Genomic DNA, 247,772 nt, shown 5'->3' with positions numbered 1-247,772 from the left:
CCGAACGCGTTGTATAAACATAATTCAGTTTCCATGTCTAATTTGGCCATTTTGTCATTATGATTTAAATTCTGGTAAAATACTCCAATGTTTTACCATAATTTTCTTTTGGTTTATACAAGGTTTTTATATTGTTAATATAAACCATATCAAATACGATAATCGCAATTAAAGTAAAAGCTGTTATCATGGTAAATAATACATTTGAGATTAGTAATTCTACGTAAAAGTGAAAATACCATACAAAAAAGGAAATTTTTATGGCTCCAGAGAGGATCGAACTCACGACCTTCGCGTTATTAGCACGACGCTCTAACCAGCTGAGCTATGGAGCCGCGTGCTGAGCTCCTGTTCAAATCTCTTTAGTTTCTCCGACGCCGTGCCCATCGAACATACTCTCTTCGTTACCATAACTCCTCTTCTGAAGCAGAACCATCCCTTAACCGGCGAGGGTTGCATTTCCAAACAGAACACCCCTACCAAGATGACGCGGAAGTATTAGATTTATTCACTACCACACACACGTTTTCCATTTAGAACGGAAGATGTTGTGGATATATTTGTGGTGGGTACCACGCATGTTGCTTTATTTTTATACCCTATTCGCAACGAACAACCTCAGCATGTCAGGATGGCCGAGCGGTTAAGGCACCAGACTCAACAGCAAAGCAATCACTTCATTGTTGAACCTCTAAACGGGCGCAATAATGTAACGATTCTTACTTACCTCTCGATATGTTTGAAGGTCTAAAGACATACATACTGAAAACTACTACCTAAAATAACATGAATAGCTTTTCTCCCGAAAGATATGTTGCTGAGCGATCTGGGTTTTTCATGCATAAAAGTTTCCTTCCTTCTACTCCAGTGAAAACTTCTGGAGTACTACAGGGCAGGAAAATGCATGTAAAGCGTGGGTTCGAATCCCACTTCTGACTTTGGACCGGAGAATGTGTGCTCAACAAGGCACGCAAAACAAAGACACTATTTTTTGGAAAATCCTTGGAAATCTTAAGTGTCTTTGTATTCGCTTTTGCCTAATGGTATAATCGCTCGATGGAAGCTTGAAAGGACACCTTATTCCGGGAATGCCTGGATCACTATGCAAATTAGATCACTAAGTGTTTCTTCATTTTGAAGACGAGTCCAAGAATTCGTAAGGCTTTTGATGTTGTATCGATGTAGGGCACTTTATTTTTATTGTGCACCAATCTGATTGTCCGATGATTCACTGGATTTGACTCGTGTTTGTTTTTCAATGCCTGAGTGCTGAATGGCAATTTTTTTTCGTTTATTTGTAGAGGCTTTGAGTCTTTGAGGCATCATTCGCCTCTTTCCTGTCTATTGTTACATATGTGTGGTAAAAACTATAGTGAGTATGGCTTAGCTATTGCTTAACTATTATTCTTCGTGTAATATGAAAACCATTGTGCTATGAATGTCGGATGTAAAAATTGGATGAGGCGGTTCTGCTGTTGTTTGTCGGGAGATAGTATGACGGCTTGGTCGGTATCTAGTTGGCAGGTGGTTCGGTGTGTAGTGTATCCATGGCAATAGGTAAGGATGTGGCGGAGAATATTGTCGACGCCACAGAACCTGCAAAGAGGAGGACTGGACCTGTCGAGAAGGTAGGAATGTGTCAGGCGGGTGTGACCAATGTGAAGACTGGAATCGGGATCGTCCCAAGGTGCGGTGTTGTGCTTTATAAAGCGGAGTTTTGTGGAGAGGTCTAGGTTGTGTCAGGTGGTGTTCCAGTGTTGAGCGACTATTGCGTTAGTGAAGCGTCACGGTGCGAAAGAGAGCTGTGCGGTTTGGTCGGACGGAGTCGACCTTCGTTGGCTAGCCGTCGATTCCGGAATGACCCGGAATCCAACAGAGGACTATTTCAGGAGATAAAGGGTTGTCATGTAGAAGCTGAATGCGTGGGTCTTTTGAGGAACCATGTTGAAGCGCTGTCAAAACACTGGCGCTATTGGTGAAGATGACGTTCGGAATGTCGGTCCGAAGTCCTTCGTCGGCGGCAAGACGGATGGCTATTGCTTCGGCTGAAAAGATAGATGTGTGGTTTGGGAGCTTGATGGCGCAGTTGTTGAGGCTGGCATGGATCCCACAGCCAGCTGAATCCCAATTAACGGAGCCGTCTGTGTAGATGTGGTGACGTTGCTGGTATTTGGTCCGAATCAGGTGCGTAGAAGTGCTATTGGCGATGTGGCTGCATTTTCCGATTCCCCGGAGAGTGTATTTTAGTTCCCAGTCTATTGGTTCTGAATGGCAACTGGCCTATTATGACCCGCAATTCCTATTTATACTCTTCCAATGCGTTACAATTGTCGGAAAAAGATGCCAGGTAGGAAGAGTTCCGTATGTACTGCTGCGCATCCTGAACGAGGTGCAAACAGCCTAATTCTAACGAATTGTTTGTTTTGTAAGTGTTCCCTTTTGTGTTCCTTGCATCCTGTCTTTTGCAATGCGTTGGGTCGGCATTATGTTTTGCGGTATGATTCTTCGTTAAGGGAATGGTTTGAGGGGACGATAAGGGAAAGAGAATGGAAGTTGTACCTATCTTATACATGTTTCCTAAATGCGTAGGTGTTCACTGCGTTCTGTAGGTGTTAACAGCAATGATGGGCTGATCGACGCGAACCTACCGGATCGAAGCCATCCGTAAGCGACCTGGAATCGTTCGGGTCGTATACCTAGTTCCAACAATTTTAAGCCGACCCGTGGGTGCGACGAGTTCGGGTCGACCCGGGTTGTGCAGCAAAAGTTCAGTCTTATCCATGTGTCGGTCGGATATCGTTGCACCCACAGGTCGACCTGAACTCGTTGCACCCACTGATCGAACTCGATCCCTACAGGAACGAACTCTAGCCTACACCAAATGCATTAGATTTTATTCGAGCAAAAACTTCAACATTACAACGAATTGTCAAAATTATCAACGCAAGAAACGAAATAATGCAAAACAAAAAAAACGAATGCCAACAACTAATGTTCGGCATTGTAGTACAAGCAAAGTAAAAAAGAAACTAGCCGCCCGAAAAGGGACTTGAACCCTTGACCGTTGGATTAAAAGTCCAACGCTCTACCGACTGAGCTATCCGGGCCAGTTGCGGAGGGGTAAGCTAGATCGCTACTGCTTCTAGCAATACCTGTTGCTCACTGCGCATTTCGCGTGCGATGACGTCATTGTGGATGCTCAGTCTGCGAGCCATATTCAAACATGCATAGCTGAAACAGAAATGTTTGAGAAATAAAAATCCGTATTGTCCAACTAATGCATAAAAACACTTTAAAAGCATACTAGTTATACTAGATTGTAGCATATTTCTGTGCAATAAATATTGAATCGATGAATGAAAAGTTATAGAAGTGATTGCTCAAATAAGTAAATTGTAAAACTATCTGACTTTTCAGTCACAGGAGAGCGAGCATCATACAGTGAAACGATGCTGCGTAGCTGTATTGGTTTTACGGCCGCAGCAGAAACAAGGACTCCGTGGCGCAACGGTAGCGCGTCTGACTCCAGATCAGAAGGTTGCGTGTTCAAATCACGTCGGGGTCATCTGTCCCGAAATTATTTTTGTTGTACTTTACCATCTTCATGACACGCATGACAACAACGCCATTATTATCATCGTTGTGTAGCGTACACAACAACTGTATAAGATTTGTGTTGGCTATTTCTCATGGAAATCCTTCACACTGTACACATTTTCCGGCCTTTTTATGTCGAAAGTCACTTTTGCCTTATCACTTTTTAGCATCCACCATTTTCTCTAGGTTTGATGAACAAAACAAGGCAAATGATAAGCATTTTAAAACTTAAATTTTGAAAAAGGCACCAGTTTCACCACTACGCTTACAGAGCGAAACCGTTCACGTCGCCAGCAGAAATAAAACTAACTGCAAATACATTTCCGCAAACAACGCAGGCTGAAAAATCAGGCCACGGCTGTGATTTACCAAAACACGTCTTTTGTTCGAACCACACGTTCTTGGAAAATGACACCAAAAAATCAAATCCACACAGCTGCACGTCAGCAAGCGTGGAAGCAAGCAAGCATTTTCGGAGATCGCAATTCAGCCCGAAAGTATGCAATCTATGATACATTAAAATACACATATAATTGCATAACGACAGGCGTAACCTGAAGAATCGGCATGATTTAAAATAAATCGGTTGATGAGATATTTTGATGCTACTTTAAGTAGTCATAGCAGATACATGCAATCTATTGTTTGCATAATGTAAGGTATATAAACTATTAAATTAGTTTTAAATAACATAAAAAACATAACATTCAAAACAAAAATTACACAAGCCACAAAAATAGCTTTAAAACACACAGTTCTGCTGCTGCTAGTGGCCTCGTGCCCACCCCGTTAGCAATCCATCGCCAGCTCATTTCTACACCAGGTGCGACAAACACATCATTAGCTCTGATTGTTTTTTGACTCCTCCAACCGTCCTCTAGAAAAAGGGGTTGTGAATGGGCGAGGCCATTTTCTGGAAGCCGCTTCGGCCAGCTGCGGTAGCATATTGTGAAGGAAGATGAGCGCCAAAACTGAAGCACTCTCTGTCTGTGATCGGTTTCTGCCTCCGAACGGGTGCCAGAAACAAATAGACCCTGTCAGATCAGTTGTCAATCAGATGAACTGTCGAATGACATCTGCATGTTACGGAACGGTCATGCCGGCAGACAAAAATCAAATCGTGGGGCGCCTTTTGTCGGCTAACCGTACGTGACGTACCGAGTCTGGCGTGCGCAAGAAGAAAGTGCTCTATTTTTGCAGCAGTGAAGAGTACACTAAAAATGACAACTGTTTTACTTTCTACTGCAGCACCAGCTATAAATAGACTGGTTGATATGGGCTCACCGTGAAACGGTAGTAGTAGTGCAAAGAAAAGTAAGTACAAATATCTTTTCGGAGGTTGTAAAATATGGTTTTTGGCCAGCGGATAACATTCTAGAGGAGTTACCTTTTAATATAACTAACTTTGGAAGGGTGGATAATTAGCTAAGGCAATAGCGATTCCCTTTTTAAACAGACTTTAAATGCCACCAGAACCCGATAACTCAATGAATTAAATTTTGCTCTAATGAATTTAAATTTTTGGATAAAATTCTTCAATGAAGAGTAGTCCAAATAATTATATTAGTAACAAAGAAGGTACGTTGGGAGGAAAGTCTGAGGAAACTTCTCCACACTAAACACCTGTCGCGTCGGACGACTCTAGAACCGTATAGAACATTTATAGTCCTCATTACTCACATACACCTTTGAATCATTGCCTCTGTCCGAAACTGACAAAACCCTCTTAGTCGCGTTCGAGAAAAAGATGCTCATAGGGATTTTTGGCCCGTATGTATGGAGACAAAACGGCCAAAGGACAATGGCGTCCTTGGAGCCATACGTTGATCTCTCCAATGTGCTTGTGAATAAGACTTGTCAGTCTCTGGTGGGCTGGTCATGTGATGAACATGGCACCGGACGACCTTGTCCGTAGAGCCCTTTTGGGCCGTTGGTAAACCCAAATTAAAATGAAGCGATGGTGTGGATGCGTCCGCCAGAAAGATCGGGATAATGGATTGGCAGAAGACGAGGCTGGACCTCATCTGCGGCGCCTGATAAGTGAGTAAGTAAGTAAGCATCATCTAAACATTTTGAGCGATTGTCATAAGCATAACTTGGCCTTAGACGTGGACTTCGATTTCCGATTTTTTTTAATGTAAAAAAAGCCTCGTGGTACAATTAAAGCTGGCGGTTCCCCTAACACATCAAATCATTTGACTGGACCAACATCAGAGGTCAAGCGAAGACATTTAATGACGACATTATGTAGTTTGAAGCCTTCAAAGTGATCGAGGCTTCCAGGACCTCACAAACAGTTTACAGGAAGATACGCCTCTATCGACCCCATGAAAATTGGAAATCCCGTGCATCTGCTTAGTTTGCTTATGCTATAATCCGTCCCTGGTCCTATAAGACTGTCAGTGGCGTTGGCGATTAACAGGTTCCTCATTTGATTTTAATGCCACAGGATCGCTGTCTTTTTCTGGATCAATCGATTCTGTAGGATCGTTCTAATAATATACAAAAAACATCATTAAAATTTTGTAAAAAGCTTCGGCAAAATGTACACCAAAAAAGCAACACTCGGACCGAATCAATGTTCGTCCGTTCATGTTTAAAAGCTTCCAATACCAAACACAAGTCGTTAATGTTTCCAGTTTCACAATCAAACATCTTACGGTTATGCTAGGAAGCAATTCGGACGGATGAATCCTCCGGCTTCTCAAAACATTCCCCAACACTTTCGCCACCCTTAAAATGTACAGTTTTCCCAACTCATCAAACATTGGGAAAACAAAAACTTCGCGAGTCCATCAGAGCGGCTGCCTCCAATTCGAGTACGTACGGGTTTGTTTTGCATTAGCCTGTCAACGTGCCGACAGTTATGGCGGGTAAATAAACCACCGAAAGATAGTGCAAAAAAAACTCCCAAATCCGCGCGAGTAGTGTGTGCGTGCGTGCGTTCGATGGCGCAGCAAAAAAGGGTTGGTTGCTGTCGCGCTGATCTGTCTCGTTGCTTGGTGTGTACCGCGATCCATAAACGTCAAGCGTACCAGCGCCAACCTATCACTCATTGCAGTTTCATCGTTTTTTCTACCTTTTTTTCACACGGCGCACGACTCTTCGGCGTGCGACCGATAAAACACGCATCGACCTGGGAGGACGCACACTGCTTATGTACACCGTGCCCATCGGGGCCACGATGGTGGTATGCCAATAATGCGAACTATGCTCGGCGCTATGACTAATTGGCTGACGACGTCCATCACCGGTCGGGTGTATCCTTGCCGCACACATCGATCGAGGACTCTCGTCGAGACCCACCGTCATAAAAAACCGCGAACGCTTTGTTTAGTGTGATTTGGTGTGGGATTCTTTTTTTTTTCTTCCCCTGTGTGATTCGCGCTCTCCTGATGCTCTCTGCGAACGACGATTGGTATTTTTTAGCTATTAAAATTCAGTTAGAAAAGGTGACGAATGTTGTGGGTCCGTTTCGACGGTTTTTTTTTACGATTACGTTCCCAACGGTAGGCCAGTTGTTGTAATGGTAGCGTTTTATTATTTTGAACGCGTTTTGTGAGCACTTTTTATGAGCCATTTCTTTTCTTCTTGGACGCGTGTGCGTTCGCACCCATCATTAAACATCATCATTCGAGAACGCGGTTGCGGTGTTTCGTTTGTTGTGGGATTAATTTACCACCGAGGCAGAACGGTCGGTGTGAAGTTTAGTGAGCGATGGGCAAGAAATGGAGACGTGTCTTGTTGTTGTTTCTAGTGCGGTAAGGAATGCACATAAAAATGGGTTAAGCGGGCAGCATAGCTACATCAATTTGCTACCGTGTTTTAGATAAAAAAAAAGTTGCATAGTATTGCTAAACAGCAAAATTTTATATTCAAAAGTCTCCAAAGAAGTATCTTCCATGCACACACGCTTCATTGCTGTACACACGTGCGCGTTTGTGTCATCAGAACCACCGTTTGACTGCAAACTGTCAGCGAGGACAATTTACCGAGATAGACGGCACAGTCTTGGGCGTACTTTTTCCGTTGGTCCGTGGGTGTAGCAAGGTTTTAAAAATAGTTCCCGCACGTTCCGTGGGCAATCGTGAACATTTTCCCTATCCAACATTTCACCTACTGGTCAAATGCACAACGGGCAAAATGGTGGGATGTTGGCTATTACCGTACAAAATAGGGACTTTAGAGGAAACAAAAAATGTTTCCTTAGTTTTGGTATTACTATTTAATCTGTGAATGAAATGTCTACAGCTGGAAAAATATTTTCCATAATGAATTTACTAATTGTCACTAAGAAAACTAAGTAAATATTTATGGTTTTATACAGTTTTTTTTTCAATTGCACCAAGGGAAATGAAAACGGATATGAATCTGTAGCGTGACAGGCTGGATTTTACCTCAACTTCACTTGAAAAATCCACTATAATATTAGGCAAAAATACGATGAGTTTGTTAAACAGAATTTAGTATTTTACGTACAAGGTACTGGGCGTCCCCATTGCTGGTCTTGGAGTGGGACAACTCTGTCTTAGCTGTTCTTGTATGACAAACTTATTGCTCTACGAAGTCGGATAATTTACCCAATAAATTGGTGATTACCTTATTATCAAATGGATAAGAAATCGAATAAAACCTAATTTAACATACGTTCATATCTATGTTGACGAAGCCCAGGGTTATTTAAAGCTATACTTCGTAAGAATTGGATTTAATAAAAAAAAATCTTATTGCAGCCCTGCTCAGGGAAAAATACTTTTGTTTGGTATAGTCAGGTTGTCAATCCTTTTTCCAGGAATGTCGCTTTAGGACTGTATAACAAAAGGCCAGAAATGACAGGCCGAGACCGTTAGAGATTGTAGGGCCAAGGAAGAAAAAGAAGTTTTGTTTTTGGGGCAGGTCCTTTGGCCGTGGTGAAAGCGGTGCCAGCTTTCACATGGCAGTCCCGACCGGTTCAAATCCTACCCAGACCTCTTCCCCGTACGCAGGACTGACTATCCAGCTAGGGGTAAAATCAAGTTACAGAATACCAGAAATGACTGACCGAGACCGTTAGAGGTTGTAATGTCAAGGAAGACAAAGACGAATATTAATTCCAATCTAAATTCCAGTTCAGTCCAGTTACAAGTCTGAATAATATACTTTACTGTACTGCAGAGTATTCGCTTATTGTTCGATAAAGCTGATCAAATTGATTTGCTTTTGTGCTATTTAGAATTGCTTCCATTTTATCTATTCTGTATAATTATGTTGACGATACTTCTAGTATGTTGAGAACTTCCTCTAGTTTTAGTTTAGAGCTAGTCTAGAAGCTAGTTGGTCCACGTCCATATCAATGCTGTAATTTGAGTCAGACTAGTTCCACAATTCACACCGTCCTAGGCATAAATAGATAAACGAGCAAGATGATCTCGTTGGATGAGTCCTTGGTTAATGACACAATTACAGTTGTAATATTTCAAATATTCTTGGGCAAGTTTTGTCCCTTTATGAGTGGAAAAAAATCCCACCGTGCATTGACCACCAGTGCATCAGGAGCACAGAAAAAATAGGCACCAAGGCGGTAGCAATATCGCAAACACAGAAGACATGGATCCGGGCCAAATCGTAGCCGTAGCAGTCGAGTGCAAAAGGCTTTGAAACATTATTCTCCCGGGAGGATAGAAGCGGGCGCATATTATCCGCCCATTACACCGGGCCTCATCGAAGTAGGTGGTCCGCAAAAGGGATGGTACGTTATGGATGGATTTCATCTCATGGACTTTGTCGCTAACTATCCGGGAGTTAAGAGCGCTGAATGTCGCTGATTGTTTTCAGCAGTGTTGCTGGTGCAGCTTTTGGATCCAGCGGGATAGAGACTTCAGAGGCACGAGTTACGGTGCTCACAAGAACACAACTTTTCTCCGCTGGCTTAGATTTGAGTTTCTGCGGCAGATATTAAATAGTACGTTTGTGGAGCAGATTGTTTATTTGTGTGGAAAAAATAGTGTAAAATATCACACTAAAATCAAATAAAGGTGTAACTGCAATATTTAGTTGTTCTCAACGCCAAACGTAACAATGAAAGCCACCACTACTGTCAGAAAGGGTTTCTTTACGAGTCTTTTTGTCCAAGGACTCTGTACAACTTGCACGTGTCAATAGCTCCCGTTGCCTCGAAATTGAAATCATTCGGTAAAGATCAAAATGAGTTTGCGCGTGAAGGCCTGCCATAGTCCACCGCCTTCTAGGCGGGCGTCCGACAGCGACGACCATTCTTAAAATTAGCTCCTTCACAGCGTAAAATCCATGTTTAGTGTATCCTCACTCCGAAGCCCATACGCTCAGCAGGAAACAAACCCGGATGCACCTTGCATTACGTCACACGCTTACATCCAAACGGATACCTTCAGTAGACAGTTGTGAGTGGAGCGGTGTAAGCAAATTAGGCACTCATCCTTCTTCACCCAGACAGTATCGAACCGTACCATGCTGTGCGTAGCACGCTGTGGGGTGACAATTTAATTAAAATACTGGCTGCACTTTTCCCCGGTTCGGTGGGAAAGCGTACGCCCCGGGAAGGTCCTACCTTAGTGACCATATCCGTAAATCCCGTACCGTACCGTGCTGTAACTCGGTGATGTGTACTCGCTGTATTTGGCGCTGTATTATTGGCCTCGTCGATCGTTCGGGTTGATGCTACGAGATAGTGCGTCCACATTCCTGCGTCCTGCGTACTGCTCGACCCAGTGTAATGCACGTTTCTCAGCTTTGGTAGAATTTGTGGGGAAAATGTTTCATATAAATTTCTATCTGGCCAACTGGCATGCCTGCGCTCTTGTTGCCATAAAATTACAATGCAATAGTGTGCGTGCGTGCGTGTGTGGCAGGAAGTATAATGGTGCACAGGGAAAATGCACCTGACTAAACTAATGCAAACACTTCGCACCACCGTACTGGATGTGTGAAAGCACTGGGAATGTGTACGAACCCGCCCAGGATGATATCGTAAAGAGCAATAGATTTTGTGATCAGAAAAAAGTAAACCAGAAGAACTAGCTCCTGATATATTTTATCGCTTTATGTTGTCTTGACCTTAAGGTGTAGAGTATAAAACATTCTTAACAACAATATTGCTCCAATTTTATTGGCATGAAATTTATTGCTCCTTTAATTGTGCCAAATCTCATAAACTGTGGAACGTAAAAACTGAGTTACTGAGCAAAATACAAGTGCAATAGGGCTCAAATATGTCCAGAGCAATACATGTGGATAAGTAGAGAAGAAGGCAAAGTTCATATACTATACATGAAACATCCATGAGAAGAATTATGCTTTAGAGCTCTAGCCAAATTTACCAAGTTTTAGATTTAATGGGATAAACGTCACAGCCCTGGTGGAGTGCCATTCCCTTAAGAGACCTGGTGGAGTCTCTTGAGACCTTAAAGAATCAAGCACCTAAGGCCTCCATTAGGCGGAATTGGAGTAGGGGACCTCCACCAGGTCGTGTTTTGAGATTGCAGATCTTCTGACTGGGATGTGGGAGGCTTATCGAGGACCGAGAACGCTTTTTTCAGTGGAAAATATTCTATCGGGCTCAGAAAATGCACTCAGGGTCTGGATGTTACAACAAATGATTGACTGGGATTATCACAAGCTTGGTGAAGTGCCATTCCCTTGAGGGACCTGGAGGAGTCCCTGATACCTTAAAGGATTAAGCACCTAAAGGAAGCCTTAGACGGGATGGAAGTTTCTTACATGAGGACTCTTACTCTAGATCCTCAATCTGAGGCTCCTTTTATTAGGCCACTTATAGTAGGCCTCCAACTCGAAGTCGCTTCTACGAGGCCGCTTAAACAAGCCGACGAACGGACACTAGGCTCTATTCCGCCTACCGTTTGATCTTCCACTGGATGGAGTTTAATAGACATTTTCCAAGACTAGGAGCCTTCCAGAATTCATCACCAGGGTTTTTGGTGGCTTGGCAATGGAGATTCCTGGCACAATCTTCTATGTATCATTCAAAATCGTGATATCCAATGAAGAAACAACCCAGAAATTCGCTCAAAAATGTCAACTTTCTCAGAACTGATATCCGGATCAATTTTGGTAGCTATTTCTACTCCAATCTCAGGTCAAAACTCAGCTACGATGAGCAGAGTGAGTGTTGTGACAAACCGATTTACAACTCCAATAGCACCGGCACTGGTCACTTGTAGTCTAAAGACATCCTAAAATGCATTTTACAACAGAAGTCCACACAAAAGGCCACCTGCTACAACCGGTTTCAGAAGATCCAATAAATGTAACAAAATTGCGATGCCTATTTGTGATTAGACTAGAGATTTTCTTAAGCATAGAATCAGCTTATAACGCTCCTTTTAAGACTTCTCTGTTGTCATAGAATATCTTATAATGATCCTAGACAGTAGAATATCCAAACTACTACGATTCGAATAATACTGTCAACCTATTTAATTAGATCGTTTAACTTACTTAGGTGTCTATCCAAGTTTGTTTAAGATTTTTGTGACTTATCAATCATTTTGTCTTTAAGCAAATCCGACCTTTCCCAGGCCTTTCTATACAAAAACCCAACATGTTTAGTTTTTTTAACTTTATTATTCGAATCGTGAAAATGATTAAAACTGTCAAACCGACACCCACCCGTACAGTGGCTGTGAACGGAGTCGTGATGATGTCCGTTCGTCACAGTATCACGCTTTTGCTTAATAAATTCATTAAGCTCCCTCGAGAAAAGCGAATAGAACATGCGTAACAGTAAAACCAAAATGGAGAAGAAAAAAAAAACACCACTTACAATATTCCAAACGTGGGCTGGGAAAACCCAGGGGGAAAACGACTGTGTATGCGTGCGCTTGCTTTCCAATTTTCCATTCGTTGTGTATCATAACAGCACGTCGAAGTTTTCCAGCGACCATTCAACGGGAATCGCGAGCAAATTCCGAATAATAAAACATACGCAACATGCCCCCGTGTTCGATGTGCCCGTAAGCTATCAATCCCGGACACAGCAGGCCAGTATTCGCGGAAATGGCAAATTTGTTGCCTGAAAGTGTGAACGCATTCCCTGGGACGGGACGGGAATCGGATCCTTTGGGTAAAGGTCGGACCGAGTTGGACCGAGCAAAACTTTGCATTGTTTTGGTTTTTCATCCCAAACCGAGCTCGGTTAGTTAGTTGTTCGGTTTGGGCCGTTCTGTTTGTTTGCTGCCGAATGCTCGGCTTTTGCTCCAATCCAATGTGTTTTTTTGTTGTTTTTGTTGCTGTGTGTATTATGCGGACCCACCGTTCGCAGTGTGGGTCGGCAAGGGTTACCGTTTTCGACACGACCGGCATTCGTGAAATTTTCCGTCGAGCTGGAATTATTGTTTAATTTACTGTTCACCCCTCGGATGCTCTATTTATAGTGCTTTGTTTACGTGACATTTGTGTGTTCAAAATGGGGCGATGGGATGAAATAATGGTACGCCCACAACGCCCCCATCGTCAAACAGTGTCATATATATATATACAAACATATGCACGCACACACGTGTCCGTACGCAAAGGCCCGCTGGGACTCCTCGGCCGCGATAGCAACCCGGTCCCTGGAAAATCGTTCCCCATCGTTCCAACGGCAAGCGAACAGAGCGATGGAAAATGGATGGAAAGCATGTAGCATGTAGCGAGAAACTAACTTTGGTATCAGTTAAATTTTTAATTGGGTCAGATCGATCAGTGGCGTGGCTGTGAGATGGGTGAGTAGTTTCCCCGGGCATGCCGCTCATGACGGACGGAAACAAAAACCCCGCCAACCGGACCGGAGTTTCCGGTCATTTCAATTGTGGTTTTGTACGGCACCAGGGAAGCATAGCGCATTAGTTTTGATTTTGCAACGGCTCCTGGAATGGGAGCGGGCTCTAACTTTTAGGTGAACATGGACTGATGGATGCCTTTTGTTTTAAATTTGTTTGAGGTAAGGGTAATAGTATTGTCGAAATGTAATAAATGCTTCCTGAAATAGAAAAAGTATTCATTATTGTTGAACAATTAGGAATGTTCTTCCTTATCCGCTTAATCAGGCGATTTGCAGTCTTTTTCTACTTCACGTCTCGGTCACGCTCCATCGCATCAACGCCATGACTCCGTCTCAAATTCTGCACGAAACGCCTCTAAAGCCAAGCTAATGACCGGGTCGTCCGAAGCGTGAAGAGCTGGACAATAGCTGTTTGGATAGAGCCAAACATTCTTCTCTGCAATTTCGTTTGGCTCGTAAAAAAATAAGGGCGTCAATATTTTATAGAGTTCAGCGCCTCAGCGGCGCAAATGAGTGCTGGAACTAACGCTCTATTCATCTATATTTCGGCCATTTGAAAGAGAACACCTTTAGTTTGTTGTTGAGGCCATCGTTTTTTGTTGACATTTCATCGAATTATAGCGAGAGATGAACAGCGATGAACAGTAGAATATTTAAATTACTAAAAGCACTATACGGTCTGGGTAGTCCGGTGTCATTCTCGTGACATGACCCCTTTAGCCTGGCGAACCTTGATCACTGCACGCTGATGCGATCTTCCTGTAGCTCGTAGAGCTCATCATTGTAGCAGCTCCTCAAAAAATTCTTCTTGGCATTTTTCTCTCAAACGCGACTACGACGGTTTCATCAGGTTTAAACTTCTTCCTCTTTGACCTAACGACCTGTTAGATCATGCCTGCAATTTCTGGCTTACTAGACTTATTGATACCATTTAGTTGGATAATCAGTCCTCACTACGGCGGAATGGTTCAGATGGGGTTTGAGCACTGGTCCTGCTGTATGAAGACCGGCGACTTTGTCACCACTTCCACCGGGCCGCCTTTTCGTCCGACGCGGTGAGTGTTTTAAACTGAGATACTAAAACAAATGTTGCACCCTGTAAGCTTTAGGCATCAGCTTAGGAATTCAGCCAGAAACTGATCATCTTGGAGGTCCAAATTTGATTTAAAACGTAACGTTGAGTTCAACGGATATCAAGATTGTTTCTTAACACCGGTTATTTAAATTGACTAACCTTAAGCCAGTTAAATCAGACATATTTTTGAGGAATTCTAAAATCTACAAACATTCGTTTTTTCGTTGGTTTCTGAGTAGCAAAAGGATGGTTTGGCATTCATAAAAATCGTTTAAAAACATCAAAGACAAGCCTATTCCACATTCCATGTACCTATTCATTTATGAAATGTAAAGCAACCGCAAAAATGCATCCACGGTTGATGAGCTTGTGCGCGTAATTATCATATTTTAAGCTACCTAACTCCTAATAAGCATGATTAGCACGTCGGCGCTTTCCACCGCACGCCAGATCGTTAAAAAGACTTCCACCGGCTCGTCTCGAAAGGCTCGGCATACCACAAAACAGCTGTTCCCCAGCTAGCATAACACCTTGACGGGCTGGGCCGATAAGCGTCAAACCACCACCAAATCCCTTGACATTAGATCGATGCACCACGACGGTCACCACCAACACACAACCACACAGGTGACCGTCCAAGTTCAAGGTCTTGTAGCCGAGTAGCTCAAGGGGTTGATCGAGCGTAGCCATCGTGTGTAGCCCACCGACCCTGGGCTGTGGGGATCCATCTTTCCATGGTGCAGTTAAAAAAAAATCCACCCCAAACCAGCTATCTAACATCCACACACCGACGACACCCCAACAATCAAGCGCCCCTCTTTCTAACCACCTGTTTGAGTGGAAACAGGGGATAGAGGGGGAAGGGGGAGGGGGGTAAGCACGCGCCAAGTTTACAATCCACAAACACATGCTCAAACCACGAGGTTCGGTTCACACATCGTTCAACCGGTGGAGATGGCGCTGGCGATCTTGACTCCCGCGAACCGTAGCGATGGTGGTCACGATCGCGCTCGACGATGGACGAGTCGTCTCTACTGCTCGCAGCTGAGCTCCCAGAAAACAGGAGAATGTCAATGCTATTTAAGCTTTCACGATCGTGATTAAAAACTATGACTAATTGTACATTAAAAGATTACCATGTGATCATTGCTTGCAGGAGGTGTTGACAGCGATCACCTGTCAAATCAAACCATTTTTTTGAGATAAACATCAACTATACTATAGGCTGTGATTGATCGTTTAGAAGCTAGTTTTGTTTTAGATCTTCATACTATTCTACCAACCCCAACGCATACTTTGAGGTATCGGATTTACCTACTAATCAACCTGCCTGTACAATCTGCTTAAACGTACGAAAGTGTAGTGTTACCACTACAGTTTTATGTAAGTCTACGGCTTCCGCCATTATTCGCCTTCCAACAATGCCGCAATAAGCTCCCCCCACCCCTTTTGATTGCACAGCGATGAGTCAAAATCAACCGAACGGGGTGCACACTGGGGAGTAAATAACCCCGCTACAAATGTGTTCGTTCCATCCGCAACTGCGTCAACCCTTGTTGGTCTCGGTAACCCTTACCGATCAAGGTGACAATTCTGACCATTTGGTACATGATGATGATGATGATGACAATGATGACGACAGCCTTCCCTTTGGTGGGAATACTGCTAGCGCTTGATTATTATAACAGAGTGATGACAGTTGCAGTGTTATATGGGATTCAGTAGTACATCGAGTTGTATACAGTACGCCAATCAAACTTCATAGCGCTAATTTAAAAATAGCACCTCGATCTCTGGCTGGCACCTTTGAACTCTTCCTAAGGCAATGCCTTTATAACGACTAATACTAGTCGAAATCGGCCCTCATGCCCTCACGTCAAAGGCTTGTAATCGCAACAGTTAAAGATAAACCAAATCACGACCTAATCTCTCGTGATAGTGGACATTCGCCGGGTGCTCACTGAATCATCGGACCAAAAGCCAGTCCACCGTCCAATACGGCACGCGATATTGAGTCCTATAAAGATAAAGCGAAGAAGGATAGCCTATTAGCAGTTCCTGATGACTTCTGCTTTAGTCTAGCAATCCTAGTAGGTCACCTACCCAGTAGGAGGGCATCATGTAATTGGACACTTAAAGCAATGGGGGTAATGTCTAGCAGCGACCTAACAGACGGAAAGGTCCCAAGGGTGAATTTGTTTTCGTTGCTGAGTTTATCGAGCTCGGCGGTTAGTTCGGACGCGCTGGTGCTGCCTGCTGCACGTTAGCGCACCGGCTGTGTTGACTTACATTCGGGCGCGTGCACACATACACACACCCGTGCGCACCTACACAGGTATCGTCGTGTGTGCGTTAGCGCAGACGTTTGTTTTGTTGCTGACTCTGTTCTTCCGGCGGTGGTGGCCGCACATTCCACCCCTCAATTTCCCACCTACGGGGGTGGCATTTAGCGTCGCTGTTTAGTTTTGACATTCGGTACACAGTGTTCCGGTAGTGGTAGTGACATCTAGTAGCCACCCCATTCCCCCCTTTGGTTGTTCCCCTAGTGATCATGCAATGCTGAATTTCGATACACTCGCGTTTCCGTCGTGCCGGCACCTTTGCGATTGTTTGGCCGCTTGCGACGTAATTGCTTTATTTTCGCAACCTTTTCCTTTTCGTAGCATGCCGGTCTCGTGTGGGGTGTGTGTGTGGTTGTAAATGGTCATCATGATTGTGGGACTTTGCGCAATCGAATCGATTAAGCGCGCGCTTCTCCACACACCAGCGAAAATCCCAAGTACTCTACAGACGAACGTCAGGAGCTGAAGGTTCTTTAGGGACTGTGCGGGTGCCAGGGAAAGTAGTCACACACGCACGAGGTGACTCTCTCACACACACAGCCGACCGTTTCCCTCTGTCGACAAAAATCGCACGCACACACGCTAGCGGGTTTATCCACGCGCGCGCTACCGCCATATGTTGATGGCGTAGTTGTGTTCGGTTGTTATTCTCCCACACTACGAAGCAGCACAGGGTGACTAAATTTGTGGTGGAAAAAGAACGAAAACCTGCGGGTCGCACAAACAGCAAGCGTTGACGGATCTCGCCGTCCCTTCTCCCTTGGTGCCCTTGTCTGCACGCGTGTCTCTCTCTCTCTCTCTCGCTCTCTCTCGCTTGTTTCTGTTGTGCTGTATGGTCTAACGCCGTCATCCTGACTGTCGCCTGTGAACGAGTGAACGAGTCTGCTTGTGTGTGAGAGAGCGAGCGAGCGCCCGAGAGAGCGAGAGAGAGATCGTGCGGCGCGCAAAAGAAGCGGAAAGGGAGAGCGATTTTTTTTCGGTGTGTTCCGCCCGTACTACAGTCGCAGTGAGCCGTTTGGTTAAACCGCTATCCCGTTCTCCGTCATTTTCAGTCTCGAGGTAGAAACGATTCACCGCGCTGCTGCGTTTTTCCATGGGCATTACTCCGAATTGTCGCTAGGCGATCGTTCCGCGTCGCGCTCTCGTTGTGTGTTGATATTCAGATTGTGCGTGTGCGCCGTTTAAGCTGTGTGCAAACAGTGAAGATTACTCTGTGCCAAATTGCACGTTCTGTGGCGGGTGCCGTTCTGTTTCTGGAACAGGTCCCAGGCTCGGTGAAAAACGAAAAGCAGCATTTAAGGTACGAAAAACATACCCGGAGCGCCGTGCGCGGGCGCGTCTGTTGTATTGTAGGCGGACGTTCTGTCGCCCTTCGTGTGTGAGTGTGTGCGTGTGTCAGTGAAAGAGAGGGAAAGTCTGTTGCCGGTAATCCTTTTGCTCACATCCAGGTCTACGCGCTGTCTGGATGCTGTAGTGTAGGAGTCGTTTTCCGTCGGCGAGCGAAAGAGAGAGAGAGAGAGAGAGAGAGCGAGCGAGAGAAGAATCAAAGTGCGTGACCAGCTCCTCTAACACACAAACACGGGCGCGCAACTGCATTGCGCATATTGCACCGCGCTCATCAACAAGCGGGAGTTGAAGAACCTTTTCAGCGCCCCCTTCCCACGAAAATCTCGTGCTTATGTGCACTGTGCGGGTCGGAAAATTTCGGCCTAATACATTTTCATTCCCCCATGCTCGACCAATTCTCGACTACGCCACACAAACCCCCTGCTTCTTTCGGGTTGGCTAAGCACCGGCAACTTTGATCGTGTTGATCATCCCATCGCGTGCAGCTCATCTCATCGTAGTCTCTGTGTGTAGAATAGGGTGTAGTGATCGTGGTGTTTTTGTAGCCGTGACTTCCCGTACAGAGCTGCGGACGCACTTTGTAATCATAATTTTGCCGGAGATTGCAAAGTATTAGCTAGCGGCGCGTAGTGTTGTGTTGTGTGCCCCCCTCCGGATATTAACCATTCCGCCTGGCGGAACGTCATCGGAACACAAATACCTCCTTCAGCCGAGTTGTTGTGATAGGTTACTCGAAGTCGATTTTGGTTGTAATCTGATAGACGCGCTGTGAAGTGTTTTCTTGTGTGGCGTGGCTAGAAGTGTCGGAATACACCTTGCTGTGTAGCGCAGGTGAAGGTGTGCTTCACGCAAAATCACGTGTGCCATAGTTTGTTGTAGAGAAGAAGTGTGACCGTGTTGTCCATCAGAACAACAGCAATCGCAGCCCGATATTGTCAAAGCGAAAGCCAAGCTTGAGTGTCTTTCAGTGATCATTGGTTTTTGTTATTTTTGCTTCTGTTGTAATGAGCCCTGTTTGACAGGTGTCAACAGAGTGACAGTGCGTGCGAGATCTTGTGTCGGGGTGTTGTGATTTTTTTTTGTCGCAAAAAGCAACGGAAGCCAGCACAGAGCGAGAGAGCAAAGTAGGTGCGAAGGAACATACTTATCGAGCCGAACCTGTCCATTTTGGGTTAAAGTAAGTTTCACACTTTTTTATTATTTCCGTTTATCTATATTTTCATTTCCCCTATTGTTATCCTGACGTTGACATTTCACCAAACAAAATACTCATTCCCTTCTTCAATGCTTTATACTTCCTTTCTTGCTGTAGCTATAACTTTTTATCAACTGCATAAAAACCAAAACACAAAACACACGTTCTGCATTTGCCTTTGTTTTCCGTTTTCTTATCAACTATTTTCCCAACAGCAATTTTATACTTCTTGCATTGCAAATACCTTCTTCACTTAGTGCTTTGTCAATTTCTTCTGTAAATCACTTGCATTCCATTTTCCAGTGTAGCTTACTTCACTTCAAGTTTTACAGGGTTTTCAACGACAACTTTGGGAATTTTGTCGGTTTCGGTTCAGGCATATAATTGACTGTTTCAGCGAGATGTTGTTTTTTTTTTGGATGCTATAGTTGATATGTTCGACAGAGAGATTTATGATCCAAGCCATTTATTTTTATGCGTTTTGGCATTTGTTTTTTTTATTTTTTAATTATGACGGACCGATAACGTATTGTCTTGCGTTTTGACATGTTGTGTCTAAAATTTTAATAACGCTCCATGCAAACTGACGTAGAGTCAATAGTAGAGTCAATGATAATCATGTGGTATTATAGCCAGTCCTTACAAGACTCAATGATAACCACGTCGTTGAATAGCCAGTCCTTACTACGAGAGAACGGTTTAGACGGGATTCGAACCCCGGACAGCTCTCAGGCTAATGTCAATCTTGCAGTGTCAGTTAAAGTTCCAGAAAAATGTGAACAAAATATTTTTAAGAAACTGTAACTATAAACAGTTTTGATATGCTCTTTATGAAGTTTTCTAGCTTTATGAAGCAAAGCCCAATAATCTGTTAACACATTTTTTCTTCCTCTCACCCTCTGCTTGGCCTCTGCCGACTAGAGGTCGCTACTTAAGTCATGCCTGCCATTTCTAGCTTACTAAACTTAAGGATACCACGTAGTTGGATAGTCATTCCTCACTACGGGAGAATAGTCCAGATGAAATTTTGACCCCGGTCCTGTCGTGTGCAGACCGGCTCCGTAGTATCTTCTACCAATCGATGTGGCTCTGCAACATTTTTTTCCCTAAAATGTTTTAATGTTGTGTCCTGTTTAGCAACAAATCTGTCAAATTGGTATGAAATGCATCTCATAAAATGCTTCGAAACGACATGGTATGTTTTGTTTGACTCAACTGTTTGACATAAGCTGCCTCTAATTTCCAGCTTTTCTAGCTAAAGTTTAATATACCTAAATATTGAAAACCAGTTGCGATTCAACAGCGCTATCTATCAAACCAACGTGAACATTCGATCAACATCTCGCTGAAAGAGTCAATTGTGTTCCTGAAAAGAAAAAACAATATCTCGTTCAATTTTCCTTTTTTGTTCTGAAAAAACCCTGCATTGTAAAAATTTTCTGTAGAATTTGTCTCTCCTTTATCTCCACTAGCAAAAACTAAGGAATATCTGAGGCTGCTTGCAAAATGTTTCTACTATCGTATTTCGTTGTCAAATGTTAATTTAATGACAGTTACGCTCGTGCGAATTATTTTTCTTCTTTTCCCCACTTTCTTAACTAATCAAAAACTGCATCCTAACTGAAAGAAATGCTTTTTTTCCCCTCTGCTGTCTGTATGTATGTATGTATGTTTGTATATTGTACCATTCCTTACCTTTTACATACCTTCATTAGTAACTTTTAGCAGCAAACCAATGTCTTTTTTTTTCTCTCAATTACTTGGTCCTTCGTGGTTGTTGTTGTCGCTGCATTGGTGCTTTCCATCTTAGTTTTTTCCCAGTTTTCCCTCTGCTTAATCATTGTTTTATGCGCTTGCACACCTACACTGTAGCGCTGCTGTTCATTTCATATTTCATTTCAAAAAGTCCCAGTCCGTCGCCTCTGGTCGCGCCTTGAACACACTTGTTCTGCAGAGTTCTTGGGATTGAGCATTTCCTTCCCGTTTCCCGCTGTTTCCCGCTGTGGTTTTGTTTCTGCTCCTTGCGTACAAACAATACGCCGTTTCCGTACCCCTTACAAGGAAGCGGATCTCTTTGCTATGGCGAGGGCTTTTTTTTTGCTTCTTGTGGCCATGTCCTCACCAACTCGCATCCTTGCACCAGGACCAAGACGAGGGAAAAGAAATGAAAAATTACCTGCACACTTTATAGTTTTTTAATTTTCCTCTCATTCTATGCCAACACGGAAGAGAATACCTGCTGTTGGTTCCAGAGTTCTGGCTGCAATAGTCCGTGCTTCTTTTTTTTTGTACCGAGGGTGATGAAGGAGGGTGATGAAGGATGAGTCTGCCGCATTAGAACCTGCTTCAGAATGTCGGCCGGACGGGCTTTGCACGATCGTGATTGCATCGTGCCCTCTGTGTGTGTGTGTGTGGTTGAGTGCGGATAAACTAAAACCGGAGAAAAAACTGCATCCTCATGCACTTGACCGGTTAATAAGCGGCGTTGCGAGAAGATGTGAACAAACAGACCCCGGGCACAAATCTTATCCTATGTTTGCGTGAGTTTCTGGCAAGAAGAGGGAGATCGAAGCAAAAAAAAAACCCCACTAAAGTGCAGTCTTTCCTTTCGCGAAGGATAAAGCGATTGTTTTTTCCTCCACATAATACTGCTCACTTTTACAATCCGGCTCACAATATCCGGGGCTAGGGTTGGGATTTGTTGGGGCTTTTTATGTTCATTTGACCGCTTCATTTTCTATTCGCGGGTAGGGATATTTTTGTTCCCCCGACCAAACTGGGCTAGTCTCAGCTGCAAGTCAAGTCAGCGGCGTCGTAGCGCGCGAGGATTCCGTGAAAAACTCTTTACCCACTTGAAGAAAAGCACCCGTAGTGCGGATGGTGGCAGGAATCAGGGATGGGCGGAAACGGTAACACTGCACAAACTTTCTCAACAAACAACTCGGCGTGTGTTCATTTATCTTTGTCCACCCATTTTGCTACTTTCTTCCAAAGCTTCTTCCCCCGTGCGTCGATCAAATATGGCGCGAATATTGTGCAATCTAATGTCGCTCTTGCTTCAACCCATTTGCTGGGCGGACATGTTTGCCTCTCGATGCCGGAACGATTAATTATCGTTGGGTGGAAAATGTCGGAAAATCTGGTACGGTAGATACTGGCAAACATACCTCGGGAACTTGGCAAGCGGGAACTGAGTTGTCAACTCGAGCATGATTGTTTTGCTATCCAGGGAGTTGCGTCTTGTTTTGTTTCCTACTGGAATCTTAAAGGACCCGGGTCCTACCTGTTGGGTAGGACGAATCTTATTAAAAATTCACCCCTCGAGCTCGTACTCCCTGACAGAAAAGGGGGCCCCGGGCAGGATCGCGTGATTAGAAACCATTTTAACATTAGAAACACTCATTGGCTGTGAAGGCAGCGCGTTGGTTGGTTGGTAAGTTTAGTCACGCTTACTACCGAACGCACCGCACCGGACAAGGATCAGAACAAAAGGCCAGGAGGTGGATCTATTAGCGGTCTATTTAGTGGTCTCAATTGTGTGGTGAGAGCAAACGTGGAACGGGAAGCACAAACATATATTACGCGCCGTTTTGCCTCCTTTTTCCCAGCACTCTCCGTGCTGAGTGCGTGAGTATGTGCGATAATTGACACGTGTTGTTACGGGTCGATCCTTCCTTTCCTGCCGCGATCGGTTGGATTCGGTAGTTTTTCGTAAACTGTACATCGTTTGCGGTGTGAAGTACAACCAAAAAAATTCCCCAACAGATGTTGCTGTCGTACACGGGTCTGAGGTCTGGGTGGGAAGTGTTCTTCAGCTGCAGGCACATGAATGATTCATTTTTAATGCAGGTTAGTTTGGCTTGCTGCTGCTCCCTCAGACTAGCGACTGGGAAAATCCAATTAGTCCGGTTTGCCCGGTAGCTGAGTAATTGACCATTGGTCAGAGCCTCCCAATCGATGATAGGGTTTTTTTTTTTTTGGTGGAGTATAGGTAAAGTTTTCATGTAGCTCTCTTTTCGTAAGAAACGGGTTTGGTATGCATAATGATAGTATCCTGCACTTAAGGAAAGTATTTTTTGAATTGTTAAAAGAATAACTCCAAACCTGAAAGAGGACGAGGGTCCAGAAATTCTCCCATCTTTGGCCCTAAAGTCTGAACGAACAACAAAATAGATATTGATTTTTATTGTATATGCCATCTCAAATTAAAATACCAACTTGCAGCACTTTGAGGGTCCCAGTACTTACAAACGTCTTTGAGCCTTTTGTCAGACTTTGTCCAAAACTGAATAACTCCTGTCACTCGCGTGCGAGATTTAGATGCGCTTTAGTCTATACAATTACATCTCAATTGTACAGGGAATGAGATTCACCAGACTCTAGAGTGTGCTGGGCATGTCATGAAAAAAGCGCAGAACAACTCAGCCCGTAGAGTGAGTACCAGCATTACTCCTTTGAGGCAGTTATCAGTTTTTGGCTAAAAAGACCAATTCAAGGATTAAATGCTCTTTTATCAGTTCGATCGTCTCACTACTGTACAGATAATAAGATTCCTTAGGCTCCAAAGTATTCTGGGCTTTCGAGTGATTCTAGGGTCTCCACAAAGACAGAGGAGACCAAACTGGTAGATTAAAATTAAGTTGGAGAGATGGCGTGGATGTGTCACCCAGAAATGTCGGTATATTGTACTGGCAATAGACGACACTAGATTGTGGGCGGTTTCTAGGACTTCCTCATGTTGCCTAGACCTCGGAGTGATTGTAGATGAAGGTTGACTGGAGTCTTTCATATGCTTTTCGACTCCTATTTAAATTTGTTTATCCATCTCATTTTTTAAACGACTTCCAAATGCATCGATTACGCCATTCAGGTATACTGCCAGTCTTGGTAATCCCCATTTTAAAAAAATGTGTTCAAATGCGTCAAATTTTGCTTGACAAAAACGCAGTACAGTCCGCCCCACCGGTACGGTAGTCAAACGCACAGCTGCCCTATCGCAACCCACAGCTGTCCCTCCTGACCGATACTGCGCTGCTATATTGACTGTTTGACTTTGTGCTGTCGCATCGTGTCGATATGTGTAACTTCCCGCCGACGTAAGGGAACGGCCGGGCGGTACCGTTCGCTCGTGCATTTGGTTGGCATTGGCGTTTTGCTAGCGTCATGCATAAAATATAGCCGATTAAGGGTAAATATTTAGATAACCGGCAATGCCCGTTTGGCCTGTGCTCCACGCTCCACGGGTTTATTGAACGATGGTCTCATCGGGTCGAAGCGTGTAGTTCTACACGGTGCGCACTTTTTTAACAGACTTGCTCTAAGCCCCTTTTAAAATCGGATGAGTTTAGATGTTTTAGGGGGAATGATTTGATTGGCGAATAATGGTGGTCGGTTTTTTTTGTTGGTGTAATTATGTCGAACGCTTTTAAAAACATGCCAACATTGCATAACGGTGGCAGTTAGGCAATTGTTTATTTGTTTTCGTACAACCGACAGCCACCACCACACAGCAGCACAACGCCACTCCCAAATCGCTGCAGAGTAGGTGGGAGTTAAGGGAAAACAAAAACTCCAAACAAGAAAGAATGTAAATCGCTTAGAATGTTCCTAGGGAAGGCGTTGATTGTTTACACTGTTGGCTGCCTGGTACGGGGGTGCCAGCTACCTAGTAGTGGTGTAGGTGTGTAAATTTCTCCATTACCACCACCGTGTTTGATGTACGCGATATTTAGAGTTAGCAAACGTCATCGCGGCCAATTGTGCAGCGCTACTCGCCTTCATAAATCAAATGCCGTTCAACGCAGAAGGGAATCTAGCAGCACAGGGAAAGCGATTGCCATTGATTATCTTACGCTTAGCTTACGTAGCCCACGGACAGCTCGGTAGCCACATTGCGCCAGCAATATGTTTATCCGAGGATGATTTCGAACATTAAACAGCGCGATGAGCTCGGTGTCCATGGCGCAGGTAAACAATTATAATACATTACCCCGAACCCACACCGGTCCGTCGGGGTGGTAAAATGTTAGGTTTGTGTGTGGTTTTTACTGGCTAATATCTTCCATTGTGTGGATTGTCTGTTTTTCTTTCGGTGGGCAATTTATTGGACAGCACCGGGGAAGAAATGCGCTCAAGGACGTATGTGTGTGTGTTTTTCCTAACGGATGATTTATCGGGTTGGTTGGGTTGAGTTTAAATAGATGCGCAAGAAAATTACGTCATGAGTTCTGTTTTGTTTATACGAACTTAACTCTTTTCATTAAATCCTCAACGTCAAAAACAAAAAAAAAAATGAAATAATGATTGTCAGACCACCCCCCCAAAAATGTCAACCAATAATGAGCCTACGTGTCGAACTCGTCGATATCGATTTTCCAGCCGGTGGATAGCTTATCAGTACACGCACCAACACATATGGCGTGTGCTCTATCGTATGTGTGTGTGTGTGTGGTAGTAATAGTATTAAGTTGGCGTGTGCAAAGATATGTGGAAAACCCACCTTATGGCGCCCCACGCAACGGAACAGATTTTCACCGACACCGGACAGGCACGAAAAAGAAAGCAGAATGGAAAAACAGCAGAGAAAAGTTTGTCCTGCACCAATGTGACTGTCAGCGGTACCGGCCGCGGCAAGGTATACGTGCTGGAATTAGGTTACGAAATTGATACTCTCTGTCCATAACGCGAGCGAGGGATGGAAGCTTGCTGGGTGCTCCCTCCGTACTGAAGTAGATATGGCATTTTTGTGTGCGTTTTCATACTTTGTGGGCCCAGTAAAAGGAGCGCACTGGTAAACAACAACGCCACGAACGGGAAAATGGCCGGAGAAATTGAATTATCTCTTATTCATCGCACGTCTGCTGGAGCATCTTAAGCTAGACTTGTAAGATTGTAGATTGATCCAGAATAGTGTGGAAGAGTTTCACAGCGAATGTCTCGTCTTGGTGGGAGAACGTTTACTTTAGTATTGAAGAGTGTTGAGAGTTAAGTTTGATATTTTGAGCTTTTTTATTTTAAAGTAAAAGCTAAGTTTCATTTCAATTCAAAGTTTCAAGGACTAACTATCCAACTTTCATTCTAGTCTAGAAAGCCAGAAATGGCAGACATGACCAATAAGGTCTTTAGGTCAAGAAGAGAGTGAGAGAGGGTTGGATAGTCAGTCCTCACTACTGGAGGACTGCCTAGATATGACTCGATTCTCTGCTGAAAATCTTATACTGTTATTTTAACGTATGCTACGCAAAATATACTGGACTACCTGTGTCCTAGTGATCTACCCAAAACCTTCATTGTTTTTTTATTGTATCATGCCTTTTATGTACATGCAACAGACAACAGTGTTATTGGTGATCATTGTGATCATGGTGATCATCATGAGATTATTTAGAGCGACCATTGCCAAAATAGTCAAGAAACTGCAATTGAGACTCTATAGGGACCCGTTGCACTATGACTCTATGAGGATCACCTGCCAGAAGCTATTAGAGGTTATATCTCATTAAAATGTGAGGCTCCATAATGTGTCCTCGAATCGGGGGCACAAATTAACTCCAGCACCCTAGAGATACCCTAGAGATAGCATCCTAGACCGATTATATGCCATCTGAATTGTGGACAGGACACGATTGACGACGAGTGTGAAAACTATCTTGAATGATTGCTGAGACTCCTAACTGACCTCGGAAGTGACCAAAACATTTGTCTGGACAAACCTCTATCGCAGGACCTTTGCCAAAGATTCTGTAGCCAAGATGGACCGTGTAAGACAGAAGAATTCCCTGAAATCACCCACTTTAATCCTCTGGTCATTAAAGCAACATTAATTTCATTGAGATATCTGTTGTACTTTCCGCTTTATCGCACTCCAAAGATAACCAATCTATATGATAGTTTAATTTGTAATAAATTAAAAAATTATTTTAAGGCAATTTCTTCTTGGATTGCATTTGTTTTCATAAACATCACAAGCTTCCATTTTAAATTTAACACCGCTTTAACGATACTATAACTTTATGTTCTTATATGGAAACATGATTGCGTATCACTTTTATTGCGACCCTTTCTTCGAGAAATTCCAACTTAAGTAATGTTTTTAAAATGAAGTCATCCTGACGGTAAATGTCTGACAGCAATTAACTCATCCCATGTACGCATCGCATCTTAACGTTACTGTGGACCGTTACACCTTTCGCTTCGCACGAAAGCCTTTCCGGCCTTATGACTCATACATCCGCATCAATCGAAGCACCTGGAACCTGTTTCGTTTTCGCAACATTCCGATGCATTCTTTCCTTGATGCTTGCTCGCGGTGGCATATATGTACATTCAACAGTTTTATTTAACTTGACCAAAACTTGCCAACAATATTATTATGGTGTGACATCTTCGGCAGGGTAGATAGAGCTTAAATTGTCGATACAGCAGTAACGCGTGCGATGTCGACGAATCGTTCAATGACACCACGCGTGCCTGTGTCGTATCACTTTTGCTGATGTACACTTTCCCTTTGGCAGGGATTGCTTTTTTTTGCAGCACTGTGCTTCGGCGTAGGTGAAGCAGTTCTTTCCAATGGAGTACATGTTTTGTGTTGAGACCGTTAAAGTCGCAATTCATTTCGGACGTTTCTGTTTATTATTTGATGCATTTGAGGTTTAATTTCATATTTTATCCATCGATAAAAAGCACCACGCTTAGCATATCGATCGTGGCAGTAGTAGTAGGCTTTGCAACCGCCATTGGTGTTTACCTTGCCAGTTGTCGCCATGTTTGACATGCAGGAGCTGATATGCAGATCTTATCAAATGCTTGGCTCAATAAAATGGCGATGACATTGTGAGTGAATACATTTTTTTTTTGGGGAATTGTTTGCAATAAGCGTATGCATGTGTATTGAGTTTAATGCTTTTCGCACAACACGCTGAACCACTAACCGTTGTCATCGTTTGCCGCCGATGCCTTCGATAGCATTTCCTCCCACATAACTGCAGCATTTACTCGTTTTAATGGTGCATACCGTAGCAAAACGTGAAAGCAACACAGGGCGTGGATACGGGGACAAACGTACCTCGTCCTGTTTTGCCCCCGCTGGGGGTTGTATAATGTAAGCAATTTTCCAATTTTCCACCAAATCTGTTGGAAAGAACCAGGAACCAACTGCATGATGTGGAAGGTGCTTTTGGCGCTATTAATACATTTCCACCCAACGCTCCGGGAGGTTGTGCGGGTGCTCTTGGTTGGGTCGCATGAATGGCGAATGTTTACTGTGCCCAACATCCGCTACTACTCGACTGCAGCTGCTGTGCTGAACGGCGATGCAGCAGTGCACAGGGTAATAAAAATTGTGATTTTTGTGTGTCGTCAGTTGTGGGACTCGGTTGCACAAAAAGACAGCAACAGGACACCGATCCGCGCCGTTGGTAGAAAGTGATGTTGTGCACACGGCACGCAGAAGTGCGCCACGGTGCTACGTAATGTCTTCGTTTGTTCGAACGAAAGTGCATCGATTGATCGATTGGTCGTGGGCGAATCGAAAGAGACATGTTTGCGAAGCCGGGTGACATGACATGAAAATTGTGGCTCGAAAAATTTATTTCGCATTGTAACGAAGAATGCACGCTGTAGGGGGGATCGAATATTGGAAACATTCCATGTCCAACAAAATTTTTACAAATATTTGTTTATAGAGGATTCTTTTTCAGATCAGAATTTTTTATTTATTTTACTGTTTTATATTATATTTGCCTCTTCAGAATATTTTCCAAACATAAATTGCTGCGTAAACCGCCACTGAACCAGTGGAGTAAAAATGAATCACTAGTGGGTTGTATCTTTACAATAATTGCGAACACGTGTGATGCATACGCCATACGGGACAATAATTGTCCTATGGTCTACCAGCAAAGTAAGTGGATTCGGAGTGAAGAACGTGTGCCATTTTATGTTTGTTCTTCATCACATGGCTCTATATTTAGACACCGTCATCTTTCCAACTTTAAGAACCTGTCTGTGTCATCCAGCAGACACAATTCGGAGGATTTGAAGTAAAAAAGGTACATAAAGTAGTGCGTAACATCAGAGACGTTTATGACGGCAGTTAGCGAATGAATATGACAGCGGTCCGGTGACCCTGAGGTAACGGTGCCGGTCTTTCACACGGCAGGACCAGCAATCGAATCTCATCCGAATTGTGTTGTGTGCCTCTTGGTAAAGATAAGTATTCCAGTAACCTCTTGGGATATATTTATCCAAGAACCCCTCAAGGTTTTGTAGACCCAAAGATGTGTGATCATGAAGCCGTGTATAAACTAAACTGCTCAAGTTCTTCCCTATTTCATCTCATATTCTACGACAAGTATCCCCCCTCCCAAGAATATGATATGGAGTCAAGACTCAATGGGAAAATTAATGGAAATATAAGCGTCCTTTTATTAGACGGAAAGGGTGTCATTTCGTTACGAAAATTTAAATAATTATTCGGACGATTTGATAATCCCAACGGTCTCTCTCTCTCGCTCGCTCCGCCATTCTGAAGTCGAGGAACCATGAGTGACCGTTAATTGATTGATGAAAATGAGGTTTTATTTCTTGGCAGTGTAACCGGATTCGCTCTCTCTCTCTAGAGAACATTTCCCTTGGCTGGGAGGGCACGCAATCGCGTTGAACCAATAAACACCGTCGTTTTTCACTCCCTGAGGGAAAAAAGCCCATAAACAAAAAACTTCCTCGGGTCGGGGTGGGGTATGGTGCATTAATAACCCGGTATTCTGACACAACCGATAGGTCCTCAACTCCCTTCGGGGTGTGGGAAGAGGAGAAGAGTTTGTTTTTCAGTGGAGCTGTGGTATGGAGTGTAGTATTGAAATGAAGCGGTTGTGGGATGGGTGATTCAAGCCGGCTCGGAATAACTCGGATGTGACAGGACCACACTCCCCCCAAACGCCACAGAAAGGGGCCGGGAGATGGGTTTGTTTTAATTGAAAATTAATTCAAATTAATTGTGCCCCATAATGAATTCGATTATGATGAGTCTCCTGGTCCTGCTCGGGCTTGTGCGAGCAATGATTGGGTTTCTTGTGCACTCACTTCACACAAATCACATCAAAATCTCCGTTTACTGTTTCAGCAGTTAGTTGTGGAGCGCCAGGGACGAGTGTGAACCGATATTGTTGTTCACTGCTGGAGTTGGTTGGACAGGTTGGAACAACGGAGAACGGACTTTCGGTTGCAATTGCCCTAGGTGTTAGGACGAGTTTTAATTGACTTTCTTCTCCGTCAGTTGGCAACTATTTTCGTTGCATCAACAACACCACCACCACCCATTATCGCCACCGTGTGTATTGTTGTTGCTCCAATCAGAGCAAAACTCCGCAGCGGGCTCAGAATTTCTGGATAACCAACCAGATATCCATATTCCTGGTGCGTGATTGGGCAATCGCCTGCGAACGAACGTTGTGTACGAGTTTTTGTGGTCTATTACGGGGTCTATTCCCTAATTTTAAAATAACTTTGCCTTCCCATCGTCCCCGCGGAAGCAAGCGCCTTCTCTCACATGAGGCATCGTCCCATCTGGGCAAATGATAAATTTAATCCTTTTGTGGTGGTTTTACTGTTTCGTACCCTCGGTTGTGATTATTTTCAAATAATGTTAATGCGTTTGGCGGCCGGAAAAGTTACGCCCGTGCGTTGTGCTTTATTTATTGAGCGTTTGCTTGCAGGTGTTTCGGAAGTATGGGAAAACCCTGGCTCATCAGCGCTCACGTACTTTGCGTATATTGAACCAATATTCTAGTTGCTTCGCGTGCATGTGTGTGTGTGCTTGTGGTATTCTTCGGAAACGGCGGAATAATTTTGCCGCGCCAGTTTTCAAACATCTTGACAGCGAATAATGTGTGGTTTTCTTTTTGTCACCCGGGTTTGATTAATTGCAGTTGATGGAAAAGTTTGTGTGTTCGGTTTCTTTTGCGAGAATCGTTTTTTGTAATTCTTGTTTTGGGAGTGTGTTTAGGGGGGAAAAATACCTGTTGCTTTTGGAGGTTTATTAGTCGATACTAATTTGAGAGTCTCCGAGCGTGCAAAGGTAATTGATGACTTTGTTAAAATTATTTGCTGTGATTGTCTAACTTTGTCAAATAGTATATTCTTCTGTTGGATACTTTAGCTATGGCATCCGACATATGATTGCCTCAGCAACTCCTTAGCTGTTTTGGCCATGAAGAAAGAAGCTTTATTGTCTGGTTGGAGAATCTAGTTCGCTGTAAATAGCTGAGTTCTACATTTTTGTTCGCAAATTCAAGCCACCACCGGTCTTATAGAATTTTTTTTTCGGACAAAGAAACGAATGATGTATTGAGTCTTTAAACGAACTAAGTAACTAACCATGTCCTGCAGCCGAGGTGAAGACCTGATGAGTGGTCCAGATTATAATAGTCCACAGAGACAATTACCCGAGACTCTTTTTCCTTGAGATTAAACCTTGAAAGGTCTTTGACTACCATATCTGGCTTTTAGAGAGCGAATGAAGTCTCTAAGACTCAAAACCTCTATAATTTAAAAAAAATCTGGCTTTTCTGTGGCTTGATTTTATCCATAGAAAAGTAGTCCGCCCTGCGTACGGAGAGGTGATCAAGATTTGATCTCCGGTCCTGCCGAGTGAAAACCGGTGTCACTATCGCCTCGGTCACCAAAGCCTCAACACATTCATTTAAAATATGAGATTGCCAAAATTGCTAATGTGGAAAGAAACAGTTGTTTATAATTTTTTGATTAGGTAACGTCTTAATTCTGATGCTCTAGAAATTTGTATAAGAGTCTATTGTTTACTGTAATTATACAATATTTATAACAACTTAGGCTTGATTTTTCACAGTTTTCTTAGTTTTAACTTTTTTTTACTGTACATTAGGCAACGTATTATAAGTAAAACGTGTTAAGGTTTAAGTAATGAGCCTTATCTGATATGCTCTTAAGTCCAAAACCACATAAGGAGCGAATGATTCCTTCGTCTAATTTTATAGCTTAAATTAAACATTACTGCGAAAATTCGCTACACAGTCTGCTATACAGGTCTGTAGCTTTATAACCGCAAGATATATGTGTATTTTATAGCTATAATTATTTACAATGTGCTGGAGTTCCAGAGTACTCCGTTGTGGGTAGAACTGGAAGGGTTTTCGCAAAACAGTAGCCCGGTTGCAATTTAGTTTGAATTGCGGTTGTTGAGCGTAATGAATACGAATTTAAATAGAAACCAGTACATGCTCGGTAAATGTTACTGTTGTGAATTTCGTTCAACTTTTCCTACTGTTGGAACAATACCGTTGAGCTCGGTTGTAATTGCTGCTAGCCATCTAGTAATGCTTTATTGAAGTGCTCGCTTGTCAGTGTTTCAGTACCTCAGCACTGAACATTTATGCAAAATTGTAATTATTGTTTACTGCCTGTTTCCCCTAAATCCAATGCCAGTGCTTGCGCAAAAAAAAAGCCGGATCAATGGAGGAGGATCTCATGGCTGTTTATTTATACCCGGCCATCGTAACTAGACTCTGGTACATACTCGCGACGAAGCGTTCAATGGGACGCTTCCCAAATATTGCCTTGAACGTTTGGCGCTATTCATTCAATATTTTTAGTCGCCAATTCTGTTCGCCCACCGTCGTCGTATTTCGGTTGCACCACACAGGGTACGATAATTTTGAACGTTCATTGACTCGACACCGGTCGGCCGCTATCTGTCAACGGAAGGCGCTTCAAGAAATGCGTAAAAAATGAACCACCGGCAAGGCATCCTGCAGCCGAAAGAGATATGTCTTTGCATGTCGCATGGCAGTAGGTAGTTCCTATTGCCTGCCGTTGTCGCTGGGTCTGCCCTCCCTGTGTCCCTTCGCGTTGTGAGAACGGCAAGCAGATGTGGGAAGGGAAAATCGCCGCCATCGTCGTCGGGCACATGCCGGGACATATCTGTTTCATGTACCTTATTTTTAGGGGCAACTTGTTGCGTGTATGTTGCGTTTACGCTTTGCCACTACTTTCACCTCACTCAGCCACCCCGATGTATGGGTGGTGTTGTGCTCAAACCGATGTGGGGGAACCATTTTTTTGTGTGACTCTGGTCTTATTTTCCATATATTGTCGAACGGCGGTTCAGTTGGCATCGGTTGCGCACCGATGTCACCAACCAGCCAGGGATAATGGTTTAGAGCGATAATAACAATCATAAATTTGTTGTGTACCGCGTGCAGGGGATGCGAAGCTGTGACGGTGGGAAACTGTTGGGTGTTGTTGGGTGGGGGTATTTTCATGTACGTGGGGGCGTGTGTTGCTTGGTGTAGTGTAGCATAGGGAATGTTACGGAGTCGATATTTTTACGCAGAAATAAACTGCCCCGAACGGCGCACCGGTTACGGCCCAACGTTTCTAGCCTAACGTGTACGCTTCACCGCTTGCTCGGCGAAGGATGATTTCATCTGGTTTGCATTCTTATTTTGGACCAATCGGGGGAACCCATCTTTTCATTTTCCTTCGTTTGTGCTGTGGGAAAATTTGGGAGATGGGGAGTAGGAGAGTTGAAGCTGACAATGTTTAGATGCATCCCGTATTTTTAGTACGATTGTATATTGTTGTGTGCAATTTTGGGGTGTGGATAGCTTAAAGGCGTTGCAGCAATTATTTTGTATCTTTTAAAAACAAATAATTTACAACACGAATCCTACATCACACAACAGTAATTACGCTCAAGTATTTGTTTTTGTTTGTTTGCAATAGCTGGCATACTTAAAAATGTTATAAAGTTTTAAAGAGCTTTTTTCATAATTTTTTTATTTAAAATAGATTATCTCCTAAATGTGTTTGTGTTTGTTTACATTACTTTGACTATTTAATAGTATTACCAGTTTTTTAAATAAAAATAACCAAATATTGCCAAATAACAAATGTTATCGATTAGCTCCTCAATCAATCAATCAATTACGGAATAGACAACTTAATTTTTAAATGTCAGCAGAATTTTTAATTTACCTAAAGGAATATTACAGCATCCGATGGATATTTCTTTCCCATGAATATTTAATATTTGTGAAGCGATATTTCAACAGTCCAGTGTTTCTCAAGCCATGTGAACGTAATTAGTAATCGATAGCATGAAAGTAAAAGTAAAATTGTCGTTTCAAAATTGATCGGTAGAACCCTGTACGTATGTATGACTCCTTGTAGAACATCGTTTTATAGAGTGAATAAGTAACAATTGAAAAAATGCATAAAATTATTACTGTATTTATTAAATGAATAACATTTCTTTCCGATTCTGTAGAAATTTAATCATCCTATCTTCTAAACAATATATCTCTTATTAAAAATATATTAGATACAGGGTTTTCCAGGTCATATAACTACAATGTATTCTTGTTTATAGCTTTGGGTGATTTTGATATAACACAACTTTTTAAAATCGTTTTGTTGTTATTTCTTTAATCCCTCATTGTATTATAAATCTGAGAAAAAAAATATATAAAATATAAAATCTTTACTTCTTCACAAAACAAATGGTTTCAAAGTGTAGTTGAAATCATCTGTATATTTTATACTCTCGTAATCTGTATCCGAATTTTTATCCTCTTTGTGTATGTTAAATCATTTTTGCATCCCGTGTTTTAGTAGACGCATATGTTATCCTGTCTTGCAAATTTCTCTCATTCTATCTCTCTTTCTCTCTCTCTCTCTCTTCTTTCTCTATTACTTGTACATCATATCGAATATTTCAACGAATACGCTTGTATTTATCACTTCTGTCAAACTTTATACCAACACAAAAAAAACCTACGTGCTGTCAAAACTTTACATTCTATTGCGCACCACTGTTCTCCTCTCTTCTCGCCTTGCCATACACTGTTGTACCACTATTGTATGGATACTGTTTACACACTGTATCTTCTTCCTGTTCTCTAAAACCTTGTGTGGCGTTTGTTTTACATATCTTTCCATTACTTTATATCTTTCTCTGCTGCTCTTTCCTTCTTTTCACTTCTTTCTCTCTATTCTCTGAACTGTCCTATGCTCTCTGTTGTCCGTCTTAAGATCTGTTTTTCTTTCTATCAACTTTCGCAAACAAATTTTACACACACACATTCATATCTTTGTAGTGTTGCACATACTTCTTTGCTTACGTGGTTGAATTCTCTATAGCTCAATAGCTATCCTTGTGTATCTTCCCTCCATCCGAAAACCGAAGTTGCTCCTACTCTTCTTTAGAACCGATTACAGTATAATGCAATGCCCTAAAATGCCTTCGTCTCTTCTTTTTTCTTCTTCTTTGTCCAGTTCGACCAAACAGAGAGAAGGGAGTGAGGGAGTAAGGGAGGAAGGAAAGAGAGAAAGAGCTTGCGTGTGCGCGTGTGTGTGTGTGTGTGAAACGGCGCGACATGTGCAATGCGGATTCATACGGAAGAGAGCACATGTGTGGATGTTGACGATCAGATGGAGTGTTGGGTTGTCTGGTCATAGCTCGAAACTACAAACGCGAATATCCTCAACAATAAGACGCAACAGAGAGGATAGAGACCCCGCGAAAACATGGATGATGCATCAGAAAAACTGCATCCACAGTTATACGACTCCAAGATATTCAAGCTATTTCCGGCGACGATGCGAGAGTCTAAAAAATAATCGATCCTTTCGAACAATATGACAGTGCGATACGAAAAGAAATGTATGATGCGACTGCACGCTTAAGTCGATGGAGACGCCCTGCCCGTTCGCTGCACATCCGTAACGATCCCCCATCTTGTCTCGTTCCTTCTCCAGTTGCAACGAGTTTATCGCCCATGGTTCCATTTCGATCCCTCTCTCTCTCTCTCTCTAGCTCAAGGGGGTTTCGTCCAAATCTTCATATCCACGTTTTGATGTCATGTTCTCGCCACTTCTCGACTGTTTATTCATAAATTCCTCCCAAACTCCATTCTCCGCTTGTTGATCTTCGCGAGCAGAAAGTGAAGCTAGTGGTTGCGTGGATTCCATCCCCTGTTTCGAGCAGGTCCTACCCACTTCCTTCCCTGTCCGCGACCAGCTCCACGATCCTTTGCGGACACGGATTGTCGTTGTGTTGGTTGGCGATTGTCAAATTCGCCATCGCCCCTGTTGTGTCTCCCCCCCCCCCCCCCCCTCTCCACGCACGATCGTGTTCGCTGCAGCATGGGTCGGCACAAACTTCGGGCCGTCTCTTTTTTCGTCTTCTGCTTTCGGGAAGATATTTTGGCAGCAACACAAAAATTCTCGATCATGCGACGGAGAAGTAATGTGCGAGACCTCGGATGTGCAACAACAACACTTGTATTTGGGCCAGAACACTAGCGTGCTTATGTAGCAATTCTGGTTTATTATAATAGTTGTTCAAGCAGTGAATGTGACCTTAGAACGCCATATTGGTTTGAGTGCAAAGTGCAGAGCATTAGTTCTTTAGATAGATTCTATCCAAAAAAGTTTAACATCGCATTGTTTTGTTGCTATTCCAGTTGTTACAGTATGTTATGTTTGCAAAGAGTTTGAACCATTGAAAGTTTCCCCTATTTAGGCTGTTGTTAGTAAGCGAAACGATAGAGCAAAGAAAATTCTGAAAGTGTGTGAATGGTTAGTGATATATGTGTAAGAGGTGCAAGAAACCATCAGTGATCTAAACAAAGTATCTTGGAAGGGTCCCGCGTGTATTGTGCATACAATTTAGCAGCATACACGCCAAAGTGTGTTGGTAACGTTAAGTTTTTGGGGCTTTGCATCACCATCCGGTTTCGCGTCGTCGAGTTAGCAAAGTGAGCGGAAGATTCATCTCGTCTTCAGGCACCCGCAACCGAAATCGTTACGTGTTGGCTGAGAAGGAGTTTTTGTGCAACTATTGCTGATTTTGATTGCTGTGTGGGTCGTCGTCGGCTGGTACGCGAGAACAGAGAAAGAGAGCAAGCTAAGATTAAGTGTTTTGTAGCAGCAAAAGGACGGAGCTAGAGTGTGGACCCAGCGTCGTCGAATCGTTTGAAATAAGCATCAAGACAATCACGCACCGAGCGGGCACATTTATGTGCAAACAATCTTAAACACGTCGGGTAAGCTATCCTTTTGTCAGAATTTCTCTGCATCTTTGATGGTCTGCTGTACTGATATCAAGAAACTCGAATTTCTAGTACGATTATATTTTGGAACTATTTTTAGGGGGAACGAAGCAAATAATTCAATAAAAAAATCAGATAGTCTCTAGTTGAAGCCATCATAAGCAGAAGATGCCAAATGTCTGGCATATTTGTTGATCTAATCACCAGGTCTTATTCTAGTTGTAAAGTTATTATCGGTTTTTAAGTTATCCATGACACGAAAATACTAATTCTTCTTAATCTCCTTCAAAGACTATTTTTTTCCTTGAAAAACTACAATACGCTGATGTCAACAATGTCTAGGTTTGAACGATCCATGTTTGCATGTTTGCTAGCTGATCGAACTCCGATGCCTGACAGTGGAATTAAATTCACTACCGGCTCCATCAATTAGCTCCACTCGTCAAGATACAAGTGGACACTTGTTCCTGGCCGATGTTGTTGTGTCTTGATCTCGAACACACACACACACACAGACACACATACACGAGGTCAAAGGGGGAATAGGTAGAGGGGGACATGGGGGAAAGCACACAATGGGAATAGAGTTGTTTCAGGTGCATGAAAGACGTATCGTATTTCCCAAGCTGCTGCCGGGGAGATTGCTTTGGTGCCGTGACCAGGATCACGGAGTTCATCCGACATCGTTTGAACTAGTTTTCAAGGAAATGTCCTTTCGAGAGGCCGACGTCGAAGGAAAATTTACCTCGAGGGGATGTTTTGCTGTTTCACCTCGCCCCATCTTTCCCCGCTCCTTATTGGCCATCAGGTCCGTGATTGTGTTGTGTAAATATCCTGCCGTGAAGTAGACATGATCTCTGGTGCTGCTGCGGGGCGGCAAAGGCACTCAATGGTAAATTCAATAAAATCGTTCACTCGTCGTTCCCTTGCTTCCCAACCTCCTGCTGATCATAGTATTTGAATAACGTTATAGTTCGGTATACAATGGAGCATCTATTGCGCATGGAATTTCACCCAAAAGGAATAGACTTGCTGAGCAGTTTAAGGCTATGTAAGGTTGGCAGCGTATGCAGGTAACAACAAACCCGATACGCGGAGCGATGCATCTGTGTATATCGGCATTCTTCGTGATAGTGGATGTATTGTTGGGTTTCGTTCGATGTAGTTAGTGGATGGTCGGGTTGGGTTTTAATTTTTTTCGCTCCCTCTCTCACTTCAATATCAACATGTTTCTTGGACGTATCATCCATCCATCATTTTGCCGGTGGGGTAAGGTCGCGGCAACTTCACTTATTTATTGTTCAATTGACTTTAATAAACTATGACGAGATGTGAACGGTTCGGTTCGTTCGCTGGTCGTGCGTTTCTCCAGCGATGGGGTTGGTGGTGATCGTCAGTGGACACCGACGGGGCCGGGTGAAGCAGCACGGGCACACGAAGCTGAAGCTGTGCGGCTATTGTCGTTGAGTTTGTGAGAGGGATTCCGGGAGCTATGGGTGCCACGGCCACATGGCTGATGGCGATGTGATTCCTCCTCCTGCAATGCATCGCAAGACTCTACCGACACAGTGTTCGTGTCGCCGTAGTTGTCGTCATCGGGTTGTCTGGCACGATGTGTTTGTGTATGTTAATTAAGGCAATTGATTGTGATCGGCTGGCCAAGGGGTCGCCGATGTTAGGCTGTATGCTGAAGTCAGCAAGCAAGATGGCTCCGCGGTACAAACAGCCAGGGAAGATATAGCCTTATAGACGGTGCTGTGTACCATGGCCAAAAACTTTGCCACCCTGAGCGGAAGGAAATCGATGGCTGAGGAGGGAGTGTCAAACGAGAGAAGAGAACTTCAACTGCCAACCTCGCAAAGAGTGTGTGTGTGAGTGGCGTTAGGCAGCTTACCGTTTTGGGGCCGGAATTGGATACGTACGTTTGAAACTCACACTCCGGGTTTCGAAAGGTTTAGGCGATAGGTAGCGTGTGGTGGCGGTGGCCAAAGTCATGGCTATTTGGAGGCGAGAGGTACACGTCAACACACCACGTCTAGTGGAGGTAAATGTATGGAAATTGAAATCATTGGTGCGATGATTTGCACAGCTCAGGATAGGACCGATGCCACGCATGGGAAGAAGTGTTCGGCAGTAAAGTAAAAGCCTGGGATATTGGGTGCCTCGGTTCTGGGAGGTGTTGGAGTACTGAGGATCGCCGAGAAGATGTCGGGGGAGTTGTTTGTAGCCGAAGTTGTGTCATTATCATAGTAAACCTTATCCACCTCAAAGGCAAATAGTGCTTTGCATAGTGTCGATGGTCTTTGGCCTTCTTTGCGTTGCGTCCTCTTCTCGCGCTGCTGATAACATTCAATTACGCCGTAAATGCCGAGGTTTTGCTCTGCATTTGATGGACGGTTTCAGTTTGTTGCTGATGTTTGACCGTTAGTTTTAGAGTTTCAGCCCAAGTTGGGAGGTTGTGATTGAAATCTTTACACCTCAATGTGTCCTGAGCACTAACAGAGTCTCAAGTTTTTAAACATTTGTCTATAATTTCTTGTCCAAACCTCCAAATGATATGAACCTGAGATATATTCTTCAGGGTGTCCAAAACTGCGATTTTCATGCATGGCTTTGGTGTGTCTTCCCTAACCACGTAACCACGCACCAATGGCACACTGGAACCGGTTTCACTTTTACACAGTTTTCCTTTCTCGGTACCAAGCACGCGTAAGTCAAAATTGTAAGTCAAGTTCAAGGCTCTCGCTGCAAATGGTTCACCATGAGACACGGCAGGCGCACGTTAGGCAGGTTTTTACCTTCGTCGTGCACGCTGACGACGACGAACGAGAGCACCAAAGGAAAAGCGCATTTGCTGCCGCGCTAGTTGTATGGGAAGTCTCTCGGTTGCCTTTTTTCCGCCTTTCGGATCTGCATCCAATGGTGCTTTGGGTTGCGCTTTGGTGGGGGCTTTCGGTAAGAGATGTGGTGTATAATCTTTCCGTCCAAAGTGTTACATGTGTTTGCAAAGTTGCTGCGGAAACAGAGACGGAGATTCGGAAGGTTCTGTTGGAGCTATGTAGAAGAATGGGTTGTGGCAGCAACCTTCACCAAAGCCAACCTTTTTTTTATTATTATTTTTCGGCTCAAACTATGCGAACCGAAAGGGTGGGTTTTGTGGGTCTCTTCATTTCCTGCGTTCTTCGCGTTTCAAATTTCCGATGGGACTGGTTTGCCAGTTTTTTCTTTGGTTTGTTGTATTGTGCTCGGAATGACGACAACTGTGCTCGGTTGGTGTGCATTTGAGTCCCACTTCAGCGGTCGGTTGGAGTAGGCAGCGCACACAACCTCCTTGGTGTGAAGGTGTGTGTTTGTGTTAGTGTTGGGGTGGTCTTTTCCGATGGTCAACCGTGAAGAAGCTGAATCTTCTCGATGCACAAGAAGACGTAGAAGAGTCGCCGTTCAAGGTTAACTGCTTCAGCCCGAACGCGGTTGGGGCCAAACTTGATCGTGGCTTCTTGCTCTTATTGTCATCCCCTGCGTGCCGGTGATCGTTCGCAACGCGAGTGCGTTTTTGCAACTGAACCTTTTTGCGGAGCGAAGAGGTTGTGGTGAAGAAACTGTGGAGAGAGCGCCCTGGGCGTACGTCTCACGGTCGTCTTCACGTTGTCGGTTGGCGGGACCGTGGACACATTTGAAGCTCCTGCGGTCACGGCTAGTAGGTGAAACACAAAACCTTGTGTCTGGTGCGTGGCGTGATGGTGAGCCAAGAAATGTGTCGCACTGGAACTGGGCGAACGTCGCCTTCGGACCTGCTGGGAAGCATCGATTTAATGATCGGAAATTGGTTTGCGTGATCGATTCGTGCGTCGGCTCGATAATTGTAAAAGTGAGAGTGAAGTCACTTACACGAGTCTCGAAATGGAACTGGGGACCCAAAGTGTGGCGGAACATTATTACAGCGTCCAGAATGTTTTACACACATATCGGCAGAGGACATGAGCACGATCCGGTTCGACTGGCATTTAGTGGTCTCCATGTGTTGTTTTGTGTTGAACAACACGCTTGAAGAGGTTTAGTAATAATATTTCGATGCCGAGAATTGCGAAACGTTGGTTAATTGGAGGAATCGCAGAACAACTGTTTTATTTCTACGTAATTTAATTTTTATTGCTGTTGCCATTTTGCGGAATTGATTGTTTTTAATTGATTTGTCAGTTGAGGAAATACATTTTCAACTTTATTATCGAACATGTTGTGTTCTGTCGCAGCGCTAAGGTCTTAAATTACATTGTACCTTTTAAAGTTATTTTGAGTTTGTTTGCAGAGTTTTTGACTTGGAGTTCAATAGATTTATTTGTTTATTGCTTTTGTTGAACTTGGGTAATCATAGAACTACAGGTATATTGCTTTATTTGTTTATTTAATGTTTGTATGTTGTTTTATTTGTTGTTGATACGCAAGGTATTGATGAAACAAGGTATTCCAAAGCTTTTTGACGTTTTTTAAATATTCTTGTATTAGTTCTATGTGGTATTTTAATTTTTATTTTTTTTATTAGTCCGTGGTATTTAAACAATTTCCGAAATATTCTTATTTGCGTGCCATGGCCATTCAGTTGTTGTTTTTGCTGGCTAAGGTCTTAATAATTGGGGTGGTCTTGTGGGCGAGGCGACAGCGGTGCCGGTCTGCACACGGCAGGACCGGGGTTTAAAACCCATCTAGACGGGTAAAGGTAACAAACCTACGGGTAAAGTTTAGTCACTGAAAACCAGAATGGCAGGCCAAGACTTCTCGAGGTTGTAGTGCCAAGTAAGAAGAATAAGAAAGTCTTAATAAATACACCTCCCCAGTCACAGGCACTCACTTTTCGATCCTAAAATACTTTAATTAAGGTGAGGCTAAAATGTGAACAATTTTTGTAATTTTTATGAATAATAAAACAGGGTTTTTCAGTTGATAAGACAATAGCATCCATTTTTATGGAATGGCAAACAAAGCTAGTTGAGATATGGAAACGACTTCAGGTGATAGGGAAATCGACCTGTTATTGTGATGTAGCCGTCGATATTGCACGCACTAACCCGAGCGCTGAAATATTTTTAAATTTGTGTAAAATTTTGCGAAACATAAATTTTTTGTTTACAATTAAAAAAAACACGATAATTTGAGCAAACATGGCGTTCAAAAACTTCGGGACATACCCACACATGTTCGGGCCAACATAAAAAATACCATAGAAAAGTGTTGACAAATTATCGGAACACCCTGTAAACTAAACTACAAGGAGGAAAAGGAAAAGACGTGACTGTATAATTATTTGATGTACAAACTTACTATTAAAATTGAATCAATCAGAAAATGTCTCCCGACTAGCACCATGCAAACCTTCTCAACCACTTCATTGCAGTATCTCAACACCTGGATGGTCGTGTGTGTTGATCCCGCTCGCCCCAATGTCACTTTCGGTGTGAAAACGTCTAATTTACATTTCACTTATTTATCTCTCCCGTCCCGGGAAATTGTTTGCTTTTTCGAGCAACGGAAGCAAAACATACGAAGCTGCACGCGTTCTCCATCAATGCCGCGCGTTCGATACAGAGTGTACATGAAGATGTTGAAAAGTTGAGCGTTGGCAAAGGTCCAACGTAAATGATGAGCTGTGCAGTTCATCTGTGGCAAAACTTTCCAACTGAATTTTGGTGTTAATTTTCTGCTAGATAGCAACACACTTTGATGGAGATTTTTCTCCATTTCTTGATTGAAATTGCTCAAAAGTGATTTAAAACATGGCTGATAAATGTTTTATTAAGGGTGCCTTCCCAAGACGGAGCGCAAAACAATAATTGCATACGAGCCAGTACGTGCGCAGCACTGTCTTCTGTCTAACATCGTGTGTGCACATCCGTCGAACAAAACGTGTTCAAAACGACGGTTTAACCCTTTCTCGACCCGCCCCCGTCTACCACGCTCGTCGGGCGTCGATTGTTGCAGCAGCATGGCGTCGTTTGGCACTTGTTGAATGCATTTTGTACGGTGAAATGACACGGCGGATGATCGCCGCCTCTATCGTTCGCATTCGATCGGTCTCGGGTTGACCGATTTGCAGCTTCCTGTGCCATTCGCACGAACGTGCAGAAGGCGAGGGAGCACATCATCTCGGCACAGGGTCACATAGACAGGGAAAAGCTGGGATGCACACGTTTTCGTCGAGCGAGAACCGATGATGCTGCTGCTGGTTTATGTGAGATAGCCGTTGCCGACGCGTCATCCCACTGCTTTGGAGGCGAGCATCCGTGTGGAGTGCAGTTTCCGTTTGCTGGGAGGCCCGCACTCGGTGGCTGCAAAGTGATGGTGATTTTCGCTAAAAATAACCCATTATTTATGAAGGGATTCGAGTAAACGGACGAGAGCGGGAAGGGACACGTTCTTGGTGTGCCAAAGTTCGTTCTGAGCCGTTTGGAGTTAATACCGTGGTGTTCGTCTTTGTCATCGTTGGCGGGGATATTGTTCTCATGAAATGGTGTCGCTTAAAGAAAGTAAGCGGTATGGTAAGACTTTAATCCTGCTTGAAGGGAGTCTGAGCTTTCATGAAGAAAATTGACTTCGGCTACTTTTGTCAACGATTTTATTTAAAACTGTAAAATTTATTCTGATAGTGTGGCCCGGCGGTAGAGACGACAACCGTGACAATCTTCACGCTACAGAACCGGGGTTCAAATCCGGTCAAAGTTACTGATAGGTAGGATCTTGAAGAGAATCCAGAATAGAATCCGAACATCGCTAGTTTATGCCCTACCCTACTAATACAAAACCCTATCAAGAGTCCATTGTATACTTGTGTGCTCTGTCCTACATTTGGGTACTCTGTACTATAATTGTGTACTCTGTACTTCATTTGTGTATGCTGGACTAATTGAAAATCCCACATATTTTGCATCTTCAACAAGTATCTGCTGCAATATTCCTCAGTACCGCTCATGGTCTAGTTCCGTCGCCTGGCAATCCAATATCCCTGATATCCCTTCGATCCCGTGGATAAATGCGTAAACGTCATTACTCCTTTTCAGATAGGCCCTATTGCGGCTCGTTTTTCCATGAGGCCTTAAATGGTTTTACGGTCTAAGTCGTCTGGTGCCATTTTCATGACAAGACTTACCCAAACGGAGCCTGACGAGTAGTATTCGCTGCACGCTGGTGAGATCACCGTTCAGTTCGTAGCGCTTATCATTGTAGAGGCGTTTTCTTAGTACTTCCAGTAGATACGGGGTCAAAAATCTTTGGAGAGTATGCTCTTCTCGAACGCGACTAAGCGGGGGTTCCATGTGTCTTATGCGTGTATGTGAGTTCTGGTACTACTCATTAGGTTCTGTATCGATACCAGCTTCGTCCGTCCAGGCTACAGGCTGTAGGATAACCGTAGAATAGTAGTTAATAGATAATATGAGTGAGGTTGCCGAATACGGAGTTGTCCGTTAACCGAGGCGTTCCTCCCACAGCAGGATCGGATATTGAATCCCTTCCGATACTGTAACTGTCTTTCCAGCTATGGATATCATTAAGTCAACGAAGTCGAAACGAAAATAGTAGATCGAGACCTTTTTGACGAGTTTGTACACAGTAAATGTAAACAGTAAATTAAGTAAAACGCGATCTTTTGGCAGTTCGATGTGCTTGATAAGTCAATACACCTTTATTGATGAATATTTGATGCACCCAATAAACATGAGTACTCCACGAAAGTGTTCTTCACGGTTTAAAAAAAAACCCCATCGGTTATGAAATGCAACGCAAATTTATCCAATCAACTCTGGCTCATGCCCACTCCGTAAAGCTCCTCTATGGTCAACAACAACAAACTCACCTCTGGCCATTTTGACAAATCATAAACCACATGACTCTGATGTATATTGCTGAAAGTTACACAAAAAAATGGAGGAAAATAAAGCACACACAAACCCCAATATTACCACGGAAAGAGAAACCGTAGTGGAAATAGCCGCGAATCGGTAGTGACATGCTTCAAATGAAAGCAAATTGTGTATAAATTGAATTATTATTTTAACACACTGGTTGTTCTCCCCTCCTCCCCTCTTCAACCCAAGCACCCTCCCACCCCCACGGATGAGTGTATTTTCGGTCGGTGCACGATGATGCAAACCGACTCCCCGGCATTACCCGGGAACTCTGGCGTTTGGCACCGATGATGGTGGACCAGTGGATGGATCGGTATGTCCCAACGTTTTTGTTGGACAGCATGTCGCACGAAACCGCCAATAAAACGGTCGTTTCGGTGTGTTGCGGGCCGACCATGAGACCGGCGTCCAACTTCTGGAGGCAATGTGTGGGAAGAAGAAAAAGAAGTACAAGCAGCAGGTATTTACACATCAATAACAAATAGAAGAAATGTGTATGTGCGCGAGTTGAAAAATGGACTCACTGCTGTGAGTTTTCGCGGTCCATGTACCACACTCTCTCGATGGTGGCATACGTCAGTGGTCCATATCCAACCGCCCAACGCCCCCCATCACTAACCTCCGCGTTTGGACTGTTTGTCGGATCTGAGCGCGCGGCGTTGACTTTTGGTTATGATTTCTTTTGATGTATGACTTCATGAAGCGGCTAGCCACACGGCCAAATGGTGGAAGACTTTGTGGTGGAGAGTGAGATGATGTAGCTGGTAGCTGGAAAATATTCAATCGTGGTTGTTTTTCCTCTTTCGAGTGCCCTGCATCCCGGGAGAAAGATGATGTATTACGAAACGGATGGCCAATATACATGTGAAACAATATCGAGCAACAAACATGAAACGTGAGATCATCCGTCGTCGACCGGGGGGCGAGGACTCTGGTTTATGTTGCGCAATAATTGAAGAGTAAGCGATGAATCTGCCAACAGCTGCTCCGCCAGCTTCTCTGCCCACTTTGCCTCGGAAGTGCGTCTCATTTCGCGGAAGGTTTTCACCGGATTCTCACGCAACGTTGACCTTTAACGGTGGAAGTAGTTTTCAATGGGCCCCCAAAAACCGACCTAGCACCAAGCGGCCCAACTTCGGTTAGGGTCTGATTATTTGCCACAGTAGTTGTGTTACTGTCATGTATTTTTTTTTTTCGGGATGATGTCGTCGCACCGAATTGCTAATGAATTACTGTTTCGGAGTACCACGCCAATACCCTTGAGCTAATGAAAGCATTAAACATTCATGAGCGGTTGGGCCTGCAATGCCGGGAGTTGTGGAGTTTTAGTTGTTTCGGCGAAATTTTCTGACTTTGTGCTGCTTCTAATCTGCTGGCACGGGCGGTGAGGATTAGGTTCGTCAGTGTTGTTGGTGTTACTGAATTGGTTCTGTTGGGTTGCCGGGGATTGGCTGGAAGTTGAAATGTTATTACTGAAATGCTACAAGCCCAACACTTTTGCGTTTAATTACATTTAATTCTGTCGGCTCATGTGAGGTAATTCATTATCAGACGGTAATAAGAGTGCGGTTTATTTTGATGCGAACGCCGATTACAGGGTTATTCGGACGAATTGGACAAATTCTAGCCATTTCTGGATTATGCACAAGATTATGTTGGATAGTTACAAATATAATTGGAATCTGTTCTACCTTATAAGCTCTTTTCGATGTAGTTTGGAATTTTTCAAGTTATATCAGAACTTTATAACAATCGAGAAAGTTCCATAGTTTTCAATTGTACCTATAAATGTACATTTATTCTTCAGTATGGTTTGTGTTTTGTTAAATACTTAGTGATGAGTTCAGAAATTTTAGTGAAATTACTGTATAATCAATTGAATGTTTTACAGTAGCAGTTTCGACGCTTTACGGGTAAAATTCTTCTACTTTTCCATACCAAATGAGAGTCAAAATTAGGCCCCGTGTAAAGCAAGTTCTATTCAACTTACGGGTCTCCTTATAGCCATCGTTTTCCTTAACATCTTACACATAGAAAGGTGCTCTTGGATATGTATTGGTAACCTGTTTCTTTAGACACAGAAGCTTTTAGCGCTTTAAATTTTATGGTTTATTGACTAATTATTCAATACCAAGAGGTAAAACCCCTACATATTGCTCAGACTAATCGTTGATTGAAATTCTCAATACATTCAACACTCATACACAACCATAACATCGTGTATACGAATTGAACTACCAACTGTCATCGTATTTTTCATTGTTATTCCAAGAGCTGCCAAATTCCTTCTAATACGAGATCTCTGTATTAAAAAGCAAAGCAGCATATGTGACCAAAAGCAATATGAGCAAATTGAAATCGTTTGTTTTGCTCATTTATCAACCATCTCTGGTAAGGTTAGCTCATCTCATTTGATGCTGTAGGATATATTTTTTTAGCAATTATGGCTATAAAAAATTTTATACTTAGCTTACAAACTGTCAAAATTGTATATCAAATGATCGAAAGCTTTGGAATGCATCGGTAGAACTGCTTATGTTAGCACTGCTGTTGGGCAGAAGCAAGCTAAATTGTTGAGATTTTTATTTTTCCACTATCTCCAATAGTTGAATAAATTTCCAATGTTTTTTTTACTTGTTCTGAACAGTATCTAAAAACGGCTCAAACTTTATAAGTCAATCTTGAAAACCCTGCTTTTAGTATTGATGCACCAAACTCAAGGCATGTTTATGTGGAATACTCGGAAGCTTTCAATTTGCATTGTGAAAATTTTGTGTCAACAGTTTCTTATGATTAGCATTTTGAATTCCCTTCTAAAAAAGTAATTTCTGAATTTTGTTAAACCAACAGTGATTAATTTGTTTCGTTTATCAGTAATAGATCCCCGTGTTTAAAATAATAACTCCACATGAGCTTTACTTCTGCTGATAGCTGTCGCACGAAAGAGTTGTTGCGTTGCTATTAGTCTTCTTTCGTCTCGTGATGGCAGACGAAATTCGATTTTCCCGACACGCTTTAGTAATCTGCTTTATGACCAATTAAGTTGGCTTCAAAAGAAGCGAGACGGCGGATCAGTTTCAAACATTACTGCTTTGATATTTGAGCTCCATTTCTCATCTTTATCGATCGTTTCGTTCTGGGATTCTTTGTACATTTCGTTTGAGGAATGCCTCAATTTCCATACCGTCGGCAATTTGTCTCTATCTTGAGGGCACTCTTAAGATACTTGAATGCGACTCTACTTTTTGGGTCGCATCAACTGGTTGTGGATGTAGCATAAATCAATTTTACTTGCACATTGGATGCAGGACACAGCGGCGCACTGAAGAAAAGTAGTACGCCCGTTTGATTGATGCGAGGATTACGGTTTGACGTTTGTTGCTTAAACAAAACCGATGTCGTTTCCGTGCAAGAATTTCTTTTTATCCATGTTCGAGAAAAAGAACGGTATCCACACCAAACCAATGAGGAATGTTGTGATTTATGCATTGCCCGTAATAATGCTCTCCCGGGTGGCTTACCTAGCGCGAATGGCATTTCTGTTACATGGTTGTATGTTCGGTCCGGCGACCGGCCAACCGATCCGGTAGCATTACAACCCAAAAGCTTGTATTTGAAACCTGTCAAACAGTGTGACCCATCGTTGAAGATGGCAATCTTTGCGGAAGATGAATGCAAACATGCTTCTTCCGACTTGCGTTTGCAAATGCTGAGTAGGGAGGTGCGCTACGCGTGCTATGCTACGAAAATATAACACACGCACCCACCCTAATCATTGAAACTCTTCACTATTGGGTCGACTATCCAAGACGGCAGAGGTGACAGAAGGTTTGGGAATAGTGAGGAATCGTTTTGAGCGTGTATCGTCCACGGTTCGTCGACTGCGAGCCTGAGGTTTGATTTTTGCCACATTTTCCCAGTGGCGTTCGCCCACCGGTGAGGTGGGACTCGTCGCGGGTCAGTCGAGTGGGTCGTCTAAATGTGACAATTATTTATCTTCTGTTATGATTTCACTTTTCAACCTTCGCGTTTGAGTGCTGAGGCGAGAAAATTGCGGTGGGAGAACAATCCGGCGGGAGAGGGACACGGTGTATGCGGGACGCTCAACTTTAACCACCTTCCACCATTTTGACTTGACATCTACTGAGAAGATTCTGAAGCAGCACCGAGCCGTGTTGGAGTAGTGTAATTAGAACCAGGCGGCCCATTTCGACGACGTGAAGGATCATCGTGATCCATTTTCAAAAATAGTACGCACACGAACGCTTGTCCGCTGGCTGACTGGTTGGGTTTGGGGTTTTCCGCACGTAGTAGATGCATCTAATGCGGCAGCTGGTGTTGGGGTAGTTTTTCTTTTTTCAGTTTGTTTGTTTCGGTTGGTAGAGTTTTACTTTTGACCGCGTGTGGGAGGGTTAGCACCTTTCGGGTCGCACGCAGCGTGGCCGATGGTCGAGAACTGATCGTTGAACGGCGGTTGGCCGGAAATAAATCATCATTATCGTTCGCTGCAAAGAAAACAGCAGCGACACGGCTTACAGGAACGATGTGGATTCTTGTCTACCAGTTGAAACAGACCGGACGGGACTATTGTGTTTTTCACCATTTGCCACGGAGTTTTGTGGTTTTTTTTTTGTGGAAGGTAAAAATATTCCTAATACACAACAGAGCGTGTATGGTTGGGTGCGATTATCTCAGCACCCGGCGGAAAAAGATATGCGCTTCGTCACTGTCCAAACAAACAAATAGCTACTGGTGGCGATGTTTAAGAAAATGGGACCCCCGCTTGATCGCACGGCAAAGCGACCGAGTTACAAGAGATCTGTGTCAGCCTTCAGTTGTAATCAGGCGACGAATGAGAAGAATATGCTGCTCTAATAGAGTTTGTGGGTGTGTATGTGTTCTGTAATACGCTTCATCGAAAAGCGATATGCCATTTGGCCCGTGGACAAATTGCCACCAATGTTTGTTTGAGTGGAAAATTTAGTTTTCCCGCGATCCCGGTCGAAGGTTCGCATCCCGTACTACGCGCGATACTATCCATGCGTTGCGATGTGTTTGTTTAGTGTTTCGCTCGTTTCCGTCCATTTTTTCTGGCTTGCATTTGTAATGGGAAATATCTGTTTTTCATCTTGCCGTCGCTTCGCGAAGCGGTACGCGTTTTTCCCGCGAGTCTGGCGCACGTGCACGCAGATTTTTCTTCCCCCCAGTTTTGGAGTGGTGAAAAACTCTCTGACTCGTCGTTGTTTGATTGATTGTAACGGCTTTTGGAACGGTTGGGTGGTGCAGGAAGTAGGAAGCGTGGCTAGCAGTGCGCCGAAAGAATGATGGACCACTCACGCCCTATTTCAACGGGGGGGCGCCTGTCGACACCGGGCGGCCCCATATCTCCAACCAGCGGCCGTTTGTCTGAACACACTCACATACGACGGGCGGGGGGATGATCTAGTTAATTGCTGGTAGTGAAAGATGTGTCAGTTTTATTGGCGTGTCTAATTTGCCCGATTAGGCCCTCGCTCGCCGCGGGATTCGTTCGCTCACTCGCACTTGTGATAGGGGCAACAAACGGGGCATATAAAAACTGCAACAACCATGGTCGCTTCTCATTACGATCGGTGATGAATGGGTGTCTGTGAGGTAGTTTGTTTATTGATGGGTTGATAGACGTTTGTTGAGGGGTTGAATCTGCTCCAATCTGTGTGTGTGTGTTCATGGTTTAGAAGAATTATTTAACAAGACAGCAAGGAAACACGCATCAATTTATTAGTTGAACTCTGGAGAGGTAGTTGTGATGGTTTTTTTAAATAAATGGTCGTAGGTTTTAGTGGAGTTAGAACGAGCGAACTATTTTTTCATTGTTCGGTATAGGAATATGTAAATTTTAGAATAACACAGACGATTTTTAAAGCTATCAAAGCAGATGACAGTTCAAAGACTCGGGAATGTATTATATGCGATGGACTTGTGCCCCTCTTAGACTACGGCATGTGAACTCGGGAGTCCTAGGGTATATCCGGAGATCTCCACCTCATGTCTGATTAATATGTCGGCCATGAAAAAACACCTAATCGGCCCTCAAAGAACTGGTCGTGTGCAAGGTGGCCGGATTAGATCGGAGAGCTGGTGGTTCATTTTTAAGAAGTTCATTCTCTCGATAATTTTGCAGAACTGAACGAACTGCTTCTCGTTCAGTTGGCTCGTCTAGTCTCGTATAGATTTTGGTTAAGAATAACATCATGTTATGAGGCATCCAAGGATTTTAAAGCATCAAGGTGTTCAAATCCCTGATCCTGGACTCTGTTATACATGTTATACAGAACTATGTTTTATAGAATTGCAGTATTAAATAGAACTTGTTGACCATATCCGAGACGTAACTGCAGTCGATCGTCGATCGCAAAGACTTGTGATCGTTCTATATTCAATATTGATTTCCAACTAAATTTTTTTGGAAAAACTTTTTTTGAGGACTTTTTTCAATAATTATGTTTCAAAAATAGAAAGCAACTAGTCGCTATGGCTTGATAAGGCTCAGAAACTGCCCAAATTAAGTCTTACTACAGCCAAGGCAAAGATTTCAGATATTTGCCGAAAGCCCAAATATGTCAAAGGTGTCATATTTTTGTAAAAAGTTTCTCTTGTGCTTAGTTTAAATTTTTCCTATTTTTTAAAGGGAAACGTTGACAGTTTTTTTGCTTTGTTCAATTGTTCAAAAAAATCTCCATGCTCGTGTTACGTGTTAAGTCATCATCTAAGTGATTTTTGTTACCGTGTGTTGATAAATTGTCTGCCTTAAATTCGCGTTTTTGTCGGCAAACGCTTAGCTTCATTGCAGTCATGTTTTCAAAATTGAACCATCAACATCTAACCTGTTCCTTTTCTGTTTTTTTTTCTTTCGTTTTAGGTAAGTGAAGATCAACTAGTGGAGATAAGGATGGAAATTGAATATCAACAACCTGCAGACGGTCAGACACACGCTCGTCCATTACTGTGAACAGTGGAGTAAAAACAAGAATTCAAAATCCCAGCCGCGTGTATACCGTTTTAGCTGACGGTGAAAAGCTTTTTCATCGTGATCATTGCTCTCTTTTGCAAAGCCAAAGTGAAACAAAGTTCAAACTCATTTCCATCATGCACACTAAGCGCTCGGTGTAAACTCCTTAAAAGGAACTCAGTTTTTAGCATGTTTTTACGTTCGTTTGAATTTATCCTGTTTGCAGTGGGGAGGTTGAATAGATTGCCCACAATCGTTTCATCGTCAGTTGTGTGCAGGTTTTGTACACGCTGAGCGTCTGCTAAATAATAGCGAACCATTATTATTCGAGCCGGAAGCTAAACCAAAAACGGGAAAAAACCCTTCTGGTCTCTAAAACTAGAGGATGCTGCAACCGTTCAAGAGTTGTGATGGGTAGAGGAAATCTATTTCTTTTACTTGAAACCATCGGAGGTGGTCAACAATTTTCTTTAATATCGTAAAATAAAAGAAAGCATCAGAAATCCGTTATCTGCTGTAATGAAAATCGTGTTTCGAGTACGAAACTATTACCGGACCTGGTGGTGCTTGGTCAAGCCGGAAAACGTAAACTGGGTTAGGGACTCCTCCTCTTCCTTCCCCTGGCGCTACAACCTCGAAAGGTCTCGGCATGCTATTTCTGGCTTTCTGATAGTACCCGTAGCAAGATAGTCTTCCCTTCGTACGGGGAGAGATGGACAGGATGGAATTTGAACCCCGGTCCGGCCGTGCGAAGACCGGCGCCGTTGTCGCCTGCCATACTGAACACACAATAGCTTCCGAGACATAAAAATGGGAAGAGGTGTGAAAAAATTGGCTCACTCGTTTTTTTAAGCGAATAATCCTTGCCTGTTGTGCAAACGTGTAAATAATAACTACGAACAATCTGCAACGAAGATTGTGCACAGACAAACCCGAAGAAGCGGAGCGGCTTGTGTGCTTTTGATTGTAGATTGTTTGAACCAAAAAAAAAGCGTCTCTATGATGGAAAAACTCTCTTGCATTAAATCGTGGAAAACTAGTTAAGAAAATCTAGCAGCAAAAACGAGCAGCTAACGAGAGAATGCCCAGGGTGCCTTCCTTGAGGAAACTACGGCAAGCGCCACCTCCCATCTATCGTTGAAGTGTGTGGGCTTAAAAAAGGGACAATCTGGATGCTACCAGGCAGCAGCCGGTTACCGGGCGTGTTGGCAGCACCGGTAGGAAGAGTCGGTATAAATTGTAGTCATTTTCTAGATAAATTCATAAGCATCCCTCCTACCCACAAACCTTTTCGTACCTCAGGAGTCGTTTTTAAGTCTACCTTAACGCGAGATAGGACATTTTACGCTACGCTCGTACGGAACAATCACGTCGGGAAAGTATTTTTCTATGGGAACACCTCCACAATGGCTGGCACAGCCAGGATGCCTCGAAGGATGGGGGTCCAGTCGTTGTATGATTTTCAGTGTGTTCTTTCTACGTTTGTGGTGTTCATTTGATTTTCTTTCACTTGGCGAGAATAAGATGGTGAGAGAGCGGCGGCAGGACACGTGAAGAAGCACCTCCCCTCAGCACAGTCGACCGTTCATCTAGCGGGCTCGTAGCGGAAACAAAATGGCCCGATAGTTAGGGAAGCATAGTGCAATAGGCAGCACATATCACTTAAAGCTTGGTGTGTTACGTGTGTCGGTACGTTCTTCCTTCCGCCGATCGAGGGCGGAAGTGCCCTTCAACAGCCAGAACACAATTACGAAAATACAAGCAGGGGGGCCGTAGTGCGGTGTTGTTTGGAGTGCTTTGGTTGTTCTGCACGTACTCTGGTACGGATCCGGGATAGAACAACAATATTGGCTCGTTTTAGGTTTTTCTTCGCCGTCTTTCGTTGGTTTGAATGTCGTGCCCAGGAGACGTTAAATCCTGCTCGAGCAACAGGTTGTTTTAAGGAGGGAGGGGAGTTGAGCTGTTCGCTTTCTGTGTTTTGACTGGAGCATTTGTTTTGCCACTAGAGAACGCGTGAAGATAGCGAAGCCATTCACTAGTGTAGCAAAAAGGGGGGCTCGATTTGTGGGCGTGAAGATGCATGAGCGTTGCATGAGTCCTTGCGAAAAGGCGAATTTTCAAAGCAACAGGATATCAACAGGCCGGAAGTTTATCAGTACCCCCATTGAATGTCTGTTTGCTTGGTTAGATTGTTTGCAGCCGTTTCTTGTGATGTGATGCCACAATGGCTTTGTGTTATTAGTTCCTTTCTCATTTGCATTAGCCTTCTTTTTTCTAGCTTAGCTTAACTGAGAAGTATGTCACTTATAAAATATTCCTCAAAGATGTTGGAACACGACACAGTTTATGTGTGCCGGCGACAAGTTTTTGCATCAGAACAGTTGCGTTACTTCCGTGTAGTTCATAGTTCGCGAAATGCCTACGCCAGTCCTTCCTCACCTGAAGGAGCTGTGTGCTGTGGCCGTGAGCATTTGTCTTGCAGCTTACACAATTGCATAATACTGCTGGGCGGTTGATAGGGTAGTAGATAATCATCGTCCCACGTTCTCGTGGCACATGTCGCGACACGCTGGCTGGCTGTAATATTATCCCTCCGCCGATGGTAAATTGTGCCGTCGCAGCATTTGTAAACTCGGCAGCTCTTGGTGTGGCTTATTTGTGGCTACAGGAAGCGTACTTCGCGTACTTGTCTCTATCGCACCATACGCCGGCTGGTGTGCTGTTTGCACACGTTTCTGTGTCTTCATAATACTTCTGCCCTAAGCTATTTTGCTCAAGAAAGAGAGAGAGAGAGAGAGAGAGTTTGCGTACATCGACAATGTGGTTGCAGACGTAGCACAGATTACCTCGAGGTGCACGTCCCAAACTTCTAGCCATACCGACGCCTAGCGTTAGATGGATTTGTATCGTTTGCTCAAAAAACGATGACGGCACGATGTATGGGGACGATCGTGCATCGCCAGACCGATGCGATGCGTTGTCGCTGTCTTCCAATTAATTACACGAGTTTAGGTGTGATTAGATCATTGCGCACGATGACATGCGTATGCGGTTGAGAAGTCGCCAAGAAGTGCGACTGACGGCGGTGCTACCCGTTGTTGCTGAAGGTGATGATGTCTATCTGAAATGCAGCTGCAATTTGTGGTTGGGAAGGGCTCTCGTTTTGCTTCGCTGACTGTGTTGTGGTCCTACAGTCTGTCGGACCGCAGTGTAAAGGATTTAATGGAGCTGTTGATGACAAATTCACAACCTGCCTGCTAATGATTCCTGTTTGCTTCTTATTTATCATTATGGGAATCGCGATTTTTTTCTAAAGAGCTTGAGGTTATGCAAAGTTGGTGTAGATTCAAGTTATTGTAGCTAGTTGAAGAATATCTTTACTCATTGAGTGATGCAGATTCGCTTACAATAGTTCTTACAATGTCTTAGAAAGCCCTGAAAGATTGTACGTGACTGTTTGACGTGACGTGGAACTCCACCGTCGGTTCAAGGTCACACTCTACTGACACAATTTTCCCGTAAACGATGCGTAGGATTCTACGCATAGAACCCCCCCGAAAGCGCACACAGCGAGACACACCGTCCATCTAATCCGCTCTGTGGTGGGCTTTAAGATTCTGCTCCAGCCGGGCTAGCCAGACACGACCCCCGTTTCTAAGCGGGGGCGGCGCGCACCCGATTAGCTCTGTTTTGCGTGGTGTTAGACAAATAAATTTAAATTAATTATCACCGTAATTAATTGGGTTGCGCAAAATTCATTTGACTAATTAATTTATCTCTCTGTGCGCGCTGGAGACACGTGGAAGCGCGCGACACGGTCGTCACAGTCATGTCGTCCCCGTGCCTGCTGGGGATGATGGTTCGCACGAATATTCGCGAACCAAACAAAATTTCCAAAGAGTCTGTTCCGGTAAGGATGCTGCAAAGTTTTGCAAAGCTCTCTCTTTCGCTGACTGCTTCCTTTCGCAAGAGCGACTTTTGCTGTTTGGCTGTGCCGACGGACGAAGTTGCCGTTGCCGCCATCATCGGAGCTGCTACTGCTTGAATTCCTTCTATATCAAACAGTTGTGTCCTGCTAGCTCCGTTCCTGCGAAGTGCGGTGGTGTCATTCCCACCGGGGGAGAACGTTCCTAGACACAAACTGTCCAGCTTGTTGGAGGACGAGCCAGCACGCCCGCAGCAACGGCAGCTGATTGCCATCCGATCGAAGTGTAAAATAGCTATCATTCACGAAGATAAAAGGGCGCCGGCGTAGCGCGGCAGTAGGTGCGGTGCGTGGTTCGTAATTTATTAAGATGACAATTTAATGCCCGTTAATTGATTTGCTTGAGTTTGTCTTTTGACTGTCACATTTTCTGGGTAGGAGGGCTTGACGATGCACAAGCACCGGGCGATACTGATGTGGTGTGTAGCCTGCGTAAAACCGGGATCATTCTCTGTGGGCCAGGCTGGACTGATTATTATGTCCCTCATGCCGCCATCTTCTTCTTCTGTCGAGTGTCGTTAGTATAGTGGTCCATAAATCTTACCGCTCGTTGGTGCTTCTATTAATGCTGTTACCAGGGACCGTGTAATAGCGATCGTGATGTGTGTTGTATTGCAATGTCAATGGAGCGACATATTTGTAACACTTTAGACTGAAATTTGGCGATAACTTGTGGTTCGGGTTGGGTGAAATTCATCACCAAGGTGCAGTAATGATTTGCATGGAATCCCGAAATGTAGCTTACTGTCTGATGTGGGAAGTGTTTGTGATATAATTAATATCAATCAATATGTTGTTGGGGAAATCGATTGGTAGATAATTATTTCTAGACTGATGTCTGACAGCGTTTAACTAAACGGGATATGAAAGAGTTTCTTGGAGGATATTGGACGATATAGGATATAGTTCCTTGGAGGATATTGGAGGATATAGTATATAGTTTCTTGGAGGATATTGGAGGATATAGGATATAGTTTCTTGGGGGATAGTGGAGCACAAAGGAAATAGTTTCTTGGAGGATATAGGATATAGTTTCTTGGCTAATATTGAAGGGTATAGGATATAGTTTCTTGGGGGATATTGGACAAAGGATATAGTTTCTTGGAGGATATTCCATTGTTTATACTGTCGTTTGTAAGAACTTGAGCAAGTCTGACAAATTAACTTTAAGTAATTCAGGTCGCGGAATAAAAAAATGGCGCAAAGACTTCTCGAGCCTATAGCATCGAATCAGAAGAAGAGATAAAGAAAAAAGTTATTTTTATATAACTCGACAAATAAGTAATATTTATTCAATAATAAGCAGATATCGACTGCAAAACATACTTCGTCTGGAGCAGTCACCTACTTGCTGGCTAAAACCGCAGAATTCTATAAACATCACGTCTGCCGTCTGTGGAAGTTCACGTGCCCAATCGGCGAGTAGAAGGAAATGTAGCGAAAAGCGACGCGTGTGGCATTCTAGCGATTTACCCATGGATTACTGTCGGTAAAGAAATGAACGTGCATTGATCCACTATCACAAGCCGCATTCCATCGCTTAGCTCAACCATTGCATAACCATACTTGTCTGCTTTGCTGTGTCTCGCTTTTCTTTTGTTCGGTTGTGTAGTCAAGCTATACATAGCTCGTTGAATCATGCATATGCGACTAGTGTGCGATGCAACGCGTTCTAACTGAACCTTTTGCATTGTTGCCGGTATGCACGTACGTGCCGTTTGCCTAGCATTCAGATGCACTTAAAGCTGCCGATATCTACGGAGACGTTGCTTTAATCGCGACAATGTCCCCGCACAACCTTGCCGATACTAACAACGGTTCTGTTCAAAGTTCAATTCGTATCATACTTGGTCCAGAAAATAGACTTTCCGTTCCACTGCTTTGTTAGCAATTTTTCCTGTCAATCATCATCATAGGCGATTTGTTTTGATTAGCGTACTAGTGCGACGGTATCAACATCCAACAATTTGGGCAGCAACCGGAGAGTAAAATCAGCATGCAAACCGAAGCAGCGATATGGATATTAATGGAACGCGAATGTTAACCCCACCTCCGGGCTGGGGAAAACTGTCCTTAGCTCTGGTTGGGAAATTGTACCATGGATTTGGCGATTCACCGGGGCCCTTCCTTCTTCCATCCCATTTACGACCGCAGTTTGTTGCTCGTCCCGCGGGAAATCTGACGCCTCCTGCCAGTGCTCAAATTTCCATCGCTGTAGTAAAAATATTAAGTGACCTCTTACTGGTGGTACTCTTCCCGAAGAAAAAAATGGGAGGAAAAAAGGTAGCAGTAATGACGATTACGCTAATAAAAATGACCCATAATCATTATCATAAATTTTAATGGCAGCTGGTCTCCCGGTGGCCAACTGCGACGGGATAAATCGATGGCTTAGGTTCACCGGTGGGTCAGCTGTTGATGTGGTGGCATTTTCGTTTGTGTGGTGGTGGTGTTATATTCACAAATTTGTACACTTTCCAGAGCAGCTGACCTATTACGGTGTGGATTTTAAGCAAATATAAGCTGCTGCGGGTAGTGTAAGGTTGTTAAGAGGGTACAGAGGGTTTAGATACTGATGGAAGCTGTAATGGTTTCGATGGCTAGAGGTTGCAATCGCAATTCAAACAAATGCCTTTTCATTAGCAACGCTAGATGGGAAATCAATTACAGGATAGCTGTTCCCGGTTTTATTCTGACATTCGCTCAGCGACGTTTTTGGAATTGAATTTAATCCTTTATTTTAGCAAATCCAGTATTAGATTCTTCGTGGAAAAGAGGCATCACGATGTATGTGATTGATACAAAATTGGTAAACACAAAATAAAAAGCCTATCATTTGCTAGACGATGCGTTAGTCCTATTTACCATGCTCGAGTGTTTAATAAAAGCTCTCTAAATCGAAAAAGCTGTACGTTGGCTGTTAAAATGGTTATCCGTTAGATAGTGCACAGAGCTTGTAGCTTAACTTCTGATTTGATGAGATCGGGGTTCAAATCCCATCCGGACCGTTCTCCCGTAGTGAGTAGTGACTTCGTGGTATCATTAAGTGTAGTAAGCCTGAAATCGCAGACATGAGCTTAGAGGTATTTAGGCCAAGAGGAAAGAGAGAGAGAGGTGTTATAGTGGTTTTGAACACATAAGCAACTTTATCTATTTATTTTATGTTTTATTTGTTATTTGTAATTAAGAATAAGTTATAGGGGGGCGTTCGGTTTGGTTGACGTTCTATCAACCATGAAGACCATGAATAATAGGAAGAAATGGCTGAAGGGTCAAACTGGGTTAAAATATGCCCAATGATACATATTTTTACAAACCTTGGAATCGAAATCATATCTGTTATAGCTATAATTGAACCGCTTGAACGAAAACAAAAGCTTGACGAATGATTGACTCATCTAACTCGAAGTCATCGAAGACAAGGTTTGTTTGAGTACTTGTCTGCTAGAGAACCGCAATCAGCTCTATTGTGTGAGCTTCTTCAAGTCCTTCAGTCTAGTCTATCTTTCTTGTAACAGCTTGTGATGGATATGATATTTTGTAAGTTCTTTAACCAACTTTAATATTTTAAACTAGGGTCTTATGAGAGAATGGTCAAACTTAACACCCCGGGTACAAATCAATCCAAGAAATCAGGACAAATAATTTGGGCAACAGTTTGTTGGTTGAATTTTCCATACCAACGATTTTGCAAACCGATGCAACAAGTTATTGGCAATGCGCACAGTTAATGGAAACGGCAACTTATTCATTATGCGTCAGCAGTAATGCATCACTTGATCCCTGAGCCGTGCAAGAATGGTGATGACGCAACCCGGTACGAATTTAGTTCCGCTAAACGTAAATCGGCTTGTCGACCTCCGCACTCGGGAACTTTTCTTGGTGTGGAAGTTTTATCGGCGGCGGCAACTAGTAGCGCGTTTATTAAAGTCCCGTGATCAGTTTCTCGAAGTGTCTCGAAAGTTTTTTTTACGGAAGTCATTGAAGCTGTATTTATCATAGAGAGGAAGTCGCAGCCAGTGCAAGATAAACATAGAACTCTGCAGCAGTACGACGATGGTGATGGGAGGGATGAGGCGTGCCTGAATGGAATGGTCGCTGAAACGCGTTCGGGGAAATAGTTCGCGAACATCTTCCGTTCGGTGCCTTGCTCATGGTTGAAAAATCGGAAATAGCATGAATGTTACCTTTATTCCGCTATGATTTGAATATTTTATATCTTCCAATACTAACGCTCGCCGAATAGAATTCTCACCTAGAAGCTTTATCGAGACTGCTGTCGGTGTGCCTGCTGGTAGGAAGAAGGAAGAGCTTTTGCGAGAACTTGAGAACTCACCCGGAAGAAGCATGATGCGATCTCGTTGCTGCTCGAGCGAGTTGAAAATGCAGTGTGCAGCTTCGCTTTATTATGCATCATCTAGCGTGCTCTCGGGGTGGTGCATCGTATGTTATATAGCGCCAACCATTGTACGTGTCAGGTTTCCTAGGGTTGCCAGCTCCGGCCAGTTCCCGGGAACGTCTTCGAAACATCTTGTGACTATCGGACGAATACGCATCCTGTTACGCCGTTACCCAAATGCAAATGAAGAAGCCTCTCGCCAACATGGTAGCCCGAAGATTGGGTGTGGGTTTCTGGGGGTTTTTGCCGGTGTTTCTGGCATCGAATGAACTTGCCTCCATGTCTTTCCTCAGGGTGCCGGAGAGCATATAGTCCTTCGAGGAGAACAGAATCCAAACGATGCCTTCTGCTCAATTGTATATGCTCTGCACTTTTCCATCCTTCGCGCCCTATCCATCTAGGGCGAAAGTCCAACGGGACCTATAAGGTGCACTTTTAACTCCATTTATAATACCTTCCTTACACACATGTGCCCCACCAACGCACACATACACCCACCGTATGTGTGTGGTTCGGATGCACTAGTACCACAGATAGTTTGTTGTCCGGGAGCGTCCTGGGGTCGTCTCGGGTTCGATTTTTATCTTGCTCCAACCCGCGAGCCTTTAGCGTTTCCGGGGTTTTTTTTTCCGATGGTCGATAACGCCCGGTCCCGGGGTTTTGATTTATTCACTCACATTTCCCACGGGAGGTTTTCCTCCGGACCATAGTATGGAGGTGGTGGTTATGGAGGGGTTTTTTTTCAGAAATCCTGCAACATTGTATGCCCGGAAGCTGAGAAGTTTTGAAGGTAGGATATCATCCGGTATAGAATAGTGTATTCTTCCCATAAGCTCACATGGGTAAGCTTGGACGCGTATGTGTACACCTGCCTCGAGACTTGGATTCCACTTGGATGTTTGTGTGTATGTGTCGGTTTTTTTGCTTGCTTGCCTTCGGATCTCGATGAAGGACGACGTGAAGCAGACTCGTTCAAAATATGTAAAATTTTATTTATGACTCCCCGGTTGGTGGAAACATTCTTGGCGTTCGGTAATCCGTTATTTATGCATTGAAGCATATAGACACGTCCGGTGCCTTTACACTTAATCATCCGGATACGATGCAAAGCACATATTCAAATTAGCTTAACGATGCCTATGAATGCTATTACTTGCCACGAGAAATGACTTTTTTCCTAGCGTTAAAGAGGAGACTATCAGTTTGGCTATGGTTGCAAAGGTTTCATACAACAAATCTTATCATTATTGTTTTTATTGAATTACTCATTAAAAATTAAAAATACGATACGCATTCGTAAAAATACGAATATTTTTTTTAGTTACTTTAACTGAATTGAAAACGACATTTTTTCTATTTAGCTTGCTCTACAACTTCAAGATTAATGATTGCCATGGACTTTAGTAAAGTATGTTCTGCGTACGGGGAGACGACGATGCCCTGGCCTGAAGATGCCCTGGTCTGAAAACGCCCTGGCCGTACAGCTAGGTCCTCTGTATTATCAATTTGGGAAGACCTGTCAGGTTTAAAGTTCGAACCTAGTTCCGATCGCTCCTTTTGAGGAACGGAACGATCCTTCCAGGTGCTCCTGAAGACGCCCTGGCCTGACGACGCCCTGGCCGTACTGCAAGGTCCTCTGTATTATTAACTAGGGAAGACCTGTCAGGTTTAAAGTTTGAACCTAGTTCCGATCGTTCCTTTTGAGGAACGGAACGATCCTTCCAGGTGCTCCTGAAGACGCCCTGGCCTGACGACGCCCTGGCCGTACTGCTAGGTCCTCTGTATTATTAACATGGGAAGACCTGTCAGGTTTAAAGGTCGAACCTAGTTCCGATCGTTTCTTTTGAGGAACGGAACGATCCTGTCAGGTGCTCTTAAGAACATGTGAGTCCCGTCTGTCATGTGGCAGAGGCGATTTCCGCGCCGGTCTTTACACGTCAAGATCTCAGAGTCACATACATAATTAGCCGGATTATATGAAATCGTCACTCTTTGTCTTCCTTGGAATTTCCATGCACCGAGGACTGGATCTGCCATCTCTAGATTCCTTGATTTGATTTTACTCTTATCTGGATAGCCAGCCAGCCAGTTTTTACACATCGATTGTCTGAATGGGATTTGCTAACCGATCTTTTTGAGACCAGATTGACCATCACTGGACTGCCATAACGCGATGATTGGAGTGATAGTCTTTATTCTCCCAAGACATATTTTCTCAAATAATTTCCAATCAATTTTATTTTCTTTAAATTCTTTAAACACTTCAGGTTTGCTGTGTTTAAACCCTGCAAATCTTGGATACCCCTGTGGATACCGTTCAGTTCATTATGTTTAAATTACATTTCCTCCTCGTCAGACAAATTGCATTTAGATCGCTCAGAATGAGCTGCTTTACCACCGCCGGATTGAATGCAATCCAGTGAAAAAGCAAATCCAAACGAACAGCATTGCTAACTAATTTAATCGAAATTCGTACACGATGATTCCTCCGAGTGATTCTAGAAAATAGGTAGCATCAAACCATCTCATCCTGAGAAAAGAAACGGGTACATCCATCAGCAGAGATTAGCTGTGGCGGGGATGACGTTTTGTGAAGTACGCGCCAGAAGCTTTTCCCTTTCTACGTTCTCATTATTTTTCCCGAAAAACCCTCGCGGATGTACCACTGGGTGGGTGGAACATTCTTGATCTTAACCTCCTCGCTCTGCAGTCTCCCGGCTGCCACCATTTGCGTCGCTAGCGCTTAAGTAGCTTCCGGGGTGATTCCTTCGAGGTTTTTTTTTTGTATTTTTCGTACCTTCAGCCACCGAAGTGTAATTCATTTTCTCTTTAATTAAAAAACCATCACAAACCGCGCACAACAGGCAGCTCGTGCTGTAGGTGTGTGTGTGTGTGTTCCCCGGCGTACGGGGCGGCGTGTATTGTGTTTTGCCGTCGGCGATCCTCAGGATCCTTCGTGCAGGATCCTCGGAGATACCCACTACCCGGCGTGACGTTGCTTTTCCGCTATTTTCGAAGGACGTTCTTTGAGTGAGCGAGTGTGTGTGTGTGTGTGTGTGTGTGTGTGTGTGAGGGTATGCTCCTAGCAGCGTGTTTGATGAAATGAAAATAAGGTTTGTTTATGTTTCAGTTCTTGTGTAATGGAGAGTTTTTTCTTTGCTTCGTCTCACTTGTCGTTCCGTACTGTAGTGCATTTAGAACATCATCATATACCGTGTTGCTCAAGTTGGCCCGAATCTCGTTAATGATGGTGGTAGTAGTAGGTAGAGTTGATGAGCGAACAAACCCCACTTGCTAACGTCATCGGTTTGGGCTTTAGGGGTTCTCTCAAGGAACACTCCTCCTTCCCAAGACGCTGGTTTGATTGTCGGTTGTGTTGTTGTTGGGAGTAAAGCTAACAAAAGAGTTGTTCCCCCGGCTTGATGGTGCGGTCTTCAGGTGATGTGTGTTTTTCTTTTTAAGATACTGCTCACCAAACTTTTCACCTGATTCCGTCTCATTTGAAACTTCCCTCCTTTTTGTGTTTACATGTGCGATTTCATGATCATCTCGGCTTTTTTCCAGAGATTCGGTTAACGCTGCACGGTGGGGAAGTCAAAGGGTTGTGCGTACACTACTGGATGCCTTCTTCCGTGTTTCATTTCACCAGATAGACAGCACACGAAGGTTGATTATGGGAAATTGTTCTTCTGTGCACAAAAAAAAAAAAAAAAATGTCAGCGACTTGTTGTTTGTTCAGTTGTCTAACTAGCTATCCCCGGGAGGCACACGCGTTCGGAGCATTCCTGGTTCCTGGGACTTCCCTGTTGTGTGACGTACCTCTCGAATGATGAGTTGAAAACGACAGGAAATGGCAGAACAGCACTCGAAACGCGCAATGCATAGTAGTGGAGAACCTGGTTTTTTCTTCTTCTCTGAACAAGTTTTGCACACTGTAATTCCATTACAACACAGCAGCAGCGCGTGCTCGTTGAAATGATTATAAAGTTATTTTCTCTCAGTTTGTAGCTTTTTTTTTCTTTCCTTCTGCTGCGTGTGTCTCTTTCTGTAGACACAAAAACCATTCATTCTTTGCCGTAAGCATCCGGTTGCTGATGCTTCACGAAGTTCGTAGTAAGGAGGTTTTTTTAAATAAATATTTAATAATCTTACATGCAACTTCCTGAACGTCGATGCGCTCACTGGGAAGTGGTGTTAGGGGAATAAAATTCCCAAAGCTTTTTTACGAGTCATGTACCGGTAATGTTGAAAAACGTAAGCCGATATACGGGCTTTTTCCTTTACATTAGGACTGTAACCATGCTTTATTGAAATGCTTTATTTTCATCTGCTAATTTTTATTTCAAAAGCTGACACCTTCAATAAACATCTATTAAATATTTTCCATGAAATGTGTTTCAACTTTTGGCCACCTATCAGGCTGATTTTGAATAGCTTGTGGTTCCTAGTGGTTCAAAGGGAACTCTTCACCTTTGGAGGCAATCCAGGAATGAAGACCCTTTCAGATATCCTTGTTTGATTACAACCTAATATGGGCTGACTATACCATCGAACGGAAAAAAATGGTAATCTGAATGATGCCTCCAGAATCTTCTTCTTCCTTGGGAGTACAACCTCGAAAGACCTTGCCCTGCCATTTCTGGCTTTCTGCGAGTTGATTACACCAGCAGCTGAAAAGCCTGGATGAGATTTGAACCCCGGTCCTGCCGTGTGAAGACCGGTGCCGCTAACGCCTTGGTCACTGGATCGCTCATGTCAGATACCTGGGGAATAAGTCATCGAATTTTCTTAACAAACCTTGTTTGGTAAGGGACTGAGCATTGTCTTGCTATAGTATGACTTTGTCTTGTCTATGCTTGTATTACGATTCTTTTAAATGCAGTTTTTGGTTTTATCTGAATATTTGTTCGATCTTCTGAGCAGGGTTTGATGGGTGTCAGCAGCTCATAGTACATCTTAAAACTACATAAAATTTAAGAAGCTTGAATGGTCGGTTGAGCTGTGGAAAAAAACGGTATGATCAGGGACTCTTATTAACTTTTTTTAGTTTTGGGCTATTGAATATTAACTGTGATGCAGGAATCTTTGTCGTCTCTCAGCTTCAGCTCATCGAGAACTCATGTTCTTTGTTTTGGTCCTTTCCTACAGAATGCAGTCGTTTGGTACTCTTCCGGCTGGTCATTCCTGAAGTACAAGCCAGGCTTCATTGTCTCAAGTTTTCCGAAAGCGATGTCTCCAGTTCAGTGTCCTACACGATTATAAATTTCAAGATTGAAATTATCAGGTTTAAATCTTCGAAAATACCAATATTCAATATCCTGATGAGATTCAGCTGGGTGCAACATAGCATCAGCTTACTAAACAGGGTTGCTGAGCTTTTAAGGGGCCCCGTTCATATCAGCAAAGGCGTATTTTCCTATAAGATCGTGATCCTTGAAGCCTCGATCATTTAGTGGGAAGCCTCGAGCTCCATAAGGGGCTTCGTAAAATGTCTTCGCCTGACCTCTGACATTAGACCAGTCAGCAGATTTAACGTTTTAGGCATCTCTTTTGTTCATTCCGCTTATAGCCTTCAAGGAGCTTGTTGTTGCACTGCTTTTGGGCATCAAGTTTTCCATATTCTTGGCGTCTGTGACTTTGTTGACGATATTCCTCATCTTGATTTGGAACAAAATCGAACGCTATTATCTTAATGGTAGACCTAGGAAAATCAAAACGGTCGTTATGTAGTGGTGGACCTAATAATATCTTTCGCGGCACTCAGTTTATGAAGCACAGACAGTGAGAAAAAGCAAGAGAGAGGGACAAAAACCATGGTAAATTGTTTCAATTTGGAACGCATTTTTGCAACTTTAATTTCTTTTCCGACATTATCTGTGCGCTATTTTCTTTCCTTCTTCTGTTTGCTGTTTTGTTTTTCTCACTGTACATCATCGAGTTTCGTGCTTCCCTTTGTATCCTTATCTAAGGCACAGTACGCCTGCCTGGTGGAGCAAAAAAAGTCTTCATTTTTTATTGCCTACTTGCGATTTTATTATTTGTGTGTGGAGTGGGACAAGCCGTGCTAGGGTGTCCCGGTATCGTTTTGTGACCATAATGGGCCTCCGATCTGTTTGTTGTTGAAGCACAATGTTCGTCGCCCAATCTTCACCGGTTGCTGTTGTCACCCTGGACTGGCTTCCTCGCCTCCAGCTACCAGTTAAACAATGTATTTTCGGAAGCTGTTAAAAATCTCATTTACATAATTTAATAATCGCCAACAGGAGAGACAGCACGGCGCATCTAGTCAACTAGGAGAACGCTAGACCTCAATGACCACCGGCCCACTCGCTCTGGCCCGACTGTCTTGGCTCCGGCAGTTGTTTAAGCGAACAACCTCCAAATGAACCAATTGAGCAAGCTGCTTTGCCATTTTATTTTTCTACGCGCTTGTGTGGATGTGGTCCTCGATCGCAACAGAATCAACGCAACGAAAGTTTTTCTATTTCGTTCGCTTTATTCTCCGAATAAACTGCCCGTGGGGCTGTTGCTGCCGCTGTTGCGTGGTAAAGAATTGCTGGAAGAATTTTTCCTCAGCAAAAGCGCCGTGTTTGGGGGGGCGTTGGTCGGGCTGGAGCTTTAAATAAATGGAATGGGGTTTGCGAAAAAATCAACCAAATTGTTGCTGCCGTGCTTCCAGGAGCGAAGGATGTGAAGTTTTCGTAAAATGTCCGAAAACAAAGCACGCGAAAGTCTTGCAACAAAATATGAAAAACCATCATCATCCAACATTGGGAACATTGGGAGCCGGTACCCTCCCACTCTAAGAAATGGAAATGAATAAAGGATATCAAGTCGGTGTGCCTTTTTCCCTTCTTCTTCGCCTAGCGTCCGTTCGCTTCCACCTGCCACCTTCCGGGAACCGCTGGGTTCTGTTTGACCGACTTACGGGATGCCCGCGTGATGAAATACCTTCGACAAAGGGCTTTTCTTGGTGGTACGGGCAAGCGCCCCAAAACGCGTCTATTTCTCCCGTCGGCCCGAACGCTCCCACAGTACTCGCCGATGCTCATTTATGATGATGGTTTAAATTTTCATTAAGTTACATTCTTTCTTCATCCTGGCGCCACATTCCATGTTTTTTCGGGCATTATGTTTCCAGGTAGTTATCGGCCGGTTTGCGTCCGCTGGCTGGCTTGCCGGTTGCTGGGATAGAGGGGCTGTCGTTTGGTGGGAGGGTTTTTGTTTCTATTTTGCTTGTTTTGCTGGGTGTCGCTTTTGTCGAAGTGACTGCTGCTATCTTTAAGGGTGAGGCTTTTTTTGTGTTCTTCTGCTTGCACCTGCAGAGACAGAAGTGGAACGGAGCAGGTTGGGAAAATGGGGGGCGATTGCTGATGGTCCCTTTAGGCTTACTTAGGCATGCTTGGCTCGTGACAGGGGATGAACTCGAGAAAATGGCTCGAAATTGTTTTCGCAAGCAAAAATATGTCAAGCCCGAGCGAGGGATCCCGGGTGCTCGCACAAGGCTTCAGGTATTTTTATGACAGCTTTTTGGGCAAGGATCGGGTTTGTTTTATTTTAGCGAGCCAAAAAAGCATCCTTTTTTTTGTGCGATGGCTCAACATATCTAACCATTAGATACACATGCACACACACAAGGGATAAAGGATTTTCATTCTAAAGGATCACATTTTTGACAACCATTTATCGATAGTTTTTGTCGTTGAAATAAGAAATAGATAATCCATCCACATATTGATATTAGAAGACCGATTGGGTGCACAAGTAAGTTTCCAGCGTTATATTTTTGAGTTTGAAAGAAACCGCCGATGGGGTTTACTATTTCTCCAGGAAACTTCTGGAGGCCTAATGTATTGATAAATCCACGTGACATGAGTAGTCCAAACCGTTTCCAATTTAGCGGTTTTGCCATTCAATACTATGCTCCTTTCTAGGGATATTTTGGAAGACAATAAGAACGGAGGCATCGTCGAATTAGAATCTAAATCAGACGCAAAAATCATTTGCCTCTTCCTTGAGCGAAACAAGACAAGCCATTTTCTTGCAGGAAGCTCGGAAAAAACCTCGAATTTAGTGCGATCAGAGCGTTGTATTCTTCTATCAACAGCTTCCGAGTGGTTAAACTATCAGTGTTGAGCGATATCTTGAAACTATCTTACTCGTTTCAAGTGAGCATTGAAGGAAAAATAGTGTACTCTTCGGATTTCTACTTGCTTCTTTGGCACTACAACTTCAAAAAGTCTCGGCCTGCCATCTCTGGCATTCGGTGATATGATTTTCCCCGTAGCTCGATAGACAGTCCTGTGAACTCTTCGAACATTTAACCGAAATAGTTAAACACGCCATTCCTCGTTCACTTGTATTGATGCATGAGGTTTCTGAGATCGAAAGCCTCTATAAATAAGCCAAATATCGTGTACATGTATTTACCCCGATACTATTTGGACAAAAGTTGATGGGAAATTATACATGACCTGCCAGACTATGCATCATCCGACTGCAGAGCTCAATGAATACAATACGTTAGGCTTCATTTGAGATAATTGGCTAGATGCGTTTTTGGTCTCTGAAGACAACAGTTTTTTCTTTGATGTGCAATTTACAAGATGCCAACAAATTTAAGAAAAAGTTATAGCATCTGAGGGATGCAATTTAGAATAAAATTTATATAGCAGTATTTTCTAAATACTGCATTTGATTGAAGATCAAAAACTCTGGAAATTTATTTGTAAACCTAATCATGTATACTTTGCAGACATGTTGAGCCTTCTCATGATGTTGTCAAACCATGCAGAAAGACGCAATAGAGGTAGTGCCATAAAGGATTGTTTTACATCATTAGAATGGAATTTACCACAGGAATGCATTTTCTTTTCACCGATCACAACAAACACGAACGAGTGTCTCTTAAGCCATGATGTCATCCGTGGCGTTTGGGAGATTCTCGATCGTGGTGATCGTTCAAGGTGTTCCATCGAAACCAACACAGTCGTGATGATGGAAGCAGTAGTGCTACACGCACGTCGCTATATTCGTCAGTCATCAAATTAGCATATTTAACTTCCACCTCGTGGCGTACGTTTCCAGTTAAGAAAAAAAGAAGATCGTGTTGCTCTTTTGTAACCAACACCAAGAAACACAAAGGCTGTCGTGTGGCGAATTATTGAATGGTGAGGGAAGGTGTTAGATCGGCCATTCCGGTGGCTCATTTTTTGGTGAGTGTTCGGTCTTACATCATCGACACAGGGTGATACTTCTCCTTACCCGAACCTGTCAAACGTGGATCGAACGGAGAACTATTGCTTCAACTTTCGTGATCATGACCTCGCACTGCGGGATAGGTGGTTATTGGAATGAGTAAGCAAAACTGCTGCCGACACTGCGCCGAACGCCAATCGAACGAGATGGAAGATTTTTGCTGGAAGATGTTTACGAACTATAAATTTAATTAGAAGAAAACATTTATTTTTTCTGTTGTGTTTTTTTGTCATATTTTTCAGAATATATTAAATTATGTTCCACAGCAATAAAAGGGAAAGTTCAAATCCATAGCAGAGATTAAATTTTACACCATGTCCTTTATTTTGCTATGACATCGGTGGACAAAAAGAACTGCTTCACACACAAAAAAAGTCAATCCCCTCCTGACGACGACTCCATAGCCCGAACCCATCAGGTTTCTCCTGCGGCTAGATTTTGAAGGCTGGTTTGACCTGTCTCTCGCTCACCATTGTTCGCCTGTAATAACTAGAAAAAGGTTTGAACGGTCGAGATTAAGTTTTCCATTCAAACCATCTTTGATTGAATCAGTTCAATATGGTACCCTGTCGTGCTCCAGGGATTACCCCGGAGATTCCCTGTTGGTGGCATGAAAGGATAGCAAAAATTAATTTCATCCATCGTGGTATTACACCAAAAAACCGCACAATATGCCGTTCAACAAATAAGATTTGTCAAAAGAAAAAAACAGGAAAGGCGGCTTGAAGCGAGTGATGGCAGACTGGAAAATAGTTAATAGTGTTGAGGAGCACAACGGTCGAGGTGTTTTGCTAGATAAGGTGGGCCGGACAGATTTGTATGCAAAAATTGATGAAAAGCTCCAGTCCGTTGTTGTGTTTATCGGCGCTAGAAAGGAAAGGAACCAGATCGTCTGAGAGTTCTTAAAGCAGGGGGACAAGAATTTGGTGCTAACACTAGCGAAACATCGATACTGACGCAGCATGGCGTTTCAGAAAGTGGACGCCAGTATTCGGCTGGCCGAGAAGGACCATAAAATCCGCATTCCTTACCCAAACTTGTCGCGCAAAAGAAGACGCAGGATCGTTCTTTGGCACACCCTGGTAATGGTGTTGGCAGGTTCTTTGTCGTTCGTTTTTTGCTGTCGAAATATCCGATATCATTTTACAGATTTTTTGGAGAGTTTTAATTTAATGATTTCAATGAAGGTCGTTATCGTTTCATGACCGTTTCTGAGCGGGGTGTTTGCGCGCGTTCGGAATTGGGGAATTGATCCTGGAGCTTGAATTAACATTGTGCTTTTATGGTGCAATCTAGTTAATTTCATCGAGTGTCGCTTGGTCGTGGAATGGGTAAAGACCTAGAAGGTAAAGAAGCTATTAAAATTAATGCAAATTGATTAACCACGTGAAAGGGGTGCGATAGACATGAAGTTGTGTGAGTTTATTTAAATTTTCAATAGATTTAAAGAGAAACGAAATATTTAAAAAAATCGCTTTTACTGGAGTCTTTAAAGTATTTAAGTATTTCAGCAATAGCTCAAACAAATTGAGTTTAATTTCCAGTTTCTTGATGGCAGAATAAAACCTTCAATAACATAATATCACAACTTGAAACATTCAACTTAACTTTTGTTGGAGTTATTATTTCTGATTCTAAGGACCTGAAGTATAGGTTATTGCCGTAAACTAAAGACTTGAGTACATGCACAAGAGTATACGAGAAACCTCTAATAGCGCAATCAGTATTCTTCGTCAAGATATGCCCCAAGGTCCTTATTAATCCTTTGATTTCATTTTCTTTGCTGCTTCAGGTTCAAATCTCACCTGCCAGACGATTAGTTCTTGTAGGTTAACTACAGAAGGCTCCATCTTCTCCAATCCTCCTGATGTTGATGTCCCGTCTATAGCCGTGAACTGCCAATTATTTGATGTTTTTTTTCCGGTCTCCCAACCAAAAAGCACATCCAACAGCATTGAAGAGAAGTGCTCTACATCCTGAGTGTGTGATGTTTGAGGGTGCAAACAACCTTTATTTGTCCTTTCGATCCTTTCGCTAGTGTTTAAGGAAGCTACGCATATCCCACAACAAATGCTCACACGGCACGATCCAGTCAAACAACTCTTTACCGGTGGTAAGCATTTTGTTTCAATTTAACCTCATCCTACCAATGGAGGGAGATATTTGGGGTTGATACATGTTCTAGGTACACACACAATAAAAGGAAAAACAGGCCTCACTGCTAAGGTTTGGCGATTGTGTGGTGGTACACACACACACATTAACGGGCAGTTGACGCTGCAAATGGTGGGTCAATTCTTCACGAAAGTGGTACCTTTGGAGAGTGTGGCGTGCGATACCTCCTCATCGTCGTCGTCTTGTTGAGTAAAGCACCATTCCACTGCGCGCCACTTCGGTGTGAAGTGCTGGGAAATCCTTTCGGCCACAATGGCCGAGCGTGGGGCATCTTAAGTGTAGTCAGTTTTACCGTTTTATGTCCGCCCCATCGGCGCAGCGGTGAAGATGATGATGCTTTTCCGGTGTCGTCCGGCTGTGAAAAGGTGGGCCGAGATCCTTTTCGTGGTAAAGGAAAAGGCAAATGAGATTCAATTTTAACCCGCCCCTTCGGGCCACGGGACAATGGCGAAAAGAGCTTTAGCAATGGGAGTACGAGGTGAGCGCAAACAGGAAGTAACCATCGCCAGAAAACAGGATAAATGAACCCATTAGGAGACGAAGATACGATAATAGATCGAAGCACTTAGAGCTACTGGCTGGGTTGGCTGGGTGGGCGGAAGAAGAAGAAGGCGTCCGAGGTGCACCGGGGAAAGAACGGATTGAGGAGAAATTCTTTTCAGATAAAGGTTTGTCCCTTTTGTCCTCCTCCTTCTTGTCGCGTGAGGGGGTTTCCTTACTTCTGACTTGGGCTGCAATTGGGCATATTGTTTCCTATTCGGTAGCTTCAGATTTTCTTGAACCAAAGTTACGGAGGATACTGCTCGTTGTTACAATTGGCATAACTCCTAGCTCCGTTTTCTACATCAATGAATCATTCGAGTGAGCAGCAAGTGGCAAGGGTGCCTAACGGAGGAAAATTGAAATACTTACGACCTATTTGAAGTTCGGAAACGAGGCGTTTTCCCGCTTTTTTAACTGTGCGACGCGTCATTGTCCTGTTCCGGTGGGCGTCGGTAGACGGTATTTTGCTCAATTATGTCTTTATTTCCTGTTTGTACTTGTTGAACAATTCTGCACAACCCCTGCGGGCAGAAGAAATGACGGAAATCGAATTGACGTTTGTGGGAGTTTTCTAGTTGTGACGGAGATCACCGGGCAACAGCGCGATGGAATCTTTTTCGTTTGAAAGGTAGGATGATATCGTTGCGTTGAGAAGGGACAAATAATCGTTTGCTGCAGATGTATAGATAATGGAGGATGTCTGCTGCTCGGAAGCTGATTCTTAAGCGTTTTCCCTGAAGTCCACACTCATCGGTGTTGCTTTTCCATGCTATCATTTAAATAAAATATTAGCATTCTGTGCTAAAACCTGCATCCTAAGTATCAAAACACATTCTGTCAATAAAACTGACCAACAACATTGTAATCGGGACAGAAAATCATTTAAGTCCGTTCGTTTCCAGACGTCAGACCCATTTGAGTTACCAGATGCGCAACAATGTCTACGGTATGTCTGTATGGGCCTATTTTTGCATCATTAGCATTCGATACGCTGCTGTCCGTCCCACCTATATAGTGGGGGGGTTGTGGTTGGCCACTCGTTTTGAGGTCAATTGCGTAATGCAGCCATTTGGAGATTCCGCACGCACCAATGTCAGTGTTTGCAGACCGGCGATACCGGGTCCGTGCGTTTCGTGTCTGCTTTAGCGATCCGGTTTTGATGCACCTAAATGCAACGACGATCACATTGATGGATGATCGTTCCCCATTCGGGAGAAAGAATACTAGTTTGGGGTAGCGGTCCAACCTATCTGCTACTTATCGATTTTGTGTACGAACTGGTGAAAGAATGTCTAGACAAGAGCAGCATGGCAGCGAGATTGTCGATTGTGTGTTGATTTATGGCAATTAGGATGGGTTCGAGGGAGGTTTGGTTTATGTAGGCTGAATGTATAATCTGTGCAGAGCTGTTCAATGAAGTTCAGTTGCTTTGAAAATGCATAACTTATTTAGAAAGCATTGATAGAGGTATCCGAGATAAAGCAGAAGTCTACCAGACATTTCTGTACCTTGAAGTGGACAATTAACATGTAATACTGAACCAAAGGACTAATATATTTCTGTTCAGTTCTACACGTGCATTGTCTACTTCATCTGGAGCAGGGTTGGGCAAGTCGGACAGAGACTAATACTACCTCCAGAGTCCAGAAATGTCTCCAAATCCTGTATATACTTTGCATACTTTGGGGTGTCTCGATGGTTAAGGCGACAACGGCGTCGGTCTTCATAAGCGAGGACCGGGGTTCAAATCTTATCCGGACTGTCTTTCCGTAATGAGGATTGACTTTCCAACTACGTGGCATCAATAAGTCTAGTAAGCCAGTAATAGCAGGCATGACCTTAAGAGGTTTTTAGACCAAGAAGAGAGACAGAGAGAGAGAGACTTTGCAATGCAATCGTTGCTTATTCAATAAAACTTCAAGATAAATATATCGCTGGACCTTAAATGATGTTTTCCGGTTTTAAATAGTACTGTAAATACGTTTTGAAATAGTACTTTAAATACGAAACTGATATTTTTATTAATAATGAAGGTAATGCTGGAACCTGCGCACATTATTTCATAGCAACACCTTAACCAAGCATGGTTTCTGCAGATGCAACCTTGAAAGAAGCTCGGCATATTATCGGCAGACGCAAGTGATCGCTTCAATAAATGTTGTGTTGGCTTTTTTCCGGTCCCAACGTTTAACGTGTGTATTGGTATTTGTGAGTGAAATCGTGCGAAAGAGAGAGAGAATGCAACATTCAACACACAGTGATGATCATGTAGCTCTGATGATGATGACGATGATGACGATGATCGTACATGCTCTCTGGAGTTAACCTCGGCGAAGCATAACGGAAGGTACCGCAGTTTTTGCTATACGTCTGTCTGTCTGTCTGTGTGTGAGGTTTTCGTGTTGCATGGTTCGATGCTCATTCCCGTCTACGACCGGTTTTTGTTGGTGCCGTCGGTGTGGTTACATTGCCATGCCCCAGCATGGTGGATCTTCGCCATGGAGAGACACCGAATGGGCCATTTTCAAGGTTAAGTGCGCGTCATGTCGTCGCCTTGGGAGGGAGGTTTCGCGATCGTGCCACAAGAGATTGTGTAAGTGTGTTTGTAGTGTCTGTAGATCTGGTACGAAGCCGGCCGGTTTCGTACAGTTCCAGCTCTAGGTATGTTGCTGCTCGCGTGTGTTGGTATCGTTTCCGTTGCGTCATAGCTATGCTGCATGCGCACCCACCCTACATTCATCCGTTGCTTGAAGTAGTGGATCGTGAAGAACATGCTTTACTCTTTCGTTTGCAACGTACGAGTTGGCATTTAAGCGATCCTTTGCCCATTTTTTACTGCATCTTAAGCTTCCACTCAAGCTCAGGGGACATAGGGGACAGGTATGGGTGCTGAGTAGAAGCATTGACATTGCGAATTTTGTTGCTAAACTCATCTTAACTATCCTCACGGCACAGACTGTGTTGGAACGATCGAAACAACCCTGGACTGGACGGTGGAAATTCCATACAAGAAAGCTACCCCTTGTTCAACCGGCCAGAACCCGTTTCGGGCCGGCTTTCGGGCTGCCTTCCACGCAGAAGGTGATGGCCTGGTGGTAATGATGATGGCGGAAGAGACGCAAATAAGCATATGATTACTGGCAAATAGATGTTGGTTTCGGGGGTTGGGTTTGCATGCACGTGTGTGTGTGTGTGTGTGTAAGCCGGCTAGCCGGATATGTGTATGTGTTTGAAGCGCAAATTTGCGCTAGGTCAATGGACCGCTCTCCTCTTTTCCACCTTCAGAAATTCTTGGCTGCATTAGTGTCCACCACAGGTTGCTTTTTTATAACAACCCCCCTTTTTAACGCCCCTTCGAGCACGAATTTAGTTTTCATTAAAACCTTGCCAGTGGACATGTTTTTTTTTGAGACACATTTGTCTTGTAGTTTGTTGATTGTTGGTAAGGATGCATTAAGGCAACACATTTTATTGGTTCTAGTTGAGTGTGTGGTCTTTCCGTTCGTTCTTTACGTTGATCGATCAAGCATGTTATCACCTCAATTACGTATATTGATTAGCAGCAGCTTGAGTTGGCTGAAGAGTTTTTTTGTAATTATTTTAGTTGCTCGTCTATCTTCGTCTCAAAATGATCAAGACAGGTCCTCCAAAAGAGGTTTGGACAAGAAATTCTATTGGATACCATTAAGGAAATTTGAGAGTCTTTTTGATCGATGAAACGTTTGCTTACAAAAAGAGGGCTGTCTGCCGATTATTCATTATCTAGCAGATATTCATTATCTGAGAGAATTCTTTTCAGATGAGGATGACGAGTTTTGTGTGATAATGTCTAGGTTGTCCAGGATATTCTTCTGTTTTTGAGATGGATTTTAAGAACCTTCAGATCCAAGTTTCACAACTTGAAGCTACATCAGTATCTGTAAGATGTCATACGACACCGTAAGATGATGGGAATCTGTACTTCATTAGATGTTTTTGTCTTTGTACAGAGATGAGCTGGTGTTGCAAATCTCTGTTCAAGACATTTCAAGACGTCTACAGTTGGGCTAAGAGACAGTGTTTTGAAACTATAGTTAGTAACAAAAACTTTAAAGCAATTAAATAACTCGTCTGAAGAGTGTAGAGCTTGAAGAGCCTTTACGAATCAATGTCTGGATGAAATAGAAATATGATTAGGATCTACGCTAGACATAGACTGTAGCTCATTATATCCAGTAATTTTACCATGTAATAAAAACAAGTTGTTCTTACTGCATAGAGAGCCATTTAAAAACAGAAACTAACATTTTGGATATTCCGTGCCGTTCCTTAACAACGCCACACCAACTCAAAAAAGCGTGTAACAATGAGACGTGAAAAAAACTTCCAGATATGTCGATTTCCGCTGGGGATTTACTGTCAAACGGAACATTTGCGTGTGTGTTCAGTGTTCCCATTTTGCGGGTTTCTACTCTTAACATTGTTTCTAGGTTGCGTGTGTCCATGCTATGTGTGTAACTCGTACGAGGAAGGAGCCTGTTGGAAATGGACACACACACACAATGCGCGATGCAAACGTCCGGATGTCAGTTCTAGTTTCGATTTCAATACATTTTGTCTGGACAGCGCGCGCGTGTGTGTGTGTTTTACATCCTCGCTTTTTTTTTGTTTCTCCAAGCCCGACCACGTTAGCTTGTTGCTCTTGTGGATTAGATCGGTAGCGACGCCATCACAAATGGAGGCGGGACCGTTTGTTTCCTTTGAAGCGCAAGGATGGACACGTTCCATTTGAACCTGGTTCGATCGAAAGGGAGGATAGTATCGTGAAAAAGGGTGGACACGCTTTCGTTTGGCGTAGCGATACGGGTACGCTCAGCTTCCTATGTGTTGTATATCTTTATCACAACGGAAGAAACACACATCCTTTGTTTGGCTATCATTGCTGTCACAGTCCGTTAGCAGTACAGTTGTTAATGTAAAATAACTGACTAGACAGTTGTATATCGTGGTAGTTTAAGGGCATATCTGTACATCCCTGGTAAGAATATCTTATTAGCGCCACTCTTTAAATTATTCCTCAAAAATGCGGTGAGTAATGGTTCAAAAGATCAAGGAAGCCTAGTTCTGACGTGGCGTCCAATAGCGTCGTTCCCGTCCCTCACGCAATCCGTTTATGTGGCTCAAGGTTTCTGTCGCCTTAAGACAACAACGGCTGATCAATGTTGCACTTGAAACTGTGCTTCTCCCCAACAATTCATCCATGTTGTAACGTACGGAAAGCAACAACAAAAAAAAAGGGGAAAATCCTCATGGTCACAACGAGTTGAGATGAGATATTGCCAAGTCGTTACAAAACTGTAATATAACTCCCCTTTCGTCGCTGCCTTCCTAACCAACCCAAACCCCCTCGGAGAGTCCTCGGAAGACTTGGCTCGTTCGAATATTCTGGACCGTCCGGGGATGGAGCTGAAATTCAAAATTCCTTATCGTAATTGTTACGACATAATTTCACAAAATTAACTTTCCATTTTTATGATTCTCTAGGCTTTTGGTGGCCAACCACCAATGGTCGCCCCGGAGGTAGTAGCGCTTCCCGTTGGTGTGAGTGCAATATTGTGCACCCGCCGAATGTCGCACAAAATAGTTAACCCGCTACGGTGCAGTTTTATTTAGTCGAACATTTTTCATGTTTTACTTTTATTATTTGCCTGCCTGCTATCTGCCACTGCCGGTCAGCCAGGAGGCTGGTTACTTTGTCAGCATATTTTCATTAGCTGGTTTTAGCGGTCCCTCTTTCATGGAGGCAGCGTGGAATTGCTATAGTTATTATGGCTTGGTGTTGTATTTTTTTTATGGCCACATTCGCGAACGGTAAGAAGCAAACATTCGTTCGCTGTCCATTATTGAGATATTTTCGTTGATCCCTACTGCGCGCTCGGGATCTTAATGGGCCGGACCGGGGAAGAAATGACTTCAGCCTGCGCTCTGGTAGATGAGAGTTTATGTGTGTGTGTGCATTGGTGATGTTATAAGTGATTGAAATTAATTCATTCCATATTCTCCGGAGAATGGTGGGGCGTGTTGGATAAGGGGGGTATAGGAATCATTTTTAATTTGTTTGCTATATATTTTATTTATTCTCTGACGATCGGTGGTAGTACCATCGGATCCCGTTGTTCGGTGTGGTTAATCCTAGATTATTTTTCCATTACGAAATGGTTGCACATCGGAGGCGTTTGCCGATTGGTGTAATTGAAGTTTGCGATAGCTTCGATTACGTCGAAGCTATCCCTTTACGATGGCGGTGCGAGAAATACTGATTGTTAAAGTGTTTATGCTCACGTATTAAATTGGATGGCATAAACTTCATGGATGAAAGTTCCTTCTCTAAATCCTCAAAAAACTCCTCAATTATGCTGCTTTCTGTATACGGGCATCAAGTCAAATTAAAGGATATGATTGCTATTATGTCTATCTAAGGCTAGACATTATGCCTTCAGGAGTTCTTTTCAGGATTTTCATTCATTAGCCAGTCTTTAACGTCACTGACTTGTTTAACTTGTTATGAAGGAGCTTTCTTTTGGAGCTTTAATATTTTTGACTTACAATATCGCTTTGGAACTTACATGAAGAAGGCTTGATAATTACAGCATTGCTATCCTTCTATATCCCTGGAGTGCTCTCTCTCCTTTCTTGGCTTAACGAGTTGCTAGGTCCTGCGGGCTTCCTCATACTTTAAAAGACTTAATACCACGTGGTTAGTTGGTCAACCTTTACTACGGGGGGACGGTCCACACCCCGATATTGTCGTGCGAAAACTGCGCTACTGTCGCCTCTATCACCGGGCCCCAGTAGCGCTCAGTTGGCGAGTAATACTAGATATCTGTTGCATGAATAGTATTGCTTCTGAAAAAAAGGTTTGTAAAATAGATTATTGCAATACAATCAAGACTCTTCACGTCGTTATACAAAAAGATATATTCCATTTGATCTGACAAAAAGCTAATACCGTTAGATGAAATTATAAAAATGCTTCAACTACGTTCAATAGTTACAGACACGCAATTACAACTAATTACCATTTGAATGTTGCCCGAGAGGCTTTTAATTAATACGTACTCTTTTAGCAGACGAAAACTATCCCTATTTAATGTTCCATTTTGAAGCCTCCCCATTGAGTGTCCGATTACGCCGACCTCATGCCATTTGTGAAGTAGCACTCGCACGTCAATTAAACCGTCCGGAAAGATCAAAGACTGAAACCGTGCACATGGTGACAGGTCCTAACCTTCCGGGTCGAAAACAATACCGATAATGACACGAAACGTCAGGACACACGGTAATGATTTGCACCAAGCAAAAGCCCATTTAGAACAGCCAATGTCCCGCAGCCTCTCAAACTAGGCTGGATGTTGTTGTTTTGCACTTGACAAAAATCAAACGCATTAATGGAGAGAGGAGTGTGCAGCAGTGTGCGGCGTGAATCATATCTTGCCCCATTGTTGTTAGCGGGTCGCTGTGTGCATCGGACCGGTGCCTTCCGGGAGTTGCTGGCTTCAATTAATCAAACAGCGCTGAAAGTGCACGCGGCGTCGGTTATCTACACGACGTTCATTAAATTCGACAACTTCGGCGAAATAGTATTGACGTCAGTCGGGTACGCTGATGTGTCCGGGCATGATGTGGTAGTTATACGGGGAGCGTGAAGCGAAGCGTTCCTTCCATAATTCTCAAGATGCACCCATTAATGTGCGAAACTGGTCGTCGAAATATGTGCTCTCTTGCACGATACATTTGATATCCAATTAAGTGTTTGCATGTATGTGTGTGTGAGAGAGTGTGCCGTATGCAAGAAAGTACGTCGGACTCATGTGAAGATTTCCCAATCATTAGTGTTTGAATTTGATGGATTCGATAATAGCCCAGGTAGAGAGAGGATGGGTGGATATTAACATCTTCCCCAAAAAAAAAAAAGCATCTCAAGTTATTAAACTTTTCACTAATAATTTTAAAATAAGTTTGAAGACCACGATGTTGTGTATAAAAACCTCTCAATTCATTACAATTTCACATCACTAAAAGTTCTTTCACCCTTCTCGTTTTACAGGTAGAGGCCATGATGTCCTGCCCCCTTCCATTGCCATTGCCACTACTTCCACCAGCACTGCACGCAGATTTCCCTCCGGTGCACATCGGAGTTAAGGTAAGGTTCCCGTTTTATGAAAGGACTGTGTTCTTGCCGTCGCCGTTCGCCTGCTTTCAAGCGAGCGTACGAAATTTGTGCTCCGACGAAAGTTAACAGGTTTTGGTTTCGTAGCGAATGCATTTTAGAAGCTTTTGTGGTTTGGTTGTTGCCTGGCTGACGCCAAAGAACCACGGGGTGAATCTGCTGAGGAAAATGTAAGGTGTAAAGTGAAAAACGGAACGGGTGGCATAGGCTATCCTTGCGCTCCGGCCGCTTTGGTACGAGAGCTTATAGAACATGGTACAACCGGGGGCCCACAACATGATGGACGTTGTACGACTGGAAGCAAAACATTCGAGATCATTCCAACTACCTGGTGAAGCGTTAGTGTCGGTATAAGGAAGAGTGCCAGAGGACTTCAGTAGACCGAGAGAGATGTTGGTCCGTTCTTTCCTTGTGCGAAGATGAACGATACTCCCGCGCACTCCGGCAACCGTATCAGGCGGCTGCCGTTAGTCCGTTGAAGAGGCTTCTAGAGACTGTTCGCAGGGAAGCATGCGGAGTAATAATTAGTTTCCTTCTGTGATGGAGTAAATCCCTGTTTTCCGAACATAATACGCAGTCGCCCCCCGAGGGCCCGTACAGTGTGCCCGTACGTGCAAGACGTCCGTCCAGCGCAGAAGACCGGTAGTAGTAGCAGACCTAATCACTGATGGGGTGATCAATTAGATTGGCGCTCTCCGTAAGTCTACCCGTGATTGAAGCGGCAAATATGGCACGTGTTGAAACAGGCCTTTCATTAGACCGCCCCAGCAGCCTAGTGTGTCCCCGGGGCGCGAGTCAAAACGACACAAACATTAGGGAACCTATTTTCGGTTCCATTAATCCTTTCTGCGCTGGTGCTCAAGAAAGCCTTATTCACTGTTGGGTGTCATAATAATGCTGCGCTGGGTTGCTTTTCATAAACAATTCCGTTGGTGTTATCGGAATAAAATGGCCTCCGTTCTTTACCATCACATCACGATACATTGTGTTGATTTTAGCGCATTCTTTTAGCGATCTATTTCCATGCAAAATAGATATATACACCTGTGGCTGATTCGATTGCACTCACGAGATGCGATGATATAAGTTTGGCGTGTGGCTTTTTTTCTACGCTACGCCGCGATGAAGTAGAGTCGGTATGAGTGGTGGATTGGAAAAATTCAATTTTACTCACATCCCACTCGATTGGTAAGGTCTCTCCGGCGGTGGAAACCAGCGACGGATACATCGCACGAGTGTTAGGGAAATGATTGAACTAGAACAAAAATAAAATAAACTAACTTACACAGCCACACCCTTCAATGTGCAGGTGTTGGTTGGTTCGCTGCGGTGTAGAGATTGAACGATTTACATATTCAATTTAGTAAACAATTTCGCGGCTTTCGCGAGGTTAGGTTAAGGAGGGTGGGGTGGCGGGTTTACCGCGTGCTTGATAGCATCAATTTTCGCTAAACTTTTTCCATACCATACCATGGTTTTCGAATCGATGGTGGATAGTCTCATGGTTGCTCCTGCTGACGGCGGATCGTATCGTGGATGATTGATTTTGCTGCCGCTGGTGGATTAGGATCTCTTGATCGTGTGCCATGTGTAGGAAAGGTGTGATGCAATGTGTGGGTGTGTGCATGTGACGAATGTCCCGTAGATAGGTGAAGTTGGCGTTCAGTTGCAAATGTATTTCGCAGTTTGATAAGTCAGTGCTGGAGAGTGTTTATGAGAAATGATAGCTCAAGGTACAGTATTTTATTTTTGATGTAAAAGGTTCTTCCTAGATAAAGGATAGATAGCCATATTTTACACGAAACTATTATATTGGGGCGGTCCGGTGGCCGAGGCGACAGCGGCGCCGGTCTTCACACGGCAGGGCCGGGGTTCAAATCCCATCCAGACCGCCTCCCCGTACGTAAGGCTGACTACTTTACTACGGGTAAAATTAAGTCACAGAAAGCCAGAAATGGCAGGCCGAGACCTCTCGAGGTTGTAGTGCCAAGGAAGAAGAAGAAGAACTTTCTCCCAGATAATCGATTGCAATGACTTCCATAAATTAAGATCTATAAAAACGGAATAAAAACTTTAACAATGGTATTGAACTTTATAAACTTATATAGTCGTGTTGGGAGCACAGGCAATCTCATCGCCAAAGAGGCTCACGATGTCTTAGGGTATCTTAAAGATACGATAGACCCGGGGCCTTTGACGAGGTCTAATACATCCTCCGCTAGAGTAATATTATCCTTGATGAGAATTTTCGATGGTGAGCTGAGCAGGTGTTCAAGAAATGTATATAATTCTTCAAACTATCGAACAATATAGTAACTGTTACAATGCCTTTAAAGTGTTTCTCAGGTCATAAAACAAACAAAATAGAACAAAATGAGATGTAGATTTTGTGTATTGTATCAAAATCGCTTGACTTGCCAAAATGTTTGTCAGAAACATACCAAATAGTTATGGGAGAGATCAATCAAATTCGGGACTCGAATCTTTGAATCCAAATTCTTATTAGGATTAGGATTAGGATTAGATTAGGAATATCAGAATCCGAAACCGAATCCTCGACAATTATGAAAGTCACTCGTACCCATACCCTATTAAATTCCGATTAAAACCCAATTGAATCCTTATACTTCAATCCGAATCGAATTGAATTTCAATTGAATCCAAATCGAATCCCCATTGAATCCTAATGGAATACCGATGGAATCCAACCGAATCCCAATCGAGTCCCAATCGAATCCCAACCGAAGTCGGATAGGATCAGATTTGAATCAGTTATCGTATTAGGGTCGGATTCGAATCCCTGTTGAATCTTTTCAATTTTCAATGGATCTTTCTTGGCATTGGATCCTCGATTCTTACGAATCCAGAATATCCCAACAATAATAACAAACAACCGTGCGTCTCCATTACATTGGGATAGTAAAACCAAAAGAAGCGCTAGCAAGAAATTCCCTGCAATTGAAACAATTGGATGTCGACTGCTTAGTTGCTCAAGCATCGATAACACCTTGGCAGCCTGTGTACCACATGCATTTTTGTTTGGAATTAATGGGACATTTTTTGTTGTTGTTCGCGCCCTCATCCGACCATTATCCGTTTCACTGTGTCGATTGCCTATCCTGTAGGCGCATTTTAAACCATACGCCTCCTATCTTCAAAGCCTCTGCTAGAGTAAGTCAACCGGTGGAAATTATGTCGGTCGCGCCTATCACGTCTCGACCAGCCACCACAACAGGTACGCAGCGACGGTAACAAACAGCGAACGGTTCATAAATTTGAACCCTATACCGTTGAAATATTTATGGGAATGATCTCTGCCAGCCCTTCGGTGGTGCGTCTTCGCTGCTCATAGATTGCTTTCTTTTTATCTTAGTTTTGCTTCTTTGACAAACGCAACGGGAAGGAATCCATGGCTGGCTGTTATACCTCAGCTAGTTGGTGTCCCAGGGCAAGAACGGTGAGGAAACTCATTTTGTATCTATTTGTTAAAGGTTATGGCACTTCAGAGCGTTTGTCTCGTGCGTGCGTCTCAACAGGACAGCCTCTCACGGTGGTGTTTGTGTGGACAATCGCGCGTAGTGTGCCACCGGAGTGTTGTGCTTTTGGAGCATTGTTCACATTTTTCCGCGCCGGTGATATAAATCCCTCAGATCGCGCTTTGTCAAAACGGTTTGCCGGTCGGAGAAAGTCTGCCCTGTGACGGTCTGTTACTTACCTTCACACAAACACACACGCGGTCGTGAGGTTACGTGAGACGACTGCGTGATAAGCAAACGGTATGAGGGATGGATTTTTCACCTTTACCCTTACCTGGTTCCGTTCATGATGCCGTGTCCGGTGACGGTAGCAGGCAAGCAAAGGAAGCAAATAATTGTGCGTTGCTTTATTGTCCTCAGCAGGTCGTCCGTTAAGGTCTGACGAGCGTCCGGGGCGAATCAAAAGCGAACAGTCTCCTGTCGTTCTAAAGCACCAACCGGGAGAATCGGGGTAAAATGGGGGCCACATAATATCGTTCACCCACCGGGTTTATGCTTATCACACGACCAGTGCCAAATTCCTTTCATCTTTCGGTGTGACAAAAGAAAATGAGTTCAAAATGGCGTAAAATTGAATGAACGCTCGAACCTTCCCACACCTCGACCTCCAGGTGGGATGGGATGGGGCTAGATGGAGAGCATAATCGTGCCACTAGTGCGTTTAGTGTAGTAGCTCATAAGGTTGCCGGTAGCGTGAGAAGGTGATTCGTGCAAACAGCGACCCAACTCAGAGGTGATGATGGTTGTCCTGTTGTCCTGTACCTTGCTGCTCCACAGGTGATAACGGACGCCGCGACACGGTTTGTTCGCTCCGTCAAGTACCTTTCCGTGAAGCCGTTGTGCAAAATTTAATTGATTTTCCAACAGAATGTTACGCAAGGCTGTGTGACCGGGAAGAGCTCTAGATCATTTTTGACGTGTTTGGGGGCGTTTTTGTGGTCAAAACGCCAGAACGACTGAAGAGTGTGTATTATGATTGTTTATTTTGGCGTGAATTTCGTACAGAAGATTGAAGTTCGTGATCAGATTTTATATGATTTTGCGGAGACTGGAAATCCCGATCAAATTAGAGGCGTTGCTTGTTCTTATTAGTTCGCATCAGTAAAATAGACTAATTTTTAAAATGTAAAACAGATAACGTGTCCGCAACGATAACACTTACCCTAGGATAAGCGCCTTAAAAGCTGCAATTAGTAGTACATGGACTTTATTTTTAGCGAAGTCTTTGTAGATTTTAGTTAGAAATCCCGAAAATTTTATTCAGTTTCTGTCAAACATTCGAATAATCCTAAAGTAATTAAAATAAAACAGGCAAAAATATTCTCAGTCGTTTTGCTTAAGCCTTCAAAGACTTCTCTAGAATAAAAATGCATAAAACTGTCAGAAGAAGAACTGTCAATAAATATAAGAATTGGTAGCAACTTCAACACTCGCCTCGACTTAGTATAGCCTAGCATAGTAAACGATCGATTTATTTAAACTTAAAAGTACTTGAAGTGTTACTTGATTCCAATTTAATAGTATCTTAGGATTCAAGAAGCATTTCTATCTTTAAGACTTAAATTGCCGCGTAAGATTGACATTTTACATACATTTATGTACTTAAAAAACAAAAAAACCCCACTCGAAGGCATCAGAAAACCGAAAATACACATCAAAAGAGAGAAAGAGAGAGATAGAGAGAGAGAGAGTTGTGGTAAAGAGCTCTAAAGCTAATCGAATCAATCCATACATCAGAAATTACTTCCAATCAATTAAATGTGAATTGGATTGACATCACGGCCGAGCGAGCCTGCCTGTCGTGTGCTTCGTTAGAAAATCAGAAGAACGTCGTCTGTACACAACCATTGCTTTGGAGCTCGAAGTAACTGAAGGATATCTCCAACCATCGTTCAGGTTGCTCTGTGTACGTGTGCGCATGGAAAGATTTCCATCTCCCTATTTTGTAGTTGAAAAACGGGGCTCCCTGGTAGCCCTGGATTATGGTTCCATCCGTGAATATCTACAATCTGTGGACACGAAATCGGTACCGCGAAAAACGGAGCGGAGTGTGGGCGGGCGTCAGGACGATGTATTTGTTTCCTTCGCTACATTTGCCTTGAAACCAATCGTTTGACAGATTATTGCAGGTGACAGCAGCAACGCTACAACCGACAGCAAGCTGAAACTGAAGCTCAGCGTGTGCTGTAAAGGGAAAGAAATTGATCCTTTCGAGGAATGAAACGAAATAAAACCATCATTTGTGGTATTATCGTGATGTTTGTTGTCGTTGTTGGCGCCTTATCGTGCCCGTGGTGATGCTTGCTGAAGATTCGTATACAAAAAACACAGGTCGGACGTATCCGAAAGGTATCGTGGGAAGGTTTTGTATGTTTAAGTTTTACGGCTAGCATATTGTTGGTGTACGGGAGGCTTCGGGAAGCAGGCACCAAATCCAATTGCTGGTAACATGCACGGATCGGTTTTTTTTATGCGCTTTACCCATTTTTCACGGTAATTTTCGATTCGTGTGCAGATGGATTGGCGAAAGTCTTGCGACAGCAAACATCGGTGGTGCGTTGCGGGATCACGGTTGATCCCCGGTGTGGGTCATAAAAATGGAGACAATTTTATTAATCGTAAAACAATACACGTGCGTCGGTGTCTAGAAGCTTGGAGGATTTTTCGATAAGAAAATTCTTGGAAAATGGATGAAAATATCATTTCTCGTATATTATAAGAATTCAACGGAAATTGAAGCATATAAAAGTGTTCTTTGTCCATGATCGCAAAGGAACAACTCCTCTGAAGCATTATTATAGTATGCCAGAAACAGGAAAAAAGCCTTACCGAAATTAGAGCTTAATCTGAACTCTGCAATTCCCGAAAGTAAGGTTCTATTGCCAAATTTCTGCTACTGATGGTTTCTCACATTCAAACGATTTAGCCATGGCCCATGGCTAACAGGAACTCAACCGTGTAGACATGCAATCCTCACTGCACTGCAGCACTGGTGGCAGCAGAAGAAAACCGAGCAAAATCCACTGAACCTTGCACTTGAAGCATTGCATTTTTCTTTCAGTGCGATATGAAACGTGGGAGATAATTGCATTTAGCAGGCAAAAAAAGAGGAAAAGAAGGAAATAGTTCACGTCCGCATGCATGTTGCACGAAAGCAGCAAGGTCTTGGTAGCAAAAAAGGGTAAACCAGTACCTATCCAGGCAGCAGCCCACACTCTCGCAAAAGAAGGTTTTACGTGTCAGAAACGCTTCAAATCTCCGGGTGTTGGCAGGGCGAAAAGCAAAAAAAAAAAAACGAGCCGAGAAAAGCTCATCATTACTCACACACACACACATACGTAGGATGGTGGCCGGGAAAAAGGTGGCCTTTGAAGCAAATGGCGTGTGCATTACCTGTAGCGGTGGCGATCCCGGTAGTCGGTAGTCCCGATTCCCTGTTGCGCCTTGGTGGAACCTTGATGGCCGGCCGACTGATTTCTGAGCTATTTTGTGTGTGTGTTCGACTTTCGTATGCGCGACCTGGTGAGCGTAAGATTTATCCGATCTTTTCATGCGTAAACTACAAACTAATTACCGTGCAAAGTGCCCGGTGTAGTGTGGCCCAAGATTGTGTAGCTATGGAAGGGTGAAAATGTTTGTTTTTTTTTTTGCTCGTTTTGCCTTTTCGAATGATTGCACACGTGTGTCCGGAACACGTCGGTTGGTTATCATTTATCCCACCCAGCCAGTAGTGGAAAAGGAGCAAAAAAAAAAAACGGTGGTTGCGAAAAGCTTGAAGAAACCATTCCATCCTTCTTCGGCCAGCTTCACTGGTTGGTGGCCGGCAGTAATTAACGTGCCCGGCTCTGTGAGTCATGCGAAACTGTGCTCGGAAATGGGTTGCGAACGACGTGTGCTGGCGGTAGGCTTCTCACATTGCCGGGCGAAGAGTTCTGTGGGGCAATACTGCTTTGCGTTTGAAGTTTGAGCCACATGGACCGGGACGCATAGCTTGCAAGAAAATGCTTTCATCCGTAGCAGTAGGAATGGATCGGTTTACCAGCTGAAGCAACACTTGATGATGGATGCTTCAATCGATTCTGCCTAGTTTTTCTGCCCGCCGCTTACGTCAGCAGGAATGATTATGTTGGTTAAACAGCTGATTTCAATGCAACAGTAAACTTACTGTGTTACAGCACGAAGCAAATCCTATTTCTACTTTATTAAACTTGAACCGATTTAGAAAAAAAAAAATACAAAATGAAGGTCGTACGAACTCGCATGAACTAGATGAATCGCCGTGTGGCCGAAGTGCGAAGGACGATCTTCAAATGGCATCGAATCTTATTTGGACCGTTCTCCCGCACCAATGACTGAATATTCAACTACAGGACATGAATAAGGCTTGTAGGCCACCTAGTAGGACGTTAAGCCAAGATGAAGTTTTGGAAGAAGAAATCTGATTCAGTAGTGGCGAACACTGTGGTAGATTGAATTCTGTGGGTATCAGATAATTTGAAGAACTTATTTAAAAAGTAGAGCATAAAGTATCACGAGCGACTTCCAGTCGATCAAACTGACAGTTTGTTCAGGATTAATTAGTAAAGTGAGTACCAATACTGGGGTGGTACGGTGGTAGAGGCGATTAAAAGTCTTGACACGACAGGACCGGAGATCAAATCTCATCCAAACCGCCTAATCTTAATTAGGATATGATTATCCTGCTACGGGTAAAATCAAGTTACAGGGAGCTAAAAATTACAGGCCAAACACTTTCCAGGGTTCAGTGCCGTAAAAGATGAAGAAGAAATACCATAACTAGAATCTGTTTAGGATAAAGAGGGTTTCACAGAAATCTGTTCCAGTTTTAGGCTTTTTTAATATTTAAGTAGAATCTTCAGGAATTCTAGGAATGGAACATCACAAAATATAAGAGATTCTAATGATGTTGCTATCAAAAAAATTCCCGAAGAGAACCTAACCCAATATATTGCTTCGTTCATCAAACACAGTAAGTTCATCTCGGAAATTCTAAGAAAATCCTTATCAGTCCTCCACTTGAAGCGAACGATGGGGTTGGAAAGATGACCGAATGTACAAAACAAAAAGATGAGTTGTTCAGTTAGCTTAAGCACGACAGTCTTCATATTCTGAGCTACTTGAATTATATGTCCCCTTGCCACAAAGTTATTGAATTCGGCTCGGCTAACACTGGTTTTTGTGGACAAACGTTTCGGTTTGACAAGGATGTTGAAATATCCATTGACAAAATCGAAAATCATATGCACAGAAGCGAAATTCTCAGCAATTGTTAGCAAGGACATCATCAATATTTTTCTTTTTTATAGCATTTCTACCAACAGCTCTTGTCTGCCCCAGTACATTGATAATTCTTTGCAGCATAATTCTAACCGGAGAACGCAAAAGTCCTCAATGTCTTGAAAATGATTTTTTCATGTCCGCATGAATTGTTTCACATCGGGTACAGCGGGATTGTTTAATCCTTTTTTGCTTCGTTACATGTCCAGTGTTGCAAATTTGATGCCATTCCCAGCAGAGCGCTCGGTAGTGTGTCCCCGTACGACACGAGAGGATGTTCAATAAGGCATTACGTCTAAACGGCACCAAGGTTCAAGGATGTAACGATGTGTGTACCAGTAAGATTTCACATAACATATTTAGTGCATTGCCTCGTTGCTTCCATCGGGTCGTTTCTTCTATTTTGCGTTTTATATTTCTTTCCAACAAACCTGCAGAATGGTCCTTGGACCTCTTCTTACCATCACAAAGGCGTTAGAGTGGGTACCTACTGGTTGGGACGAGATATCGCCCATAACGCAGGGGAAAAAAGGATGCTCTAACCTGTGTGAATCGAATGTCACCCGTGTGTCGAGACGGACGGCTCTTCCTGGTCGCATCATTTTTTCACCTTAATATAATGTTTATGACATAAAAAGTATGGAGCATTGGGTAAGCTTGTTTTTCTGCTACCGCCCCGTTCGCTTCCATTTGGTTGGGGTCAGCATGAAGAGGAAGAAGAAGCTGTAGCTGAATGTGTGTACAGATACGCCAATTTCTCGTTGTCGGGCAGACAGCACGAAGTAGCATTGTTTAGGTTTTACCACTTTTCCGTAAAACACATTCCTGTTGGAAAACTGGAAGAATGCCCGAGTTTTATCTTCTAGCTCTCCGACTGTAGAGTTGACGCTTTTTCGTCTTACTGGGCTGATGCTGTGAGTAGGAGGGTAATGGGTGAGGTGACGAGCGACAACGGAGCCATAAAACTACCTAAATATGTTATAAATTTTTCATGATATTTCCTAACGCTCTCGGGCACATTCGTGTATCCAGATTTATCAACTCTCTTGCTGCGCTCTGATCAAATCTCCTTGTCTGACGTCCTGACCGTCCTTACCACCATCGTGACCATCAACGACAGTGCACATGCCACCCGATGCCGATTGTCTGCTCTCTCTCTTGTTTGGTGGGTGTGTGTGCCTCCGGAAATAATAGTTATCCGGTTCGTGCGTTTGTGTAAGAGTTTTCCCCCCAGCAACTCCTAGTTCGCCATGGAGAACATTCCGACGGATCGACCCAAACGGACCGGCTGACGACACAGGACACAGGTTTTGTTTGGGTGCACAGAAAATAAAAGAATATTAAAAACCTTAACGACTCATCAGAATGTGAATGTGGGCTTATAGCTTAACTCAAAGCTATCCTGAGATCGAATTTTCATGGAGCCCTATCGCAGGAGGAGTATTTTTGACAATACCACAATGCAAGGACTCTGTGCTTCTGGACTCTGCTAATGAGTTGATGAGCTCTAGGCCGAAAAATTCTTGTGGTCTGTGGGGACTGGATGGGATTTGAAACCCGATTCTGTCGTGTTGTCTCGGTCGCCGGACAACCTTATTGGTCTCTCATATATATTGGTTGACGATCTAATAAGTTTTTACAAAATAAACCCATTCGACTAATTAAGATGCAAAACAAAAGCGTGATACGGGATTGTATTTCGGTGGAAAACAGATTTGCTTTGCTCCCGATTTATTCGCAAAACTAATGCAAGTTTTCTACCACGCCACCTGAGGTCACCGAGGTTGAACCCGGCTAAAGCATGGTCATATGGGAGGAGCATAGGGTGTGTTTTGTGTAATGTATGCTGCGCTGTATGCTCGCTGCTCAATGTCCGGATGTTGCAATTCCCACACAATACGGCATTGTGACTATTCAACGCTACACAACAACCCGCCCAATCTCCATTCGACCCTTTCCCACCCTCCTGCTGGAGTGTTGTCATCCTTAGGAAGACGCCATTTCTAGATACATCGAGCTGTTGTTGTTCCGTGGTTGGTACGCCGATCCCCGTGAACCATTTCTGATAAATATTCATTCCCATTAGAAGGGTGAAGAGAGGGCCGGACGCAACCAAACATCGTCGGGCACCCGAAAAACCATTTGCACCCAGCTGAACCTCGCACAAGGGCCGGCGGGCAGTTAACACGAGAGCGAGCGAAGTGGTGGAGGACTAGACGCAAACAGAGTTCGCACCAGCATCCAGGGGCGTTTTTAATGTTACGCGGGAATGTTGGCATCCGCAAGGTTTACGCGTATCCTCCTCGGCTCGGTGTGCTCGGTTGTCCTCAAATTGATATTTCGCTTGTAAAAAGCTGCAGGGGCCGCGGATAGGACGGTGTAGAAGAGTTGATCAAAAAATTCAGCATCGAGATTTTGCATAAATTTTGGTCGTGCTGGTCATTTTTGGCAGGATTTGTAGCGACGGTTTTTTGGTGGCCATCTAGTTCCTGGATGGCGAATTGGAGCGTGCGTCAGCATCTGGTCATTTTCACAGTTCTTCGGCCAGGTGAACTGAAGTGTTGGTGGATTACGTTTGGTTGGTCAATTAATGAATATGCCTATGGTTTGCTTTTTTATTCGATACATGTCACATGAGTTCGTGGAAAAATTCTATCACGGATGTTGTTTGACGAATCGTACAAGGATTCTTTTCTCGCGCCAATGTACAGTTTTTTGTTGCGAACTCAGTCCTCATCAAAACAGCTGCTTATCTTCTCTCGCTGTGGTACATGCTGGACATTAACACTCAACATTCGGACGAGGTCGCATTATAGAAGTTTGCCGGATGGTTTGTTTGTTTGTTTTGTTCGGCCATACACCGCCATGGACCGCCATGATGCATGGGTAAACGTTAGATTTCTGGAAGTAAATTAGCATTAGAAGCGTGTTTCTGGTTCCCGCACCAGGAACGAAGTGGTTGATTGGTAACGCAATTCCGGCCCATTAAGCGAAGAGTGATTATCAGCACCAGAATTGTATTTAATATTTTTGTGCTTCATTAATAACTCTTCATTCTTAAACATATCAAATTAAATCAATAACTCTTATTTAGTGAGTTACTCGTATCATTATTAAATTTTTTATCTTCTCTTTTTTTGGCACAACAGGTAAGAGCATCCGGGAAGAGATGGTAGACTTTGAGTACTCGTCGACAACACTGGTAATTCTTACGCATTAGATATTCTTCTTCTTCATGCATGTTTCATCACATTTCTCTCTACCTGAAGCTTTTCAAAGTCAACTTTTAATAACACCACTACTCCAACCAACAGCAGCGCAGATAACACCAACAAGAAGCCAGTTCTTCAAAAGTGTTTGTTTTTCGTTCTTTTTACACAGTCACAAACTCTTGCCGTCTTGTGGAGAAGCATTATTTTACTCTCGTCCTGCTGTGCACACCCTCTCTACTACTACTGCTATCACTATCTAGTATCGATGATCTATTTTTAACTCTATCAACCTTTTTCAGATGTTTTCTTTAGCAATCTTTATCCTCTCTCAAAAGTGATTGAACTTTCTCGTCCTTTCCTCTCTAGCTATTTATCGTTAGAAAGCTGCTTTATAGTCTTTCTTATTTAGTGCGTTGCTTAAATTTTGGTTTATTACCTGGTATCAGTCTCTTAGTAACTGTACAACTTTATCTGTCCGACGTGAAGTACTAGGCGTCTCCATCCGTGCAGGACAATTTAAAAAAATACTTTTTCAAAGTTTAAGTATGGTCATGCTCTATTTACAAAACGGCAGATCTACCAGTTTAGTTCAAACTTGCTTACACCCGACGATAATCTCTTCGAGTTCCCGATGCTGCTGTCCCAGGTACGGAAAAGATTGATCGATAAACGTGGACACGTTTCGCTGTGGCGTTCGTGGTTGTATCGTTTTGCTTTGCAAAGCAGATGGGATCAATGCTACAGTTACAGCTCCATCCCGTTCCCTTACCGTTGACGGACACCGCGGGATACGCTTTTAATGAGAGACACACCAATCCTGCTGCGGGCGCGTTCGGTTTTACAAACCCGGACAGAATCTAGCCAACGTTCCAGGCTTTTTTGCAAAACTCTCCCCGTTGTCCCCGAAAGCGGAAATGGACCCGGGAACGATTGTGCCAGCTCTTCGCTCTGTGTGTGTGTGTACATAATGATAGGCAATAGCAGCGGGGTCCGTTTGGATAGTGAACGAGCGCGTCTTTTGGCGATATGACATGGCGAACCAATTGGCATTGCGAGCGCAAATGCTAGGCGAGCCGAGTTGCAGCAGGCAGGTTTCGGTAGCTATTTTGTAAGCTGATGCTAAAATTATCCCGCATCTCCCGCATTCGCAACGGGGCACATCCGGTGGATCCGGTGGAGTCCTAGGTAGAGGGCAAAACATCAGGATAATAGTTGCTAGTGGCGCTGGCATTCAGACAAAGGGGACAGAAATTGTTGCCGAGTTGTGTGGATCTTCTTGCAGAGCATAGAGAGCGCGGTTGGGTGAGGACTTCCAGTGGCCAGCTTTGGCCGGGGAGGCTAAATGTTGCCTGCTGCGGGGTTGGAGAGCACACATGCTGGGCAGAAAAGCTGTTTCTTTCGCTTGGAACTGATTGTGCTGGCAACCGAGGAACCGAAGGCCCTCCATTTTCTACTGGATGATCTGGCGATTTTCAGCACATTGGTTTGTGACCGTTCGATGGATGAATGTTGGATAGGTAGCTGGCATTATTTCTACAGAAATGTGGACTCCGTTTTCGCTCGGCCGTCATGTTTTGTGTAGCGCGCTTGCATACCGAAATGCCTCCTCACAATAGCTGAACCCTGATGCTGCAATATTCGGCTGCGGAGTTCCCGTATCGAGAACCTGCTGGGACGGGATTTTGATATCATTATCATTAGTTTGTAACGCATCATTGCAAGCGAATGGAGTACTCGCGCTTCGATTTGTGTGTGTGTGTACCTGGGAAGTGCGCATATTGATGTTGCCGTTTTGTCCGTCCATCGTCACCTTTCCCACCACGTTTTCGGTGGTGGCCTAGCCTACAGTACAGTGGCTAATGGTGATCAAACAACTTTTTGCAACTCCAAATACCGACGACCTAGTTGGTGAGGGTTGGGGGACTTCGAGAACTTTGTACTAAACGCACTAGAAAATTCCTCCCCATTCACAAAAAAGGGCCCATGAAAAGGCAAGAGCCTCTTCAAACATGGTGGTGATCAAATGAAATTGGTAGAGTCAGTTATTGTGCCCAACAACTATTGACCCGCATGCAATGAACCGGGCGGAGGACAACTGGTGGAGAAAGTTCGACAGAGGGTGATGATTTTCCGACTAATTTGGAAATAATTATCCCTCGATTAGGAAGCTCTCCTATATTCTTGGTATTCATGGCGATGGGGATTTAGCGAAAACTATCAGCATAATCAGAGACAATCCGGCGAAGGTATGCAATAGGACCTGCGAGAATGAAACCGAGAAAAAAATCCTCCACTCTACAGTTAACAGTTAGTGTACTTGGTTGGCCGACTGTATGCGTACTGCTGCGTACTCATATTTATTGCCGGCAATGCAAGGGTACATTATAAACACTAAATTCCGATTGCAAATGACACTCGCTCCCGCTCTCTCCCTTCATTGCGTTTCACCAACGGTAATGGCTACTGGTGCTGAAAATTAGTGCGAGCCATCATTGTTGATTATGGTTCGTCATTTGTAAACTGAATCAAAAGATCGTAACGGGGGAATGTCATCTGATTTTCCGATACGTTTCGCACGTATCCGATATTTGCATCCATTTGGTGGCATCTCCGTGCAATGTGCGCTCCGTTACGCTACACCGCGGCAAATTGCTGTTGATTAATAATTATTTTCCATTAGCTTTTCGCAGATGCCGGAGTGAGGGCAGCCAGGGAACGCTGGATTGTGAAAATGGCAACCATTTTGTAAACTGATGTTCATGTGTCGTTTGCCAATTGATACGAATTAATCTAGGTGGGGTGAGAAGTTGGGAGACTTTATCTTTCTTTATTGACGAAATTTTGTTTGTTAAATCGTTAAATGCGACTCGTTTAATAGAAACAATCGGGATCGGGTCCAATTTATAAATAATATAATGCACTGTTTTAAGTTTTGCTAATGAAAAACCGATTTTTCTTTTGTATATCAACTGCTTTCTCTTCCTAAACTCTTTTAAACTCTTTTATCCTATCTTCTCTTCTTTCGTCTGTACGAACCTGTTCGGCCTGTCAGAGTGATCTTCCTGTAATCTTCTTCTAGTCCTAGTATCTGTAGAACACATTTCAACACACCTGTGTCTGATCGTAGTGCCTTCCTTCGTGTTCTGTACCACGATGTTGATTGTAGTTCTTCGACTGCAAAAACACCACCAGTGAAAGCTTTGTGTTTTACCATCTCTTTTATATCCTTCTCTATCTCGTTTTAGCGGGGCCTTAATCTTTTCGAGGTAAGAACACTGACCAGGATTTAATGAGCGTTTTGCAGGGTAGTTTTAATCGTTTCTATACCTCGTGGATTAATCTATGAATGTTCTGGAAATGTGTGTGTGTGTGTCTCTAAGAAAAATCCTTCTACAGCTAATGTTGTTCCGACCAATCAATCGATCGCTTGGGATAAAGTTTACCGTCAACCATCACCATCAAACAGCGCCACCGGCCAGAAGTTTGCTGTCCCTTGTCTATTATCTACCGTGTTGTTACCTTGAAGTGTTTGGTTCCAACCAACTCAAGGGCTGCTCCTGCCAAGTCGCTTGGAAAGACACAAATTGTTAAACGAGCAAAATATTCAAATAAGCGAACCATCTCATTCGTCGGCCCGATTAAGTCCACCGTGGTATTTGCGTGGGGATGTGCCTGCTGCGACCGGGGAAGAAAAAGGCCATGATTTGCACGTGCGCGTGATGGTCGCAGATTCAAATTTGCCGCCTCGCCAAAAAAGTTTCGTTGGTGCGTTATTTAGCTGGCGCCAGCGCGTCATGTTTTATTTATGAACGAAATTGATTTCTTGAAGCTTCTTGATGTGTGCGGCGGTGGTGGCAGCATTGTTGTACCAATTGCCCTCGTCCATTTTCCGAACGAAAGAAAGTACGGCGGCTGATTGGTTAAGGGTTGAAATTGTATTTCAAGTATGTTGCCCCCGCCACACTACTGGAATGCTTTTGAAGGAAAGTTTGCGCAAAATTATGTGAAACAATTTGAATTGGCGGCTGTTTGTTTGGTGAATTGCTTTGATTGGAGCAAACGGCCGTTTTTAGAAAGAATTATGAAGAAGGGTGCGAGATTTTTGGTCTGCGGGATCAAACATTTGATACTAACCAAACAAACTGAAATGAATTATTGGAATAAAAAAGTTATCTGGAAATTACGACAAAAAAAGCTTTAAAATAAATTAAGCATAAAATGTCTGCCCTGCGTTACTGTCAGGCTGATGACCATACCGAACGTGACAGCCGACACGGTAAAGCGTTTCCATATCAATTAGAATGAGAAATTATTATTTTCCGTCAACCTATACAGCGGCACGTCAAGCCAAGAGAGAGAGAGTCGCGAAAGTGGAAACGGAACAGAGCGGAGAGAGAGGCAAGGTTCTACGAGCAGTCCACTTGTTGCAATCGGTAGGCAGCTAGCTAGCTTGCTAGGTAGCTTGCAATGTATACTACAGGGTTTTTCAGTGGTTTTTGACACGTTCTCATTATTTTTATTTTATCCCGTGGTTTTTTTTACGCGATTTTATAAATCCTGCCAATTAGGAAGAACAATTATTTTTATCAAATCGATACTAATGAAATTTATTTTTTTAGGCTAGCCAACTTTATTAAGATCTCGTTGAATTATTTCTATATGCATTTGTTTGGCTCTACAGCCTCGAGAGGTGTTGGTGGCTGTCTTTATTGACTTCTCATGACTTAAATTTACTCGTAGATAGATAGTAAGTCCTGCGTACAGGAAAGTGGTCCGAATGGGATTATATACCCGGTCTTACCCTGTCAGAAGACAGGTGCTGTAATCGTCTCTGCCATCGGACCGCCTGAGTTATCAGTATGTCAAAAACACATTATCGTTAGCGATGGTCACGAATTAATAAAAAATAGATTATTTAGATTAATAGACAGCTATGTAAGTAGTTCCTTATTATTTTATTTGCGAAAATTCGTCTCGAGTTTCATTGAAAAAAAAATTACAATAAGTAAACGAAATCAAAAAATTAATGCCAACGCGTCAAGAAATTTTGGAATACCCTGTAGCTGGACTCATAATACCTCTCTTTAATGAAGCGCGAATTTATGAAATATTTGGAGAAAAATATTTTCAAATAATTACTGCCCTTTTTCTGCTTCAAATAATATTAAACAACTTATTTTCTATAACGATGGAATAAAACATACTAAATAGAGAAACGCCGCTTTTCGGAAGAAAATTAAAAGAGTGTCGTCCTTTTGCACCGTCCAACTTACTTCGGTGCAGTCGGAAGCTTCACAGCATGATGCTTCATTATTCTTTTTGCAGCGAACCTAACCTGTCTCACACTGTTCCAGTTACTTTGCCCGTACGCCACTTGAAGCGCATAGCATTTATTCAGGGAAGAGCTTTACTGTGAGAAGAGATTGGAAGTAGAACACCACCCACAAAAAGAAAAAAATAGACCCACAGACTGAACTTTTGATTAATGAAACGTATAATGATAGCACAAGCTCTCTCGCTAGCTCTGGCCGGTCGCTTCTGGTAACTACTGGGCAAATGCTTCAGCCGTGCGTCATTTACACTATTTGACAAGAGCGCAGTATAATCAACCAGGAAGTGTGGCCAGAGTGTGAGTTGTGCGATATGAAGTTACTCCAGTTTCCAGCGGGGATCGATTACTTTCTGCGAAGTGAATATTCATTTCGCACTCAAAAGTCAGAAGAATAATGCTCCTACCATTTCCTTCCCATTAGAGTGGAAAGTTCTATCAATTGAAGAATAATTGAAACTACGACGGTGGGACAGACACAGACATTTAACTTCCAAAAGTCGTCTTTTACATCCTTAAACTACTCACACGACGATGGGAAGAACCCGTTTTTCAAAACCAAAACCCCAAAAATTTCTTCGCCCATAAATATGCTACCGTTCTTCGGGTTTCGGTTTCGGCAGCAAGCAAATCCTCTTATAATAACAAAACAAATTAGCTTCTTACCTGGTCGCTTAACTCGGGAGCTTAGTGCGTACGGGTAAGGGTTCTGTAAAATGGGAACTTCGGTCTGGTTGTGCATTCCTGCTCGCTCGCTGGCTTCTCAGCCGCCCTAGCGTTGCTTAGTTAGGGTAGCTTCAACCAGACGGACGAGATTTCAAGATTCTTATGCTGATTTTATCGTTTTTCATTTGATTGCCGTATCATTTGACGGGGCCGTCGCCGTCGACGTGCGATTGAATAGAAATATGGTTTCGGATTCGATTTTCCCCTAGTGACTGTTTCCCAATGGTGGGGTTTTTCGCATTGTGAAGCTATCGCATTTAGAGCGTGATGTTTGAAATAAAAGGGTAAATATTGGTATCCGTATCTATTTAAACATTGCTCCGGCGTCACTCAACTACAAGGCTTTGTCGTTTGTCGGGGCGGAAAAAAGGAGACAGAGACACACCGAGGAGTGTGGCGAGATGTGGTGAAGGAAATATGAATTGTGGAAAATGGAACACATCATTGTACTTTGTTCGCGCTTGCTGTAAGCCTATGATTGTGGGGGTTGGGTTGGGAAAAGCCCATTCATCTGAACACATGTCTCAGTATGTTCAGCTTCTGGGCGTTCTAGTAGTCGCACGAGTGTCTAGTGGTGTGCTGCGCTGCTCGTTGAGAGAATAATATGGTAGAAATTGATTAAATATGCTTCCGGGAAAAACCGTATTTGTTGAATGAATGTTGCGGAAGCCGGAATTCTTGGCGTGAAGACGACATAGACATAGACGATTGTCCTTAATCATCATCAATAGCGAACAGTTCCCGTGTTTAGTTTGAACAATTGGTAAGGAACCACGGATACGTGATGTGCTGTGTACAGAGATGGTTCTAATTGATTCCTTATTGGAGGTATTAGTTGATCCTTGGATTATCACTAAAAGGAAGGAAAATTCTGGGTATCAAATGGCGTATCAAACATGGATAGATGAAGACTTCCAGGATGTACATTTCTAGCATAGTTCTATAAGAAAACAGGTGATTTACAATTACAGCACTCAACACCTATAAATAGCTGCCAAACTGAGTCTTCGTCCATGTGTGAGGATTGTTCGACGCCCGGCAATTGCAAATATTACAAAATCAATCCATATCCTATCGATCATCGGGGTGTGGATTCTTAGCCAAACCCCACGGCCCCTGAATTGTTCCGTATGTTTGCACTCAGGAAAGACAGTAAGAAAAATTGATTCCTTTGGCAAGCAACAGTCCCGGATCTCAAATGTAGCTACTACACATTACCTACATTATTTGCTCCGTTCAACGGGACGAAGAGACTTTGAGCAAGGGGACCAGGAAATCATCCGACGCCCCGATATCGAGCCGTATATCCGTCAGAAATTGAAGAATGTAAACCTTTTTCGTTTACCAATGACTGTGTGTGTCTGTGTGTGTGTGTGTGTTCGCCAGCTCAAGCAGAAAAGGCAATATCACAATTCAAACATTTGCGCACGACGGAAAACCCCGGGCTTGAAGGTAAACCCCATTTGAGATGTTAAACTTTTCCTGCTACGCTTCGTCAGGTCGCTCTGTGTGTGTGTGTGGGAAGGTCTGTTTCCATGTTTTCTGTAACAGCCCTGTTTCGTATGTAAAGGCTTATCTTTCGGTTATGGTTGTACCACCACCATCCATCCAGAAGAGAAGGGGAAGCATAGTGCAAGGTAGACGACGAACCCTGGTGCTGGTGGATTTGCAAAGGATTCTTCCGCGATGCGATGGTTGCAATGGTGCACTCGTTGTTGCAGGCTTTGACCTGTGGACAAAGTTTCCGAACAGAAGAAGAACCCCACCTGTGTCCTGTACGGACAGCTCCTCGTCGCGAACCTGTTTGCTCCACATAGCGTCATGATAACGTCATGCGGGCCTGGAAGATGAAAGGAAACAATGCGAGTACGGTGGCTCTTATGAGGACAACGATTTGTTTTTCATTTCCTAAATGATTGGCACACCCGAACGAAGGGTACAATTGAAATCAATTGTTGAAAACCATTGTTCGAATTGTACGTGTGTGTCTGTCACATGCTTCAGGGAAATGTATTACTGACAGCGATACAATTTACCGATCATCCCTTTTACAGTTTGAAATGGTTCTTAAAATGCGGAGTGATAAATCAAAATTTGCCGTGAAGGAAAATCGACTCAACCTCCCCACACCTCGTCACACAGAGGCGGAAAAATGAAATGAAAAGTGCGTAGATAAAATGTATCCCCAAAACACACACGCGCTCGCGCACTCCCACGGGACCAACAGCAAGCGATCGAAACTACGCAACAAAAGAGGGGCCATTTAAAGGGGGAAAAAGTTGGGCTTTTCCTTTATGTATATTTTATAGCCATTTTCTTTTACGAGCCGTCGTCCCCATTGTAGACTTTAGTTAACTTTGCCACTTTATGTGTGTCTTCAGGTGACGAATAAAAACGGTTTCCAAAGCAAACTGAGGCCGATTTTGTATACCCTGTTCGATTTGGATGGTGCGCTCTATTGTTCTATCACACTTATGCTTACGGTTGTGTCGGTACTCGCTTTTCATGCATGATTCCTGGTTGTGTGAAGCGTGTGCGTTGCTCGGTGGGATGCGCATTTAAAGGCGACTTCCTTCCGCCACAAGACACAGGACGACCAGGTGGAATAGCGAACTTGATATGCTCACTCGCGAATATTAGGCCCGCGCCAGACAAACACACATTCAAGGGTGAGTTGCTTCCCCGCTTTTTCTGGATGATGCTTTGCTTGACTCAAATCAAACAAACCTCACTCCTCGGGCCCACGTTGGACCACCCTTATCCGACTACCACCGAGTATCGATGATAGAAAGCAAACGGAAAACGTGGAAAAGCTTTTACACTTGACGAAAAGCCCCGGCTTCCCTAACCTGGTGTGTGTGTGTGGGATTGTTGGTGCCACAGGTTGGTGCTTACCTGTGGCTGTGATTGCTGATGTTTTCTTGTCTTATTACGTCGCGCGTTATCCTTGCGCCCCCGTGCCAGGAATGGCACGAAGCAGGCCTAACTTTATATCGCCCCCCCAAAATAGACGATCCACTGCTGGAAGTGGAATGCAAAACAATTCTCGATTGTGTGTGTGTGTGTTTGATAACAAGAGAAATGAATTTGAATGGCGCTTTTCAAGCTGATGACACCGGTTGCCGTTCCATCCCAACTTCAGGCCCATCGTTAGTCGAACCTTTATGGGCACATTTGTGGTGTGTTTTGTGATGGAACAGGCGGAAGGTTTACGCTTCACGTGCGCTGGCTTAAGAGAAGCGCCATTTGTAGGGAATCGGGCCTTTTGGGTCGAAAGAGGTTTGAGGGGATAGAGGAAGATGGTCGGAAGATGGTTTCGCAGAAGGGGGAGTATATTTTAAATGCTTCACAAAGTAGAAGCAGTACAAATGAGTTAACATGGATTAGCTTTCTAAAGCATAAGGAAAGTGCGTGTGTTTTTTTTTTTGGGAATAGGATCAGTAGCTAATTCTTGGTTGGAAATAATTAAATATTAAGACAATGTCCTCCGAATTCCCATGTTCCTCAAAAATTTGTAATGTTGAGGATATTGACTGCCTGTTACTGGTGCTGTGAAAAGCGTTGGTTCTAAATTTTTTAATTTTTTGATACTGAAACTGTAGCTTAACAGATAATTGCTATCCAACAGGCTTCGGATGACTGTTCATCGCTGCTTACGATTGATCAAACTTCTGAAAAATGTTGACTATCTTATGCTAATAAGTTCTCGAATTTTAAAGCAATCTACAAACTTATCCACTTCTGGATGTGTTTATATGACTTACACTCATAGAACCAGAGCCAGAGGTAATCTATCTCATTTCAATGTTCCAAGGTGCATATTATTCGGCTTCGGTACACATCACTGTAAATTGATAAGCTTCAGAACCTTTTTGATTCGTCTATTCTGGAGTTCCGACCATTTTTCACGTAGTTCTTTGAATTGTTCGGCAATGGCCTTATGTGTTAGTTCTAGCATCGAAACAAGCTCATCTGGCCTTAATCCTCTTTGAGCAATGTCATCAATTCAGCGTCTTGGATTGTGCTCAGGATGCAGGATTAGAATGTTAAGGATTAGGATACATCATCGTGCTTGAAGATAATCCTCGCCTAAGATATTGCAGTTATTGAACACTAGACAATTAGAATAACATATTCATACAGGTTGGTCTATTGATGGTGTGATTTAGCTGCCTTTTCATTCGATTCCTAGTTCAAATTACAATCACTAGACGTATAGTCTCAGTTCAGCCATATTGATGTAATTATTTGATGCAATAACTCAATACTTATCATATAAGGGACAGGTTCAGTAATCGAGGCAGTACTTCACATCATCTCTTCATACGCATGGAGTATCTGACTGATATAATGATCTCAGATGATCGATATTCTAACGATGAAAGGCCGCTTTAAACTTATACCTCATAAATTTTAGTTATTAATCCAATTGAGTTATGCTTGAGGGTCCTTCACGGAATCATTAGACAAAGCATTTTTAGATCATGAACTGAGTTTTTGCACAATAAGTTCAGGTCTGAGCAATCCAATATGTCAACGATAAGCTGTATGCTGGATCAAGGTACTCCTTCATATTCCATCGATTATCCATCAAATCTTCCACATACTTCAAATGTTAAGGTCCGACAATCATTCCTTTGCTTCCGTGTAAGGCTTTCATATGAGAAAATGCTACTCCATAGGGGAAAAGTTACCAACTTAACACTCGGACGTCCGAAGCGCAGGAGCATGCAATAAAACCCGCGGCAGACACAGCACAACCCCGCCAAGGATTTAATGTGTCATTGTGAATTTGTTTGTGCAAATCCTTCTAAAGCCTGTCTCCGGTCCCGGTTGTCATCACGGGTTCGCGGACCGGCGGGTTCCGGTTCGGCGGATTTTCGGCTCTCTGTATGAGTTTCGCATGAGTATGTTGTGCGCGCCTCACCACCGGCGACACTGTGGTGCAAACCGTGTCCAGCTTTTATGTTCGCTTTGTTTCACCCGCTGCAACACGGCGAGACAAGGCCCGATTCTGTTTCCACACATCGGCTTTCCATTTGCTACAGGGAAGTCCATTTTTTATGTGATGTTGTACGAAGCGCGATTTTATTCGCACGTTGTGTATGTGCTCCGACTAGCGTCTATTTAGCAATGAAAAAAATGTATCCAGAAGGATTACGGTTTTGGATGGAGAATTTCGCTAGATTGTATATGAAATAAAAAAAAGGAGCAAAAACTCTGCCCACTTACATGGGGGGGAAAAAGATGAAAAGAAAATTCTCTTGCAAACCTGTAACGTCAGTGAAGGCAAAAAGCTGGACACCAGCAAAACCTTGGACAGTGAGCTCACCGACAATGTCCCGGGACAACACTCGCTCTTGCGTTAACCAACGTGATAAGAAGAACTTCGTTTTTTCCTCCTCTGTCTGTTTCGGTACATTTTTTTCCTCTCGTAAAACATAAGCACGTGGACATCAAAAGAAAGTGTCGTAAAAATTATGCAAAACCGAACTTAAAGTAACAAAAGGGTAAAACGTGTGTGGGATGCTGGTGGAGTGAAAAAAAAAGCTAAATTCTACACCGTCCAAGTGAATCTTCTCGGTGATCGGTGATGAAATGCTAATGGTAATGAACAAGTGAATCACTAATTTACTACGCCTCGAGGGCACTATTCAGCGAAGAGAAATGTGGGCTGAAAATTGCGTGGTGAAGGAGGGTCTGTGTTGTTTAAAAGAGGCAAGCGCGACTGGCGCCCGGGATAAATATGTTAATCGTTCCGTGCACACGTTTCTACGTGAGGCGTGTGACAACTGACCTGTGACCTGGGACGAGCGATCTTCCGCTTCTGTGTCCCGTGAGATCCGTTTATCCCTTTTGATATTCCGCGCCGTGGATGGTAGAGATCCTGCGCCGAGATGGACGAGATAATGTGGCGGGAGAGAACGTGTGGTACATGTAACTTTAGGTATAACCGAGTCCGCGTAATAGCCTTCATCGTCCGGCTCGCAGAATGGTCGATGATGAGCTGGGTGCGATGGCTCTGGTCATCTAAATCCTCTTTTTGCAAATGGAAGGACACGAAACAGAAGAAGAAAAAAAACGCTACATCCGGTTTGACATTTGCAGGGCAACGTTCCGAGACTTGACGAACGCTATGGTAGCAATGTCTGTAGAGCTCTCCACACATAGGTAGAGCTCTGACAACAGAATAACAAAAAAAAAAATCTCGTCTTCCTTCTGTGAAGCGGATTTGAATTCCACCTTTTCTAACTAAGTATTTCACCAAAATGGAGCAACGGGAATGTACAAAAAAAAACTCGTGTGTACACGAGTTTTGATGCATTGCAGGAAGCAGCGTGCACGGATTTCATCGGTCGTGTTGTAAGTTCCAGCCCTTTCGGGACACGATATGACGATGCTGTTGATGATGATGGGCAATGATTTCGGTATTTGCTTTGTTTCCGTCACCTCGATTATTCATATGAAAATTGCTCCCTTTAAAGGGGTGAGCAATGGGAGAAATTGAGGGAAAAGGATGATGCCACGGTACTTCTTTGCAAGCTTGCAGCAAGGTGTACAGGGATAATAAACAGGCAAAATCTGTACCGGCGCTAAAAGCAACCGAACCTAGGCTTCTCCTTTTCGGTGATCTGTGATGGTTTCACGAACGAAAAAAAAAAAACAGGACTCCTACACACGTGGGTGGGAACCAAAGGGAAACGTCTAAATGGCTAATGGAAAATGCATAACTGCCATCGTTGCCGATCCTTTGGGGCTTTAGTACACACGCTACAGGAAATGCTGCAATGGGTGAATGGAGCGGTAAAGGTGGGAGTGGGAGAGGCGAAGCAGGTTCACCCCGATGCCTAAGTGCCCCAGATAGGATAAGATGCGTATCCATTTTGTTGGTCTGCCTTTGGACGGGCAAGGGGTTTTTTTTTTTTTTTCTTTCGTTTGCACCTTCGCCTACCAACCAACCTTGCCGTGCTGCGTGGTTGAAGCGGATTCTGCATAAATCTGTGCCGCTCGTTGGGTTGTGTGTGGGGGGAGAAAATGGCAACGTGTCTGCACAATGAGATCAGCCAAAAGGGCGCCTATGGATGGGGGTGTGTGTTGCCGAAACGCGCCAGGGTGAGAGATAAGTAGTGGTGGCGTGCGTGCGATGGTTGAGCGATAGGCGAAAGGAAAGCAGCTTTCAATTTTCTCAATACACCCAACCCAATAACGCACGGATGATCAGGCCACGGGTGAGCTTATGTTGGGTCCGGTTTTTCCAATGGTATGGCGCGTAAGTGTCGGTAGGCGGATTGCGCTTTGGACGTGCGAGACCCGTATTAGTTCCGATGGGTGAATTGATGTTTCAATTTCATACGCTTACTATGGCAGATTATTGAAACCGGGTTTTTTTTAATGCTCTTTTGTCGGGTTCCATCTTAGTTAAGGCGAGAGGTTCCTATGGCTAGTAGGAAATTTTGTTGAAAATAATACAACAAAGTGTTAGATTGAGTAGTTTTGAGTCATTTGGTGATAGCCATTTCTAAGATTTGAAGCAGAAGTCACCAAACTTCTCAAACTAGGGTCCCGCTGCCTTAGATATCTTAATTGCTGGGCGAAATGTAGAAGCTTTTTTTTTGTTTATTGACCCCCTTCCACAGCCTTCTTATCTTACACTTCCATTTCCCAAATCTTAAAAGCTAGCGTACAACTCCGATTTTTCTCCAGATATATCACTGATTAGTCGTGTTTCAGTTGTATTGTTGAGGTAACATGATAAAGCAATAATATTATTCATTAAAATTAGTCATCAGGTCTTAGCAGAAATATATCTTCTTAGGGCGGCCCGGTGGTAGAGACGACAACGGCGTTAGTCGTCGGTGGCCTAAAGATCTGATTGAGAGCCCACTATGCGATAACATGGTATAACTATGTCCAATAAACCATCTAATGGTTGGTGTGTCCTTGCGTGTCAAGCATCGAGCTGTCCGGTGGTCGATACCGATAACGACACCGGGCATCACACGACAGGATCCGGGATTTAAATTCCATCCAGGTCGCCTACCAGCACGCAGGACTGATTATCCAACTTTTGGTAAACTCAAGTTACCGGAGCTTACAAATGGCAAGCCGAGAACTTTAGACCTTTTAGGCTGTTAAGGAAGAATATGTGTCCTTACATGTCTCCAAGCTTCGAAGAAGGCGAAATAGAAGGATTTGGAGGGTAATCAAACATATGTTCGTCATTTGAATGTCAGTAAGACTTTAATTGCTTTGTTCACCCGGTACTTAGCTGAAACCTCCTATCTGAGCTGGGAGATCTTTGGCTCTTATCAACTATTTAGCCGTTAGACAACCACAGATGAATAACTTTAGATTTCTCATGTTGATGTAAATGACTTCAGTTGGGCTAGTAATTTTTTCCGCGGGCTTCTGTCAAATATAAACGATTAAATTCATTTGAAGATTGCTTGTTGTCCAGTTTAATCGGACAGCTAACAACATTTCCACCACAAAAGCAGCTAAACACTTAGAGTCGTCAAGGACCTCACAATTCGAGTTCCAGTTGCCGACAGTTTGAGGAACTATTACCTATTATCATCGGCAAGATCGCTAATTACTGTTGTTTTAAAATGCTTTATTTTTAAACAAAATGTAATAAAAACATTTCGCGATGCTTTATAAGTCCATCATTCGAATAATAAAGGACAGATTTAATGGGCACTTCCTTTACAAAACTTATCCCCGATAAAGCACTCGTTTCCGTTGTCGTCGTACAAATCACCGATCGCTCGCACCAAATCCAGGGACTGTGCAGCAGTGTGGGAATTCTTGAAGGAAAAGCCTCCCGAGAGCAGTAGACCATCCTGATGATGCTTCGTTATTGATGGTTGCGTTACTGATATACTCCCCAGTCACACACCGTGTTGCGTCAGCGAACCAAGACGCTGCGTCGCGAAACGCTCCGGAAGGTTGGGGAAATTGTGTCACAAGAAGCAACAAGCTTCGCTTGTTGCTCCGTTTGAATCCGCTTGTTGCTTCAAGCTTGATGCTTTTCTAGCCCAAAAGCTCACCCTGTTGCTGACGATCCTTGTCAACCTGTTGTTGTGTGACCGGAAGTTGTCACGCAACGACACGGAGAGCTTTCGCTGTCGGGAAAAAAGGGGAAATGATTTCCCCTTACCGTAGCGAAAGCTTTCTATCGTATTGTCACACAATGACGACGGGTCGGCTGATAAGAATCATTCCCCACTCGCTTTCTCGCTTTTGCAATGATGACGATGACTGTTTTGGGGGGGGGGAGGTTGGCCAGCGCTAGTTGTCCTTTTCCAGCCGACCGGATTTTCACGAACCTTTGCTTCGTTACGACAAACGTTTATCTAACCGAAGCGTGGAAAACTGCCGTGTGTATGCAGGCCAGTTCGGAGGTATTCGGATCCGTGCGCTGGATCGGATGGACAGGTTGGTCGGTTCGGTAGGCCGGGATGGACATTACATGAGCCAAACGTTCGGCTTCGGGCTCGTGAATGTACGCACAGGTGTGTGCCCTGTGTGCTCTACAAGTGTTTGTAACTGTGTTCGGTTGGGCAAAGGTTGATTCGGGCCTTGTTTTCCGTATTCTCACCTGCCTAAAAGGTGCAGGCTTTTCAGCAAATCGATGTAAGTGAGTTCCAGCAGGTTACACTTACCTGAGATAATATTTCGACGAGTGCTATCAGGAAAAAAAATTAAGTTTTATGAAATTGGGATTTTTAAATTATGATCGCATTTATATAGACTCATATATTATAAGTTCTCTACTCCTGAATTTATTAAAAAAAAATTAAGATTTTGAAATTGATTTTTTCTCAAAATATTACTTGATAAATAATTTCTGTACAGATATTATGAGAGCTATTATTGCTACGAATTTCCTGATGAATCTTCCATCTCCAGCTGTCTTTCAGCTCATATCAACAGTCTTTCACGAGAAGTTTGTTGAAAAATAAATCACAACACAGATCAAAGCTGCACCATGATCTTCCTATTGATCGTAGACGGAAGCATCTTCCTCATGCAATTATTTACCCGTTTCCGGTTTATCGTCAGAAGTTCCAAAGAAAGAGCATCTTTTGCTTTATTTCTCTAACTCTCCGTTCGTCTATGCTCGATTGGTACGATCTTCAATGATCGATCATGCTCGTTTGTTGTTTTGCTGCTGCTCACCGACATTAGTTTGCTCGGTGAGTTCTTGCCGTCAAGAGATAACTCACCATCGCCACACTCGGTAGCTCATGAATGTGTTTTGGTAATGTTTGGTGGGTACTTCCTTCGCTTTGCTTTCTCTGTTACACCCATCACCATCGTGCGGCGGGATTATTCGTAAGTAGTCTGCTTTGCACTCACTTGCGATTCCTTCTCCGGGTGTCGGGTACATAACATGTTTTATTCATGCATAGGAAAAGCGGCAGTCATCTCTCCTCCTCACCTCCCCCTCCCTCCTTCCCTCCCCATAATCTACTGCTAGTGCACGAACGAACAGAAGCGAGAGAACCCCGCACTGGAAGAAGCATCATTTGGACTCGCTCGTCCAAAGTTCTCGTTCTGAAGGAATTTTCTTGGCGATTCCGTAAGGCCTCGTCGATTCGGCGCACTGTGTTGCTTGCGTGCGTTTTGTTTTTTTCGTTTTGGCCCCCTCGCACTACGTGGTAGGTTTTCTTGTTGCTGCTGGTTTTGGTGTTTCGGTTTCGGGAGGGTAACTCTCGTTCGAGAAAGCGATTGAGATGTTCTTGCTGTGGCTCGTTTGCTCACTCACACTCGGTGCCGATTGTTTGTGGGGATCATAGGGCTAGCTCTCCCTTTTCTACTTCCGGCCGGAGTCCATGCTCACCCGCGTCCGGAGGTGAGTGTTTGTGTCCGCTGATGCTTGCTCACTCTTGCCCGTCCCGACGGTCCCGACGGTTACCATCGGGTGAACAAAGAGCAACAGCTTCACTCGCGCATCATCAACGCCACCGCCGTACTGCCACGGTTATCATCGACACAGAACAGCATCGTCATCATCATCATCATCTCCGTCATCATGGTCATGATTATCCACCACGGGCCGTCTGCCTGGAGTTGGAGAAGGAGCGAATGAGAGCGAGCGTTCGCTCGGATCATGTTTTTCCCGTTCGCGGGCTGTTCGGGTTTGCGCGCCGTCGTTCCCCCTTTTGGGCGCTGAGCGTTCGAGAGCGCGAGGATGCCGCTCGGACGGGTCCACCCGACGGTGATGAATCGTCGGGTTTCGGGTCCGGGTTCCGCCGTGTTCGGTCGGGCTTCGCGCTCGCAGTACATATCTTTTATGTATTTATGTTGGTTGCGTTTCTGCCGTTTTGTTATTACCTCGAAAAACCAGTCGATTTCGTTTCAGTCTTCATACAGTCTTCGCTTTAACCCGTTCCAATCTATCCGCCGCTCTCACAAGTTATCAGTATACATCAAACAACAACAACAACAACTACAATAACAACATATTAATATCTTAACAAAAGTTTGTAAAATTCACGCGCGCACCGCAGTAGTTCAGTACGGCAGGCAGATCTTAGCAGGACAGGTTGAGCGAGCGAATTAAACGCGGCTGATCGGTATTAAAGAGTTAGTTTTCGTGGTGTAGGATCAGGCACCATCAGAGAAGTTCCAGTCGCTTCAAGATTATTAGGCTCCCTTAAGGTACTCCTTATCGTCGAATCTCCTCACTTGTTGAACAAGTTAGCGTTTAGTTTCTGATACGATCGAGCCTTTAAGATCTCAAGTGTTTGAACATTATCGTCTGGTTAACAGTTGAAGTTCAATTTCTTGAAGAGAAGATCTTGCAACTTCCAAGTGTGTCCGCACCTTTGGGAAGAGTTACGATAGTTTAGTTGAATTCTTTGAAGGTCTCAGTCTCACTGACTTTAGGGCCTCGATAATAACTTCAACCGCGAGATTCGCGTTTCCTCGCGAGAAAGAAAGCAAAAGGACCTCGAACCCAGCAGAGTCCGAGTTCTTTCAAGGGCTCAAGTTACCGAAGTGATGTGTTGGTGTTTTATTTTTTACAGTCTCCCGTTGTTTATTTTCTGTCTCGTACGAGGTCCAGTGGGTTCTTGGTGCAGGTTGCCGCGATCTTGTTCCCGGGCCACGATCATTTGGATCGTGGAGTATCAGTTCCCGCTTCCTTTTGCTCACCCTTTAACTCTTTCTCTCTTTCTCTCTCTCTCTTTCTCTATCATTCGCTCGATGTTTGTGTGTGTGTGTCGCGCGCGCGGTTTCCAGCATTCTTTTAGTGCGTGAGTGCGTTAACGTCTTCACCGTTGAAGGGTGTGTATCAGCGCAGCGGTGGTGCGTTAAAGTGTCGTCTGTGCGTCTCAGTGTGTTTCGTGCCAAATTCAGCTCTCTATTTTCTTACACACGCCCGAGGGCTGCAGTTTTGTTCCTGCCTTTCGGTTGTTGGTAAATGTAAGTTGTGGTAACCGCTCAGTTCTGTTAAACCGGGCCATCTCGGCGTGATACAGCGGCCCGCCCGCCAAAAGTGCAACCAGCAGTTCACCAAAGACATCCTACGGACACTACGTCAGCGTTGACGTGCAGACGCCCAGACGCGTCTGTGCTTGTGTAGGGTTGTGTGTGCTCTCGTTGTGGTTAAGTGAGTGTGTGTGTGCGCGAGTGGTGGTGGTACGGCGCTACGATTCTCAACTTGGGGAGCCGAAAAACATCAACTAACCTGACACAACAACACGCGGAAGCAGAAGCGATTCTACACACCACACCTCACGTCTCGTCCCCAACATTTCCAACCCAAACGTTTGCCGGGCGCGGATATTCATACTCTGCAGAGTGGCCAGCTAAACGTGCATCTTTCGCGTGCCGACGCCCTTGTGTGGTGGTGGTAGTCATCCAGCCCTTTTCTTCACGCGCTTTTTCCCAAACCAACCCCCCGCCCACTGCCCAAACCCTCCCGAAACAAGAAACACGCTTACCTTGATATCCACCACAGACAAACGAAAACGAACAACAGAAAAAGTCGCGCCACGTATATACGCGGTTGTGTGGTTGTACGGTTGGGTCCCAACGAACGTTTTGCCCATAGTTGCTCAGCCATAAGGACGCGAAACAAAAATATTGGCAACAGCAGACGCAAACCTTAAATTGTGTAACAGGTTAGTTTGAATGGGCATAAGATATTGAGATCTCTAGCTAGAGCTAGCTGCTGCTGCTGCTGCTGCTACTGATCGCGCACCAGGGAACAGGAACAAAAATTGGCACAACGTCAAAGAAGAAGGGGTCACAACGGTTCTTGAGACTCGGGCGGCTTCTTTCTTTTTGCTCTCGCTCTGTGGATCATCTACCAGTGTTTGAAACTATCAAGAAACAGACAAACGGAACAGACCGCACCAAATCACTTTTCGATCGCTGATTGATCGCTCGTTCGTTTTCAGGCTTTGCCACAGACGCGTTTTATTCGGGGTGTGCAATTTACACACAGCGCAAAAGAATCGGCGTTGCACACACGCCAAACCTCCGGTGGGTGATATTTTCAACTGCAAATCATTCTCCACATTCCTTCCGCCGTTTTTTTTTTTGTTAACTAACCACACACATATACACGAACACACTCTGTTGTTGTTGATAGATAAGAAGCAGCAAAAGGAGGTGTAAAGGCTAGTCGAGGGTTAGGTGCGCTGTGTGGAACACGAAAAAACGGGTTTAAAGAAGAAAAAAAAGGCAAGAAAGAGAGCTGTCGAATAGCGGCTAATGAGCGGCTAAAGTTCTCGAACGCTGCTACCAAATCAAACTCTAAAAACCTTTTTACAGCGGCACAAAAAAAAAGACATAAAGAAACATATCAGGAAAGCGGGTGTGGGGGAAAGCGAGCAGGAAATCAGAGTCTCAGTGGAGGAAAATTCGAAACCCCCCTCCCCCCCCCCCCCCGACCAACCAAACGTCGGTGTAATTTTTACCCCCCCCAAAAAGCCAAAGAGTTGAGGGATGCAAGAGTTTTAGCTTTTGATGAGCACTGGAGAGTAGGTTTTATTTTCCGAACAGCAAGGTGCGTACATGTGTGTGCGAGTGTGTGTTAAGGGTGCGCTAAAGAGAATTCCTCCTGCCCGTGTGTCAGGTGTATGTGTGCGTGTGTGAGAGAGAATAGGGGTGGATAGTCAGGCAGCGTCGAGCAAGTCAAAAGCAAGGTAAAAAGCCAGAACTCTGGAACCGCGCGTTGTTGCGTGTTGCTGTCTCATGATCATCTCTGCCGAGACCGCATTCTCGATCGCGCGTGATCGTATGTGTGTGAGAGGAGGGAATAGTGAAGCGTGAGAGGTTGGGGTTGAAGTGAGGTTGAAAGCATAAAGCCAGCACAAGAAAAAAAGCGGAAACAGCGAACAAGAGAGGGTCAGGTGTGTGTGTTGAGAGCACCGAGGGGTTATAGCCAACACTACGAAGGTAGAGAAAAGCGAAGGAAACAAAAAAGACCTGCGAGAGTTGTTCTTTTGGTCCGCAACATCAGAACACTCTGGCCATCGGCAGCGCCTACGGTCAGCTTGGAAGACGTGTGTGAAGAAGGAACGGGCAACAGAGCAGCATAACCACAACCGGCGTCCGGCTGGCAAGAACCTGAACACCGCAGGGGTGAAGAAGAACCTGACGCGCGCGAGAGGCATCTTAAACCCTCCCCCGTCCGGGAACGGTGGCGAGCATTGCTTTCATGCTCGGTTCTGCGAGACGCTCGGAATCGAAGATCGTCGACCGTGCAGACGTACCGAAAACCGGTTTCCAGACATAATCAAAAATAATTACCAACCAATACAACCCCCGGGTTTTCCACTCACACATACAGACACGTGTGCGTGCTTGATCTTGCCCTGGTGGTTGCTGCCTGGATCATCATCAGCAGTTCCCAGCCCCTGTTGCGTATATTTCTCAAACCTTTCGGGGTCTTGTACGATCGCGCTCATTCTCTCTCTCTCTCTCCCTCACGCTCATTGAGGTGTGTTTATGTGTGTGCTATTGCATATACAACACACACGACGGGGTTGATCGTCAGTGGCACGCCGTGGGTTTTGTTCTGGTCTGAAGTTGCCTTGCGGTAGTTCGGGAAGAGCAAACGACGCGCACAACGCGACTATAGTTGAACCTCCTGTTTCCGTGTCGAAAGTCTAGTCTGGACGCAGAAGAAATCCCGCATCCGACCCATACGATTGTATCGAACGCTTGCTGCTAGTAGCAGTCCGGTAGTGTACTGATCTGTGCCGTTTAAGCTGTGCATTTCGCGACATTCCTTCGCGCGAAACAAGTGACCGATCCGTGTGCGAGGTTTTTGAGTCCTTCGGGAATCCTTGAACGTGTTTGTGTGAATTCTCCCAAAACAGCCTATATTTTTTAAAAGGTACTTGAGGGTGTGTGTGTCCGTGTGAGTGCGTGTGTATGAACGTGTTTTGGTCGTGTGGTGTGGCTGGACCGAATCGAGCTATAAAGAAGAGCGTGTAGGGTGTGCGTGTTGTGCGTGTATTCGTGTAGGACGACGTCACCCATCGTAATACGTCAGGTGTGACGACAGGTGTATAGGAACAATTCTAGGCTAATTAGCAAAAGAAAAAAAACACACACATATTTAGGCATGTTTAGCTTTACGGTAGCGTATTTTAGGTAAAATCGAAAATTGTGAAACAATTGTGTAGGCAAGTAAGAAACAATCTTAGGTAAGATCCAATCCAACCGTGCTCAACCCACGTGAGGATCGACAATCAAAAGAAGCGCGTTTTGACAATCATCAAATATATCAAAGGCACTTTTGACGTACGTGTCGGTACTCGAAAAACGTTGACAATCTTCTCTAGACTCTACTTCACTCTACGTGTACCAATCCTTTTGACCTCGTGGCGTAAGAGCATCCGGTTTTCCCCTTTGAATCGGACAATCAGCCGGAACGAATTCTGAATCTGTTGAATTCGCGTCTAGCAAACGCTTGACTCGCCTTCGCTAAGGTCAACTTTCGACAATCTCCGGGCAGTAGTGGCCGGAACCTCTAGTTCTGCGATCTCACTGACAATCCACTTTAGATACGCTATCGTTTCACTTTCTATTGGCGCGTGGAGCTTACTCCCTGTTTGCCAAGCAGTAGAGCTGTAAGGTGTAGTTTGTAAGGTAAAAATTTGAAGATCAATTATATAGAGAAATTTTTGGAGTGCAATTACAAGCCAATCGTGAAATTAGCTTTAAGGTGTATTAGCAGGAAGGTGTTTTTTTGCTACGTTGTGAACGAAGCGAAGAGGCAGGAGAAGTCGCGCACCACCAACAACAACCATCTAGATAGAGCTCACCGACGGGTTGTTTGGTGTGAGTATTAGGTATCGTGAAGAAGAAGGCAACACTCTGAACGTTCCTTCTTTGCTGTGTGTACGAATCAGAGCTAGACAGGAAAGCGGGAGAGTGTTTGTGTGTGTGTATTTGGTGTGTTATTGCAAACCGTAAGACGAACGCGCGTTTCTCTCCCGATCAACGGTTGAGAATCCCGTTCCGGTAGAGGCGAAAAATTCACGTCACCACCACGTATTTCCGGCCGAGTCCGATCTTTTGTCCCCCCTTTTTACAACCCTCGCCGGTAGCGGCAGTAGCAGCGGCAGCGGCCTCCGCGTCCACCGGTCTCGGTGCGAACAGTTCACCTTCCGCGCTCGTTCCGCCACAACCGCAGCCACCACTTCAACCACTGACACTCCCATCCATTGCATTACATCATCCTCCTCATCCTTCCGCCGCTCCTAACCAGAGCACGCAGCTAGCCGTAGCAGCAGCATCGCCAGCCACTGCGTCCCTGTACCAGCAGCATCAGCAACAGCACCACCATCATCAGCAACCGGTCTCGAGTCTAGTGAGTGCGACCGATCTTAACCAGGGCAGCTCGGGTGAGCTTGTGAACGCGTCCACGAACGGACTTTGCTGCAGTCAGCAGTTGTGCTACTGTGGTCACTGCTACCAAACGCAACAGCAGGGCATCTTTCTGCCTAGCGCCGCAAGTGCGCATAGCTATCCGGCGATACTCGCTCAGCAGCAGCAGCAGCAGGCACTGGTCGTTGGACGATATCCGGACATCCACAGTCTTATCGGTGGTGTCAATACGACCAGCAACAGTAACAGTAGCAACAGCAGCAGCACCACCACCGAACTGCTCAATCACTGCTCTCCAACGTCCGGTAACGGTGAGCTTGGTTACTATTCGGCCGGTACAACCGCCACCACCACGACCACACCGTACCATCACGCGTACCCGGCTCCACAGCTGTTGAGCCACCATCATCCGCATCATCTTCCTCCTCACCATCATCCACTGCTAGTGCAGCAACCCTTTCAGCAGCTCGCGCATCAGCAACAGTTGCAACTCTATCATCACCACCACCACCACCAACAGCAGCAGCAGCAGCAGCAACAGTTCCATCACCTCCAGCAGTACTTCGACAGCAACTACAGCAGCAGTCTCAGCAACAGCAGCGGAAGCAGCATCGTCAGCAGCAAAACACTAAGCATGGTAAGCATGAAACTCGACTCACTGCATCCGTTGGTGAAGCCGCCACCGTCCGGCATGTCCGTCTATCTGCCGGATGGCGTGACGGCGGCCACGCCAACACCGCTCCCGGCGGCCGCCTACCTTTACGCCAACGGGCAGATGGTCCAGTACGACGAAATGCAGGAGGAAAACTACTGGGGCTCGGAGCTTTCCGAGCTGCCGGTGCTGATGGCGGCCGGGCCGCTGCTACCGTACCAGAGTGAACCGGTGGATGATCCGCTCGCACCGCCACCGCCACTACCACCAGCGCGCCCATTACCGTCGTCATCCTATCCTGGCACCTGTACCGGTCCACTATACTCTGTCTATCTTAGTCCCATTACACCTACCACTTCTACTACCGCTATCTCCACCACTATCACCGCAAGCAATGCGACCGCCCGCTCCGCTACGGAGGTCCTCTCGTGCGGTAGACACTATTGCACCAATTCCCGCACCCGCATCATCACCACCGCTAACACGACTCATCCCACTAAGGTACAGCATTACGGGAGCAACCAGCCGCGTTGCTTCTCTTTCACCACTTTCTTTTACCACTGTATCACTGTCTCTATGTTCACTGTCTCTGTACATCATCACCCACCCGTCTCTCATTTTCATGTTCTTTCATCGTGCGTGTTGTTGGAATTAGAACTGCCAGCTGGAATTTGTGTGATGTTGCTGCTATTAGACTAAGAATACTTACTTACTTATATGGCGGTAGAGCCGATTCGTGATCTTGACCTGTTGGCAAAGTCATCGGTGCTGGTCACGGTCGATCGTCTTCTTCTGCCAATCCAATACTTCGAACGCATGATTTCTGGTCGAAAGCATGAACTTCATCACTTCATCTAACTTAAAGACTGCCATGTCTTCTTTGTCCAAGTGGATGACCGAAATGGACTATGGCTGATAGATCGTCCGGAACGATTCTCATGACGTGATCAGCCCCAAAGAGTTTAATTAGCTAAACGAAGGTGAGATCACCGTCCCTCTGTTGTCTCAAAATCTTATATGAGTAATGATTCTCTGATTTATCAATGAAGTCCCAGGAGGTTTAGCCTATAACCAATCTTGGTCAGTTCCAGTCTCAGGGCTTGTATGTTCTTAGACAGGTACTTCGGTAAACAAGTTTTTTTTCGTAGAATTGCTGTGGAATTGCCACACGTACGAGATTACTTCAAATTGCGCCGTTCCCTGCTATGCATATGCTATGCAGTCAACAAGGATCGGACTAGCCATCGACATCCCCGGCTGAAGTTGTAAATTAATTACGATTGGTTTTCCGACACCGACTACGGCTGGCTTACTTCAACCTTATTGTGTACCGAAACTGACCATCTCGGGTACAGTGAATGGTTCATTACGTACAACCCGGCACTCCGATCTCAACGTGAGGAAGCAACAGCATTTCCCTAACCAAAGCTGTACAGAACTGCTCGCACACAAACACTCACACACACACGGAGGTTCTGTTCGGTTGTTCAATTTATAACCGAGCAAACCACAATGCCGCTTCACCGCGTATAATCCTCCATCGTCGTTTTGCAACGACGTGGCACACTGCGCTCTGCCGGTTGTCGCTGTTGTGTGATGCAGCAGCAAACCGGCCTGTGCTCCAGATAACCGGTGCCGGTGTGGAACCGTTCAATGGTTGTTTATTTATCTCGAGATAATTTGTACCGCCGAGTCCTTATGAATTGCTAATCAGTTGATTAATTATTTCCCAATCAGGGCAATTTGTACACACCCGCGCGCTGCTCGGTTTTAAACAGCAACAAATGGGCAGCCGGAGCCGCTGCCTGCTCTGGCCGCCTGGCCATTGGGATGGTCGGTGTGGAATGTGTGGTCCATTGGGAATTACAAGAAACAGGCAATTTCTTGCAAAAGATCGATTGTGTAATGGGTTTTGTCAATAATAACGGCAGCGGTGGGTGTGTGGTTTAAAAGCGGAAGCCCTTCGTGACCCATCTCGTTGTGGTGATGCCTGTGCCTTGTCTAATTATGTTGATAACAGGACCGAAACACGTATCGTTAATTGTGTATTAACCTTTCTGAAATCGAGGAGATGGGCTAGGAGCATTCATATTGGGCGAGCTGTTTCATGGTTTTTGAGATGAATAAGTAATGTTCTTGACAGAACTTTACAGAACTTTCAAACAATAATATTTTCGGTAACGCGGTTGTAGAGGCGCCAACGGCGTGGGTCTTCATACGGCAAGACCGGGGCTCAAACCCCATCCTGACCGTTCGTAGTGAGGACTGACTATCGTGGTTATCATTAAGTCTACTAAGCCAGAAATGTCAGCCTGACCCAACGGGTCATTTAGCCAAGAAGGGAGAGAGAGAGAGAGAATATTTTAGCAATAATGGGACTAAAACGACTTTTCCAATCTTTACAAGCTAATTTTCCAGTTTTTCTTGAGCTGTATGGCAAGTCCTGCTCTAGTTGGAAATTGTCAATTTAATATTGAGCAAAGAGCAAAGTCTGGAAATACTACCATCACAGAAACCTTGTCTCCACTAATATCTTTAAACGTCCAAATGTCTTGACAGGATAATTTGAGAGCTTTGATTGTTAAACACGCCACGAAGTCCTTTATTGACTACTTGCTTCTCGATAATTTGAGCTCAAAACAGTTCCAATTATTTTTAATGTGACTAAATAAGTAACGGATATTGCAATTCAGATTTCCTGATTCTTGGGAAAGCTTTTGAATTAATCTTTCTCTTTCATATATTTTAAATAGTTTATGTATAGAGGCTTGGGGTTTCTGTGACCTCCCTCGCCTCTTCAAACTTCCTTTACCCGAGCATCGACTGTTGAACTTAAAACCAGTTCATATTCAAATTCAATTTCATTTCGATTAAGTTTCTGTTAACGGAATTACGTTTTAATGGATAGAAAGATATTTTTTATATGGATTCTACGTTTTTAATCTGTAACGTATTATGTGTTGCTCTTACTTAAAAGGTTTATTTGTAAGGTTAAATCTCCAGCGAAATCGAATCCAATAACTGCATCAAATATGGGATATTACAGTTTCATTTCGTTGCTTGGTGTTTTCAGTTGCAAATTCCGTGGTTTTCCGGTCTCAAAACCACGCAATCGTTCAACAATCAATGATGCAATTGTAAGTTATAGAACGGTTTTTTTTGTTGTTGTTAGCGCTGTGTTTGTAAGCCACGTCTCATTGTTTTCCAATTGGGCACAACAACACACAACTGCCGCAGGATAGTGTTTTTGTTAGTGTGGTGTGCGCGTTCCTGTGGTTTGGTCGCGAGTCGCTAAATCGCTGCAATTTCCTCTCGCATTCGTACCGACGAGTTTGTGCGGGAAAAGCTACAATAATATGGCAAATAAAATTGTTTGTAACATTACTTAAATGCAGGCCTACACGGCTAGCAGCATCACCTCAACCGGAAACCCCGGTGTGGTAGTGGTGGTGAGCGAAATATTTGCAATAGCTTTTTAATTAAAAGTTGATCAAAAAATTTCACCATTTATTAGCAAAGATTCCAATGCACTATCGCACTACGCTGCTGCAAATTGTCTCACTACCCCCCAGTGTCTCCCACTCTCGTTCTCATTTTGGGGCGTACGATTACCTACCAAAAGAACGTGCGCTGGTGGCGGTGGACAGCAGCTGGAAAAAGCTGTATGATGAATGATGGGCCTCCTGTGGATTCGTGAACGACAGGAACACAGGATGGGCCATGCCGGATGGGTCCTCTGGATTGCCTTGCTCCCGTGCTTACTCCGCTACCGAAACCACCGAACGAAGCAAGGTTCGCAGGTGTTAGGGGCCAATTTCAGAGGCTTTTCCAATATCAAATTAATTAAACTAACGCATACGTTCCTGCTGCTGCGGGTGAGTGCTGCGCGCTACAGAAAGGGGGCGCCTGGTGTGTGTGGTCCCTGTGGTGTCACCCTGCACTCAGTGGACGAAAGAAAAGGATGGAAAGCCGAGTCCACCACCGGCGGAGTGATATGGTGCTGGTGTGGCGATGCATATGGTTTGTAGATATTCCGAGGTTGCATTAAAGTAATTGCCTTTTTCCACACGAATCGATTACGGACAGTTCCCGGTTCAAATATTACATGCGAAGTGCAGTTTTTGATGATGCACTTGAAGACAGATAATGGATGTAATGTAAAAAGCTATTATAAAGCTGCCCAGGGTCCATTTTGTGTTGTTTGATTAATGAAACAATGTAACCAAACTCATTTTACTTCGCTAAACTATCAAAATTCCCTGCCAAAAAACCATGGGTCATCTCGAGAACAGCTTCAATGGGTGCTCAAGGATACTCTAAAAACTCCTGCTTGTCTATTGTAGTACCTCGTGAAAATTTTCCTACACCTTACTGCATCAATTACTCTGTAATCAAAATCCTTCCATTTTAGTACTTTAGAGACCAAAAAAAGACCCTCATACACCTCATGTTCTCATGTCATTTTCAGTCACCGCAGCCATCGTTGGGGAGCGGAGATGTGAGAGAACCGCACGATATGTGTCATCAACAAAAGGTCCGATTTCTCACACCTTTCGGGACGTGCTCGGTTGCACGCCAGCATTTGGCTGTACTTTACCCCCCCCAAAATGTCGGTTCGGTTAATTATCTAGAGTGAAGTAAAATATTTGGAAAAATCCATAAGAGGCCTACAATAAACGGGAGGAATCCATTGCCAGCGTTGAACCAAGTGTGGAGTGCGTTTTGCGTGCGTATGATGTTTTATTCAACCTACGTCCTAGGACCATTCTACGGACCGAGTACCTTACCGTTACGGATGCGTTTCCAAGCACGATGGACTTACATCCTTTTTTGATGACCGTTGGCTGGCTCCATGGCTTGTTAAACCGTGCATCCTTTCTCCGGACGAGCAGACGTGTTGGGTCTTTTGCTCCGCCTGTCTATGTGTTGATGGGTTCCCGGGAGGTCGTTTTAAGGTTTAATGTCGTCGTCGTTCGGTGACCAGCAGTCCCGGTGAAACAGCCCTGGATGGCAGGATGTCAGGCTTTAGGTGATTATTTCTCTCGTCGTAGACCACTCGGCTCCGTCATCGTTCCGTACAAGAAGGAACTGTGTCTTTGCTGTCTGATGTCTCAGGCAAGCATTCGGGTCTTTAAATACCCGCCGGCTATTTTCCGTTACGGGCACGTTTCGGAAAAGCGTGCGCGCTCGTAAACACACAACTTGGCCGAGCACCCCCCCCCCCCCCCCTCAAGATCCCAGGACCAGACCGCCGGAGGTTGATGGGATGAAATGGCTACTAAAAAGGAGTAGCAGATTTTGTGCTTGCGGCAGCATGGGTTTGGCGATCTTATGTCCTGTCGTCAACCGGCTTACTGTGCCCCCGGTATGTATGGTGGTTTTTGTGTGTTGGGAAGAGCGAGAGAGCGAGAGAGGGAGAGCGTCCGAGGAAGGGTGTGCTTAAACAAATATGAATGACAAATTATCTCACCCTCTTGCTGTGCTTGGAGGCAGGCTCTATGGGCTGCTAGGTGCACTGTGAAGGCAATGCTGGGGGTGCTAAAGGTGCCTGGCGGTGATGTTTATCCATTTGATGGGTGTACCGATAGCGGCCACTTTTCATAATTTCCCTCGTTGATACATTGAATGGGCGTGTGAGCCGAACTATCGAGGAAAGCAGATGCAACTGTATGGATTTTTAAACAGGCGTTGGCGATATAAATTTGATTGATGCGAGCTATTTATCTTTAAAAGGATTAAATTTTTCTTCGTAATTAGTAACCCAATTAGAGCCGTTTACAACCATCGGGTACAAACATGTGAGACTGCTTCTTCCATTTTAATGACTAAAATGTCATCAGCACCATACGTGTTTGACTCTGTGTAGATCAAACAATCAACAATGTTGATTGTGTTCAAGTGAATTGAATTCTCTTCATTGTGCAATCGCTTCCCGTTAGTTAATTTGACATCAATCGTTGTGGAAATTGTCACTCGCAAGTACTTAGGCGTCCCTCTGAAATGCCTGAGACACTTACCAGTAATTTCTCTTCCACATCAACCAATACCAATACGGGGCATTTAAATCCTCAAAATCGGCTTTAAATCTTGCCGTCCTGCTCTATCGATAACGTTCCCCACCGTTCGACCATTTTGGGGTAAAATCCTTGCCAGGTGCGTGTCATTATCGCTGCCGCTAAGCTACCTCATCAGCAGCAGCAGCAGCATCATCATTCACGATTCTTGTCCGTATATTAATAATTGTTGTGATGGATTTAACGCCTCCATGTTTGGTTTTGTGTCCGAGCGCGCTCATCATCGGTAGCCTCGAGCGCTTGCGGTGCATCGCCGGGTGTGCTGGTCCCCCCAGGCCCTGGTGCATACCAACTCTAGTGTGTGTGTGTATGTGTGTGTGTGTGTGTGTTGTTATGGTTGGAATTTCCGGTAAAGTTTATTTATAAAACACTCCATTCTGACACCGTACGATGAGGATGGCACGTTGCAGTTGTGCCCGGTTCTCGCCTGTCCTCTGGGGCCCAATGGTGAAATGGTGGGATTGGAATTTGTTACCTCTTTGGGCGTGCCTCACACACAAACATTCCCACACACACACACACAGGTGACCGACGCCTCACAACCGAACCTGCGGTGAAGGTGGTTGAGTAAAGCAAATAATTAATTAAATGAAATTTTAATCTTTTATAAAGTTAATTAAATTCCACCCAACCAACATCGGCTTTGGTCGAAAACCCGGGATGCGTATGATGGATTCACTGGCGTGTGTGTGTGTGTGCGGATGAGTTGGCGTGATTGTGTGACTAAGGCCGACTGTCAGCCACATGGCGCTCTGCTCCGAAAAAACACTCTCACACACACATAATACGAGTGTTGCAACCAACGAGGATAACACTATTTTCACGCTTCCTGCATGCCGAGAGGAACTAGTCAAGCGATGTTACGAGCGAGGATAGGTCGTTTCCGGTAGAAATTACGTTTAGACTTTTTTTCCTGTGTGACAAGCGTTCACTACTTCGTCTGTAGTCAAATAAAGTCACCTGAACTGGGACATACTGCTCTGGGAGCATCCAGTGTCAGCCGAAACAGTGGCGACTAATCGATCGGAGAGTCTGGCGTCCAGCTGTAGCGACAGTTGTTGAGTCGCTGGAATTTTCTCCTTACTTAGTAACCAGTTGGCTCGTTCTCTTTCCACCCTAGGCTGTGTTTCCTTGTCCCAGATGTATCTGTCTGTCGGGAAATTGCGATTTTAATTTTTCAATCTCGAGCCGGATGCGTTGGCCGGCACTGGTAGTGGATGGCTGAAAGAACGAATAAAGGACACCGTTCGCGTTTTTTTTTAAAGTTCTAACCGTTACTGAGCAAAGAATCACAACAGATACACAGTACCGCGCTCGTGGTGCTTTGTAAAAAAAGGAGCCAAGCACACAAAAAAAGCCGTATTTACCACCGTCGCGTATCGGCGTGGCAGTAGGCTGAATCGCGGTCCAAAATGTGGCACAATTTCCGTTCCGTGTACGGCTGGTTTGCTGCTGCTGCTGTTGACGATTGCGATGGTGAAAACGTGATACGGCACGACGAGTGTTATTTTGAGGTTTTTTTTCTTGTTAGTCTTTTCTGTTCCGATCGAGATTAGTGGTCTGGGGGGAAAGAAAGAGAGGGACGCGAAAAAGTCTAACAAAAGGCGATACTTTTTGTAGAAGGAAATGAAGCAGAAAATTTAGGTCATAACCGTTCAAGAGCTTCAACGGTCTGTAACGTGTTGCGTGTGTATCGCTATTTTAGCAAATTTGTTTTCTCTTCTTTTTGCATTTCGATTTCTCTGTAATGTGTATCGTTATAGATTTTTAGCTTGAACAAGAAAAAAAAAACTGCAAAAAAATTTACTAAGTAGCTCATTAATGGAGACGCCTGGTGTTTCACGTGTTTGGTGATTTTCTTTTTCGATGTTATGACTTATACGATAATCTGTCTATCGCTTTACGGTGGTAATGTTTATATCCATGCATCCTTAATAAAAACCATATGTGTGTGTGTATGTGTGCCACAGCTTGACGACCATAATGATAGCCTTTCGCCGGAAGAAGATCCCTTGTTCGCTTCTGTTGCTGCACCAGGGCTAATATCAGCTTTAGCTCCGGAGGGCCGTGGCCAACCCGGGCTAAGTGACCGTTGTTCTTTGCATCATCCACCATTAACTTCGTGTTAGTGTACTTTTTTTTTGTTATTGTTCTGCCCTTTCCTTCTCTTACGCCATTCTACCGGTCCAAATACTAAAAGGGGCCACGTACAGTCGTGGCGTAGGGCACATTGCCACATTTCGTTCCGGTAATGGTTAGTCCATTAATTTCACAACCATAATCTAGTTCCGCTCGTCTAACACACGTTCTAGCGGACCGGGCACCCGTTGCGTGCCTTGGGCCCGTGTGTAATCCTTGCGAAGAATACCTGCTGGAAGAATAAGCCCTACGAGATCCGGTGGCTACCGTTTCTTTGGCTATAATTTTATTTCCGTTTTTGTCTTTTCTTCCCGAGCTTAAGGTAGGATAAAGTTGAGGGACGGTTGAGGAAGTAAACGCGAGGTGAGGTGATGGTGATCATCCATTAGTTTCGCCATTTCCGGTACTTGCGTTTTGCGAAGGGTTTTTTTTTCGTCGCGTGCCAAAAGCATCTTTTACTGAGTTGCGCGTACCTGTAGCGCTATTGAAAGCGGCAAGTTGTATTGTTGCTTTGCCCTTCCGGAGCGATGTTTTCTTCGTGGAACTCGGGATTAATTGAAATTTTATTGGCTAAAAAAATACCCTTCTTTCTCCTGCGTGCCACTAGTAGCAGTCTGCTCGTATTTTCCTCGCTTGTGCAGCCTCACGTTGCTGATATCGTTACCCGGTTCGGGTTTGTGCGAGCATTCTTCTGGCGTAAGTAAGCCGATTTCCAGTGTAGCCGTCTCGGTCGTGTTCGCGTTTCCGGTTTGTTGCGTTCGCCTAGCTAGCGGACGAGCTTGCTGGATTACTGCAACTAGCACAGACGAGGGCGTGCAGGTTGCAAGGTGCAGCAGGACCATCGCCATCTGGTTGCCGTTGTGCTTGGGGGGGGGGGGATGGTGGTGAGGTGGTTGGTTTTCCACCCTCTTAAAAGCGCATTATAAGCACCACGATTTCGTTCTGTCTGTGTGGCCACAATTTGACGCGAGGTGCAATTTTTTCGCCCAGCTTCTTTCGCGTGCCCACAAACCCATAACGGGCCCTGTGTTGTGTTGATGTATCGCCTTTGTGTATGTGTGCCGAGATCGCAGGTGGCAGGAGGATAATTAAAACAGCTAACCTAGCATGAACGACTCTCTCGTGGTCGGTGCATCCCGGTACGGCACGCCATAATCCATTCGTCTCTCTCTCTCCTCCTCGTGGATTGTTTCGCCGTGCCTTGGGTGTGCAGTTTGTTATTTTTGTTGTTTCCTTCGCTTTTCTTATCGTATTATCATGCGGAGCGTGACTATGCTGCAGCTATTATGGTCCCATTCCTTCTGTTCGCCGGTAGGATCGCGTACGAGTTGCTTATAGTTAACCTTGGTTTTTCTTCAGGGGAAGGGTTTTTTGATGCATTATGTGGTGTGCGAAATCGCTTGACTGTGGGCAACCACAAGAAGATCGATTTGCTTACAAATGGGTACGTTTTTAAGCAGTATGTGCACCCATTGCACAATGCTACCGGGTTTTACGTGTTTCCTACCTGCTTTTTAGCTGAGTCTGTTATTGCCCTATAAATTGGTCTATGCGTGTGCGTTATAAAGAAACGGTGTTAAAGCAGTGGATGGTATCACGGACGAATGGGAAATTAGCAGATCATTCCTTGTGCAGCCGTTCGTTACGCTGCACGGGAGCTTGATATTTTGTATCGTTCTTTGCAGTACTATTTGTTTGCATACAACGAAATGGTAAAATCTACATTTGCGTCATAACATTTGTATTATTCTAAAAGTTTTATGTTTAAAGGACTCGTTTCGGCTAAATAATAGGCCAATGTGGTTGTAGCGATCGAATTTATCGACTTTAGCGATCGAATAAACTAGAGAACTGCTAAGCATTGTTTCTTTTGATTTAAAATAAGAAACCGGTGATTGAAATAAATTATAAGAGACAACAATTTCTTGAAATTAACTGAAAACCCATTTGTACTCGTTAGAAACATTACAAAATTTGTATTTTATTCCTGATGATTGAAATCCCAAACAATTAATATTGATAGGTGCTTTAAATGTGTTATTTGCTGTCAAATATTCTGATATTTTCTGAAACTAAAATTTCCCTTCCTTCTCTCTTTTTATTACAGGTAAGGAACGATCTCCATCAATCACAATCCAACAAAATGGAAGCAAGGGAAAACGATTCAAACACGGTATGATTTTATACCATTAATAGAAGGTTAATAGAATAATAGAACAAAATTTTGACTAGTTTTTAATGGATCTTATACCTAAATAGATGGGAAGTAGATACTACGACCAATAAACATTCTCCAAGAATGTTAGAGGTATTCGTTTGTTGGGACTCGCTTCGTTATCGAATTCTCCATTTAAAAATAGTTCGATTGCATTTGGTCGACCTTTTGGACCATTGGAGCTTCAAATCAGCTTACAACATTGTGATATTTTGGCTGTACTTAAAAGTCATGCTACAAACGGCTGTGGCCAATTAAGTTAATGATTAGCAGCCAGGCTTATAGATTGATAAATCGTGAAAAATTGCATACTGCATACAATATTCGAACTTATTTTTCATGAATCAAATTTAGTCATATTTCGTTAGAACGCTAACTAAATTTAGCTTCCCTAAGTAAATGGGAAAACCTAGCAAATTTTCGAGCACTGGCAGGCGTGGCGGACGGTCGGTTTGCCGGTCGGTCGTTCGTTCCATTTCGACCTGCCAAAGGTGGCTTCCGTTTCCATCATCTCGCACCGCAAAAGTCACCCAGCCAGCCAAAAGTCGACGAAGGAAAAGTCGTTAATTATGGGAAAATAAATAATTTGCAGCAGCACACACACACCATCGGAGGTTATGCTTGTTTCTTTTTTCACCTCGATGATTGCGCGGCAAAGTGAGAAAGCGGTTGAAAAATGTTCCACGTCCAGCGGGCTAGCGAGAGAGAGCGAGAGAGAACGAGCAAGTGTGCCCCGTCTTTGGTTTCTTTCTCTTTGCGGCTACCCATTTCTAGGTATCCGGCCAGGATACCGGATTCATATGATTCGTGGCTTTTCATCCCACAAACACCCCCATCCCTTCGGGCTGGGAGGAAGCGTTGGGCCGGTTGCCTGTTTTGAGTTTTCTGGTGAAAGTAGCCGTTATTTTTGTTTTGCCCGCGGTCGGCTCGCGCAGTGTTGCAGTGTGCGGCGGCACGGGTTCGCTTGGGAAAAGTTTTCCCCAAACATAACTCAACTTTCACCCATCATAACTTTGACCGGGAAGGGTGTGGGTGTGTGTGTGTGTGTGATGCTGTGGCGAGCCTCGCGAAACGCACTCGCTCTCGGTCGCCTCCAAAAGGGATCTCGTCCAGCGTGAGGCAAAAGGTTCGGCATTGTTTTCCTTCCTACCGGGGCTGTTGTTTTTCCATCAATTCGCAGCTGGCGTGAAGAACGATCGTTCATTCGTGGAGTTTCTTGCCGGGGTTCTGGGAACAGCACGGGGTTGGACACCCTGGAGAAGGGGAGGGATGCTGTTGTTGGAGGAAACCTGTTTGGCCAATAGTCAAACCTGGACTAGTCCAAGGTTTCACGGGGTTGGAAAATGGAGGTAAAGCCGCCTGCGTCCAACTCTCAAAATTAACCGAATAATTTTCAATGAACCGTAATTTATTCAAAGTTTTCCACCTAAACTACCATCCCGGGTACTTTGGCGGGAGTGCTGTGTTTACTTTCATTAGACGAAATCTAGGCGGAGGACGCACCAAGAGGCGCACGGACGAACTGTTTGTCGAAGCTTGTTTTTCGGCGGTGATGATAGATGAAAAATCAATGTTTTTTTTTCTTCTCGTTGAAAAAGAAAGCAGAAAGTATGAGTTATTTTTTTCTGTTTTCGCGCTTCGGCGTGAGTTATCTCCAGCGTGAAGAAAGAGCGCAGACGGTTACCAGGCGCCGGGGACAAAGTTTTGTGTGGCGCGTTTAATTATTCAACCGATCGTAATTTCAATCCCGGTCGCGAAGAGTTGTTTATTATCTTGTACCTGTGCGTTCGGGTGCTGTCCCTTTCTTTGTATGTGTTGGTTCTGTAGCGCTGAAGGACTTGCACATCAAGTAAAGTTGCAGCTCGCTTAGGTTGGTAATTATGTGTTTTTTTTTTCTTAAAAAATCAATATTTTGTGTAGATCAGCAGCAACTCGGACATGGGATTGCTTGAAAATAATTTACGCAAAATGTGATAAATCTCACGTTAGTAATATTTTCTTCTTGGACACTTAATATCGAGTGAGCTCAGCAGTTAGTTTTGTTCGCATAACGAGAAATCAAGTCCAGCTCCTAATAAGAGTCTTGATCGTGAGAGGACACGCCATCCCGTGTGTGCTTGAGATCGTTAGCTCTTGGAGTTTTCTCTTCCAAGTCCAGGTTGTTCATCCGAGCATCTCCTTCCATCCACCTGAAGTAGACCTCTTCTTCCCTTTTTAGTAGATCCTGAGCTGAAACAGTAGGAGATCTTCCAATTCCCTATATTGTGTTCATTGAACAGTCTGATATTTTTCAAAAGATCATTGATGATTAGAGGTTAATCTAAGTCGTGATTTTCGAGGCCGCAATTAAATGGTTTGGAGCTGAGGTATTCTATATAGAACATATTGCCATTAGTTACCGGTCCTCAAATATTTTTTAAGAGGTACTTGGGTAGTGCATTGCACTCTCCTTCCAGCAGAGTAACTAATGAAGGTACAGGAGGCTGGATTCTCTAATCTTACCGAGGAATTACCTCTCAGAGAAGCAAAAGACCTGTCTTTTAGGATGGAGATGTACACCCAAGGCTTGAATTCTGAACCCAAGACTTCATTTGCACGTGCTGCTGATTTGTCAAGAAACCAACTCTTCAAGGAATGTTGGGGACTGATTTAAGCCGAACCTCCCAAGCTTTCACCGAGCTATGGAAGGAAACTTTAAAGCACACTATACTAAGAATGCCTCAGTATTCCTTTAGGCTTATGTCCAGCACGGCCAACCTTGCAATCAGAAATTCTGGTTCCATCTGTCATGTCAAGACTATCAGAGAAAGAGTTGGTTTCCGTCTTCAGAAGGCTAATGAAGAGTTGAGCATTTTTTAAATTTTGGATTAAACTCAATCATGTTTTGAACATTTATTTCTTCAAATCAACAGAATTGTTATACTATTTACTACCTCTTTTTCTCAGTAAAAAATCAATCTTCTCTACTCCGTACATTCCCATACGTTCCTTGTTATACGGGTTGCCTAAATCGAAAACATGGCTAATTCATGGTTGGCCTTGTACGGTGAGTTTTAGCTTCCGGGGTTGCCGGAAGCATGGCAAAAGCTAGCATTCTGTCGAATCAGCCCCGTTGCGAAGAGAGAAGCGACTCGATAGAGTGCGGAAGGACGCCTCGTATGTTTGAATAAATAAACATGCAGTATAAATTATGGTTTTAATAAATTTTATAATTTGCGCAATGATGGTTTGCTGGTCATCCAGCTGGTGTTGTGATAAAGCCGGGAAGTGATGGTGAAAAATGAATTTGGGCCGCTCAGTGTTGGTGTGGTTGTACTTATTTTTATGTTTTCCACCACCCCTATCTGCTGCGTCGGTATCGGTAGCACCGTCGTCGGGGGAGAAAAAAAAACAAATTACGGCAATGATGATGGCTAATGGTGTATAACCATCGGTTGAAGGGAGTCGTTTTGCCCCGGCACTCCGGTATCTGGGGTGTCCCAGAGGTTTCCCGGAAGGAGGACCGGTACTGTGTTTTATTTTATTTTATGCTCTATTACTTCTACCTAGAACACGCTACCTCGCCACGTACAGTTCGGTGCACCATGCACATGCACATTTACCACAAGCACATTGTGATGATGTTGCAAAATTCATTTTCCGGTGTTGCATGTTGGGAGGATCGCTCGGGGTTCGTTTTTTTTTTGCATGCCCAATGCACTGTTTCGTCCGCCGGTGCAGTTCCGGTGCAACAAGTGGAGAGAACATGTTTCGAGTGCATTTTTCAGCGCGCTTGCAACTGGTTTCCGTGTGCTACTCGCCGACCGTTTCTTGCTCGTGGTATGTTTTATTGTACATGTTTTTTTAGCTGGCGTTATTCGTTATACCTGTTTTTTGTTGCAATATCCGTGTTTTAAATCGAGCATATATCGGACAGAACCATGCAACAACATGCATTTGATTGTGTGGGTGGTAGAAGTTTTGTATCGTGTTTGCGATTCACCCTTTTTTGTACAAAACGAATGCTTGAGATTGTGGCTGATTTTTGCTGGCCCGTTCTCTCGATGGTGGATGGTTTTACTTCATACTAATAGTGTTCTGTGTAGCGGTTTGGCGCATTCTGTGGTAAATCCTGCCCTATCCCGGCTGCGGACCCCCCCTCCCCCTCCTCCCGACCGTCCAAGTACCGTAAATGTGTGCTGCCACGTCAACCGGCAAAGTTGCGCTTAAACAAACGGGGAGCTGTCGGTTACGCTTGGTTAAAACTCTCGAAGGGTTCCTTTCGAAGGGTGCAGTGGCTTCCGAGGTGAATAATTAAAATTCATTCTACCACGCTTTCGCTACATACACAAGCGCACGCCCAGACAAATCGCCTTAAAGCGTTGGCTGAGAGGTTGGTGGCTGTGGGCGTAGAAAACTGCCGGGGCCGGGGTACACACAGTGAATGGTTTGAAAAATAATTAGCATATGAAATTTGTGGCTTTCTTGAGGGTTTTCCTGGTGGGCATCTCTCGCAAGACAAAGATGGATCGGCTAATATGTGTTGCGTGTGTGCGGTGTTCGATCGCAAAAACCGCGTGAATTACGACGAACTTTACCGCTTATCTCACACCCGGCCTTTTCTTCGCCATTAGCAGCAGCGTCGCGACGCGATGCGGAAAACATGTTGCCAACTTAAACAAACACCCCCCCCCCCCCCCCCCCGTTTTCTTCGGAACAACACACGGCTTTGAACGCACGCACTTTTCGCTGGTGCGTAGCGTAAGTTTGATAAAGTTCCTGTTTCGTCCTATACTCACCGGCAAGAGGCTGACTTTACGCGCCTCCTGTTCGCTGGATCGATGCCGGTTTTAATGGTTGGGTGCCGTTTGCAGAAAAAGAAGGGTAATCATAAATTATTACATCTTAATTACGCACATTCGGTACACTAAAGGACAGACCGGAAAGAGAAGAGAGCAGGGTCGGGGCGATGGTTGGAAAAGGGTTAAATTTTAAAGTTTAAGAAGACAAACGACGCTGTGGTTCGACACAGTATGGAGGTTTTTTGGTGGCGTTTAAGTATGATGAGATCGTTTAAAACGATCGTTTCCTTTGGTCCTTTAAGCTTTATTTAATGTAACATTTTAACATCGAAGCAGAAATATTAGATATGCGTGTGTCCAGAAATCAGCAAACGATAAAAGATTGGTCTTATACGGATTGGTTTTAATATATTATTTCTATTTTTGCATGGTTTTGCTAACTTCTTAATCTGAATCTATATTTTTGATTTATTTTTTGTATAGCAAGATCGTGGCTATATATTTCATTATAATTCATAATTAAGTGTTTTTTAACAACGCGTCTGAAACGTCGAGCTCTAAAAATCGATCGTTTTAAAACCAACTGCCGACTGGTTGTGTAAGGCTTCCTCTTATCCGAGACACGTGTACTCCTCATGTAACGACAAAATGCATTCGAATGCTTTTGTACGACGTTCCAGTACTGTAACTGTCAGCTGCCCCGCCCTTACGCTATATCCCTACCTTCTGGTCCTCCTCCACGCTTCTCCATATTTTACTTTGTACACATGTTTACTACCGCTCACTCACCGTTATGCACTGCCGACCGCCCGGATCACAACAAAACCTCGAGTGCTGCGATACGCTTTGTGTCCGCCCGCATGGCAGAAATGCTGAAGCGGCCCAACGTTTGACAAATAAAACACTTACATGTGGTTCGACGCTCAACGCGCTCAAATCCTCCCCGTCGATGACAGCGAACTATTTTCGGACGGGGTCAGTTCCTCTTTTTTTTTGCTGCCGTCTAAATAGAGCCCTCTCTGGGATCTATAAGCTCGGCGCAAATCTGAGTCGTCCATGTTTTATGCTTACTTGGGTTTGACATCGATTTCAACTGTATCATTCATGGCACGGTGAGGTTAACGATCGATCGGCTTTCTCCGCCTCTGTCTGACCGCCAGGCGTAGACAGAGGAGAAATGAGGCCAACGCGTGAACGGGCTTGAGGTACCAGGCGCCTCCATCAGAATGATCGCTCGCCACGCTTCTTTTCTATCCAGGTCGGCGGCATGCGACGACGACAGCTGCATACAGCAAATGGGTCCAATCGCCGTGGTACGTGACAATGTTCATCAACACCGGCGGCAGGGCAGCAAATGAATGACCAGTTGACCAGTTAATGTGTGTGGTAAACACCGACCGGCCGGTCGGCTTTCCTCTGTATGGAGTGTTGGGAGAATGGAAAAAAAAACATGCGCCTGTGGAACGGTTTTGTTTGACACTGGTGGACGTGGAGTTTCTGCAGTACCTGTCACCACTTCATGAAAGGTGAAATTTTTTGCTATTATTAATGAATATGAAATATTCAGCATGGGGTTCCATGGGGTGCTAGGTGTGAAGGAGCTAGTTCAGGGTGTGAGAGAGGACGAAAATAGAAGGACCTCTGACGGCTGAAAACGAGGGTTTTGTTATGTCCATTTCATTTGTGATCTGTGCACACCTTCCGCCAGGCGCACTGGTAGACATCCATATGAAATGAAGTTAAGTTTAGGTTTGCAAGGGTGCGGTACGGTACAGTGTAGTGCCTGTGGAAGAGGGCAATGATGATAGTATTTGCCAGTCATTGGAATGGTTGCCGGCATGTTGGTAGGTAGCTGCCAGCACGTTAAGGCCGAGTGGGGAGTATCATTTGGAAAGCAATCTCAAAAAGGAAATTTGCTTTCGGCTATGTACAATCGGCTCTCTGAACGTTTGTCATGTTTTCTTGCCACTGGGAGACTTGGTAAGGTGGTAGTGTAAGGTACGGTAAGTTTAAGGCCTATTTTTGACTTCTTTTCGCTCATGGATATTAGTGGAAGGTGTGTGAGGAAGTAGTGAGCTGTACTGCGTACAACATCCGGATTAGATGTCACGTCAACGCATATTCTTCCAGAATCTTAGTTTGGATTTCGGCAGAGGGCTATATAGACTAGTTACGAAAATGTTTCCGAGTTGTTGCTAACGATGCTTTAATCCCACAAACAATACGGAGGATGATTGTTGAAGTCTAATCCTTGTTGGGCAATGAGGACACTGGTAATAGCTGTCGAAATTTGCTTCAAGCTCTAAACTATCTGTAGAGCATGCAAGCATAAAGCTGATATGCTGATGCCTCAGGACGTTTTGCATCTGTATTATCTCTTCCCTGGTTTTAAAGTACAGTTCAAAACGCAAGCCATGGTATAGCTGGATCTACTGATTTGTTCATTCTTCGTCCAATTTTTTGTTGCTGCCACCCTGCAGTCGAGTGCTTCACAGACGCATTGTTATTACAGTGCTCAAAAACCTCCCTGTCCGCACATGTAGCGAGGCAAAAGGACGATGAAGCCACTTCAATATTTAATACGCTCGCTTTACGATTCCGAAGAAGCTTTGCAAATCTAGCTCGCTCTCAACACAAACGATGAAGCAATTGTACGTTTTTGTACACACACAGGGGAGTTGACTCAATATTTCCTGGTACACTATAATAGTTAATGCCAAACTGGGACTTGATGAGGTTTTTTGGAGGAGATACAGTAGATAAATGTGAATGTTGGTTGCTTAATATCTCCTGTGTATGTGTGTGTGTGTGTGTGTTGTTTGGCATTTAGGTCGTCTGGGAAGAAAATCATCGACTCTGTACGCAGTTAGCCAATATTCATAACCTGTAAAAGCAACAAACCACGCTCCCGCTGCTCTCTAGCCGTCTGTTTCATCTGTTATGTCTGGCAGAATTCGAACAGATTGCAATGGCTGGAAGGGCGACTGGCACAAGGAAGCACAAACGAGCAGGAGAAAGAAGTTCTGCCAATGTGTTCTTATACCTCGGAATGAATAGAGGCGCTTTAATGTCATGCTTTTCGAGCCCGTACCGTACTCAGGTAATCCACACCTCAACCCATCCATCCAACCATCCGCACTGGAAAAGCAAAATTGTCATTCATTTGCATGGGAAACTATTCCCCGGAGCATCTTTTTCGACAAGCTTTTCTGTGCTGTGCTGTCTCCCATGCTACCCGGTGATGACGAAGGCGTGTGATGATGGAGCTGAGCGCCTGCAGTGCTCGGTACTGATGAATTCGGTACCCGTGAACGACCGGGTCTGACGGATAAAACGAGCTTAGGATTAAAGGGACCTCCGAGAAAGGGCGAGATGTGCGTGTCCTCGTTGTTTTGGCAGGCGGACAGGAATGGGGGACGACGGCACACGACGGGGACCATATTTGCCTTCATGATGGGTAAAATGAATAAATAAGTAAGTAAATAAAACATCCTTGCTTACGAGAGAACTTTGGAGAAGGTTTGTCGGGTAATGACACGAAGGGGTAGAGCACATCGGCGGCAGGGACGTCGTCGGATGGTGGCTGTAAAACCGGGCGAGAGTCATAAACATAAATGCAAATATTACGTTACGACTGAATCCTCTCCCGACACGGAGATACCGAGGAACCTGAAAAGGCGTCGGGATGAATGTGCCGATGGGAAGTAAAGTGAACAGTTTACGTACGGGGGTTTGTGCGAGCTCGGTGTGAAGCTAGCTCCGTGCAGACGCAGCGCTAGTTGACAATCATCGTGATAAGGGACCTCCACCTCCTCCAGAGATGGTAGTCAGGGTTTGTTGAAGTGCGACCAAATAGAGACGGCGCTTATCTTGCCCCTCAGCTTTTGCGGTGTGAGAGGGTTTCGAGGATGGGCTGTGGAGCTAGTACAAACAAAAGTGACATAATCAAAATTCAATCAAATTATTACTGTTGGCCGGTTGGCAGGAAGAACGTTCGAAGCTAGCCTTGCCCTTCCTGCCGAGAATCAATTAGATCACGGTGGCAGTGTGTATGCGTACCCTGAACTGCGGGGAAAAAGCGCCCACTGCTGGCGAAGGGCTTTTAACTTGAATAGGGATTACGATAACCGGGATTGCTCAGTGACTATGTGCTCGTGCTTTTGAGGTTGATGCACAATGAAGATTCTCTCCGTGTGGACGTGGGATTTTGGTAAGCGTGTGCAAGAATTTCTGGTCTGTGCTGTGGTACATTGTGGGCTAGAATTTATTGAGTGCAAATGGGCCCTTATCGTAGTATCGGATTTGTCCCTCGTATCGATAAGCATGTGTCTCTTGGCGAGGACCTATCCCTACAATGTCGCTAGGTGTTTTTGTTCGGGATAGTGTGCTTTGGATGATTTTAGACATCTAGTATTAAGAAGAGAGTGTCTGACGCAGAGTTCTGATATTAGAATTATGTTTGCGGCACTATATTTTATCTTACATCTTTTTACTCCAGCTCAGTTGTTGGCAAGATCTTGGTAGATAGTTTTCGGGGATTGATATGCATTATATTTTGTGTTCGTGGCGGATCATTGTATGAGAAAACTAAGCCGATTCTTGAGGCCTCGAGCTTTCAAGGGGCTTCAAGGCGTATCTTCCTATAAGCTGATTGTTGGGTCCTGGTCGTCTCGATCATTTAGTTGGCCGCAAACTCCACTGGTTGATCCAGTGATTGAGGCGATAGCTGCGGAGATTTTCAAACGGAAGCACTGGGGATCAAATCCCATCCGAACCGTCTCCCGGTACGCAGGAAAGAGCATCCATCTGCAAGTAAAATCAAGGCAATGGGGGGCCAGACATTGCAGGCAAAGACCTTTAGATGTTATAAAGCCATGTAATAAGAAGAAAAAACTCCATAAGGGACCTTCTTTACTATCTTCACTTGGTCTCTGCCTCTGGCCCAGTCAGCAGATCATTCGTGCTCCCATTTTCACCCTGCTGAGGGCCTCCAAGGCTCTGGTATCTTATGCCTCCCTGATTATATTGTCCTCAACAGTTGGCTTTTAGTTTTTGATAGTTCCAAAACTTAATTTGAAGACACTAGACAATGTTCTACCTCAAGTGTCAACCTCCTGATTACATGTACAAGCCATTTATCTACCTACAAAATTTGAAACATGATAGTAACGTCATGCTCCGCTTGCAAGACTGTCGCCCTGAGCTTACAACAGATTAGTTGCTAACTTTTGTGCACTTACGTTCGCGCTGCCGGCAAAGTGTGTGACAGTTTAATTAGAATGCTTTTCCAAAATTGTCTGTTTCTCGCCGTAAGCGAGTGCAACTTCTTAAAGCACAATAATACGTTCTTTAATAACCTTTAAGAACTGTTCTCTGAGCTGTGCTCGGTCGTATGTTTTAGAAAATGGTGTACGGTACGGTTCGTTTTAAATTTAGCATCGCACTCTCCTCCCCATACATTGAGCTGCTGTGTGAAACCTGGGTGTTTCATGTAAAAGTTTCGCTGGTCAAATTCTGGCTTCATTCTGTAGCTTGATTATGCCCACTTTGCTGTGTTTTCGTGGAATACACGCGACCGGGAGAAGTATGTTTTTTATTAAAAAAGTTTGATACAGGAGATTGTATGATTTATTTTTTCAGCATCTTCTCACCGAGCTAGTCCTACTCCCGCGTGTCTCTAGAGTCTCTAGTGATGAAGTCCCTGTTGGAATTTAGTTTTTCAGCTCCGAATACTTGCTGGATCGATGGAGAAGCAACAGAAAATGTAAAGCAAATTAAAAATATCAATAAAAATGTAGAGTAAATACACAACGTCTGTAAATAAGACAAGTTTTTCTTTTTTGAAAACCACCCAGCATATCAATTCTATCGGTCGGTGTGGTTTTTATTACACTTACGGATCCTCTAAGACACAGCAGAACGAGCTGTTGAAAATGGTTCTTCCCGTAAAAAAATCGAAATTAAATTTAAAACATAACGCTCAAACGATGCTGGTGCAGTGAAGCTTCAGTTTTTCCTTCGGTTCGGTCCTTTTCTACTCCCAACTTCTCAGCCCCGTTAGTTTGGGTGTTGGTTTTCTATTCAAATAGAAATCGTTATCCTTATCCTGTGGTTCTGTGCGAGAGAGGGAGGAAAAATAAAATAAATACACCAAAGGTTGGTAGCGAAGAAAAATGAGCTTCCGTCTGATGAAACGCAACCCCCCCCCCCCCCTCCTAGGTGGACGTGAAAGCAAGGAAGCACTTTCCTTTCGACCTTTCCTTCCCCAAGCTTCGGGTTATCACCCACGTGTTTAAGGTCGCACTCGCGCACAGCAGGAAAAACATTTTCCCAATTAAAGCGAAATGAAACCCATTCAAGTAAAAATAGCGATGAAAAGCGGTTGTTCCACCCTCCTTTCCCACTTTCGCAAACGCGTACTTATTCACACAAACCCAAATACACACACACACCATCACTCACCGAACGATGCGCTGACCTGTGACCTGACGGCCTGGTCTTGCCTGTTGATGAGCGTTGGGAAAGCCTTTTGTATGTGTGTGCGCGCCAAAGGTCCCGTGAAGGAAATGAGAAGTTTTCATGGCAACAGGCCGCCGTTTTCACTCTCTCTCTTTCCCTTCAAACACACACGACCTCATTTGTACTGTTTGCCTGCAGCAGCTTCAAATAGAGCATCAAAATATGAAAAGCCCTTTTTTTTTGCTGTAGACTTCGCGAGGTTGAGAATTTTATCCCGCCATAGGAAGGAAACGTTTCTAGCCTGGGAAAGGTGCAAGACAAACGTTGGGACGGCGATACGAGCAAGAAAAACGGTACCAAGGATTAGGGGTAGAGCAAGAAATTATCACCCCAGGCTCCAAAAGAACGCTGAAGAGCGGGAGACGAACCCTTGGAGTTGCGAAGGGTGCAAAAGCGAATTAAAAATTACTGCCGCCTTTCTTTTCTAATGTTGATTTTGATTTAGCATCGTCCGCGCCGTCGAGGTTGGAGAACATTTTGTTTGTTTGTTGGTTGAGCGCCGTACGATGTGCGCGGGGCGACGACGTGGCTTTGCGTGTTTAATTTATCATCGCTCTGACTCGGCTCAGGTAAAATGGGAGGAAAAACCGTGGGCGCAACCTGGGAAGCGACTCGATGGGACTCATATATTTTTATTTGAAATTGTTAAGCGTAGCTGTCACCGGTAAATGAGTACCTATTTGCGGCGGGAGGTCCTAAGCGAGCGTACGGTAATGAAATAAAATTACCATTCGGTGGGCCATTACACATTACGATTTTACCATTTGTTATTCTTCGCTGGAGCTTCTTAGCTGGATAACTAGCTATTGTTTTGCACTCTAAGCGTAAACGACCTACCGTCCTAATGGAATAAATAGACAAACTAAACTACGTCAAAAGTGGTCGTTGTACTATTGAAACTCAGAGTCCGATTCAGATTTCATCAAAGGCTCTTCTGCACTGCAACGAGTCGTTCTTGAGTCTGTGTTTAAAAATGCCCTAGCTCTTAATATTTGGCGGTCCGGTGGCCGAGGCGATTGCGGCGCCAGTCTTCAAACGGCAAGACCGGTGATCGAATCCCATCCAGACCACCTCCTCGTTACTGTTCTACGGGTAAACTCAAGTAACAGAAGGCCAGAAATGGCAGATCAAGATCTCTCGAAATTGCAGAACCGAAGATGAAGAAGAAGTACATTTCACTGAACTGTTTCTATCGCGGTAATAATATATTGTCGCGAAAGAGTCCGTATGATGTTTGCGAATTCGTTAAAATCCTTTAAAACACGTCTTACAACGCCTTAATTTACTGTAGGGGATGCTTTTGAGATCATCTGTTTGTAGTTGTCTGTAAGCTTGATTCTACTCACTACCAGGACAGCTTTTTTATAATTAAACTAAAATGGAGATCGTTTCCTGGAAAACGGTATAGCTCTACGTTTGTTAATACTTTGGCACCATAAGTTGACTTTAATCAAACATTTTAGGACGATTTGGCAATCCGTAAGGTGAGAATTCGGATAAGAATATCTTCAAGTCGTATGGCCTTGTCAAGCAACGATAATAATGGAGTCCTCTTGTTTTTTGCTTAGATTCTCCTTCAAGTCTTCCGAGAATGATTTAAATGCTCGTACGACAAACGAGGAAATTGCGATACAAAACCAAATTTTCCTCCTAATTGTTTTCCACATTATCACCATCCTTTCGATGCTTCTTCCCACTCGCTTCAATGCATCTGGCCCCGGAACAATGGGACAAAAGTTGTTACACGACTTTTGACCAGCTTTTGCGAAAGTCGTACATCCTTTCCCATCACCGACAACGAGACGACAAGAAAATCGTTTAATTTACGCCCCGTCAAACCGAACTCTTACTGTGCTGTCGTGTTGCTATCTAACGAAACAAATTTTCAACCAAACAAGCAAATAGGAACGAGAGACTGAAAACTGGGGTGGAAAGATTAAATTGCGAACAAAAATCCATCCTGTTGTTCTGTTTTGCGTTTTGTTTTTTGATTCGTTTTTATCTGGGCTCTCGTAATGTCTATCTGCCTCGCGCTATTCCGTCAGGACAGCCGCTGTGGTCCAATTTGCGTTCATCTCAATTCGATGATGCACCTGTGATGCTGTGGAAGAAAAGTTGTGAAAACTCACTTACTTTTCCTCATGTTTCGGGTTTCCATTCCGTGAACCACAGCAACGATAGCTGCAGATACTTCCTCGGTAATACAGGGCCCAGGTAGTTCTTCGCTAGAAGTTTGGCCGTACCGAGCGGATACGGCCGAAGAAGTTTGATGGAGTTGATGTTGGGTGAAAAGTTTATTTATTTCACTTTTAATGTAGCCTTCGTGACCGTTCTCTTCCTTCCCCTTTTCTGTGCTTTGATGACGATCGTCCACGAGATGGCGACCGTGAACGGATGACTTTTGCAGCAGATTGAACCTTACAGCTTTGTTTGCCGGCGAATTGGTTAGTTTTTAGCATTTGCTGTCAGCGGCGTCGCCAACCGGCGACTTCACTGTTGCTCAAGCTGTCAAAGTTTTGCTCTGTCCCTCTGTCCACCGTTTTGCCTAGCGCCCACACCGGATGGAAGTATATCAACAGACATCCGGGATTGCCGACGATCAAATCAGTAAGTCAACGAGGTTTAATTTTTAAAGTTGTGTACACTTTCCCCGTACTTTAACACCTGTTTGCGCGAACTTCGCAAGAAGCAGCCGTTAACTATGCTTTAGCCGGGTAGGCTTTAAATACTCTTGCGCGTGTAAGCCGCCGACCGGCAAAAAGGAGAAAAGCATTCGGAGTATTTTTGAAGGCTTTGAAGTTTTGAAGAGCTTACCGTGGACACATTCGTATCTTGTGTCCTTTGTTTACCGCTGGCTCATTATGCGTCAGGATGACACTTGAGACGTTGGAGTATGGTTGTCGCCAAGCAGAACCATATCAACGCCCGCGATTTGTTGCTGTCCCATGGTTCGGAGCGGGCCAAGAATCTCCAAGGTGACATTACGAAACTATGGTTTCCAATTTCAAGAGAGAACCGTTAGAACACTACTCCCGCCTTGCGTTGTAACGGAAAACTCACATTCTCCGACAGGAGCGAAGAGGTGTCCCACGGTGCTCGCGGATGAGCTCAGAAACTTGGGGGCTACTGTTTTCCCTGCTGTGTATTTTTCATACGAACAGGTACAAGCACCCGGGAAAAATGGTGTTGGCGGTCTAGTGTCATCGTTTTGGCAAATCGCTACCGGTACGCCGACAACGCAACCTTTGGTTGCATTGTTTCGCGAAGTTGTGAAGGATTGTGTGGAAAATAAATCTCTCCCGCGAAGAAGCACTGCGGTGAATCGTTTTGCACCTTCTAGGTTTCTGCCCCGGGAGCCCAGCGCACACCTTCTCTCCCATCTCTTGTTTGTGTCACCGAATGGACAATAAGCGGAGCGGAAAACTGAAAAATTACCCAACATTAATAAAGTTTTCCACCACACGAATCCGTTTCCGTGTGCGTTGGGCGACGTCCTCCGACGTCCATCGCTGGTTGTTGTTTTGTTGCAACACTTTGGGAAAGGAAAATAAATGCAAACTTTTATTATTTAACCTGGACCTGGACGACTCGCCAACGGGACACCTTTCACCTTGCGTTTTTGGGGGGGGTTGATAGTCAATGGGAATCTTGCCCTTTTTCTTCGCACAAGCTGGAAAATTCATCTCAATGTCGTAACCCGGGTACGAGCGAGCGAACGGAAGCGATACATATTGAATGGGGCGGATGAATAATTTAATGCGCTTTATGTGTGTTGTTTTTCGCTTTTCGCAGTGCCAAGACTTCCTAGAGGGTGTCATCTGATGTCTTACGGGAGGGTGCTGTGACCACTAGAACTCTTCCGACACACGAGAACAGCAGCCAAGTGTGGAAGATATTTCTATTAAAAATTAACGCACCCATCTGTATTGTCCTTCCTTCAAGATAGGTAGTAGTGAGCACAGTTTCCTTCTTTTGCCCGGGAAAAATCGTTCAAAACAACCGAGCGAAAAACTAATGAATACGGGGAAAATCATTTCTAGTTAGTTTTGCTAATTCCCGTTCCGCGTGGGGCCTTGGTGAAAAGCGGAAAAGCTTGCGTAAATAATTATTCTGTTGGGGGGGCGGTGCGTGATATTAGCACGATGTCACTATGGCTACGGGAAAACCAAGGTCTAAGAAGCCTGCAAATGTTGTGCGAGAAATTGTTGCTCCTTCACAGTGTTGGTATTGTACCGCACAAAGGGACGTACAATCACCGCTGAACGTAGCGTAACATCACCATCATGTGCGTTACATTTACGTTCCATTATGAACGCAAAATCTCCTGGATAAATTGAAGCACCAGCAGATCCCGCCGTCTAGGAGAGCTGCTGTTTGGTGCGCAGTAGTGTGGCGTCGCTGGATGGTTGTCTGTACTTTTGTCTTCTGTCCGCGTGCCTGGATCTTGCAAGTTGCATCTGTCTGGCCGCATGCATTCGTCATGCGGTGTACTCGTGTGTCGTCCGTGTGGCATTTTGATGGCTGTCGGTTATTATTCACCCAGGCAGTGGTTCACTCAGCTTTGGGGGTGGATGCTGCTTTGCCTAAAGCTCTTTAAGTTTTGCTGTACGATGGCACACACGCAGAGGATAGTTGAAGGTTTGAGGAATTGTTTTGACGTCAATCAATCTCGTGCTTAGTGCGCGCTGGTGAGATTGTGCCAGTTTGGTGCGTCAGGGATGAATAATGCCAGAAGCTTACAGTTAGCTAAAAGGGGTAAGCATAGGAAGGTGGTTTGCATTTGAAATTTGACAGTGATAAAAGCTGTTTCATTTTCTAATATTTTTATATTACTTTGTTCGTTAAACCCTTAAAAATCTCTTTATTTCAACAATCAAAAATCAGCAAGGTATGCGGAATTCGGTCCGGTCTCCGATCTGTAACATCCAGAAAAACAACCAGTCGTTTGCTGTGTTAACTGTGCGAAAACATGCAAGCATACAGGATACACTTGAAATCTGGCATCTGTGTTCATGGGTTACACTGGTCTGTTTAAGAGCAACCATAACACAGGACTCGTGTTGTCGTGATTACACCCTGTCCTAGTTGAGCGCCATTCCCAAGCGTTTGCTCATTAACTGTAACACATATTCGTGTGTCCTTCTACCTGTGTTACCACCATTAACCGGCATCTACTCATTACTGTTTGCCGGGAGACTGTGTCAGCCCAAACCAACAAAAAACAAAATAGCAGGAAGTAAAGGAAGCAGTCATTAGAAGGGAAAATTTCGCAATCCGGTGTATATGCAAGGCTTGGTTTTTTTGTGCCTTTTTTGCAACTGAGACTCGTTGGAAATATGGGTATAACGGAATTGAAAACTGTCATGGTTAGGCACCTCACAGTGGTGAGTATGTACTTTCCTGAGCACACTCTTAAAGTTGCGCCAGTTGTGAAGTATTGTGAAATTACTGTGGAATTATTCTGGTATGTGTAACAGCAGAGTAGTTGCCCGAAGACCTTTACCGAGCCACCAGGTTCAGGAGTATCCCGAACCTAAAGTTTATTTCAGGCAAAATTTTTGCAATTTAGTAAACCGTCTAATGATTCAAGGAAGTAAAGTCGTACACGCTTTCCCGCTCGGTTAACCGGGACACACATCGCTGTTTTGGCTGGAGAAACTACTAACCATGAAATATTTCAATCACGTACACTCGCGAAGCCCCTTATTGCAGGTGTTTTTGCTCCGGATCACTTTCTCAAATAGAGAAAAGCCGCCGCAGCAAATTCCAGCGTCAGCTGAGCTCCGTGGTCGGTGTTTTTTCCTCCTGTGGGATTTGAAAATATTGTCCAGGGTTTCATGCAGCAGTCGGGTGCTAGAGCTCCAGAAGCTCTCCTTACTACTAGCGCGGTGTAGCAACACCGAACCGAGCGTTGGTTTGATGAGATTGTTGCCCTTACCCGGGCAGCTAGCCCGGAGGGCTTAGCTCTCTTCAAGGAGCCAAGTTAGTGCTTAAGTAACGCAAGATTGTTATTCGACACGCCGTCGAAAGCAACTGGTACCCGTGTGACGCGCGTGTGTGTATGTGTGATTCCACGTTGCATGTTACGCGGTGTGACTTGCGCTCCGTTGGCAGCGAAACTGGCAGTACTCAGGTTTGCAGGTTCTTGGTCCCTTCGATAGTTGCTTCTTGGAACGTTGGGGCACACACACACATCAAGCTTTTAAAGGCAGGGCCAAATATGATGCGCGAGAAGAAGTTCGTTTCGACGTTATAAAGTGTGCGGTTGTCGCACTGCCGCGTGTAAGGTAAATATTGTAGCAAGCACGCTTGCCTCGAAGGCAAGAAGTGAATTGTACGATTTATATTGAAGCGGGCGCTGTTTTTTGTGTGTGTGTGTCTTAAAACGGGAAAGCTTGCGAATTGCGCGTGAAACGAGCAGTTTTCCTTCAAAAAGTTTTCCCCCGCCGAGTAAACTTCCGTTGCAGGCAAAAATTTGTGCATCTTATGCACTTTATCACGCTCGGGAAGGGGTTTCTTGCCGTCCAAAATGAAGCAGGGAAAGAACGAGGCGCCGGGGAAAGTTTGATAAGTCTTTTAAAAACAATTCATCAACATTACTTTAAAGCTGTTGATGAAGCAAGATTGTTTTTGAGGGAAGTGGCGCAAAGTTTTCTCAAAAACACTTTAACACGCAGAAAGAGGGGGTACGTTCGGCGAATTCTTCACCAAGACATGATCCGATCCTTCGTTTTTTTTTTTATTTAAAGTTAGATAAGTCTTGCCAGATTGGTAAATCACTCTGAATCGAATCGACAAAACCCGACACAAACTACTTGATCTGAGTAAAGTAACGCTTCACCGACCGACCTACCATTACCACGTCCGATCCGGATGGTAAAGTTTATCGAAGAATCTCTGAAGACCAAGCCAGAATTTTGCGCTACTTCCTGCCGATGTTCCCACGGGAGACAAGATAAACAAAACCGACGGCCGACGATTCGATTGGTGAGTTGCTCACTTCCCTGTGTGTTTCGTGGTGTGGTTGCGGGCCTGTCAATGTATCAAATTAAGTGTAATGGACGTTTGTGTTTGAATTCCGCACTTCAAAACATACCGCGTGCAGAAGGAAGAACTTTGTCCACCCGCACTCGACAGCTCTATTTGTTCGCCTTCAATTTCCAAACAATCAATTTGGCTCGTTTCATTCGTTTTATCCGGTTGACAGACGGTTGGCTTGAGCGGGATTGAGTGTGGCGAGTTCCGAGACAGCCACAGTCGTCGTGGTCGGTTCCGTAAATGCAGGGCGAATAACAACTTTACTCGCCGACGTGCGTTGGTGAATCATAACCGTTTTTGTGGGCATGACGAGCGAGAGAAAGAGAGCCCGTAAGAGGGTGGCTTTTCGAGCTGAAGTTTCCCACGCCATACCGCAACGCCGGTATCGCGAGTAGCATGGTGTCCCTATCATCGAACAAGATCGATAACCGACCGTCCTATTCAAACAGTGGCGTACGGTTTCTCCCCCTTACTTTTTCGCCAGAAAATGGGGATTGATAAGAGAGTTGTTGCTGTGGGTAGAAGGGTATGTGTGTTTCATCCTTATTGGTTTTAGTGCTTGATGGATATCTAACCGGGAGGGTGGGTGGATCGGAGGAAGCGGACACGGAAAGTCAACAACTGTTGGTGTCTCCACCGGGTGTACCGTGTCCACTGTGTGCGCCTTTCTGCTTTTTCTGACAGCGCGTGCAACAGGTTACTGCGAAACAGATTGCTGTACGAAGCATGGCCGAAGGGAGCAAAATGGAGAGAAGAAAGCCCAAGGAAAGTCATAAAAATACCATGACCGTGGGTGAAGGGGACTTGCGTTTGTGGAAGCAAGAGTACCAATTGATATCGCATTGATAATGTAACCCCATCCGATGCTTTTTGCTGTTCTGCTTTTCCAATCGTTTGCCCGGTTGAGAGTAAGAGTTAGAGTTAGGTGGATTTCTGGGGTTCCGGAATCTATAATATACACACACACAAACCGGGTTGATTGGTTACCAAGGAATGCCGTAAAACGGGGCCCAAGGAAAATAAAGATTTAGATGAGGTTAAATAAAAACCGCTCAGAACTGGTCCTCATATCGAAAAGAAGGGGCACGCGAGCAAGTCGTGCGAGTGGAGTTGGTGAGCGCAGATTGAATAGAAGATGAAAGGTTTTTTCAACGCTGCGCCAAAGGTCGTCCAGCTCACTAGGTCAGCGAGGTAACGTTTGATGTAGTGTAAAAGGATGGAATGGTGGAATCGTAAATCCATCAGCTACAGGTTTAGGTCAAGCTAACTCCCCGAAAAACCCTTCGCAGGCAGGCATTAAATATGGTAGCTTTAAGGCATGTGGCCCACACTGCCCCGGATGAAGATTAAACTGATCCCTCTTGTTTAGTGAGTTTTTTTTCGCTCCTTCTTTCTCTCAATCCATTGCGTTGAATATTCCAGTTGGCTAGAAAACGAAAATCATGAAATCCACCAATCACTTCCGTGTGTGTTTGGGTTCGAGGTTTTGATGGAGACGCCCGGTCATTGGTAAAAGTCCGCGGGAAGCATAAATCATCCTTGGTTTGCGTGTTTTAGGATGGATGTGGGAAAATAATAAATAGGAATCAAAATCAATCGGCATTTTCGAATCGTTGGGTAGGATGTATGAGGATTGGGTTCGTAAAAATTATTTCCATTCTTTTCCTTGACGATTCAAAAATGGCCGCTGTTTAAAGAACAATTTGTATTGCTTTTACATTTTTGCTTCAAAATGAATGAAAGTGGTTATGTTTACTTCATAAGACTTTATATTTAAATAACAAGCTAAACGGACGCTCTTCTGCGCTGATAGGCGTTACCTATTCAGTTAATGGTCGCACTCGAAAAAGAAATAGAATCAATAACAGTCATTTCACGTGATCAATTTGTGACAATGTGGCGCGTTGTATAATGCTGTAACAATCAACGCTTATAACTACCAAAAAATATTTGTTCTTTGTATCGGTTTTATTTTTGTATTCTGTTTTCGGTAGTTCAATGGCCGCTGATTCAAAGGATATATTATGGTGGGGTTCACAAAATACAGCAGTGAAAAAAACATCTCCACACCAAAAAGGCTTTTAAGTGATCGATTGCTGTGCGTGTGCGTGTAGCAAAACGGTGCAGCTGCAACCGTTGCAGCAAACGCATCGTGTCGTAAATTTTAGCCTATAAATATGTAAATTAGTACGTTTGACGATGAATAAATAATGATTGATTTATTGATTTGATACTGGGCACAGCGCGCACTGCCCTACAATGGACCGGACGGTGCACGGCTCATGTGTGTTGTACCGCTGGTGACTGCCACGTGCACGATAATCGACGTGCCGGTGATGTGATGCAGGGTGTCAAACTTGGGGTGACACAAAGCGAAAACATTCCGCCCGGGTAAAAGGGTGGCGCTGGGCCTGGATGGAAGAGATGGCGCGGCGGGACATGTTTGCCATCGCACATTGTCCGTCTGGGGCCTATCTCGCATGCCTAAGTATAGCTTACAAACCCAATTTTCGGGCGGTTTGGTACGATGATCGCCATCGCCACCCGGAGCGACCGGCTGACGATCGAAAAAGGACGGAAGGGGAAGCGCTTTCTACACACATCTATTAAAATTACTGTATAACCTCAGAATTGTGTCAGCACGCTCCGGATACCGCGTGATGCGACAATGTACGTGGATGGTGGCTGCGTAGGAATGAATATGAGACAGCGGGACACAGGCACTGACACATTTCCACCTGCGTAGGTTGCGGCCACCATTCCCCTCTTCCCCACCCTTCACTCCCTTCCTCCACAGGTTTGTTACAGTTAGCAAGTCTATTTTCCCAGCTGTCCGAGCAATTTGTCTTTCGACGGCATGCTAAACTTTCGCACCGCAAAAAGGGAGGGAGAGCGCCCCGTTGGGCGTACCTGTTTGTTGCGTTCGTCGAACGGCTCCACTGTCAGCTGAACTGAGGCCCAACAGCAAGCTTCGGCCTGTCCATCGCACATACCCTAGCAGGCCGCAGGTTGTTGACGGTCTCCAGGGAGCGGCAGAGCGAACCCGAACGTTGAACCGGAGGACGACCGTAGGGCTATAAATTGAATTTAATACGGTGATGGGCGTCGTGCCCCGTAGAATCACGCTGCGGGTGTGTATGTGTGTGTGCGTTGTGTGCATAATGTGGCATGTGGTTATTATACGGGTCGGGAAGACATACGAGTGCGTGTGTTGTCACTGGATTGAGATGCATATTAAGCGGATAAGTTGTGTGAAAATTGAGTGCAGGTTCGGTGTAATATTGCACGAGGAATTTAAAACGAGCGGAAAACATTCTGAACTCTTTGGTGAGGAATGTCATAATGGACTTGGTTTTGAATGGCGAGTATTCGCAAAATTTGTAAAAAAATAAAAAGAGTTATGAAATGTAGCAAGCATTGAATTGCTGTGTTGTAATTGTTTCGTCTTTTCTCACTAATGATTTCGACGTCCAGATATGAGCACGTGTTGAAAGGTGCAAGCAACCCTCACCACAACTTTCATGAAATAAATATAACTCACAGTGGTGGTGCTAATGCAAGTGCGAACATCAAGCAAATTACCCATGTCCGTCAATGGTCTACCCTTCGGCGGTCTGAGTCCATTAGGTCATTTGATCCTCCGCCTGCTACCCCAGTCTCAGTGAACATATGTGGCACATTTTTGCTTCTTCCATTTTTTCTCTCGAATATCCAAATGGAGGCGCCTGGTTGCTCAAGAATCATCGAAACCGGTGATTTGTTTGTAACCCCCCCCCCCCTTCCGTAATGGCTATTAAATCGATTCCTTTTGCTTTAATATATTATTAAATACGCTTTCATTACTACCAGCGCTAAGGGTGCCTGTGTGTGTGCAATCGTTCATTTAATCTTGGAAACATTCGAAGATAATGAATAATCGGTGTAACTCCCGGTCAATGTTTCAGGTCGCGATGAAATGTACAAGCATTTAGGTAACATTGTGGCAATTTTAGCTGAGTGCCCGGAAATGAAGCAATCACGCCATGGCTCGCAACCGCACAGCGATTGAAATTACCAGGCGCGTGTGTACCTGTTGTCTCTAATTGCTTTTGTAATCTAATGATAGCTTTTTGGTTGAGCAATTGGTGGTTGCGCTATTGTGGAAACATTTAAGGATTTTTTTTATGGAAGAAGTCATAATGTTTCACCTCGAAAGATATTGTTATTCAATAATTTAAAAAGCATTGAAATGTTTAATGATATTTTTGTGTACTGTAGTTCTCGTAAGGAAGCCGAAAACAAAATGGCTCGTTAATATTATTTATTGCGATTGAATCACAGTAAGATAATAAAATGCTTAATGATAATGAAGCCCATCATTCCGTTACACAGCAGCTGCTGCTGTTGATTGTCTACTGTAGATTATTTAACAATTCGCAGAAAATTGCTTACAATCAACAGGAGCATTCGTACGCCCGTTTCCATCAGTGCGCTGTCATAAATACGCTCGTACCACCCGCCCTACAGTGTGACAAACCACTTGACAAACTGTTGCACGACACTGCTGTGCACAATGATATTTCCGAGCGTGGTTGACTGAAAACCAAGCGCTCCGAGCGAAGTGCATAAGAATTTTAATATTTCAAAAACTCACAAATAAACGTGGAACAACAATTTTAAATTAAATTTCTTCTCCATTGCTGACACAATTCTTGCTGCCAGCGTTTGAGAAAGATTCTGGCTGTGGAAGCGCTTCACTTTTTCCTTCCCTCTCGGTGTGCCTCGCTGCTACTAGGCGTTTTGCCCAGAAAGAAGACACAGGCTTGTTATCTTTTCTCTTTTTTTCTTCCTTACACCCGCAACTGCGCCCGGGAGTGTGGGCTGGCACAGAAGTTACTGAAAGATTAGGGAAAACAATTTTCCTAGCTTTCGGTGCAAAGCGTGCTTGCCGTAAAGAAGAAGAAGATGGTGGAGATGAGCGAGTAGCGTTACCTGCTGGCTTTTTGTGATTTCATTTCTTTCTTTTGTTTCAACCTGTCTTTCCCTCTTTAAGCGCACCGTCATCCACAGGCACGCCGGGAGTTTTCTTTTCTGTGTGTGTGCGTTGTTACATCGCGAGAACAACAATCTGTGTAAGCATCGTCAAACAAACAAGCGGGGAAAAGTTTTACCAAAGAAATGGGAAACTTCTCCCCCGCCCCGTACCTTTACCATTAAAATTCCTTTGTGTCTATATACGTAGATCGTGTCCTATAAGGGTTTGTGTATGTGTGGTCTATTTGCTTCATCTTGATTCGCGTGCCTGCGAGAGAATTGTGACGACGGTGGATTGTGGTAAAGAAAAGTGATAACTGCGCTTTGAAAGAGCTCCGCTTGTTGCTGTTTTTGTTTGTGGGAAGTAAAATTTTAATGGTTATCGTTGCCTGCGAAATCTGTGAAGTATGGTGCGATAGGGAGAAGGAGGGCTAAGCAGGAGGAGCAGGGAATATTAAAAAAAATCTGAATACTTCCACAAGCTCTTCACATTTGGTTACTTTCCAATTTTCCACTCATGATTGCAGTGTTGCCACTCGCTCGTAGGACATGGTACATACATACATATCCCGCCGAGTTCTTCGTCATTAAGCGTAATAAGAACATTCTTGCACACCATGGGGCGAACGAAATTTAATCATTCATACATTTGTTATTGCTTCAAAGATTGTTGTTAGTGGGAGGAGCACATTTCTTCGGTTTTTTGGAAGAGCGCAAGAAAAACAAACGAGAAGCAAATTTAATTGCAATCTTCCTGGGGCATTTACCCGCAGTTATGTGTTGGGTAATTTTCAACTCTCTTAAGCGAATAAAATTGCAATACAATTGTATAGATAATTCCGATTCCTGCTATTCGATTATTAATTTGTTGTTTTTCTTCTTCTACTTTTAGGTGAGTTCCGGTGCCAAACAATTTGGCAGCAACGCTAAACAACAACAAATTGTGGTCGGCTTATAAAAACGTACGGAAACGGAAGAGTAAAATTGTGTGTAAGATATTCGTGCAGCCTAAAAATCAAGAACCAAGTTCTATAAACCATCATCATCACTATTCTACTGCTTGCGCCATTCGCGCTTGGCAAGTTGTCAGTGATTTCCGTTGTTCCCAAAAGCGAACAAGCAATTCCTTTTCGCCCCGTGTACTGCTCACAGTTGCCTATATTTAGGCGTTTGCTTTACTGTCGTGTGCTCAGGTGGTTACGCACAGCAGCAGGAGGCGTGGCGAAACAAAAGGACGGGACGCAATGGATGGTGGAGGGAAGATTGAAATTTAAGGGTGTTATTATTTCGTAAGTACTTAATAAATTTCCTAGCGCATGAAACACGCGCTACCACCCGAAAATATGAAGGGAGCGACGGACGGAGCGAAGCCGTCAGGGAAAAACAACTGAACGAGGGGAAGAAAAGAAAGTCGAAAAAACGCACAACAAGCAACATTAACGGCGATGCTTGTTGCGCTTTTTCCCGCCCTCCCTCTCCGACGAAGATTCGATTTGGTGGAGCATTGCGGTGAAAAAGAAATGGAGCGTGGCGCGAGCACCCCACCTCCAGCATAATATCCGGTGTGTTGGTGAAAATGATTTTCTTTTTCGCTGAGTACCGCGTACCGCATCTTTTTCGCGCTGTTTCGGAGTTGTCGGATTTTTCTGCTTTCCGGTTGGTTTTTTGCTCAGAGCCAGGTAAAATGCGGGAGCTTACTGCTGCCGCATATCCCATTCGTCATTGGAAGATTCGAGGGTTGCGCAGAGAGGATTGATGGTAGCGGGTGGGCAAGGGTGGGAATATTTTGATGCGAGATGCTGTGTGTGTGTGTCCCTGGAACGTGGCCATCACGTTTCGCGATCGTGAATCGTTTAATGATGTAATCCAGCTCCTAGGAGGATTAAGTAATTACTTTTATTGACAGCAAAAGTGGCTCCCGAGCGGTGGAGTTCTTCCGTGGTACGCGCCGAAGGAACCGAAGATGGTTGGCGGTCCTAACACCCCGGTAAACATATTCACCATGATAATGGTAACCCCCAGATTGGTGGCACCATCACCACCACCACCACCACCAGCCGAGTAGGGATCAGTGGTAATTGTGGTTTCATGTAGTAAAATTGAATGGCGCGGATTTTAACACCTCGCTCGTCATCGGCTTAGGAATATGGTGTGGCAGATGCAATAAAATATGCTTTGGTAGCTTACATGGCTGGTGGAATTTTGAAGCCAAACCACAGCTTCCTTCCAACGAGAAGTGGGTCTTTGTAATGGGGATTGCTGTAAAAATTTGGTTTATTGTGTGATAAACCGTAAAGACTCAGTTTGAAGAATGTCAACATATTTTACGTTGTAATATATTTTAGTGTATTCCTTTGTTCTTGTTCTTGTAAAAAGTTGCAAAAACTGCGATTTAACTCTGTACATTTAAAGCCGAGTATGAATACACCGAAGGGAATATTTTAAACCCCAAGCCGAGCTACTTTAATATCGCGCACCGTTTCGCGATGTGTTGTTGTGCGGGATTGCATACCTTGCAGGCGCAATCTAAAATTAACGAACGCAACGCACACCCTGATGCCGCTTTTGTCGAAGACCGGTCCTAGTTCGCTCGTTGCTAATTGAATTTTGCCACCCAACACAACCACCACAAGCACACCTTCTGTGCAGTAGTTGCCTACTGATTTTGCATGGTCAGAAGAGTTTTCCATCCTCCAGTGAAGGAGCCACGGTTGAAGTTTTTGTGGCCGTTTTTTACACCACCAGGACCGGGGACCTGCTGTTGAACCCTCTGCCTCAGCGGTTCAGCCGCTCGACCGTGATTAAATGTAATTAGCACTGTTTGTGCGTGGTAAGCCTTCGGTTCACGCCCGCGTCTCGCTTTCGTGGGTTCGAACCGGGGGTTTAATCCTTTGGGGCCTACGGGTTGGTTCTGTCTCGAAGAAAAGAAATCCTTACGATACGATTAACCCAGGCTGGGAATTAATGGTTGCAGGTAAACGCCGCAGACGTCCTTCGAGCAGTAGCAGTCTTTGTCTTCAATAAAAAACAAGCTAACAGATTTTGGATAACTGCTGCTGTTGCTGCTGGCTTTAAAAAGGTGCACGAACGTTTCCGTCGAACCCAACGGCATTGAACGCGTTCGTTTGCCGGTCTTCGTAGTCTTTCCCCACATTGGACGTCCCAAGAAGCTACCGAGCGTCAGTTTACCGCGCGCAAATGATGTTTCTGTAAATAATTAAATTTAAATTTATGTTTATGATTATCAACCTGCACTGCTGACTTGTTGGGGTTCGGAGCTCGGCCGACTTCCGCTCCAGAGATCTGCCGTCTGTTTACCCGTTCGGCTGCTGAAGGGAACTAGACCCGTGTTTCGGGTCTGTTTGGCGCGTCGCGACGTTTACTCGTAAACAAAAATCGCTCGCTGCACCTGAGCTGAGCGTCGGAATGGGCGTCCCCAGCTTGGGCGTCGTGTCGCTGTGTATTTTCGTGCTTCGTGGCCCGACGGACACGGTTAGCACGTTAGCGTCTGCAACTTAATGCACATTCACCCACCCGTTCGGGGTCTGCTGGTGGTGGTGTTTTCCTTTTATTGGCTTTCAGAAATCGTTTTTCATAAAAAGCAGTTTTATTTACGGCAACCAACAACACGAAACAACTCATGTAGCGTGGTGCTAGGCTGTGGCTATCTGCCCTGTTCATGTTGCTGTTGTTGTCGGGCACGTGAAAAACTGTTGCTTCACGGTCTCCACAACGTACTGATTGCTCTCCTGCCAAACGAGAGTGTCTTTCTCCAGTTCGTTAAAAGCCGTTTGGGACGGGGAAGGATATTAATTTTATAGAAATACATCATCTTAAAAAGTCCACCGCACGGAGGTTGGAAGAGAGCAGTAAGAGATTACACCGAAATGTGTCGTATCAGGGTTTGGGGGGGTGTCCGTCGCAGTGAGTGGCGAATTGCGCCCCTTTGGTCGAGCCTCCTTACGCCTCTCCAAGGCCAAGAAGTCTTCTCTGGATCATTAAACCGGTAAAAGCCATATTTTGAGACGACATTTTCTTCCCGCCCGCCTAGCAACACCTTGCCCTTGTCTAGAACTTGTTCCTCTTGTTCGCTTCCTAGGGAGGATTATTCGGTGGCTTTAGATACCAATACCAACCGAGAAGAAGAAAGAGATGGCGTCCAAAAAAAAAAAACGGTGTCGTTACATGCTTTATTTTATGTAGCAGCATAAGAGCTTCCAGCTTCCAGGTTTAGGTCCACTTATTCTTACGTCCTAGACCTGTCGCTGTATTGCTGGGGATTGTAGCGGTAGATTTTAACGCGAACCGAGCAAAGAATTGAATTATTCAGCAGACGGTGGCAAGATCATTTTGCGGCAGGCCGTCGTCGTCGTCGGCTCAGTAAAATTGTTTTACAAAGTTTACAGCTCGTGTGACATTTTCGTGGTAAGGTTAATTGACGGGTTGGTGTTGCTGCCGTCCCCTTTGGCACATGTTTCGGTAGCTGCCACCTGTCTCGGTTTGGCAATTCACTGGAAACAATTAAATTTTTTACTACGATTACTTAGCGCGCACCAGAATTGCCGATGTAAAAGTGACGCGTGATTAGTTCAAATGAAGGAATCACCAGGAAGTAGCACACAGGGTGGTTTTTTTTTTGTTCCGATGGCTAGGTTTTCATAATTAACGCACTCAAATATTCTTGGTGCGCGGAGAGAATAATATTTTGTCAATTCGCTGGTACGTTACCGGTTTTGCATTAGGCGTTTGAGTTTGATGGACAATTTGGATGGCTCTTGTTAGCGGAAGCTGTCAAATGAGGACTTCTGGAATATTGCCTTATGTTTTATGTTCATTCTTTATGAAGACCAAACGCAAATGGCACGCGTCTTTAATGAGGTTTTTAATTGGACGTGAAATTGAAGTATAACAATTTTACTGCTAGAGTCGCATGCGTTACTTCCTTTTCAAAAATATAAGAAGATTCGCAACGATATTCTACCTTCCTGCATTAGAATATTTAAATCTACCTTCATGCGTTGATTGCTCTGTCTGTGAGAACCGGTTAATCTTGTCCGGTAGATTTAAAGGGCAACATGGCGAAATTAAACCCCACGATTCTTGGCTCAAAAGAATCACCGTTTCCCAACCCAGCCAGTCATGGATTTTCTCATTCTCTATTTAATTATTTCATTAGTCTAATTAAATTTCCCGACTGGGCTCAGCTAGCCCCTCGGTTTTCCCTCACAAAAGCGGTGTATAATCATGCAATTGAAAAGCGTGTTTGATTTCACCATTTTCCAAACGTACACCTTTGGGCGCATTCCTTTTAGCTGACCTCTAATTTCTGCTTCCCTTAAAACGTCGAACGATTGTATGTCCAGAGGCCGTAAGAAGAAAAAAGGGGAAAACGCAGAAATCTGTGCCTGCAAGTGCCCTTACCATTTTCATTCCATTTCCGGGACCGTGGACCTTACGCGTGGGGCCATTTTTTTTTTTTGTTTTTGCTCTTCCGTGATTTTGACCTGTTTTCCTAAAGGGAACTGAAAAATCAAAGCAAAATAGTCCGCGCGCAAACAACAAACAACCGTCCGGGAACCTTTTTTGGTTGCACTGATTCTTCTTAAAGCACGCGAAGCCTGGGTCGTTCGTTGGGGTTGAGAAAAAAAAAAATCTACCTACTGCCCAGTTTTCCGATGGAAAATTTCAATCTTTCCATTGGAGGGTGGGCTCCTGGGTATGTTTTTTTTCTGTCTTTCGCATTCCTTCAAGAAACGACCAGAATCGCCGAATTTCCTGTCCGACAATTCACCTTCAAGGAGGTTTTCTTGCAAAGCGTTAGCCTTACCCAGTAGCAGAAGAAAAGTGACGCAATATCGTCTGATCGGCAGGCACAGACACGCAACACAAAACTCCCTAGACATCAAACGTTGCGCGTATGCGAACAATGTTGGCTTAGATAGCGGAGATGGCAAAAATCTCTCCGTGGGAAAGGTAGTTCTGCGTGTTCCGGTGGGGGAATTAGGGTAGGATGTGTATCCTTGTCCTTGCTCGTTATCTTCACCGAAACCGAACCCCGATATGCAGTTGGGCAGCAGGTGTTGGGCCTTGGTAAGCAAAAGGCCCTGAAGGCTATTTCTTTGGCAGGGAAGGAAAATGTCTTACCGTAGCTTGTGACCGGGTTTGCTTGGAAACCTGTGCCGTGCATGACCACCGCTATCAGGATTGCTCGAGCGGCAAGCTGTTTTGGGAATCGACAAATCGGATTTTGGACCGGTACCAGCATTTGCTGTGTGAGCTGGATCGGAAAAGTAATTCTGAAGAATGTGTGCGTTTCTAGCTTCCAAGAGGTTTGGAACTCTGGAGCTATTCTGGAGGTTGTTTTGTTCGTGTTCTTCGGGACTTTGGAGAGGGTGTATTGATTCTTATTGAATTTACACTGTGATATTAACAGTCATCAATCAATATGTGTGAAGCAAAACTATTTGGAAGAAATCTTTATCAGACCAAAAGGAAAACAGTTCTTCCGCTGGACAGAAACACATCTTCTTGCTACCTTCAGACCCTGAACCCCAGCAGAATGAATTGCCGTGAAATGGCATTTATTTCAACTTGCGCTCAAAACAGTTCCCACATGTGGTCCGTATTGAAAAACCCCAAACTCATGCTGTTTGTGTGTGGGGGTGGATCGTTAAAAATAAATATTTGACGATAGTTTGACTCGCCTCCAGTACTGCCACCTTCTCTCCCATCTGCCCCATGACTTGTGCACCAAGAATGATGCCTCGGTTTCCCCACTTCGTTTACTCATCGTGCTGCAATGTTCCGCTACCGAAACAACAACAGCAACCAGCTGCCAAATGCGCTGGATACACATTTACGATCGTTTATAACTTGCCAGTCAAGAAGACGACATGCACAGTAGTTCGTCTGACGAAGCGGTTTACCCTGCCAGGCCACGTTTCTCATCTGTTGGGTGCAGTTGCGTTGGATTTCAAAAATCTTTAAAATGGGTAAGATTTTCACCCGGTGTACGATCGGGCGCTACTCCTCAGGGAATGAACATGAGGAATCAAAATAGATTGCTTGTGGCATTACAACTTTCAAATCCTGGAGTAGTGAAGCAGTACAATTGGTTGGTTTTTCAGCAGCAAGTTGGACGTTTTGGCAGGATTTCTTCGGAAGATAATTAATTGCATGTGAAGGATTAGTGCAATTAATTGTACGAAATTCCGTCAGCTGCCACTAGGGAAAGTTGGATTCTTGACAAGTTAAACTTGGGGCATTCCGAGGGCGAGGCGAGTTTTGAGGTGGCGAGGACTACTTCGAGAGGTCTTGGCCTGCCATTTCTGGCTTTGCGTGACTTGAGTTTACCTATACTATAGTAAACGTGACTATAGGTGGATAGTCACGGAATGGCGATCTGGATGGCCACCAGACCGCCCCTAGACAGCGCATCCAGCAACTGATAAACTAGGGCAAAGCAATGGAAGGCTAGCAATGGCAGACTGAGGTCCTTCTGAGATTTGAGAGCCGAAGAGGAAGAATAGGATGCCCTAGACTGTATGAATTTGTTAACTAGACACTAAACAGTTATTGTAGTGTCCTTCAGGTCATTAAACAAGATATTACATCGATAATACAACAATATGACGTTGAAAATGGCTGATTATTTTAATAATGGAATTGTTTCTAGGGTGATAGACTGAAATTTTCCCTATTAATTATTTGAAAGTCATCCATTTATCTCTAATTTTCTATCAATCTTCTAACAATATTTCTAGCTTATGTGTCACATTCTCCTCATTTTTAGCGGTTCCTGAATGAGTCCTCCTTTTCCTGTTTAAAACGGTATCTTATTAAATCTTAAACGATTCACCACCCATGCAACAAGGGAAGGTGCATTTATTTGTCAACGTAAACCACCATCATCAGACGAGCTCAGTTCTTTTCTCACCCGTTCGCCCTCGCGATGAAGTCGTTATCGACAAACTTTTGATCAAATTAACGTTTTAACTTTTAACGCTACGTTCTCACCGCAACGAGTAGTGGTGGTGGTAGAAGTCCCGGGATCGCACACCTCGCCAAAGATTCAAGTTGACACCGAGTAGCGGAGGGATTGTTGTTTGTTTTCCCTCCTCCACCAAACCGTGGCGATCTTTCGATTCGTTTGCAACCCATCGCACCTAACTATTCGCCAAGTGGCATAAATATTGAATCTGTTCTGTGCGGGCTAACATTTGCTGCCTGGGCGCACGTTGGACAGAAATGGCAAAAATGGGGCGTTTTGAAATTTTTGTTTTGTTTTTTGCAGTATTGTTGATGGTGAGGTCCCAAAGTTTCTGTTCTGTCGGTAAATGGGTATTCACCGTTTTTTTGTCTTTTAACTATTACTATCGGGAAAAGAAGTATTGTAACGGTGCGAGCGAGTTGTTGCTCCCGGGCATCCGATCCAATTCCCCCAGGATCCGTGGTATTCTGGACGACTTGTGGAAAATGGTGGTAGTCTATGAAAAAGAGAGGGAGAGAGAGCGAGAGAAGAAAAGTTTCTTTATCTTTATGCCCGGCAGAAAAGGTAATGCAGCACAGTGCCTAGCACCAAGGGTGGCACAATTCGTTCGTTTATGCATATTTAACTCTCGCGACAATTCCAATAGAAGAAGTTAGTGCCAGAACTTGTTGCGGGACAAAGGAATGCTTCGGCAACGGTGTAAGTAGTCGTCGGCTAAATATTTGATTTCTTTGGGGGTTGGAAAAGTTGAAACCGGTGGATTTTCTCGCACCGGTGTGTGGTTGTGTTGATGGGTTGATGATGACTAGCACTACTTCGTGCGCCATGATGATAAGTGATACCTTTGTACGAAATCCTTCTGTTGCCAATGAACTCCTTCAACAAAACACCGTTCCACCATATGGGTAATAATATTTCCCGAATTCCTTTCCTGAAAGATCTCTTCCACGTTGCTGTTGACGTTGCAATTGAGAGATTAAGCAGGTCTATAGCAGTGTGTACGTGTATAATCATCTCGTTGATGTTTTGCGCACCCTTCGGCAAATAGCGATACACCTGGCGGAACAGAAATGGAAATTCGATAATGATCGGGTAAATTGAGACAGTATTCCCAGTTCCGATAGGCCGCGATGCCTCCATCCGTGCCAGAAGACGATAATCTCGTGAAGGAGCAGATAGCAAAGAAAACATGCTCTTGCCATCGGCAATTTACCATACCGATAAAGCGAGAGAGAGAGAGAGAGAGAGAGAGAGAGAGAGAGAGAGCAAACATCCGTAGGATTGGTGGCTTTTTCCCTTCCAGCTTAGGGTAAACATCTCGCATTACACATTCATGAGCTTTTCTCGCTGGATTTTAAGAACCCCAAAATCCTACACCAGCAACTCACGAAAGGCACAGGGTGTGCAGATACTAGCAGACAAACCATATTCTTAGCATTCTTCTCGCTTCTGTTGTGGTTTCCCATATGGTTTCGGGCAAGAAATACCTGGAGCGGGGAAGATTTGTATTATTCTTCTGCTTTTGCTTTAGCTCGTCTGCCCTCCTTTTTTGTGCTTGTTGTTGGAACGCATCCACTCTAAACCTCAGGAGAGCGTCACATTGCCGTCGACAGTGCCGAAGATTCACAAATGAGTGTGTTGCCACCGAGAGTGTCTGGTGCCTGCACCACAGCACCAAGCCCTCACACAAAACTCACAAACCACCCAGGACAATGCAAATACAAGAAACTTTAAGCCTGCACACCAGCAACCGCCAAGAAACTTTATCCCGTCGCCGTGGCACGTGCAAACACCGAAAGTGAAAAGCATGCACGACAACACCAGGAGGAGTAGTAGCGGGAGGCATAAATTTGCATAGCACAACCAAATCTTTTACGCTTACGATCTTCGCGCGAACCTCCGGAAACACACGGAAAAGATGCTAACACTGCTTGCCATTTGCGCGTGTCTGTGTGTATGCGTGTGAGCGAGAGTGTATTGAAGAAGAAGCGCATCCGTTGTTGGTGAAGAAGCACCAGTGTTGCATCACCTCGGCCTCGCTCGGTACTATGTATTATTCATAAATCAATTTAAAGGTGTTGCTGCTACTGCATCCCGCGAGCTTCCGAGAGCGTCGGTTTTGTTTTTCTTTACATTCACCCTTAACAGGTGAGAGTCCCGGTTATTGTGAGACTCCATTGTCGCTGGCTGGGCCTTGAAGAACGTTAAAGCTGGGGAAAAAGAAAATACGAATCATAAAATGGCCCCCAACGCCTTTACTACTGCTGAGTGTGAGCAGACGCTACTGTAGCAATCAAACGAATGTCGTCGCTGTAGAAAACCATACGTGTAGACGATGTTACGTGAATCGGGAAGGGCATCAACATCCATTAACCCGTGGAATGTCCTTGTCCTGTTGTACAACTGTAAGCGAAGGAAAGGCTTACGTGGAGCGAAACGATCCGCCATGAACAACAACGACGCGCGGGCCCCACTTTTCTCCACAATAGATGTACTTAACGACATTTACAACAACGCTCAGCAGCACACACACACACACACACACACACTAAAAGTCCCGACATCCGGAGGCTGTCCTGAGACAATCCTTTTCAAAATGCGAGCTAGCAAGAGAGACGGAGAGCGAGAGAAAAAAGACATTTCCTTCACTTTATCGCTGCACGCCGCGAGTCGGCCGATGGTTTTGCAGATCTTCGGAGTCTATTTTTCGATTGGAAGCTTCGTTTAGACGATTAAATATTCATGATGCGCTGGCAGTGGTGCTGCTTACTTGCCCGGCAGCAATAGAGGGGAAGGAACACGATTCCTTCCTATGGACAACCGTTTTTCCTTTCCGTTTCTTTTTTATTTGAAAGTATCAATTTGTAAGCTAAGCAATGGAGAGAAGGGTTTATCCTCGATTTAACAGCCCGTCCCGAGACCCGGGCTCTAAATGGGAGGGAACTCTTTCCCCATGTAACCTTCCCTGTTGCAATCGTTTTGCTAAGGTCGATAGGTGCAATTTTGGGTTTTATTTCTAGGGGGTGGCTTCGCTTTACTCTTGCTCGCTCTACACTTATCGCTTTTGTAGCGTGGTGTAGCGAAATGAAGCGATCTAAATATTTGATATTGATTTTGAGTATGTGTGTTTGGTTTTTTTTTCTGTTGCGTTGGACTCGACCCTCATGACGGACGAAATAGATCGTGGAAATGGAATAACCATAAACTCCGGTCACTGTTACATGCCTATTTGTCGGTTCGCTTCAATTTCCAGCACGGGAGCGAGTAGGATGGAGTTCGAAATCCAACAACTAGCGTGAAGTGTAGATTGGAATGGATGTATTCAATCGGTCCCTGGGCTACGGCAAATTTTGGAGCCTTTGACCTTCCGACATATATTCCGATCACATCCATCGGGGTTTGGAATCGTTTTACATTTTTCAAGCATTTGGCAAAGAAGTGTGTAGACGAACGGCTGCTTTTTCTACTTTCGAGATCATTTTCGTTGATGATTGCAGATAAGCATTCAGAAGCAATGGAGACGCCTGGTGGTTTGTAAGTGGTTGATTGATTTCCCGATAGATGGATCCATACAGATACACTTTTTTTTGCTTAATGTTTATTAAAACTCTGTGTCATATTTGTACAAATGTTCACCATTTCGGGGAAAATTTATAAGTTCAAAGATTTTGCTTACCTGCCTTGATACATCACCGGAGCTTCTTGTGATGTTGCTTTCAGCATTGTCAAGGAAAGCTAAATAAAACCGTGAAAACAGCAAACAATATAGTGGCCACTACGAAAATGATCTCGTTTGTTTCCGGTTGTCGTTTCCGGTGATTCCCACAATTTCACCCATTCCAGCAGATGCTTCCCTTTTTTGCGGAGGGATCGTCGTAGCGTATTGCTCCCCGGGGAATGTTCCCCGTTTTCGCTACGGTCCAAAAACATGGAACGATGATCGGAAACGGAAATTCATGATGTGCCGTGTTGCTGGTTGCTGCTCGCTGGCTGGCTGACTGCTACTATACCAAAACGGAAGCGAGAACGTACGCCCTCACCTGTTCACTGTCCTTCTGGGAGGAAGTGTTGCGAAATTTATTCACCGACAAATGCAAACAGAACAGCAGATGATCATTCCAACCGACTGGTGAAGGTGTGGAGTGTGTTTGTGTGGGTGTGTTGAAGGCGGCTTTGCTTGACGGTGTCCAGGAAGCGACTGACATTAGCTGGCCGGGCGACTGGCAAAGCGCTGTCTGGTTTGTTTGTCGGGAGTCGGCGTCTCGCAGTAGCCGTCGTCTTCTTGGTTCGCTCAATTCCCACGCGTATTCGAAAGGAAGGAACACTGAACTGTAGCAGCAGGAGGCAACGTGAATACATTACCTGGTTCCCGCCGAACGCCAACCGAACAGGGTGCATTGAATTTTGGGCATTATTCGCCCTGCGTGCGTTCGGGCCTTCGTTCTCTTAAAGCTTTCGGTTCTATGAATGTGATAACAAATGACCAGGACCCTTCGTTACAGCGAGCAGATATAGTGAGTGAAATAATGACTTCTGACTTAAGCTTTGTTCCGTTCTTGGACGAACGATTCTTCTGATTCTTTCTTGTGAACCGCATCAGAAACACGAAACATTGATTAAGGCAAGGAAGTAGCAAGGAATCGTATTTATTTGCTTGATCTCGCAAAGATGTCACGTTCTGTCAACCGAACCGGGGTCTGGTAGGGGGAATAGAAATGAAATGTAAGCAACTGTGTTTTCTGGGACTGGTAAATAAAACTTCCACTGCAAACAGCACGGTCATAAAACACAAAACTAGCAAAGGGACAGGTAAACATTTTTATGAGCTTTTGGTTTGGAGAAAGTGACTTGGAGGCTTAGGCTGGTAACGGAAAGACACTAAGAGTTATAAAACATACAAAAAGATGACGAATATTTCTCACCGACAAATGCGGCTAAGTCATGTGGATTTCCATAAAGTTATTTTTAATGCTTTATCTACTCTTCTAAGCGCCTCAGCAATTAGCGATCAGCAGTTTTATCTATTTCATCACTCCATCTCAATTTAATTCTATACGAGGTGGGTCGTCCGGTGGCATACGCATGGCATGACCAGCCCACCTAAGCTTGACTGTGTCAAAGCCCGCTGCACTATATTTAGATTATCATATAGCTATAAGAGCATCTTCATTGTCCTTTCAAACATACAAACTTGGCTTATAGAGTTCCGACAATTTTGGGCCAGGTCCATGTCTGACTTATCTAAGTACTGGAATTCTGATAGTAAATCTCAACTGACTGACTGACTAATAAACTATGTGAATCTGCTATACACAAGCTATTAGAGGACTGGCGTGGCCTAGCAGGTTTTTGCGGCAAGGTGAAGATAATCTCACGAAGATACAAACTGTGATGATGTCTTTGCTGATTTTTGACTCATGATAGGTCATGTATTGGCCGACCACCATCTACACGATTTAGATGCTTTTTTACGATCACCAATCTGTATTTAACAACTGCGGAAATACTTTGCTGTGTCTTCAAAATAATGCTTTAGGCTCGTTTATATCTATCCGGAGTTATGAAATGAAGTCGATGTCATCAGGATGTTCCAAAATCGGTATTGACTAATAATCTAGACTCTGAGATGAACTAGTATTGTCTCAATCTAAGGATTTCTAGACACTACTCAACTCTGATGATCTTTTTTCAATTCTCTCCAAGACAAAATGGATTCTAGGTACTTTAAAAAATATAACGTTTTGAGCTGTAAAATCGTTCTATGAACACTAAACTTCCTCAAACCATCTCAGATTAAGCAAGCTAGCCGTACTAAGGAGAAAGTAATTTTCGACCAAAACCAAACTACATCGTTTCCGTTCAGATAAATCCGTGCGACAACAACCACGACGGATTAAGCGGATTTCGCCTCCTCATACCCAACCCTACCCGGTCCAACTTTTCTTGTGGCTTGTGGTAGTAAGTTTGGACGGCAAACGCCAGCTCTAAAGTTCCGTAGCGCAGAATTTTCACCTGACGTGTGTGGTAGCTGAGCACGGAAATAGGATCAAAGCCTTTTTTCCAAAAACCCGTCCAGTATGTTAAGCTCCCTGGGTGATTTTTTGTATCGCCGGTGTGTTGTTTGTATCCCGATTTTTTGCCGCTTGATATCGTTTCGCCTTGTGGAAACCCGGGTGCAGAGCTGAATTCCGGGAGCTCGCTACCAGCCTTACGAACACCATGCACACCGTGCACCGCGTGGGCTTGCAGCAAAGATTGAATAAGCACACGCTCACCACCATCTCTACCCGACGCTTGTGTCTGTGTGCGGCGAAAGTAACCTCGCGCTGATTTAGTTCTGCCCTGAATTGCTGCTTATGCTTCCGGACGTGTGGCATGCTTGTACTTTATCGTAGCCCAACGCTACCGTTCCTACAATCAGCTGACGGTGATGATGAAGGTGCATGTGGAGACCTTGTGAAATACGTACAGCTGAGGGGAAAGAAAGACTCATAGGGAAAACCGCTGGCGAAAAACCCATCGCTCGCACGCTCGTCAGCGACAATTTGAGGCTTACCAGGGCCAAACTTTATGCCAGCACAGTATTTTCAGCTTGCAAAATTTTAATTAAATTCTCTAACGGCGGCGTCCAACAGCGGCAGGATAACCAGCAGCACGGCGCTGTGGTATGATGGTGGACGATGGAAAAACTTGCCAAAAATGGAAACCGTTTGTTCTTTTTGGAGGACGAAAATCATAGTGCATGATTGTAGTTGGGGTTTGTGTGGCCTAATTTGGGGTGCAAGACTCGATGTACAATCGCTAATGAACCGCTTGACGCTAGATTTGACCCGAAACTCTAGAAATTATAGTGTTTTGGGAGTAATGTTTCTTGTTGTTGAATATCTCCTAGTTGAATACAACATTCCATTGTATGAGTGCAACTTGGTACAACGAGCCTGCAATATTCCACTTTCCAGGTGAAAACTTCCACCGAGTGACTCATGAGCGGAGAGTCAGCCACTAGCCCAGGCGATCATGGCGCCGGACTTCACACGCCTGGACCGGGGTTCAAATCCCATCCAGATTGCATCCCCGAACGCAGGGATTTTGACTACTTTGTCAAAAGTAGTAGTAGTGCCAAGGAAGAAGAAATGACTCATAAGTGGCTTCATTATATTATTCAATTCCCTGAAAAATTCAAATTATCAATTTTCTCTTGTCTCACACAAAAAAGCTCACTACTGAAGATTTTGTGCCCGTAATAATTCCCTACCCAACGATGGATTACTCGCACACAGGAGAAGAAAAAAAGTAATCCACTTGTCCGCGTATCAATTTACAAGTAAACGAATGGCAGCAGACTTTGATCCTTCCCCCCGTAACCGTCCTCTGCTCGTAATGAGTTGTTAATTAAATTTACCAGCGGTCAATTAAGCCGGTTCGTGTTCAATCTAATCCACCCGTAAACTATCGCTAATTAGCGACGATTTACTTTTCGTCCCATCTTCCCGTACGTCACGACATCGTCGTAGTCGTCATTCGATCGGGCTTCTTGGGAAGTAAGTACTTGCGTCCTTCGAGGAAAAAAAAAGTTGGAGAAAGTGTCATTTTTGCTCTGTTTTAACTTTCTGCCAATTTTGCCCCTTCGCATATCGGGGGAAGGAAAGCTATCAAGTGAAATGTGATATTTAAATAAGCTCGTTCGAGAGCAATCGATGGCTGAGTGCGCGAGACGACGTTGGTTGTTCCACAAAACCAACAAACCACCAACTGCACCGGGATGCTGAAAATAGCGCGAACCCGCCGTGTGTTCGTCGTGCACCGTCACGCGTCGTCACGCGTCACGATCGATGTGGTGGTGTCCTTTCCGCTGGCGGATGCTTCACCGTGCGTGTCCTGTGTCCGGTGTGTCACGGTATAGTGTGCTGAATGATTGAATTACACAATTTTCCGCATCACTGGTCACTTCAATAAGGGGGTAAGGATCTGTCAATATGCTTCGGTGGGTTGGCTGGTCGGTCATGTGTGTGGGCCGGTGTTTAGATGGAAGCAGCAAACACCCTGCGGTGAGCGATGGTTGGGCGTTTCGGTTGGTTTCGGTTCAACTAGTTCCGTCCAGAGTGCTGAGAGTGAAGTTCCGAACGGGTGCGGTGAGCTCAGATTCGGAAGTGTTTGTTCCGGAGAGTGTTTCGGAGGTCAAACAGCCAAACATGTTGGCCGATTGTGTAAAACCAGGATAATTACTTCGCATGCAAATTAGCCTTTGGCGTATATGCTCACACATTAAAACCTATGAACCACCAGCGGGCAAACGAGATGGACGGTGGATGGGCCGTGACCCATTCAACACCATTCCACCACGGAAACCACTTCTTTACTATTCAATGGTACTCCTATCTACGCTAGCCACAAAATGGGCAAAATCATGGACAAAACGACAAAATAGGGCCGGGAAATTTTGGCCAGCGAACTTTAGTGCTTTGTGCCATTTAAAACCAACCACAACAAAGCAACGCAACGCTCTCTCCCGTAATCTCCAGTACATCCTACAGCGTACAAGTACGGCGCAATTCGGCCAGAGGTTGCAGGACTGTTCCAAAAAAGCCCACATCAGGCCGCCCTAATAGGCGATAATTTATTCCTCTCATCAACACGAGACTAGTGCAGCATTCGGAATCGCTAAATCGCGCCCAATTCTACACATACATTAGAGAAAATCAGTATGAGTGACCGCTTTTTGTGCGATGACTTCCGATGAATGTGACGGATAGCGGATGACCTTTGTTTGTCAAGTACACAAACACACGTCATCTGCATACGTCAATTAAATATTCATTTCAGTGACATTGTCGCTGATTTGTCCGCGCCATCTGTTTAATGTGGACACATTTTCGGCGGCTTCAAGCCTTTTCGTCGTCCACCAAAGTTCCATGCGATTAAAGAAACGAGCGAGTGCGAATGTTTTTCTATCATCAAAAGAAGGCATGTCATGTCTACTTTGCATTTCCCTCGTTTTTTGCTTCTCAGAAGATCCTAGCGCAGAACAGGGTCTCAAATGGGGGGGGGGGGGGGAAACACTGAGTCAACAGTTGTTAAAATGGCTCCCGTGAGAGACACAGCGAAAGGGAAAAGCTAAACGGTCTCCGGACGGATTGTGAAATGAACGCAAAAGGACTAATCGAAAGCGTTTAGAGCAGGCAGGCAGTCTTTAGCACTTTTGTGCCTTGGCGATGGAAAGAGTTTTTTTCCCTGTGTGCTCGCTACGCTTCCGGCTGGTAAATCTGCGAAGGATCCACCAAAATGCAGAAGAGAAAATAAAAGGTTCTACAGCTACGAGAAGAAGGATCACACAGGGTTAGGGTGGAGTGGCCCGAGATCTAAAGTGGTTCAAAGGATTAGGTCACCACCAGTTAAAAGGGCGGTAGAAAGCAAACGGATTATACGGTAATTAATTATCGTCGGATTTGCCGCCGGTGGTAGTCAACGACGAGGACGGCCGTTGTTTGCTCAGCGTGTGTTTGGTTCCTTAGCGCGCTCTCTCCAGGCAAGTGGGTCTGCCGTTAAAGCGTTTATGTTGTTTGTGAAAGATGGTATTAAGCGGGCCGCGATGTTGGTTTGTTTGCCGAATGTTGCTAGTGGCTTATAGCTTTTCAATTTGAACTATTTTTTAAACCATATTTTCCCTATAACTTATATCTTCTCTTTTTTCTCGTCTAATTTTAGGTAAGTGTGCGTCATTATTACATTAATAACGTATCAACTTTTGGCGATGGGACGTGGATTCGGAAACTGGCATCAACTCCAAATCGCCACAACAAAATGGTGCATTGATTTCCATTTCGATGCAAGTTCTCGTAATGTAGCTGCATTTGTGTGAGTATGAGCTAAAGAATGCTCTTCAAATGCGAGAAGGGAAGCAGGGCTGCGTGCGCTTCCTGATGGCAAAATCGTACAGAATTTGATGCAAAATAACTGCAATCACACCGTTGTCAAATTAGTGTGATCAAATTACGACCTGTCGCACCGCGCAACCACCGTTCGGGAGGCCAATCATGCCCGACCGAGAGGTCCCTCCATTTCCCAGAAATACGAACATAGGGTGCGTTACGCTATACGGTACGGCTAGACGATCCAACGCCAACACACACACACACACGCTGGTGATTTTATGCCAGCCTAACCACCAGTGCTAGCACCTTGTAACCGGATCGAAGGAAGCACACGGGCAGGGCATTGTTGCGGGATGTCGAATGAATTGAAAACTGTAAAACTCTGAATCAATTGCCCTTTGCGGCGGATGGGTGAAAGCGGGGGAGAGGACCTCCCTCGCGCTCGAATCCCTGCGCGTCAGACGGGCCATCAAACGAGAGCGAAGAGTACCCGGGAATGACGATTTCATTCCAATTTTATTCCGGTTCCATTCCATTCGATTACGTGACTCTGTCGGCTTCCGGTGTCCTGGGTGACGATGAAGCAACGCGACCAAAGACAAACCGATGAATGCTAAATGGACCGATAGAGTCAACCGTATAGAGAGGTGTGCTGTTGTGAACCAGGTGTGCGCCATGGACGTCGAGAGAGTTCAGAAACGGTTATTGCCGGCTCTTTGTCGGATGAGATATATGCATGAAGTCCGCAAGGAAGGACAAAAGCACACACACACCACGTTTCCGTCACCAAATCGGTACTGGCAGAAATCGAAGAGCAAAATGTTTAATCCTCCAAAGAGATCAACCTGGACGGACACACGTTTGCATCCGGGGGTGTGACATTGGTGCAATTCATCGGAACGACCCGGGGAATGTCTTCATGCTGTCACAATGTTGTCTCTGACGGGAATAGTTCTGTTGACTTTGGTCGATAGATGTCAGTAAAGGAAGGGGTCAAAAAATATGTCCCTTCGCACACATTCTTCCTGTGTGGCTGCATTGCCATTGTCTCTGTGTGTGTGTCGGTGTGGTTTTGTGGATCTTTCACACTCCCTGCTTTACTGTGTCACCTGTACCGTACCCCTGTCTAAACCATCACTACTCCTTTTTCCGAGTCCTCGTCAGATGTCTGCGGACGGGTGTGTGAAACATTCAATTCAATTGCCCGTCTACCGTCTCGTGCACAGCCATTCGGTCCGGTCACTTTTTGGTGTCCACTGGACACCATCATCGGTTGCTGTGGTCGGTCGGTAATTAGTGTGATTTTCGGTTTAATCTTCGTGACTTTATCAGCTGCCGGCCGTGACAGGTGGTGGTTAGTTTGGTCTCGTCCGGTAAAGACACTGTGTCTGCGCATAAGCACACGGTCGAATGAAGTCGAACGGAACGAAACGCATCGCTTCATAATGAAAACCACCGAAAACAACGAGCAAACTCGTAGCATGAAAATTGATCTATTTTGCTGTGGCACAAAACTTACGGGGACGGCACACAGTTCCTTACTGGCAGGACGTCACAAGCCGTGCTTAAAACTGAAAACTGCATTTACATTTTATGCTAATCTGTTAATGGATTTTACTTTAATTTCAATATACATTACCACCATGGCCACCGGCGCGTTTCAACCGTTGCGGGATCGGTTTTGGTATGTGGGCATTCCCCGTGCATGCTTGCTGGCGCACTTCAGGTGTGTAGGGAATAGGGATGTTTAAAACTATCCCCTTCCCGCGAAACTGCAGTGAGAAAGTCTCCAATTTCGGCAGATATGGTTTACAAATGGCGCACGCTTGTATTACTGATCCCGAGTACGACGTGAACTAATCGCTTTAGAGTGCGCCGATGTAGCCCGGCCGCTTTAAGTGTAGAAAACTTTGCTGGCATGCTGGAAAGCATTCACAATTATGAAAGTAGAAAACGAACGGGTGGTGGACAGTGTCCGGAGCAACTGGTCTACCTGGAATGAAATTTTCAACCAAACTTTAACTCCAACACGAGCGCAACACGTTCCAAATTCTGACCAAACACTTCGCCACCCCACCTGTTCCACGCCTGTTCCGCACATCGGAAAGTATGTGTTTGTTGTGGAACTATTTCATCTTTATGATATCCATTAGCAACTTTGCTCTTGGGTTTTGCAACCCTGGTGGTCGCGTGGTCAGTCAGGTACTGGGGGAGGTTAAAGCGTTCCCCACCTAAAAGTATGCTAGAAGCGATGGGTTTTCCTTCGCACCCACCACGCACCAGCGCTGGAGTTTTGCAACTGACCAGCAATGCATTTACCTGCTATTTGTATGGGTAAACTATTCTAATAGCATCATATCGAACTTTCACACCATATCCATTTTCGCTACCTTGGTTGGTTCGGAATGATGAAATTAAATAAATGCAATTTAGAAATCATACCCCTTGCCAGATGCAGTTAATTTGAGCTAGCTCGGAGAAACCGACACCGTTTTGGCAAGGAGCAAGTTTTCGCCGGGAACTTCTTGCTTTGTATTCAGCAAAGTTCTTCCTGTGCTTCGCGTGCTTTCGCTCGATCGTGATGCTCCTGTGGTGCGTGCAGAGTTTTTAGAGGGTATCCCGTAACTCCATTATTAAACGTGCCGCCCTTGCAAATGGAGCATTTATTTGGTATATAATTTTTCTGTATGATGGTCTTGTGAAAGTTCGTTAAAAAATCGTTGTTATAATTCGGCAAATTGAAAAAGTTGTCCCAGTAAGGAGTTGTTGTTGTCGGTATACTCGTGCCATGGTTGGAATATTTGATTTTCAATCAATGCTTGGCTTTTTGGATTGTTCAAACTTGTCTCAAAATTATGTTCTTTTGAGGGATTTTAAAATGTTTCCTGATTTTTGTTCATAAAGCTTTGAATAGTTTAAAGAATAGGGAATTTTCTGTCAACATTTTTGTTGCGCAGATTAGTTTCTCGGTATTTTTATTCAAGCGATTGCTCCATCTCCGCCTTCTAGAACCGTCGAAAATTCCCGATTAAAATTTACTGTTACCGAATTTATTGTTTTATTTAGCAGCCTTTCACAGTTGTATTCACATATTACACCTCCCCCCCAAAAAAAAAGAAACAGGCTCCACAGAGAACCATTTCGAGAGGAGCAACGAAATTGTAACAAACGAAATGGAAACCGCACGGCGCACGGACGGATCGGACGCAGCCAACCTTTTCACTACCTATTAGTATCAAATATTAAACCAAATGACTGCTACCGCTGGGAGCTACGTGCACGGTCGCACCAGCACGACCTCCGACGTACCTTCGAGACTTTTGGCGTGACTTTCATCGATACGAGTGGCGGTGGGATTGAGGCTGTAAATTTTGGCCCAAAAAAACACACACACACACACATGAACCCGCTCCAAAAAGGGTGGGAGGGGGGGGGGGGGGGGTTGAGTGGAAAAAAGCACACCTCACCATTCCGCGCGCCATTGTTGGCCAGGTATGAAGGCAGGTATGAGCGGCCATTTTATACATTTATGAATCCCCATTCGCGAATGGTTAACAAATAAGCTAACGGGGAAGCAACAAACTCTTCACACACACACACACGCTGCGAGAGAGGATGCTATGCTCTTGCTGGAGTGTCCTCCCTACGGTGTTTGGCGTCGTTAGAAGCCGTTTCGGTCCAGGCACGTTGCTGCTCTAGTGTCTTGTTCAAAATTTCAAGAGATGTTGGTTCACCGTCGAGGATGTGCCTCCAACGCTGCAACAGAAAAAAGGACCGAGTAAGGATATTAAACTAATATCCCCGTTTTGGGACACCGAGCGTACACACGTGGAAGGATGCTCAAGAAATCTTCATGAACGATGAGAGGTGCCAGGGTTTTGGAAAATACTACCAAGAGAAACAAACACCTTACACAGAATCTTAACGGTCCTTACAAAAGCGCCCGGTCGTAACCGAGCCGAGCAGATATCGGGCCACTTTCTGGGAAGACCCCGGGGAAGGGGAGCGGGCATCCTCACGGGTCTTCTCTTAGCGGATGTGATAGCGGAAAATGGATTTCTCCCGTGCGGCCACTGGACGTGGAATGGGATGGGGTTTTGTTGGGTAGCAGGCCACCGTGAAGGATGTGGTTGGCGGCTTCAGGATGCCACATTAGCCGCCAACACGTAACCAACAAGAAACCCAGGTCGGTTCGTGCTGGGGAAGGAGAGCGTATCGGGAGACAAACACACACACTCACAGTGTGTAAGATCATAATCGTAGGTTCTTACCGATTTTCCCAACCTCTACCGGAAAGAGGGTTGTCTTGGTTTCGGTCCAGGAAAAAAAAGAAGACATTCCAATTTTTTCGTCCGCCTTTTAGAAGGATCCTGCATCTTCTCCTTGTGTATGTTTATGCTTTACACATCTTTGGAATGTTTTGCTGGCCAAAGTATAACCTTTTCCCTGAGAAACCTTAACGCAATATAGCATACCGCACCGAGTGGGCAATGTGGGAAAGGCAGCTCTCTAAGGATGGGATTTAAATGGGGGAAAAAATCCTTGCAAAAGCAAATATTTGGATTCAATTTAGAGTTATCGGTCGGTGTGGAAAGCTGAAATTGTAGAGGACTTGTGACTGTGCTTGCAGCCGCAAAAATAACATACCGAGGGGGGGGGGGATTCCAGGGTTCTTTTTTCCGTATTCCTTCTCACGTTTGAAGAGAATTGTTTGTATGTGTGTGTGTTGGTACACAAGGAAGTACTAATGCAAACTGGTAAACATACTTACACACACTGGGTCGTCGAGCAATGTCGAGAGTGTCCACACTTGATGCGAGATGTTGCTGACATTGCCCACATCCCTGCAACGTGCTAGACAAACATTGGTACGTGGGAGTATGCGGGGGGGATAGTGGAGGAGGGATGGGAGGTAGTTTGATCCTCGCTCCAAATCCCCACCACCAAACCAAACATGCGCGAGAACGATACAAATGAGATGACACTTTCACGTAATGAACATACTCGCAAACGATTGTGGTCGTTGCTGTCATTACCATTCAGGCAGAAGTCATTAAGGATTTGGTTGTAGTGATGAACGTACCAAAACGGAGGAAAAAAAAAATAACGAACCCTAGGTAAAATAACGGGTGACAGGATACGGGAAAGGAACGAACCATCCTCTCCATCCGCTCGGTCGGGCTGTCTTTCGGGCTGCGGTGTGGTGTCCGGTGATGCCACACGTCAACGCAGGTGACTGACATAGGCTCAGTTCGTAAAGGAAGCGGCCGCTGTGAGGGAATGCTGATGATGGGTTCTCGGCCTGCTGCTATCCATTCCCCCCGTCCACCAATGAAAACTGCAGGGGGTGCCAATTAAAGTGGATGTTGAATGTACCGAGCCTGGTAACTTATGGCTCTAGGAGCAGTGAGAAAAAAGCGTGTGATAGCGCACTTGTGGATGACCCAATTTTTTATCCAGCTTTCAGTGGGGAAGGATATGTATGAATGAAGTCTGCCGTGCAATATGTGGTCGCCGTCGTTAGTGTGATTTGTAGTTTGTTTTTAACTATTTTATGCTACATGAGCCACATGGAACTCATGGAACTTTTGATATTTGTCAAGCATCCCAGACATGCAAGAGGATGCTCTGCGATATAATGTTGACCAACTTTCAAGAGTACAGATCCAAATACTAGCAAATACGCTTTCTTCATAAATCAACTTTTGTTCTGATGTGTTCTAAAAACCTTCAAACCAATTAAGTACATCCTCGCTTTACTTAGTTCGAATATCCTGGTAGGAATACTGGTCTCTTGCCTCTCAACCTCACATCACAGGTCCTTACAATACCCATCAGAACGCTTCGGAAATATTCTTCGTGTAGCCCTATCGAGGGATCCTAGGCCTAATTACCCACCGGCACGCAATATGTGCATGATACATTGCCCAACACTAGCGGGTACTGCTCCTAGCTACCCACAGTCGAGTGCCAAAGTGTGTGCGTCCGTGTGCCAAAAACTTTCAGTCTATATTCTGTCCCAAAGTGGCCATTAATTTGCAACACGAAAGCCCCATTCGAACTAACTTATTTATTTGGTCGTTTCTCTGGAAGAAGGTTTTTCGGCATTTGTTTTATGAGTTGGGATCCCGTTGCCGAGTTTACCGCAAAGTGGTTACAAATACTGATTTTTTGTTCTTTGTTTCCTACATTATTGCGTGAGTTTTGGAACGCTGTAAAACAGTATGCATACAATACCTAACGCTTAAGAATATAATGCACAACCTGGTTCTATATGCCAGACGGCTATCGATTGTATCAGGCACAGCCATTCAAATAGACATCAATACAGTACGAAAAAGTCTTCCAAATGCTCAACCTCCTTTTTATACTTCCATTCCGCTCGGCGTTCAATATTCAGCGCTCGCAGCAGCATCGCAGCTTATCCACTTCACATATGTTGTGTGGCAGTAAACTAGCGCGGTGTCGCATATTGAACATTCGCCCCGGGGTTTTCAATCTCTCCACCTGCAAAAGCGCTCCTAAAGTGACGCTGGAATCGATTCACTCGAGGCCTAATAAACCACGTGCTCTCGTACGCGGTTCATTATCCACCTGCACAGGGCACAGCTAAAGGATATGGCCCCCGATGACCGGATTTGCCTTCTGCTTCCCCCTGTACCTGCACTTACATTGAATGGTACGGCGCCGGAATGTATGCAAGCAATTCCAGGCGCTCTCGGAAGCACTCGAGTGCTCTTGCTGCTCGTACTGGTGGGGATGGCTACACACACGACCACAGTACGTCGGCATTCGCTTATTATTATGTCTATCGATATCCGCATATCGGGTCCGTGGCTTCTTCTCTCGCCCCGGGAGAGTAAAGACTGGGGCGGGAAAGACTTTCCCACCTCGCAGCTGATACATTATACGGTGTGTCGGGTGGAGCTTGAGCTGCTTGAGATGTAGGCCATATACGACCGTTCATTCTGCGCCGCAGCGCAGGGATATTGCAGATTTGCGCGTTCGATCGAGTGCGGGGGGGTAGGGGTTCGGAACGGTTCGAAGTTATTGCGCGGCACCTTAAGCGAGGCACAATAATACGTGCCGTTTCCTTGCCATTTTCCGGTACCCGACCGTATCCGTCCGCTACGGTTTCCATCGTCTTGCATCCGTTTCATCCCGGCTTTCCGGTGCTTCGGATGAGAACGGAGCAGCAGCCTCGCCGTCATTGAAATGGTATTCCTTCCGGCTACCGTCCGGAGTGAGCGTTCGATCCTCGATCCTGCTCGCACCAAACAGGTCGAGTGACTATCTCCTCTGTGCCATTTGTGCCCGGTAGTGCGAGTGTCGGTGCGTGGTAATGTACTAAATCAAATGTAAATGATTTTTCGTACAACTAACAGTACGCAGCAGCATCGGGAGTGCTGGGATGGGTCGGAAGGCAAAACCTATGTACTGCACTGTTGCAACATTGTAACGGGGTTTGCGCTCGATCGTATGGAGGTTGATGAGGCGGTGTTCGTGTGTCTGTGTTAATGAATAATTCTCCCTTCTGCTCATGAACCACTCATGAGGATAATGAGAGCGCAACGGATGGTAAAATCGAACTAAACCGACCAGTTTTCCATTTATGAGCAGGGGGAGGAGTTCGAGAAAAGCTGTGTTCGAGCACCCTCGGGAGTTTTAAAATCGGGACAGACGACGCCACAAGCAAAAAATGACACATCCTCACTCTCGACGCTGGGTAATGTTGGAAAGTTTTCCGCTTATCGCACTGCTGTTCCGTGAAAAAGCCGGCAGCGGATGGGAACTGGAACTAGGAAGCAGCGAGAAGCGGTTGAATGAAAAGACTATTGAATCCATTTCCGGACGACTAATGAAAATCGGTCGGTTGAAGCAACAAGAAAAGGGCAATGGAATGGAACAACCTGATGCGGTGGAGGATGGTAGAATAATTAAAACAACGATGATGATTTCGATAACGTTCATTGGCGAGAATGCTAATGAAAAGATATGTATTTACTTAGCAGAAGCGAAAGTGAGCTGGTGTGAGTTGAGAAAATATAGATTTCGGGTTGAAAGTTATGTTCCCACAGTAGGCAGTTAAAATAAGTGTAATAAAATTGGGAAGCATGCTAAATTGATGTGGGGAAATTAGTAAGTGACACGGAGACACGGTCCGCTAGATTGAAAAACCATGTTAAAGATCGTGTGTACTTTGAAATGTCCAACTTTCATAGAGACTCAGTATTACATTTCACTGACCACTTGGTTAGGGCGTCTGTCATGTCATTTTAAGCTCACCACTGGTTGCTATTTGATCATATGGGACTCCAGCTGTGTTGAGGACGAACTGCCTGTAGGAGTACCCCAGAGGAGGTATTCAATGCTTCAAGATAGTCTTGATCACTTCTGCGATACTTCGCCAGTTTATGCGGCTAGAAAGTATCAGTACGGCAATATACGTCGAAGTCACTTCCCTTTTCACTTTCTCGGACATGTGACGACGAATAATAGTGAAGGAGATGTCACGTTCATCCACGAGTTTTTAGGCATTGTGATTCCCTGATGAACTTCAGGTCCACAAGGTGACCCTGGAAGAGGCCTTGCTCAGTCAACAACTGCGTTGTGTAGAACCTGCCTTCTCCGAAACGTCGCAAAGTCCAGGTGAAAACCTCTGGAACTCGTTGATGAGAATGCTACCCAGTCCTTTATTGCAGCAACGAGTGTGGAATCTACTATCTTCCATGATCAGTATATGCTGCAGTAACATCTTCGCAACCACAAAGCAAGAGTCGTATGCTGATAGCTTATTTTGCTACATTTTAAGTATTGTTGTAAAAAATAAATATCTTATTTGATCATTTTTTTAATAGCAACATGGTCTGGTCTTCAAAAAACACCTCAAATTCCTCCATAGAAGATTTTTCTTCTTCTAGGAACCAACAAACCAGCTCAATATCTAATGTTATTCTACACCTACCAGCCAGTCCGCCTTTAAAGAGCAAGTAGAGCTGATGCTGGTGGATTCTTTCATCGAAGCCAACCTATCACCTTTCATCAAAGTGGTTTACAATATTAGTCTGGTTGCGTATCAGAAACAAGTTAACGCGAGGGAGAGAGCTCCAACCAGACCGGCCAAGCACGAACAACAAAAGAAAAGTGGGTGAAACCCATTCTCGAGCATGCTGCCATTTTTGCTGTGCCGCCACGTCGATTGATGGTAACGAGGACGCCCAACAAGATGGATAAATTTCCATCCACTTCCACTCGAAAGCGAAGTAGATGCTTTTTTTCGGTTGGCCTCGAACAGCTGCTACCACAGACGAGACACTGCGTGGGAAGCGAGGTATCAATGAATAAAAATGGCTACAGTGAAGGTGTGTGAGCGGTGAGCTCGATATATCAAAGCCAGGGCAAAAACTCCATTTGCTGGTGGCATCGGATCGAATCTTTGGAACAAGCACCGAAGATCCGGCCAGGGCCAGGATAAAAATGATCAATGAAGCCAATATCGGGGTGGTTTGTGATAGACAAGCTCCTCGCTGTGGATGTTCCAGTGATGGTAAGCGGCACTGAAGGACGTTCAATCTTATCCCGAAAACAAGTTTATTAAAATCTTCACTTCAACATGATCTAAGAGAGACCACCTGCCGGAAAAGCGGTACCGAAAGAGCACCATGTCCTAACAAGTGACTCCTAAGTGCCTGTGCACATGTCCTACGGAACGTCCAGACGAACAAGTGTAGCTCGGCGTCAGTTGATACGATGATAGACAAGTGAAAGAGATCGCCAGTAAATGATTGTCCGCTCCTTCGACGAGGCATTCGATGGGCTTTTCATTTTGCTTTTGGGAATGCAAAATTTTTCAAAATTCATGCGAGGCATTCGGTGATGTTACTCCCTGTTGTAATGCGTATGGAGTTAAGTATTCCTGCTACTAGTGACTATCTTTAGCGAGCGAGTGCTATCTCGTACGGAGGCCCATCAATCTTCCGAACGTCCTAGACTTCCAGTTGGGACACAAGCACAGGCATGGACGCAGGCATTAAATTGATATTTATTAGAGAATGATTGTGCTAGTAGGGGTGAGAGTTACCAGGTGGTAAGACTATCAGTGCGGGAAGCCATCCCGAACTCTCCGTCGACTACGACTTCTCTTGCACGTCGCGTTCTGTAACATCTCATCCATCATCCTTCAGTTCCGCACGAGCGGACCGAGCTTGCTTGCTTTGCGTGTGGACGCTGTTGTGTGTGGGTTAAAGGATTTCTCGAGTCGAGATTTGCATTATCGAACTCACACACGCTCGTACATCGCCTCCCCCCCCCCCCTCCTCCTCCAAAATCCTTCATGAATTCAATCGCTTTCTGTCCGGCGGGTGGAACGTCTAGTTAGATGTATTGAATGAAGGAGAGAAGAAAATTGATTAAGAGATACGATCAAGTGGCATCAGATGATGCTCGCTTCATCGGACAGTCGAGGATGTTGTAGGTATGTTGTTTGGAAAATTTCTGCACCGAAGCACTTGAACCCCGGCTACTGGGGAATTCCTCTCGAAAGTGCTCGAAATGTTTTGAGGAGTATCATTTTCCGAGCTGCTCAATTAGTTGCATCCTTGCAGGTGCAGCGCGTATGGAGTAGCGATTGGGATGTAGACAAAAAAAAACAGCAATACGCATACGCGAGTTGAAGTGGAGTCTGTCTGCACTCTCTTCAGTAGGTCTTGTACGAGAAAGCTAAACGGTTCCAGCTCGCATTCGAACAAATTGCACTCCAGTACTTCACTAACCAAATTTAATCTGCGCCCATACGGGGTTTGCAACTTCGGCACTGGCAATGAGTTACATCTCTCACCGACACCAATCATCTCCAGCGGTTCTGCTCAAATGAAAAGCGAGATGATAATGAATCCTACACTAATTATGCGAAATCCTTAATCCTTCTGCGGCGATACGGTCCCGGGGAAGTACGGTGGTACGCATCCAAGGCACACGAACGCGCTATCCAAACTTCGTCTTCGGTCGCCCGCGACGAAACCAGACCATAATTAAACCCTGACAAATTTCAATAATGCATCTGTTGCAGGCATCATTAATGCTAATTAGTTCTCGCTTTCAAACAAACCGCTCGTGTAACTTGCATTTTCCGTCGCTTCTGGTTTCAAAAGCCCTGAACGCCGCTTCTCACGCACACACCGGGACGCTTGTTTATGAAGTGAAAAAATCAAGCAAAAGGAATTATTCTTGTTCCTCTGAGCGGGATATGTGCTACCAGTTGCTGCAGTTGGTTTTCTTCTACATTACGAATCCAAACTGTTGCTGAAAGGCACGAGGGAGGTGTAGGTCGCGGGTGCATGCACAAATCAAAATTCATATTTCGAGCGGAAAAACTTTTTCCCTCCCCGCTTCCAACGACGCTCTCCGTCTGATCCTGCTTCTCTGAGGCACATATTAAAACGGAAGTGCTTCCGTTCGATGCACAACGACTCACGATGATGATGATGATGAAGGATGGATGCATTTGAGTTTGAGCAGCATTTGAGGTTAGAGAATCGAGACGCACGTGTACGGGAGAACCCGAACGGAGATGATTTGAATATGAAAAGTCAAACCTTTTATCATCTAGTGCGCCAGCATGCATTAAAAGACTATTACTACGGTTCTGGTAGGGGGAATGTTTTCAACTACCCCAGGATCGCTGGAACTGGAGCATTACAGCGAGGCAATACACAAGCTCGCACGAAGCTAAAGCGGCAGGATGTGATTGTAATGCGATGGATGTTGTTAAGCTAGGTTGGAGATTGTTTTGCATGAGCTGTGTGGCATCCGGTTCGGTTTCGATTAGTTTGAACTCTTCTGCGTGTTGCCTGGAAGGATAGAACGAGAAGCAGCAACGGCTGCTGAAATTCATCCAGAGAAGAGCTTTAAGTTCTGAATAGATATCCTTCCCCAAAAAGCCCAGCCAGAAAGAGTTCGGTAGTGACCTTAAGCCGCTAAATCCAGCTCTCAAATGAAGGGCTTAGCGTGCCGTTAAAAGGTGCTCAGAATTTCATTTTCCACACCCGTACGGTTCCATTTATGGTTGCGAATCACGAGTGTGACTAGGAATTACTATTACGATTTGCTTCCCTTAATCCTATCAGCGAGTAGTAAGCTCGGTTCAACGGAGCAGTGAAAGGGTGTTTAGCTGGTCACACACACACACTCCAATTTCCTCAATGTCCGGGTAGCTTACCGTTCTGGTCGATATCGTATGCCGCGCCTTCGCATGAACCATTCAATCGATTATCACCTCCTTCGTAACCTGCAAGTACTATTTGATTCACACAGTTCACAACCACATCATTATTGTCACTGCCAGTACCAGCTGGGAGGTACTTTTCATTCAATTTTCCGTTAGCTTTAGCAGGGATTTTTCCCACCCCGAGGTTTCTTGTGGACATCTTTTTATTCTCCATTGGAGGCTTCTTCCAGGTCAAGCGGAAACCATGCCTGGAGAGCTCGTTTTCACACCACGCATGGTGGCGCGGTGTACATAATCTCGTGAAAAGTGATAAAGTTAAAGTAAATAAAAAGGTTCCCCTTCAAGTTGCCCCCAGCTGCAACTTCCCTGCGTTAGGCAGCTACTGACAGCGAAAGCAAAATGGCGCCAATGTTCTAGGAAACCTTTGCGGTTTTTAGACGGGGATGAGACAGCGCGTGAAGACAATTTTCCAATGAAAAACATTAAATGGAAAGCGCGTCGTGCTTTTAATGTGTTTACTTTAAATTTGTGTGAGCCGTTAATTGGCTTTTTTTTGTTGTTTCGGAGCGAGCCCACCGCAAACTCGACATTGAACTCCTGCGCATGTTTATTTTCGCTTCTGATTTGCGGATGCTCTTCTTTGCTTCCGAAGAAAACGAATGTACAGCACTTTTTGCATCTGTTTTACTTTCGAAACAAATTTTCAACTTTCTTCGAAAACAAAAATTGGAAAATTGCTTGCGTTTGCTTGTTTTGTTTTACTCTCTACCTTTCGGTAACATCACTTCAGTCAGTAGGGCAGATTGTTGCAATCAATTTAACAGGACCGTAAAATTTCGTTAAATCCAGCCCAGTCTACATTCTATTGAACCACAGATTCCAATACTCTCCCTTTTCCTAAGTTTTTGTTCAGTTCGGAAGAGGCTAGTCGAGATCCGACCCAGTAAAAGGATATCAACTGAACCGAGAAGGTGAAAACGGTTGATTGAAGAGGAAGAAAATCGGGTCTTCGACTACCACATATGCTTGACTTTTCCCAGACGCTTGAAGAGGTGTGTGTGTGTCCACCGTGGTGTCGTCGTAAATAACTTCATTCCAAAAGGAATGCTGCTTTTTCAGCACGGTCGAGGAAAAAATATTGCCAGTGTGGTTTAAGCTTTGTTGTTTACGACAACGCCACGCGAAGGATTGATCGACCCGAGCCAGGGAATGGGTGTGTGTGTGTGTGCACACATGTGAACGGAGACAACCGTAAGAATGGTTCTTTCCCCGGTCGGGAATGGATTCAGAACACCTAACCTCAACCCCTGCACCAGAACGTATAAAAATAAATGGTAGAGATGTCTAAGCGCTCAAGTCGTAGCGCCCCCCCCCCCCCCCCCCCCTGAACGTGAAGTGGGAAAGGGGCACGTCAATGTACTTTCCCCTGCCAAGAAGGTGGAGCCGATGTGTATAGTGCTGGTATTCCTCCGAATGGCACCATTGCACAATGGAGAGATGCATAGAGATGGTGCAAGGTGCAGCGTCGTTAGTTTTTTCGCCATTTTGCAGGTTGTTGTGATGGGTTGGGATGGTTTCGTACGCTGGCGGTGTCCTGCTGATGTTTGCCGTCGTCGTCGACGTCGTGGCTGTCGTTAGTGCTTTGCGAACTGTACAGAAAGTGGGACAGATTGAGCTATGGTTGGAGTGTCATGCAGCAGCAGCAGCAGATTGAGCGTCTTCAAGTGTGCGCGAGTTGTCATCGACGACGAGCGTGAGTGCATAGGCAGCGAGCTGCTACGATGGTGATGAATCGTACGCTAGACGGATGATGTTGATGCAGTATAATACATTTTCCTGCTGGCAGGAGCAGCAAGCAAACAGCGACAGATATCATGTGAATGTTGGATGATGTTGCTTTAGCCGCTTCGTACCTAGTGAGGTATGAAATGATGAATTTATTTTGCCCAAAAATTTCTTTCCCAAATTATGCATGAATTTGTTCGAAAAAGGAACTTGATAGAGAGGTAATCTGATTAAAAAAGTTTTATTTACTTTAATGGTGTAATTTTTCTACACAGTAATCGCCATGAATAAATCTTCTCAATCTAATGCCACCGGCGTCACGACCGTGTATGACCAACCATTTTTCTTTTCCCTGCATGGCACGCCATTTGCAAACTTCATTCAACGGTGTACTCAAATGGCAAACAATCGCTCGCTTGACGGTAATGCATTACCCGTGTTGCCATTCGGTGGGTTTGCTTCCGCTGAACTTTTGCTCGGAAGAAAATTGTCCGGAAAAGTGGTCGAATGATGAATTGCACCTGTCGTGCGCGTCCGTGTGGCGGCCGAGAAATGCGCGCGGTCGTAGAAGAATGGAAAGGAATGACTCACTTCCTACGTTTAAGCGATCCCCGCAGCACAGCACATCACGCCGGGGTCAAGATAAAGGCAAAACCGGGTGGAAAATTCAAATGGTGCTGTTGTACCCCGACTACTACATTAATGCGCCTTAGCGCACGTGTCAGAATGAGGTTCAGCTTGCACTGTGGCAGTTCTGCTATCCTGCTGGAGCTCTCCCAGAAGCAACATGCAAATCCAAACTCTGCGGTCAGCATACCGCTTTTCGCCTGGGTGGGGAAAATGAAAAATTATTCCTCGACACACACATACACACACAGAGGGAGTGCTAACATTGTGTAAACATTATAATCTCTCCGACGAAAGTTCAGCAGAAAATTGTTGAAAAACGATTACTCGGCAGTCGACCGACCACACTCGCCACCGTGTGTGTGTTTTGCCAGGGCTTTCTCGGCTTATTGCAAAAGAAAATTCCAATCACCGGGACGGTATGTTTTTCGTTGGCTCGTTGGTTTTAGGCCATGTTGGTTTTAGGTTGGCAGTCGACGAGCCGGCCGGCCGGCCCTATGCGGTCCGAATCATGTCAAAGTGTGGCAGCCGTGTGTTAAGCCTCGGGACAAGCCACAAAACCTTATGCACACGCCATGTGTCAACAGCAGCAAAGGACGCAAGATGCAAGTGTGTGCAACATCGAAGTATGTAGCTGTGTGTGGGGTGACCTTTTCCCATACACCCTGGCCAGCCTAATAAAACACTCCAGCACAGTAACTGTTAGCCAATGTCCAGGCCGGCAGATGAAGTTCGTTGAAGAGCCTGCTAGGGCGCTGGGCGCCGAGAAGTGAGAATTTGTTTAAAAGTGAGACAAATATATGCCTTTGTGGGGGGGGGGGGGGGGGGGTGGTGGTCTTCATGATGCTGCTTCCCAACGTACGTACGTGGTTCAGCTAAAACAAAGAAGCGGGCTCGTTATCGAGAGCTTGCCGATACGAATAGCGAGAGTGAGAGAGAATGGGCAAGGCAAGTCTGTGTCCTTCGCTGTGGCAAAAACGCTGCACATTCTGCTGAGTCCAGTGTAGAAAGATGAAAGTGAATGTTATCATCGTCACGCTCATTTGGTTTTATGGTAGGGAGCGGGTGGGCAGGTAGAAAAGCTAGGCTCTCGAGTGCTTCATGCGGTCCGGGGAATGCTTATTGGAAACAATCTGCTGCTGCTGCTGGCCAGGATATTGACGGTGGTACGGTAGAGAGGGATTGTGCACACACCACCGGCCCTTCAACCGGGGTCAACCTTCGACATGCTGTCATTGTTGGGAAATTGACCTCTGATCCACTGCGGTGGGTTCAGATCTAACGTGCAGGCATCGTGTTGCAGCGTGGCTTTGATCGAGACTACCCGCACGTGGCCGGAAAAGGGTTGTTTGGACGTTCAGGAAAAAAGGATAAATGTAGCTTAACGATAATTAGCAAGCGTGTACCTCCCCGGAGGTCGTCACTACTCGTACGGGATAATACGGTTTCCGGTCGGAACGGACGCTAGGACGGATGGATATCTAGTGTTGCGAGAGAAAGAGAGAAAAAAAAGGATGAAACCCTCTGCGGTATTTTACGTTGGTTTAATCCAGGCTATTCATCATCGTGTGCAGCACAAGTACGCGCACAATCGATACTGCTTCCGAACCCTTCACAGTTCCTCTTCACTTCTTGGCAATCGGGAAAGGCAATAGACATTCTGGATTGTATTTTAATTAGAGTTGCAGCTCGCGCTTCTGCTAGCTCACATCTTGGGATAACGGTCAAGACGCGTTACACGCCGTACAATTGCAGATTGTGTGCCTAAAGCATGCAATTTATCTTCAAAGAGGCAGTAGATGTATAAGTTATCTTTTAATATGATGTATTAAACCCATTCTAATGAACAAAATCAAGCTAAAGTGTTCGCCTTTTACTTTTCTTTCTAAAACGCCTTAAAGTATGCAATTTAAAATTTCTGGACGAATAAATTAAAAAATTCTTTGAACTTAGTGGCTAGTGGCTAGGGCTTAGTGGCTTTGAACTTGTGCTGAGGTCAATAAAAGATTTGCTCTTGCAGCACACACTGGTCCACTGGAGCCCAGCCACATTAATATTAAATGAGATGTGAAATATTGTTCCGCTCGTGTGTGGTGTGTACGCGACTTTTCATAGTCTCTCTTCACCCATTACAACTCTGCGAATTCGACGTTCGAATGCAACGCAAAATGTTCCATTGTGTGCAAAAAGCGTGTCTAGTGCCTGCCTGGCTGCTTGTTCTAGTAGTAATACAGCCAGCGCCAAAGAGTCACTTTTGCTACGACGCCTGGTTCGCTGCGGCTAGTCCGGGCCTTTGTGCCGCAAACGTGTTTCCGGTAGCCTTACGAACATTGTTCAATACCGCCCGTGAGTTGATGCCAAATTCAATTCAAAAACAATATTTACTTAGCATTCCCACCATTGTTACATGTACATGAGTGTGTGTGTGTGTGCCCTATTTAATGTTTACTCTTTCACTCTTTCCCATTTTTCCACAGGTAAGTTTCCGGTTTGGCGAATTCCTGTCCGCTGCGCTCCAACGCCACAAAACACAGACACACACAATCAGGACTTGGATGTACCGTATTGTACGGTGGCAAAATGAGGTGTAGTACCTGTGTGCTGTGCACAGACCTGTTGAAAAGCCTTCGCAATGGGGCCGCGGTCTACAGTGTGTGTATGCCTGGCCGAGGCGTCTATCCCGAAGCCCGACGACCGACCGACCGACGCTTATCCTACCCCCTGCGAGGCATATTTTCCATTTGGAAATTGGCAACGACATGCGAAGAAGAGACATTCGCCTACCAGGAGCAAAGGGATATGATTGAGCGGTGGGAGCGCTCGCTCCTTTCCCGAGGTTCCCCATTGTGCTGGGGAACAAGGAATATAAAAGTACACACACCATACAATGGAAGCGCCCTTTTTCTCGGTGGCAGGTTCTTCCTTCTTTTTTTTATCCTGCCGACGCTCGAAACCTCAACTACATTTGGCGTTTGTGCGGGTGGTGGTGGCAAACATGGAGTGTAGAAAACGTAAAACCAACAAGTACTTTCCGGTTCGTGTATGTGTCTGTGTGCGGTGTGATTCCATTGTTCAGCTGGCCCCTTCGGTACAGTTGGTTAGCTTCTGGCGAGCGAAACGAACCCGAAACCTGCTGCATACAGTGGTGGGTGTAGTAGCCTCACCCAAACCGAGCCTGTGTCCTAGAACTAATTTTGGACAAGAGTCTCCGTTGTCTACCGCGCACTGAAGCTTGAAAGCGCAAGCAACCAGTCCAAGCTATTCAACGGCGAACGGGAAAAAATCCAACCAAACCCCACCAGCGGCTCGGTCCTGGTATCGGTTTTAGGCAACGGAGCGCCATTATTTTACAGCCTTTTCGCACGAGACGGTACAGTTTGTGTACGTTGTGTAGAAAGTGGGTGTTGTATTCCGGGTTTCCGGTGGTCTCCCACCCAACCATTTCCGAGTCTGTGGTTGCATTGTGTGTTTCGGGCAATAATCGAAGTGCGAAGTGTAATTGTCATCACACATACACAATGGATGTCCTGGGCACTCCTAGACGGTAAATTAGCGCACTCTACAGCTCCTTTGCTGTGTTTCATATTCATGTTTCTTTTAATTGCTATCTGAACAGTGATCTAAAATAGCCCACAACTTCAACCAACTGTCATATGTAATCCTCAGTAATAATGAGACAAACATTTCGGTATATTGATAAGCAATCTTTCAACGCACTCTATCCAATACAGTCATCGCTCGTCTACCTTGCTCAGAACCTTGATGATGAGTGGTGATACAGATAAGAATCTCATTCACATCACGTCTTTTCACGCCCCATTATGCGTTGCGCCGCTGACCACTTGTGCGAGTCAATAAATAACGTTAGAATTTTGATTGCTCTTAATCACCTCACTGTCCACACCGTTCACCGACTCAACCCGGTCTATCGGTTTCTGCATCACGAAAGGTAAACGTTATCATGAAACGTGTGCTTGTGTTTCGAAGCCAATGCCGGCTCGAACGACTCTTGGCCGGCCAATTTCAGCAGCACGACAAAACGGTAAATGGAAAGGTGCCTTTATCGCGCCCGAGCTTTCGTGGCTGAATGAAATCCTTCCGTCCGTTTTGTAGGATCGATCCTTTCGGCAACCGTACCACAGCCAAAGAGTGATAAAGTACCGGGATTGGTGACACTTTTAACACACCTTCCTTCTTAGCTGGCACACGGTAGATCTATAGTCAGGTAGGTAGGCCCAGCTATAGACCAACCCAAAATTGACCCTCAAACGTAGCCGTGTGAAGGTGGCTCTGAACGTACGTCTGGTTATGACCCGAACGATCCAGTGCCCGACAGCACTCACGACGAACGAGGCGAAATAAATCCATCAACAATCGTGTTAATAATTAAAACCAATTAAAAACTTTGTTCATTATATGCCGGGATCTAGCCGGAGCCGGAGAACAATGTCCTTGCTGGCTGGGGCGAGTCCTGTCCTGTACGGTTGAGAGTGAAAACCGACGCTCGGAGAATCCCACCGGAGGACGCCCTTTAAATTGCCTCAGATCTCTGTGTCTGTGTCGAAAGGATACGAGCTAAACTGCTTCTCCCCCCGAAGCGTTTTGCGGGCGCCTAAATTTAGGCAAATCGCCACCGACAATGGCTTGAAATTCATTCACTTTCATTCACCGTAACACCGACTACGGTGTTGGCTTCTGTTCTTTTAGCTGTTTCTTTTACTTACCGCTCGTGTTCGTGGTTTTTTTTTTGCCATATTGTGCAGACTTGAGCATGAGTACTTCTTGTGTGCTTGCAGCAGCTGTACAAGTCTTTAAACGCTTGTTTAATGATGCTCTGGAATACACAGACTCTTACCCGACGATCGATCAATAATGACGAACGAGAAAGGCAGACGATGAGAATGCTTCCCAGCCGATAATGCGCGTGTAGTTATCCGTGTTTTTGGTTTCACAGGCAAGCTGGCAAGGGCAGCCGGAGCAAGTCGGAGGAGGAAGTGCATTAGCGCTTGCTCAACGTTTATCCCGTGCCAGCCAGCGGGGGTAACGTCTTGTGCTTTGTGGTGTGTAATTGACCTAAAAGGCAACAGAGACGGGTGATGCTTGAGCATCTCAAGACGGAAATCGAGACACTCGGCCGATGAGTTCCAGGATCCATTGCGAAGAAGCAACATGTGGAGCAACGTTCGTTGGAATTCCGATGAACATTCCTGGCCTGCGCTAGATACGCGACGCCGTTTGGAAACTTTACCCGACGGTGTATTTCGCCACGCAGTTAGAAAAGAAAACGCACGAGCAGGAGAGCGACAGTTTTCTGGTCTTAGTTACGCCTAATTGCGACCAAATCGAGTGTGCTAATTCTTCCTGTGTTAGATTTGTACGCTTGTGCGGAAAGCAGAAAGCAGCCATGTGACGACGATGCGTGGTAGAAACTCCGGCAAGGACTCTCTGAGACATCCCATACCCACTGGACGTGTGCGTGTGAATCCGAGTAGATTTGGCACTGAAAGTCAGGCCCCGGGTACGTTGAGCAGAGGCAACAAGTTACTTCATTTTATCCACTTGTTGGTCGGGTCGGGGCTTTACGCGCTCACGCTCTGGCATACGATGGCGTGCGGTCGTGTGCTGCACGAAAGCCTCACAACTCCTCACTTTTGCGGTTGATGAGGTTGATTGCGTTTAAGAACTTTGCCATTTTTTTTTTGCTTTGTTTTTGCTTCACACAGGGAGCAATGGCCACATTTTGTTGTGCTGTCAGTATGTTGGAAGTAGCGTGAAAAGAATCAATATTTTTGGTGGCCTATGGTTCTTTAGTGCTCTTTCAGAAAGAGTAAGCCAAGATGTGATTATATCCAAAACTGAGCGTTCTTAGTTTGATATAACTCTTGTCGAGGTATGATTTATTAATTGAAAAAGTCTATATTTTAAGAGATATTCCCAGGGCCTTTTTGAGGAATTACTGCTCCACCGATCTTACGGGAATTTTTCAATTTTCTTTTCGCTGGACGCTATCAACTCTGATGATGCGATAAGAGAAAATAATTTCCCCTCTTCATTATTACCTCGTGCCCTGTTTATCCTGGTTATGTCTTGAACTAAAGTTCGACCAAACGCCGTGGCATAAAACTCATCAGTTAATTGTATCTGGGGGCTTCAGCTGAAACTGCCTTCCAATGCAGCCATCCGCATGTCCTTGAGCTCATCTGTCACGAATCCTTCAAGCTCGGTCGGCAAACGACCTTCTAATGTGTTTCGCTTCTTCTCGCTTCCAGCGTACAAAGAAAGAGCCGCCAAAAAACGCATTTCATCATTCCGGGTCGAAACGTTTAATTCGACATCATTATCAGTCATCCGCAGTCACGGAGGGAGAAAAAAGAGCGCTTGGAGTGGGAGGGGAGGTTTTTGTTAGAAACACGCCGGTAATCGTCTCTGCAGACGATGTAGATTGTAGAGGAGAGTGTGTTTCGCCGGAGCTGCTGCTGCTGCCGTCTGCTGATGGTGTTCGGCCCACCCGTACTTAAGCACTCGCCATAGTAGCTATTTGCAGTGCTTTAAAACTCCCCGGACCCACTCTCCAGGTCCAGCCCAGGCCCGGTCCCAGAATCGCCGACGGTGGAAAAGTCACGTCCCGCGTATTCTGGGCCACAGTCACTTCCTTCCAAATAGGGGCCAGCCCGAACAGCGCAACAGCGAGATGAAAAATAAGCTCAATGACATCGTCATTATCGTTCGGGCCGTTTTGTAGCAACGTGTGCGAGTGGTGCCCAAATATTACCACGAACGCGCTAAGCCCGCTTTCTTTAGCGGGCCGGGTTCGTGACAAACATCGCACCATCATCAGTCAATCTCGGCCAAACAGTCGGTCGGAGAGATTTTCGGAGGACTCGCTTTTCCTGGTGGCGGTATCCGCACAGCAGACAGTTGGCGCTTCACTTCCTGCACCCGATTCAATTACTTTAATGCCTGTTTAATTTCCCGCCTCACTCTCCCACGGCCAAAAACAACCTCCCCCCCCCCCCACGATTTAGACTGGTGGACGGACGGGCAGGGTGGTGATGTTTTGTTTGCCCTCAAACCTTCGATCGTGTAGCACAGCGACATGGTGCTATGTCGTGAAAACTGGAGCAAACGATGATAACGATGAAATGCCGCTGGCAGACTCCCGCGCACTCTGAGGGAGCCCGGTGGCCAAAAAGTAATGAGAAATATGCACCAAACGAGCAAAAAAGCGAGGATTTTCATCTCTCGGTATTGTGTAGGACCGCCCAGCCACCGATTGTCTGCCAGTCGATTTGGCTTTTCCGTTTTTTTCCCTCGCTCGCCACCTCAATAATCTACTGTGTGGTGAATATTTACCAAAAAAAAAAACACGCCTAAGGTTTATACAGCCTTGCAAACCTTGTGTTTGTTTACCGCGCGCGCGTTTTTTTTGAAGGTGTCTCGAACGAACTTGTCGAAAAAATTGGAACACCGGGGGGACAAACGCACAAAATGACACGCATATGTCATTAGTCCTCGTCCTCCTCGTCCCGAAGTTTGCAGCCAACACACACACACCCCGGTCGTCGGTGTCACTGTCTTCAAGGAGGGCGCCAGGTGGCGCTTAAGATGCTGTTCCGCAGCTTTAATAATAATCACCCCGGGCCCAACACCAGCCGCCCACACCGGCGGCCCCAAGTAGTCAGCAAGCTGTTCCGGTTCCATTGACATTACACGAGATTGTTAAAACATGAACCGAGACCCTGTGGATGAAGGAACATTGCAATTAGGGCTACGGAGGAGGAGAGTCTCTGCTATCCGACGCCCGGGAACCGGGACGGCCTACGCTTTCGGAGCATTATTTCAATTTTTAAACGAGCAGATTTTCCACGTAAAGTCGTCGTCGCTGGTTTCAGACGCGCGCAATTGCTGCTGCTGTAATGTGGTGGGTTGTTAGCGAGGGAGCAAAAAAAACACACACCTCTGCCCGATGTTTGTGCCGGGTGTGGTGAGATGGAAAACTTCAAACGATAGCAAATTATTTACAATGTGTGAGATGAGTTTCCAAAATGTGGTGCTTTTTTGTTGTTGTTGTTGTCGGGAGCAAAGCTTTAAAGAATGTAAGGTTAATGAGCGGTGTTTTTTTCGTTTGGCTTTCACTTTCAAAATGGACGCCGCCCTGTTGTTGGTGCTGTTAACCATGTTAATGGGAATGTTTTTGATTATTCTTCTCATTTAAACACACACTGTTCGGGTTCTGATTCTTCGAAAAGGGAACCAATGAGTGAGAACACACAATCACCCACGAACAATGTGGTTCTCTTTTATTTTGTAATGTGTAGTAATTTGATGACCATGGCCGTTATTTGGCTTTTTGTTTGATATTACGTACAGCCAGCAATTTGTTCTAGCCAAAGCACTGTGTATGGAAATACATAGATTTTTACTGTGACTAACTGCGGCTGGAAAAAAGCTGCCAAACCCCCCTCCCTAAAGCACCGCAAACAAAACGCCAGTAAATGCTCCAGTTCATCCAAACACTCGCGTCGCGTCGAGATTATGTCAGCATTTTGTTCCCCGCACAGGCATAGGCGAAAAGCGAATACAAAAAATGGAGAAAAACACGCGGAAACATCAACAAAACGGTTCGTTTGTTTTTCCATTTATTTCCACCCTGTTATTTCACCGCGTGTGTGTGTGTGTGTGGCTATACGATGGGACGATGGTTTTGATATGTTTAACTGGCGTTATGTTAGGACTGTTTCACTCCCGTGCTACCCGATTGCATACCTACCGGGCGCAGCAACAACGCCCCTGGAATATGGAATGGAAGCTGCTGAAACCATTTGTCTTCCTTTGCACTGATTTCTCATTCATATTTGTGGACCGTTCGTGTGCATGATGTTGCTGTTCTGCAGGTTGTTGTCGCTGAATTAGTGCCTACACACTCAGCAACTGCAATCCATCATTTTGTGTTCTGTACTTCATCGTGCTCGCCGGTATATTCGGTGGTTTCAAATCGCGGTGGTGTTGTTGGCCGTACCTGCTGGGTTCGTTCGAAGGGTGGTGTAATTAACTAAACCAAACAAAATGGAGTGGAATTGTAGAGTGGGGATAGAAAAAATTATACTCATAATTTCACAGTCGATATGTTTTGGGGGCGAATTGATCATTTGCCCTACAAAGCAATTAAGTCTATTCAGACTCTTCTCCATGCTTTTCGAACAATAAATGTGAAATATAAATACCACCATTTAACTGATGCATAACATTTTTCTTCAGTACCTATCTCTATGCATCCATAGAACGATACAATGTTGCACAGCTTCAACAATCCTTCTATTCAACCTACCGAACCCTACGGAAAAGCTGGGTACTCCGGATTTAACCTCCATCAATGGAGTCCTGTATCCTGCGATGAAAACAACGGTTAATGAGTCATCGTCACCGTCGTCGTCGCTCAAGTGCTCACCCTAGGTCTCGCGCACCACCACTCGAGTTCTCGAGGGATCGTTGTTGCAGTGCAGTGCTGGCATTCGGTGTAATGTTTGCTCTGCTGAAGTGTGTGCGACGAGGGTAAAAGACAGTGTTAATTTCTTTCTGTTGAGTACAAAATTATCATCCCGCACAACCATTTCCAATTTGCCTCCCTTTTTTTTTTTTTGCCTCCGCTCCACCAAACAATTACATTTGGGCTGTTTCAAGCTTTAACGGTATGTGTGGGTGCGCTTTAAGCCTTTTGTTTGCTCATTTGTCACGCTAAGGATACGTTTCAATGGGCGTAATGAGGGTATCTGTGACAAGGCGAGCGTTGTTGAAGTACCCGCGCTGGGTTTCCCAGAAAACGCAAGAGTGTGTTAAAGTGACGTGAAGTTAGCATACTATTCGCGACATTTAAACCTTAAACTATGTTCAAGGAAACTGTTCCGTTTCCAAGAACTAGTACTCTAGCTATTCTTGGAGACACATAAAAATGAACATTCAACAATCTAAATGCTTTTAGCGCACAGCAGTTGTAGTAGGAAAATTCCGCACAGAGTTGTCGAACGCTATGCCACGTGAAACATGACAGCTATTTTACGATTTCCCAAGCTCTTCGCATACTCCCTTGAAATGCGATCGGCGAAGAAGAAAAAAAAAACTTGACACAACTCGTGGAAACTCGAAACCGAAGGGACCCGGGTCGGTATGCCGGGAGTTTATCTTTCCAACTAAAGCGTCACGCTAATAATTCCATGCAACTGTAAAGCATCCACATTCTTCTGTAGCTTTGATACGGAATGCCACACATTTTATCGCGCCGACGACTACGCACGATGGCTCGGTGGTGGTGGTGGTGATGGCGGATGTCCCATTTTGGGGGGGGTGCGGACCAGAATTCCAGTCACGAAAAATTCTTTATGAACTTTGTCATCAAATCAAAGTCTTTCAAGCTGACAGTTGGCGGCAGTTAATTGATTGAAACGAACAGAAGCGTCCAACGCACCACCAACACACACACAAAAACTGGGAAAAATTTACACATTATCAATCGGATCGCGTGGGGGTTGCTGCTGCATCGGGGTTTTACATCAAAAGCCACGGTGATATCAGTTCAGTTTTTTGCCTCCGATTTGCTGTGTGTGATGTATGACGTTGCGTGTGTAATGGACGTCAACAAAAATGACTCCAAACTCCCCCAAAACTCCCGGGGCTCGTTCGTCCGATGGCCGGTACTTTAAAATCAATAATCCGCAGTCTCGAGTGTACCGCAAATGTACCGAATTTCAATCGATTTGCTCGCACCGGTTGGTTTTCCATGTTTCCAGCATTGAACATCATCAAAACTCTGGTGTGTTCGGTTGGTGCAAAGCTAAATGTGCTTCCCCGTAACATACCTCCGTGCCTGGCTCTCCAACGTTTTTGTGGAGCCTTTTATGCCATTTCACGGTTCAACTCTCGTGCATCGTGTTCGAAGAGTGGTTGTGGTCCTCACAACCTTCTCGCTGGTTGGTTAAGCCTTAAGTCGGCGTATCGGGTCCTCGAGACCTTGTTTTTTGCGGAGCTGATCAGAGTTCGAAGCTGCACACAAGAACAAAGTGATAAAGACGGTGACTCTCGCCAATGGTTGGGAGTTTCTATGAGGTCTTAGTCCCATTCATCCGGTCCTCCATTTTTGAGCGTTTAAAAGTGTATGAATTCGAACACATTCCATCCATCGAAACTGCTGCTGCTGCTGCTTGCTTAGTCAATATTGTACCGCCATCATCATCCACGTCGTCTCATTGTGTGTAGTGTTGATTTCTGCTTCTGCTTCTTCTCGTCATGACTTTGTATGTTTTGTGGGCGCGCACATGTGTTACAGTGGCACCGCGGTTTTCCTCCTGCCCGATTTGTTTTCATTCCATGGGCGCGCTCGCGCCGATCCTTTACAATCCCGGATGGAGCGGGTATTTTCGGCAGCGGGTCCTACGGCAGTACACGATTGTTCCATCCCTTTTGCTCCCGTTGTAAGCGTTGTTGGTGGTGGGACAAGGAACAACCTTCGCCCATCATCGTGGTGTGGTCCAAACACAGCGTACGTATCATCCTGTTCCTTGAATGTCTGTGCGTACGTGTGTCCTCGGGGCTCGAGAGGCTTGGGGTGGAGAATCGGGAAGAGAAAGTATTTACTTTTGTGTTATTGCCATTATCATACGCTACCCGGCTACAACCGAGATCCGGCAAGATACAGCCGCACCCGCGTACCAGCGGCTAAAAGGCTTTGCTCTGTCCCAAAATGTTTGAAGGATTCCGGATCCGGACCAGGGACAGGGACTGGGAAACAATCGGCGAGAGTCAACGCGAACCACACACAGGTGTTGAGTTGTGTGTATTGCTGGGGCAAAAAACCGCCCGAGTTCGCCGCTACACGCACGTCGTATGTCTAAAATTTGTAATCTGCCCTGTTGTTGTCCTCCGCACTTGGTGGTACACTGTCACGTCAGCAGTCCGTCCCACTGGCTCTCGCATTGTAGCGAGCGCGTAATCGCATTGTTATAAAGGGTCATGGTGATGATGAGAACCTGCTCCATATGGTTTTGTACGAGCTAACACCGGCCAACCTAAGCCAAGCTGATGTACGCCAAAAACCCGTTGCCTTAATTATGGCGGTAATATTATTCATTAGTCGCCAATTTTCATCCCATTTGCATCGAAAGCGGTGGAAAAGCGTTTTGTGACGAGCCGAATATCTCGTCGGCGAAATTGGCTGTTTGTTTGTGATGTGGTTCGCGTCGTGGTTTTGGGTGATAAACGACAACAATTTATGTAGAAATTTGAGGTAGAGCGAGTCGTCTGACACTAGGATTTCTATTTTTAGTCAACAAAGTTTGTTTTACCTTAAAACCTATATATTGATATGAAATACGATCCCTGAACCCGACAACCAAGCTGTTGCTTTACCTTCACGTGTGATGAAGAACCGAAGAAATACGATTACAATTTTTATTGGCTGTAACAATCACACCCCCCAACAAACAACCCTTGCTGGCCTCAGACGAAAAGCAAAACATTATCCTTCCAGTTTTTGGTCTAAAAACTGGAAATATTTGATACTCTTAGTCCACGCTGCCAAATTTATCCATTTTAAGAAGCATCAAAAACACTTCAGACCAACCGCAAGCATTTCGGGTTTGCAAGCAAAAAATAAGGTACGATTTTTGTTGCAGATGATGATTTTTTGTCCTTAAATCCTCCCTAACTTCGGATCGAACCTCTCCGCCACTCCGCACGGGGACATAGAATCCCCCCGAGGGCATCGATTATCTGTGAGGGACAACAGTGCCGCACTGTGGGATGCGTTGGCCGAAAGCAGTTGCCTCGTTGGGATAAGCATTAAGTGTTCCCTGAGTGCGTGCTCTCTGTGTGGGTTTCGGGCACGATGTAAATGGATAATGGAGGTAGTCATATCAACCAGCAAAACCACACAATCGTTGCGTTCTCCCTCCGACCCATTAGTGTCTTTGCGGGTTTTCAAAAATCTGGCCGGTAAAGAATTGAAAACTTCTCCATCTCCTTCCTTCAAGGATCCAAGGATTGGACTTATATGTGTCCCCTTTGAACACACAGGCACACACGTGCCAGGCATAGGGGATCCGGTTACTACCAGCTCTTATCTCAGATAAAGTCCCCCTCACAGCTATCGTAATCTCGTCATTCTGGCCGTCACCTGCTTACCGGACGTGGTTCGGGCCTCCCGTTACCGTGGAAGTGGGTTGTTTTTCTTCGGGGTCGATAGAGATTTTTGGGTCGATTTCTCGGGCATCTCGGGCTGGATTGTTTGAAGTGGCAGAAAATTGCCTACGGTGTGCGATCGGCAAATAGTGTGGGCCCCATTATTGGTGGGGAAATGGGAGGTTTTGTAGTTCCAAGGATGAGGGTTGCCTTTGCCCTGTTTATGGTTTTGCGTGCCCAATGTCCCAAGTTTGAAGAACGCAAACCTTGGAGGCATGCTTGATGAACCCATCTCCGGGAAAAGGGGCCCCGCCGATATCCCTTTCCTATTAATAATCATCAGATCATGTTGTCATCAGTAATTTTTCGAGCTTTAAACACTCTGTGTAAACTGGTCGCTCACTCATCAGAAGGCTCACTGCTTCACTCTTAACGTTTCATCTCATCAGAGCTGCTGTTTGTGTGCGGTTGAACGGTAGGCCCAATTTGTCAACGCAAAGCCATCTCAAGGTTTGTGATTGTGCCTAAGCGCTGTACCAAATTAATAATGAATCGAAGCAGAAAGTGAAGCTTTCCCATCGACGTTATTTGGCATTATTAATAACGTTATCTTATCTACATAATTTTAACACCCTTCCGGTAATCGGGGAGACGGACAAAGTAGAGAAATGACGTCGGCCGTTTGGTGGTGGCGTCAATGTGATTAGTGTCGCTGGTGGGGTGCGCTGTTGTTTGCTTGGCCATACTAGGCTCTGTAAGACAGGGGTTTAGTTGTGCTGTGCGGTGGTCGAGTCGCTTGTTAGCCTTCCGGCTTAGTAGGCATTTTCCAGCATCTGTGTATCTTTTCGCTACCCAGCCCTTGGGCGGCTGGTCCGTCCATTGCCCGAATTACCGGATTAAAACCGTTGCTGCTTCATCTCATCATTCGGATGGTTAAATATTGATTTTACTACAACCGAGAAGCGTCCTCAACTGCTTCCTCAAGACCGGGCAGAACGAAGACAGAAAGGGCCACACAGAGACACATTCGCTGTAGTGGTTGAAAAATCAACACGACGACAACCCTCCGGTAAGAGTGGCTTGGGTGACAAATGATGGCTTCCCTTGGTGGCCATGTAAGTGTCGGCTCGGAGTTCAATGAAGCATATTACCTACTCGCACATCCACACATCCATTGACTCCTTGTGCTGTGTTGCGCTTGTACATTCGGAACATGGTCTTTCATCGTCGTCGTTAAGATATGGCAGCGCTCCGAGGGTTGAATGAGTCTGCACATACTGCACTTTACCTTCTGACCGATGAAGGCAAAGGAAAAAAAAACATGGAGCCGTAACACTGAAACCTTCGAATTGGAAACGGAAAAAGGATTGTCATTCCGCTTCTTTTTTCTTCCGCCACAAAAACGCGTTCGACCATGTGCCGCGCGCCATCTGTCAGCAAATGGTTCGGCGAACGGCTAAGCTCTCTGATGTGCCACATAGCAGCACGGGCATGTAGTGGATGGAACACCTTTAAGTACCGGTGTAATACCCGTCTAGCTTTCGTCCCCCCAAACCCTTTTGCTTTCATACCGTTACTTAGTTTCCTTTTCAAAAACTCGACAGTACTACGTCTTCGCTTTCCTGGCTTGTTGCTCCACTCCCTTTCGTTCGGCTTCCTCAACTCCAGCATGTATCAAACGATCTCGAAGAAGCAATAAGAGATCCGGAAATGGGTTACGAGCCACATCGGCACCCTTCACCCTCGCAGACCGAAGAATGGCTCGAAGTAGAGTAGGGGAGCCTTTGTTGCGAATGTTCGGTGACATTTCGTAACACAGCTGGCCACCTCCCCCGAAGGCAAAACTGCCACCAGGATAAGCGAGTACTGTGGACGAAAATCGGAACTGTGGAGGTTGAACTTCGCTGACGGATTAAGTTCGTTTACGTTCTTCACGACACCCGGCACTCACTGGTGGGTTTGTTAAAGGAGATGAAGTTTCCTGACCAGATAACGTCCGGGCGAGGTGACAGACATTAAAGACTGATTAAAGAGTTCAACGACATCGATTGATTACCCGCCGGTGCCCAGGTGGTTCTTCTCGGGTTGTTTAAAGACTATTAAAGGTTTCCAGCTTCATGCTTAACTTAAAAACCAAATTTTAGTAAATAATATTGAATGTCCCAATTTTTGAAGCCTCATTATCCCTTCTTCCTACCTAGAATAAAAATTATGCAATTTAAATTCAACCGGGTTTCTGTTTATTTCCCTAAAACAAAAATGATTGAACCAACACTTAAATTATTAACAGCGCTCCCTTCTCTGCAAGGGAGCGACTACCAAAATGGTCCAACCAACCGGTCGCGGCCAAAACGAGCAACGCTTTCGGAGTGTTTCAACTTCAAGTGCGCCCTTCTCGCAACAAGTGCAACCCACTCAAATCGATGGTTGTTTCAATTGTGCGAAAAACTTCCTCACTCACCCACCGCATGTCATGTATCATATCGGTGCGTGGCATGAGTTCCGTTCATTTCGTCTTTTTTGGGGTTTTCATTCATTTCCTTTGAATCTGCTGGGCGCACTGCGGGGTAGACAAGCCTTCATTTATGATGAAAATGTTTAATGACAATTCAACCTGCTCCTGGAATAAAAAAAAACAGACACACACACACGCAATTCTGTGAAAACCAACAGGCAATGAACCATAGGACGAATGAAAAACAAAGAGCGAAACACAAACACACACACATACAAATCGACTTTTGGATCATCGTTTTGGTCCGGGGACCTTTCGCTTTTTTTTTGAGTAGATTTAAAGTACCCCAATGGGAGTCTACGGAATAATGATCCTTTTAGGAGAACTACCCCGTACCTGGGCAATGTATCCGAGCTTCGTTTTTTTTGGTTGACGGAAAGGTGTTAAATGTGAAAATTTTTCGATTTCCCCGATTCCGGTACGAGCGGTTTTTTTTTGCTGGACAAAGTGGATGCAGCGCCTGTCGAAGGCAGTAAAACGGGAATAAATTGTCTTTTGTTTACATTGCGTGAAAATGAGATTTTGGCCCACCCCCATCCCTGAACCTTTTTCCGGCCGGTCATCCTCCCGCTTTGTCCTGTCGGTTGATAATTTTCCATTTGCAACCCATACACACACACACGAGCGCCGTGTGAACCATTTTCGCGCTACACCTCTCAATTGCGACAGGGTCCGGGTTCTGTTGTTTCATTTTCCCAGTCTCGGTTTGGTCGTTGATTGAATTACTTCGTTCCAAGAGGGAAAACAAAAACAACAACTCACCTGTTGTTTGGCGGATGTTTGCGTTGGAAAATATATGTGACTCTGGGAACAACAAAATCCGCATACAGATTCGGGTACATTCGAATTTATTTGCTCCAAGCACATACGCGCAAGTCATTAGCGTTCTTCCTGAAAGGACTTCCCTATTTGTTTGTTGGCAGACATCAATGTCAAGGATTTTTGGATGGCGTACTAATGTGTGTCTTTCTCTCTTTCTTTCTATCTCTACAGCGAGGAAGCGACGAACTACTTAGTCAAGCAGCTGTTATGGCTCCAGCATCGGACAACAACAATCAGGATCTCGCCACGAAGAAAGCCAAACTGGACAGCACCAACACAGTGATCGGTATGGGCATCAGTAAGTGTAACCCCGTTCTGTTCACCTCATTCGCTTTGTCATTCCTTTTTTATTTGTAGTTGTCGTAACATTTTTAGTTACAAAAAAGAATCTCTAGAAATAGCAAACGACATGCGTCCTGTGGATAGCCGCAAGGCGGCCTGATAATTGAATTCAAAGCGGGCTAACAATTGTCATCAGCTGCACAGTTGTTTCCATGCTCTAGTCTCCGCCCTTCCCTCGAGCGATCCCGTAGCACAAGCTCGTCGAGGTGGAAAATGAGGAAAATTTAAGACAAACTTCAATAGTGGTGATACGCGACGGCGGGGTGGGTGTGATGGCACAGGTAAAAGGGCGGATTCTCTGCCTATGACGACAAACTGATAGGCCCTACGGTGTGTCGCTGGCAGATGGATCCTTTTGATGTACGGTCGAGTAACTGCTCCGGCGGTTGATTATAGATAAACAATAGGAACACACAAGAGCCGCACGAGCTAAATCGAGAGAAACAGAAAAAAACGTCCGCAATGTTAGCAAGGTCGTATGCGCCTGGAAGGTATGCAAGCGACGGTATAACTCACGGTCCACGGTAAGGAGATGCCAGCCGAACATTAAGATTCTATTTGAAGATGATAATCTTTGTCATTGTCTGTCGTGCTACGGGTTCCGCCTACTGGGGGGTAATCGAGAGCTCCCTGATAGGCTTATGAGGCATCATATTGAAAAAGGGGATATCGTACAAAACTCGATCGGGGATAGATGGCGGCAAAAGCATCTCTTGAGGCTTTTGGTGAGGAGTTCCCTTAATTCCCCGTTGACTACGGCGATGAAATGAGGGATAGCGTAAAAAGAAAACTTTCCCCGTAACAAGTTCCAACCGAGCTGAGCTAGTTCAGATTGCTCAAACCTCAAACCATGGGTCTGGCGTCTTAAGGACGCGTAAGGCTTCCTTTTGCCGACCGACGCTAATCGGTCCTGCTTCCCGGATCGGCGCCAGGGACGAAACCGACCGCACGAACATGAATCAGATAATGTCAACCCCTGCGGCGGCACGCGCTTTGCCCCATGTACGGGGAAGTTGTCCTTTCCAAGCTGTTATCATTTAATTTCCAATTTCAAGTGATACGGTTTACGTGTGTGTGTGTGAGAGAGAGAGAGAGTCTGACGGTGGCTGGTACGAGGCATACTATTTCCTTTCCTACTTCACCAACGTGTCACATCTATTGCCTTGGGGAGAAAGTTTGGCGCACGGGGGAGTGGTGCGGGGCCGGGTCGTTTAACCAGGTCCTTCGTGGCAGCATTGTTCAGCCGAACAAGAAGATAAAACTTTTACCTTTTAAACCCGTGCCGGATCCGGCATAGGGCCTCAAGGCTCGCCATTTTCGTACGAACGGGAGCGGAGAGTTTGAGAGATGTTAAATGATGTTTTATTCATGGTCGGTGTCTTTGGCTGCGCTTCGGTTGGTGGATTGACGCGATCGGCAGGGCGTCCTTTAGAATGTGGCCACAATTGACAACCGCCTCGAGAGGATGGTGGATTGGAGTTGGATGAATGTTCTACGCCCTCAAGCACGACGGTTTACCAGTGCGGCGGTATTCGTAGGGTTTCTCCTGCCGGAGCTTATTCCTCAATCCGGGGTAGAGTTGCTAGATAAATAAATCAAAAGTTTAACGTCTCGTTTATGACTGTGCTAATTTCTGCCAGCGCTCATCAATATTTATCTGTGTGGCTTCAAGGAAATGCGTTTGTGTGTTGTAAATCTTTGTCCTGGATTTACATCGAGTAAACTGCCAGTCAAGAGAGCTTCGTGGATATTATTTTTGGTCCCAGGATTCTTCCGATATTTATTTTAAATCACAGATTTTACAAGTTTCAAGAGTAGTGGTTTGAAAATCTTCGATATATTCTCAATATGAATTCACAAATCAGAACCAGAAATCTGCAATAAATATCCTCCGTATTCAGCGCCTTGAACAGACGATAATCACTTCCGAGCACTGTACGTCTGCCGTCACATAATTCGGATAATTCGAAGCATACTGAAACGTGTCATTGGGTGGGCTCCTTCATCACCACCCTGGCACAGTTTTCAGCACCTAATCATACGCCATTTAATTCCGCAGCGAGCAATTTAAATAAATTATATTAATTAAACGATAATGCACAACTTTATTAAAGTTGTGACCAACCGCCGGATGACGACACAGGTTTTGCGGTGAGTGGTCCGACACTTACACGTGCGGGATGTTCAACACGTACGTCGCGCTACGGTTCCGTTTGCTACTCTGCACCGATAATGCTTAGTGACAGTTAATTAGCGTTTTCCTGGTGAGCTGGTGAACAACAAAAACCGTCCACGGCGGGTTCTGAATTTAACCAGCCGCACCGCGCGTACCTGTCGGACGTTTGTGCGCGACGATGATCCGCCGATTCCCATGTGCATTCTGCGCTACGTTTCGAATCATTCCCAGCCACCAGTTTGATTACGGTCGAGCGCTAATGAAACCAAATTTATAACGACACCACCTTTTTTATGGCCCCTCGACCATACCACAGGCCCCGCCGAGACCGAGCATTGTGGGCGATCGTTAAATTTACCACCAATTTACCGTACGCGGAACGGATTTTATGACAGCGTCAATTTTTTTTTTTTGTTGCTCTTACGCCTTCATCCTTTTGAGTGCAAATTCCCTCATTTTTTGCTTCGCCTGCACCTTTTTAAAGTTTCTTCAAGGAGCGATCGCTCCAAATTGCTACTTGTAGCCCTCGCTCAGGCCATCGGTCTCAGGGCGATGTTTTATATTGCCTAACTTTCAGGCGCAAACGACGATCGTTCGGAAACGTGCATACAATTCACGACATTCCCCACACACACACAAACACAGCTTGTTCCCTGGTGTGGAGTTTCCCTTTTCTTTTTCCACACAGTGTCGAAACCATCGAGCGATGGTCTTGATGGACACTTAAAGAGATTGCAGAGCAGTTTGGAATTTAGTAAAGTGAATGGTATAGCGTGAAAAACTCTCGACAGTGAATGCCGTTTCGTGACTTAAAAACGCATTAAAGTAATGAAAAAAAAAACGGCGGTTGGGCGATTTACTAACGCCCGAGGTTTGCTTCCGCATTTTGTGCTACAATTTTTGGGGGCAGAAGTTTGGGCAAAAGTTTTGCCACTTGGTTTGCAATACTTTATAATAAATCTTGGAACTTTTCCGCTGTTCGATGGATCGTTGAAGCAGGAAGCGAGTAATATTGAACAGAAGCATTACAATTTATCTTCATGTAGTCGTAGGATGAGGGTTAAATATGATAATTGTGCCTTTCAAATTACGATGATACTAGATGTTTATTAAAACCATAAAGTGAAGGAAATAAATGGCAAAGTATGATTCTTGAGCAAACACATCCCCCAAGCTTTATTTATGTGGATTGAGTAATAACACTGTGAACGGAAAGCAATTCTTTGTTCAAGCTTACCAGTAGACGACACATCAAGAATCTGCCCAAAATGGCCACACCATCGCTGAGAAAAGAGCGAGAACGTTAATTGATTACACTCGTCTCTTCTACCGGGTACGTTTGTTGTGGCCGCCATTTATCCGGACCTTTCTTGGCGCTCATTAACCACTCACGGGTTACACTCCACGCTACTCAGAAGCCTTTTTCCCACCGTGTGTACGTGTGTGTGACTAGTTGGCTGTTCAAGTGGAAACCTGAACACCCTTCGCCACACGCAGATTGCCTGATTTCATGGTTCATTTTTCCACTCGATGAAGTGTTGAAACGGCCGCATCGTACGCGAACACCAACCAACGTTCGGTAATCAATAATAACTTCATCAGCAAGGAAAACTCGGCACGACGACAAACACTTCCCGTCAACCGGAATGTTCCGTTCGTGGTGTGATTGCGTTCCGATCCATCGATGCCATCGGTCATTACTGACGGGCGTTTGATTGGCGATAACGCAATCGGTCAAAGCATGGCTTCAAGCCGTCATAGGGTGAAAATCGAAAAGAACCCCAATTATCTTCTCATTTTCATACTCTTTTCGTAACACATTACGAGCCGGTTAGAAAATATAGTTCCAAATGCTGTTCCGTAACGTGCAAGTGTGTGTGTGTGTGAGTGCATTAGAGCACTGTTCACCTCTTTCACGGCCCCAAAATCCTGGCCTACCGATCATTGACAGTTGAATGATTTGATGCGGTGTAATGGGTTGGGTTTATAAGCTGGTTTTGATGTGGCATTGATTAGACTTTTAATTAAATGAATTCCATCCCCGTAACCACCTATCTGGAGTAATGTTTGTTGGGGGAGGTCCATTTGGTGGGCGCAATAATAGAAATGAGCATCATAATAATAATGATGAATGCGTACCTGTTTTGTGTCTTTCATTGGCGTAATGGAGAGATTAGACGAAATTGCCACTGATTAAATGGGGCGATTTTGCATAATGTATTCGCGGAAATAGGTTCAAGTAATTGAACGTGTGTTGCTGCTAATATGAGCCGGATTTTGATCTGTTTTTGTTGGACGTGATTCCGATTGCAATGATTATTCTACAGCGAACGAGCAAAAACTAACCATCACCGCTTAAATTAGTTCCTGCTGTGTGTTGCTCTTCTATATTCATGATTAATATCGTACAATGATAATAAAGCTCATTCAATTTTTTTAAACTCTGATTTTAAATATAACGTTTCTCTGTTGTGTGATTAAATGTTATTTTACCATTGAGAGTTAAATGTATAATACAGCTGTAGTGACATTAACAATGAATAGAGATCGTTTCTATTCAGCAAACCGCCTTGTCCATCATCCTGTTCGCTTGTACCCCATTCAAACAACAATCTTTCCGAAAAAAAACCCCATTTTTCCTTTGTGTACGGCAAAAACCTATCCTTCTTCCTGTTCCGGGGTCACCATTAGCTACACGTGTCTAGCCGTGTCTCGCAGTCAGCACCCTTACCCAGTCGGTGTATCATTTTTCTGGCTAACCCTATACATCCAAAGGACATACGGTCCACGCACCAGCCCCTTTTTGCACCAATGAGCATCCCTTTCCGTTTAGCCGAAGGCAAATGTGGAAACGACGCAAATGGAATCCCCCAATGACTTATGATACCTAATCATAAGACCGGAGGGCCGTCACCTGTCGGTAAAGGTAGTTTTTCTTTTCCGGAGGTTTTTCGCCCTTTAAGCTCGGTCGCTGAGACATGGACAACGGAAAAAGGGGTGGGAAAGGTTGCCTGGTCTGGTGCTCTGTGCGTAACACGGCCACAGGAGATCATTAAAAATAATCTACTACATCCATCTCCATTCGCTATTCGTACGGGAGGGAGGAAAAACTGGGGCATAAACTGGAGGGAAAATCTTTGGGTATCTTTTCTTGCTATTTTCTTGGCTCCTTTTTTGGGGGTGTTCGCAATAAAGGTGCAAACTCCTGTTGGTGAAAAATTGTTAAAGAAAGTAAAAATGAGCCCGCCCGTAAGGTTGAGAATCGAAAATGAAAATTAATAATAGCTGCCCCGTTACATTAACCGGAAGTGACGGCACTGAAGCAAACCGAATTGTAGAGCGACGCAGTGAAGAAAAAACCATTAGACGAAGCAAACAATTTGTGCACCGTAAACGATGCATAATCGACCAATTTGAGCATTTAATGTGATTACGGGATTGAAAAATGGGACAGTTCTCCAATATCACCGCACCGAACGGAGTTCCAACCCACGGCACGGCGATGGTTTAAATGTAACACGAAACGAACTGTTGTGCGCAATGAAATGCTTTTTAACTGTTTTGCATCAACATTAAAATCCTTTCAACTCGGTAGTACGATTCGAACTCGATTGTTTCGATCGGGAAAATGTACAACATCATCAAATATTGATTCATTCGATCGGGGTATGCTGCGAGTGCCACTGGGCCATCCACTCTACCGGATGAAAGAAACGGGCGTGCTGCGCTTCAAAACGATACCCAAATCCATTGCGATATCGCACTCTGAAAATGTTTTGCTTACAACGCTCGGCAGCTTTACGTTAATCCACTTGGAACAGACTGTCGAAAAACGGCTCGTTAAACTCACACCAGATTCGATTTTACTGCGTATTTTATTTCAGAAAGGCAGGTTCCCTACCCAAGGGACAGTCACGGCGAGAAGAAGAAAGGCACGTCCACCCGGTTCGTAAAATCAAAAAGCCGAACGTCACTCCAGTACCAAACGGTCACTAATTACAGTAATTAAAAATCAATTAAAATATTGATAATTCATAATAACAAAATCGTACCGGGCGCGCGCAATCGGTATCGGGGAGTTTATCGATGCAAATGCGGCACATACTGTCGAGTGACGGTGATCATCGAGGGCTAGCGATTTTAGTTCATTATCGCCAAAGAGCAGTGGATAATGCTGGCAGTCGCCGGAATTGGGTAGGATGTAAATCCATAACGGTAGCTTCCAGGAACTGCCTGGGAAGCGAACGAAATAATTCCCAAAATCCGTGTATACATTTGGTTGATTATTGGACTGATTCCTTCTGCGATGAATTAATCGTCAGTGTCTGATAATAAATTACGAGTTGTTTTTTTATACAATACACATGTCGTTCGTTATTTCCAGTTTGCATGCATACCAGTGAGCTTTCAAATTGACTTCAACACAGCATTTATGAAATTGTATTCACTCTCACTTCCTTCTTGCAGCGAAAACGTCGCGTGTGGTGCACATCCGCAACGTCCCGAACGAGGTGAGCGAGGCCGAAATTATACAGCTGGGACTGCCGTTCGGACGCGTCACGAACGTGCTGGTGTTGAAGGGCAAGAATCAAGCATTTATCGAGATGGGCGATGAGACCGCTGCCTCGACAATGGTGAGCGTGTTCCACGCCAATCCGCCACCTCTGCGGGGACGTACGGTGTATGTGCAATACTCAAACCATCGGGAATTGAAGATCGATCAAAACCATGCAATTGCGGTAAGTGTGTTCAGTGCTGTTGTTTTTACTTTTGGTCGCGCATTTTGGTAGCTCCTGAACTATTTTTTCTCGCCTAATGCATTTCACAGAACGTAACGAACGCACTGCAGGCACAGGATCTTACGCAGTCACCGACCGGATCGCCGTTGCCGATCTCAATCGAACATACCAACAGCAACTCGCAGAACGCTAGCAGCAACAACACGAACAACAGCTCCACGACACCGAGCAGCGGTGGCGGTGGTGGTGGTGGCAGCGGTGCACCCAACACCGTACTGCGAGTAATCGTGGAGTCGCTGCTGTATCCGGTTTCGCTTGACGTGCTGCATCAGATATTCCAGCGGTTCGGCAAAGTGCTGAAAATTGTCACCTTCACCAAAAACAATTCGTTCCAGGTAATGTGAACGGGATGATAGCAATTCTCCGAAGACTCATTACTGACGATCGTTAAATCGTTTTCCTTCCTTGTACAGGCCCTGATACAGTACCCCGATGCGCAGACAGCTCAGAACGCACGGGCATCGCTGGACGGACAGAACATCTACAACGGGTGCTGCACACTGCGCATCGACAACAGCAAGCTGACGGCACTGAACGTGAAGTACAACAATGACAAGTCGCGAGACTACACCAACCCATCGTTGCCGTCCGGCGAACCGGGCAGCGATGTTATCGCCAGCGCCGGTGGGCTGGTGTCCGCGAGCGATCTGCTCCTGTTGGCGGCCGGCCAGCGGCCCCAGCTGTCCCGCGATCGACTAGGTAAAGCCGGCATTGATAGCTCAAAACAGTCGCCCGTCGATGTTTTCGTTGTTGTCAAGTAGCGTGCAACTTCCGTGTAATAGTCAAATTAGACAAATCTCCCTATTTTCTAGTGAACGGGTTAGCGACGCCGGGCGTGATGCCACCGTTCGGGCTGGGGCTCGGTACGCCGGCCCTGGCCAGCGCTTACGGTGGCGCCCTGCCCAGCCTGAACGCGTTTGCGCTCGCGTCGAACGGTGCCCTCGGAACGCCGAACCCGGCCAACGTGCGGGGACTCTCGAACGTGCTGCTCGTATCCAATCTCAACGACGAGGTAAACTAACGTTTAAGCGTAGCCTGTACGAACTCTACTACTCTCGCATCCTGTCTCTCTCTCTCTCTCACTCTATCCTATCAATATACCTCTTTCTGTCTCAAACTATCACTCACTGTTTCCTCACTGTCCTATCTGTATCCTTTTATCACCTGTATTTATCTCTGCTCCTTCTGTGTATCTCTGTGTACCTCTGAGTTACTCTGTCTCTGTGTATACGTCAAACGTTCTTGCTCGGTGTCTTTTATGATTTTTTAACAACCCCGTACCGATATACTCATCACATTCTACATCCCTCTAATACATCCGTTTCACGCCTTCCGTTCTTCAGCGTCCAACTGACATAACTCTATCCATTATTGTCATTTGCTTTCTTATTTAACTCATATCTATCTTAGCTTCTGTAACACCATCTATCTAATTAAATGTCTATCTTATAATCTATTTTGTGGTGGGTTTCAAACCTTCATATGTATATGTTAGTTTCACTCACATTTTTTACACACAAAGCTATGCTTGAAACATTTTTTTAATAATTTGTGTTGTTTGTCCTATCCTTTTTTCGTCATATACAGTACGATTGTTTGGGTTTTGTTTTTGTTAGTGGGATTTCTCCCCGTTCCGCTGTTTCTCCGCGTTTTTTTGTTCGTTCGCTGCTAGATGTTTGTCTTGTTATGTTAACTATGTGGTTTCTTATCTTTGTTTATTTTTCATTCTATTTGTTTTAATTTTCTATTGTTTTCCTAGTACGTTTGGTTGTCTTCTTTTTTATGGACTAGAAATAAAAATGTTTTACATTTTTATTTGATCAGTTGACATTTTTTTAAATATTTTTTCTCACTTTATATTGTTTTTATGTTTGTTAGTGTTTGTAGTTTTCTTTTGTGTTTTACTTTAAAGTCTATTAAAAATCTTACTTCCACTGCACTTCACCATCGTTCGTTTGCCCTCGATGTTGCTAATGTATGTTTTTAAGTTGCATTTTCCCATTCTACCACCTTCGTTCCAGCTTCGTCTTTCCTCGCTTTGTGATAGTTGCTTGTATTCTGTTCCCGCTTCTTTGTCGTGTTGCGTACGGTCTATGTTTTTTTTTTGTGCTACCCTAGATACCGGTGTGCAACCGGTAAATAATGGGGATATCCTTTTGCAGTCTGTTTTTTGTTTTGTTTCCTTTGGTCTTCTCGTGTGTTATTTTAGTTTCGCATTATTAGTTTCATCTTTCTCCCCAAGCTGTCCGTCTCTCTGTGATCTTGACAAAGAAACCCTTTTTCCCCCAGTTCGTTCTGTGCCAGTGTCGTGCTGAATGATTCTGTTATTAAACACCTCTCGTTCTCTTCACCTGCCCATCGCTGTCATACCATCCTCGCCATGAAGATTTAATTTCTGTCCGTCTTTCTCCACTCTCTCTCTCTCTCTCTCTGTCTCTCTGTCCGCCATCCATCTTTCCACACCACACCATCAATGACCATCCGTCTTGCGACTACAGTGCGATTTTAACGTGTCGTGAGAGCAATAACGTTTGTCATTCTGTTTTCCTTCGCTATATTTTTCAAGACTATCCACCGTACTTAGGAATGCACTAAAACCTGAGCTACGAAAGGAGACGCGCAAAAAAACGGGTGAATTAATTTTCACTTTATTATGATTACCTGCTCGTCACAACAAACCACCAGGCGCCTCCATGTTCAAAAGCGAGATGATAAGGAATGGTATTAAAACCACTTCCTTTTTTTTCGGGAAGCCATATGAAATAAACGTTATCGGGATCAAACGATGCAACAATTGGTTTAAATAGCAGCAAACGAGTAGTTCAGAATAGCCATAAAAACGTCACATTAGGAAAGAAAACATACTTAAAAGATTAGCGCACAAATCTATGCTGGATTTTATTTCCATTTCCACTTTTAAGCAATAAAATTATGTGTTCCCACCAAACAGACACACTCACCGTGTACATTTGCTGTAATAAATGTACCCATCGCTGCTTGCCGAATGGGTTTGATTCATTGCAGCACTCCCGCGGTTTGCCTCGGCTTTGCTGTGGTGTGATTTATTTGCCAAAGGTCTTGCGCTTTAAACTACCATTCGGTTCACCCGACTTGAACAATATGAACCTAGTCCCGCCCAAAGAAGCCTCATAGAAAGAAGCCCAGCAGCAACTAGTTGTTGACTGGGTGCCTCGTTTGCTCGCTTGATGGAGGACTTGTGAGGATGGGTTTCCTCACATTTCCCCTTTGAAGCACCAATTTTCGTGCAACAGATTGAAGACGTTGTCGGTGGGTTTGTCGAGCCAGCAGCACAGGAAGCAATGCTTGTTTTGTGGAGTGAATTTACCACCCCACACCAGAATTTTGTTAGTTCACAGTTGAAGGTTCGAATGTAAACTACCGAAGGTACAAAGCAGAATTGTTCGGGCTATCCCTTCCGAACTCGGCCCACCGCGCTTGTTTGAACTCGTTGAAGAGGCTCGTTCGTTTACGGCAAACTGTCTATTTTAACTGACTCCAGGCGGAGAAACGCAGAAAACGAATCAAATACATGCTCGTTCACTTTTTTTTGCTTCTCAAGCATGTTCTTTTGCGGTCCAGTCTATAGACCCGGTGCTCGGACGGTCAGAAGGCAAGTTTGCTTTTCTCACCCCTGGCTTTTTGTCCGGCCGACGTTCGCAACCACTCGGTGTGTAGTCGTATTATTGTGGAATAAATTATCTTCTTTTATGGATTGCGATTTACATAAACGGATCCACGGTCCCCCTTCTTTCTGGTGGTCCGCAAACCGCAAAGGGGCCGGGCTAGAGTTTGTCTCTGAGTGAGAGCCCGCACCGAACGAAAGCTTGAAAATGCAATCTCGTTTGACCAGTTCACACGTTCCTTCCTCGGTCGGAACTTGTCTGCATCGTACGCTTTATGCCGGTTTTGTTTTTTTTTTGCTTTCTTCCAAACTGTTGTTCCTCCTCGGAAGGAATGAAAATTTGTTCCGGCACACAACGACCGAACATCTTTAACACGCTTCTCCAAAGGAGCTAACTTTTCCACTAAAAAACTTAAAGAAAAACGGACTCACAAAAAAACCACCATCACCATGAAACTTCACCAAGGGCCGACGTTTGGCTAAGATGCTCCAATCCACAAAGCGGATCTGTTGGTGTAGTTTGTTCGTCTGCCTGCTCCGCAACTTGGGGTTTGGTCGGAACCGTTGATGAACTTTACGATAAGCCAGGCTGCCTGCTACCAGGTTCTCGGTGTTTGTCTATTGGTGTGAGCCAGTGTGTGTGTGTCTATAGTGTTAGATAAAATATTGTTCCAAGCAGAAGCCACAAGTTGCTTGTCTGCCGGCTGTTGCTTGCTTTTCGTGCTCCTCTGGACTCGAGAAAATCGACTCTGGCTGTGTCTGTGTCCACGTGCCGTGAGGCGACGGTGGCTAAAAGAATGATGAGAATTCAGCCGCGAAGTGCAATCATTTTTATGGTTTTAAGGATAATAACTAAAACACAGCGAAGGAAAAGGACGAGAGAGTTTATTTGCTTTCGATTTTGTTTGCATTTGCGTGTTCCGCGTTTGGTGTGGTGCGCTACTTGCTCGCCTTCGCCGACCGAGTGATTTGATGTAAAACGGAGGACTTTAAAGTTTAATTTGAGCAGCGCAAGTTTGAACCAACATTATGAATATTATTTGCGGTCCTGTTATAGAGACGAAATAGTGGTTCGAATCCCACCCGAACCATTACCACATAAAGAAAGTCTGTCCATCCAACCACGTTGTATCATGCGGGCTATATGGCCGACATTATCTCGGAGGTCTTTAACCTGAGAAAAACATGGAACTTTTTTTTTATCCATACTTTGGCGCAAAGTTTTGGATACATGCTTTCCATCGTATTTGGTCTATTTGATGATGCTTAACAGAATAAGGCTTTTGAAACCAAGATTAAAATTCATACTTCATCCCCAAAACAGGCTGTATGGTTAGACCATAAAGGCTCTGAGAAATTGGACTTCATTCCACTCTCGAAGAAATCGCCCAAAAAAACGCTATTGAAGAACCCAAGACCGAATTGTTTCCGATTTTGTTTGTCGAATTCTCCCTTCTCCCCACCACCCCCTTCATCTGTCTTCTACCCCCTCCACTTCTTCTCACTCACTCTGTAATTCTCTGTAATTTTCTCCTACTTAAATGGCACCTTTGCATACACTATCTCTCTTCCGATCTTCACGCTTCTCCTGTAATGTTTCCGTAGGTGTTTACAGGTTTTTTTCTTCAAATAAGCATCATTACGAAATGACAATTTTATGTTACCCCACGCCGCCACTGGGACGCGGGGAGGGGGTTGGCAATAGAATTGCATACAGATTTCGTATATATCACACACAGTTCGTGATACGGACCGAGGCGTCCGTTCGCACGACTTCTCCAACTGCATTCTTCTCGCACGGATTTGGGGTAGCCAAAACAGGGGCGAGGCGATTCGGTCTCTTGTACATAAAATCGTCACAAAACAAAGGCCCGAGGAGGGCTGTGCTATTATGCAGCCATTTGTTGCTGTCCGTGTTGTATCGTTCACCCCGGCGGCGAATTCGGTGTCTCCTCTCGGAGCGTGTTTTACTAGTGGAATAGAAAGATGACACAAATTTCTTTGCTTTCCATCTTTTGTCTATTCCTGGTTGGTCCTTGGTTGTTAGTAACGCTTTTTTGTCTCGTTCATGTCGTTCGGTGTCGTTAGTCATTTCAGTATGTCCTCGCAAGTTGCAGTTTGTTCCATCCCTTCTATCCCGAGTCCTTCCAGCCATTACGATCTTATCGTCTAACCGGGGAGACGGTGATACGGTGTGCTTACGGTGCGCTTATCGTCATCGAGAGCTGAGCTGCGAACGTTGACAAGGCGATAGGACACGGGAAACTAATCCACCCCCGGTCATCCAGGTCCTCTCCCCTCCCAGCATTGATTCTGCTAACGGCAATTTATTCTTCGTCCCCACACTGCTCTCCACGCGATGGTGAAGATTGGTGCACTTTCACTTCTTCGTGACTCATTATCGTTTATTTTTATTACGTTTATCCTCCCGTTTTGTGTGCACGTGGCGCACCCCGACAGGTGGTGCGAGAGTGTCTTCCCGGAATGCAATTCCCATCCTAAAGGGGAAAAAAACGAGCAGATAACGTCCATTAGCTTTTCCTCTTCATTATTGTCGCTCATTTTTGCCCGTTTAAAAATTCATTAAATTTACAGTCCTCGCTCGCTGCTCGAGGCGAGAGTCGCCTTACGCCTTTTTGTTTTTTTTTTTGCCGGTGTGCTGTGGTGTCGATGATGCTCGTTATGCTCTCCAGCCCCTTTTCTTGTGTCGTTCGGTGTTCGGGTGCGCTCGACGGTAACGCGATATCCGCTCGTTCAATTCGTTTTTCTTTGTTTTCTTCGGCTTTGGTATTTTAGTGCAAATGTGGATACAGTACTGACTGCACTGTACAGCGGTCTTGTATTACTTCAACGAACGAAGTCAGTCGGTGTGTGCAGTTGTTCAAAGCGTACGAAGCTCTTCATCACTTCTATCATAAAAAGAGTTACTTTTTTCTGGCATTTGTTTAGTTTTGTTCTGCCATTAGTTTTGTGTGTTATCTGATGGGTTCTTTTACCGGTGCTTTGTTTTGTAAGCGATTTGGTTCTATTTGTTTGCTTTGTTTTGTAAACATTTGTTATTCAATACGCTTTGTGTGTGTGATATATTTGTGCGAGTGTTTTTTTCTTTTCGTTTTGCTTACTGTTCCAGAACATCAATCTACTATATTAACATCACACTTCTATAACTATTTTTACCTCACTGCTTATGTGTGTGTGTGTGTTCGTGTTTACTACATATTTAGCACTATGTATTATCGTTCTGTGTGTCTCTATCTGTATGGTCTCTATCTTTCGTATCGTGTTTCTATCTATTTGTTCATCTAACCAAAATCTTTCCTATGCTCTGTGATCGTTACTTTGACAGGTTTCTCATCCATCTCTACGCTTCTCTTTTTCGTTTCCTCTTTTTACGTTTTTTTTCCTGATTCCAACACCGAATTCCTGCATCATTCCATTCCATTTTCATTTTTCCCTAATCAAATCCACGCTTCACCCTAAACAAAAATGCGTATTTCGCACTATTTCACTTAGGTGAAATGGACACTGATCAACCGAGACAAGATCGTTTGATAACTGTTTTCCCATTCCTACTTCTGTCTCCCTTTCCCGCTCTCTCCCTCTCTCTCCAGCCCACAGCAAACAGCAATCGAATACCATTTGAAAGAAATATTTCTCATCTGCTAACTGAATTTTTCTCTATTTTTCTTCTCTTCTGTAGATGGTCACGCCTGATGCTCTCTTTACCCTCTTTGGTATGTCCGCACACATTAAACACTACACCTACTAGCTCCAAGCGAAGACAAAACACATTCAGACACATACACTTACATACAAACTCCCTCACACGACCACCTTTTTCCACCCACCCCTGTCCAGCTACAAAGACATGTGTTACCAATTTTTATGTTCATGTTTTGCCATAATTTGCCCAAACCAACTCTTTTTCCTTATTGATTATATGTTTTTTGTTTATTTATCTTTGTTCATTTTCTCATTTTCTTATTGTTGTTTATTTATCTGTAACCAAAGTTTCTACTTACAAACTACTTTCCACTGCGTTTCCAGTTGTGGTTTATCGCTTTTGTTTAGTTTGTTTGTTTTATTCGTTCTGTGTGAGTGTGCGTGAATTTCAAAACTTTCGATTTCAAAGCATTCGTACGCGGGCCAAGGATGCTTTCGCTCGTGCGAGTTTGGTTGCATCCCCATTTCACTCACAGCGATAGCTTAAGTCGAAAAGTACGGCGCATATCCACCTTTTTTTTTTTCTCTATCACACATCTTTCCCCGACAGCTGTCCGAAAATGGAGATGAAAATATTCTTATAACAGCGAGCATTGTGACGATTGGCTCCGAAAAGTTAAAGTCTTTATTCGTTTCATCGCAAAAAGCCACTTTTCATTCGCGTTCATCGCCCCATTCGTCGGCCATTTTTTATAATGTAGACATTTGCGTGTGTGTGTGTGTTTTCTATTTGTTTCACTTTAAACTTCACTTTGTTGTCCTTCATCTTCGTCTGGGCTCGCATATCGAAACCGAAACCATTCCACCTGCTTCAACTGACACCGCAAGAAGCCGAAACTTTTATCGTCCTCAAAATCCCAAAACGTGGTGTCAAATGCGGTGCAGCGCGCCGAATGATCCGCCTGGGTTCTCCGGTGTGACCGAAACCGGCACCCATAACCTTTCCCCGCCGCATTCGCTCATAATCGGTTTCACACCCGGAGCCGTACCGTAGCACACCGGGGGCTTCTTCTCGCTGTAAAACCGTGCATCCCATTTTCCCATCGCGCCAACATAAGCGCTGTCAGTTGCTTGTCAAATTTAGCGATGGAGATCTTTCTTCATCCTTACCCCGAACCAGCAGCAGCTCTAGCCTGTGGTTTTTATGATTTTCCTGCCCGGGTGGAAAACCCACCGTTCTCAACCGCAACGGTGACAGCAACAGTATCGAAGAAATGCTCCAGAGAAAAAAGCCAACCAATCCTCTCACGCTGCCATGTTCGTTGCCGTCCCGTTCAGCCGTCTCCTGCTTGCTGAAGGACAAATATTTCACGAATCCTTTCCTTTCATTTTCCTTTTTTTGTAAAAATGTGCAGCGTGCTGTTCCGGTTCAGGAAGCGCCAGGAAACCATACGAGTCAAAAACTGGGCTATGCCCAGGCAGGAGGGCATACGACTCAACAGGAAACGACTCGTTAGCGTGTGACATCTAGTGGGGCGCTCCTTTATTATCAACGGGGATGCCTTTCGGTTTTTGCTTTACTTTCCTCCTGCCGTTAGCTGAAGCAACCAGGCCTGCGCTGTCTGCCGTAGTCTGTCATTAAGGTTTCGGTTACGTGTGCGGGTTTCTTTCCCGTCCGGAGGGAATTTGGGGACGATTTTCACTTTATTTTCAGTTGGGTTTCTTCCGCTGTTAAATCTACAAAGCGCGATTGAAAGCTTGCTCTAGCTCGTATCATGCAGCAGAATAACGATCATATTTCTGGGTAGAAGGCACCTGTTGTTTGTGCTCCGTATGACCTCACGCGAAGGGTTAAAAGACTCTTGGGTGTAGTTTTACCCACACGCACACACATACGGACATGCAAAGGAAAAAAATCCAATTCCTCGCAATCCTTACAACACGCGATAGTTGGACGAAACGATACGTCCTCCTTATCCCAAGAGAACTTCCTCAAAAAAAAAAAAATCCAACTCCCGATCACAGGTAGGGATGCTTTTAAACCATCGAATCCGATCCGTTTTCCGAATCCTTTCGCCCGCACCATTGTCGGTTGGGGAAATTGAATTTGGACGTAACGAAAATGGAATATTACTTCTTTTCCCAAGTTGCTTCGGTGCTGCCTTCTTACTGGGACGTCTTCTGTAACTTCACCTTAAGCTGAAGAGTCTTCCTTAACGTGCACACACACAGCCCCAAAGCTTCCGCATATCTATTTGTCAAGAAACGTAAAGGAATAAAGATTAGCAGATTCGAGGTGAGGTTTCTTCCTGCTGTGATTCCTTGGTTCACCTGGGCTGGTATGAGCCATGTTTTCTCTGCTGAGCAAAGCGGCGGCAAAATACGTTCAATCTGTTCGAACTGATGCATCTCGTAGTCATGGGGAAAAAAAACCGGCTGCAAACGCTAACGAGGACAGACAAATGAGAATTGCTTTCGAATTGATTGCGCACACCCTCATCCCATCCCAAGACCACCGTTTTCTTAGGGATAACAATTTCATATCTTTTTCTTTGGGCGGCATCTTGCACTTCAACTCTCTCTGCACATCTCTCGGCACATTTGCGACATCGATCCGGTGCATCTGCAGACGGTGCGAGCTGCGAGCACGACGACTGTGAAGTTTAAGTTGAAACAGCTTTTCAGCTGAACACCGGAAAGTTCGAGATCAATCGTCTAAGAACCTAAGGTGTGTGTGTGTGTGTGTGTGTCGTCTTTCGAGTTGGGAACACAGGTAAAAGTTTTCATCCATCTCTCGGCCACGCATGTCCTGTTTGTACTGTGTTTGGAAATTAATATATTCAAAATCTTCCCAATTATGCAAACTTTGGTCGATGTGTCCTGTGGCTGCATTCGTTGCGAGCACGATCGTGCAGTTGGCGCACCGGCGCTAGGGACTTTTGAGTGACTTTACAGGAAAAGCCACTTTCTTCTGGCCAGTGGTGCCTTCTTGCCCCGTCAAGGGAAAACTTTGCCCAGCAAACTTTCATCTTAAGACAGCTGCAAGTGCTCTGTGTATGCTGTTTGGGTGAGCAGAAGTTTTTGCAATATTGGTTCTCCCACAGCGGTATTGGTTGTCTTATCGATTGCTACGGCTTGAGCAATGCTGACACGAAGTTTGGGTCCGGGAACTACCTTGGGCTTCAAATTTAGCTGAAAGTAAAACTTTATTCGACCCGGGTCTTTGTTTCGGTCTACGTAAGATGAAATAATCTTATTTATTTCATTTGCCAAAATTCTGATATTAATTTCATTGCAGAGTGGGTTTAAAATTGAGATTAATTAGATGAAAAAGTTTCCATAACATTGACTCATTTATAAAGTTCCTCAAAGTCTTCAGTCTAGATTTGGAAAAAAGAAGAATATCCCAGGATCGATCTGTTCCAGACTACATTCGAGTATTGTACATACAAATGCTTGCTCGTAAGCCGTCTGCTACCAACTTTTTCCTTTGAGGGACTCAAGCAAAAGCCGAGCCCCAAAAAAGGCTACCCAAATGTAGTTGAAACATAGTAATAAAAAAAGAAACCCAAATAAACGAAGATACAGCATGACGAGGCGGAAAAATGTGGCCCGCCCGCCATAGTCAATTGGTGACACTGCCATGTCATCACTTTCAAGTGCCCGACTATTCAACCCGACGACCATCCTTACAGCATGAAAAATGTAAACATGTACAGAAGGAAAATGGGGAGAAGGGAAACAAAAATATCGACCTCAACCCAACAAAATGCCGATGCAAAAACCGACGGAATGCAGGCCAAAAGAATGAGATGTATTTTTTCCTCCACTTTTTTTTTGCTTTTGCTGCTTCGTGGAAGTATATTTAAAAAAGCGACTTGTTCGCGACCAGCCTGTTGGGTGGGATGGATTCCTTGTTGAATGTACTGCGCTCGTTATGTACGAAACGACCCGCAAGAGCCACGTTCCTTACGAAACGCGTTAGCCAAGACGGGAACGACAGGCCCCAAAAACGTTGTGGTGTAATGATGCCGGGTCCGGTTTGTCCCGGTTTCTTCATGATCGTGATGATGATATTTTTTCGAGCCTGGAAAATGTAACAAATTTCTTTTCATCGTCGTTAGCCGTCGTTCTACGCGGAAAAGACGACGGACACAGACGGGTGACGTTAATCTCAAGTGGAGAAATATTGCGCGTTGAGTGTTAGAGTACAAAAACCGGCAACAACAGCAATTACGAGACGATATGCTCGCCATTCTGCTGTGGCTGTGAAAACAAATTAAACGATCACATGCGAACGTTACAAACTAGGGTAGGATTAAAGAAACGCTTGTTGTTCGCTATCCTTCCTGAAACTCAATCAAGAAAAGCTTTTGGAACATCGTTAGACAGAAAGGTATCATCATATTTCCCGATTGGAAACAATTTTATTCGTGAAGTAGGTGCTCGATTTGTACTCGTTTCGAAGCGAAATGCAGTTCGTCTTATGGTGTGACTTTAATCCTGTCTGCCAAGTGAATCCATACCGATGGAAAAAAATGGAAGCAAATCCTACAATAAACCGTAACTGACGAAGTTGTTGGTTGGAATGGATGGAGAAGCGATGGAAAAGGAAGCTTGCCAAATGCACTTGCATTGTCTTGTGCTCGACTATGCTTTTCCTTCTAAATTAGGGTTTAAATACCTTCAACTAGAAGTATTTAAAGTTAGTTATGCTTTACTTAAGTAAAGTGCTACTTTAAAGCTAGATTGAACATTTTGTCGATTGCATGATTGGAATTGGAAGATCCTTCTTTAAAGAGTCGCTTATAAATTTCAATCTTTAATCTGCCTCATCCAAAAATTTAATTCCCTAAAAATCCTTCCATTTAATTTTCAAAATGATAAGTTTTTCACAAATAATAGTGTATCAGAATCTTTCTGACCATTCTCCTGAAGCACTAGACATGCCATCCAGTCTCATATACACCTGTTGGCTTCAGAGTTTTCCAACGCTGCTTTCACCCATTTGCAACGGTAATTCCCATTCTTACTGACAGTCCCCTGAATCCTGCTGGGGCGGCGAGATGAGCCTGTTGGTGGCGAAAAATAGGCCAACCAAACAAGCAGCTAGCAGCAGAATGGTGGAAAACAGCAAAGCAAGAGCATTTCTTTTAGCTAATTACCTAGTAAAGCCACCAAAGAAAATCAAGGCCGCCGCCAGCAGGCAGACAGCAAGACAGAGGCGAGCAAAGGCAGGAAAGGAAAAAGCCTATCCCACGCACCTAGCACACCGTACCTTTGCGCCAACGCCATTTGTGCTTCGTGAGGCGTAATTTCGATTTCAGTTCACCGGAACAAACTCGCAGATTTCCCCCCCCCCCCACCCTTTGAACCCTTTGCGTTTTGCTGGGCTCGAGCCCTTTTTCCTGATTTCCCGGTCGGGCAAACTCTGTCGTGTGTTTGCCCCAACAGGAAAACGACCTCCGAAACAAATTAATCCTTCTTCTTACCTTTTGTCCCTTTGCGCGGGCACCGAAACCACAACAAAGGAGGGGAAGATGGTAAAGGCGAAGAAGGAGGGGTTTTGGTTGGTAAGAATTACTTGTGCCAGTGTGCGCTCCATCCCACACCAATTGCCAAAATCCTCTCCGTCCGTCTGAAGATTCACCCCTAAACCAATCCCTAGCCAATTTCGTTGTTGGCACCGAGCTGTGTGTGTGTGTGTGTGTGTGCCCGTGGTACCAACCCACTGTCCTCACTGTTGTTCGTTCATGAACCGTCGCCTTTTCTAATTACCCGCACGCGTTTTGGCACCAAACTGGAACAGAAAATGGCTAGAGAGAGAGAGGGAACGAGAGCTTTGTTGCCGGTAGCCGCCGCCGAGCGAGCGTGCGTAATTCCCGTAGCACCACCGTCATGGGCCGGCCCGCACGGATTTTCCTGCTAGCGAGAACCGTCACTGTGTCATACCATCACTTCATAAATCATTCATAGAACCTATTCAATCTCACGGTCTAATCTTTCCTGCGCCGCCCCGTCCGCCTGTCCCAATCCCGAGGACGATGGCGGTAGCCTAGTTAATCTTAATTTGTTTCGATGGATAAAAGGAACACAGATCTGTGTATGTGTGCGTATTTGTGTTTGGCGCTGGTGTGTGTGTGTGGTTGGAGGGTGTGTGCAGCATCGATTCCATTCTGTGTGACTGTGTGGAAAAATAAATAAAATCAACCACTAGCAAACCGCCAGCCGCCACCCCACATCACAATCCTTTTCCATACCAGGCTGGTTTTGTTGAAGGATTTGTGGATACAGCCAGACAATTGAACCCTTTGAGAAGCGAATCGTTTTGCCTGGTGAATCTCAATACGAGAGAATTGCGCTACAAAAGGCAGGGAAATTCTTTTCCTGCGGTGATCGTTCGGAGATATATAATGCAAATGCGGGACTTAAAGATCATGCATTTGTTAAAGCTTTTATAAAGATTTATTTAATTGTAGACTTTGTGAAGTTTTTTCTGTAAAATGTTCATGTCTTTCAAACTCACTAGATTATTTTTAAAATAAAAAATATCAAATTTGATTGAAAAACTTTACAATTACCCTGTATAGTTACACTTCATCTAAAATATTTTAGCAAAACTCTATCGGAACATTCAATACACCAACAAAGCTGTTAAAAGAGCTGAAACATTTCCACCTAAAACATGCCCTATGACATAGAAATACAAATTTCTACAAAAGATCCTAAGCACTGCACAAACATTACCGTTCCTGTGAAGGGTTAAGCCTCTAATGGGAACTGGGAGTAGTGCACACAAAGGTGAAGTGAAACTGTTCCACTTCCACGATCCAAAACTATGCTCAGGTGCTTATAAACGATCCTTCCGTTCCCAGGCAGACGGCAGACACACCCGCGAACCGGGGAGCCATTTTTGTATCGGGACTCGGGAATCGAATCAATTTATATAAATTTGCACGTTTCACTGCACATGATGCACATGTGGCACCGGAGCACACTCCATCACAGGACTCCGACGTTGGTGGCTCGCGAGACCGATATATGCACACCACTCTCAGGTGCGCACATATTGGCCACGATCTGCCTTCGAATCTTTTGCCAACGGAAAACGATTTTTTCCTCGCTTCGTATGCACACACACACACACACACACCATTTCCCATGTTGCATCAAGCATTACCATTCATCGCATGAGAGAAAGGTGAACCTCCTCCCCACGGTCAGGCAAAACCTTTTCCGCGCGCGCGTATGCTTGTGTATGTTGTGTGCGGTCGCGGTAGGATTATTGAGATTTTCGATTGAAAGATAGTTCACCGCTGCCGATAGGTGGTCGGGGAGGCAATGTGGCAGGTGCAGGAATGTTGGCAAGCTGGCATCCTGTCCAGCAAAAAAGCGGTACCCGGCGATGGTGGAAAATGGTTGTAACAAATCTTTTTCTGCTACACAGTACACCGTAAACAGTACGCTCTCTCCCCGCAAGTAACAGTCGCCGGCTCAAGCTGCTGAACGATTTTGATGGATAGGATTCTTGCCGGAGGGAAAGTTTCGCTTGGTGTTCGTTCGGGAGCGTATTTAAATTTTATGCACATCCCCCGAAATTGTGAACATGGGCGCAGCGTTCGCCCACCCGTCCATCGTGCACTGGACTAAAGCTTAAGGATAAAGCGTTTTTCGGCTCGTACCGGGCGCTGGTAAAGGTCGGGATTGAAGCGTTGCACGTAGGGCAGTGGTGCATTTAATGAAAATGGTTCTGCCTTTCATTCGTTTTGCTGTCCCACTGTAAGCTCCGGCTGGGTGGGGGGGGGGGGACCCCTCAAGCCGAATATGGGAAAACTTTGGGTTGGTGGTGATGCTCCTTTTGTACGGACGTTGAATGGTTTAATTTTCCCTGGATTTGCCGTATAAAAGAAGTCTCTTATTTTGAGTTGTATAGTGTAGTCGCCGCTTATGGTTTAACTGCCCGATGTATCATTCGTTTGTGATGTGTTGCGCATTGGTTGTTGGATATTTAAAATTTTGATGGGGTTTGTTGTTTTATTTTGCCTACTTATTTGGCTTAACTTTTCAAACAGCATTATGAAAGGGAAATTGCTGTTGAATTGATTTTTATGTGATTAATATTTTATCATAAACATGATGCAAATCGATCGATGAAAGCTTTATGAGCTACTAGGCGCCTCCATTGATTTACAATTTTTACATGCAATTATTACAATATTGAAAACGTTTATTTGAAAGCTAGCCGTTAGCAGTAAAAATTATTTTAAAAATTATATGTTAATCCTTCATTGACCTTTTGCATGACTCACAATTTTAAAAGAAGTTGGATCTATGATAGCTAATATGAGCTACCAGGCGCTTCCATTGATGGACGTTTTGGTCTATGATGAGTTAAGGCTTAAGACTCATTTTGTAAGTGGTTTGGCATTTTGCAGCTCTTAAGCGTCTTGCGAATATTGTTTGCGTTCCTTGAAAACTGTCAGGCAAGACTAGTCATCGTCCTAATCAAAAATAAAAAAAATCGTGCCAAATTATTACAGTTCGATTCAAGAAAATTGACGTAAATTACTGATTAAAACGATTTTGACAGGGTGTGATCGATATGTATTTGTACTCAGATATCTAAATGTTTCGCATATTTGTTATTTTATAATGTTGCAAGTGTGTGAAATTTTTTCGTGACAACTTTCAACAGATACTAGGCGCCTTCATGAATTTTCTAAAATATACATTTTAATAATTATTATTCTATTAAATTGGATTAAAAACAACTACAGAATAATTTTGTCTCCTTGTTCTCAAATGAATTTTTGAAGCATGTTTCCTGTGAAGTTCTCTAACATTTCTCTTTTACTCCCTTCATGACAGTAACAGTTATAAGCTCCTGTCTGCACTTCAAAACATCTCATAACTCAAACCATCCTGCACCAGATAATTGAAGGTGTCAACGTAAAAACTGAAACCTTAACGAATGGTCCGGCTATGACAAAAAAAAACTCGAGACTATGTCAAAAATAAACACAAAAAATACACTTCCAGCTTGTGCACGGACAGTCGCTTGAACTCTTAATCTTATTAAAATTGTCCCTTTTTTGTGTCGAACGCTCAAACCATGAGGCCTTGAACCCCGCTGCCATCGACGACTGACAAGATTTTCTTTTGCTACACACTCACACACACACGCATCTGCACCTAAAGAGCGTTTCACCATTTTCCGATAAAATCGACCAGCATACATCACAGGAGGGTTTTAGTTCGGTCCTGTCCTCATGTTTCTTCCTCTCCCTCGTCCACTTTGGTAGACGAGGAGTGAGGATGGAAAGAAAAGCAAAAATCCAGTTTTGTAAATTATTGATTCTCAATCCTTTTATCAACATATTTCTCCTTTTTTTAGCTCCACTCGCTCTCCTTTTGTGGAAAGCACTGATCCCGCTTTCACGGGGCGCTTTTGTAATTCTTTGCTGGCGTTTTTTTTTCTCCTCGAAAAGGACGATCACGGGAGCCGTGATGTGGGGTGTCTGTGTTTGTTTTGTTGAAGAAAAGAAAAAAAACGCGTTTCACTAAACGAAACGAGGGTGGGGCATGGGTGGACACCTTTCAGTTCTTTTCAAAAATGCTTTTGCTTTGCGTGTTGTTCTTCTTCGCTCCACAATAAAGCTAGAAGTGGCGAAGATAAAGGTTTTTACTTTCAATCCGTTCGAATCGGTTGCTGTGCGATCTCGGTACGATCTCGTTTTTTTTTTTCTTCGCCCAACCCATGTCGCTGTCGTCTTTGTGAAGGGAAAAAAAATGGGAAGCATAAGCTAGCACCCACAGGCACACTCACACAAAGAGGATGGGCAAAACGATAATAATAAATGTAATATGGCAATAGCAATAAAAATATCTGCAAGAAACTGGCAGGGTGTGACGGTGTGGTGGCCTCCGTTTTGCTTATTGGCGGGAGGTTGCTACCACAATGCTCTTGCCACATGGATTCCAACCTTCTTCAGCTCTAGCAAAAACCCCGTGGATGGAATAAGAACGGAACCAGATTTTAACGATGCTTTCCGACCGCCAAGCTCTCACCCCGCTGTGTTTCTGTGTCGCAGAATCCTTGGGCTGGGTTTTTGGTATATTCTGCTTTATCCTGCATCAACGACCTACCCGCCATCCCATACTCAGCTATCGAGCGGACAATAGGGAACGGCTGGCTGACTCAACCAAAATGCACGATGACGACAGCATACATCGTTGCCCGTAAGTGGAGTTTTTCCTGCGAGACTCCACGGGCACCAGCACCAAAGGGCAAACAGCAAGCATATGTGTGTACTCAAGGGAACCAAAGAAGGCAGCAGTGCTTATAGGTACGGTGTTCGCCCAGCACCCCATTCTGGTTCGATGGCTGAACGATTTTTCCTCAATCGAACGGTCCCGGCACCGGAAGGACGAACTCGAAAGGATTTAAAATGCTAACAGGTTACTTCCGTTGGGTGACTCCGTTGTCGTCGTGGAACGTGTGTGGCCGCCGAGACTTTTCCAGCGCTTCCAACCTGCCATGGCACTTTTGATCACATGAAAAATGCTTCCAATTCTTGGTTAGTCGAGTAGCTTCGATGCAGGTGCACACACGCTGCAGCAGTGTTAGGTGGTGGATTTTTCCCAAGCATGATTGTTTGTCCGCACGACACATTGTCATCGAGTTTGGATGTGTGTGTGTGTGTGTGTGTGTGTGTGTGGGTGTGTTTGTTTGTGGGTACAAGTGTGAAAAGGAAAACTTTTATCACCGCTTGAATGTGCATCGGCACGCCATCGGAAGTTAGCAGTGGATGCACTTCCGAGACGACGTGTTTATTGGTTGATAGGTGAAATTGCTGTTCACACGTGGTGGTGTGAGTAAGCTTGTGAGCTTTTCTTCAGCAATCTTTAAAGAAATGAACCAACCCTACAATAATATTTATTTTTATATGGATGCTTAACATTATATTATTACAATCTAACAAAGCTACTGTTTTTATGTAAGGGTAATAACTGCGTTTTAACTGTTTTTACCTTTTATTTGATTTTTTTAAGTCTTTCAAAATATTTGTCATAATTTAATATGAATTTTTGCCACCTTTGAAGGTTTTTGTTATCTGATGTTTAAGGAACTATCCGGCTTTCATAGCAGTCAATGAGACAAGCATTTTTTTAAGCAATGTCTGTAAAATAAGCGTCTAGAGTCTATCCAGCGCAATCTCCCCCGGTTTTGTGCTCCGATATTGGAGTGTGCCGTTGGATTACGCCGGACAATGTAGCGCTTCACACGCAAAATGTTTGTCGCAGAACTTCTTGACTTTTAGACCTCTCACTGCTATTTCTTTATCTACTTTGTCTCACCGGCGTCAGACCGGATTTGGTTCCTCCGATCTTGTTTTTATTATGTCGTGAGTCCAATGCCATTTGTGATCGTTTTGAACCGGACGAACCTGTGCGTCCTACTAAATATTAATGTAGTGAGACAGAGGTTAACATTTTTGTATTCTGAAATCTAGTTTAAGGGGCCTTTCATGGTTCATTTTTTTATTCATAAAGAACGGCCTGGCCTCTCATAGTCCGTTGAATTGAAATAAATTATATTTTTTTTCAGGAAGGTTTTTATTTGTGAAGCTATGTGGCTCAAGCGGTGTCATGTATTAGCTGGTATTGTGGTCGTTTCTTATGCAGCGTTAGGCTAAATCCTATTATTTCTTGCCGATAAAGTTTTCCTGTGACAATTACGCCCGGTTTCTGACTAGTGTGAACCAGTATTTTAAAATGCATCAGTGTCATAGTCTAAATTAAGCTTCATAAAAAGATTCATCAATTTTAAAGCGTTAACAAATAATTCAATACTCGTCAAGAACAAAATGAATGCATCATTATGGCAAATATGAACAAGAAAAACCATGTCAATGGAAAATCGAATCCTCTCCAAGTAAAAAAACTGAACCATAACATTTGAATCCTCCCCCGGACGCAAATCGTCGCAGATTTATCAGGTGTGTCAGGCAACTGATAAGAAAGATAGCATCCGACTCTGTGTTTTGCACTATTCCGACATTGTTCTCCGTTACTACACACAACCTTTACTTACGCAGACAGCAAATTGTGTTTCGCATCACTCTAATGGCTTTTTCCCTTTTTTTTCTTCACACTATTTTCGTTTCTTCATTGCAGGAGTGTATGGTGATGTACAGCGTGTAAAGATCCTGTACAACAAGAAAGATTCAGCATTGATTCAGATGGCTGAACCCTACCAGGCGTATTTGGGTAAGTTCGAAAAGGCTTCAACACAGCTCACAAGAAATCTTCTTACAAATTGTCATAATACATTAATTTATTTTTTACACACAAATACACGAAACAGAATTCATAATGGCATTTTCATTCACTGCCAAATTCTGCCGCCGAGAGTTCATTAGGGAGGGCTGGCTGCTCATGTATTCCTGTCGAGGGAGAACTATTTTTCATTTTCCTTACTGCAGCCATTTGTTTATCTCTCTCGCTCACTTTCTCTCTCGTGTTTACCCACCACTCGGGGGGATTCCAAAACTCGATCTCGAATGCGCTACCGCGGACAGGTAAAAGTGGTGTTTAAAAATGCACCGAGTGCATGTTGCTTTATTTGACTAGCTTACACGCAATAAATCTCACTGTAAATAAATAATCCATGGCTGGAATGGCATGGTGGAAACCGGCGACCGGCATAAGACGGGAAAAATAAAAATGATGATAGTCACATTTCCGCCGGCAGCACGGCAGCTAGCAAAACCGGGAAAAGGAATGTACAATTGAAAAGCGTGCACAAAAATAGAGAGAAAAAATACCTTCACCATCCAACCTGAAGATAATTTGGGGCGAGAAGGGGAAAAAGTTTTTACCCTTACAAAATATTTTGGATTGTATTTTTTGCTCTCTCACATTACCTTCTGGTGGTGAGAAAGTGCAAACTCGTAACAAAATGCACCGGCCCAGCCATCGGATGCTCGCGGAACCGGTCGCGCACGTTATCGATGGGGTTTTGGGTTGGATTTCCCTGTTGCCTGTGGGACGGTGGTTTTTTTTTAAATTCACACCAATGTATTTATCGATCTCGTTAATACTCGTAACCGAACGGCAAAACGCGTGTTGGATGCGTATATACGCATATCCACGGCGAGTTGTGGTCCTTGTTGTGAAGTTTTTTTCTCCCATTTTTTTTACTACTGTTCGTTGTACTTTGTCGGCGAGCAGCATCCGCACTTTTTTTCCCGCAGCTGCATCGCGTCGTTTACATATCAAATAATAATTGGTAAAAATGTTTACATTCACCTCGCTCCACAAGAGAGTTGGTTTTTGGTCCGAAATATTTCCATACTCTGCTTACCCTGGAGGATATGCTGAGGATAGCAGGTTCTGTTTTTCCGGATATGTTTTGTTGCCTTCCTTTTCCGTAACAGTTTCCCTGTTTCGATTCACTTTCTGGTAGATTAAATAGAGTGAAGAAAAAATACGAAAACACTGGAAAACGAATGAATGATCAAACCACAAACCTTGCTCCATTTTTTTCCTTTGGTTGCTCTCTCTCTCTCTCTCTCTCTCTCTCTCTCTCTCTTTCTCTCTCCATAAACCGCTAGAAGGCATAGAATTTCCCTTTTTGCTTTCCCCAATCCGGTCGGCCGGGCGGTGAATAAATTCATTTGTTCTCAGCAACAAACCATGCAAAAATGGGTAGAATTTGCTGAAATCACCACCAATCGTCGTTTCTGGGTGCCAGTTTGTGGTACTGTGGAAAATTGGAGGAAAAAGGATTACTTGCTCTACACGGCAGTAAAGCGGCTACATCCGGAGGGTTCTGACTCCTGGGTTTTTTTTTTTGGCTTAATCTAAATAAATAAGTTCACTCCCCCAGAAGCAGAAATTGAATGAATGAAAAGCTCAACTTTTTTTTTCTTTTAATTTAACGCAATTTCGCGCTACCTTCAATGCGTACAACACCAGTAACTAATTGCCATTTTTTCCCACTTTATCTTCCAGCTATGACCCATTTGGATAAACTTCGTATCTGGAACAAAACGATCCGCGTGATGCCGAGCAAACATCAGGCGGTACAGCTGCCGAAGGAAGGGCAACCGGACGCCGGGCTGACCCGCGACTATGCACAAAATCCGCTGCATCGGTTCAAGAAACCGGGCAGCAAAAACTACCAGAACATCTATCCACCATCTGCTACACTGCATTTAAGCAACATTCCGTAAGTATATTAGCGGGGTCCGGCTTTGGGCAAAGTTCGTTTATCCCTTTTTTTATTTTCTCTGTAGCGGTGTTAATGAACTTTAGTTTGCTTGACGATTTTTCGCGAACAGTCCTTTCCCCTTAATGCTGCCCAACTCCAATCTCAAAGCATCGCGAAACCATTCGCAACTGCTGCCACCGGGTTCGGGTGCCGGGGAAATCGGTTCAAATATTGTTCTTTCATTTCGCAGATTTTATTTTCCCCCTGTCCAATGGGAATGTTATCCCTGGGAAGTTGTGGTGTTGGGTTTAGAACTCTAGCCACCACTGCCCGGCATATCGGCACACCACTGGATAAGATTTTTAAAGGTGTCTGATTTGAGCACCCGTACGAAAATACCATCTGATGCCAGAACGATCGTTCCATCGTCCCTCCCCGTCTTCCTTCCGATGGTGGTGGTCCGCGGCGGTGGGATAGGTTCAACTACAAAAAAAGGACATGGAAACACTTTTATGCATAATCCACTTCAGTAATTTTCTCCCAGCACGGCGGATAAGGGTACGAGGGCCAAAACCACCCCAACCAAACCAATCTGCAGCCTCATCCTAACGAATGATTATGCCAAAGAAACGGAATTAAAGTCCACTCCGTCTCGCAGGGCACACTTGACACCACCGAATCGCGCACCCGTAGTCCACGTAGAACCTTTATCCCCGTTTTGCGGGAGGTGTCAGACGACGACGGCCAGTATACACCGCCTCGGAGACAGTACTTTGCTGTAACTATTAAAGAACTTAACCATGGAACCCTCTTAGCGTTTCCTCCGTTCTTCGCACTGCGGACGACGGGTGGCGGTGTAATGGGTCACCGGAGCCGGTGCCGATGGCATTAGCTGGCTGGTTCGAAGTAACAGTACAGAGCAAAGAGAGCGAGAGATTGCGGTGCAAAGAAAACAAACTTTTAATTATCTTCTTTCATCCCGCATCATCCTAGAGCTGGCTGGCTGTGTGATGGTGTAGCTGTGTGAGTTTTCCTTTTTTATCTGCTGCCACAAGCTTCAAAACCACACAGCACCACCAATGGAGGATGATGATGATGGTGCCTCTCATGCTTAGAGCTTCAGGAGAACAGTTTTGCAAAACCAAAGTGGATCTTGTACGCTTTTTTCCACTTCTTTGCTCCCTCTATGGACATGGACAGGACCAACATAGCTCTCCTATTACTGTGCCACCCGATTCCAGGCAGGGCAGATACTGGCGGGTACGATGGGGCAAAAGGGATTTTTAATCCTTTTGTTTGTTGTAACCTCCTTCCTACCAACCCCCAATCCAACATGCTCGATAAATTAACCATCGTTTGGGGACGCTCACTCCGTTCTGGTTCACTCTGTCCAACACGAAGCAGGGAGGATGATGGTCCGGACCATCGGACGGAGCGTAAATTTCCCTCGGTGGTTCGTCGCACCATTACAAAACACTAAGCCACAGAGAGCGACTGTCATAAGTGTGTGTGTGTTCGGATTTTCCACAATTATATTGCTCCGGTACCTGGAACGTTCTGGCCACATACACAGGAAAGATAATTGTAACTAAATAAGTGGATTTGAAACTACTATTATAACGACTACTAGCATCACCAACACCACCACCACCACTATAACTAGTAGAAGAGCAATGAATAGCAAAGTCAACAGGAGATAGGTTGGTTAAAAGCGGTTTATAAAGGGCCCGATGGTTCGTTACACACTGGACGGCAATAAAAGTTTTGCACGGGAGCATGCATGCTGAAGCGTCGTACATGGGTGCTCGGTGGTTCTCTCGAAGGTGTTTGTTTTTCCAGCCGGATTGCAACCGGTTGCCGCCGCTCCAACAAGCAAACAGCAGAACAACTGTTGCAGCTGTGTAGTAATCCTGCTCGCTCGCTATTATTATTTAGTGGTGTTGATGTTTTCTTTAAGCACAGCGCCTGAGTGTAATCCTGTTTATAGGGGGCGCGTTCGGGAATGCATTTTCGCACCTCGTTGTGTGCTGGGGAGGGTATTGGGAGGTATTCCTGTCGGGTGAAAGTAGAGTTGCTCCTCCTCCTTTTTGGCCTAACGACCTGCCAAATTGGGAGGTATTCTCACCCTATGGCGGAACGATCCAGGTGGGATTTGAACCCCGGCGCCGCTGTCGCATCTACCACCGAGTCGCCCCCATAGATTAGATTCGAAAGTAGAGCTCGTGATTGTAAAACAACCACTCTAGTACTTTAAATTGAAATATGTGCATCCCAATTTTACTTAAATTTTCTTTAAATTTAAGAAAACTTTGCTTATTTTTCTGAATCGCGCTACAGGTAGTCTCTCCACCAGCGCTTCGCTCGCTAAACTCAATCACTGCCGGTAACGTAATTATTTAGACCACCAAACCTACCAACAACCATCATCCGCCCGTCCAGTAGACCGCCCCGCGAAGCACATAATTACATCGAAATGAAAACCATAACTCATAAAGGACACTCTCGCCCTGCCTTTTTCTTCACGTCTACCGCTCAACCCTCCGAGTAGACGTTCATAATCGAAATACTAACCCGAGAGTTGCCGGCAGAGGGAAGGTGTGAGATAGCCAAAACGATTCATTGTTTTTAGGTGCTGTGCCGTGGACGATTGCGAGACACCACGAGTGACGTTCCATTTTATTAAGGCTGTGGAAAAACCACATTCACCGGGTAGAAGGTTAACTGGGCTACTGGTGTTCGCTCGCCCACCTTTTCGCATGCAGTTCTATCTCACTCACCCTACACAATCTCCGCCGAGTCGCTTACAGTTTCTTTCTTTCGTAATGAAGTGGTGTGATGGTGAGAAGCTTTCTTCGCCCTGGTTCACGCCTCCTGTTCACGCTCAATTTCATTAAGAGAATTATTATGATAATGTAATTAAAGGGAAAACTGGTGGCTAGCTAGCGGCGGGTGTACGGACGAATATGAGACACGGCAGGTGTGCAGGACTGTGTGTAGGACGAATGTAGATAGAGCCACCTGGGCAAACGTTTCAGGAGATGGTTTTCTGTCTCCAGGGGTTTTGCTTTTTTTTACCGGGAAAAGCATCAATTGAACACTTTAATGAAATAAACCGTTTTTCCCTTTTCTTCTTGTTGCAGAGCTACCGTAACCGAGGATGAAATCAAGGAAGCTTTCACCAAGAACAGTTTTGAGGTTAAAGCTTTCAAATTTTTCCCGTAAGTTGGAACTGAACTTTTTTTTTAACTAAAACGGTTCGCTAATTCACTTTCTTTCCCCGCCTTTGCAGGAAGGACCACAAGATGGCGCTGATACAGCTCAGCTCGATCGAGGAAGCAGTGTGCGCCCTGATCAAGATGCACAACTACCAGCTGTCCGAGTCGAACCATCTGCGCGTCAGCTTCTCCAAGTCCAACATCTAACTGCGAGCGCCCGCGTATGCGAGCGCCAAACACGGTACATCGCCGGTACAGCTGCCAGTAGTAGTAGTTCCAGTTCCAGTTCCAGTTCCACCCGCACCGCCGACCCCAAGCTCGTCCGACCCGCTAGCGGCCAATGACAAAACCACCGCAACTACCGCTACTACAGCCACGGCCACAGTCAATGCGCACCCATCGTTACAAGCAACGCCCTCCTCAACAACGCCAACAGCGACCTCGGCATGATCGCAGCAGGGATAGCGCAAGGAGCAGCAACCCACAAACACACACACATTTGCCGGACGGACGGAGCGAACGCGGCGATCGTCATCGGCAGGATACACGATAGCTTCGGAGAACACCCAAATGGGTTCTGGCCAAAATGCGTTACAACTAGCCTAAGGAGACCGTGAGCAGAGGAATCAAGTTTTGCATTATCATAAACACGTATATACATATAATCCACCTCGTCGTCGTCGTCGTCGTCGTAGTAGAAGAGTGTCTGCTGCGTGCCGCGCTTGTTTGTTTCGGTGTGACATGCACGGCATCGGCAAAAGAGATCTTTTATCGAAACGAGAAGAACACACCACCCCCCCAGGGGAAGAGGACAAAGGCAAAACTTTCGTATCCATATTTGCACAGAGAGCTCTCTGCTGCTGCTACAAAAACCCCGGCCAAGGCAACTTCCGGTGAAGCATTGCATTAGAGGGACGGGGTTTTTGTGTCTATTTGTTTTTCTGTTCTTTCGTCTGGGGGGGAGGGAGGAAATTCAACACACAAACAGACACACATACAACAGTAGAGACAAGTTACTATTTGATCATGATTAACATGTAAGGTGTAGAATGTTAGTAGTGAAACATCTGATGTTGTACTATCATTACAGGAACACAGGTTGATAGGGAGGGACAAAACCATATATATATCATTAGCTGATACTTGTGCAATGGAGATGGTATAGGGACGGTAGGGACAGAATCGTAGTGCCGTGGTTGAAGCAGCATGTACGTGCGTGTGCGAGTGTGTGTGTGCGATTGTAGTGGGAAAGGAGTGCAAGAGCTGATCCTTCATTCGGTAACGGCGATTGTGGACAATCATTTGTTTGTTCATGTTGAGTTGCCACAGTCGTCCCAAAGATGGCTATCGAAAAAGCTAAGAAAAAAACAAAGAAGATGCATTGTTAATTTGGTTTTAAAAACAAACAAGCATCGTGGAAGCCATCTTCAAAACAAAAAAAAGGATGAGCACACATCTCTCATGCGCATATTCACACTCACACACACACACACTATCGCACGCACATAAATGCTGCTCGCCAGACAGAAAGACGTTCGTGGAATGTGAGGAAAAGGATCTTAATCGTGCGTCCTCTTGCAGGACGGCGATGAAACACAAACAAAAAACAATTCGCCAAGCACATTCACGTGTGGAAATCATCGATCGAGAAGAGTGTTTAATGGGAACAAACTATATCTTTATGGAACAGGGGTAAAAAAAAAGAAAAAAACACACACATACACATACACACAAGGAGATTAATAATCAACCAAATCAACTAAGCACGTGTTGCGCGAGAGAGAGAGAGAGAGAGAGAGAGAGAGAGAGAGAGAGAGAGAGCGAGCGAGCGCAACGTGTTTAGCGTGTTGCAGATATCAGTGACAAAAAAATATCAACAAAAAATCAAAACAATCGTAAACCAACCAAGAAGGAACATAAAAGGAACAGTTGTGTATTTAGTATCTAGTTGAGGAGATAAAGAACCACACACACACACAACACAATCATTACCACATCTTAGCAAAAGAAAAACGGGGATCGTTATCCGAAGAATGTTTGTGTGTTTACAAAGTAGCCAACAGCAGCCAACAGGAACGAAATGGGAGGAAATGAATCACCAAAAGAAAAGCACAAATGGTGCCGAAGTGGGTGGGTGTGTGTGTGCGTGTAAACAATGTAAGCGAATTTAGTAAATTTGTAGTAGTTGAAGTTTTGAAGTCGAGCAATGGAGAGCGATCTCTGTGTGTGTGTATGCACGAGTGGCAGAAGCAGAAGAAAGGAAGAATAAGAAGATGGTGCATCAAATCAATCAAGCTGTGTGTGCGTGTGAGTGGACGAAGCCGGAACAGGTGTGTTAAGGTAATTCACATACACATAATGAATATCTTCCTGTCCCTGTTCCCCTATCGCCTTTATTCCCTGAGCTCCCACCCACCCCCCTAAAACATTACACAAAATATTTAAATGTTGTTTCAACACACACACACAGTAGCTAATAAGTCTTTGAGCTGTCGAAAAGCTGTTCGAGCTATTCGGTACCACTTTAAAACGGTTCAGCAAACTCTCACTCTCCCCAGGGCCAGGTCAGAATCGGGTCAGAATCGGGTAATGGAAAACGCACATAGGCGCGCGCTCTCGTCGTGAGCACATTTGTTGTAGGTTTAGCAAAATGGATTGAGATGTTGACGGTAGAGCAGCTGAAGCTTATGCTCGAGTTGATTTCCCTAAAAAACCGCCTGATTTCCGTACCTTTCGGCATTGTGTTGTTGCTGTTGATTTGTGCGTTATTATGTCCCCCTCAAAATTAAACAGAACAAAAAAAATCCAACCACCCGCGCAGCAGCTTAGGCGGGAGGTAGCTCAACATGGATCGACTCTCACTGACAGAGAGTCATCCACAAAAATTCAAACTACAAGAACAACTGCTAAAACCGGCAATGGGTATTATTTGAATGTAAGGCACAGGGCAATAAGAAAGAAGCAGCAGAGGAAGAAGAAGGACAAAAAAGGAAACACACGCGCGGCTAAATAATGCCTGACAGGATATAGATTGAAATATGAATTTTTTCCAGTATTGTTTTAGGGAATAACTGTTAAGAACAGGGATTACACGGGCACTGGGCAACCAATTTATGATGCGTAGTTATATTATTATAATGATTACAATTACGATTATTATTATTATTATTATTATTGCTATAATTATAATTATTATTACTACCTTAGTAAGGCGATATCGTTAGCCGAGAGAGAGACAGAGAGAGAATATGTGTGTGTATAAGGTTAAAATCTCCCCTCCCCCTTTTTTTTCTTCAACCAACATTTTGGGGTTTTTGTATTTTCATCATCATCATGCTAGGGTATTTAGTGTAACAGGGTCATGGGTTTGCTTTCTACGTCTCTACACGGTAATATTACACGGTTGGCATGATCAGTGTGCGATCAGTAAGCTTGAAGCGTCTCTAGGGGAGATTCGCATCTTGATTTCTTACTTTCTGTATTACTTAGGGACCTATTACCTGTCTCTCACTCTCCCTCTCTCTCACTCTCTTTATCTCTCTGTTTATCTCACTCGTGATCATGTTATGTTGTGCAATTTCGTTTTTCCTGTTCACTATTTTCTGTACCGTAACTGTACCCGTGGTATGTTGTTCTTCCTGTTGCCTTTCTTTGTGCCTTTCCATTCTGTTTGCTGTTATCATTTCGCTTTACATCACTTCCAAAAACCACACACGTACGTATGTTGCTTGTTTTTCTGGTTTTCTTCTTCCAACTCTTGAGGCGTTACGAACCTCAACCCCTCGTTTCGGAGATGTGCAAAATGATATTTTGTTTTTTTTTTTGTTTTTGAATACCTTTTACAATGTTTGTTATGTGTTGATGATAGGTTTAGCTTAGCGTAATAAGAAGCGTAATTGCTGCAAACACAGACAGATGAGATTCGTTGTTACATCGGAGCCCGGAATTCGTATCGGGTTTTTCTGAATCACCACCATTTTGAACCTTTTGTTTTCCCTCTCCCAAATTTTTTCATCAAACGATTTTCCGTTGATAGAAGTCATTCCTGTTCCACTGAGTTGCCTTTTTCACCTCTCTACGAGTAGTGGGCTACGTGCTGTAACACGAGCTTAAAGCGTCTGTGTATAACCTTAGGTGCAATATCGTTCAGAACGGCGAGTGAAAATTTCTGTTGTAAGAAGTTTTCACACACACATATACACTCGAAACACACACACACGAACAGCACGGCAGCCCATTTCCCGATATTGTTTCTGTCTGTCTGGCTCTCGATTTTTTGTTTCATCTGGGACGCATTTTCTCCATGCAGCCGCTTTTTTCCTTCTAGGGCTTTTTTCCTGTGTTCAAGCATGTAAAGAAAACACAAGGCTTCTTACACTTAGTTGTGTTGGTGTATATTGGGGGGTTTTTGGGTTTTGTTTTTTTTTTTAACTCTTCCGTTACACACAACAACAATGATGCTGCCCTTTCTCGTCGAAGACAATCTAACGCTCACGGGTAAGCGTTTGTAAAGCGAATATTTGTTTGTTGATTGGGTGTTGTAAGCTGTGTTATGTTAGCGAGCCGACTGAATCCCATCTCCTTTCCTATTTATACGGGTTTGAGAGTTGGATCGTAGGGTTCAGTTGGTACTGATCGAATTCGTAATTCATTCCGAAGAAAAGCAACAGCTTAGCCGGCATAGGCGGGTTTCTGTTTGGGTTTTGGTTTTTTTAAACTCTTCCGTTACACACAACAACAATGATGCTGCCCTTTCTCGTCGAAGACAATCGAACGCTCACGGGTAAGCGTAGTGTGGTAAGGCGCATAGGAAGCCATAGGGAACAACAACAGGATCGATGGAAGAAAATAAGTGAAGGAAACGAACGATCGCATCGTATAAAAAAGAGCGTGAGGGTGGAGAGAGTGAAAAAACAATAGTTAAAATTCGGATAGGTGGAACCCGAAAGCCGAACAACACACTTAAGTAAGATGGTAGAAAACAGACAAACAGCAGCCAACAAAGGAACAAAAAAATGGAAAACACAGCCAGAAAAGGTAGAAAGAATACAACCGCATATTTACAACAGCAAAAGAAACAACAATGCAGTTCCCCGTCTCTCCCTCCCCAAAAAAAGCTCCCCGTTCCCTCCTCTCCTTCAACAATACACTCCTCCTTCAACAATAAAACACGAGGCAAAGATAATCAGAAGCAGGTGATCAGAGGTGGTTTACGGTACAGTAGAGTCCCCAAAATATAACGTTAACGTGTGAGCGAAAGAAAGAAAGAGAGAGAGAGCGAGACAGAGATAAAACGATGAATGTAGTAAATACAAATCAGACATTTCAAAAGTAAAACAGAAATAGTAAAAGAGATGGAGACAGTTTGCGAAACGGACAGAAAAGAAGAAGAAAAAAACCCCCCCAAAATCAACCCACATGTAATCACACACATCAACACAATCATCATCTCTCTTTATATCGCGCAGCTGAAGGAATGGGAATCAAATTTAGCCGAAAAAGCAGTTAATAACTAACAGCCGGAATCGAAGGAAGGTACACACCACCGTTCGGACGGTGTACCACTGGCACAAGGACGGGAAAGGTGAAGGAAAGGATGAAGAGGAATGGTGGAAGAAAGCCGGCGTTAGAAACCTATTTGAATCAAACTGTAAAACGTAAGTGAAACACAAAAACAAAAACAAAAACCTAACAAAATCAAGAATATCCCGTGCAGAACTTGCACGAGCTCGATGAGAAGAGATTGAATATTATATGTAAGAGAAATCTCGACAATCAGATGATGTTATATTTTAGCGATAAATCTTTAAAATGAATGGTCTATAAGAGCAAGCTCTATTATACACACACGCCCATACTACACTATCATCTAACGGACACGAACGCGACTCTCTCTTTGTACACACAGCCACACAGCCACGACAGGCAGCATGCAAAAGAAACCCGCAGGAAAACCCACAGAAGAGAACCCACATAATAGGGGTGAAAATGGGTAAGAGCAACAAAAAAAAGTGGAACAAGATTGAATCTTCTTCATATGTGTAGCTTATATATAAATATATTATAAAAACAAAGCAAACGAAACGAAACAAAAAAACGCAAGCAAACAAACTATCCTTATCTAAACTAGACAGAGCGAGGAAGAAAAGAGAGAAGCAAACCAACACACACACTCAAACACACATATTATCGAATCAGAATATCACCCAACCCATTATCATCATTACCACTACCACCCAAAACCCTATTCAAAGAGAATTGGGTGGGAAAAGTAAAGCCCGAGGTGTTAACTAAAGAAAACACCTCAAGGAATCAGGACATTCAGGAACACAATCAAATCAGACAAATGCAAGTGTTTGTGTGGGCGACGCCCTCTACTATCCAGTCGCACTATAATGTTAGCTATCATCATCCGCTACTATTCGTTCGTACCGAGTAATAGTAATAGATGTTTACTTTATCTACTTTATGATTTAAGATTTTTGTTACTACTACTACTACTGCTATTTTTCCCCCCAAATTTAAGATGACTAAATTCTTGTAGGAATTTAAAATAAAAACCAATCCACAACAAAACACACACACACATACACCAGAACACAGGACAAGGATGGCTGCTACTACTATCTATCTATCTAGCTCTAGTATACTATATAACTACTTCTCTTACTCTAGTACAGCCTACTATGCAAAATACTATGCACCCTTTCTCTCTTTCTCACACACAAACACACCGACAGGCACACAAACAATTCTTCTCTTTCTCTATCGCTCTTCCAACAACAACAAAACCGTTCAACGACACGCGTGTGACACTAATCTCTTACATTGCCGTACTAAGAAGCAATTTTAGTAATTGATTCGTTTCGTTCCCCTTTCACACCATTCTTTCCCCTTTTTCCACGTATCATCGTAACCATAACAACACAGCAGCGTGCACTACACGCACGCTGCGAGAGATTTCAAGTGATGAACCGGGAGTTATAGATAGACAAAAAGGCGTGAGTGGTGGCGCTGGCCTAAGTGACAGCTAGTGGTTTTGTTTTGTTTTGAGATTGTTCTTGCAGAAAAAGAACGAGAAAAAGCGGGAGAGGGATAACACAAATGGAATGTGAAAAAAACACACACACAAAACACAGCTTACGTTTACGCATTATTACGTTTAGCCAAACCAATATTAAAATAGTTGTAAATGTGTATGATTAGAATGGCAGCAGAATTAAAAAAACAAACAAACACATGGCCACACACGCACACAACGCAGTCATCGAGCACCTCGGGATTTCCGGCAGAACTTTCTCGTTAGAAAATTAGACCGATTAAAGCGGGGTTAATGGCGGCAAATAGAACAGAGGGAAGTGTGCGTGTGCGTGTGTGCGTGAATCAGAAAGAGACACACAACATAAACACAACCACACACATATGCGATACGGAAATTGATGAAACGAGTGTAAGATAATTAAGTTTATACGTACAAGCTTTTTGCCCGTACCCGAACTTTTTTTTCGTAACTGTGTGTGTAAACCGGAAACCGGAAACCGGAAAGAGCAGCGATGAGATAGAAAATGAGGAAAACGCGAGAGAGCGAGAGAGAGAGATGTGCACACGATCGATGTCTTTGTTCGAATAGTATAATGGTTCTCTGTTTTTTTCCTTATTTTATACTCTCTTTTATTTACTTTTACTATTTACTATCTAGTATATACATTTACGTACGTTAACACTGCTACAACTTACGGTATTTGAGCATCGCTGTCACACTGTGAATGTTAGCCGACAAAAGGCACGCTTGTCCTGTCGCGCCCCAAAACTAACCAACTGGAAGAAGCAAGTAAAAACCACTCACCACACACACATATCCACCACAAACACATCAGCGTGATGTTTATCTATTTAAAAATGCAAAAGCATGAACAAGAAGAAAAAGGAAAATGATGTGAGCCCAGGGATGTTGTTAGTACGTAATATTCCTTTCGCTTTCACATAACAACAAAAAAAACACAATTATACAACAACAAAAAATGGCGAAATGAACCACCACAAAAACAAAACAAAACAAAAAAGACCACCACAAAGGTGGTGGTGCGTGCGGGAATGAATCTTTGGTTGTTTGCGTTCTTTCAACCCGGGTAATTTACTACCTTTTATTTTAAATTACAAATTTCCCTATTTTTTTAATTTTAAAAATCTATATCTATATACTTATAAGTTGCTTGGATAATCAATAACTGTTACTACAAAACTTAAATACTACTATCAATAAAAGTCTTTAAACTAAACTCTGCTCTGCTCTATCATTGCTGCTGCTCTTATTTCTCTTCCCTACTACTTCTACTTCTTCTTCTTCTCCTTCTCCTTCTCCTGCTGTCTTCTGGACTCTGCTCACTTCACACGTTCTACCCTATTGGCCCACATCGGCGTTTCTATTTCTGCTATCGGCAATCATCTCTTCACTGTCGTCTTGTCTGTCTCATCTTTTATTCTTCCACCATTTTCTTCCACTGCTGCTGCTGCTGCTGTTGCTATTTTTACTACATTTCCGTTTTTTTTCTAATACAGAAAACACGCATCGTTGCGGTTAGAAAATGGATTACAGCGAAAAGGAAACCCTTGTGGCGACTGTGTACGGTTAATTAGTATTGTATTATGCCCAGTGTGTAGCGCTATCGGTGTATAGGTAAAACTATTGCTTCGTAGTTACACCATCCATCACAAACAAGCAAACAGACAAGCCGGAACAAAACCGATCAATTCCTATTCCAGAATCGTTAGCATTAAACTTTAAAAGTACGTTGGTGATAACAGAACCCCCCAGAATGGAAGTCCTTTATATGCGTGAAGAGAGCATAGCAAAACGTAACAAAAAGGAGGAAACAGATCGAAAGAGCGAGAGAGAGAGAAAGAGAGAGAACGAGAAGACAGCTGCAAAAGAGTCTATTATGAGATGAGACGATAAAATGTTTATCAATTTATTATACAGCAAAACAACGTAAAAACCCACACGCGAGTCGGCATCCACTTTTGTGACGAAAGAAACCGAAAGCAAAATCAATATGGCGGTGGTGGCACATACCAGCGCCTACTCTACTACAGCTGTCAAAGTAGTAAACAACATCCGCTAAAGCACCAACAACAACAGTGGTGGCAGCATGAACGATCTAGTGGGTACGTTACTCTACTGTCTATCTCTTTTGCTGCCTGATCAACTTCTTCTTCTATTTCCTTCTTCTAGTTTTCCAGATTTGTTGTTTTTTTTCAAAAGGCACACAAATTTTAGTAAACTGTTTCGCATTTCACTAACCAATTGACTTTCAATTTCTACAGATTCGAGCCCTACTCTCTACTAATCTTTTTCATAAACAATTTCATCTTCTAGCTCAACGTTTCCCTACTTTTCTTCTGAGACATATCTTTATAAACTCTGTTTTGGTTCTGTATCTATTTCTAAACACATTTTCATGTTTTACATTTGCAATTCCTTTTTTTTAAACCTTTTTCTCCTTACTTTATCTCTACTTCTGTTTTCTTTCTTTTTGAAAAATCATTATTTTCTCGTGGTCTGCTTTTAATTTGCTTTTGAAACAATTTTCTATTATTCTATCTGTTTGCGAAATTTTTTGCTGTTTATTGCTCTTTTTTCAAAGTTTGCTTTTAACTTTCACTTATTCTTGCTTTACTCCTTCTTATTATTTTTAACACTATTTGCTACATATTCTATCTCTTCTCTTACTTACTTTTTTCCGTCTAATTTCTATAAATAAAAGTTTTAACTATTCTCAATTTCTAAATTATAAAATAAATTCTAACAAATTCTTTTTCGTACTATTTTAAAACTGGCTTCTTTTAATTTTGCTACTCTTTATTCAGATTCTTTAAAGCTTTCTTTTTCATTTCTTTACGGCTATTTTTAACAACCAAATTATGTTTATTCTTGCTATTATGTATATGTGTTATTCCATCTTAGTTATTCGTAACATATATTTTTCTTCTTCAAACTCTTTTCTTTTTTCCTTTTTTTAAAACAACTTTCTAAATATTATACCTATTTCCCTATCTTTCATTCTGTGCTGCTCCTTCTTTAAACGTTTTCCTTTTAGATTGGCTTTAAACCAATTTCTATGTATTAAAACTTTATCTATACATTTCACTCTTTCTTACTCTTTTGTGAAACAAATTTTCCCTTTTCAAGCTTTACTCTGTTTTAGCATTTTATACAAATTTCTTTATAGTCTAGCTCTGTATCCATTTTACTCTTTCTTACTCATTCCTTAAAAAGATCTCTAATTTTTCTAACTCTCCTCTATTTTCTTATTTTTCCAAAACTCTATTTTATATACTTTAGCTATTTTTATAAGTTTTACTATTTCTTGCTCTTTTTTAAAGCAATTTTCTTTTCGTTCATTCCTTAATCCTTCTTTTTGTTCTTGAAAACAAATTTCTATGATAGCTATTTCTATATATGTTACACTTTCTATTGCATTCTTGAAACTATTTTCCCCTTTTTCTAGCTCTACTGTTCATTATCTTTTTTTATACATTAATTATTTATGTGTTTCCACTTCTTATACTTATATTCCTATACTTATATTCCGTATATTCCTATACTTCACTCTTTTCTCAAATAAATTTCTCCTTTTTCTTACTTTACATTTTTATTATTGCTTTTAACCCTTTTCTATTTATGCTATGAATTAAAGCTATTTTTCTACACTTAAAGCTTTTTTATCTTTTTTAAACTGTTTTTATTTCTTCCCTTAACTTTGTTTTTCAATTTTGAAACAAGCTTTCTACATTTCTTAACTATTTTTTATATATCATACTTTTTTTTATTCACTCTTGAAACAAATTGTTCTTCATTCTTGCAATCCTACCTATTTTCTAATTTTCCCCTGAAACAAATTAATACTTTTTATAGCTCTATTCTTTCTACTGATTTTTTTAGAAGCAACACCTTAACCTTGCCTTACACCTCAACAATTTCAAGCAAATTATACTAATACTCACCTTTTTCTCTTTATCTCTCTCTCTCTCTTACTCTTTTATTTTCTCTACATTTCCTATTCCTTCTTCTCTTTCCATCATGCAAACAACAGCACCGCTACTACACAGAGCCACCGTTCCTCTCGGCTTGTATCCCGTTGGGCGACTTCTTGTCTAAAGCACATTAGCAACTCAACCATTTCATAGTTACGGGCAAGTGTACAGCCAAACTGCTGTAAGTGTTGTAGAACAAACTTCTCTAGGGTCAATACATAAACAAAAGACAAAACGATCGCGCAACAAGTCAATTCATAACAACAAAAGAAAAAACGGAACATGCAGCGAACAATGCGTTTTGAGTTTGCGCTCTCAATACTAAACCACTTAACACGTTGTATACGGCGTTGTACCCCTTTTGTTAGAATCGTGTTAGTATATGTGTGCGTGGAGGGAGAGATTGTTGGCGAGAAGGTGAATTCAATAGTCATTTAATGTGTTTGTTTTCTTTAATTATTGCGTCTATGAATTAGTGCTGGGTTTAAGTAATAAGAGATAAAGCTGATGAAAAAGGGACAAACATAAGTTTTATGTTTGTCAAAATTATTATTATAAAAATAAAATCAAAGTGCATAAAATCAACCCCACAAGAAAAGGTCTTATGAAAATAAAAACAAACCAATAATACTCGCTTCTATTTTCCGAACATTCAAAAGCCGAAACATTAATTGTTAAACATGGTTTTACCATAAAGTTGAAAAGTGTTAAATATTTTAAAATTGTGCAAATACGTCTTGTTTTCGGTAACTAAAGTGTATACCTAGCTGCAAGTGGCGAAAGCTAAATTAAGAATGAAAATGGAAAATTCATGCTTCTTTACTCACATTCAGTTGTGGTCGATTATAGAAAGAAAATATCGCCACTATCTTTCTAATAATTTGAAACAAAACGTTTGATTTACTTTGCTTACTTGTTGCAACTCAAATACGAACCGAAAAAGGTAAAACAAACCGAAGCACAAGAAACAAGAGATAAAAGAGATAGAGACTTTAGCCAAAAGAATTTATTTCATTCGTCGAAATCAAAAATCGTAGCGAGCAAAAGCAGGCGCACGAAGAGCGTAAGGGGAAAACAAATTTGTTAGCGCTGAAAAGTAAGCATTTGTAGTTATACATTTAAAATAGACAATTGAGAAGAAAACAGCCAAAAGGGAGGAACGTTTTGAAGGCAAATAACAAAAAGCAGCTGGTTTTAGTGTTAGACCATTATGGCTTGTGTGTAGCAAAATGTTTTGAAAGGTAGCAGAAGGGAAGAAAGGGGTAGAGAAAGGGGAGAGGAGCTGAAAAAAACAATTATCAAATTAGTCAAATTGTATTTAGTCGATGCAAACACATCGCACAGTGAGCGTAGCATGCAGTCGTCACTGTGCAGCACGTGATTGCATACCTTTTAGGCGTAATGTTTGAATTGAGCGTTGTTGCGGCGTCGAACGCCACAAGCACAACCATGAATGTTTTGAAATGTTTAGCAAACGCATGTGGCCAAATTGTTGTTGTTTTAAGGGTACAAACGAAAGGGTGGACATAGAAAAGGAACAGGCAAAGAATATTTAGCAGTAATATTGGCTTTATCACATCCCTCAGGTGGGTCAAAATGTGTTAACGTTCTGTTATGACGAATCTTTTCCTATTTCCTTTTACATTTATTGATTTAAAAGGATGTGCTTCGGTGTTTATTTTTGGGTTCTCCACGAGCAGTATTAAAAGAAAGTTGATGAAAAAGGAAAAGACGGTAAATGAAGCGAACAATCAAGGAACAAAATACAATCAACAGTATTAAATAGGAAATAAATAACGTAAAACAATCATGTCAAGAAGAATACTGAAGGGGAGGTGATCCTTAATCATTTCAAACACACATGCAGACAGAGATCATAAGCCATTAAAAACATGAAACAAAAGCCCTGTGTCCAAACTGTTCCCAAAAGCAGCATATTGAAGAGAGAAAGTCATCCTAAAACAATCAAGCAAGCGTTGGAAATGTTATCCATGGTAACAGCTACTACTAAATACCGCAGCAAAAAGAGCTGTGCTGCTGTGTTCGCCAATGCAGAGAAACCGTGAACCGTGTGTGAAAGTCAAAACTGAACGGAATAGACATAGTTATATAAATATATATATTCTATAATGTATTATTGATTAAATCAAGAAGAAGGAATTAAAAAAAAACAAAAACAACCGAGCAAAAACATACAAAAAAAGGAAAAAAACAAACGGTATGGCTACGATTCTGTCGTTTTATAATAAAAGAAAGGACAGGAAAAAAGGCAACACATTTAAATACAATTTAAAGCAAAGGAATGCAAGTACATTATATATATACAAACAATTTAAAAAAAACTGGGTCAAAAACTGAAATAAAAATTGTGCAAAAAACAACAGCAAAAGCGCTTCACTTTATAATCATTTATATAACAGTAATTTTTTAATTTGAGATATAATTTGCGTTGCGTTTCAATTTATAATCATTTATATAACAGTCATTTTTGAGAACTTTTACTGCTGATTGCAACCGTTCTTTCGATTGGCTTTAAATTTCATTTCAGTATTTCTCAGGTCAGATGAACGAAATGCTGTTAATATTTTTTTATTCGGGAAGGACTCTATCTCCACTCTAAAGGACTCCACCTCATGGATATATTATCAAATTCTACGAGCTATATAATGGAACTTTTGAATCACTCAGGGTAATATTTCAAATTAGTAGTTTAATATTACAAGTCGATTGTGAAACGTTGCAATGATGTTGCGCAATCTTGCATACAATTTGGGGAAAATTTATTTGGGGGTAGATTTTCTGCCCAGTGTTTGGTTCACCCCGTGTCAAACTGTAACTATTGTTTAAGATTCCATTAAGTGATTGCAAAGCTCCACAGCATACTTACAACATGTTTGGAAACCTTCCCCTGAGTTTATCAAAAGTTACTTTGTGTGGATCGATGCGCTGTAGGTTGTGCGTTTGTGTGGTTTTTGTTTCTTTTAATTCGATTTCTTTTGTTTTTTGTTAATTGTTCATACGCGGTCCGGTGGCCGAGGCGATAACGGCGCCAGTCTTCACACAGCAGGACCGGGGTTCAAATCCCATCCAGACCGTCTCCCCATACGCTGGGCTCTGACTACCATATTCCGGGTACAATCAAGTCACAGAAAGCCCGGAATGGCAGGCCGAGACCTTTCGAGGTTGCAGTGCCAAGGAAGAAGAAGAAGACCGCACGTACTGAAGTGCTGGTTCGGACTTTGTAGTATTTGAATCAAGATTACGTGTACTCGATTGTTCGATTTCAACTCATTAAAATTTATTTCTTCTATTCCTGTGAGTGTTTACGGCACTCATCCACTCACACTCCCCAAGCAACAGCCATTCACGTTACCAACCGTATAGCCTACTTTTAGGCGCAAAATTCAAGCTGGTGTCATTGCTCGGTCGCCTGCGACTAGTCGTACAGGATTGCACTATGGGCAACTAACTGATCGGTTTACTAAAACAAATAGCTCGTAACTTCACTGATCCGGTATGCATCAAAATGCTATATTGCTCTTCGGTGCGGTCGGTTTTGGAATACGCTTCAGTAGTATGGTGGCCATCCGCTGCTCGTCCGCAGGCCCGGCTGGTTCGCTCTGCGCTTCTGGAGGGTGGACTTGAATACGCTGGACGCTGTGTAAATGCATCGCGGAGCGCACGAACCTATTTACGAGTTAAGTCGGCTAGGCGACTTCAGATGTTCCTAGGGAACATCCCTTACTAGCTCGTTGGAGACTTCGAGACCTTACCTCGGGTAGGGGGACTCTCAAAGCTCTTGAACAGATTTGGACACAAGGTTCCTAGTTGCAAGCCCGGGAACCAACTCTCACGTTGGCTGGGGAAGACAGCTTTATTTATACCAAAAATTTCTTAGCTTATGGTTAGTTCATTCGCCTTCAGTTAGGTTAAAACTCTTTACGTTATTGAGTAACTTCTTGGTTGACGGCAAGAGCATAGCGCTTCGTTGTAAACAAAAGAATCAAGTTACTTATGGAACTTTCCTTAGGGTGGTTTCGTTTTTGGTCGTTTCCGTTTCTTTATTCGTTCACCTGCGTATCAAATTCGTATCCAATTATCATTCATTGATATGCTTGTTTCGAGGCGATCGATTGCTATGCTCGCATAAAATGTGTCGTTATGATTATGTCTGTTTTGTTCTATTTGTTTGCGATGGTTCGGAGTGGATAAAGTTTTACGCTTAGCTGCTGACCGTTGTCTGCACCGTGCGATGTTTGGTGCATTGGTTGGTTTGGTGTTTGGTCAAATTTGCTGAATATGCTGTTCTGCTTGGTGGGGTATAGGGTGCTTGAGTTTAAATAATTGTGGCGTAAGGTTCTGGTGTGATTGACCGTTCCTATGTACGTGTTTATAAAATGTATGTTTTCATGAGGTGTTTTTTGAGATGTATAGCTGCGATGCTACAGCTGTGCGCCACTGGGCCTCGAATCGCTGGACCAACGGAACTGTAACGTTCAGAGACTGTTTGTTGCGGGATTACTACACACCCGGATCGACTCGCCGGGGCTTCTTGCTGACCTCAACCTATACGTCCCGCCGAGATCGCCCCGGGCTAGATCGTTACTCGACGTGGAGGATCGCCGTTTATCGCCGTTTTATGTATATGCCGTGAATTTAACGTCGTGTGTGATCGTCACCAACCGGACATGTCGCGCACCGCGTTTTTTAGCTGCATTCGTGGTGTGCGTCCCACTCTTCGTTAATTTAATTTATCCGCGTTTATTCATGTAATGTGCACTTTGTAATTTTATGCTATATTCCGCTTCAAGAGGGCCTCATGCGGTCCGTTGGAACAAATTATAATAACAATAATAATAATAATTTGTATGGGATGTGAGAGATAAGGTTTGGTCCCTCGAAAATATACTATCTCTCGGTGGACAAAAGAAAATGCCTAGTTGACGGAGCTGTCAAGCAGCCTGTTTATACTGCGTAGTTAGATGTTATCTTCTTCTCCTTCCTTGTCACAACAACCTTGAAAGGTTTCGGCCTGCCATTTCTGGCTTCTACCGCTGGGCAGTGGAAGTGATGCCGGAAGAGGTACAAACAGCATATAGGCCTTTTCAATTAGTCGAAATGGCATTTTTCGGAGTTGAATGTTTATTTATCCGCGTTGTTAAGAGCACTTCATCCTATCTCTCTCTCTCTTCTACCGAAAACTACCATGGCAACACATAGCAAGTGAGAGAAAGGACTAGAGAGAAGCGAAATCTATCCGTGATTTAAGCTTGAGGAGATGAAATCTGTTTGACGAATAGATTTAGCATTACCACCTTTTAGGTTGACCTTTTAGCGAAATCTTTTAAACATCTCACACACGTTCTCTGGCGTTAATAAATTCAAATAAATCG

General features: G+C 44.3%; 1 protein-coding gene, 1 long non-coding RNA gene and 3 other non-coding genes across 18 annotated transcripts; 3 read left to right on the top strand and 2 right to left on the bottom strand.

Moving 5' to 3' along the window:
• Positions 1-261: 261 nt before the first annotated feature.
• Trnai-aau lies at positions 262-335 on the bottom strand. Its single transcript has one exon. It is a non-coding gene; the product is annotated as a tRNA-Ile (tRNA).
• Positions 336-3,034: 2,699 nt separating this feature from the next.
• Trnak-uuu lies at positions 3,035-3,107 on the bottom strand. The gene has a single exon. It is a non-coding gene; the product is annotated as a tRNA-Lys (tRNA).
• A 386-nt stretch (positions 3,108-3,493) lies between these two features.
• Trnaw-cca lies at positions 3,494-3,565 on the top strand. Its single transcript has one exon. It is a non-coding gene; the product is annotated as a tRNA-Trp (tRNA).
• A 14,248-nt stretch (positions 3,566-17,813) lies between these two features.
• LOC118502699 (polypyrimidine tract-binding protein 1) lies at positions 17,814-242,972 on the top strand. Of its 14 annotated transcripts, XM_036035233.1 has the most exons (15): positions 17,814-18,110; positions 36,854-37,435; positions 80,774-80,869; positions 92,880-92,932; positions 96,188-96,208; positions 199,464-199,590; positions 206,278-206,549; positions 206,639-206,944; positions 207,023-207,308; positions 207,392-207,621; positions 213,953-213,986; positions 226,093-226,185; positions 227,932-228,148; positions 231,271-231,348; positions 231,420-242,972. In XM_036035233.1, the coding sequence occupies exons 4-15, from the start codon at positions 92,900-92,902 to the stop codon at positions 231,550-231,552; spliced, it is 1,830 nt and encodes a 609-aa protein (XP_035891126.1). In that variant the 5' UTR covers positions 17,814-18,110; positions 36,854-37,435; positions 80,774-80,869; positions 92,880-92,899; the 3' UTR covers positions 231,553-242,972. The 14 variants fall into 14 exon arrangements, 13 of the variants coding, with proteins under 13 accessions (XP_035891126.1, XP_035891125.1, XP_035891123.1 ...); XM_036035232.1 differs by lacking the exon at positions 92,880-92,932 and having other exon boundaries at positions 17,814-18,235; positions 207,422-207,621; XM_036035227.1 differs by lacking the exons at positions 17,814-18,110; positions 92,880-92,932 and adding an exon at positions 35,664-35,694.
• Positions 109,988-115,852, top strand: LOC118502753. The gene is made up of 3 exons (XR_004905072.1): positions 109,988-110,485; positions 111,247-112,130; positions 115,736-115,852. It is a non-coding gene; the product is annotated as an uncharacterized LOC118502753 (long non-coding RNA).
• Positions 242,973-247,772: the final 4,800 nt, after the last annotated feature.

This window comes from Anopheles stephensi, chromosome 2 (assembly GCF_013141755.1).
Source record: "Anopheles stephensi strain Indian chromosome 2, UCI_ANSTEP_V1.0, whole genome shotgun sequence".
NCBI classification, from domain to species: Eukaryota; Metazoa; Arthropoda; class Insecta; order Diptera; family Culicidae; genus Anopheles; species Anopheles stephensi.
The sequence above is the reverse complement of the archived record's forward strand: the minus strand, read 5'-3'. Positions and strand labels throughout refer to the sequence as shown.

Coding starts and splice junctions, on each gene's coding strand:
- LOC118502699 (XM_036035227.1), top strand. CDS start 80,783: ATGATGTCCTGCCCCCTTCCATTGCCATTGCCACTACTTCCACCAGCA. Junction 207,309..207,391: donor GCTGTCCCGCGATCGACTAG/GTAAAGCCGGCA, acceptor TCCGTGTAATAG/TCAAATTAGACAAATCTCCC. Junction 231,349..231,419: donor AAAGCTTTCAAATTTTTCCC/GTAAGTTGGAAC, acceptor CCGCCTTTGCAG/GAAGGACCACAAGATGGCGC.